A 288358-nucleotide genomic window follows, 5' to 3' on the forward strand; every position below is an offset into this window, starting at 1 on the left:
GATTGTGGGTCACACCAGGACTTTGACAAATAAACAGTTTTTCTACAGAAGCGTAAACTATCATATGTACATTTTTACTTCGGAATTGTTGTGTTCTATTGTGCATTGGCTCGAATAACTAGCATTGAAATGGTAACAAAAAGTGGTAAATAGCTATAGTCAAAATTAAGAATCAAATTCAAACTAAATACATTCATTTATACAACCAAACTATTTATATGGATTAAAGCAGGTTGTCAATTGCAGGTTGCCACTTTTTTTTACAGTGTGAATTAAGCTAAACGTGTACATGTAGGTTTAATGCCTTATTTGTCTCATTGCCACTCTGAAAATCGGGGTGGTAGTGGAGATGGACAAATGGGGTAACTACTTGATGACATACAACTAAATTCTGTTCGGGTAAGCAAGAAAAAACACAGAGAGGCAAATCGACACCCACAGAGGCCTGGCGTACACACAGCACTTCTGTTTGCTCTCAGCGAGCAAGTAGCGAAAGAGACGCCGCGGTTTCTCTCTCGCGCTCGGCCCTCACTGAGGCTTTTATGAGAGCAGATAGTCAAATTCTCATTTCAAGATCTGCGTTTAACCTCAGTCCAGCAGGCGCTTGTACCGCAGAGCTCCTAACTCCTCTCATCTCATTTCTCTTTAACTAGAGGCCCCGCTGATGCCACAGTGCACATTAATACTCGCAGGCCGCTGGCCAAGCACCGCTGTGTCGAGCTCCATGGCTGATTCATTGCAGAGAACACCCAGTAGCTAAAGCACATTTAAAGCACACTGGAGGGATGGGGCGTCACTCCAGGAATTAGATTTGCAGCTTTTGTACTACGATAAAACCATAAGTAAGAGAAAAAAGGCATAAACATACACTCATGTCATTTCGGTGAAATTTGGTTCTGTCAGCAGTATTCAGCCAAAATGAATGGAACAGGCTGCATGATGAATTGGTTTATTTAAAGTGCATCTACAAAAATTTATGTACTGTGTAATAAGCATGTTTAATGCTTGAGACCCAGTTTTTTATTTCGTTTTATTACATTTGTGTTTTACATGTCAAACATGCTTATCATGCAGTGTTGCCCCCAGGCAACATGGCCAAATGTAGCCTCATGCAACAAAATACGTCATCCAGCCCATTTTTTTTTATATTAACTAATATAAATGCAATACAAATAATAGTTAAAGATTAGATAGTTTTATCATTATTATTTTTATTATATTTCTAATATTATTATATTATTTTATTATTATTATTATTATAAATTGATCATTTGACCCCATAACGAGTTAGCTGTGATGAATGAATCGCACAACAACAGGAATACAATTACAACACACTTTAATATAACATGCAGGAAACTCAGTTTATGAATGCATAAGGCAAACAAAGGAGAGTAATCAGGATCACAGCTGAACAGAATAACTAATCAGTCAGTTACCAAGGATATTAATGAGAACTTAGGCAGGCAAACTGGAAAAATAATCAAAAGAAACAGAACATGAACATGAATGTGACATAACCTTATGGCGTCTTTGTGCTATAAGGTTGAACTGAGGAGGGAGGGGTCTGTGGATGAGGACGAGGAGCTGGCGAAGGGTTGCCAAGGTGGTACAGGCGGCGGGAGGAGCCAACGAGGAACCAGAAGAAGACATAGGCCGACGTGAACCCAGAGCTCATTTGGATGACATCCCAAGGTGGAGTTGAAGAAGGGAGGAGCTGTGGAGGTGGACTCGACGCCATGGAGATGATTGACGATGACGGAGCTGATGGTGGAGTAGCTCAACGCCTAGACGAAGAGCCAATGGTCCAGAGCGAGATTGCCAGCTTCGGAGGCCGTGACGAAGCAGCAGCGACAATCCTCCGAGGTGAAACCAGGGTACAGGAGACCTGAGGAGGAGACTGAGGGCCAAGGCGGAACCGGCGAGAGGGTGCAGCCAGATGGAGCCGTAGGGGTGGAGAGACGGAGCGTCGCGGATGGCTTGTAAATCCGTGGCGTAGATGCTTCAACGTCCGACCAAGGTGGAGCCGGAGGATCGAGGGAGCCCAGTGAAGCCGGAAGGTCGATGGTCTCTGGTGGAGATGAGGGAGGGAGGAGCGATGGTGAAGGACCCTGGATGACAGCCCGAGGTAAAGTGGCAGGAACAGCAGCTGGAGGCGGAGCCAGGGGACCTGAGCATTCAGACGGCGCTGGTAAACGGCTGGCCACAGGTGGATCCACACCACAGAGAGGAGGTAGTGGAGAGGACGAGGGAATGATGGGGGACAACAGGAACTGATCAGAGGGACAGGCTGAGGTGTGAAGAGGAGGCGGGAGAGGAAGGCTGGGAGGGCATACTGGAAGCACAGGGAAACTTTTGCTGGGTGGAACCAGAAGAGACACAGTAGAACTAATGCTAAGTGGAATCAGCGGGGGCAGGGGATCATCCTCTTCAAACGCAAAAAAACTGTCCACATAGTCCAGCAGCAACTCGCTCACTGTGGCGGGAGTGTGGGCGGATGAGGTGTGCGGCGTTGCTTCACCTCCAGGCGTTAGGGCCTACTCCATCGGGAGTGTAGCATCTTTTAGCGCTATTGCAAGGGGTGCACCTTTACACAATAATTGTGCTGCAGAAGGCTGGTCTTCTCCACACATTCTTCATTAGGTTTTATAGCTTAGACATGGATTAAACCCCAGGATCCCATATCCTTCAGGGTTAGTCCAAGTCTAGTCTGCGCTCAACAAGAGTTTGTGCTTATACACAGCCCTGTAGGCAGGCTCTTGCCTTAGGTGTGGCGACGTTGGAATCAAGTTCCAATAGCGTCAACATCATGATGTGGCATTGAGTTCCACTCAAAAGGCACGTTTGTAACTTGGTTCCCTGAGAGGGGATTGAGACACTGCATCTTGTTGCTCTGCCCTGGCTACGCCTGAGCATCTTCTTCAGTCAAATGAATCTGTCAATGCTTGTTTCTGGTGTGTATTTATGGACCTGGTGATGCACTACAATGCGTTGTGACATCCATACCTTCACCTGATCAGATTCAGACACCGGCTCATGCAGAAGCATTCCCATAGCGTCAATGTCATGGTGCAGCATCACGTTCCCCTCTTCCATTCATAACCTGAGACATATATATAGTACTTGCAACAAAATAAAAAAAAAAATAAAAATTTGAATATAAAAAGTGTATAAAATACGAAAAAATATAAACAAAATAAAATATGGGAAAAAGCCAACGGAACAAATAATGTGTTTAGCTGTGGACAGCAAGTATGGGTTTGTTTACAGCGTCAACTCCACTTAACAAATGCGAGACAAAACGTGAGTTCTGACAAGCGTGCAGGTACAAACAGCACGCATGACGGCAAATGAAGGACCGTTTCTATATTCCTGTGACATGCTATATTACTGGTTACGATGGCACGATGGCCAAGGCATATCTTCAAATGTCTGCACTGGAGCCATGCCTGATCAACCCCTTCATTACGAGAGCCAGACTGCCAAACTTATATTTTTCTATATGCCCTGCCTTTCAGAAATAATAAAATGCTTGGGTGGGATGCCATCAATTTTTTTTCCCTCTCCTAGACTATGCAGCATATTTGCAAGTGCAGCAGTGTGTGTGTGATTTTTTTTTTCTTTTTTTTTTTCACCAGGATGATCACAAACATCTTTCAAATACTAACTTTCTCTGTATGGATATAAATTACACAGGAAGAGGAACACTTAGCATATAGTTTAGAAAACCAAAAACTAGCCAAAAAATGGCTCCAAATATACACAGTTCACAAAAATAGTTGCTATGTCTGGTTTCACATTGCAAGTCTCATGAATTAGCCTGCTACACTAGGCCTTTGGGCCATAACATCTTTGTTTGTGTTCATCCGAAGAGAGAGAGAGAGAGAGAGAGAGAGAGAGAGAGAGAGAGAGAGAGAGTTGTATAGGACTGTACGAGAGTAATTTGATCCTGATATTATTTTAAGTTCTTCCATCCATACAATATGTCATGTGTCAATTTGTTTGTTTTTTCCAATTGTGTTAAATTTATTAAATTAATAAACAAAAGACAATTTGTTTGCTTTTTGGTGTACATACTGTCCATATTTGTGAAGATATGCTAGTGTATGTATTAGATTAAGTCAATGTAACAGCTGTTTGACTGAAAATACATTGGTTTAATATTATGGCTAAGTTTGATTTGGAAAATTACATTAAGACAGTATGATGTAGCCAAGTTTGGGTCTGAAGAAAATCACATTGGTTAAATGATTGTGATAATTCTGACAGAAACAGTTTGGTTAAACTCAACAAACATGATTAGATATACAGTTATTTTAATGCAATAATTTTATGTGGAAATTTGCCACGGGTAAAATGCATTCAACTGATGAGGTATTTACGTTTGTCGCTCATGTCCAATGACAACAAAAGCGCTGTCTACCTGACAACAAAGACATCAACGCTTAATTACCACAATCAAAGGGATCTTCATCTTGACACTGAATATGTCAGGTGTGTCTCCATATTCAGTGCATTTAAAACATGACCACAAACCCATTAACCACTGAGGCCAAACTGTCGGCAGGGAGCTTTTGGATGGCACCCATGAAGTGTATGCATAAAAAAAAGAAAAAAAAAAAGAAAAAAAGTGTGTTTATGTATTTAGTCCTTTTTAAAGACACGCTCACACACCCTGACACTTGGCTCCAGGATGTGCAGTTTGATACTTTGAAACGCTCGCTCTGTCTCTCATCTGATGGTTAATTATAGAATTTTAAATATCCGTGACGCGTGGGCAGGTACCCGTAATAACATGTATGCCAGCTTGTAATTACTGACTTTATTTACTTTTCGGATGTTTGTTTGAAATAATTAACCGCTGGTATCGTGATCTGAAGATCAAAGTGCCGCGGACGTTATTAACATGAGCTCATCAGTAATCATTACAGTGTAATTACTTCGCCAAGCCCTGGATAATCGTGTTTTTTCTTGCTTTTGGCATTTTTAATAGTAGCTATGATTCAGACGTTAGTGTGTTCCCCAAGGGCTGTTTAATGGAAGGGAATTCGTGACTTTTGGGTTGAAGAGTTTTCAGACATATGATCACTGACAGGTTTGGAAGTGTTTTTTGAATCAAATACAATAGTTTAAAATGACTAAGACACATACGTAGGACTATCAATTTCAATAGATTTAGTAGCACAAATATAAGAGTCTCGTGACACCTAGTGGAGAAGCCGTTTCCTGCAACAGAGGTCGTTTGATTTTCAATAAATGGTCACTTATGCCCACTAGTGGGGAAAATGAGAACACCACGCGCTCTGAAACATGAGAAGATTTCTAGCGGCTGTTCCTCACACAAAACGATCATATTACTTTATGGACTAGGCTACTTTTATTATGGTTTTTGTTATCATTTTTGAAGCTCGACAGTGTTTATCACTGTTCACTTTAACATATCGGGAATAAGCATAATCAACATTTTGGTAAACTTATCGTTATTGCTGCTTAACATTTTTTATGGAAACAATCATAACATTCAAAACATATGTGACCCTGGATCACAAAACCAGTCACAAGTAGCACGGGTATATTTGTGGCAATAGCCAACAAAACATTGTAGCCTATGGGTCAAAATTATCGATTTTTCTTTGATGCCAAAAATCATTAGGAAATTAAGTAAAGATCACTTTTCATGAAGATATTTTGTACATTTCCTACCGTAAATATATAAAACATTTATTTTTGTGAGTGAACGCAGCACAATCGCGAATCATAAATGGACAACTTTAAAGGCGAATTTCTAAATATTTAGATTTGGTTTTTTTTGCATCCTCAGATTCCAGATTTTCAAATATTTGTATCTCGGCCAAATATCCTACATTATCTCCTATCCTAACAAACCACTTTTTATTAATCAAGGATGCATTAAATTGATCAAAAGTGACAGTGAAGGCATTTATATTTAATAAATGCTTTAATAAGTTTAATGGTAACACTTTACAATATGGTTAATTAGTTAACATTAGTTAATGTATTAACTAACATTAAATAAAAAATAAGCAATTCATTTGTTACAGTATTTATTCATCTTTGTTAATGTTAGTAAATAAAAATACAGCTGTTCATTGTTTGTTCATGTTAGTTCACAGTGCATTAACTAATGTTAACAAAATACAACATTTGATTTTAATAACGTATTAGTAAATGTTGAAATTAATATTAGTTTTTAAAATTAGTTACAATTAGAATTGTTCATTCTTATAGTTCATATTAACTGAGGTAGGCCTAGTAATGTTACTGTACCTAATGAACCTTATTGTAAAGTGTTACCAAATAAATGCTGTTCATTGAACTTTCTAAATGTTAAGCAGCACAAATGTTTTCAACATTGATAATAAAAAGAAATGTTACCTAAGCAGCAAATTAGCATATATAATCATGATTCCCGAAGGATCATGTGACACTGAAGAATGGAGTAATTAAAATTCAGCTTTGCATCACAGCAATAAATTATATTTTCAAAATATATTTAAATAGAAAACAGTTCTTTTAATTTGTAATAATATCTCACAATATTACTGTTTTCACTGTATTTTTGATTATATAAATGCAGCCTCGGCGAGTTTAATAAGAGACTTCTTTCAAAAACATTAAAACATTTGAATGTTTCCAAACTTTTGACAGGTACAGTTTAGAGAAGGAACAATTTTATAACCAGCCTATATTCTTTTTACGGCTAGACTCGGTAAACCCATTCTCCTGACACTTCATGATGGATTATGATAGCCAGGGGGTCTGGGTTGTTTTTAAGGGTGTCATCTGATGACACTAATTTGACAGGAAATTGAAGAGAGAGGATCAGTGGTTAAGGTCACAGTGGTTGCAGAGGCAATTTCAGAGATGGGCTTAAAATGTGTTCATGGGGAAATAGTTTTTGTCCCCCATCTCATAACCTCTGAACATTCAAGCTTTGGTGTTTCTTCATCGTTATACCTTAAAGGTGAAGTGTGTCATTTCTGTGCCACTAACGGGACTAAACAGAATTGCAGTGTTTGTTTTAGTGATCTGACCAGGTTGGTCATGACTACATTGGCTATAGTTTGGGAGACGTGCACATACAGTGATTGTGTATCTCTTGACTAAAATAATTTAATCCAGTTGGATATCAAATGCAGCATAAATGCTGTTCCAGTTTTTTTCCCTACTCTGACTACTCACTCCCTCACTTCATGAAATGTTTGCAAATGTGCATGTTAGCATGTTGTCTCTTACTGTGTTTTACAGAAAGCATAGCTATGTAATTGTTTTTATTTTTAAACCCGGAAACGCTCACCGTATGTATAATTCATAAACACACCTTTATTACTTCTTCAAAATAAAAAAATAACGACATAGCTCTGGTCTCTGTGAATACAGTAAGAGACAATGGTAACTTTAGCCACATTAGCTATACAGCGTGCTAACAAGCACATTTAGAAAGGCGATTTGCAAGCATTCACACAATATGAAGTGCGATACTTACGTTCTGGATATTAATAAGTTCTACACTCAGTTCAAGTCCCTTTGGCTGAATTCAGGAAATACGTCATGTAAGTAGACAAGTGGTCAAGTACAAAGACCGCAACTGTGGGTATTGGAACAGGCCTAGTAACCTTTGACCCTCTATAGCAATTGAAGCATAAAACTGGCTGACGAACATTTTGTTGTTAACGTGAGCTCCCAGATAGCATGGTGACATTGATACAATGTTGAGTTTTGATCCAAACCATAATTTTTTTTGAGATCCAGAATTAAGGTTGTAACCAGATAGTTGACGGTAGCCATTGACATCCATATTATTTGTTTCCTGCTATGGAAATCAATGGCTATGGAAACCTTTTATATATTTTTGCAATTGATTGTGTTAAACTGTTAAATAAAATAAATTGACTCAACTGCTGGAAAGGTGTCATTTGAAATTCAAACTATGAAATGGTCAGGAATTTGTTGGCATACCAGTGAAGTGTAGTTAAAATATTAATGTTGTTTCAACATTAACTATCCATTTCAGTTGTATTTTCAGTGTTTCAACAAATGTGATTTAGAAAAAATATCACATTGTAACATTGATCGAACAATATTACCAAAGATTATATTTGTTAATTTCAGTGTTGATTCAACAGCAGTGATGACGATTCAACATCATAGTGTAACGTTGATTCACTGACATTACAATTGTTTTTTGTTAGTGTAATGTTGATTCAACATACTACTGTACCATTGATTATTTTTGTTAATTTATAATGTTGATTTAATAGAATTACCATTGATTTTTTTTTATTTTTTTTTAATGTCACCATTGTTTCAGCAGTAATTGCAGGCGCAAACATGATATTGAACTAACATCACTACATTGATTCAATGACATTATCATAGATTTTTTTGTTGAAAACTCACCATTGTTTCAACAGGAACTGATGGTGCAAAAGTGATACTGAAGAATCAACACTTTGTAATCTTGAATAAATAATATTACCATTGATTTGTGGTTTAAATCTCAGCATTGCTTCAACAGAAACTGAGGGTGCAAAAGTGATACTGAAGAAACTTCACTTTGTAATGTTAATTCAATGCAATGAATGTTGAGCCACCAACATTGACTTAACATTGTTTCAGTGGTTGCTTGTTTTCTGGGCTGTGCTTAGGCTGCACTATTCTGAGTGGATGAATCCTATGGCTTGAGATTATTGATCCACGGATCACAGTTATATCTGCGGACACTGCGGATAATCCATGGGTCTGGCAGACCAAGTAATAAAAAATACCATTCTGATTAATAACTCCAGACTAACATTTGAGAGCAGTGCCACCAAGTTCTACAGATGCACATTTAAATGTAATATAAAACATAATATTACATGTTTTGTCAATTAGAACTGCGCATTTGACAGCAGCTTGAGTTGACAGCAGTAGCCTGAGCTTGAGTTATTCCCTGCAGATGGAAATTTATTTTCATTAGTAAAATCATTAACACTGTCAGGAAAGCCCAAAATGCGACCATTTAGTTGCAGTCTGGAGCCCTGCTCAAAACATCATTAGGTTCATCCACGTAGAACAGCAGTGTCGAAGCACACCTGATGTCAAAATTGTTCCTAGTACTTACAATGTTGTGTCAACCACAGATGTCAATAAAGATAATTCCAGAATGTATCTTAAAGCGGTAAAAAAATCATGTGCCGCCTTCTTGTTTGTTTCACTATATTGATGAAAATATGGATAAATGGAAAGCTGTAGTTTTATCAGGAATGTTTTATTTGATGTGCCCGTTTCTCTGCTTTGTAGAAACAGCCAGGTATCATGAAAGGCTGCACAATGAGAGCAGTTTATATATATATATATATAAACCAGCCTGCCAATAATACAAATAAAATGAAACAAAATAAAAATCAAACAACAACAACAAAAGTTGTTTTCTTCAGTTTGGCAAGTTTTTGTAACATAATGTGACCATATACTGAATAATTCTGTTTTGATATAACTCGGTATAAAAAGCACAAAAATAAAGCACTTTGAACTCTGGTGCAAGTCCATTCAAATGACTGTGGCATTAAGCAAACGTACGGCGCATAAGTGCACCATAGATTCATCACAATTATTTTTCATTGATGACTATTTACCAAAAATACACTTCAGCGGACAATAGTTTTTGCCTTTTAAACGGTAAAAAGCACAGAAATGTATTTGTGAAAGCATACAATACATTGATAACAAATTCCAAATAAAAAAAGAATAAAGTACTGATAAGCAAATATCAATGGGCTAAAAACAAGTGTTTGATTTTTAAGGTACTTATGAATGCAACAATCATTGAGAAGCTCATTGTTCAGGGCCATGGAAAAGCAAATATAATTCTGAATGAAAGTGCAATTTCATCATTTTATGCTGCAAATTCAGTTTTTTTCCTCTTAAGTTCTTTAAGACAATAGAGCATCTGTTTGTAAGTCACAAGTCACAGTTTTGTCATTGGTATGTGCAGGTTATTCCAAGGCCCCATCCAGAGCTCCTCCTCATCTGACTGAGTACGGTCACTGTGTGATCCTAAAGAGTCCCTCACCTCCGGATTGCCCACTGTGGACTCTTGTTCATCCACATTTTGTGTTCTTTCACCCCCACCATTTTCCACGTTTGATTTTGAAGCTATACTCTCTGGGCCTGTGGTGCTGGAGGCCAGGGACCCACTGGAGGGCCTGGTCGTGAGGTTCTGTTCACCTGCTGAGGCGCCTGTGATTATGGGGCTGTTTAAAGGAATTCGCTCTTCGTGCGTAACAGCAAGTTTGTCCATTTTCTTAAAGTGCTTTCCCAGTCGTATTGGAGAGTTGAGCTTGATGTTGTTGGTGTGTGCGACCCGTCGTGTCCGGATTATTGAGCCATTCTGGGCCAAGTATATGCTCCCATTAATGTTGCTGTGGCTGTTCACATTAGATAGGCGGTTCCTGTGCGATTCAGGTGCACTTTCTTCTCCAGTTGAACTGGTCTCGTATTCACGATCTACAATTAGCTTGATCCTCTTTTTTCTACCGTACTGAAAAAAAGAAAACAGGAGTGTAAGATGACTACAGAATAACAGAAGTGTTTTTTTGTGTGTGTTTTTTACACAGCACACAACAGTGGTGTTCTGTCCAAGGAGGAAAGGAAGGCAGAGCCTTTCAAAAAGGCACAACTAAAGCAATATTATTAACTGTTGTTTTAATTGATGTTCAACCAATGTGCATATAAAGATGCAAAAAAAAAAAAAAGGAAAATACATTTCCTGCAGTTATGTACTGCCATATGTATGATGAATAGGGTTCTCCATTCATTCAAACATGTTTTTAGATATATCCATTTGTTTAATATGACAAACGTTGGGCTGGTGATCTGGAAAACAGTTATAACGTGCTGTTAATTATCAAGACAAATTAAACAAAATATCACTACGAAAGCAGGTCTGATGAATATTAAATGTGCACATCAGCTTCCCCAGAAAATTCCCTCCTGGACCACCACTGCATTAAAAAACAAAACAACACACACACTTAATGTCCTTTCATGAGCTCATTAAAAGCAATGTGCTCATTGACCAAATGTCATTGGATTACAGGTTTCTTATGCAACAAAAACCAACCTAATTTTGATCTGAACATTAATTGCTGACTTAAACTTTTGAAGGGTGACCTGTACAGGTAAGACTACATAGGAAAGAGCATGCATGTCATTCAGCAAAGGTTAAGGAGAAATGCCAAGTTGTGCTCAGCGAGAGGAAGACAAGAAGAACAACTCGAATCAGATGAGGGCATTCAAAAGGCCAATAAAAAGTTCAACACAAGAAATGAAGGCAATGGATAGTCTTACTGAACATATCAGAATATACTTCAGGAGGCACCGACAATATCAACTGCATCTGAATTAGAGTCCTCATCCTCCCCATCTACTTTAAGGATTCTTGGTCCATCCGAAGAGCTTGCACTAACACCAGGGCTGCCACATTTCTCTGGAGTAATTTCTCCTTCTTCGTTCTCATCTATTGGAGAAAGTTTGTCGATCTCTAAAGCTCTAGCTACACTACTGCTGGCCACTGAGAAGCTGCTCATGCTGTGGAAGCTTGAATCTGGTCTTCTCTCTGGAGAATGGCTGCTTTTAGACCTAGAGGACTTTGGATCCTTATTTTGGCCCTCAGAGTGACCTTCTTTCAACTGCCCTTTGCCTTCCCTATCATCCTCATTCATGATGGTCTCTTCTAATGCTTTGGTGTGGGTGAAAGTAGTTGCAGGTTCTGGAGATGATCTGCTGCTCTTTTGCCTGCAGGTTGCTGATCTCTGGGTACCACTGCCCGCAAAACTAGCTTTGAACTTGATGCTTTCAGAGGTTGTGCTGCTGTGTCTGGACTGGGAAGACCTGACAGGTGACACTGTTCCTCTTTCCTCTGATTTGACACTCTCTATTCCGCTGCTATCTTCCTCCGAGCTTGACTCCTTTGCAGCCTCTTGTCCAGAATCAGATTCATTCTCCGTCTCGTATGTTCTCTCTGTGTCTGACTCTTGTTCTGTCTCAATCTCTGTGTCTTGGTCTGAGTCTGATTCAGTCCTTGACTCTATTTCAGTGTCATCTAGTGGAGTTTTTATTTGGCTCTCCCTGTCTGAATCAACAGGACTCTGGTCTTGATCATCATCCGAGTCTAAACTACTCATATGTGCTCCTTCTTGGAGTCTGTATGGATGGTTAGGTGTGAACGACATGGCACTTCCAGTGTACGACTGATGAATTATGTCTTCCCAGTTTCTACCTCTTTCTTGCTCACTTTCCACAATTTCACCTGGGATTCTCTGTGATTCTCTCTCTGGCTCTTTGAGTACCCAAGAGTTTGAGGCGTTCCCATTACTCTCATGATCCACAGTCCCACTAATGCTATTTAGAGTGTTCGTTTGAGTCTGCAATGTTTTAAAGATGTTCATCTGACTCAAAACTTTGCCAAGTCTTGTCTTTGCTGAAGGCATGGCTTCTTTAGTCTGGAAATAGCTTCCATCAATGACCATGCCATTGTCCACACAGTTTGAATGCTGCATCCTGGTTCGTTTGGGGTCATCAGTACTTCCTCCTTTCTCCTCAGGAACTGCAATCGGAAAAATTTTGTTGTTCTTCCATGGAAGGTGGAATGGAGCTGGACCGGGCCTTCTGTCAAACATTTGGCTGAGTTGTATGGGTGCTTTGAGTGTAGTTTCAGCCTTTGAGCTGTAAGGGTGTGTTATGCCCTCAGATGGTCCAGGCAGGTGTTTCTCAAGCCCTGGATGTTGGTCTCCAAAACTTAGTCTAGGCCTCCATGGTGGAGACTTGCCTGGTGGTGGACCCAGCCTTCTGCCTTGCCTCACAACCTATTACATTGATATTAGCCAGGATTTTTATCATTCAGAATATTTAGTCAACAATTCAAATCACCCATCATATTTGTGACTTTGGCCATTTCACATGACTCACGTCAGCATTCCCTAATGCACTTTGGGGAGTGTCAAGGGAGAGCATTACCCCCAGTACAACATTGCATGAAAATGCTGTAACACTATGGTTAAATTTGAACTTGAACCCAATTTCCATTGATTACTGGAAAATCAGCATGATATATCATTACATTGGGTGATGCCAGCAAAAATCAAAACATAATGATCAGGGATGGCCAGTTCCTATTCTGCAGAGTTTAGCTTCATCCCTAATCAAACACACCTGCCTGTAATTTCCAATTAGGGATGGAGCTAAAATCTGCAGACCAGTGAATCCTGAACCCTCCTGGACCGGACTGGCCCATCCCTGCCCCAAATGGTATCAATGCCTTTGTTTTGCAAAACTCTTGTGAGAATCACCCTAACCATACACCTTGGAGTAGATGTGCTCTTGTATGAGGGTCACCTTCTAGATACTCCTGAGTGATAATGAACATATCTGTTTAAAGCAAAATATCATCAAAAACATTTCATTACATTTAGAGTAAAAAAAATTGACCAGTATTTTTAATTTTTTTGCAATGATTCTAAGTAATCGCAAGGACCTATTTTTTGTAGGCTCAGATATGTTTCATTTGGTTGCACTATTTATACTGTTCATTGTGTAAACCTCCGGCTTCCTTGCCATCTTGCTATCTGCTTTTCAGGTGAATGTCAAAGTGCTGAAGGCATTGGAGCCCTGACATGAGTCATGTGTAAGGGCCTTAAGCCAGAGGCAGGATGAAACGAACTTTATTAAAAAAATACTGCACATTGTATTGGTTTAAGCCAACCAAACAGAACAAAGAAATATGTGATACCTCTCCCTCAGATTCGTGTGGACTGTAGTAGTAGCTACCGTCATCTTCCATAATCACCTCTCCATATTCATCATACATTCCTGCTGGAGAGATCAGCTTCCGTCGACTCCCATACTGAGGCAAGTCATATCTAAACAACAGGTTTACATGATTAATGCATATTCCTCAAACACACACACCAATGCAAACATTCCTGAATAAATGAGCAACAACTTTGTCCCTGTCCACTAAATCAAAACTATAACATTTGGAACAGAGAAATGAAAAGGCAAATCCAATAAGTAAGATTTAGTAGCAGAACCTCCACATAACACTGAATGGAAAAGGTCAAAACAGACCTTCATTAAAGGGCTTTGAGTATTCCTGGGGAGCAGCAGGCTGTCTGAACCCAAATACGGCTCAGACAGCCCATTTAACAAGAAACGGGCTGAAATTCAGGATTATATTGACCCTCATCCGCCTGTAGTCATGGAGGCCTTTCAATTGGATTTATTGAGAATAGAAGGATATATAAGACCAATGTGAGATATGGATGGGGACTGCTTCCGATGAAATTTGTATGACCTACTTTAAAACATAGTAAGAAAACTTGGATAGCATTTAATTCTGCTCAAATACATTTGATAGTCTGCAATTACCATCACTTCCCTCAGGAGGGCATTCATTTATAGCATTTATTATTTCTATTTTCTCCAGCTCATTATGATTCCAGTTCACCTTGCACAAGCATCAGTAAATAATCGTATTTGCTATTACAGTCAAAAACACAAATGGATGCCCACAATGTTAAGGGAAAATGACAAAGCTCATCATCTGGAAGACATAAAACGGTGCGAAAATCATACAAACTGATTTATTAAAAGCAGCAGGCCAGGAATATATCTGAAAGGTGTGATTTGGGCCAGCAGCACATTTTAACCAATGAATGCACACTCACCCATGGTCATAGTTATAGTAATCCTGTGTATAATAGTCCTGTCCTGGGTCAATGCCAGATTCCATAGAGAGCTCCTGTAAGCGGAATAAAGAGTTATAATTCAAAGTGTGCATCGCTTTAGGCGAAATCCTTGGGGAAGTCAGATGAAAGTGCTGTCCATTACAAAAAAAAAAAAAAAAAAAAAAATCTGAATTCAGTATACAGTATTTTTATATTCTACTACAGCATGTTCAGCTCAACAGAAAAAGTTTTCTGCAAGGAGAAAAGTTGAGATTCTCTACTCTACCTCTGGTCTCAACAGTGAGGGCCGAAGCAACTGCTGTTGCTGCACAGCATTTAGAAGAGAAACAGTGCAGAAACAAGAGAGAAACGTAGGAATATTACATTTATGAATTTATGAGGTGGTGAATAATAGAAGATGAATACAGTTGGATCCACAAGTCTGAGATTACACTGAAAATCTGCAATTCAAAACAAAATCTAAATTTACACCTGAGAGTTGTAAGCCTGAAAAAATGTGACAAAGCATCAAATCAGCAAATTTGTGACATCTGAGAACGGATTTGTACAAAGATTTACTTGCTTTCAGACACTGACATTCTTAAATTTTTGTTTATTTTTGTTAAAATGTTCACTCATATTATGCTTATGAAATAAATTGTATTAAACAAAAGCTATCCAATAAGAAAACCTGAAAATAGAAGCATTTTCACTAGTGTTGCCAGACTTTAGGATCCCATTGTAAAATATAGGGAGAAGAGAATACATCTGTTTACATATGAAGTCTTGAAATGTTGACTGGGACAATTAGTAATTATACAGTTTAGTGTCAATAAACTGGTCAATATAAATATAACTATTTATTTATCTATCATATTGCTGTTGCTATAGTTTTATAAAAGACACTTTAGCATTCATAAAATCTAACCTCCTAAGAACAAAAACATTTGAGAAATGTTATCAGCAAGTCAAACTCCAGACTGACAGATCTAGCCTTCAGCAATTTTAAAGATGAGATCTTGACAAATAGTTATTTCCTCTCTCATCACTGTCCCTATCAAAAAGCATCAACTGATAAAAATGATGGCCAATAAAACTGTCTCAAGATGGGACATTATTTAAACATAATGCAATTCCAAAGAATATAAACACATACCTCGTGATGCCCGTAGCCTCTCCTGTGAGGAGATAACAGTATGGAAATAAAGTCAGTAAGGTTATCAAAATAAAACCTTGATATTTAATATCTAGAAAAAGTTTTAATTCTTTTTTCTCAAACTGGATGGTCAGATCACAAGCTTTTAAATGTTTAGCATATGCATGAGATTGAAGTCCTTGAGTCCTAGAGGTTTCAAAGACAATGTCAATAAAGCTTTTGCATGGCTGTCTCAAACTCTGATAAATAATGTATAAATGTTAGAACTGAGCATATGTGTGTGGATTAATATGCAGAAATGCAGTAGATATGGGGGGAAAACTAATGGTTGTCTTCAGCACAATTTCCCATGATGATGCATTAGGATTTTAATAGGCAACACTTTATTTCGATAGTCCACTTCTACTAAGTCTACTGGTCATTAGAGCATTAGTAGACTGTCTGCTTCATATCTGCTGATGGTCCGCCAACAGACATTCTTCTGACTAAAAGTAACTTTCCAAGTCAACTTATTTCACTAACCCAACAGTCTACTAATGATATAATGAGAGTTATTTGACATGTAGTTGAAAAGGTACTTACAGTTAGTAGAATATCTAAAGGGGACTATAAAAAAATTAAGCGTAACCTACTAATATGTCAATTAATTTTTTTAGCTACTAAAATTTTTTTATCGGCTGTGCTATTAATTATGAGATTTTAGTCTTGGGAACATTAGTTTAGGGGTCAATGAGTGTTCATTACCACATCGAATAATGAATCAGTGTTAACACAACTAATTCAAAGTAGACAGTACGAGAATGACATGCCTTTAGAGGAGAAAAGCTTTAGACTGTTTAGCTGCAAGGACACATGGCACACTGTTTGTTTATCAGTCAGATGTTAACACCCTCAAGCCTTTAATGATATTAGACAATATCATCTTTGACAATGCTTGGCACGCAAAGACAGCCTAAAAAATATTTGATAACAGTTTATCAGGTGTGTTAGGGGTACACAGAGTGTACATGGAGACGGGCCAGCCTTTCCTAAGTGGTAGGGCCATTTCACTGAAAGCGTAGCAAATTAAAATTCTCTCCAGGCAGCAGATCAGCGAGAGCAAATTACAGCAATTCTTCCCTGATGTGGGCATAACGAGGGATTCAAATGAAGATTTATCTCTTAACGATAATGCGACTTTCAAGGGACTTCTGTTTTGTTGACTTTTCTCTCTCTATGCGAGCGTGTTTGCAGGTGCAGTAATGTGGCAGTCCATGAATTAAACATGATGTATTACATGATATGCAATTATAATTAAAGTATATAATTATACACTATGATTAAATACTAATTATGTTATATAGTTTTAACTGGGTCATGGTACGATTGCAGTGGCATTTCCATCTCTTATTTTTCTTGAATGAAAAAAATGAAACTAAATTAAACCTACTGTTCTATATTAATTATCTTCTTTCTCATTTCCTTCAAGGTCACACAAAATAATTATTGATTTCCATTTTTTTTTTTACCATTGGCTGGCATGCTTTTTGTTGGTGGAGTTAATGTTAATTTAAATAATGGGAAGAAGAAGAAGAAGAAGATATTTTAAATACAAAAAGGCTACCATATAGATCTCAACATCATATATATAACATGATGTGAGATCTATATGGTAGCCTTTTTGTATTTTTAATTACCTTATTATATGTGCTTTCAGTGGTATATATACATAAAGTGTATATATAATTCATTTTTTATTAATTAATAATCATAAATTATATAAATGATATTAATGATAACAGGACAAACACCACTGATATGTCAAAAGCCCCTTGCATTTTTTTTTATGGATTTTGACCAAAAATGTAGAATTTGATTAAGATTTGTGTGATAAATACAAACATAAAAGTTATTTATTACTATTATCAATAATATAAATAGTTACCACAGTATAAATAGGTTAAATAGGGTCACTCACCAAAAAATGACCACACTTATGATATGCATATTAATTAAATTAATGATGTGTAAGTATGTCATGATTCCTGTCTTGTGTTCCCCTTGTCTTGTGTGCACTTTTGTTATTTCCTGTTCTGTGCCATGTTTTGTAGTCCTTTGTAGTTTTTCTTGTTTATTAGTCTCCCCAGGTGTTTCTGATTAGCCACGCCCCCTTGTTATCTTGTTTGCCTTTGTATTTAAGCCCTGTGTCTAGTTCAGTCTTGGTGAGTTCTTAATGTTATTGTATGTTGGCTGTTTGGTTCCTGTGTCCTGTTTCCCTGGTCTGAGTTGGTCTAGTTTTGGGTTTATTTAATAAAGTTTGCTGCACGTGGATCCTGCTTCCTCCTATCATTCAACCAGATCGTTACAAATTGCATATATCAATGTATGTGTTAGCACATTGTTCTTTTTATAATCAAAAACACTGAATTAATGTGTTGACGACAGTACTAGTTTTAAACATATATGCTTAATATATGCAGTCAACTGCAGTTTGTATGTTGCCATCCGCTTTGAAACGTTGACTAAACAGACAATAGTGGTGACAGATGAATCTTATTTGATCGTGCTAAATTTAACAGAGCTTTCCCTCCTCCCTCTGATTACCATAAGGATGTTTGCTTGTTTGTCTGTTCTCGAACACTGTTAATATGTCATGATGGCAACTGCTAGTCTTAATGGAACATGGCGCTACAGAGTAGATAAACAAATCAAGATATGAGATGGGAAAGTGTGGCATGCCAGGGTTATCTGGTAATAGTTATTTATGTTAAGTTTTAGGTATTTCCAGGTTTTAAGCTTTTCTTTGCCAAGGAAGTGACACATGAGTATTAAACACAACTCATCTTTGCTCTGTAAAAGAACTTTAAATGGTTGCATAAGAAAGAAAAGGATAATCACAATTCAGTGTACAAATAAATGGAAGAAATAAGACCAAATCACAATTCAAATAACAAATATTGCAATAACGCTGAACATTCATTATGAGATTTTCTGACTTTGCTCTTAAATGTCTTTAGTTTAACAAAACTGAATAAAGCCAAAAATATATGGCACACGAACAATGAGGTGACCTACAAAACAAATGTCTGTATTAAGGGGCTGAATTTATTGCAGAACTTTAATAGGGAAAGAGGTTTAAAACAAAGCCTAACCAGAATATCCGAGTCACATCAATACAGTGCTGCTCATTGTAAACAGAAGGTGCAATCATTACAGAAACAGAACATAATCAATTTTCATAAGGTCATGGAGATACTTCTGAATGTGCTACAGCACGACAAAAACAATATGGTATAGTTGTGTACTGCTGCGAGTCGACAATAATCGGATGTAATGGTGCAGTATCCATCCATTAGTATCACAACAATTAAAGCTGGGATTAGGAGGACGTTTGCTGAATTGAATGCAGCGTGTTTCCGTCTCAAAGAGTAAATGGAGGACATGTCGCCAATCACACAAGCTCTCTATCTCACACACACAAATGCATACACACACACACTAAATTGATTTAGCCGGTAATTACAACCAACTTGACGACTCGGTTGCCTCTCAAACCTCCTAATGTGTGCACAGTCACGTAACATAAAGCCATTTAACATTAAAACAAACTTGTTTCTTTTCTGCACCTTTCTAGTCCTTCTACCAGAGACCCATAACAGCTGTGTCTGATAAATAAATTGATCATAGTTTACATAAATATCCTGTGACAGATATTGGTGAAAACTGGTAGAGAGTTTAAACGTGGCCACAGAGGCTAAGCTAACACAATTATCAAAAGAGGGAGAAAAGAAGAAAATAAAGAAAAAATGAGAGGTGAGAGCATGCAGTGTACCCCAGAGAAAAAGCTTTATAGAGGACATTGATCCCATCCAGTGACAGTAACTTATAGCCCAACATTAGGGCATATGAATAAGAGAATTTCTGAATAAGTAATAATGTTTTGTGTACTAAAACAGTTTGAAGGGATACAATAAAATGCCTGTATGAATGGTTTAAACTCAACTAAATAACAAAACACTCTTGCAAAACTGATTAAAAATATTTTACAAAAACTGTGAAGCACAAAAACATGATTTTGTGTTATAGTAAAATGAAACACAATGGTAAGACAAAAAGTAAAGATGACAAAAATGTAGAGATAGTCTAATGGGCCATTCACACAGGACACATTCTCTTGCTCCATCGCCATTTTTTATGATTAAATTGGTATTTTTGGTCTACGTACACATGTGCTAGATTAACCTTTTTTTTTTTTTTTTTTTTCACTCTTCAGTGTCTCTAGTGCCACATTTTAATTATTTCATTTACAGTGTGGTGGATCAATGTCAGGTTACAAAACATCACGTTTCTGGGGGTTTGAAAAACATTTACATTTATGTAAATAAGTGTATAAGTGTATTAGCCGCGTTTCCACAGAAATTACCCGGAACAATTTGTCCCAGGAACTTTTTTACCCAGGAACTTTTTTCCCCAGACCTGTTGCTGTCTGCGTTTCCACCGCGGTCTAAAGTACCGTGAAGATTAGGCAAATAGTCCGGTGACGTAAGACTGCGCGCGACTTTACTGTTCCTCCTGGATTTCATCCTCTGAATTTAAGCTTAAAAAAGCCTGAACCTGATTTTTTTTTAACCTCCATTGTTGATTCGAATAGCAGACAACTGTTACTGCACGCAACACAACAGATGGTGATTGAAATAAAATGCTGCATGGAGTCAACCAATCAAAATGCAGCATGAACTCAACCAATCAGCATGTTCAGCTCCCAAGTCCCACCACTGAAAGTACTACCTTGCGAGCAGGGACTTTCGGAGGGGGAAATATTTACCCGGAACTTCATTTAGACCCTGGTTCCTGTGGTCGAAACACAACGAGTACCACCACAAAGTTCCAAGTTCCTGGGGAAAGTTCCTGCGGTGGAAATGCAGCTTTACTTTGCGTTGAAAGTATACCTTTAATCAAACTATGCATTCCCTGGGAAGCATGGCATTTCTAGGAACACCTTGTCCATACTATTTACATATGAACATGACTTATTTTCAGTTCCGCTGTACTAAAATGTTTGCTAGAATGCATCCTGTGTGAACTGCCTCTAAAAGAGTGATAGCAACATGGACAAATAGAGTGTCACATGATAGTGGACTGAGATGGAAAGCGTTTCTCCAGCTCCTCCACTAGTGAGTTCATGTTTGGATTGGGCTCTGGTGGTGGTGCTTCTTGTACAGGCTCCGCATCTGACACGCCAGCCTCTGGTTCGACAGACACTTGTGGTTTGGGGACAATCTTTGGCGGGCACTGCTTTTTATCTATTTGTCTGTACATGTTGGCAACGGATTTCTCTAAGTCTGCTATGTTCTGGAAGTTCTTCAGGATCCCCTTGAGTTCCCTCTTAGGAGGCTCCGGCTCAGACGGCGGTGGAGGTGCTGCGGGGCGTAAGGACACCGGTCGGAGGGATGTGATGGAGGGAAGAGGAGGAAGGACAAATGGAGAAGGAGGCATGGGACGGGAAAAGACTGGTGATAAGTCAGGGGGGAGAGGAGGAGGAGGTGGAGGGGCTGGATGTGGAGGAACAGGTGAGGATGGAGGGATAGGAATAGACTGGGGTGGGGGACTGAGGGGGGGTGGAAGAGGTGGTGGTGGTGGAGGACTGGAGGGAGGTGGAGGAGGTGGTGGTGGTGGGGCAGGTATATCTGGAGGGTCGGGGATAATCTCCACATTGACCTCATAAGACTCCGCATCAGGAAAGGAAGTTATTCTGCTGTACTTCCGCAGAACTGGCGGAGTGGGCTTGTGACTGGGCGGAGGTGTTCCGTCACTCTGGGTAATGATTATGGATGGGGGCCTGTTGTTATGTCCCATGATTGAAGATTGTGGGGTCTCAAAAACAGAGAGAAAGATATCAGAAGAGAGTGACCCACGAGAGTCCAGGCCTTGCCTTTGCCTCATGTCCTGCATGGCCTGCTGCTCAAACTGCCGTGCCTGCTCTTTTACTGTCAATTTGGGCTCTGTGTCTTCGTCCTCAAGCCCATCAAATTCATCAATCATTTCTTTACTGTCCTTAAGGCCAGACTTCAGAAGTTGCAGCTCCCACTGAACTGGGTCCATTACCACCCTTCTACTCCGTATGGCTTCATTGGTCTCACATTTGTGCAATCTAGAGGGTAAAGTCCAGGAGTGTCCTGAGCCTGCAGATGGGAAGCGCAGGATGGACTTTCCCAGACCTCTCATGTTGGGTGAATACATGCCCAGGAGGTACCTCAGATTTTGGTGCTCAGGGCTGCTGAGGGTGCCGTCATCATGGTACAGGGGGTTGGTTGTAGTAAGGGGGTTCTCATCTGAAAGGAAGGTAATGTTGCTTTCCGACTTGGGCAAGTTGTTCAGTAGGATTCCATTAGCGGTGGACAGCTTGTGAGCAGCGATGGCACGGGTGGCAAATGAGCTAATGAGACGCTGCCGATCGCCATCTTTCAGAACACACCTCTTAGTCCTGCTTTCAGCATAACCGCAAAAAGAGACAAAGAACGACTTAACAGAGGATGTGTACAACAAGGTAGACGGGGAAGTAGGATGGAAGCCAGCTACAAAAAGCACCTGCCAGGATTGAACTCAGTAAAAATAACAAAAAGTGCTAATTAAATCCTAGGCAAACATCTACAACACAAGGGCACTAACACAGTTCTTAGCTAATATCACTAATTAGAAGGAGCGAGGCAACTGATCACAATGCTAGGCAATGGAAGGCAAGAATGTTCAACAGCTTTCTGAGAAACAATCACAAATACATCACTACCTTATTAATTAAATTGTCTAAAACATTTGGAAACAGATGACTGCCTACTTACTTAGGTCTGATATCCAAGAAATGAGAATGAGAGATGAGGAAAAGACAAAAGATATATATATATATATAAGTGAAATATGTTAAAAAAAAGTTTAATAAAGTTTATACTGTAAGTGTTGGTTTTTTAAGGGGGAAACCAACCTAATGCCTGGTTCAGATTACACGATTTTAGCACGATTTTGGCACGATCCGTTTGACATAGGGTGTCGTGGGGATTCGTAAACGACAACGGGCGTCGGGACGCAAGATTCGATTGTTTCATCTTGTATAGTGTGCCATAGTGGGCGACAACCTACGTCGCGTCTGCGATGCTTCACGACATTACGATAAAAAGACTAGCATGTTTAATTTTTTTTTCGGGTCCTCCACGACAGGTTCCGTCAAGAGTGAGTGAGTGAATGTGTGTGCGCGCGCGCGAGTGAGCGAGAGTGAGTGAGAGTGTGTGTGCGCGAGTGAGTGAGTGCGGGAGTGAGTGAGTGAGCGAGTGTGTGTGTGCGCGAGTGAGTGAGTGACCGAGAGAGTGTGTGTGTGTGTGAGCGTGAGTGAGTGTGCGTGTGTGTGTGTGTGAGTGAGTGAGTGTGCGTGAGTGAGTGAGTGCGTGCGTGCGAGCGAGTGTGTGAGTGTGTGTGAGCGCGTGTATGAGAGTGAGTGCGTGTGTATGTGTGCGAGTGAATTTGTGTCGGAAAGCAAGGTGTAGTCTGACATGTTTCTTGTTCACGACACGACAAGATTTTAGGAGTCAAAATCGTGTAATCTGAGACAGTGACTATCGTAACAGACAAAAAAAATTGTGTAATCTGAACCAGACATTGTTCACCAGACACAGCCATTCCAGATAAATCAGTTTAGGGGTGCAATAACACAGTTATTCCAGTGTTAATGGTTAGATAATCACAATAATCTATCACAATCACAATCCGGGTAGCAGTATAAAAACAGCCAGTTCAGAAAGAGGGTAGAAAATGCTCACGTAAAGCTTAATTAGGTAATATGCACCAAAGCTGTCTAGAAAACGAAAACCAGCAAGGAATCAGTTGGTTGCTTATTCTTCCTCCACACGGAAATCCCGTGAAAAAATATTCATAGAAGACAAACTGTCTTTTATTATGCCAGTTTTGGGGTCAAAAGTTATGGAACAATTTAAAATAAACAACAAAAAAAGTAATTTTTGGAAAAACTAAATTGTTGGCATGCAAAACACTTCTGAATATGACTTTTGATTGTATCTTGGCAACAAAACTTTTTTTGCCAATTAAATTGCCGCGAGGGAAAATCTCCTGCCTTCCTGCAACTCCTAAAAAGTCCAGTCTTCAACAAATTTGAGTCAGATGATAATCACACCATGATAAAAGTGGATCTTTGATATTCCACCAAACCATCCTGTAATATTCTATGAAATGATGACTACAAACACACCAAACAAGACGGGAAGCTGTATATTATAACTTTTTTTGAAACCTTATGAGCTTGGGACCATCACCCCAACCTGGAACACCATCAACAGAAGCCCTAGCCCAAGCTTTGCTTAGCCATACAATCAGGTTATGTTAATTCATATGTTTATTAATTAGAAATACTGCACCCAGAGCATCTTAACAACCAAACAAAAATTTCCATTTACTCAAAATGAAGTTCTTGTTCTAATCGTACAACTCTAAATTATAATTTAAACAAGATGCTTTCTTGTTTAAAAATGGCAATATGGTTACTTTTTTTCAAACTTAATTTATAGTCATAAACAGACATTTTTAAAAACTTTTTAAGACTATTTATATCGTCAGTGTTTGGAGACATTGACAAGTAAAGTTCTGAAGATATAAAACTTACATAGTGCTGTCGCCGAGTTCTTCATACAGATTGTTGGTGGCAGCACCTCCAGATTTGCCAGTGGGAAGCGCCATTTGGATCCTGGCTGTTTTTGCACATTCTGCCTGCCGTCTTTAGATAATGAAGTCAACAAGTTGAGCAAAATAAAAGCATTGTCTTATATAATGAAATATTCTCTGGACATTTAGCTATTTTGGAGTTTCTAAATAGATCAGTGGTTCTCAAATTGTGGGTCAGAGACAGCAATATAATAATAATAATAATAATAATAATAAACAATGCTATGTAAATAATAAAATGCAACTAAGCATATAATCTTGTATAGTTAGGAGTGCACAATAAAAATACTTTTTTTTTAAAGCCAAAAGTTGTTAATTAAAATGGTATTTTGGCTAAAATGTATCTAAGCTAGTCATATTTTGGCAAACACCATGGGCATGATATGCCCTCGTCCTTTAAAAATAAAATAAATAAATAAATAAATCCCACACTACATTAAATACGGGTTGCAATGAGGATAAACATCATTTGTATTTTTGCAGTGAATTCAAGAGCATACACATTAAAATTCAAGAGACATTTAGAAACCAAACACTCAAAATATATTTTTTATGTTAATACATTTCACTGTTGTTGATTTTTGTTGTTGTATCATTGACTTTTGTACGACAAGCTATTTAGGTAGTGTTGGGTTGCTATTTGGTTTTTGCTATTATATTTCCAATGTAAAATCTGGGTCTTGAAGCAATATCATTTGAGAACCACTGAATTTATTAATGCTTGAGAGAGGGAAATGTTTAGGATATATAACCAACATATCATAACACATACATGTCTCTGTACAATACTTACTCTTTGAATCTGAAATTGGTGCATTGTGAAAAGAAGAAAAAAGAGATATATTAGACAATGACACTTATTGCACAGCAGTATCAGTAACGGCACTGCAAAAATGTATGGTGGATTTCAGCCACACAATTAATACATCTGCTCTCTGATTCCAATAAGTATGAATTATCTTCATCCCGAACTAAACCATCAATGATTCTAGAATGATCCTTATATCTCTAGCTCAGATCCTGTCATTTCATTCCTGAATCTCATCGTCAGGTCTGCCATATGGCACTGGCTCAGCTGGCACAACATGTAAAACTCATCAACTACATACGGTTTTCTCATATTTACCTCTCATGGCCTTAATTAATCTTCTTTCACACCGAATAAACACAAGACCAGGCAGTTCTCAAAGGTGTTACCATTGTGAAAAAGGAAAAATGTGTGTACACGGAAATGTTGCACTGAAATCCCAGCGGAGGGAAGCTGCCTGCTTAACACAAAATGTTTCTAACTTAATGAACTTTACATTTTTTATTTATTTATTTATTATTTGCTAAGTGGAGAAACCTTCGGTCTGAGCAGTCTTTCCACTGATTCACCCGTATTCCCACACAGGGCATGAAAGCAACATAACATTTCTGTTAAACTAGAAAAAAGGCAAAGAATTACAACAGATGAATTGTCTGATGGCTAATTTTACTAAACATTATTATTAAAGGACATTTTTGGGGATTTGGATTTGAGCTTTAAGGTGTACTGGACTATAGTGGTGACACTCACTGTCGGTAGGTGATGATGACGATGAGAATGGCTGGGATACAGCACATGATGATGATGACGGCCAGGGCCAGCAGTGCTCCTTCAGTGTATCCAACAGACTGAACCGCCTTCTTTACGCTCTCCACCACATCCGGTGTGCGGATCTCCAGAATGCGTCCTCCGCGACCTAGGTAGGGCTGGAACTCCTTATTGATATCCAATAACTTTCCATCTAAAAACCTGGAGAAAACCAAACGAACAGTCACGTACCGGTATGTGGCCTTGAATATGCTATTCGATTAGTTCTGCAGTGCAAGCAACATAAATCTGGCAAGAGAGATTTCACTTGCTTTTTAGACAATAAGTGAATGACTAAGCAAACGTATTTAAAATTAACTTTTATAATAAAGTTCTCAAATATGTGCCCATTTTTTTGTTTAAATGCAATGTAATGTCTACAATTTCTAAATATCATTCACATTGCAGACAGCTAAACAAAACGTTGATAAAATAAATGTTGTCTATATTAGAACTAAAGGGTTTTAAAGTGCATTCCACAGCCTACAATTCACGATTTGCCTGTACAAGCGTTAGAAACAGTGCTGTCTGAGCAGGATAATTACTGTGACAAGACAGACAATATGGCTAAGGATTTAACCACAAGTCTCATTTTTATGAAAAATGAGAAAATGTCTAAACAAACATAAACACACACTCCATCTGCTTTATCGTGCTGCTTGGATAAAAAAAATGGGCAAACATAAAATGCACGTCGTAAGACTAACTAATGGCTAGGGATGGATGGCCTCTTAAATCAAGCTATAAGCAATTTTATATCAAAGTTATTGTGGAACCTGATTGACGCAACACAAAATAAATGATTATTCATAACAAATGAATAAGTTAGACATCAGTGAAGTCATATTTCCACCTCCAGTAACAGAACACAATATCGGGACACAACTGCGGGAGTATTTTTATACATGGTGTTAAATTTTTCAAATCCAAAACATGTCCACTTGATGCACCAACAACATTGTTGTGGCATTTTTTAGATGTGTAGCGCTCTGCATTTTCACATTAATCCATGTAAATAATAAAAGCCACACAGACACAGTCTCACAGTATCAATCTTAAAAATAAAGGTTCCAAAAGGTTTTTTCCGCAGCGATGCCATAGACGGACCATTTTTGGTTGCCCAAAGAACCTTTCAGCAAACTAACCTTTTTATTTGTACGCAGAACATAAAATAGCTAAGGAACCTTTTTCCACAATGAACAACCTTTTGTACAATGGAATGATTCCATGGATGTTAAAGGTTCTTTATGGAACAATCAATTGGCAATAAAGAACCATTATTTTTAAGAGTGTATGAAGGGTAGATATGTCTCAAACAGTTAGTCGCACAAGTTACAGGGAAAAGTCAGGGGACCGACACCATTTTCAACTAAAAACTGAAAACTTTTTATGCGTTTTGGCCGTTCAATTACACGAAAACAGCGTATTGGGAGTATGAAAAACGATACAGTTATAAGTTGGGTAAATTGGATGCACTTACTTGAAAAGCTCCTGTCTTGAGAGAGCTCTGTTGGTTAGAGGGTCAATTGCGTAAACCATCAGGTCAGATTTGGAGTAGTCCTCCTGTTCATAACCCTCACCAAAACGCCGAGGCCCGATTGATTCCACGACTACTTTAGCTCCTGGGATCTGGTCCTGGACGTAGCGCTCTAAAATCCTGAATTAAGAGACAGACAGAAGATGAGAGATCTACAACAGAACCTCTTGACATACCAAAGATGTTCCATTTAATATTTTGCGACAGTCTATTCATTTATAGGCCTAGTAAAGGAAAGCTCTACACAAACAGCCCAGTAAAGAAAACCATTTTTACACAGGGCGTGTCAACAAAAGAAAAGAAAAGAAAAGAAAAGAAAAGAAAAGAAAAGAAAAGAAAAGAAAAGAAAAGAAAAGAAAAGAAAAGAAAAGAAAAGAGCCAAAGATGTTGGACTGGCACAGGGTACACAATTTAAAGAATACTGCATATGGACTTCAAAACCACAAACTTGGTCTGTAAATGAGAACAAATAACAAACTGAACACAAAATAAAACTCATTGTGGAAAAAAAAGAAAAAGAAAAAAATGAGAGGGTCTGCATAATTTTTTTTCTGTGCTAATTTGAGAGCCCCTAAGCCATTAATTGGTGGGCATCAGTGATGCGCGGGTCAATGTATAAACAACCCGGACCCGACCGACGTTTTCAACTAACCCGCCCGCAACTCGGACCGAAAAAAAAAAGAAAGAAAATATTGTACCCGACCCGCTTCCTGACCCGCATTTTTTAAAAGTAGGCTAGTAAATGCATAGCAAGAAATACACATGACAAAGCCAGCACTTTGGTCATTATCTTTCATTATTTCGGCAACTTTGCTCTTTCTGTTTGTGTATTTGCGGAGCTTCCACTCCCCAGTCTTCACCTTTTCTCTTGCCGCCTCCATCTCTACCTGCAGACTGAGCTCGTGCGTCATCTTCGCGCCAGTTATTCAGCCAATAAAGTGTAGGCCTATGTATTTCATAGAAAATTGCATGTGAGCGGAGTGGAGCGGGAGCAAGCGGGCGGATCTTGGACAGAACGCAGAGCGGCATTTTTAAAAGGATGGAGCGTCGCCCTATTTCCCGCTCCGCGCACACCAAGATTCTGAAGCATGCTCAGTCAAGCCTGACTCAGTCTACTGTTGATGACTGCAAGATGGATTCTATTTTCAGTCAAAACTCGGCTCAATAATGGAGTTCAAAAAGTAGGCTACTTCAAAAAGGAAAATAAGAAGTCATACAGGTGTAAAACTAACTATTATGTGGTAGAAGAAAACGACATCGTTTCAGTCAGTAGGCCTAAAGATTAATTTTGGAATCTTAAAAGACACATCTCTCGAAAACATGCAGTGTGATATGTGAACACGCTGGGAAGAAAGCAAAAGGTTAGCAAATTGAATACGGTAACTTAAAGTGTAGCCTAAATTAAATACAGCGTAAAATGCAAACAATTGATACAAGCCCATTTAAATTTTAATCCTGCGCGCTGCGCACAAGTTCAGTTATAAGAATGTTGTCCTAATAGTTAATTTAGCCTAGGCCTACTTTTAAAACGTTTATGTATATTTATTTTATATTTTTGTTTATATAAATTTTATTTATATTATTAGGCCCATTTATTCGTTTTATTTTACAGCAGTTTGTGTGTACAATGGATATAAGCGCATTTAAATTTTAATCGTGCGCGTTGCACAAAAGTTAACTTATCAAAATTCTGGCCTAATAGTAAATTTACTTTAAAAATTTTTATGTAGGCTATATTTTTGTTTATATAATTGTTATTCATATTATTAGGCCCATTCATTCGTTTAATTTTACAGGACTTGGTGTAGGCTATATTCCTTCTTACATAGGCCTAATTTGTCATTTGAAATAAAACATTTCTATTTGAAAAATGTTGTTGTTGCTCATTAGTTCTTTAGGAGGTAAGGCTGTGGTCTAAGCTACAGTGATATAGGCTACATGTAGATTTTTTTCCCCTTTTTGGAGCGAGCGGGGGGCGATTTGAGTGGAGCGCGGATCAAACTGCGTTGAGCGCTGATCGAGCGATAATGAGCGGAGCGGCCTGATGAGCGGGGGAGCGGAGGGGTGGACAGTTCCGTGAGCGATGAGCGAAGATTCTCACCGCTCCACTCCGCTTATGCTCTCTATACTACTATATAAATTACAAAGGTTTAATTGGCATCTTTATTTCAAACGACCCGACCGACCGCGACCCGAATATCATTAAAAATATTTTTGGATGACTCGTAACCGCGGGTAACCGCGGGTGACCGCAGGCACCCGCTCATTTCGGATCAACCCGCGCATCACTGGTGGGCATATATCAGAGAAAATAAACTGACAATCAACTTCCACACAATTACAAACATGCACAACAAACACTAATTGCAGTAATCACCGTAACTGGATAAATAAAACAGGAACAATTGCACAAGAGCAACAATTACACTGCCTAAAACTAAACCAAAAGCAACAAACCCCTATATTATCCATGTTTATCAGGCTGAACGGGAGCTGTTTTGAACGCAGAGGTGCGCGGAGGACAAATACAAAGCAAGGGCTGAAATGAGCTGTGTAAGACAGCGTTGCTTCAAAGCTGGTGTCCTTGTCTCCCAATAGGTGCCTTTATTACCCCTCAGCTCACATCTCAGAGCACCCAGCCCTGCTCAGCCAATTACCAGCAGCGCCTCCGATATCCCCTTCACAGCTGCCGAGGGGAAATAAGAACATGGGACAAAAAAGAACAGAGGCTGGAATGATGACTCTAAAGGAACAAGGAGCGGGTTTTCTGAGGAAACAGCCTGACAAGAGATGATGAGGAGGTTTGAGAAAACTCGGGCTGTGAGTTATATCACCTGAGGCAGAAAATGTGTATTAGTGTCTGTGTATATACTAGGAATATAAAGATGTGTTTATGTCTTCATATTTGCACTGCACTATCTCAGCACTTTCCTGTCTATGTGAAAATGAATACTCTCATCTTTTTGTCGTTCCAGAACCAAAAGAATTTCCAGTTACACCTTATTTTGATGATCCCCTTTAGACAAGTAACATTGCAACTACATGTCAACTAACTCTCAGAGTATTAGTAGACTGTTAGGAGCAGGGGTAGGGTTAGTAGAATAAGGGTTAGGTTAACTTATTCACTAGAATAACCTGACATGCACTTGCAAATATACTTATAGTTAGTAGAATGTCTAAAGGGGATCATCAAAATAAAGTCTTATTAAGCAGATATTAAGCAGACAGTCTAAGTCTACCTATATTCTACTAATACTCTAATGAGAGTTAGTTGACATGTTGGTGCAATGTTACTATAGTCAACAGAATGTCTAAAAGGGACCATCAAAATAAAGTGTTACCGAATTTCCTCCTGTGAAACACAAGGAGATATTAAAAAAAAAGTTCATGCTGCTCTTTTCCATATGATGAAGATAAATGGAGATGGGTGCTGTTGACCACCAAAATGCCATAACAACATCCTAAAAGTATGATAACAGTGGTTTAAATGATTGATTCTCTATATTTTGTCTTCATTAATCTACTTAAATCTACTTAAATTCTACTTGTTTAATATTTTTAGATGTATATTATGCTACGTTTTTCTTCTTTATTTCTTTCTCTCTGTTCTCTTGTGTATATGCATGCAAGTACCTAGAGCTTCCGGAAACCATACCAAATTCCTTGTGCACACTTGATTGATTCTTGATCTGATTCAAAATTTGCATGAGAAAGGGACTGAAATTGAAGTTGTTATTCAGTAAAGAAAATCTCAAATTTTACAAATTCAACTGCCGTTCATGATTGGTTATGCCACACGATAATTAATCATGTTTGGCATCACAGATGAAATAATTTTCATATTTCACATTTGAATATAAATAAACACAAAGCTGCAGCTGCGATTTTCAGTAAATAGCTACTTAAATTTCACAATGCTAATGTATGGCATCAGAAAACTTGGAATAAAGTGCATATACAGCTAATGTAGTCCAGAGCCGTCGATAGGTGACACAGTTTTAAGACCCTGATGTATTTCAAACGAAATAGGAGGACAAACTGGTGCAGTTTTATTTCAAACAAAATAATGCCAAAATAAAGTTTGTTTAGAGGAGGTTCGTTGTGGGGAGTTTACTCTGGCTGGTAAATACTTTTAAAGGGTCATGAAACCCTAAACCAAATTTTCTGAGATTTCTGAGAGTTATGTGTGTTGAACACCATTGAAGACAATGTTAGCATCTGTTAGATTTAATAGTAGGGGGAAAATGGTAACATTTAATTTTTTTTCCGCTATTTTCATCTTCCGGGTTTAAAATCTTCATCGTGTCCAGCACTATAGTACTTTGATGACTCATCGGTGTCTCATAATTATTCATGACTGAGTTTTATTATCCAATGAGAAGACACTTGCTCTTAATTATTCATGACACCACGTGGAACTTTCCAATGACAGACATGTCAAACTGTGATATCGCGTAGTAGATGAGACAGGCAATGATGGGACGTGCGTTTGTTTTCGTGGTGCAAAAGTTCCAGTGCATCTTTCCCCGCGATGCTACCAGCTTCGACTTTTCTATCGCTTCAGATGTGTGTGTGTGTGTCTAAAATGTAACCCTGACCGTTTTACATGCCTTTTGTTAAATAATCACTCGTTATTAAAATTGAGATATTTCGATAATACCTCAGTTGTATGGAAAGTATGCTTAATTTGTGCAAATTTTTATGTCACTGTCCATCTTTATTATGTGGGTTTAGGGAGCGCGTAGATCTAGGCTATGTACGGAACGTTTTTTTTCTTTCTTTTTTTTTCTTTTTTTTCCGGAAAATGTATTATTTTCAAATATATGCATTTATAGTGTGTATATAAACAAATATATATTTTATAATGATATAATTATACATATACATGTACATTTATATGTTTTAAATACAATTAAAATGACTGTAGGCTAATATAGGTAGCAGGGCATTCAGTTACTTTTGAAAGGACAAAAATAAGGTGTCAGTGTATTTCATTAGACTTTAACTTTGCCAGCTATAAAAAAATCTAGCATTTCCTCACGTTTTACCACTGATTTTTAGTGACAGTCGATATGCATGGGCCACTGGCGATGACAGTTTCCCCCCCTCCCCTATTCCCTGCCGTTCCATACCACACCCACTCCCCTCCCTTCTTCTCACAGCCACCACGCCCAATTGAGTTGCATTTTTCAAAAAGATTGTGAGCTAGACTTGAGCTGAAAGAGGGGGGTTTCATGACCCTTTAAACTAGGGCTGCATGATTAATACCAATTAACATGAAATGGCGCTTAAACCGATTTGGCTTACTATGCCAAATCGGCATAGTATGCAAAGGCTGTGATTATTTTTTATGTGCAGCTTGTCAGTGACGTATGGCTCTGTGATCAGAAGTAAATGCTGCTCCATCTGAAAGCTCTGAGAGTTTGAGTCGCTTTTGACGTGCATTCGAAAAAACAACACGCGTCAAACATCTTTCCAAACATGAGAAGCATTTATGAACCTTTCGTCCTACAAAAGACAACATTTAATAAATCAAAGCGTTTCAATCTTCTGTTTATTCAGCTACAGCTAGTATGATGCCCATGGGGATTTCCTGGAATGACGTGTTATCTTCTTCTGCGGGGCATATTTGCCGTGTTTGCGCGAGAGCGCCCTCTGGCTTTCAGATGGAGCAACATTTACTACTGAGCACAGAACTGTACTTCACTGACAAGCGGCATATAAAATAATCACAGCCTTTGCCAAATCGTGTGCAGTTTCATTTCGATTAATCGTGCAGCCCTATTTAAAACCACCACTCAGTGGCGATTACATAATATTCGGGATGTTCAAAAATAGCATACCGCTGCTCAGGTATTTCAAACTTCTTTTTAACCCTAAGTGAAGAACGAAAAAAAAGATTGCTGTTAGTATATTGGGACCTTTATAGAGTTTCACTGCGTCAAAATTCTGGGGGTGCGGGGTAGAGGAATGTTCCATTTATGTTCATGTTTCATTAAAAAGGAAATAATTTTGATTTGTGACAACATGAAGTAAATAAATGATAAAAGCATAACTTTTAAGTGAACTATTTCTTTAAGCATTTTAATCAATGATAAGTGCTACTCCCATGGCTGACAGAGGAAGGTTGGGGGGTTTCTGATAATTCTGCTCTTGAAGCAGATGTTAAACAGTGTGGGTCCTGCTTTTATCTGAGAGGGTTTGACAGAATCAAGCAGCCCACCGATCACCAACATAAACATCTGCACCAGCAGGAGTCAAGTACTCATGCATACATTACAGCTTCAAGCACTCTCTGGCTGCTCGGAATGTTATGTTGGGGAGTGTGTCTGGGTGAAGAGTGTGTTTGTATAGAACGAGTTACCCAATCAGCTGATCCTTGTTCTGTTCAACTACAGTGGGCGACACGTTGGATACGACCACCTGCATGTCCAGCTGGTTAACCACTGACACCTGGGTGATAGGACAAAAATAATCGCTAGTTAAAAAAGGGAAAATGATGGTGTAGCATGAAGGTTCTGAACTGTTTCAAATATATGATGCTCCTTTGGTTGATGAAACTGGTGTAGACTTGCAATTAAGCCTTTTCCCCGTTATTATTTGATTCACAGGACCGGACAGACAAGAAAAATCTTTATTCTTATATGTCAGGAGAGAAACTCTGAGAAGATGTTATATTCATGCCAGGTCTATGTGTTTGTACTGTAAGTACAAACATAGTCTGACTTCACAAAATACATTATGAAATTATAAAGAAAATGAATAAACAAAAATTAAACAAGGAACTTTAAGTAGGTCGTAGTTTGTCATACAAAGAAATTATGAACACTTGCAAAACAAAGAGAGAACCAATGGAATATTAATAACCGATTATGCTGTAGTCAATGTGTGCTCTTTGTTGTTCTAGGCATTTTTTTGCATAGTAAACTAAAAACTTGTAGTCTAAAAACTAAAGGATATGAAGAGTTCAGATGCAAAAGCCTCTAAATGCCATCTGAAATTTTCTTATAGAATGATCATTTTTATCAAGCTCGTATATTTAAATTCAATAATTTCACTTAAATGGCAATGAAGATTACCTATTAATTGTAATTTAAGTGAAATTACTGAACTTAAATACACAAGCTTGATAAAAATTATCATTCTATAAGAAAATTTCAGATGACATTTAGAGGCTTTTGCATCTGAACTCTTCATATGTAGTTTGCCTTTTTTTGCTAAATTATTTTGTCCGATATACATTAACCAAGTTTAGTGTTTTAATGTTCCTTTGATCAGATATCCCCTTTGGATATCACTTTTGGTCACAACTGTATACACTTGATGTACTGTTAAAACTGAAAAAAAAATTGGTTTGATATTTTGAATGCAGTGAACTTCAGACATTAAGTTAAACTTAACGTAAGTGGGTCATCAAAAATAGTATTACCGAATGTATATGAGTAATAATGGTGATGAATCTCCCTCAAAAGTACTAGAAGAAACACGAATGGAACTGTTAAGGACTCGTAACCTATAAATTCCTTTAGTCTGTATTTAAATCAAGCTCTATACATGGAGCGGGCTAGCTGACATTATATAAATACCCTTATCTCTGCATATTTATTTAACTCACAGACCAAGTGCAGGTTCAAGATAGTGAGAGCTATTGAGAGATTGATTTATGGGTTTAAATACTGCTGGAGCCCCTCTGCCCACAAAGAAATCGATGTCTCTTCGGCATCAGCTTTGGACGTTCTTCAAGCAAGCTTACAGGGACTGTATTTTTCTAATCAAAATCAGCTAACGGAGTTGCCACTGCTGTAAAATCAGATGATGGATTGCATCTCAGGACAGATTACTGCATTAAACTTGAATCATTCTGTTCAAACTGGCCTGGGAATGTGTATTTAAAGGCAAAGTGTATAATTTCTATCCTTCTGGCAAAAGCAGAGTTGCTTCTCATCTGCAATCGGCCTGATTCTGATGCCATTTAATGATTCTGGTTCCTTTACAATTCCATTAATGATTCTTTTAATACTAAAATTCTTTCTCTTTCTTCGCCATTGACAAGATTTTTCTTAATTTAAGACACAATGATTCCCCGCTTTTTCTGGCTTATATGGTTATGGTTACGGTTATATGGCTTCTGAAAGAATACAGCATCTCCAGATCCAAAAAACAAGCAAAGAAGATGATCTGCTTATATACCAGAAGGATCAGATAGAAGATTGCTTATCCACATTTAAGCTTTGGGGGTGTTTATAGACTCAATCTACTACATCTATAGACTACATCTACATGATAGACTACATCTATCTATGTTTTGCTCATCGTGCAAACTACATTTTTGACAAAGATATGCTGTTTTTGAATGAAACTTACCCATTCAAATATATATGTGTGTGTGTGTGTGTGTGTGTGTGTGTGTGTGTGTGTGTGTGTGTGTGTGTGTGTGTGTGTGTGTGTACAACGATTAATTGCGTCTAAAATAAAAGTTTGTGTTTACATAATATATATGTGTGTACTGTGTATATTTATTTTGTATATATAAATACACACACACACACACACACACACACACACACACACACACACACACACACACACACACACACACACACGCATGTATATATTTAAGAAAAATTTGTTATTTATATATAACATATTTATATTAATATAATATCAATTATGTATAAATATAAATACAGTATATACATGCAAATATTTCTTAAATATGTACAAGCATATATGTGTGTATTTATATATACAAAATAATTCTACACAGTACACAGACATATATGTAAACACAAACTTTTATTTTGAATGCGATCACAGGCCTATAAGAGAAAGAACAGTGTCTCTGATTTTAAGCAAGACAAATATATATATATATATATATATATATATATATATATATATATATATATATATATATATATATATATATAGGTCTTGCTTAAAAGCAGAGACACTGTTATTTCTCTTGATATATTGAATGTTTACATACAGTATTCATACAACAAAACTTTCTTGGGGTAATGGAAGTTTTGTGAATATCAAAAATGCTGGCTGGCACCTTTTTATTTATTTTTTAGAAAACGCTGGCGTGGAAAGAGTTATAATTTATGCTAAATACTGTATGCTAAACAAAAACAATTATATTTTTGGCAACATATTTGTCTTTTTTCCTAATCCAAATACCATTTATTAAAACAAAATGCTGCTCTGGATGTGTATCTTTAACCACATGTTGTCATATGAACAACCAGACAGATGTTACATTTAAGACTGATTTAGCGAATAAGGGACTTGCAATCAAACCATCTTTTTGAGTGATTCATTAAAAAGAACCAGCTCTTTCTCAAATCTGACTTTTGAATGGAAAACGACAAAAACGCTGAACTTTATGCTTCCTGATCACATACTTACCACCACTTGAGCGCTGCTGCTGAGTCCCTCCCCGTAGTCGTCTGTAGCAACCACGTCAAATTTGAAGTAGGAGCGCCGCATGTTCCTGTACATGATGGCTGTCTTAATTACGCCAGTGAAGGGCTCAATAACAAAGCCGTCTTTGCCGTCAGTAGTTGGGGGGATAATCAGCCTGTACAGCATGGCACTGAAATTCCCTGTGTCCTTATCCAGAGCCTGTCAGAAACAATAGAGCAGACATGTCAAAGAGAGGAATAGCCATGAGCTACTTTTCACCTACAACAGAGAGCTGCTCAACCTCTGCCGTCACACGCCGTTCCACCTTCGGCCCTTAGGAGGAGCTCCAAGCTCCGATTTCCCAGCACCAACGTCACTTTGGCTAGTCTCAGATGAGCATTACAGCACTCCACTGCGGTGACAATGATTTATAATGGCTTTTTACATGAGAGGGAAACAGGCGGCTCCACGGGCAGCAGGGTGCCCCGGACCAGGCAGAGTCATTAACACAAATGAGACTTTTACCAATATGCCTGGGAGACCCGTTTCAATAAATACAGTAAGTGTGGATTAAAGTCCCTTGCAAACAAAAGGTCTGTCTTTTAATTGGTCGCTTAATGTGGCTAAACTCGGTGGAGAAAACCTTCGATCTGCACTGCGGTGAGATCTTGAGCCGAAACTGTTTGAAATTGAGTTTGTAGTTCCACAAACGTCTCTTTTCGTTTCTTTCTTCGTGTTCTTAAACCTCAGATTAAACTCAGAGAACATCAGTAAGGCAATGTTTTCTAAGAAGGATTGCTTAAACTAATTATCAGATCAGGAGGGAACAATGAATGCAGGGAGAACCGGAAAAGGTGCTTCCACAACAACGCGTAAAAGCAAAAGCATTTCAATCCCTGTCCTTAGGGTTGGCAGAGCAAAGAACGGTTTAAATTTTCTCGCCCTTTTCTCCTCAAATCTATTTAAAGAGGGATTTCAAAGTACATTAAAGTAGTCCAATCTACGAGCCCCTGAGCTGTTTGAACAAAATTCCATAGTGGCCTACGCAATTCCCATGACACCTGAGAAATGGACAAAAAGCATGACTGTGTATGTCCAAGCAGCGTATTTGACTTTTTGCCCGCTGGACTTCACATCTCAGATGTTTCTACAAGTAAACAGAAGACCATGACGAGTGGTAATCTGTATTCGCAGTGAATGTGACCCTACAAAACCCTGGACTTCTGCTGCGTGGCTTAACTCAGTCTGGGGTCTTGGCTAATAAGGTCTCCTTGAACGAACGTAGGACGCCAGCCATCTGATAGCATCACTGCCGGTGTTCTTATAGTCGGCACATGAACTTAAGGCAGGGTGAAGCCATATGAGGTAAAACCTAGTGTGAGTGGCAGCATGTGGTCTGCATGTCTGATTAGAGTAACACTGATGTAATTAAATGGTCAACTTTTTCAGGCTGTAGCTCTGAGGCCAGAAATTGAAATGCCTGTTGAATACATTGCAATTTTGATACCACAGTAAGAACTAATATGCTCTTAGAACTAATGAAGTAAACAGTGCTTGTTTTCTGGGTATTTGACATCACTATCAAGCAAGTAAACAAAGTAAAAAAATAAATAAAAAAAAGTAATCAAATGTTAAAGATAATTATACTTAAACAATTAAAATGAATTGGTAATAAAGTTCAAATTAAACTTAAAATGATTAATTTCCAGCCAAAAGCAGTGAGTGCTTTTCTATTTTTCTTGTCAATACTGTTTTTTTGATTAACATTATGATTTTAGCATTTTAATTTAGAATCGACTTTGTATAGGCACTGGCAATTTAGACATCCCTAGAACTTCAGCACTCTAGGGGGCGAAAGAGTTACCATCAAATCTGTGCTATTAACCCATATGTTACATGATGTATTTTTGTAGGCCAACTGAAGTCAGCATCACTCTGTTTCCATCTGTTTCTGTTACCATATTCCAATGACTTTTGGTTTATTGCAACATAAAAAAAACACACAAAAAAACAACTGTGACCAACAAAAGTTTATGATTCCTCCAAGTTTTGTTCACCATGATAATCTTCACAAATGAACACAACTTGAATTTGAAGCCTAAATAAATCAGCAGAAGCAAAAAGCTAAACAAAAGCAATTGACAAACTAGTCATATGACTTCAATGCCGCCACCATTAAACTTCCGACAACTCTTTTAGTCTTTATTTAAAACATTTTCCCTGAAAGTTTGAGTTACAATAATTTGCAAGAGCCCGAATCACGACTATAAACACAACAAGGCTGTGAATGTGCACTACTATTTTCAAGACAAGTTCAAGTTTTAAAATAATCAACAGGGGGTATTACTGCTGTATTTTATGTGATCGAATAAAACAGGAAAATATCTTGAGCTTGTGTTTACAGACCTTATTTCAGGCATTTAACCAGAAATCCATTCAAATAACCCATTGACTTCAGGAAGATGGAAACGGAAGTAAGCTAAAATACAGTATTAACTCATGTCTGGGTTTTGGTCAAAAAAAAAATACAGCAGCACTCTATTATTCTGGTAGTCAGCCATAAACATGGCAACAGATTAACTCACTTTAATGGAGAAACTTTTACTCTGCCATGAAAGGATTTGACTTGGAGACATTTTCTGCCATAGCGCCACACTGCAACACTGACAATTAAATCTGTGTGTTATAAATCAAATCGGAAAAAATGTGTAAAATTAAGCTGGAGAAGCTACTAGTATCTGTTTATGTACTTGGATAGGTAACATTTCAGGATTATTATGGTTGAATAAAGGCATGAAAAATAGATATGAGTGAGAAACGGTAAGTCAGAGAACACAGAAAGTCACTGTGAGAGAAAATGACTTGCAGAGAGAGAAAACAAAAGAATATTACAGAGAGAGAAAGAGGCTGGAAAAGGACAGTGCTCTGTGCTCTAAGAGAAAGCCTGGCTGATTTATGAGGATCTTTGATTCATTTTCTTTTCCAGAGAATGCGGCGCCCTTGTCCACAGCTGTGTTGAGATCTGTATCAGCGAGCCTCCCGAGCCGTGGCATTTTATAAGCTGTCTCACGATGATCCAATCTTTCAGACCCCAGCTGGTCAGACTTAAGCACTTCAACCGAGACCAGCAATCTGAGCAACACCTCACACAGACCAAGAACCACCGGCACTCCAGCATAAACTAGCATTCCAAGCTTTTTCAACAATAAATTCCCATGGCTTGTCCATTACTTCATTAAAACGTGTCCTAACCAGACGCAATGCGGTGAGATTACAACAACAAGCAATTGGTCTGACCACACACTGACAACACGACTACAAGACGCGACAGAATAAAGTAAAAAAAATAAAATAAATCAGCAAATCAGAAGAGTGTGTGGGTGGAGCTATGTCTGCAAGTAAATAATCAAAACGATAAATATTGCACCATTTTAGCATCTTAGAATGTCTTGCGTATCACGTTGTGGCTGGTTAGGACAAAAACTCTGATTAACATTGAAAATATCACTTTTATCGCACATTGTTTAATCTGTGACACTGTGTTACAGTCATTTAAGAATCCAATTCAGATAAATTCACTAATGAATCATTCAGGTGAATTTGAGAACTGGTTCGACTGATTAATCGAAAATAAACTGACTCAAAAGTGTGATTTGCTCACATATCAAATATCAGCTTGCGTGAGCAAGTTTTTCTCCACACTAGAGCAAATTTCAAACCACTAAAACTTTTGAAAAATTTATATTATTCACCACAGAAATGTCCATGACTTTTAAGAGTTGATTAATATCCATGACTTTTACAGGCCAGGAAAACTATTTTAAAACTCCCTGATATTTCCAGGTCTTCCATGACCATGAAAATGGGTGATTTCCTCATGTTGAAGAACTGAATTATTTTTCATTGCTGTGTAGCTTTGTTCTCTAAAATGCGTCCTTTGGTGCTGGACTGACATCTTATTATGCATGCTTAGCAGCCAGCCAATCAAATTACAATTTGTGCCAGCTTTTGCCATTCTTATGAAATGTGCATTATTTAGTGAACGATTGTTGGCTTATCCATGGTAGTGCTGCCTGCATGAGGCCTCATGGATACGGTTACAATCCTGCAGGGGAGAGACACTTTACCTGGACCTGTAAAACAGAGGTGAAGGTCTTGGCATCCTCTGCAACCCCACCGAGGTAAAAGGGCTTAGTGAACTCTGGAGGATGGTCGTTCTCATCTTGCACGTCAATGAAGACCTTTGCTGTGTTGCCTGAGAGAGAAAAAAAAAAAATATCACAAAATACAAATTATCATTAAAATAAAGTGAGGACCTATATAAGACCTACAAAACATCTGATAATATGTTATAGCAAGGCGCTTTCCATAAGGTTCTTTCTCGTGTTACGCAGCACATTTGAGCTTCAGCAAGAACCAATGAGGTTCATTCTCGTGTTACGCAGCACGTTTGAGCTTCAGCAAGAACCAATGAGGTTCATTCTCGTGTTACGCAGCACATTTGAGCTTCAGCAAGAACCAATGAGGTTCAATCTCGAGTTACGCAGCACATTTGAGCTTCAGCAAGAACCAATGAGGTTCATTCTCGTGTTACGCAGCACGTTTGAGCTTCAGCAAGAACCAATGAGGTTCAATATCGAGTTACGCAGCACGTTTGAGCTTCAGCAAGAACCAATGAGGTTCATTCTCGTGTTACGCAGCACATTTGTGCTTCAGCAAGAACCAATGAGGTTCATTCTCGTGTTACGCAGCACATTTGAGCTTCAGCAAGAACCAATGACGTTCAATCTCGAGTTACGCAGCACGTTTGAGCTTCAGCAAGAACCAATGAGTTTCAATCTCGAGTTACGCAGCACATTTGAGCTTCAACAAGAACCAATGAGGTTCATTCTCGTGTTACGCAGCACATTTGAGCTTCAGCAAGAACCAATGAGGTTCATTCTTGTGTTACGCAGCACGTTTGAGCTTCAGCAAGAACCAATGAGGTTCAATCTCGAGTTACGCAGCACGTTTGAGCTTCAGCAAGAACCAATGAGGTTCAATCTCGAGTTACGCAGCACATTTGAGCTTCAGCAAGAACCAATGAGGTTCAATCTCGAGTTATGCAGCACATTTGAGCTTCAGCAAGAACCAATGAGGTTCATTCTCGTGTTACGCAGCACGTTTGAGCTTCAGCAAGAACCAATGAGGTTCATTCTCGTGTTACGCAGCACGTTTGAGCTTCAGCAAGAACCAATGAGGTTCAATCTCGAGTTACACAGCACATTTGAGCTTCAGCAAGAACCAATGAGGTTCAATCTCGAGTTACGCAGCACGTTTGAGCTTCAGCAAGAACCAATGAGTTTCAATCTCGAGTTACGCAGCACGTTTGAGCTTCAGTAAGAGTCAATGAGGTTCATTCTCGTGTTACGCAGCACATTTGAGCTTCAGCAAGAACCAATGAGGTTCATTCTCGTGTTACACAGCACGTTTGAGCTTCAGTAAGTACCAATGAGGTTCAATCTCGAGATACGCAGCACGTTTGAGCTTCAGCAAGAGCCAATGAGGTTCATTCTCGTGTGTTACGTAGTACGTTTGAGCTTCTGCAAGAAACAATGAGGTTCATTCTAATGTTATGCAGACGTTTGAGCTTCAGCAAGAACCAATGAGGTTCATTCTCGTGTGTTACGCAGCACGTTTGAGCTTCAGCAAGAACCAATGAGGTTCATTCTCGTGTTACGCAGCACATTTGAGCTTCAGTAAGTACCAATGAGGTTCAATCTCGAGATACGCAGCACGTTTGAGCTTCAGCAAGAGCCAATGAGGTTCATTCTCGTGTGTTACGCAGTACGTTTGAGCTTCTGCAAGAAACAATGAGGTTCATTCTAATGTTATGCAGACGTTTGAGCTTCAGCAAGAACCAATGAGGTTCATTCTCGTGTGTTACGCAGCACGTTTGAGCTTCAGCAAGAACCAATGAGGTTCATTCTCGTGTTACGCAGCACATTTGAGCTTCAGTAAGTACCAATGAGGTTCAATCTCGAGTTACGCAGCACGTTTGAGCTTCAGCAAGAACCAATTTGGACTAAACAATTCATATGGATTAGTTTTACAATCTATTTATGAACCACTCTTTAATTAGTGGTGTAGGCTGTCAATTAGGTCAAAAATTATTGCACTGATTTTAACTTGTCATTTGTCATTTTTCCCATGACCGCATTTTCATTCATGGAAAATGCCTAAAAGCAATTAAAATCAAATTCAGTAAATCATCAAAACCCAGCTCACCACCCTCAGTTCTGAACATCTAAGCTGCTAAAGTACATCTCTATACACAGCATTTCTTCATCAAGTCCTTCACGACCATCATCTGTCACTTCTCAAAGTAAAAGGCAGAGTCATATTTTGTGGGGGTATGAGAGCAACAACACGATTTATCATCTGACACACTTCAGCGCTCATGCCAAAGGGGTTTCCAGAGCATTCTGTTCATTTCTGCACAGTCACTCCGTGTGGAGCACTGAAGCATCGCTGCACAGAGCAGAGTGACATGGCACAAGAGTATCGCTGAACACTGTAAAGCAATGAAAACCAACGACAATGAATAAAATGAGCAAATGAGCCACCTGAAAACACAAAGCAAGTGTTTCAAATTAACGCAGATAATAAAACAAACTATAAATTGACAGCTAAATGCTTTCGTAAGCCACAATCATGTAACATATTTGAATTATCTCTTTTTCAGCAGACATTGATCTATGGAATAATATGCATATTTATCCATCTAGATTTTCATGAGACCCTTGAGGTCATATTTAAATCAAGGACCTGGCAGCTCTTTCAAGCACACTGACAAGATATAATTAATTAAAACTTGCTTTTAACAATCAATTAATACCACTAAGCTGACACGGCCCGACTGGACTCAACTAATCATTTGATTTTATCATCAGGTTTGCATACTTGTAATATTAAACTGGTTAATCAGATTCTGGTTAATCAGAAAAGATTTCTCAAATAATGATTTTCCATAATCACCTGCACATGGAAGGGATGGACAAGTAGCCCCCATCCCCCCACGTTCACTGAACGCTATTATGACAAGAAGTCATTATATTTTAATTATATTGAGACATTCTGCACTGGCACGCTGGAATGGAAGTGTTTTATTCACTCTAAAATGAAATGAAAAAGCAAAAACATCCCGAACAAGCTTTTAAGCCACATAAAATGTCCCAGGGTCAAAAGCATACAAATACAGAATGTTTTTATCTTGGATAATTTGACTGATGTGTTCAAAGACTAAAATTCCGTTTAACACATTTAAGCATTTAAATCCATTCAGAAGAATTTGAGTTTAGTCATAATTTTTCACACTAAGAACCATAATTATAACAATAACTACATTAGCATCTGTTTATTATAATATAATTATATAATTATTAGATTATATATTTTATACATTTAGCATCTGCATGTCATCTGACACTTCAAATGCTTTTGCTCTTTAAAGCAAATGAATTCTCATTGGCTGTCAGTATTTTTATCATTCATTAGTTGAAAAAAAAAAAAAAAACGTTCTGAAATTGATTCTAACACTATTGTTTCTCTTTGTCGTCGTTGTGTAAACGTCCCTATTTTCACAGAATTTGAACGATTATTAAAACTTTATAATTATCATTATATGTGTGAACAGGCACTAAAAATAGCCTCACTTTTGGCTGGGGCTCGTAGGTTGGACGACACCACCTTCATGGAATGGGCTTCCACGCGGATGACGTAACTGCTGTTGCTCTCATAGTCCAGTGGCTTGGCAGTGCTGATAACTCCAGTGATGTTGTTCATGACAAATCCACCTGTCGCAACGGGAGAGAAAACCTTTACTTGCCATTTTACAACAGCTTCACACTCAGAGTCAAAATTATGCATTTTTAATCTCAGATATTTATTAAGTAGTGTGAGACTTGTAGGTAAAATAATCTGTTATCAAATTTATTCATCTCAAAATTTACTTTCTTTAATTCATCTTTTAATATTATTTAATGGAACTGAGCTAACGGTCACCAGCTGGAGTGCCCTTGAGAGCCACCAGAGGGCACTCCACATCAGACAATGGTCATTTCCTCACAAACTACATTTCCCATAACTCACTGCCCGGACTCATCATCCCTGATTGCATACACCTGTCTCTCATTACCTTGTCAGTCTCAGCCTATGTAAAACATGTACACTCATTGATTCCCTGCAAAGTCTTGTTCAGTGTTACACTGCAATTCCGAGCATTGTCCCTGGTTTCATGTCTCTTGGTTTTGGATTTCTTGCCTGTTCCGTGGATTACTCTTTTGCCCGTGTTCCCTGCCTTGTTGTGTTTGTTTGTATGGACTGCCTGCCTGTGTTTGACCTTGCCTGTACTTTGGATTACGTCTTTGGATTACCCTGTTCAATAAATGCTGCATTTGGATCCTCAACCTTCTTGTCTCGGAGCAGTTCGTGACAAACATGAACTAACAATAAACAGCTGTATTTTTATGAAATTGTATCAAAAGTATTGCTCATTGCTAGTTCATGCATTATTGTATGCTAACTAATGGGACCTTAGAGTAAAGTGTTACCAAATTATTAAGTGAGATGAAGTACCTTTCATTTGTAAAGCATTCATTGGATTTTAATCACCTGATTATCAAAAATAGGGATGGTTATTTACTATATAAACAATTTTATTCCATTGCATTTACAGAAACAAATTACTATATTGTTATCCATACTTTTACCGTGATATGACATAACTCATACCAGGATATAAGAATTCGCACACAGTAATTCTAAGCCCAGGTCTTACAACTCATCCCTTCACCACTTCAGTGAACTGTATAAGTAATGCACTTAGCTATATTGGGATTTCAGGTCCAGAGTGCACTACCCACCTCTTGAGTCTCATTAACATTCCTAAAGGATTAGCTCTGATCTCGGTGATGTCATCGCATTAAATGTCTTGGATCCAGGCGGTTTGAAGGGTGGGATGATTACCTTATTCTTCCTCGCTTTTTCTAGTTTACGCTAATGAAAACAGCCTTTTGATTATCTATCAACGCTCCTTGATTCCATCTAATGAGAATGTACCGAAACGATTTCCCCTTCACTCTAAACCAGCGCCAGATGGATTCAAATGTGATTTCAGCTGAACACATTCAGAATGTGAGAAGAGAGGATTTAATCACGCACACCTCCCTCTTCCTGCTCTCACTCGCTTTCCAATGACACACGGCAACAGGAAGAAAAAAAAAAAAAAAACTTCTTTCATGGAACTTTTGATAACTTGCAGTTGACAGCCACCAAAGAAATGACGTCTAGGAGTGTGTGGGCTGTCATTATCTCATGCTTGATGTCTTACAAACTATAATTTATTACAATACAATAATATCCAGCTCATAAAAGACCAGTGTGACATTTCCCGCAATCTTTCTGGTGAAGGAATAAACCATATTCTGGTTGAAGTATATACTTAAAGGGCTAGCATGTATGAGAACTGCCAGTGAGGATTTAATTGCATGCCCTTTCTGCATCGTTTTAGCACTTGATTCACTAAACAAATTATGCAAATCCAGTAAGTGCTCACCGCCTTCATTTCCTTCGATGATGGAGTAGACGATGGTCTGGTTTATGGCAGCCGCCAAGATGACTCCTGTGACCGTTCCCACGGGAGCGTTCTCGCTGACAGGAGAGAACCTGCACATACACAGTGCACTGCATTAATAATGTATCACAAATCGCACATAATATAATGGTTCCGGTGGGTCGTTCCACTGCATTAGAATGAGTTTTAAAACTTGTATATAAAATATAGCAAAAAGTGCCAAATTATTTGAGAGGCTGCTCACTGTAGAGCCAACGGGTTGGATGTAATGGGTGGAGCTAGATGGTCCTAACCCTAACCATAACCCTATCCCTAAACATAACTCCACCCATTAGGTCCATAGAGGTGGAGCTGGACGAGGACAAGCTCCACCCATAAGGTCTAGAAAGGGGGAAATGGACGTTGGCTCTGCAGGGAACAACAAAATATGGCAAAAAAACCCTGAAAAAAGTCCAACGTGAATTTAATCGAGAGTTCTGAGTGCTGTACATTCACACAATTACTGTGCATATATTCACACAATTATTGTTCATAATGTATCCTACTGTGCAGATACAAAATAAATCAAAATAAATGGTAAAGAACACATTTTATTCAGGAAGGATGCTGTTCAACAATTGCTGTTCTTTTGAACTTTCCATTCTCAAAGTTGTAGACAATTATTTTATCGCTTAAAACTCATCTTTGATCACCAAAATGAAATATTGAAGTGTTTTTTTCCTTTGCAAAAAAAATGTCATGCCTTAAAATTACTTGAATGTAACTATACCCTTGCCTCATATAGTCTATGTGGTTCTATGAATATGCAAATGAGCCCCGCCTCCACTCACTTACACCAGCTCAGAGATCTACTTGTTGAAGATCACACGTTGAAGTGATTGGTTACAAGGTAGTTTGTGACATCAGAAACACCAGCGATTTCAAATCACGTTTTTGAGACTGTCTTCGGTTCAATGCAGTTTTAAAGAGAAAATACTCAGCAATGGTGTTGCCATGAATTTGCACATGGTTTGTCTTAAACCTTATTAAAAACACCACATAGACATAAACAATATTAAAACCTTGATTATCACCACAGGGGGATGTTAAAAGAATCCATGAAGAAATGTATCACGGTTCCCACACAAATATTAAGCTAAATAAGCATTCAACATTGATAATAATAAGAAATGTTTCTTGAGCAGCAGATCAGCATATTAAAATGCTTTCTGAAGGATTATGTGAAGACTGGAGTAGTGATGCTCAAAATTAACTGTATTTAAACGGTATGAACTCATTTCTCAATATCAGTATTTTAGCATTTCCGAGGATTTGAACTCATGACCTTGGCATTGCTAGCACTTTACTCTACTGTTTGAGCTACAAGCAATGTTTTAAGGCACAGAATAAAAGCCTGAGGTACATAGAGGTTGGAAAATGGTCAGTCAAAACCGTGGCTTGAGTTTCAAGAACTGCTGGAACTGCAAAACCGCATATTACTGAATCTACTGATAATCTAAATGGTGCACTTTTGCTCCTTGATATAAATGCACTGTAGGCTATTCAGCACTATCAAACAGAATTAAATGTACACATATCTGACAGAAAATCAATTGCCAAGTCAGCATGATTGTTTCACATTTTGAATCAAGCGCGGACAGCATACAGTTTTATTTTATAAAAAAATTGAATTAATTGGAGCTGTAATGGATTCAGGTCCATAATTACCAAGACAAAATATTCACAGGAAATTAATCAATCAAGAAGTTAACCAGATCATAGTGTTAATTGGGCCTCCTACACAGTTGCTAAACTAAGCAGAATAAAGAGTGTTAATGGAATGTGAGTGTGAGACTGAACAGATCTTCACCTCAAATGAACCCAACAGCAGAACTGATTCATAATGAAACATATGTTTGATATCAGCTGTTGCCTCTCCAGAACAAACATACATTGGACTACGAGACATATTTCAGAGCCAGTGGGTGAGAAAAGCACAATTTGGACTATATACAAATAATTTGTATATATATATATATATATATATATATATATATAATATAATTTAATCAAATAATAATTAAAAAAAGATTTAGGAGTCAGTGTGGCTATCAGAGACAGTGGCTACGTTTACATGCACAACTTGTGTTTCAATCGGACTGAATTCATTCCGATTGATGAATCTGAACGTAGTGTTTACATGAACGCAACACATGTGATTGGGTTGATATGCGCATTTATATGTCACAAGCTTCAAATCGGAATAGATTTTTTGGCATGTGCACACACTGCACGAATTTACAGAGTTCCCCGCTGTTTGCATATAATAATAATTCTTATAATAGCAATAATTGCATATAATAAGCTTGTTCCGCGCATCATACGTCATTACAATTTTTCAATGTCACTGCACATGCGCAGTCCTTTCAGTTTCGGTTTTCAATCCGATCAAGAGTTTACATGTTCTCGCGATCTGATTACAAAAGGAATAAACCGCCCCTTTCAATCAGATCAAAATTCCATTCGGAACGAGCTCATTTAGATCGATTAAGGTGTTCACATGAAGGCTTTTCAGTCCGATTGAACTGTCAATCCGATTATAAGTGTCCATGTACACTGTTAAAAGTGGATCAGACTGAGCACCACAACACACCTGTAGCCAATCACTCATGATGGGGGAGGAGAGAGAGTGAGCAAGAGGGAGATTTGAAGAAAGACTGTAGAAAGAGAGATGGCTGAGAGACATTACAAAAGAGAAAAGGTCAGAGGAATATCACTGGAAAAAGAAGAGTCATGATCAGGCAAAAGCTTTAGGACCTGTGTTAATATTAGGGGCTGTTTACACGACACCGTTTTCAACTAAAAACGTAAAACTTTTTAAGCGTTTTGGCCGTTCGTTTACATGACAGCGTTTTGGGTGACTGAAAACACAAAGTTTTGAAAACGGGTTTCAAAGTGCAAGTTTTTTAAAATGGTCACGTTTCTCTGAAGACGATGACATCATGCACATGCGTATTACGGGTTCAGTCTAGAGTGTTTCATCATATACGTTGCGTCGTGCACTTTTTGCGACAGTTTAAAAGTGAAATGTCCAGTGAGTAGCGCTAAAGGCAGGTTTAATTTTTTTCCGGAACAGATGAACGTGAATATGGCAACATTTTATTACGTATGAGTTTGTACGCATCACTGCAGTTCTGAATTGAAATGTCCAGAGAGTGGCGCTAAAAGATCAATGCTCAATTACGTTTTAAAATAACGTACACAAACTACACCCTGCCCTAAACCTACCAGATAGTGTTAACAAAAGCAAATGTGTCATAAAAACATAATTGCAACCATGACATTTTAGCTTGATTTTGAACTTTGAGCTCTTTTATCATGACTCGTCTTACCCGAGCTCTTCGCATCACAAGTACAATTCTTTACCAACTGAGCTACTGAGCAAGCTTAAAAAGCACAAAAAGAAGATATGGAGCTGCTTAAGTGATGCAAACTCTACAATATATCTACAAATCATGCACTCTGGTAAAAAGTGTTTTGAGGTCATAACATAATTGTGCAAGGAGCCGCGTGAGAACTTGTCTTTATTAATCGATAATCTGCCCCTGTAATCATAATTGTGTGTGAAAACGATTAAAGTGCTTGCTGTTCTAGTGTTCATTTCTTTTAAAAACTGCAGTGATATGAACGTATTGGTACGTGTTTTGCATTTTGCAAAAATTTTGCCACAGGAACGTTTTTCCAATGAGCCTTTGTTGCAATTTTAGGTGTCATTGTTTGTCTGGAGCTGCTGTGCTGCTGCCGACTAACAACCAACTCTTCCTTGTATACTCTTGTGTACGGTATGCTCATTTTTTATTCCTGTCGTTTGTTTGTCATTTTCGCTAGAAGAAATGAACACTTTTATTCATCAAGGATGCATTAAATTGATAAAAAGTGACATTATCAAAAAAAAATTTTTTTTTACTTTCTATTAACCAAGGAATCCTAAATAAAGTGTATCAGTTTCCACAAAAAATATTAAGCAGCACAACTGTTTTCAACTTTCAACAAATAAAATAAGAAATGTCAAAAACATTTCTTAACGATCATGTGACACCGAAGATTGTAATGATGCGGAACATTAAGTTTTGCCATCACAGGAATAAATTACATCTTGAAACATATTAAAACAGAAAACAGTTATTTTATAGTCTAATGAAATTTCTTAATATTACTGTATCAAATAAATGCAGCCTTGTAGAACTTCATGTTAATGATATTTTTTAAATAGCTTATTAAAGCTACTAAAGTTAACCAGCCAAGGGCAGAAAGGGTTGTAATTCTTTTTCATGTCAATACGGTTGTTAATATTCCTTAATTACCAATTTTGTATGTGTGTGCAATCTAAAAGGCCTCTGGTGAATGTAATTAGTAAATTCCGTGTGCTTCCTTTTGTTTTACCCCAATATTAGTTATTAAAGCAGGATAAATTAGATTTTGGACTCTATTAGCTCCAGAAAGGCGCAAGTTGGTGAATAATTGATGAATGATAATTAACAGTTTGTCAAATGTACCTGCAATTGTTGGCACATACACGCTTTATGAATAAATAAACAGTTTTTTGTTTTGTTTTGTTTTTTACAGTGATGCTATAGAAGAACCAACTTTGGTTCCCCAAAGAACTTTTCAGTGATTAGTTATTAAAATAACCATTTTATTCTTAAAGTGAAGAACATTTTAATTACATAAAGAACCCTTTTTCACTATAAAGAAACCTTTGTACTATACATGGATGTTAAAGGTTCTTCATGAAACCATCAATGAGAGTGTATGCACATTCTTAACCCAATTATGCTTAATAAGTCGACAATGCACATGATCGTGTAAATTAGTAAGTTCATAAACGGCTTAAGCATAAATCGATCGTCACAGCGAGATTTTTGCAAGATTTCACTCATCATGTAAACGCATTAACCTGCTTTCTGTCGGCTTATTGAGGTGTGCATGTGTGATATCTGACAGGAATGCGTCCTTAATGTGGATTTAAGCACATCCAGACAGAGCGAGTATTTTGCAGTAAGGGAGGAGGAAACGACCCACTCTTTTTTGACCCAAAAAATTATACAAGTGCTCTCAATCTCATCCAGCAGCAGAAGAAATGGTATAGTCAAAATGCTGCATCTGTAACTGCATGAGAGGAGAATACATGAGCCGAAAGTTTCCCGCTGACATGTTGCAATACTTTTCTTCAGTTTGTAATGCTTTATTTAACATCACAACTGACATAACAAATGAAATACTCCGATTCTAAAAAAATTGTATTACGTTTTGACGTCATTACTGGGAAATAACCTGATAAAGTCTTGTAAACACGGTTTAGTTGCGTTGTCGGGTTATTGGTTTGCATGTAAACCATGCAGGACAACAGGTTATTCCAACAAGCTGCTTTTTGTAAGTTATCAGCGTACTGGTGTGCATGTAAATGTGCCAAATGCCAATAACGATCCTTTATTTTTGAGTGTATAGCAGTGATACAGTGGAGAACACACTTATTTGATCCCCTGATGATTTTGTAAGTTTGCCCACTTACAAAGAAATGAAGAGTCTGTATGGTAGGTTAATTTTAACGGATAGAGACAGAATATCAACCAAAAAAATGGTTATATTCTACATTATATTAAGGTTATAATTGATTATCATTTGATAGAGTGAAAAAAAGTATTTGATCCCTACCAACCAGCAAGAATGCTGCCTCCCACAGATTATGTGCCCATGTGAAACACAGATTAATACTGTCACTTTAAGAAAGTACTCCTAATGTCAGCTTGTAATGTGTATAAAAGCACACATAATCTGTATCTTCCATTCCAACCTCTCCACCACCATGGGCAAGACCAAAGAGCTGTCAAAGGACATCAGGGACCAGATTGTAGACCTGCACAAGGCTGGAATGGGCTACAAGACCATCAGCAAAAGGCTTTGTGAGGAGACATCTGTTGGTGCCATTTTTCAGAAATGGAAGAAATACTAAATAACCATCAACCACCCTCGGTCTGTAGCTCCATGCAAGATCTGGCCTCATGGGGTAATGATAATCATGAGAAAGGTGAGGGATCAGCCCAGAACAATAAGGGAGGAGCTTGTTAATGATCTCAAGGCAGTTGGGACCACAGTCACCAAGCAAACAATTGGTAACACACTACGCCTCAGTGGATTGAAATCCTGCAACGCCCACAAGGTCCCCCTGCTCAAGAAGGCACATTTAGAAGCCCGTGTGAAGTTTGCCAATGAACATCTAATGATTCAGAGAAGGCTTGGGAGGAAGTGCTGTGGTCAGATGAGACCAAAATTGAACTCTTTGGCATCAACTCAACTCGTCGTGTTTGGAGGAAGAGAAATGCTGACTATGACCCCAAGAACACCATCCCTACAGTCAAGCACGGAGGTGGAAACATTATGTATTCATTATGTAACATTATATACTGTACGACTTCACTGTATTGAGGGGCCGATGAACAGGGCCATGTACCGTAAAATCTTGGACGAGAAACTCCTTCCTTCAGCCAGAACACTGAAGATGGGTCGTGGGTGGGTCTTCCAGCATGACAATGACCCAAAACATACCGCCAAGGCAACAAAGGAGGGGCTCAAGAAGAAGCACTTTTACCCCTTTTCCACCAACAAGAACCGGGTGCTGGTTTAGAGCTAGAGCTATTGCCAGTTCGGAGTTGGTTCGACTGACGAGCTTACTAAGAACCGGTTTGCGTTTCCACCGGCCAGAGAGCCACAACAGAGCTATAGCTTACGTCACTGCATACGTATCATGTTGCCCAGCAACACTAGTGCGGCAGCGCCAAACACAAACACACCAGACTTGTTCGAGATGCATCGGCTTCTCGCAGAACGATCAGCACATGAAATCAAAGCACTGCGAAAGCGATCAAAAAGCACAAGGAGTCGTATGATCTCCAAACACTCCCGCAGCTCTGATCGGTCCACGCTGCTCCGATGCATCTCGAACAAGGCATCAACAATAATAGACGATGCGTTACTATGGATGCTCATGGGTTTGCGAAAATAAATCGGCATCCAAACACGGCGAATCCAACGCGTTCGTGCAGCTCGCGGTAAATTACATAGACGGATATTATAATCGAGCTGCTATTAGCTCGACTAGCTGCTATTTAAAAATGGCGGTCACAAGTTTCTCTTCAGTCTTGTTGGCCACGGTAACCCCGCCCTCAGCCTCTGACGCAAGCGGTTCTTTCTTGGCTCCGTTCTAGACCCTGCAATGATTTGGTGCTACTTAAGAACCAGTTTTACTGGTTCGGAGCTGGTGCTTTGGCGGTGGAAAAACAAAGAACCGATTTGAAACTAGGCTCTGGCTCCGAACCAGCACCAGCTCTGCCTTGGTGGAAAAGGGGTAATTAAGGTCTTGGAGTGGGCTAGCCAGTCTCCAGACCTTAATCCTATAGAAAATCTGTGGAGGGAGCCGAAACTTCTAGTTGCAAAGCGACAGTCAAGAAACCTTAAGGATTTGGGATTTAGAGGATCTGTAAAGAGGAATTGACCAAAATCCCTCCTGAGATGTGTGCAAACCTGGTGACCAACTTACGTCTTATGTAATACTATATTAATACTTATTTCACTCACTGAAATGCAAATAAATGTATAACCTATATATAATGTGTTTTTTCAGGATTTTTTGGTTGTTATTCTGTCTCTATCCATTAAAATAAACCTAGCATAAAAAATATTGACCCTTCATTTGTTTGTAAGTGGGCAAACTTACAAAATAATGTAATTGAACTGCCATGATTTAGCCGTTCCCAGCTCCCATTGTCTGAAAACGTCAAATATTGTTGATATATAAAGACTCACAAGGACAAACATTCTGTAAATTTGTCTTTCTGTACTAAGACGCTTCACTGTTAACTGTTCACTGCTGGCATATTACCTAAAGGACAAACTGAAGAATGTCTCTTAAAGCTCACTGTCCTCAAACAGCAAGTCTGCAGTCTTTCAAAACCTATAGCATGCAAACAGTGAGGTGAAAAGAGTCAGAACAGCAAGGTTTTCTCCTATCAAATCCAACAACATGGACAGAAAAGAAAAAAAAACAACTCCCCAAGGACACTTTGAATACAAAAGCTAATAATCCTGTCAGAATCGTCTGTTCAGTGATTTTTACTTTCGTTCACTGCGTTCCTCGCGCTCGGCTTGGTGACAAGACAACCTTCATCCTCGGTTTGGAGTGCTTAGAGTTTGTTGTACACAGGCTTACAGGGTGATTTGTCTCCCTTGGGTTGCTCCGTGGAAGATACACAGGTTTTTGTTATTCAGAAAGATGACAGAGTACCTTCCATATAATCCCTCCATACGCACATGGACATGTTCACCCTGTATAGCGGTGCCTTCTTGTCTGGTGCACGGTGTGCTGTTCTTGCAGATAATAGAGAAAAAAAATCCTTGTACGCTCTGTGTTCTGACAGTGCTCTAATGGTCGCTTCACACAAGCACACGCTCAAGTGTTCGACACTAATGAGGTCCACTGAGCCGGCAAACTCGCATCCTGCAACCTCCATTCCAATGTCATTATTTTATCCGACCAATTTTTGAACCTATGGCGTTCAATCGAGACTTAACTGTGTTTAATCCAAAAGATGAGGAAGGGCCACAGGGCAGTTTCTAACTACTTTTCCATTTGTTTGATGTTAGATTTTCTGTTTGTTAGATTAAGACGTGATATCAAAATAGCAATATAGAACCTTTGACCTCTTCTCATCGAAAATGATTGTGATATCAAAGATTGAGTTAATCAACAATAGATCACAGGATTTTTCATGTAGATTTGCTGCTTTTACTTTGATGACGTGAGACGCTGGAAACGGTCGAAGTCTAATCCCTGTATCATGTTCTTTGATCTTGGTCTTTTATAAAATGAGTAAAAACCACAGGCCTCCATCGGCAGAACATAACAGCTATCAGGACTTATTTAATCCTGCTATTTAATAAAACATAAGACGCTTGTTATCGACATCAATCTGCAGGAATACAAATTCATTTAAAGGGTAAAAGGGTTCTTTATGAATCAAAGCCAACTGTCTTTAAAATCTCTGTAACAAATTCCCAAACATAGGAGGTCTGGCAACACAAATGGATCTGATTTTAATTGCATGACATTTTGGAATAACATATTCACTAATCTGAATATAAATGTCCTTGTTTACATGTATGGCTTGACTACAGTTTTATTTGAAATGCCTCTGGTTTACCCAGGCATTTATTTATTTATTTTTTTGGCCTACGATAAGAGAACTACTGTATTGGCCTCTGAATATATAAATTTAGAAGGTTAACCAGAAAATCCTTGAAACAACATGGCTTATACATAAACAGCACATCTGTACCTTATGAATACTCTTTATCAGGAAGAATGTCCTTTCATATTTCATATCAACATGAAAGGCTCCATGAAATAAATGTGTGGCTCTTAGCCCGTGTATGTTAGCTTTGATGCTAGTGCTAGTTTTCAAACTTTTTGATGCCACAGACCCCCAAACATAAAAACAAATATATATAGGTATAAAACGGGTATAAAAGCGAGGCTGCAAGGGATAGACTTACTATGTTTTCAAAGCTGTGAATAAGGTCTATAGACAGACAGACAGACCGACAGACAGACAGATAACACTTAACACTGGACAAAAACGAGTCAACATCATGACACTGCAAAACCATCAGCCCCTCTTCAAATGAAAGAGCCTTCCTGCCGCTTTCAAAGGTTCTGCCTGTGGATTAGCCACTGACCTTTTCAAACTATTTGAGATCAGTGCGTTTGGCAACTGCGTGCCATACTGTGTCTGTCGTTTCTAAACAAGAGGCAAAGGGCAAATTTCCTCCTGCCGAACTTATGGTAGGGAGGCTTGCTCGTCTTCCATCATTCAAAAACAACTTTCACTCCAGCAGAATACATGAATACTGAAAGAGCAGCACATTACATGCACAGCCAGTGTATAACAAATGGGTTTGTTTGCTCTTGGATGGGTTTACAAAGGGCAAATCTATGTTACCCAGCGTTAAGAACTTCACTAAGGAGATCTACACACCCTCAGTAAGTCTAAATATGGATTAGGGCTAATAAAAGTGGAGGTAATTTGGTACCAAGTCAAGTTAAAAAAGAAAAGTTACAATAGCAGCACCGCATTGGTAAGACTGAGAACTAACATGTTTAAAACAACTACACTTTTAAGTATTTGTTCCTCCTTGCTTTAAACATAAATAAATAAAAAATACTGATTAACCCCATAATCCCCATTAACCCCATATATATATATATATATATATATATATATATATATATATATATATATATATATATATATATATTATATATATATATATATTATTATTTTTTTTACCAAAACAATCAAGGTATCTATTTAATTTAAACATTTTTGTTACATTCTCATTCATTTTATTTTAGGGGGTGCTGCTGCCCCCTTGCCTCATTTTAGATAACACCCCTGTTATATTAATATTTCATTTAAAAAGTGTGCTCAGTATCATATTAGTTTTAGCATTGGTATTAAATTGGTTTGGGGAATTGTGAAATTTCACTGGTATCGACTACTGACATTTTAGTACCATTATAGGCTTGAGGGTCAATGGCAAAAACTGACAGATGAAGACATGAGAAGAATAATAAAGAGGGATGGTGCTTCTACATGATGTGTAAATGACATGAAAGCTGGAGAAGGAAAAGAGAGATGAATAGCTCCACTTGAAAGCTCGAGTAGCTATAAACTCTCAGCTGATCTCGTTGAAAATGTCGGCCTCATTTACATACATAGCACACTTTCAGAAGTTTACTAATCACATGCACGAGTGTCTTAAAACAAGATAAGGGTGTACGAGAAATAAATTATTGAAAAAGCTATGAATATTTGATGAGCAGCCCTAGTGAAAGAAACAGACAAAAGAAAATGCACTAAAGCATCTTGGTTTGATTGACCCTTTCTGGAAAGAAAAAAAAAAAGTAACAAAAGCTCATTGAGATGATTAATGAGAAGCGGACCTCGCGGCTACCTTCTATTCTTCTCTCAAACGGGTGACAGACAAACACAGCATGCACTCTAAACTAGAATGCAACAGGACACGGAAAAAAAGGAGATGAGATTAGCCAGAACAGAACATCTTGAAGCGTTATATATTAAAGACATGAAACAGCTTTGTTTATATGACTTAAAGTGCTGCAAGGTCACAAAGTTTTTAGAGTCAATACAAATGCACCTTTTAGCTGTTTTATGGCCCTAATGGAAGCATAACTTTTAATTAAGGAGAAAGATTCAGTTAATTATCACAGTGTGTGGAAGCTGACTTTGAAAGGGAAATCGTTTTTTTTGTTGACAATAGGTGTTGATAATTTATAGATCTGTACCAAGCATTAATTCGGGGAGATGGGTGGCACATTATAAACAAGGAGGTTTAATACCTGCTGGAGAAACAATCCATTAGCATTAGCATTCATCTCAATGGCGGTTGCTCGGCTGCTCCTCAGAAGGAGCCAGTTTAGAATTTTGTCATCTTTACTCATAGGAACCACTGAATTTTTGGGCCAATCATCCGAGTTGTAAATGCCATGTGACTTATCATAGCCACCGGAAAATTACATCGTGACAACAGCAATTGATTTAAGGTAGAAGAATACAAACAAAGAACAGTGGCGTCCAACGCAGAAAGTCCTTATACTTTTAAAAAACCCTTTAAAAAATAAGTAAATTAACAAAATATTAAGTATTCAATGAAGAAACTTTTGTGATAATGTTGCCCGACAATCTTTTTTAAAGGCCTGGCAGCAGAACACAGCGTTTTTAGTCGTTTTCACGGATCCGTGTGAATGGGGATCATTTTAACAATGGTGTCGTCTGTACACGGAAAACTCAAAGTAAAGTATAGAAGGCAAATGAGGGCAATAATGACAAACACCTGTGATCAGTAAATTAATCTCTATGACAACACTAAAGTGGTGGGAAAACTAGACAATCAGGAAACTAATGAAAACAAACTAAAGTCCATGAAAATGAAACTAAGACCAAAATAACTGAATGTCTGTGACACAAGCTAATGTTAAGTTTATTTTTATTTTTATTCTTGTTTATATTTCTTCTCACATTTGACAGTTTTGAGAGTTTCTTCACATTTTGAGTCTGAAAACCTGATGGCTAAAGTTCTGCAGATATGAATCATCTCATCAAATGCTCTCACAAGTTTTTAAAATATAGACTTGTTATAAACAAATATCTTATGTAAGGCTACTGAAACTTAATGACTTCTTACTACTCAGATAAGGATTCTTTTTAATAGATTTGAAAAGAAAACAACACATCATCCAGGTAACAAACCGCAGTATTAGGAAACAAAGATTCACTTTTGAACGAGATCATTTTGATAAATTTAGCAATAATTTTATCTTGTGGACTATACAGTACGTAAACATCTGTTGAAATGACTTATTCAGTGTGATAATAGATGGCATGCAAACAGAAAATATGCTATTTTTTATATGCTAGCATATAGGCTATAGCATACTGTGTGTCAACAACACCTGCAAGAAACGCAGCCAGGATTCACCAATGTAAATATTGTATCCACTAAAACAACTCAAAACTCCCAAACATTGAAATGAATGTTTTGCGATGATTATAGATAATCCAACCCAAGAACAACCATATCTTACCACATGAAATGCAATTTTGCACAGTCCTAAATTACCTGTTTGTAGATGTGTATGCTATAACAACATTGTGATGATACATCATCACACAACCACAGAATCTAAAAACATCTCAGTTACATTCATTATCAAGTCTAATGCCAGTATGCCAGTGTGGCGGTCTGAAAACGACAGCAGCGGCGGGGCTTTACATGTTAATAAGGAGCGCTGTGCTAATGGTGTGGTTGTTTGTCTGACCCTGAGCTGGTGGGACGGCACAAAGGGACCACCAGTGTCTGCATACTAATCCTGCAGGTGCAGCGGAGACGGGGACTCCCGCGCCGGCCAAGCGTTTCCATTACCTCTGCATGACTGGAGGGGGAGACCACAGGGTATCAGAAAAGAGCTCCACATGTGGTTAACTGGAGTCCCATCACAGCAATTCATGGCAGATTACATTTGGCAATGCAACGTTTCAGCGACACACTGTACAACAACCTGACAGCGTAACAGCACTTCAGATCAAGGGATGCAATCGTCAGCCGGCACTTCAAACAAAATTTCTCTCTAAACTTGTCATGATGACGCACTCTCCACCTGCGAGCCAAACACTTTTGGGTAAATCTTAAAAAAAAAAAAAAAAGATACTTGAAGAAGAGAATCAAAGTCATTTGTTTCTGTCAAGAGTGGAACTCTACTGCTGTCCGCATGACTTTACCCACAGAAACTAATCATACTTCAGTTCAGCGGCGGCTCAAGTGCTGCTCGTTCACTGTCAAATGAAGCTGAGTAAAGAGGATCCCAATCTGCACTCCAGCATCCGAGGTGATGAAGGGAGAACCGCAGACATATGATCGACCGCCTCATCACATATCCAGTGTACTCTTAGAGTCACATAGAAAGAGACACACTAGTGTACAGAAACTCGTACCTTTGCCAAATAAATTCTCCAATTATAAATAAATGTACACTGGAATCACTTTTGAGGGAACAATTTATCACGCACTTGAACACTGATTCTAGTGCACAGCAGGCAGAAATGTGTGTCAAACTTTGTAGAGCACCAGATTCAAGTTTTATAAATGCACAAAACCCCAGAAAGCTGAACAGTAAAATGCTAAATTATGAAAGTTCAATTCTGTCATCATTTAATCACTCTGATGTTCTTTTGTTTATCTTCGAAACACTAATGACAATGTTTTTATTGCAATCTGTCTGTCCCTCCATTGAAAGTCTATTCACCCAAAACTCTGATGATTAAAAACGTTCATAAAGAGTAATAAAATCCATATGAATCAAGCGTTTTAGTCTTCTGAAGAGACACAATAACATTATATGATGAATAGATTTAATTTAGGCTCTTATTCACGTATTTTTCTTTTTTGGGGTGAACTACCCCTTCAACAGTTTTCAGCCACATGACTGGTGCGGAGACCTAGAGGGCAAAACATCCATAGAACTGCAGGAAATGTCTGTCAATTTTCCATTGGTTTCAAACAATTATTGTTCAGATCACCTCTCCAATAAAGTAAAATGAAGATGTGTATTTCAATCACTAAAGACAGAGGGACAATCAAAACCGCTTGACATGAAAAATGCTTGACGTGGCATGGACGTGGAAAAGATAAATTTCAGTATAGATCTTATGGATGATGATGCATTCTACAGGTGAGAAGATGAGCCAAGAATATGAATGCAAATGCGCTAAATTGCATGTTAAGCATTTTCTTTACAATGGTTTTCTCTGGGAAAACAGTTAACGTTTAACATGTTGCGTTCATATTCTTGGTTCATCTGCTTGTCTGTACATGGTATGTTTTGTATTAATTTGGTCCTCCAATATCACTTACGGCCTTTTCACACCTGAAATAGTTAACCCTGGGTCATTCTAAACCCTGGGTAAACGGTATCCTGGGTTATCTTGCTTCACGTTTCACACTGGTCATAATTTATGGGGCTAACAATATAGGTATTCATAAGATGAGGTTTCACATTGTACATTCCTAAACCCTGGGTTAACGTTCTTATTTGCATATTTGCGGTGTCAGTGTCATTGATTGGATGAACACAGCATGCTACCTGTTTACATAAAAGCTCTAGTATTGCCGACTGTAGCCTACTATCAGTTTTAGATTCATTTTGATTAGCTCTGGTGTGACTTGACTGTAAGATATAATCAATATAGGTTAATGCATTGCATCATTTAAACATGAATGTGTTGAGCCCATCTTAAAGAGAATGTGAAATGCCTACCGCAACCAATTTTACTTTTATGATCTGATTTTAAAGCAAAACAGGACAATAATATTAATAAGAAAAAACTAATTTACTTTTATCTGAATATTATCCATCAGAAATGATTGGGTCATTATTCAGCATGACATTCCAGAACTGTACTAAATGGTAGGTGGAAAAAGTGACTCTGAGGGTACGTTTACACGACAATGATATGCTTAAAACGGAGAAGTTTTTCCTTTGAGTTTTCCGCGTACAGACGACACCATTGTCAAAATGATCCCCATTCACACGGATCCGTGAAAACGACTAAAAACGCTGTGTTCTGCTGCCAGGCCATTAGATGGCGATGAAACACTATAGACTCAAGTTTTCAAGTTTTTTGTTGTTTAAACTTGCACTTTGAAACCCGTTTTAAAATGTTGCGTTTTCAGGTACCCAAAACGCCGTTGTCGTGTAAATGAACGGCCAAAACGCATAAAAAGTTTGACGTTTTTAGTTGAAAACGGTCCCTTAATGAAAAGGAAAGAAAGGTGGAGCAGATACTTCACTGATCAAAAGGTTGGGGGAAGGACCATTTTTTATGTCTTTTATGCTCAGCAAATGCAGCCTTGCTGAGCATAAAAGAGATAAAAAAAAAAAAAATTTGATAAAAATACGAGTCAAAACTGTAATATTCTGATGTATAGAATTTTTTTTTGCTGTTCTCAATTAATAATAAAAAATAATAATTAAAAAGCCTTCTTGTTATCAATCTTAATAAAAAGTTTTGCTGCTTAATATTTTTTGTGGAAACAGTGATTTTATTTTTTAGGATTCTTTGATGAGGTTTAAAAGAACAGCATTTGAAAAATGTTGTTACATTATAAACTCTTTGTCACTGACACTTTGGATCAATTTAACATGCACTAATGAAACATGAACACAAACGTTTATCATGCAATTAAATAAACGAGTAAAATAACTTAGACGTCTCAGATATTTTGGAATTCAATGTTCGTTTTGGCACAAGCTTAGCATGTCAATGCAGATATAGTTTGTTCTGAGCTTTTAATAAAAACATTCACAAAAAGGAAAGCATAAAAATTAGACAGTGATGGAAGGGTGTGATCGTCAAAATGAAAAACAGAAGTGGCAGGATCCTCTGTGGGTGATTTAGCAGTCACAGAGATTCATTAAGCATTTTTATGAGATATGCCGTGCGAAAATGCATAGGCTGCATATTTTAGTTGGCAAACATCACAAAAACTCTACGGCTGCTAACAAGATGCAATGCTTTTTCTTTGCATGTTGTTATGCATCTGTTAAAGCGTTTTAAAGCTGTTGTTAGAGTGTTGCTATCTGGTTGCTGGGGTGCTTTGGGTGGTTGCATACTAGACCAGGTCAAAAGACCGAAATACCCCTGCTAAAATGACCAGCTATAAGGTGCTTTGTTGGTCTTAGCTGATTTAAAATTATTTTTATGGTATCACAGCCAGGCTAAGCTGGGGTTTTTTCTAACCTGGACAATGTGCAGATGGTTGGCCAGCCACTCTCTCAGCATGATCCAAACCCCTCTTAAACTGTTGCTTTGTAGCTCAAACGGAATAGCATGGCGCTAACAATGCCAAGGTTGTTGGTTCAATTCAGAGGACATACAATTGATTAAAAACAATGCATACCTGTGCTTTGCAAGGCAAAGTAAGTCACTTTAGATAAATGCAAATGGATAAATGGAAATGCATAAATGTAACCAATTGGAAAATTATATTTTGTGGATTCTTAATAATAATGATAATAATAATAAGTCATTACATTTATATAGCGCTTTTCTGGGTAATCAAAGCGCTTTACATATGGAAGGGGGAAATCTCCTCAACCACCACCAATGTGCAGCATCCACCTGGATGATGCGACGGCAGCCATATTGTGCCAGAACGCCCACCACACACCAGCTTATAGGTGGAGAGCAGACAGAGTGATGAAGCCAATCAGTATACGGGGATGATTGGGAGGCCATGATGGACAGATGCCAATGGGCAAATTTGGCTAGGATGCCGGAGTTAAACCCCTACTATTTTTCCGAAGGACATCCTGGGATTTTTAATGACCACAGAGAGTCAGGTCCTCTGTTTAACGTCTCATCCGAAGGACGGTGTTCTTTGACAGTATAGTGTCCCCATCACAACACTGGGGCGTTACACGTTAGAACCCACACAGACCACAGGGTGAGCGCCCCCAGCTGGCCTCACTTACACCTCTTCCAGCAGCAACCTGGTTTTCTCAGGAGGTCTCCCATCCAGGTACTAACCAGGCTCAACCCTGCTTAGCTCCAGTGGGCAACCAGTCTTGGGCCACCAGGTGATATGGCTGCTGGCATGCTCTTGCATGTTTCGTGGCGCTAAAAGTATGTTCAGTTTTATCCAAAGCAGATTAATTAGAATCTAGCAACATTTTATTTATGTTGGTTGACGACTTGCACGTATTGTGGTAGTTCGAGTGACTGGGGGTGTGTGGTGCCAAAAGGTTAATGCGCTAAAAGGTCAAAACCTTTGATAAAAACAAATTTGTTGAAGCAACCATGCCATTTCAGCTCTTTGATCGGGACATGTTTCACGGGACTCGTACATGTGTGCTCTGCATTACAAATGCAAAACAGTATCAGGTGAGCTACCAAGCAAGTTTGGTACATTAGAAAAGCCAAACACATGGAGTTTGTTATGTGATTAAATATAAAAATGTATTAGTTTATAAATCATACACTATTGCAAAAGTGTTTTGAGGTCATAACATAGTATTGTGCAAGTAACCATGCAGGCAAAAAAATTGTAGGTACGTTTTTGGATTTTTTTCAGAAATGTAGGTAGAGGCCAATTTTTCCAATGAGCCTAGGTTGAAAATGTAAATGCATAGATGTTAATGTAAAACCATCAAACTACACTAGCCTAAGTGTTGCAAAACAGGTTGGTGGCCAGTTAAGACAAGTAAACCACTTATATCGTTTTCAGCAGAAATGACTCAGTCTACTGCATTTTCAACTATTGCATTTTCCCCTATTTTAAAGTAAAAAAATAAAGAAAAAAAGCTCCAAAACTAATTTTAGAGACAATAAGCAGAATGCATCTCCTCAACAAGTACCATGATATGAGGTATCATTTGTATCATATTAGCAATAAAAATAGTGGTGCTTGCCTTAGAAAGCTATCTCTCACACAATTGAATGTAAACTACTTGAAGACTGTACCGTGAGTAGGTAATTATGGAGGCAGGGTTATCTCTAGTCCACATCTAGATGATCCCACAGAGCAGTTTCGAGAAGCAGCAAAGCCGTGGAGATCAAACAAACTCTATCCAGCCCTGTTCTCACCACACCGGGGCAATAGACACCTGGCTAATGTGTCTACTGGCAGCAATCAAGAGCTGGCGGAGGGCTGCGTCTGAAAGCTATTGTTATTCTCACTGTGCTGCAGAGCTACTATCAACTATGACCTTTCTGCAGCTCTGTAGGACACAACATTAATTCAGACCTTCGGCCAAGTCTTTTCATCTCCATGTTTCTGTCTCTGTAGCCCTGATTAATCAATGAATAAGGATGTTATCAAGGCTATTTTAACCCCATTGGTCATCAAAGCCTGCGTACAATTACCACTTCACTATAAAGCTGTTCATAAAATCATTTTTGATCACAGATCTATCTGCACAGACGGTGCTGTCTTCTTCTGAACATACAGATGAATAGGTTGTGTGATAAATTCAGCAAAATAAGCTTAAATGTTTTTAGCTTTAAATCAATTTAGGCAAGCCAGTGGAAGTCTTATTTGCCCCAGAACCATGTGAATTGAACTGATTACCCCACGTCAAACATATTAAATAAGTAATTTAATAAAGCAGCCAAGATTCATTTAAATGGAGTGCAAATGTCCTTTGAGGAAACAACAGTGTGTATAAAACATTACATTGCACCTTTGCAGCACACTTTACCTTTTAGCTATTTTGCATAATCAGTCTATGATTACATCTATGCTGACAGTTTTATACTGAATAAAACTATACTAAAGCTGGTTATTTTCATAGTACTTTTATGCTAAATACCCTATTTACTTTTTAAAATACATGTTTCGTGTCCTATTGTGAATTATCTCCAATTGCATTTTAATGTATCTTCATAATCAAAACAGGATCAAATTTGTACTAGCTCCACCTCTGCTTTTTGGCTTACGGCCATACAATTACATTTGTTTGAAGTCAAGTCAAAGGAAATGCAGTGCCTATAAAAATAAACATACTTCATCTAAAACACACATATCTAGGCTATATCAAAAGATGCAATCTTACTAAACATATATTTGTGTAAAAATCATCTTTCAAACACACATGGCCATCAGCAAATGCAAATTAATATGTTTAAACAACGCATTTCTATATCCCAACGCATTTGGGATTCTATATCCCCCCCAAAAAAGAAAAAACGCTATACTTTGTACTGCTGATTGCCAATGTCAAACTTTCTACTCGACAGTACTTGAAGATGTTGAAGTACTGAATATGTTTTGGAAGCATACAGCAAGTTCAGAACAATATATACAGTACATTCATTTATTGGAAAAAGAAAACACACCATTTTGAATTATATGGTTTTACGTATCTTTAGCAGGTCTTAAAATTAGGTAGATACAACCTCTAATGAACAACAACACATAACATATAACACTGTGACATTATTTCTTGAACAAAAATTTGGCTAAAATGGAGAAGCCATGGGTGAAAAACTATTGGAATTAAGGAATTAAAGGGCCTCTATTATGGATTTTTGAAAATGACCTTTCATGTAGTGTGTAACATAGCTCTAAGTGAATGAAAACATCCTGCAAAGTTTTAAATCTGAAAGTGCACCGTATATGAAGTTATTGTCTTTCAAAAGTAAGAGTCGACTCTGAGTCAATGAAATGGATTGTTTTTCAAACGATTCATAATCCGTTTCTTTGTGACGTCAAGATGAAACATTAGTATATCGCCCGCCCACTTATTGCACGCGCAGACACCAGGGAAAACTTGAACCTTAAACCAACAGCTGATTCCTGTGGATGCTGGATAGCATCATGTTGAGAAGACGGCGCTGTGCACTAAAATGTGAAGGTAAAGCCAGTATTTTTTCACTGCCCAAGGATGAGCATGTGAAGAATCAGTGGTTAAAATTCATCTTTACCATGATATCACAGCAGTATAATCCTTAACTTTTGCTGTGTTCCCTTTATTTCACTGACGACTGCTTCTCAAATCTCGGAGTTCAATGCAAGATTCGCGAATGGCTTGCTCTTGAAAAATGGTGTTCGAAATACTTAGTTTTGAGTTTTATATTGTGTAGGTCTCCTGCTAACTGGCTAACTTACGTTATCACTGTCTAACTTAAACACTTCTGCTAATCAGCTTGTGGGCCACTATTACCTATAACTGTATCTATTAATGCAGATTGTCTGTCGTTCTCATTACTTTGAGGAAAGATTAAGCATGGAGTAAGATTTGTTTTGCCAACGTTTATGTTACATCAGTCATTCACATCAGTCATTCACGCTAGAGCTCGGCTAATGTATACATTGCATACATGCACTGTTATTGATACAGTTTCCACGTGTTCACCGCAATACTGTATATTACAAAACTGTTTAATTTCCTCATAATATACATTTGCACATCATAAAATTTTTCAATGATTCTCAAACGACTCGTCAGATGAATCAATCTCTCTGAATCCTTCTTTTCCGCAAGCTACTCTGCTCTGATTGGCCAGACAGCTCAGTCTGTTGTAATCGGTTTACCACGTACAGCGCGCGGGTTGCAAACAAAAACGGCCATTGCCATAACAATGTCAGCTGTCCTGTGAGGCTTCCTACACCATAAACTAAAGACAGTAACAAACAATGACGTCAAGTTTACCATATCAATGCGAGCGCGAGTCCGATGATGAAACACTGGAAGAACTAGTCATTCAACCCGAACCTCCATCGCAAGGACGACTCGAGCAGGACTCAGTGTTTCTCAGTGATACACTACTCAGTTTGGGGTACATTATGAGATGTTGCAACTGTAATTCCTCACCACCATCAGCATTAACAAGTGCATGTCCATCAACAAACCGATTATTTTACTTGTACTAATTTATTTACAGAGTATTTTTTTTACCTTTGATGCATGTAAACCTGTTGTAGGAGACTCCAAAACAACATTAGGAAACTTTAAAATAGCATAATAGGGGCACTTTAAAGGCCATTGCACACTGAGTCCGAAATTTTCATATGCGTTTTTTCGTGTTCGTCAGCCTTAAAATTCGTCACGCACAGAAACCTTGCACACTGAGTCCGATGCATATTTATTAAACCTTTGCGGAAAAAAACGCAAAAAATACAAAATGGATTCGTCAAGCAGTGAGGATGATTTTGTTGCCCTCTTTCTTCTTAAAAAAAGAAAAAGAAAGAGGAAATATTGGGTCCACCCAATACTGAGATTGCGGTATCAAGGAGTTGCGAAATTATCCCAAACAATTCAAAATTTACCTCAGAATGTCAGTGGAACAGTTTGATGCTTTGCTAGCGATACTGGAGCCACATATTAAAAAGAAGACCACCAATTTCCGTGAACCAATCGATCCTGAACAGAGACTGGCAGTAGGCCTATGTCTAAGGTATGAGCACACACGCATACACACACACACACAGACGGCCGGCGGAAGCACTGGGCAGACAGAACAGCTGTATACAGGTTATATTTTATACCCAAATAATACATGATTAGTAATAGAATTGGCTGCTCAATCCATTGTGGATTTTGTCGTTCGCTTGTACGGTGGCTCTGAATTGTCAAAAAACCTCTCAAAATACTGGCTGTGGATGCGAAAAACGCAGAAAATCGAACCCGATCCGAATTTTTTTATTACGGACGAAAGTTTCGTAGACAGTGTGCAAGCGTGATTGACATAACGTGAGGTCGAATTATTTTTTTAACGTGCGAAAATTTCGGATGCGAATTTCGGACTCAGTGTGCAATGGCCTTAAGAGGGTAAGTAGCAGTTAGACGCTGCTAATCAAATGCCTTTGATTAATTGATCATCAGCAAGCTTGACCAACTGTATAAGTTTTGGCAGTTTGCTGGCCTAGAGCATTCAGGTGTGCAATGATCTTAGAGAAGAAATTATTGCTGCCTATATATCTGGGAAGGCTTACAAGGTAATTTCCCCCAAAATCTGAAGTCTATCATTCTAAAGTGAGGGATATTATTCACAAGTGGAAAACATTCAAGACAGTTGCCAATCTTCCCAGGTGTGGACATCCCAGCAGATTCACCACAAGATCAGACTATGCACTGCTCAGAAACTGCAAAACATCCAAGAGCTACACCTCAAACTCTATAGGCCTCAGTTGGCATGTTAAATGTTAAAGTTCATGGCAGTGCAATTAGAAAAAGATGAAAAAGATTGGTTGTGTTTGGAAGGCTTGTTTAGTTCTCTCTAAAAAGAACATGGCAGCACTGCTTAGGTTTGCAAAGTTGCATCTGAACAAACCACATGACTTCTGGAACAATGTCCTTTGGACAGACGAGACCAAATTGGAGATGTTTGGCCATAATGCACAGCACCACTTTAGGCGAAAACCAAACAGCATTTCAGCACAAACACCTCATTCCAACTGTCAAGCACGGTGGTGGAGCGGAGATGATTTTTGGCTTGTTTCGCAGCCACAGGACCTGGGCACCTTGCAGTCACTGAGTCGACCATGAACTCATCTGTATACTAAAGTATTATAGAGTCAAATGTGAGGCCATCTCTCTGACAGCTAAATATCTCAAGTACACCAGCAAATCTACAGCAGAATGACTGAAAAAGAAAGAATCAAGGTGTTGCAATAACCCAGTAAAAGTTCAGACCTCGACCCGATTGAAATGTTGTGGCAGGACCAAATAAATTCATATATAAAATAATTACTTAGTTATTGCTACTAAAGGTGGTTGTACAAGCAATTAAATCATAGGGTGTACTAAGTTTGTCACACATGGCTTCTCCTTTTTAGCTTTATTTTTGTTAAATAAATAATGTCACGTGTTGTTGTTCATCTGAGGTTGTATTTACCTAATATTAATATTAGTCGTAATCTAATCTGATTCGTAAAACTATAGAACTCAAAAGGGTGTATTTTCTTTTTCACATGAAGTGTTTGCTCACCTGTACTCCTCCTGCGTGAACACAGGAATTATGGATGGCTGCAGGACAGTGATCTCCACCAGAGTCTTATTGAACTTCATCGGCTCGCCATCATCATAGGCAATAACCGCCAACTGTTTGGGAACAAGAGAGAAATCAATTTTAGGAAAAAACAAGGACTAGGAATCCACATTGAGGATTGTATAAAGGTCTAATTTTAACACAGGCCACAACTAATTTCAGAGTCTTCATAATATAATATAATATAATATAATATAATATAATATAATATAATATAATATAATATATTTTTGTCATTTTTTTGCAGTAAAAGTTATAAACAATCTTTAAACAAAATAAATGTACTTTACTTTAGAAAATTGCATTTAAATAAGACAAGATCATTGTTATTTTTCTCTTCACAGATCGTTTTTCTTGTTTATGCTTACAGAAAAAAAAAACGATTTGAAAATGGGGTAAGACATTCAGTATGAGTAAAATACTTAAGTACTGTACTTTTACTCAAGTCGTATTGGGATTGGGGTCTTGTAACAGTTACACTTTGTTTCATTGGTCCACTTTAGATCACTTTAGACTAACTATAAGTAACTTTGCAACTACATGTCAACTAACTCTAATTATATAATTAGTAGACTGTAGTAGACTGTTAGGTTAGGGTTAGCAGAATACGATGTAGTTACAAAGTTAATTATAGTCAGTAGAATGTCTGTTGAGGGACCATCAAAATTCAGTGTTAGCAGATATGAAGCAGACAGTCTAGTAATATTCGAATGACTGGTAGCTGGCATGTAGTTGCAAAGGTACTGTAATGGAGTCATTTTCACTGTAAGGCAGAGGTCTTCAATCCTGCTCCTGGAGGGCCACTGTCCTGCAAAGTTTAGTTCCAACCCTAATCAAACACACCTGAATCAGCTTATCAATCTCTTCAGAATCGCTTGAATATTCAAAGGCAGGTGTGCTGAAGCAGGTTGGAACTAAACTGCAGGACAGTGGCCCTCCAGGAGCAGGATTGAAGATCTCTGGTGTAAGGTATCACTCTTTGCTTGTACTCCTGTACTCTTTGCACCTCTGCACAAGCCTTAGTCTGTGTGGTGGTCTTGTGGACAGGACAAAGGCACCTATATATTGAACTGTCAGGCTCATGGTCCCATCCTGGTCCCCCGTAACACCGCAGCCCCCCTCCCACTAACTCCAATTGACTTCCTTTTTAGTTCTCTCACTACTACTGTCTCTATTATAATTGTAATAAAAGTGTATATATATAAACGTTTTATTATTTTACACTCCTTTTTCTCACATAACTCAACCTAATTTTAAGGATGATCAAAGTTTGTCAGAAAAACAAGTAAAAAATACTGATTAAGGGTCTATTCACGCCGGCCGCACCACTTTCTCCACCTTTCAAAAGCGATCGGGAGCCCGTAACTGAGCAATAATGAGCCGCGGTTTCCATGAAGACGAGGAAGTTTCAGCAATGCATAAATTGACTTCCAGCCCTTGCATTAGCTCTGCTACTAGATATATTTATGGGGATGAGTAAAAAACCCTGCCCTGTACAGCTATATAATCAGCTGTTCATCCATTTTGTCTGAGCTTTCAATGTTGTCACAGAAAGGGTGAAGCTGGTTCTTGTCACACGACAAGATGTGCTTGTGCAGAATGCTTGTGGCATTCTGAAGATTGTCAGATTATAATTTTTTGGAAAATATTTAGATTTTTTCATCTCACTGTGCCGTAGATGTCACGGCATCGCTCTATATGCGAGCACGCTTGTCACGCGTCTTCATTTTAAAATCTTGAGCGTGCAAAAGACGAGACTTGTGAACTGGTGGAAAAGTATATAAAAGATCTGTTCTGTTTTTGTATGACAATATCATCCTATATAAGACAAAATAATGTGGCTCATCTATTTTCATAGATGTGTAAATGCATCTGATTAAAACAGAAACATTGTGTTGGGTCTAGGGTTGGGAATCGAATACTTGAGGTCAGGAATCGGATACTTGTCATAAAATTTATATTTCGATTCCTTATCGATTCCTTTGTGAGCATTTCAATATCACTTTTAACAATTCAAACGCGAGACTACTCGCATGCTATTTTATGTGCTGCACATGCACCCAATGCACGCTCACAAAAAATAATATTTTAAACCATTCAAGCGCGAGACGACTCACACACATCCAAAACGTGCGCACAGAAAAGGTGATTTTAATGTGATTTTAAACCATTCAACAAGTTTTCAGTGCTGCAGGCATGTGTAACTATGTTTTCAGTGCTGCAGGCATGTGTAGCTATTGGGAAACTCTTAAAGTGACAGCAACTGCCGTCTCGATAGTAAATAACACTAATCAAACAACAAAATACAATGAGAAAATTCACGGGCCTGTGTAAGTGTTCTAGCCTGTTGGTTTTTGTTCATGATATTCAGCTACAAATAAATGTTTTGCAATAAGATTAATGTGAATGCTACACATTTGTATTTTTTTACCTTACTGAATTAGAGATTAGGAATCAATAAGAATCGGAATCAATAAGCAGAATCGAAATTGGAATCGGAATCGTTAAAATTCAAACGATACCCAACCCTATGGGTCATGCATGGAGAAAATATGTCCAGAAAAGCTTCAATCCCGTCTGAATTTGAACCATTATGATGAGTGTTTGTAAACTCAACAGTCAGTTAGTTTTACTCTGACAGCATCAGGCAGTGCAGCAATTTCATCTAAATCAATCTGTGGGACGCATAAAAATGATTGATGGGCCAGTTATGGCCTGTAGGTTGCTAGTTGACAAGCCCTGTATTAATACAAGATTGTTATGCACTTACACTGAATTTAGTGTTGGGCTCCTCATTCAGATTGACCCTGGTGAGAACATTGCCCGAGTTCTCCTCCACGTCGAAGATACTAGTGCTGTAAGAAAAATGCTCCAAATCCACTTTATAGTGAACTCGACTGGCCGCTGTACCCTGAAAGATAAAAATAAATAAATAAGTAAAACAAAGCCATTGTTTGTTCCAACTACTGTATATCAGTATTTTGTATTAAAGGGATGATTCACCCAAAAATGAAAATTCGTTCATTAATTACTCACCATCATGTCGTTCCAGACCCGCATGACTTTCGAACACTATATTCGGAACACAAATGAAGATCTTTTTGGTGAAATCTGAGAGATTTCTGTCCCTCCATTGACTGCTACGCAACTACCACTTTGAAGCTTCAAAAAGTTCATAAAGAGATCGTAAAACTAATCCATATGATTCAAGTCCAAATTTTCTGAAGAGACTCAATCGCTTTATATGATGAACAGATTGAATTTAGTTTGAATTTATTAATATAAACATTCATTAAAACACACATCAGTTGTGGTAAACGGAAGCTTAAGTGTGTTCGCTTTACATGTGAGAACCAATGAGTGTCATTCTTGGGTTCCGCAAGAGGTTTGTTCTCACTCGTCAAGAAAGTGAGGTTGAGCTTCTGTTTATGTTCGCGGATCAATGTTTATATGTGAATAAAAGCCTAAATTCAGTCTGTTCATCATATAAAGCGATTGAGTTGCTTCGGAAAATTTGGACTAAACTGTTCAATTCATATGGATTAGTTTTACGATTTCTTTATGAACTTTTTGAAGCGTCAAAGTGGTAGTTGTCAACAGAGGGAAAGAAAGCTCTCAGATTTCATCAAAAAGATCTTCATTTGTGTTCCGAAGATGAACGAAAGTCTCACGGGTTTGGAACAACATGAGGGTGAGTAATTAATGACAGCATTTTCATTTTTGAGTGAACTATCCCTTTAATATTAAAATACAAAATAAAAAGTTTTTCAAAAGAGAGAATGTGGTAATTATAGAGAAGAATTGAGCATCGTACACTAAACGACTAAGGGTCACATACTACAAAACAGTCATTTCGAACACAACTCAATAAAACATGTGCCTTGTTTCTAGGAAACAAATGAAAACAATGTGTTCTAAAATTGGCTCAAAATTTCATACATGTTTGATATCCTCCGATTGGACAGAATCATAATACAAATATCTAGTACACTTTTCTGTGAAATCTGTCTACTCTGACTGACCAAAATCTGCCGACCAAGGTCAGACTGCAAATCTGGGCAAAAGTAATATACTGTATTCTAGCTGTTAGAGCTATACATCAAGATACAAGACACAAACTCTAATAGGTGTAAAGCATGTTTAAACCAAAATCTTTCAAGCAATGGTCAAAGTAAATTATTTTGCAGAGTGCTCATAGCAGGATTCAAATAAATCTGACAAACTCAATTTGTTCATTTTATTCTGTTCTTCTAAAGTCACGTATCCCGCTGTGAGTTTCATAAGTCTGTGAGAGTCAATGTGTAGAGTTGGCCTGGGGACAAAAGGGTTTTGTAACCCGCTGAGATGGAGATAATTACGAGGGTGATGCCGGGTGAGAAATGGAGCCTGCGGGTGGGCCTGTCCTCGCGAGAATGTGCTGAAAAACCCATCCATCCACCCACGGGTGGGGACAGCACCACACGTAGTGCCAGTCGGGGCATGCGTTTGCTGTAAAATCAGACTACAAATGATATTTCAGCTCACTACTGTGTCTTCAGGGCGTATGGAGAGGACTGGGGTCATGGGGCTTTTTATGCCACACTGTGTTTTATCATACATTACATTTCATCGCTGCTCTTTTAAAATCCTGAGGAGTTTGATTAACATCACTCTAATTTCTTCACAACCTTTTTTTTTCCCCTCCAGTCACTGTGCTCTTCACATGTCGGTCAAAAATGACCGAAATTCTTTTTTTCTTTTTTTTTATGAAATTAAATGTACTATGTTTTAGTTTGATAATTTTTTATGTATTTAATATTTTGTATTTTTAGGGTATTTTATGGTACTAAATTATATTTACACTGTATTTAAAATCCATTTATTCACTTTCTGAGCATAGACCTGAAAAGAAATTTTCCAACTTAAACTCTCGTAAATCTTGAACGCTGTAGAGCACAGACTTAAAGGGTTAGTTCACCCAAAAATGAAAATTCTGTCAGTAATTACTCACCCTCATGTTGTTCCAACCCCGTAAGACCTTCGTTCATCTTCGGAACACAAATTAAGATATTTTTGATTAAATCTGAGTGCTGTCTCACTCCTCCATAGGCTTCTAAGACATTATAACTTGCTGGCCCAGAAAATGCATTAAAGACATCGTTAAAATAGTCCAAGTGACTACAGTGGCTCAATCTTAAGTTTATAAAGCGACAAGAATACTTTTTGTGCCAAGAAAAAAAAAAAACTTTTTTCCACTTTTCATTTCCTTCTCTCTGGGCCTCGAGTTTTTTCACGTAGAATAACTGTGTAGCGCGTCTGTGTTATACGTCACACTTAGGCTCACTATTGGCCGACGCTGGTCATGTGTGTGATGCGTGTGATGCACAACACAGAAGCGCTACGCTATTACACTACGTGAAATAACTCGAGGCCCAGAGAGAAGGAAATGAATAGTGGAATAAAGTCATTATTTTGGGGTTTTTTTGCGCACAAAAAGTATTCTCGTCGCTTTATAAACTTAAGATTGAGCCACTGGAGTCACTTGGACTATATTAACGATGTCTTTAACCCCCTGAGGTCTACGGTATCGCCGGCGATACCAGCTCGCTTTTTTTTTGTCAATGTAAAAGAAACTCATAAATACTCTGTTGACTTTGATTTTCCATAGGAGTTTCATACATCAATCGATTCTGTTAAATGTGTATTATTTTTGTGTATACTCACAATAAAAACAAAGTGTTGTGCTTTTTGCCAAATAAAGAAAAATAAACACGAAGCGAGTTCTGCCTTCTCTCTGCCAGTGAAGTCCATTCTGAAACGCGTCCGAAAATGAACAATAACTGAGCGAATACTCAGTCAAACAGGCATACAGAGACACAGGCATGAAGCTTGAATTTTCTTCTTTTAAATGAAGTAATTTATATAAAAAACAAATATTCTAATCTTGTGAAATCTGTATTAAAAGAGAGCGATTCCAGTCGAGCTCATCTCATCTCATTACGTTATAATCGGCCCCGCCCACGGAGAGCGCGCGCTATTCAAACGCAAATGACTGAGACGATCCCATACAAACTGTGAACGCCCCCATATCAGCTCGAGAAAACACATCAAGTTTATTCAGATAAGTGTAGTTGTCTACACTGTCTCGCAGCGCTGTGAGGAATAATAATAATGGAAAACTTACCTCAGAAGTGCTGGTATTTCGAGGAGCAACGGATGGAATAATGTAGTAAGTTTTTTTTTTTCATTCTCAAGTAAATCTCGTTTCTGTGTGAATGAATGAACGCAGAGATGCGCTGTTTACCACAACTCGCAAAAAGACGGTTTAAATTTGAATTGCGTTTCTGTGTGTGAATAAATGATCTGCTTTTAGCAAACTATTTAGCTATACTGAGTAAAATCGATTGAAATATGTTGAAATAAAATGTATTTGTATAAGCAACGTATTAAACTGCAAATTAACATTTATATTCCTTATAATAAAAACGAAAGACCTATGTTACAGACATATGAAAGACAACATTTCGTTGATTAGTTTTGGATAGATTACACATTTTTACTGTAAAATATCTGCCACCTCAAATAAGCTTTTGTTTGCCAATTTTTGCTAATATGTTAAATATAGTATGTTTTGTCAATGTAGGCTATATTCGAAGTTTGAAATATGTATGATAAAATGTATACTTTAGTTTTTACAAAGAAAGATTACACTTCAATTGTTGTTGTAATTGTAACCTTTTTAATAAAAATATATATATTTACAAGGTAGATGTAAACAAATTTTAAAAGGTAAATATAAGCATTTTCTTTAAATAATTTTTATTGTGTTTTATTATTGACAAATTTGGGGAGAGGATACATATTCCAAAACTGAAAATACAGTATGAGAATTAACTGCACAATTAATAGACATGTTTTCCTTGGATATTATACAATTTGCAAGCAAAATTTGTGAAAAAAAAAAAAATGGACATGCTTCCAACTGTGAACCAATTTGGTAGAATATATATATATATATATATATATATATATATATATATATATATATATATATATATATACTGTATATATATTGCTCTTGCATTCTTTCTTGTGGCTATAGGTGACACACCTGAATGAATGGCTCATTAGGTATGCGGGCCCCATTGTCTCCTGAGGTGTGAACCACTACATATGCATGATGCTGTTGAATGGTTGACGCCAGGGATGGAAATTAGCACCCGCCACCAGCCAAATGCGGGTGATTTTGTGTTGTGGCGGGTAAACTCGCTTCACCTACCGGCCACCGTGGCGGGTAAATAAAAATATACTGTTTCACACAGACGGCGGACACTTTTAGAGGACATAAGTGTACGCTGAAATAAAGTCTTTCACCTCAGAAAAACGGACTTTCTTGTCCTGTCACGTCAGCCGTTATCCTGTGCTCGGAGCGCACACTCTTCAATTGCACGCGCAAATGCGGCGGCGCGCGCTGTGTATCGCCTCACTGTATAAAGTGCACAAGAAACTACGAGCATGCAACGCCGTTACGTTGTAAATTACACAAAATAAAAGTAATGCAGGTATGATTTTCATTCTGTTCACCAGGAGCAGTTTCCATGGTTCATTAACAGTTATTGTTAATATTGTGTATTCACCATGGCAACTGTCGTTTCCATATTAACCCCAAAAATGCCACTTTATTTTTCTTTGTGTTATTTTTAATATTTTTAAATGACTCTAGTGGCTCATACCAACATTGTATTAACAAAAACTAGTTTGGGACTGCTATTTAATAGCTTTAGCATAGGCCTAATGTTTATTTATTAGTACTAGTCTTTACTATTAGTCATATTCTTACAATTTATGTTAAGTAAAGGGGGACAGTACTTGTGTGTGTGGAAATAGCCGGTTTCAATAAAACTACTTGTGACATGTCATATTTGGCTTTGACTTTGACTGAACATTTGCTCTCACTTTGCGGAAAAAATATCGGGATATATATCGTATATCGATATTCAGCCTAAATAATCGGGAGATGACTTTTGGTCCATATCGCCCAGCCCTAGTTTCATTGTTGGGACTAAAAACCTAAAACTGGAAGCCATAAAAGACCACGAATCATTCAAATGCCACATCCAGGTAAAAAAGAGAAATATATATAAGAGAGAAAGAGAAAATGTCAGTATTTCATTGAGACTTGAGATTAAATAAACTGCTTAAGTATTGTAGATCTTGTAGTATTAATTTTCACATGCAGTTACACATTGTCGGTTAAAAACAAGAAAGTGGCTGGTAAAAACATTGAGTGGCTGGTAGATTTTGAAATCCACCAGCCACAGTGGCCGGTGGACAAAAAAGTTAATTTCCATCCCTGGTTGACGCCCCTTGCGCATATTGCCTTTACAAACAAAAAGTGTTTTACAAGATTTAAATCAATGTATTGTGTTATGTGAATGATAAGGGCAGGATGATTTTCACATCATTTTGAAGAAAAAATTCTAGGCAAAGACATCAATTAGTCAAAAGTCTTATTGACACGTATTTAGTATGTGTTTTGTGGCCTTATTTCAGAAACTTTAGTTTTTAGTTTTTTCAATAACCATGCATAAACATTATTCTCTCAAAAATACAAACATGTACATGCATGTTGCTCACATATTATGGTAGCCCTGTTTGTGCTAAATAGAGTGTAATTATACCTTTGCCATTAATATGTTTATAAGCAACTGAAAAAAGCACAAATGTCAGGGCATGTCAGAACATCTCAAGGACCCCAAAAACCCCTCAGACCTCAGAGGGTTAATGCATTTTCTGTGCCAGCAAGTTATAGTGTCTTAGAAGCCTATGGAGGAGTGAGACAGCACTCAGATTTAATAAAAAAATATCTAAATTTGTGTTCCAAAGATGAACGAAGGTCTTACGGGGTTGGAACAACATGAGGGTGAGTAATTACTGACAGAATTTTCATTTTTGGGTGAACTAACCCTTTAAGTTTGATCTCTTTTCAAAGACAACACTTGGCAGATTATTGCTGAAGTGAAATAAAACTTTTTTTTTTTTTTTACGTTTATTGGTATTAAAAGTGCACAAAATATTATTTTCAGTTTTTAAATGAAATACTGTATATATTTTCAAAAACTGCAAGTAAATCAAAGCCGTAGATCTAAACAAGTTGTGTTCCAAATTTGAGCTTGATATCTCACAAAATGAGCTTTCAGTCAAATTTGTTTGGCCGCAGTACCAAAGGTTTTCACTATGATATTCGTTTCCCATTCATTTCCAATGCAGTCATTTTTGACCGCGAGGAGCACAAGTGTGACTTTTTTTTTTTTTCAGGACCATTTAGCCTTTTCAAATGATGTCCATGATTTTATTAAATTTTTTGTGTTAACATAACAAGTGCCAAAACCTTTACCAAGTTTTGTACAATTCCGATCAACTAAAAATAAAATAAAAAATAAATAAAAAAAAACATAAAATGTTTCGGTCAAAACTGACTGAAGAGCACTAGAAGGTTAATATTAGATGTCTTTTTAGTTTGATGAGACTCTATAATTGCAGATATGATTGCATCGTGCCCAGAAAAAGTCAGAGCTCCTTCTCTTTTTTCCACAAGGTATTAACGAAGGCGTGGATAAGACAGCGCTAAGGTTTAATTCTTATTTATTTCTGTGTATGTGAGGATGGCTAATGAATAAAACACGCAGATGGGCATGAGAAGACATCAGATGCCAGTATGAAGTGCCATCTGACAGATGCTCAGAGAATACAGAAAAGGAGAGAGTTGCCAGAAACACACTGATAGACAGCAAAACAAACCCGGTCACCGGTCACCCTTCAGCCCGCTGAAGAGATGTCGTAAATAAGAGCAGCTGTTTGAAAAACAAAATCATTATGTTTCAGTACAAAATAACCCTTGAAAACGATGTTGCTTAGTGGGTTTCATTTTCTTTTTGTGTGTGTGTATTTAATTTGCCAAGTGAACCTGCAAAAGTCTATGAACAAGATTGAAGTAATTTACGGGTGAAGCACTGCTTTGTATGTTATGATTTCTGCCTGAATATCTGCAAAAGGCTCTATCAGCCATGTTTTAACAGGCTGGGAAGTAATATGCTGTCAAATTAGCTTTAAAACATTTGCTCACTCAAAGATCACCATGTACAATATTGATAGTGCTATTGTTAATTGCTTAATGTGCAAGAGGACAACAAGGTGCTTCACATGAGGTCAAATACAGTATGCCAAATTAAAACTCAATGAGAGTCCCTGAGATGCTATCTGAATTTTTTTTTTTTTTGAGGAAACAAACTATAGGGTTGAATTGTTAAATAGTGTCTCAGACTGGCCAGAGGCCTCCAAAGCCTCTGGGTACACAGCCCGAGAAAACTGAACCAGTGCCTTTGGCTCATAAACTGCAGGCTAACCATTAGGCCCCTCAGGCACCTAAAATATATAGTGCAAGCCTTTACAGCATAAGCTGACCACTAGGGCTCCGGGGACCCTGAATGTATACAGTGAGAGCTGATTGCTATGGATTCTGGGGCAATGGGTCCTTTTGTGTATGTAGTACAACCAGTCACTAAGGCTCCTGAGCCTCTCAGAATATTCAGTGTGAGTTGACCAATAGGGCTCTAGGGCCCCGGGCCTCTTCTGCCTTTACAACTTGAGCTGATCGCTAGGGCTCCAGGGCCCCTGGAACTAACTCAACCACCGTCTGCTACAGAAGAACTCAGGGACAAGGGGCACACAAATATACCTGTATCTGGACCAATGTAGTGCCAACACAGGTACAAATCCAGGCTCACACTACCACAACAGTGACAAACACATACAGAACATCCTATAAGGAGGCACAATCAACTGAGGAGAACATATTCCCTGAGGCTAATGATGAGGCTCACAATTAAAATGATCCACAACAAAACGTGACTAGAACAAATCAGTCATATTAATGGGGAAATGTCTTTCAATCTTGGATGCATTACTTCATACCACTTCAGTGAATGATTACCACACAAGCTGTTTATAGGATTTTGTTAATTGCGCATCACATCGAAAACATTATTAGGCAAGATGGAAAATTAGAATACTAATTGAACTCTTGATACTGAAAGCCCAGTAGACTGTCATTACCCTGCCCTCATTAAGAAATGCAACTTTTTAATGATACCAACATTTCTGGATGCGTAACGAGTAATCACGGGTAACCTAAGCCTCCAATTACAGAAAAAAAACTAACACAGTTTAAAGAGGGACAAGAACACTTTCTGATACAAAGTCTTGGAAACTTTTTGCTCAGGTTTTTCATTCTGCTGCTCCAATCCGATCAAGCATCAGTTTGACCACACATAAAAAAATTAAATGATTTTCTCACTTTCTGACTAATGAATTTCACTGATTTTCCCAAGATTTATCAATGACTTTTCCATTAGTTTGTGATGAGGATTCTATAATAATCCCTAAAACAAACCAAGAAATACTTTAGAACAGAGAATGACTGGAAACACTGATGTTGACTACAAATTTCAACAAAAATTTCTACAATTAGTTGTTTTTCAAGAGTTTTCCAGGCCTGTAAATCACATTTATGACAATGAAATAACAACTCAAAAGTCACAATTCACTGTTTGTTACTGAGAGTGTGCATAAGACAAGGTGACAATCTGTGAATCATTTCATAAAGTCTCAGACTGAAAAGTGCACACTCTTAAAACTTAAGGTTCTTTATTGGCATTGATGGTTCCATGAAGAACCTTTAACATTCATGGAAACTTTCCATTCCACAAAAAGGTTCTTTATAGTGGAAAAGGGTTCTTAAGATTTTTAGAATGTTCTTCACACTAAAGGGGGACAACGTGGTTATTTTAAGAACTGTTGACTGAAAGGTTATTTGAGGAACAGAAAATGGTTCATTTATGGCACTGATGCGAAAACACCCATTTGGAACCTTTATTTTTAAGAGTGAACATTAAGTTGCATTAAATCTACGCTACAGTCAAAAGCAGGTTAAAATGGTCTGCAAGAACTCAAGAGGGTTGAATACCAGAAGTTGCAGCTCAAATGACTACTTGCAAGAAGCAAAGAATATTCTAAAAATAAAACCCATTACAAGTGTTCCTTAGCACTGCTTTCCTGCCAAAATTGACCCATTGAAATGTCATTTATGGCAGGAACTGAGAGGTGTAGTTTCTAGACTCTGACTCATGCAAAAAATAAATAGATAACTGACATTCAACAACCACCATTTGCAACAAAATGCTCCAGCTCTTATGAATGATAACAGCTTTCTGCATGATCAGATACAGTGAAGAAGATAAGTATCCCTCAGTTTCAAAGACAGATAAACAGTGTCGCTTACACATATTTACATTGCTCCTGTAAATGCAATGAGCTGACATTTTGTACAGTGCCATTTCTCAGAACGCTCAATAATAAAGTCCTTGTGTATCGCTCAAGTTGACGTCGGAGTCAGAAATTCAATTTCGGTTTAGCGCCACAACAGATGTATGCTCATATAATTATTTGTTCAAATCACTCATGTAGTCCCAGTGTTAAGTAGTTAACAGAAGCAGCGATGCTACTAACCTAACTTCATTTTTTTTTCAGTAGTGTGACAGCAGTAAATGCAACATCTCTGTTTTAATGTCACATTATATATATATATATATATATATATATATATTATTTCAATTCAGAGTCACATTTCACATGCTGGTGTTGAGCAAGCAGAGGCATATACGAGCAATGTCGTTGCTCTCAAGCAACTATGCCAAAAAAAATAAAAAAAATAACGTTTTCTGTACCGAATCATTTGGATTAGTGTTAATTTAGTTCGAAACGAAAACGAAAATCTACAGTATGACGAAAAATGTTCATCATTGACTAAAGCCATGTCACACTGTAAGATCTACGTTTTTTCATCAATCAATGACACGTTTCGTTGACGAAAAAAGAGACTAAATTGTAGTTACAAAATAAAAACTTTACCAAAATCTCTCTCATTGTTTTTGTCGAAAAAAGAGGACACAAAATATTACAGCTTTCAAGTTTGTGGTTGCTAGATGTCAAGATTTGAAATCCCCCAATCAGAGCTTTTCTCTTAAAAGGATATATTTTAAGCCAAGTTTATATATATAAAATCTGGCAAACATGCGTGCTCTCTCTACACTGTGGAAAAAAAGATGATCTGACACGATTTTAGTCTGAAAAGAAAGTTTAGTGATCTCCACTGGGATATTATACTCAAATGAAAGTGTCATTTGTGAACTGTGCTCAAAACAACTGTAATAAATCCAAACATGGATCTTAACTATATTGTTTGCGATTGTGGTTCCGGAATAAGGGCTTTTACGCAACCTCTGTGTAACAATGCAAAGTCTTTATTGCTGTTGTTTTATTAGAAAAACATAAATGTCATTTGGAATTGTTGGAATTAGGAATTTCACTGTTTTCATTTTTGTGAGAAGTTTCTTGTTTTACCAGTTTTCATAATGTGATGTGTGTGTTAATTTATACTACAAATAGCCAATAATAAATCAGGAAACTATGAGGTCAAATTGACCATGCATATGCCTTGACATTCTCTTGATTTGTGTTTATAGGTGAAAGTGCAATCATTCTGATTAAATGTAAAAATGTATTTCTCAAATCACAACAATCATTGCGATTATAATTTTGAGCAAACTAATCACGATTATCGATTTAACCATTATGTAGCATGACGATAATGTGACAAGTTTTCATTGACTAAAACTAGACTAAAATGCCCAGACATAGTTGAATAAAACTTATCTAAACAAAAACAGGACATGGTCTAAATTTTAAAATAGCTGACAAGATTAATCTTGATGGTTTCAATGAACTGGATTGGTATTGTTATGCTGTTCCTGCTCTGTATTTTATGTGATCATTTTTTAAATTTTTTTCAATAAATGATTAGCTTCAGTTTTTCAATTTGATCAAGTGTGGTTAGTTGTTCCAGATTGTTGCTATTACTTTAATTAATATCTATATTACGTTTGTCAGATATATACACTCACCTAAAGGATTATTAGGAACACCTGTTCAATTTGTCATTAATGCAATTATCTAATCAACCAATCACATGGCAGTTGCTTCAATGCATTTAGGGGTGTGGTCCTGGTCAAGACAATCTCCTGAACTCCAAACTGAATGTCAGAATGGGAAAGAAAGGTGATTTAAGCAATTTTGAGCGTGGCATGGTTGTTGGTGCCAGACGGGCCGGTCTGAGTATTTCACAATCTGCTCAGTTACTGGGATTTTCACACACAACCATTTCTAGGGTTTACAAAGAATGGTGTGAAAAGGGAAAAACATCCAGTATGCGGCAGTCCTGTGGGCGAAAATGCCTTGTTGATGCTAGAGGTCAGAGGAGAATGGGCCGACTGATTCAAGCTGATAGAAGAGCAACTTTGACTGAAATAACCACTCGTTACAACCGAGGTATGCAGCAAAGCATTTGTGAAGCCACAACACGCACAACCTTGAGGCGGATGGGCTACAACAGCAGAAGACCCCACCGGGTACCACTCATCTGCACTACAAATAGGAAAAAGAGGCTACAATTTGCACAAGCTCACCAAAATTGGACAGTTGAAGACTGGAAAAATGTTGCCTGGTCTGATGAGTCTCGATTTCTGTTGAGACATTCAGATGGTAGAGTCAGAATTTGGCGTAAACACAATGAGAACATGGATCCATCATGCCTTGTTACCACTGTGCAGGCTGGTGGTGGTGTAATGGTGTGGGGGATGTTTTCTTGGCACACTTTAGGCCCTTTAGTGCCAATTGGGCATTGTTTAAATGCCACGGCCTACCTGAGCATTGTTTCTGACCATGTCCATCCCTTTATGACCACCATGTACCCATCCTCTGATGGCTACTTCCAGCAGGATAATGCACCATGTCACAAAGCTCGAATCATTTCAAATTGGTTTCTTGAACATGACAATGAGTTCACTGTACTAAAATGGCCCCCACAGTCACCAGATCTCAACCCAATAGAGCATCTTTGGGATGTGGTGGAACGGGAGCTTCGTGCCCTGGATGTGCATCCCATAAATCTCCATCAACTGCAAGATGCTATCCTATCAATATGGGCCAACATTTCTAAAGAATGCTTTCAGCACCTTGTTGAATCAATGCCACGTATAATTAAGGCAGTTCTGAAGGCGAAAGGGGGTCAAACACAGTATTAGTATGGTGTTCCTAATAATCCTTTAGGTGAGTGTATATATTTTTTTTATATCAATAAATATTTTTATTTATAAAATAAAAAATACAAATAGTTAAATGCAATATTTATTAGCATCAATAAGTAGCTTCAATTGAACAATTTTTCATTGTCTCCAGCTTGAAGTGCAGCTTCCTTCTGTAATTATAAGCAGACAGCAGCTTACAGTAGTTTACAGTTCATCAGTGAAAACAGAAATTTCTCTATTAACCTACAGTATATCAGCAATGTACAATGTGACAATTGCTTATTCTTATAGGGATGTGTTGAACTAGAAATCCCAAGCAGTGTTTTATACTGCAGCTGATGACATGCAAGCATGACTGTCAGGTTAAATTCAATTTCCAGCCACAGCTGGGACTGTTGGCCTGCTTTGGCCCTGACCAGTCTTGGCATGTGCGCTGAGTTATGGGCTGAATAGCGAAGCACAATTGATATTTTTAAGGTTGAGGTTTCTGGCAAGGTGAGGGCATAGAGAACCATTTCATCTGCAGACCTCCATGGATTGAAAAAGTAAGAAAACAGAAAGCACGAAAGAGCAAGAGATAGGTAGAGAGTAAAGCCAAATTGACAACAAATTGAAGAAAGGTTGTTTGAGTGGTTGCTAAGTGGGATTTGCAAGACAGTGACACATTTATTAATATAAATGAAAAGATGCAGTATATTTTGTTATCTAAAATAAAAATATACATAATATAGATTATTTGATCATTCTTTTATCTCCCAATACTATCAGTGTGTGCTTCCCAATTCGACAGGAAGAGAGTGTCTGATTGACATGTGTAACATATATGTGAGGTTTAGGGGTGAGTAAATCAGGAGAACGGGAAGCTAAATTGAATTTACCCTGAAAATAATGCTAGCGTGTCATCAGCTGCAGTATAAAACACTACTGGTGGTTTCTGGTTCGCCAGATCCCTATAAAACTAAGCAATTGTCACATTATACTTTGTAAAATAAATCTTGTTTTGTTGATTCAAATTTACCGAAACAAAACTCTTGAATATATTTCAGAGATTAAATGACATGAACCTTGTAAAATCCGGCAAATCCAGCCACTAGTTTTTTTGAGAAAAAAAGAAGAAGAAAAAAGCCTTTTATGATGATTTTTACATTTTGTACTGTTTCTTAAATGAAATTTACAGCTAAATGACATAGGAATGACACATTTATAACCTACAACTTATCAGTAATTCGATATAGTTTTTCAATATAGTAATTAAAAAAGTCATTATCATTAAAAAACAAACAAAACAAAAAGCAAATCACAGCAAAACAGAACAGAACTGCTGCACTATTAAAACTATCTATAACTAAACTGAACATTTTCAAACCTATATTGGCACTGGACTGTGGTTGCGTAAAGTATAAGCTGTTGTGTGACGCTGGTTGTGTTTGTTTGTGGTTGTGACTGTGGAGCGTAGAGTCTTGGGCTTTATGCTGGAGATGTGACAGGCTGTTATTCACAGTTCGGGCTGGTGTGGCTGCCTCTTCAGTTAAACACAATCACACACACACACACACAGCTTTGAATCTTTTGCTGATGTTTTTTTTCTCCTCTTATCTTTGTTTTATTGTGCTTAGCCCTTTGAAGTCATGCCACATAGCACACATTTGCTCGTTGCACACCACAGTCAGACCGATTCACAATCACTTCAGGCAGTGACCAATAAAGACTGTTAATGACACTCAAGCTTAATCATGGGAGACTTGATGCTACACTCGATATATCTTCATTCACAATTTGAAACAAATGAAATACCTTAGTGATGAAGGAACACACACAATCAAGCCAACTCACCGGTGGGTCCAGGTCCTCGGCATGCACAGTGGTCACTACGGTCCCCTTGATTGCGTTGGGTGCCACCATTCCCCTGTACAGCATTTGACTGAACACTGGCGGGAAGTCGTTCATGTCCTGTCCAGACACAGAATAGCAAACTCCGATTAGTGCCTCGATTCCTGCTCTTTTCGCCTGCCTTTACTCTTTTGCAACTGTCAGACTGTGCGCTAGCTCAGGCCCCATTAGCTAGCCCCGAACACTAAAACACTAAGCAAAAATGGCATTTATTCAATAGTAGATCATGCAGTGCATTAAGGATGTGTCACAGTGCTATGTGCCTGGGGACTTTTTTGGGGAAAAGTTGGGTGAGACATAATTATAGCCGGTGAGAGACTGCAAAAGGCAGATGAAAAGGTTACTAGAGAGAATAAAGAGGCAAAACTGAAAAGGGGTGTAAATATAGTGCAACAGTAGGGTTCGGGAGCAAAAAAATCTATTCCTTTTCTCCATATAGAAATTCCTTTTTACCTATAACACATACCATGCCCTCAGAAGTTGTGCTATATGTGATTTCAACTTCCAGTGAAGAACTACATTACCCATAATCATAAACAGATATCCACCAATCAGAGAATTCACTGTTCTAGAAATGGCAATCACTGCAAAAAAAGCTTAGTAGCAACTGTCCACTCCCATAAATATTAAAAATGTCTTACAACACAAAGGCCACATCCTCACGAAGCCAGAGCTTTCCCTATCCGATATTTTTTTTCCCCGTTCAAAAAAAAAAATCCGTAAACACGGCGTCGTCTCAAGAAATATCTGCGTACACACGAAACCACTGAAACCGACTCAAAACGATGTAGTATACATGCCAGACCAGTATGTGGCGCTGTAATTCTGCCACAGACATACACTAAAAATGGAGAAGAAGACTTAAAGCATGCGCATAAACCTTGCGCGCTGTATACTATGGCTGTATACAACAATAATATTAGGCACAGTAGCTTCTTTTTTTCTTTTCTTTTTTCTTTTTTCTTTTTTAAACAAGAACTTTGTTGAACAATATGAAAAACCATAAATGTAGTTGCTGTGACTTAACGGTGTCTGACTAGTTGACACTTGGTGTGATGACATCATCGTTTCACAAAATGTACGGATTGGCCGTACACACGAAAACGCAAGGGCGGCGTTTTCAGATTTATCCACCTTGGGACCCGGTTTCAAAAAATAGCGGTTTCAGTCTCCGAAAACGCCGGATCCGTGTGGACGAAACGCCAATACGCTAAAAAATGTATACGTATACAGCGAAACGCGTCTCCGTGTGGACAGGCCCTAAAGTCACTGATATATTCGTGACGTGAACCTTTAAATATTTCACACTACATATACACTGCTTCAAAAGTTTGGGACAGGGTTTAAAAACATAAAAAATCGTACCGATCCCAAAACTTTGAACGGCAGTGTATAAAGTTTTTGTATTGTTTTTTATGTACTCTAAGTGGATAGTTTTATATCATACCATCACTTTTATACAATGGACTCTTTGCAAAAACGCTTCCGAATTTAGCATCAGTGGCAACCAGTGCAGCGCAGTGTATGGAAATTATGGGAAAATTAAGCACAAAATTAAATCCTAATGAATTGTTGCATGAGAGGACAAAGTAATACTGATAAGATCTACAATCTCACAAAAGGCTTCTGGAAAAACATTATTGTTTAATATACTAAAATGTTATGTTTAATATAGATATGATGTGTTATATTATAATACAGTGTAATTATAATTTATTAATTTATTTCTGATCGACAGTTATTCGAAATATGACAGAAAAAGATTGCTACTATCACAGAGATTTTAGAGGAAATATGTAGGCAGTCGGCATGCATAGTCCATTGTGACATTTCCTTTGTGATAATTTGTAACACCTTATGGGATTTTTCCCTCCAATTTGAAATGTTTTTTTATTCTTTAAATCAATATTTGTAATGTTGTTTAACTGTTTGGTTCAAGGTTTAAAACTCTTTGAACTTTGAAATAGTGGTGCTTGCTTACTTTGCAGAGGGCATTAACTTTTTCCCACAAAGTTATATATGTGAAAGAGAAAAAGTGCGGTCGGCTCCCATGAATGCTGATGACAGGTGATTCCGGGAGATGCAAGAGACGCGATGTGACCTAATACACTCAATAGATCACCCATCTCCGAGTCCAAGGAGAGGCCAGGTGGGTTCAGGTATCCAAATTACACATCCCTCCCCTGTCAATCCCCCCACCCTTCGTCCTTTCTGTGAGAATGCGCTTATTCAAGGATGCCCTTGAGTCTTGAGTCCCGACTAATAAAACTTTGCAATTGCTCACATCCCCAAAATAAAAGGTCTTGAGGAAAGTACTTTGGAGTGAAATTGGTATTTTTTTTTCTCTTATTTTTCAATCCCACACATTTCTGTGTGTCTTCTCTCTTCCCAGATGAAAAATAAAATCTGTCAAGCCTTAAAGTAAATCTGCAAAGTGTAGTGAGTTCACGATGGTGCTCTTAGTCGCACTGGGACCGTTTTCTCCATCAGGACGGTGCCTTGGGGCCTCTATCCCATCATAATCACTCTGATATCCCGAGTCTCCATGCATCAGGTAGCACATTTGTTTCCACCGTTCATTTCTGCTTTTCATTTTCCACAGCAACTAATTTTCAATTAGCCACACCGTGCACAGAAGGAAAATTAATAAATAATTCCAACACAGAAACAATTAGGGCTTCTTGGGAGACTGTAGAGGACGTAATAAGCTGTGTGTTTCCTTGCATGAAAATGCTTTTGCTTAAACTCTTTATCTTTGAAGCTGATCCAAATGCAAAAGGTTTGCTAACTGAAATAAACATGAAAAAACAGATGTGATTTTATACAACTGGTTAAATGTCTAACAATGCCCTATCAAATGGAATATAACAGTCATATGAATAGGGTAAGACATTGCGAAACTGTAGGTTAACAAACTACAAGCTACTCATAATGTAGTTTAATTGTGGTCTAATTATCCTTTTAAAGTTCATAACAATAAGTAACTAACTTCATTGAATCAATATCTTTTGAAATAAAAAACTATCAGATTATAAAATTTAGCAATGAGAGCAGAATTAATCTGGAACAAAAACCATAAGGATCTCAAAGAGGGTGACAGTATTTTAACTGGTATCCTTTACTCTAAATTCAACTACTAAAACTAAAAATTTTATTAAATAAAACACCATTTATATAACAGAGTTAAATGTAATGATTAACAACAGCATTAAACTAAACACTTCACTTCAAATACTACCTTAAATCGCTTAATCATTTTTGTGAACTTTAATATATTTGAACAGTCAAAATGAAGCGATTCACAAAAATTCACTAAATGCGCTAAATGACAATTTAGGAGAGAATATGTATTATTGTGTCAAGTCCCTTTACTGTAATTCTGTGTGTGAACAGATTGTGAGAAAAAAAAAAAAAAGAAAGAAAAAAAAAAGGCAATGTAGCACTTTGAAATACTACCCTGAAATTTGTTGGGGAAAAAAGTAATGCAACACAAAATCCAAAACAAAATGGCATGGTACAAAACTTGCTATCAATGCTTTTATTATAATCAACTAATTACAGTAGTCAACATTTGTGGATCAAAAAAGTTGTCCTAAGACAAAAAATATATATAACTTGAAACAGCTCAACACAACAAATGTTTCAAGTGGTTTCCCAAATTCAACTGAAAATGCAACTTTTAATGACTTCTGCAGTCTCAAAATTATTCAACCCCTTCATGGCAAGCATCTTCAGTACTTAGTAGAACACCTGCTGCAAACGAGATGTATAACCAGACACCAGCTTCTGGCAGCGTTTCTGAGGAATCTAAGCCCATTCCTCATGAGCAATTGCCTCCAGTTCAGTAATATTCTGGGTTTGTGTTCTGCAACCATCTTCTTCAAATCCCACCAGAGATTTTCTATGGGGTTCTAGTCAGGTGACTGTGATGGCCACTGTAGAATCTTCCGTAGGACTTTTTCTGCAACCAAGCTTTGGTGGAATTTGAGGTATTCTTGGGATCATTGTCCTGTTGGAAGGTCCAATGACAGCCAAGCTTCAGCTTCCTCACTGACGGCATGACGTTTTCTCCTAGGATTTCCTGATCCTTCAATGAATCCATCTTGCCTTCCACACGCTGCAGGTTTCCAGTGCCAGAGGATGTAAAGCAGCCGCAGTAGGGAGTGTTCTTTTCAGCATATGCTTCATTCTTCTTCCTCCAGACATACCGCTGATCCGTTGGGCCGAAAGGTTCCAGTTTTGTGTTGTGTTATCGCTCCACAGAACATAATCCCAAAACTTATTTATATGATTTTGAGCAAATTGGAGCCGATTTTTCTTATGCTTTTCGGTCAGTAGTGGTGTACGTCTGGCATTAAAAACGGCATGCGTTTAGTACGCACCTTACTGTGCAAGCTGAAACTGTCCTGCTGCAGGTCTTTTGCAGTCACTCAAGGGCTTTTCTGAACCTGGTAATGTAAAACCAGGTAATGTAACCACTGTTCCTTTAACTTTGAACTTGCGAACTATGCTTTCAACAGTGTCTCTAGGAACATTTAGTGCCTTCGCTATCTTTTTGTATCCTGTTCCTTGTTTGTGAAGGGCGATGATATCTTTTCTTAACTTTTTGGACCATTCTTTTGACTTAACCATATTTCTAACAAGCAGTCCAATGTGACACTCAACAAACCAAGCCAGTTCAGATATTTCATGTGTTCTAGCTTAAGCATACTAGGGTTGGGCCGATAGACGATGGCTGGCAGACATTGTGATGTTGAGCCAGCATCGTGATACCCCCCCCAGCCATAGCGCGAAAGCACATTTTGAATGTGGCAGTTATGTCACGTTACTGTACATTCGCTCCTTAGTGGTCAGCTGCTGCAGAGCGTGCCAAAATCGAAATTGCTGATGAGATGTGGACGAAAATATCTAGTGGAAAATGAGAATGTTACGTTTTTTACGACTGTATGTATGTTATGTATGTATGTATGTGTATATATATATATATATATATATATATATATATATATATATAGGATGCACCGATAAACAAAAATACTTTACCACCACAACCACCTCTTCTACCCACTTAACCGACAGCAGCATTTCCAGCAAGAGCTAATTGACATTCTTCCCGTGTGTAGAACTTAATCTTCTGAGACCTTACAAATCAGCTACTTACACAACAGAGATCTTGTGGACCTAATGACCATTTCAGACAAAATACATGGGCTATCTGTCACTGTCCACAGGGCTTAGGAGTGGCTATGGAGAGCAATCACAGGATGGCAACGTTTCGGGATATCCCCTGCTGAAAAGACCAGCTTAAACCAGTATGAATCTCCTTGCTTGCCAGGTTAGAACATTTGGCATAAAGGGGTTTGGTTGGATACAGATAAGGGCTTTTCACAATGCCCTAAACCCTGGGTTGTCGTCACTCTAAACCCCACTTTTAACATAGGGTAAAGGATTTCACGCTTGTAATTTGGAAGAGGGGTTATGAAACCCTTCAGAGCAGGGTTAGCACTGCTTTTGTGATGTCAAACGTGTACAGTATGAAACGGTGCGGTGTTAGAATGTTACGCCTAGATTTCTTTGCAACCAATAGCCAATCGTGCGCCTTGTATTTACATGATTGGGACAGTCACGGAAACACTGTACGTTGTATAAAAGGTATGTTTCAGTTCAAGGGAAAATGTCAAATGATGATAAAACACGACAATTGGAAAAATTAAGTATGTAGTTTCTGCGACACTAGTGGCACCTAGCGGAATTATAAAAATACAGCATATTTAGCAAATGCCCCTTTTGCACATTGGACCTACCCCAACTCAAAGACTAACATATTAGGGACACTTTTAGTTGTGTTGCTATGTGTCATGAGTCAAGTCATCTTTATTTATATAGTGCTTTATACAATACAGATTGTATCAAAACAGCTTTACAGTGATAACAAAGTTATAACAGGAAAATTATGCATTTCGGTTGTTGTTCGGTTGAACGCAAGCATCTCGCTTATAATATCCCCATCTAACGTACTGTATCTGCACCGGGCACATTTTTTGACATACCCACGGTAACTATTTGAGGCTGTCTACACTGGACACATCAAAGTAACCAATATGAACTGGGACATTTGGCTTTCTGAACAGTTGTGTGATGTTGTTGTATTGAACATCCATTGTAGTGCACTGCATCGCAGCGCCTCATTTGCTCTGACATAGTCATGACCTGTTTAATCTTTGAAGGTCTAAATGCAGAGAAATTTGGCTTGCAATTCCATAACTAAAGCTGAATGTATTTTCTCATGTAATGCATCAGTCATGGTCTCCACCTGCTACTGTATCCACGCCCCAAACTCATACTATTGGTTGAGATGGAAAGAAATGTACAGATCTGTACTCTCAGTGTTTAGATTGTGCCTATGGGGCTCAGTGTTTACACTTTCGGGGGAGATAAACCCATGAATGGCCCATGAATCGACTAAGTAGTCAATGACCAAAAAACTGGGTTAAGAGAATGTATTTTAACATAAAAAAAATCTTACATACTTCACCTTTAAGAGGCTGTTTCATTCTTAGATTTATAGTCCGCAAAGTCCATTGAGGATAAACAACAGTTGGAAATATTTAAATAGGAGGATGTGCAATCAATGACACTGACATCACAAATTTACAAATAAGAACGTTAACCTAGGGTTTAGGAATGTATGGTGTGAAAAGTCAACATATGAATACCCAGGATAGATTGTTAACCCCAGGTAAATCATGAGCAGTGTGAAACGTGAAGCAAGATAACCCAGGATTCCATTTACCCGGATGTTTAGAATGACCCGTGGTTAAACGGTTAATCCCTAAAGATTAGTCAGGAATTTGAGGGACATAATTAAGACTTACCAATACAGTGATGGTAACAGAGGCCAACCCCGGGGGCATTTTACCACTTCCGCCATCCATAGCCTCCACCACAAAGGTGCGTGTTGTCCCATTAGGTAAGAGTTTCTCGAAATCAAGTGAGTGAAGCACCATCAGCTCTCCAGTGAGGGGGTTCACTGCAAACAGCTCTCTGGCCTCCTTGGTCCTGATACGGTATGTGACGTTTGCATCCAGATCGGGGTCCAGTGCCTGTGTGAGACAATCATTAGGATCAAAACACGAATGAGTAATTCTACTCTCAGCATTAATTAAACTCATTGGGCCTTATCTTACACCTTGCGCAATGCAGCACCAAGCGTGACGCAAGTGTTTTTTGCTAGTTTCAGTCCCTGCGCCACGTTGTTTAAATAGCAAATGCATTTGCACCCATGGGCTGCTGGTCTGAAAACGAGGTGTGTTCTGGCACATTGTTGGCGCGTTGCTATTTTGAGGCAACAGATATACTGTAGACTGCGCCATTGACCAACTGAAACCTGGTCTAAAGTCAATGGCACAATATTTTTTTTGTTATTTAATGAGCACGTTAGTAATGTGCGCCTATAGGCGGGTCCACAACGCACGTACACAATCTGCTTAAACACACAGGGATGCACAGCAGCACACAAACATCCCAAATATTTAAAATAAAAGGATTATAATGTAAAAGATTATTACTGTGTACATACATATGTGGTAGAATCCGTCTTGTCCCTGTAGTGGATTTTTCCCTAAACCCAACTATCTTAAATAAAACTGTTGCGTCTACTCATCGACATAGAGCGTCTACAAATCGACACTTAATTACTTTTATACTCCAGCTCTTGCGTCTTCAGTCGACAACTGGCCGAGTCTCTTACCCTAACTTACTTGCTTCCCTAAACTGACCTGCTGCGCAGCAGAAATTAACAGACAAACATCAGCAAATGTCCTCTAAATGTTTTAATAACGGCCAGGAGATTTTCCCGAGCAGTTCTCAGGGAATCTCTCCCAAGAAGCAAGGGCCGGAGGATCTCAGACAAATTCCATTGAGAAATCCCACCGTAAAACACATATACAACAGTTTTTATAGAATCGAGAAAACAATTAAGACTAAAATGTCACCTTCAATATGATTGGTTCAATTGGTTCAAAAGCCCCAACCTTTTTCCTCTGTCACTGGCACAAGCAAACTGTTTTAATGATGACTTCATTCGTTAATCACAAGATTCTAACAGACTGTCTAGTTTCATTTCCCAAACTGTGTTATTAATACATACATACATACACAGTCAAAGTTTTCCATTGGTTTTGTCACAGTACATCCTGTTCAAATTGTTAGATGTTAAAGTTATAAGGTTAGATGTTAGAAACATGGTTAGTTTAATATACAGTTTAAAATTTCCATGACATCCCGTAGATGGTCTGCTTGCGCACTTTTACCTCGCACGAGCAGTTCCGTTTGTGCTCTGGAGACGCGTTTGGTCTTTCCACTATCAAATTCCGTCATGTAAATAGCGTATCTGTCATGGCGCGAGCGCAACTGGCATTTAAAGGGAATGGGAGATGAGATTCTGATTGGTTTAATGCACGTAAGTCCCAAAACACACCCATTACTCATTATGAGAATAAGGCCAACCATTTTTCCCGTCGTTAAACTAGCAAAAGTGGATTTGGACACACCCTAAGTGCACTTGCGCCAAGCACTTTGGACCATGCGCTTAGATAAACCAAATGACCGGGTTACATTAATGATTTAAATGAATCCTGTAGTGACCCTGAAGCAATGAGTAAATTAGAACTGGCAGCAAGGCACAGAGCAGCAGGAAATCACACATTCACCATCACATCAAACTGAACAACATACCAGAGGACACAGACCTTTGGATGTTTCTATGAGGCAGAGTGTAGGTTCTGAGGACAAAATTGTGCCTAGTCTTATACTGTGACACTGTGGTTATCAAATGGTGGGTAGAAACTGCAAAAATAGGCAGCAGGTTTTTTCTGATTGAAATGATAAAATGCAACTAACCATTCAATCCAACTGTGTTCAAGTTCACAAACTACGTATTTCAAATAAATTAACTTCAAGCCAAGAACACCTTTACAAATGTAAAACATGTCTGACTTGTCAAGTTAAGACATAACATTAGCAAAGAAATGTTTTCAAGAGGCTAATTTCATGGAGTCATGTTTTTGATCTGGCCGTGTTTGATGTGTTGGATATGCATGTGCGGTGTGTGCGTGTGTGTGTGTGTTTGCCTGTGTATAACTTACACTGATATTGAGGATGACCATGCCCACTGGGCTGTTTTCTGGCAGTGTGACTTGATAGGCAGGCTGGGAGAAGACTGGGCTGTTGTCATCCACGTCAAGCACTTTGATGGAGAGTGCAATGGTGGTCCGGCGAGGGTCCTTGGCCCCATCCGAAGCCTCCACAACCAAATCATACTGAGCCCTCTCCTCACGGTCCAGAGGCACAGCTGTGAAGATGCTGCCGTCTGTGCTGATCCTGAAGAGATCTGTGTGACTGACCAGACGGTAACGGACCTGCCCGTTAATGCCCAGGTCCAGATCAGTGGCCTGGATGTGGAAACACACAAATATACACATTTACCATATCTAAAAGAAGAAATAACTACACCAAAAAAAATTTATAATAATGTGGATACCTGGACATCACAATCATTTGTGACATTTATTTGTTTACTCTTTCAGTCATTCATGATTACTGGATTAAGATTCTTTCTTTTCGGAATCTTTATATAGGCACTTTTTTTAGAGTGTGTTGGAGCAATCAAAATCAAAATTGGTCAGTGAAAACTTTGAAAATATTTTCTTTGTATTTTTGTCAGTTAAATTAATTTTAAAGATCATTTACAAATCACAGATTCTTGTTGTTTTTTTGCATTTTTTTTACAAAATGTCTTAACTTTTCTGGATATGGCTTTGTATTATTTTGAATCTTACTGACTGCAATCTTTTGAAACAATTTTCCTACTATAGAAATTTTGGATACACTTCATGTTCAATTTGGTAGAATTAACTAATGCATTAGGTATCATTGACTAACAATGAACAATGTTTACAGCGTTCCATTATATTACTAATAGTACACGTTAAAATTTCATGTTAAATAAATTAACAATAGTTAAAATTATGAAAAAAATTGTTAAATAAATGATATGAAGTAACGGTTAATATTACAAGTAAACATGAATTAGTAATGAACAATAGAATATTAGATCAATATCAAATGCAAATATTCATTGCTTTGTTCATGATAAATGATACCCAACATTATTATTTATTGATCTTCGCAGTAAAGCATTACCAAAATTGCCATATATTTCTCATTGACTGTGGGATTCCTGCCACACACAGAGAGAAATAACCTGTCCATATGGCTGTGAAAATATAACCTTAATTTATAATTTCAACACGTCACCACGCAGAGTCAACGAACCACACACACCCCTAGAGACACCTGCTTCATCAGCGGGGTGATGAGACAATCAACAAAAACAACAGCAAGATTTGTGACTCCCTGCAGTGGCTTACACAGGTGCATGTGCTATTCTTTGATATTCTCATGTCAATTATCCAAACTCAGCTCACAGACACCAATAAGGAATAGTTCACCCCAAAAAAAATAAAGAAAACTGCATTCACCCTCATGCAGTGGTGGACAAAGTACACAAATCAAGAACTTGAGTAAAAATACAGAATCCCTTAATAAAATATTACTCCAGTATTAAGTATTCTTTTTTTTATTTTAATTGAGTTAAAGTACAAAAATTCTTGATTCATGTACTTAAGTTTATAAACAGATGTCTCATAGCGTCAAATGTGTTACCATTTTAAGAAGAACACTATGCAAACATACTACACTGCTCAAAAAAATAAAGGGAACACTTTTTAATCAGAGAATATCATCAAGTCAGTTAAACTCTTGGGATATTGATCTGGTCAGTTAAGTAACAGAGGGGGTTGGTAATCAGTTTCAGCTGCTTTAGTGTTAATGACATTAACAGCAGGTCCACTAGATGGGCAACAGTGAGACAACCCCCAAAACAGGAATGGTTTTACAGGTGGAGGCCACTGACATTTTTTTCCCTACTCATCTTTTCGGACTGTTTTTCACCAGTTTTGCATTTGGCTAGGGTCAGTGTCACTACTGGTAGCATGAGGCAATACCTGGACCCTACAGAGGTTGCGCAGGCAGTCCAGCTCCTTCAGGATGGCTCATCAATACGTGCCATTGCCAGAAGGTTTGCTGTGTCTCCCAGCACAGTCTCAAGAGCATGGAGGAGATTCCAGGAAGACAGACAGCTACTCTAGGAGAGCTGGACAGGGCCGTAGAAGGTCCTTAACCCATCAGCAGGACCGGTATCTGCTCCTTTGTGCGAGGAGGAACATGATGAGCACTGCCAGAGCCCTACAAAATGACCTCCAGCAGGCCACTGGTGTGAATGTCTCTGACCAAACTAGGGGTGGCTCAATACCACTTTTTCATGTCCGATACCGATACCGATAACACACAATTGAGTATCTGTCGATACCGATACCGATACAATACCATATATTTTTTTCTTAATTAAGCTGTTAATAACACATTTGTCAGGAGGATGCACTGTGCTTAACCTAGCCATCTAAAAAGCATCATGCTCAAACAGTGCAATAAATGTTCTATATAAGTAGCCCACAACATGACTCAGTTGTGCAATACTGCTGCTTAATTTTTATTAAAACAATTTTTAAACAGAACTTGTAGCAGCATTTTTAATTATTCAGCACCATTCAATTAATGAAATTTAAAGTGCAACTGTGCAAATAAATCAAAAATTATAATTCCAGTGCCAAAAACTGGATGTAACACAAAACTCTTATGTAGTCATAGGGCTGTACCCGACTATTCGAATATTCGTTCGGTGGGTTGGTATTCGATTTGAGAATTTGACATTCGAATATTCGTTTTTTTTTTTACACCTGGCATCCCCCTCGAAATGGTTCTCATTCGCGCTTGAATATGTTCAACACTATAAAATCTGACGAAATATAGATAGACACACGAGACGAGACACGTTCAGAATGAATAAACTTTGAATAAACTACAGAACAGCGCAAGTGGGAAGCGGCGCGCCTCACGCGGGCAGGGCTTATATGCTCCGAGAACTCTTTTTTACAACTATCTTATAAGGCCTAGCCATTTTTAATAGGATGGACAGTTGAAGGAACCCAACCTCGTTATTTGATGCTTCTTGAGTTGGCCTACTAAAGTGTTCCTGCAACGGTAGTATTCTCTGGCTAGAGCGCAGAACAGCGGAGTTTGTAAGGACAGAAGTGCATGCCTGCGAGCTTGTATTTTGGGTTAAGCTGCGTTGCTTTGACATTGTGGAAAATAGAACAATAGAAACAAAATGTATTAAGCTTTTTACCCCTTATTATCAATCTAAATTAATCTCATTTTTAATTTAACTTAATTTCGTTTTTCTTTATTTAAATTTCGTTTTTCTTTATTTAAATTTCGTTTTTTTCTTTATTTAAATTTCGTTTTTCTTTATTTAAATCTACCCTTTACTGTGTCAGTAATTTGTTAGTCAGAAAAATATTAGACTACCTTATTAAAAGTATTGCTTAAGTTAACAGACCTGTGTGTGTGTGTGTGTTACGTGCGAGTGTATTTACTTTGTGTTGTTCATGGGGAAGATGCGTTTTATATCACTAGTGCAGTAATCCGTTCTCGGAGCATAAGCCGTGCCCGCGTGAGGCGCGCCGCTTCCTGCTCGCGCTGTTCTGTAGTTTATTAATTATGAACGTATCGTGTCTTATTTTAAATAACTCCACACAGCTGACATGATAACTTAATTGCTGAGAGGGCTTACCTCACTCACCTCTAGCTACCGTTCACGTGATGCCAGTGTTGCCAAGTCCGCGGTCTCTCCCACCCCGAAACGCGATTGGCTATTTTTAAGAAGCCATTGGACGGGATTTGTATGTGAAAATCTGGCAACGCTGCGTGACGCGTGTTGCTCATCTCTCTTTACGGCATGTCTCTCAGGTGTTGTTAAGCATTTGTATGACAATTTAGGACTAAGGGACGTGATCGTATCGGATCGGGTTATACTCCCGCGATTCATGCAATATCCGATCCAGTGATTTTGGCCAGTATCGGACTAATACCGATACCGAATATCGGATCGGCGCACCCCTAGACCAAACAATTAGAAACAGACTTCATGAGGGTGGCCTGAGGGCCCGACGTCCTCTAGTGGGCCCTGTGCTCACTGCCCAGCACCAGGGAGCTCGATTGGCATTTCCCATTGAACACCAGAATTGGCAGGTCCGCCACTGGTGCCCTGTGGTTTTCACAAATGAGAGCAGGTTCACCCTGAGCACGTGACAGACAGGAAAGGGTCTGGAGAAGCCGTGGAGAATGTTATGCTGCCTGTAACATCGTTCAGCATGACCGGTTTGGTGGTGGGTCAGTGATGGTCTGGGGAGGCATATCCATGGAGGGATGCATAGACCTCTGCAGGCTAGACAATGGCACCCTGACTGCCATTAGGTATCGGGATGAAATCCTTGGATCCATTGTCAGACCCTATGCTGGTGCAGTGGGTCCTGGGTTCCTCCTGGTGCACAACAATGCCCGGCCTCATGTGGCGAGAGCATGCAGGCAGTTCCTGGAGGATGAAGGAATGATACCATTGAAGGGCCACCACGCTCACCTGACCTACATCCAATAGAACACCTATTCTATTAGTGTTTCGTTCCATCTGACATCACCTGGTTGCACCTCAGACTGTCCAGGAGCTCAGTGATGCGCTGGTCCAGATCTGGGAGGAAATACCCCAGGACACCATCCGTCGTCTCATTAGGAGTATGCCCCGACGTTGTCAGGCATGGATACAAGCACGTGGGGGCCATACAAACTACTGAGTACCATTTTGAGTTGCTGCAATGAAATTTCAGCAAAATTGACAAGCCTGCTACATCATTTTTTCACTTAGATTTCCGGGGTGTCTTTGAATTCAATCCTCTGTAGGTTGATCATTTTCATTTCCATCAAACGATGTGGCATCCTTTTGTTCATAACACATTACCCAGTCCATATTAGTATAGATATCCAGCATGACATTTTTCCCCATTGAGATCTGATGTGTTTTCAAAGTGTTCCTTTAATTTTTTTGAGCAGTGTAGTTTTATATCATTTGAAACTGCTACGGCATGTTATGTTAAGTTTTTACCTCACCTACCCCGTGTCAGACACAATATGGTCCACATTCAAGCATTTCATACAATGGGCTTAAACAGCTCACCCTTTTACAGCAGATTTAGTTCACAAACAACTGACAGTCGAGAGCTAAATATGGTTTTCATAAAGGAATTTTGGAATTATTAACTTACTTTTCATGCCAACTGAACTGTCTTTAAGTAGGGGAGATAATGACACGCACACACCTGAACTCAACTACGAAATCAAATTGGTTACCATGATGACAAACAAGACAGGGAGAAACGGTGAACGAAGAGTCTTTGTTGGTGTGACAGAACGCCCTCTCCCGAAAGGTGCATCCTCACGCCGTAGAGAGGAGATGAGGAGGATGTGGAGATGGCGAATGGATGGTGAAGGGGCTGGCGAAGGTTAGACAAAACCGGCAGAGGATACAGGAGGAGGATCTGGAGAAGGACGGCTGTCCGGGAGGATGCGGAACTGAAGGGTCAAGGGCGGTGCTGATGGTGGTGAGAGCCAGGGATGGCAGGTGCATAGGGCATGATTGCAGGTGCCCAGGCCACAGACAGAACTGTGCTCCATGGCGACGGCCGAAGGGGATATGCTGCTGGAGCAAGAGCTATGGTATAAAGATGTTCGACGTCAACTTGGGGACGAATACGGTGATGGAGGTGGAGCCCACCATGCAGACAGAGAGCCAGTGAAGGGGAGAGTCACCGAAGACCTAGGCGGCTGCGACGGAGCTGCAACGACAACCCCCCGATGTGGAAGAGGGATATCCGGAGGGCAGAGGTGGAGCTGGAGCGACAGAGGGTGGAGGCGGAGACTGAGGGAGGGAGGAGCTTGCCGGAGCCAAAAGGGTGGAGGGCCGGAGAGCAGCAAGTCCACAGCGGAGGCGTGGCAATGTCTGACCCAGGTGGTGCCGATGTACCGAGGGAGCCCGGCAAGGCCGAATGGCGATGGTCCACGCTGGAGTCGAGGGAAGAAGGAATGCAGGTGCAGGAGCCAGGGCGATGGGTCGAGGTGGAGCAGAGCACACACAGGCTGGAGGCGGAGTCTTCTCTTGTTCAGGAGATGGCTCCCAGAGGGTCTGAGGGGTAGCCGCGACACTGAGAGGAGGCTGAGGTGGTACTGAGGGGCTGATGGGAGGTAGTGATGACTGAGTGGTAGGAGTGGCTGAGAGCTGAAGAGGAGACTGGAGAACAAGGCAGGCAAGCAAACACGCCTATAACATTGACGAGACCCGACAAAGACACACCAACTGAACTGAACTTAAGTAGGGGAGATAATGACATGCACGCACCTGATGCCAATGACAAAATCAAATCAGTGACCATGACGACAAACAGATTCTTTGCTGGGGTGGCAGCCATCAGTTGCGCCTGTACTCAAGTTAAGAGGAGCTCCCGTTCTTGGTTCATTTTGAGTCTGACTTGTGAATTCTGTGAATTGTTAACTGGAGAATCGCTCTGACTGGATCATTTGAATTAGTGAGTTGTTGAGATACAATCGGATTGGTCAAATTCATGAATCAATCTTTGAATTGTTTAATGTGATTTGCAAACCAATTTAACAGGTTAATTGAAAAGAATCAGCTTGTTCGTGTGTGACTTTTTTTAACTTCAAAATAACAAGGAACGACATGTTTTAATGAAATGTAGTGGAGTGAAAAGTTTGATATTACGCTTTGAAATGTAATAATGCAAAAGCAAAAGTTTCCAAAATTAAAATACTCTTATAAAGAATAGATAGCTGAAAAATGTACTTAAGTACATTAACAAAGTAAAAATACTTTTTTACTTTTCACCACTGCCCTCATTCTAAACCCATATGGCAAGCTTTCAAGCTTCAAAAAGGATGCAAAAGCACCTTAAAAAGAATGATAAAATTAGTCCACATGACTCCCTATTTGTTATCTTGGAACTTGAAAGCCTCATTCATTTTTATTATATGGAAAAGAGCAGCCCGGATTTTATTCAAAAACTTTCCTTTCATGTTTCATGGAAGAAAGAATGTCATATAGAATGGCATGGTCAATGACAATCTCTGTGGTCTCTCAAGTTTCTCCATACAGACAAGTCTTAAAAATCTGATTTAATGGCATCAAACAAACTATCAACTGTGTTATCCACTTCTTATTCGTTCAGCACTTGAGCATGAAAGCACCTCATTGACACTAAGGCAAAGTGCTTTTGTTTTTGATAAGGCCTGAAACAAAGTGCTCAAAGACCCCCTGCGATAAATTTTACAGACATAGATAAAGCGAGCACTGTCCTTCGCCAAAGGGTCGGACCCAAACTCATTTACTTCTGTCAAAGCTGAAAACCCAGAGGAGGCCAAGATGGCGATGGCGCAGTCAATGGTAGAACAGACAGGTCATATTTTCCATGTTTAAAGGAACAGAATCAGAAACAACTGACAGTAAAAGAGAAAAGTCGACCTGTTTCTTCAATTAATAATACCAAATAAGACACTTTTTTTGGTTTTTGAAAATATCACATCAGCTACAGAAGCTGTCACTTTCATTAGGGTATACAATGACTGCTATATAAAACAACTGTTGTGTTTTCAAACACTTTCTCCAATCCCAGTTGAATATGCCGATACAACTGTAGGTAAACCACAAATCAGCTGCTTTCACATATAACGTTCCATTAACCGATGCTCAGAATATGATGTATTAAGAAACACAATGGCACCGCTAACATATGTTTTGCAGGTGTGCGATTATGAAAAGAGAAGATAATTTACTGTGTTTTATGCACCTGGCTCAGCAAATGTTTTCAGAAACAGGTTTTATTATCAATAAATATAGGAACTTTTGAGTCACTGATGCATTTTATTTGCATAAAAGTAAATGTTTATCATTATCTTTGTGCATATCCACTACATTTGCATGAAATTATACATCTATATCTCTGTGATTTTCTCGTTCTCGATTTTCACAAAGCGGACATTCAACATCAAGTGCAACTCTGTTGCAGTTTTCCAAACAGTAAGTTGAAATTGATAACTCAATCAACCAGCAGCAATATGTATAATATAGTGTTCTAATAGTAAAGTAATAATAATGCATTTCTTAATTTCACAGAAACACAGCACCTTTATTATAGGCTGTTATGGTGTCTTTAAAGTCAAGAAATTGACTAAATGAATAAATGAATAAATGAATTATTACTATTTATTTGTTATTCATTATTTGGATTAGTTGGAAACTTTTAGGTTAGCTGCCCTCTGAAATAAGGCATAAAATGGTAGGAAAACAAACATGAAATAAAGATAGCATTAAGGAGATGGCAGAACTTCCTGTGCGTTCTTTATCACATGCTAAGGTAAGCAAATGCTGGTAATGAAAGCATTCATCTTCTCAGCAATCAATCGAAAGTTAATTAAACTTGAATATAGGGCACAGCAGAAATGCCACACGATGCATGCTCGTGTTTGGGCACGTGTTGTGATGCTTGTCTTGTAAAAACACAGTAGGAGGTGAGAAAGTATAATCAATTTAAGGCGAGACACTACAGGTGAATAGGGTACAAATTTTAACTAGCAGATATCACCATGAAACTTTCCCAGAAAAAAATTAAATAATGTATAACAAGTTTTCTGTAATTTAATGTTTAAATATGCAAATTAGGCTATATTTAATTAAACATGCGCTAATTTGCATATATTTAAAAAAACGAAATCTGAGTATTGGATAAAGCCAGGTAAAAAAAAATCATTGTGTTCACATATTAGATGGGAAAAAAATTATAGAGGGATTTATGGATATCTACTTTTGTCATCCTGTAAATCAGAATATACTTAATTATTTTCGCCATGTTTTTTGGAATAAAATGTTATATAAATCAGGCTAGGAATAATATATTTACAAATCCCGCAGTAAATATCTTCATAATATAACTAGGTACAAGACTGGAAAGTTTGGTGTATGAAGTGGAGATTTCGGACTTGGAGTATGAGAGAAAAGTCATTTTGAGAAAACGGGCTTTAAAGATTTATCATCAGCCAATGATATTGCGCATTCAGCCCTTTTACTTTCACGACTGGTTGCTGATAAAAAGGAAATGACCATATTTGGATTCGACAGCATTGTGCAGGAGAGAGAGAGCTATCCAGTAGGGGTGGCACGGTACATGAAAAAACATCCGAACCGTTCGGTTCGCTTGTCTCGGTTCGGTGCGTGTGTGCGTCGCGCGGTTCGCACGGTTTGACGCATGTGCAATGTAGCCTTGTGCCCGTGCTACTGCTAATACAATGCTAAATCATAAATCAGACAAATGTAGAATAACATTACAATGTCCACCAATCGATTTAAATAGTACACTGGGTTTACTTAGACATTTAATGAGATCAACTCCACTAGGCTATATGTTGTTTTTTTCACGTGAATAAATAGGCTACATAGATCGACTGTTCCACGTACCGGTATGTACTTTAATGGTCCAGTGGCAGAACTTGCCAAGCGTGTCAAAGGTTCTGAGTTCTAATCTGCACTCGTATATATTTTTCTTTTTCATCAAAACCGATTATGTTTATCAGCGGTTGTATATCAAGCAGGGACAGATTTGTATGAATTTTGTTTTGTGATTTCATCGGAACGAATAGAGTAGCCTAGAGTCTCCTCAACGGACTGAAGCGCGCGTCTGAGTGAAGAATGTGCGGCCGCTGCGGTGTGTGCGCGAGCCACGAGAACACTGTATCAGCGCCACTGATCGCAACGGCAACGAGCACTTTGATCACTTGATTAAAAAAAACACATTTCAGCGCTAGATTGCTTCTTATTTAACAAACGAACGAAACGAATACTTTGCTAGTTAACTGGAAATGTTTTATTTATTTGTATTGGTACATCCGTGCTGGGACATAATATCAACCCTGGCAAAAAGTGGTGACAAATAACTGTCCGACACAGCCCACGGGAAATGAGAAGCTGCGTTTTGCAAACACACCCCATTTATGAAATAAATTAATTAATAATTAGATAATTCAGCTATATATCATATGCTGAAGTAAATTTTTGGAGTGTTAAAGATTAAAAGAAAAAACAACAACAAGAACCGTACAGAACCGAAAACCGTGACCCTAAAACCGTGATACGAACCGAACCGTGGGTTTTGTGAACCGTGCCACCCCTACTATCCAGCGGTGCATGTGATGACAGGGAGCAGACCGCGATCGCGGAGCAGCATGTTGATTAAGAACACCAACTTTTGTTGAATTTATGAGAAATCTACAGACCCAAACAGACAAAGTGTAGCAAAATAAAGACCTAAATGTGTATTTCTGACTTTTTTTCACCACAAGTCTGAAAGAAGACATGTTATTGAAGACAAATATCCAAAAACCTCAAAATTGACCAGTAAAAAACAAAACAATGTTTTTGCCCGCCGTGTCTCGCTTTAAACAAAATCAAGTCTTACATTTTCCTTCTCGTTGAATATACTGTTTCACTCTGTAAAACTTCAGATTATGCAAGTAAATAGGTTGTGAAAAGCGTTTCATATTGACTTTAAGAAGGATGCTTGCGCTATCAGGCAGATAATGGCAGAAAGACAAGTTCTAACTATCTTTTCTAATTAGCACTCATATTTCACACTACTTTGTAGCATCTCTGATAACAACATTAGCCCACTTATTTGTCTCACAGCTGCTTATTAGGCATATTGACGGAATGCAGACAAGCACATCAAAGAGAAGACCGGCAGAAAATGAAGGTGTCTGCTTCTGTCCACATCAATATGGCAAGTACACGAGTTCATAAAAAGCTTTCTGATGAAAAACAATTGCAAGAGTCTAGACAGCAAGTCAACTGACAAGCACTCCGACCACAGACAGTGAGGAAGGACTGCCTGGCCTGAACTTAACCAACTTCAAACAAGTTTAAATTCCCCATGCTGTGGCTTATTTGGAATCATTTGAAATGAGCACGTCGGCCAGGTGTAATATCTACAGCGATGCAGGCTCTGCTGTGATAGCGCTGATAGAGCTCTGTGGGCATTCCTCTAATGATATGGAAACCTCTGCTGCTTTATGTTAGCCGTAGGGGATGTTTAGCTAGCGTTAAGCTTTGGACCATGTCCAACATGCTGGGAGACGTGTCAGGAGCTCCAAATGAATTCAAGACAAGTGAGGGTTTGTAACTGAAGCTTGTAGTTGAAGTATAAATATTGGCGTGAATATCAGAGGGTGGGACGACTTTGTGTTAATTACACCAGAGAAAAAGGGAGTAAAATATGGAGTGGGATGTGGCCCAATTCAAGATGTGAAAGTGAGTTCAGTGATTGAGAAGCAAACAAATAAAAAATGTCCTATTGAGTTGATCGGTGACACTTTACAATAAGGCTTTATTTGACATTAGTTAATGTATTAACTAACATGAACTAACAATGAGCAATACATTTGTTATAGTATTTATTAATCTTTCTTAATGTTAGTTAATACAAATGCAGCTGTTCATTGTTTGTTCATGTAAGTTCACAGTGCATTAACTAATGTTAACAAATACAACCTTTGATTTTAATAATGTACTAGTAAACGTTCAAATATTAACTAAGATGCTGATTTGCTGAAGAAGTATTGTTCATTCTTAGTTCATGTTAACTAAGGTATTGTATTACACCTTATTGTAAAGTGTAACCAAAAACGAAACACAATGCGAGCAGTGTAGTCCGATTCGCAAACAAATACTCCCAATGAGCTGATACTTTTAAGAATATCAAAAACAACAGTATCAATATCCAGCCTGTTTTATAAATTTAGCTTCACTGTTTTGTCTCTCTTTATTTGTGTATTATATGAAGCTGTTTCAGCACTGATCCCAGACTTTTATGCATAATCTTAATTTGGTTTTGCATTCAAATCAAGTCCCAAATAAAATAGAAAATAATCAAATGAGATGAAGTAGCATTACTAAACCATTTACTTCCAAACATGAACTTTAACACAAAGTTATTTAAAATATAAACTACTTTATTTATTTCCAGCCTCATTACCATCACATCAAATAACACAGAATGATATAGGATTTTGTGCTTATTCCTAGACAGCAGCAATCAAGCTCTTATGATGTGTAATGTATATTTATCAGACACAAAGTAGACATGTTTAAGGAACGCTCTGCTAATAAACAGTCTGCCGGCATTAGCCTGTGATTATTTTGATGACAAAGTGCGGCTCTATTAATCTAGACCACTAATTACAAGTCTCGCAGCTTAACAGAGCCCAACAAAGCTGCTCATTACAGGATGTCCCCGAAGGTAACAAATTATTTAAATTACATTTCTTTAATTGGAAAATCATAAACAGTGGAGCGGGCAGGGACTTTGGCGGATAGGCTGCGGGTGTTTGCCAGCTGGGCGATGGGGAAAGAGTGAGATGAGGGCTCAAGAGGGCAGAGGAAGACACTCCAGCTGCTGGCGTCAGGCCCAAACCCCAGCAGGCACTGATTAACACCGCTCATATGAGACCGCGGAAGGGACTGGAATACTCACATAGAACTGGACAAAAGAACATTCATGCTCTGTGCACATAACTATGACAGAGCAAGCACATGATTTGAGACTTTAAGTCAGTAACGCAAATGTGAAGTATCTAGCATTAGCGCCTGCACTAAGCCATTCGGCTGACTTTAATAATGTTCGACCAAGGGAAAAAAGGTGCAAAGGACCCTAGGTTGATTTTACTCTGAACCATCCCTTCAACAAGTTCAACTTACTTATTCAGTCTGGTAATAACAGTTCTGTAACGCAAGATACTCCTTTAAATCAACTATAAGATATAAGAAATCAGAAAGTTAAAACTCTGAAGAGTAAACTTGTAGAGATTCACGATTTCCATCTGTGTTGACTCCAGTGGGCAGAAAACTGCTGCAGAGCAAATAGTCTGGAGATCAAACAGAGAGGAGAACAAGTATAAAGAATTTTGAATGTGGTTGCGACCTTACCTTTACTTGACCCACAAAAGCATTTGCCTCTTCCTCTTGAACTGTGAGATTACGGGGCAGCAGAGGATCGAACTCAGGGTCATTATCATTGACATCAGTCACCACTATATTCACCGTAGCAGTCGAGGTCTGAAAACAAGAGCCTTCAGGTTACTTAAATCGTTACATGGACGCCCCTAAATAAAAAACTTCCACAGTTTCAGTCAGTAATCTAATGACATCAATAAATCTGAAATTCAAACCTTGTGTGCCTTTGAGTGATTTTGTTACTGTCTGGTAACATACAGTGTTGGCTTTCATACACAATTATCCATTTCCCCTGATTAATTTGCAAAGAACTTACAAAATTGCTAACATATTTGCATTCATCATCAAGCTATGAATGGGGTCTAATGAAAAATATCCACAGCTGTTGAGCAGATTAGTGTTTCAGAGTATAGATCGCCTCAACAAATTGATGGATGCAACCAAATTAACAAGCTGGCAGGGAGAATTCCGTCTACTCAGTAACAACAATTAACTGTCTACATTTCCGATACTTCGCAAAGTGTCTTATTTTGAAAGATGAGTAATGGAAACATAACACTGAAACATTCATGCATGCACAGCAAACATATAATTAACATTTATCTACTGTTACTTATTAAACTTGCATAATGCCATAATCCAAAATATGCAAAAACGGTCTAATTTTTTCATTTCTCATTTATTCTATAGATAATTACTTGCTTCTTTATTTTGATTTTGGGGAGAAATAAAACCCCATAAATTATGATATTGACAGAAATAAATGGTCCAATGGTCCAGTAACTCATGTTGGCATTTATAACCAGCTGCAAGTTGTCCTAGTGGTTATGAAAGCAAAGTTTGCCATGTGTTTTCTTATTTCTCAGTCAAAAAGAAGCAAAACGTTAAATAAATAAATGCATAAATTGATGGCTTTGACTTTACTTTACACAAGTTATTTGCAGTAGACTATAAATCGTATTATTTGTGTGTGGTTATTTTCTGAGTACAAATGTTATTGTGTTCTTTTTTGTTATTTTGGAGGTCAGGTAATGTAGTGCCTCTTCAGTTGGCTAGGTTGGAAGTAGCAGTCAATTCAAATTAGAACTGCATAGTCTACAGGGTGAAAGTTGTGCCTGAGAACATTTCATTCAAATTATTGCTTTTCCTCCTACCAAGTCTTCTAGATGCTCTTATCAGACTACACAAATGAAAATTACATAATAAATCAAACAAAACAAATACTACTGCAAAACATTTGTTGTGTGAACCAACAAATGATTAAATGAATAAACAAACTAAAATAAATAAATTAGCAAGTGAGCCAGCCATGCCTTTTAGAGCAGGTTTCACAAACAAACAAACGAATGAATGAACAAGCGAGTCAGACAAACAGATCAGCAGTGTATCGTAATGATCAGTATCATTAAACACTTGTTGCTTTAAAAGTGTATTTCTGATATTTTTCTCTTAAATTGAATGACTGTTGGTTTGATGTGTTGATATATAATGCAAAAACAGATTCGTAATAGTGTCTTAAATGGCTATACTATTTGGGGACACAGTATACAGTATACAAGCAGCCTGACATACTCCATCACTAGAAATACATCATTCAAACAGTTAGAAGGAAAACAGTCCAAAACCTAGCAGACTGAAAACCATGAAGTAAGGAAGTTTTCCCATGACAACGTTGTTTAGTCTCTTCTCGGATCATTCTGCATCCATTTATGTCAAGTCAGAGTCAATTTTGTTACTTTCCCTGAAACATGAAACATTAGAGAGAAATCCCAGAAGGGCGAGCGAGGAAACCAATATTCCATTAATTAGCAGATTTGATTTTTTTTTCTTTCTCCCCTGCTGCTTGGACTTATATGTTAAAGGTTTAAATGCCGGAGTATTTGGCAGATTGGCCCTGTACATCTTTCATGTGCCGGCAATAAAGCCTGCTGAGTTTGCACTACGCTGTGGAGGTAACATAAGGTAAACTGATCTGGAGTTGAGGCAAAATGCACACAATGTGCTTTCATTTGTCAACAAACACAGGTTCACATCTTGTGATTAGGAACGGCAAGGATACAAGCTTGGAACGAACGAATGGACGGACAGAATATAGCTGGACGGACAGACGGATGGATAGATAGATAGACAGACAATAGCTGGACGGACGGACGGACGGACGGACGGACGGATAGATAGACAGACAGACAATAGCTGAACGGACGGATGGACGGATAGATAGACAGACAGACAATAGCTGGACGGACGGACGGACGGACGGACGGACGGACGGACGGATAGATAGACAGACAGACAATAGCTGGACGGACGGACGGACGGACGGACGGACGGACGGACGGACGGACGGATAGATAGACAGACAGACAATAGCTGGACGGACGGACGGACGGATAGATAGACAGACAGACAATAGCTGGACGGACAGACGGATAGATAGACAGACAGACAATAGCTGGACGGACAGACGGATAGATAGACAGACAGACAATAGCTGGACGGACAGACGGATAGATAGACAGACAGACAATAGCTGGACGGACGGACGGACGGACGGACGGACGGACGGATAGATAGACAGACAGACAATAGCTGGACGGACGGATAGATAGACAGACAGACAATAGCTGGACGGACGGATAGATAGACAGACAGACAATAGCTGGACGGACGGATAGATAGAAGACAGACAATAGCTGGACGGACGGACGGACGGACGGACGGATAGATACAAAGACAGACAATAGCTGGACGGACGGATAGATAGAAGACAGACAATAGCTGGACGGACGGATGGATAGATAGACAGACAGACAATAGCTGGACGGACGGATAGATAGACAGACAGACAATAGCTGGACGGACGGACGGATAGATAGATAGACAGACAGACAATAGCTGGACGGACGGATAGATAGAAGACAGACAATAGCTGGACGGACGGACGGACGGACGGACGGACGGATAGATACACAGACAGACAATAGCTGGACGGACGGACAGACGGATAGATACACAGACAGACAATAGCTGGACGGACGGATAGACAGACAGACAATAGCTGGACGGACGGATAGACAGACAGACAATAGCTGGACAGACGGATAGACAGACAGACAATAGCTGGACGGATGGATAGATACACAGACAGACAATAGCTGGACGGACGGATAGACAGACAGACAGACAATAGCTGGACGGACGGATAGACAGACAGACAATAGCTGGACGGATGGATAGATAGACAGACAGACAATAGCTGGACGGACGGACGGACGGATAGATAGACAGACAGACAATAGCTGGACAGACGGATGGACGGATAGATAGATAGACAGACAGACAATAGCTGGACGGACGGACGGACGGACTTTAAATACACTTTTAAAGCAACAAGTTTTTAATGACGGACGGACGGACAGACGGACGGAATTTAAAACCTGTTGCATTAAAAGTGTATTTACGGAGACAGACGGACGGACAGAGACGGACGGACAGAGACAGACGGATAGACAGACATACAGATCGATTATGGATGGATGGACGGACGGACGGACGGACAGAGACAGACGGACAGACAGACAGATAGATTATGGATGGATGGATGGATGGACAGAGACGGACGGACAGAGACAGACGGACAGACAGACAGATAGATTATGGATGGATGGACGGACGGACAGACAATTTTTTTTCAAAATTCTGAATTTTACCCATCCATGCAAAGAAAACAAGAAAGACTTTATGCCAATAGTCAAATGTCTGTGAACACAAGACAGACGTCTGGCTGTGTCTGTTCCTCTAACCACAGTTTGGGGATGAAAAAGTCTCTCTTATGGACTTTGTTTCTGTGAATCTGTCTGGCTCGAATCTCTCCTACTCCCTGTAGGCCCTCAGCAGGCACAGAGGTCAAACGCTGAGTGTCGCCAAGGGCCCTTAGAAAGGGACCCATTTCCCCAACTCTCCTCTTCAGAAAAAAGGGACTATTTATTGAATTGGCTAATGACCAGGTGGTTTAGCAAAGGTCACTGAATTTTAAAAACCTTCCAAACCGCACCTGCTCCCCCAGCCTTATGTCTCAACTTCACCCAGCAGAAAGGTCACGGAGGGACACTCGTGGGTAAATGGGAAGATGGGAATGAAACCTGCTGCACTGTTTTCTCATCTTACTTTCATGAGCTAAGCACGCATAGACGTCTTTCTCAACAGGTCAGGAAAGAGGAGCCGTCAAGGCTCGGAGAATTCTGCCAATTAAGATGTGCTTTGAGTTATTCTAGGGGTTATTAAAGTATTGGAATCGCATTAATTTGTTTGTAAAGGCTACGCTGACGTGACGGTGAAGGCAAAGACATGTGACTCTGGTGTAACATAATTCCACCATCTGAAAAACACCTTGACAGTTTGGATATTTATGGACACCATTGTGCTTAAGCCCGGATCTTTATGCACTTTCTTCCTGAGGAAGGCAAGTGATTATCCTTGAGTTTGGAGGTGAACACATCACATGTCCTTGAAGCGGGTTGTAAATCCAGGCATTTCTTTTATTGATGAATACTAAGTGAGATTTTCTCTGTTGGTTCATCCAATAAGATAGGCTCAGTGAGAGATTGGAGTGAAAGAAGGTGCTTCATAATTAAAAAGCCCGTTCGGCTCATTTTATCTCCATCATTACGGCATAATCACTCCATTGTAAGATGCACCTCATTTTCCTCTATTTAGATCAATCTCTTTGAGCCCTTTGTGAGAGTGGAGTGCAAAGGAGAGTCACTAGCGACTGCTAGGAAACTTACCCCATTAAAGGAAATCAAATACTTTTACAAAAGAACAAACAAACGAGCAAATGAACAAATGAACGAACAAACAGAAATCAGTGAGTGGCGGAATCATTTGTTTGATTGACTCACATTATTGACTGATTTGTTGCATAAATGAATCAATGTTAGGCCCAATGTTAGGAATCAATGTTTTTTTTCCACTGTCCAATCGAATGAATGGAGAGGCGGGCCTTCCGTTGTAGTGATGAAAGCTACAGTTTCTTTGAACACCCGGAGAGTGCGATGATGGAGGATAAACTTGTGGTGCTCTCGCTGGTTACCAGGAGCTTAACGACTTCACGAACCGTAACTACCACAATGTTAACAGAAAGTAAATAAAGTTAATAAAAGGCTGATTTGACATTTACTTGACTGACAGGACAGCTGTTTCGGTGGTTGCCTAGCAACATAAAAAACGCAGCGCACTGCTCATTCTGTGTGATCCGGGCAGTGCTGTGTGCCTCGCGTTTTCGAACCTGAAAAACGCTTTAGGTGTGATCGGGGCCTTAGACTTCTCTTTACTTTGATTGTGATTCAAAATGTTTTTCTATTTTCATAATTGCATTTATATAGGCATAAAAACAAACAAATCAAAAACTTTTGCATTAAATGAATGAATAAACAAACATCAATCAGTTTAATTGATTGAGTGACTGATTGACTGAATAAATGAAACAATGGAAGGCTTCTCTTCCTATTTCTTATAAACTTAATGGCACATATTTAAATGTCCACCATTGCGAATATATAGTAGTTGCACCGAAATTTTGGCAACTGAAAATTATCGACTGAAACTGCAATTTTCGGTTTCGGACTAAATGGTTGTGGTGGGCCAAAATTATTGACCAAAACAATAACTTTTAATTGACGCTTCTTCAATGGCACATTTTGACTGTCTATTTTGTGCTACAACAGGTAAACATGTCAGCTGTGTGGACGCTAGGGCTGGGTGAACAATATCGATTTCTCGATTTGAATCAATACTGATATGGGTTCTTAAATCCCAAGATCGATCTTTTAATCTAATGCTGTTTTCTGTTGATGTGTGAACAAAACATCACTAACCATTCTTCATTCTTTGATGTGTGTTTGAATAAATCTGTCATGAAAACAAGTTATTACGGCCACCGTTTAAATGTTTATATTTCAACTGCAAGTAGGAAAATAATTAGATTATTGAAAAGTTATATAAAAAACAGTCTTATGTGCAATTTAAATGTCTGTACAAACATGTTTTTATTTAAGCATGGATTATTAAACAAATTTGATTAATTAATTATTAAACTATTTTTGTTTTCAGTTTTCATTTGAATAAAACCTTTAATATCATTGTTGTTTCTGTAAAAATACACTTTGTTTCATCACATAAAGGGTACAATGGGGTTAAAGGTGCACCAGGGTAAAAGGCGCATTTGACTATTCTCTTTTAAACCACTAGATGGCACAAAAATTTGCTTTTGATGATGCGCATGGAAATTTGTCTGATCCGTGACGCGATCGCGGGCAGCAGCGCAAAGTTGATTCTACGCTGATTTTAATTTAATTTAATGTTTTTTAAAATGTTATAGATTTATGTAGCAAATGAGAATCGATAAATTTAATGTCTATATTTTGAGACAAAGGTCTTGTTGTCACTGATTTTCAACAACAGAAGAATATATAAAAGTATGGTAATTGGGGTAAAAGCGCCCCTGCTGTCGGGGCGAAAGGCACAATAATCAAGATGATAATAAATAGCTGGCTGACTTTTCCATTTGTTGACATGACATGGTTAGATTCAGATGGTAAATATCATTTATCAAATTAGGTGTCCACCTTATTTATCACCATGATTATAATGAAACCATCATATTTTGAATCAAAATTATAATATTAATCATATCAAATAATAAAATATCATATTTATTTGTTACTACTGTAAAACTTTATACAATTATTATGGGATTTATAGGATCTGATTCAATGTTTCAGAATATTTACCTTTTATAAAATGTTTTTGTTTCTGTATTTTTAAAATGAACATTTTTAGGACAGTATATTTATAGAACAAAAATGAATTGGCCAATATATCGGTGCCTCCCTAATTTATATACAACTGTGTAAAAACCATTCATGCAGCCTGTAATTATGTACAGATTTGTGGTACTAAAGATGACTGTACAATATTCCCAGCATATCTTTATGATCGTTTCGAACTCTTGTGTCTGCACTTCTTTGCTTCAACATGATTGATTCTGCTAGACTCTGCTTGACATGTTGTACTGCATCTATGTGTGATGTCCGTTTAAGCAGACGTTTCGATTGCGATCTTTTGAACTGCATCTACACTCTACCGCAGCGTTTCATGTGATTGATTGACAGACTTCAGTCTTACCCCGTCTGGTTTTCCATCGGAGGCTGTGACAGTAAGCGTGTAGTGATCCACGATCTCTCTGTCCAACGTCTTCGCCAGCAACAATAGCCCAGACCTGAAAGCAAAGATTGTGTTGTAATCCTGAGGACAAGTGGAACAAGGTTAAAAGTGTTAAAATTCACACCATGTGCTAGGAAAACAAAACTGGAAAATGTCATACGCAGAACAGGCCACAGCCAAAATCCAGACAAAGTGAATCATTTTCAGCGGAAATTAGTTCATCAAATATAGGCTGGATGGAATTATGTGCTGCTGAATGACATGGCCAGCAAATATGTTCATTCCTTGCAAGACTCATGCCACTGTGAAAGGCTGAGGATATTTTACGTGTGCCTGGGGACGATTAGGACTGAATTAATTGTCAGTCGACAGCAGCCATGAGTGAAACATTGTGCCCCATTCAAATGAGTTCTAGTACGCAGTGCGCTTGTCCACACATTTACCTTTGTTCACATGGCAATGCATGTTTAATTGAGAACTCGTATAGCAGGGAGTGAGCCATACAACAAAACTGTGGATTGTGAAAGTTGGGGGATTGTTTGGTGGCCGGGTTACTTTGATTATTCTACGAATACCAATACAAACCAAATAAATCAATAAATCAATAAATACACACTTTATGGTAGGCGTTATGACATTTATGGCACTAATAGATGTTATTAGTGCATTGAATTAAATTAAATGTTTGGGAAGTGAACATACTTTTTAATTGCGTTTTATTGATTTTATTTTTATTGCAATTTCAAGTTTTTTTTTGGGGGGGGGGGGGGGGGGGGGGGTAATGTTGTGGGTCTATGCAATATAAAAATATGCATAGACATTAGGGATTCATTGATATGATTTTTTTGTGCCGATACCGATTTTGACAAACAAGTATTGTCTGAATCTGGTACAGATATTTGTCACTTGCTCTCTTATCTGAAATTTTGTCATTAAAATAGACTGTGTTTTGTCTTCATGTTTTCATTTAGGAAAGTAAAAAAAAAAAACTTGCATGTATTAAGTTATACCAGCTGGATATCATCAAATAATTTTTAATGAACATGAATCTGATCCATTTAACATTCAGCTGGCCAAGAGAATTACATAAATATAACAGAACAAAGATACATTTGAAATAAACAGTGCTTATAGGTAGGTTTATTTATTCTTCACTGTATAAATTAAATGCATATAAATCCTTAATAAAGTTACAAAAGTTATATAGTAAAGAGCATTTTTTGTATTTTTGTTTTTTTTTATATCTATAGAGTTATAAAAAATAAGACCTGGTACTTATTTCATCACACTTTTATGCAATCGACTTTGTTATTCAAGATTAAAGCATCAAGATTATTATTTTTTTAATCATTTGATAAATAACTGCTGCCTTGTTTGATATAAAGAGTACACACACACACACGCACCTAAAATAAAATATTACAGGCCTAATTTGTGCAGAAAAATTTTGCAAATATTTCAGAACATTTAATGCCATCTTAATAAGATTGCGAATGTTTAATGAATGAGATGCATTGCTGAAATACCATGTGTAAAAGAAAATTATTTTGTGAATTTTCCCTTTCATGTTTTCAAACAGTCAATCATTCTGTCTTGACACAAACTGTCCCCAAACCCACAGAGGAACCCACACAACTGCAGACAGTCATGCATTCTCCAAGTCTCCAGAGGACCTCATGTATATTTATAACACATTCACTGCAAAGCAAAGTCTGCACACCGAAAAAAGCATGCATGCATGGTGCACGTATGCTTATAGACATGCAGACGATGCCCTGCTGAACAGCATCAATTGGAATGATAACCAGAGAACACAGAGGTTATACTGTTATTATAGACTGCAGCTGCAAAGATAGACCAAACCAGACGAGCTGGATATGGAAATGCATTTATAGCTGGGGTTTTATGAATACCTAAAAGTGAACCGTATGATATTTATATATTGTCACAAGACTTGGAATGTGTTGTGATTTGTCATGATGTCGCCATAGACTAAAGAGGCCCTGAATCTAATTTTCTTCTTACCCTTTTTTTGTTTTTGTTTGCTGTAATATGAAAATATAAGTAACTTTTAGAACTCAAAACTTCCTCCTCAATCGAAACTAAAGTTAAAACAGAGATTTGTTTTAAAGTTACTTTTCCAACTCTCTTACGTTAGGCAGAATACATTTGAATAAATGCACATAAATGCAAGATTCCCCACAGTCACACATCAATAATGACAGAAACTTGTCACATTGAAGCAAAATAAATATGACATGCCGAACACCCCTTACACTATGCAGAAAAATCTGCTAAACTGCTTTTCCTGGCTGTGTGTAGCACCTACAGCTCTGCATATCCTTCTGAGGAATCCCAACGGTTTCATTTTTAACAATGTCTATGATCATTTCAGTAATCTTGTAACAGTTTGAATGTAACATTTCAGTCCAGATTGTTGTATGAATGCTGCAATGTAATGCGGTTTTGATTATATGCTTTGGTGATCAAATTTGTACGGAGCCCCGCACATGACATGCAGGGGAAAAAAAAAATAGTAGGCTAAATTGTGCGCGCAATTTACAAATTCATTCCCTCGATAAACTTAATTGTGCGCACGATTTACTATTTCGTTCCCTTAATTTAAAAACACGGATTGCTGAAAAAACATGTCAATGGCGGGGAAGTGTTGTTTCTTAAATTACACAAAATCTCATCAATGGTAGAGAAAGAGTTCATTAAAGAGTATGTAATAAAATGACAATAAAAAAAATGCGCCAAAAACAATAATAATTTTAGAAGTGGACATCAGGGAAGAAAATAAAATGATTAGATTTTTTTTTTTTTTTATGTTTTAAGTGTGATATGATCCTTTTAAGTTACAAAGACGGCCCCCATGAAACAACATGCTATTAAGTGTCTTAACCCCCAAGACACAAAGCTTGAAGATCTAATCTATCGTGCTTTATGTAAGTTATCAGACATATCTGGTTTCCAAAATAAAGTAGGTGAGCCTAAGCTAAATTGAGAATATTTAAAACCCATTTAAAACGCTTACATCCCTTCCGCTTGAAAATCTATCACAGTCATTTTGAACTTTCCTGAATAATTTCACTTTTAAATTTTCATTTCACTTACTTTGTGAAAGGTTAACCCCACACTTTCAACCCCAATGACTGTGCTTTTTAAACATACACTTTATATTATCATATTCACCCTCCAGCCAGACTTTTCTAGGCTCCACAGTTACACAATCCCCTCTAACAGACAGCTCTAACGTAAACTCCGCGGGGAGCAGAAGGCATTGTGGGAAGGAGGAGAGGAAGGGAAGGGGCTGTAACCGTGAGAGATAAGCACAGGTAGATCAAGAAATAAAGCCACATTAGTTCTGTTCTTCATCTGCTGCTTATTGAAAGAACAGTAACAGTTCATTAGAAGTGTATGGTTGTGAAACAGATCTTGCTTAAATAACTGGAGAACAGGATCAGAAACTTTGCTCCTGGCTATGATTTAACTACCCTTTGGTACCCTCCACACTACGGACTTTAACATGCTTTACTAAATGCATTACCAAAGAAAGAGAGTGTGAGATATCAGCCACTATCATCACTTAGGGGCTGTTTACACCTGGCCACTTCATGCGTTTTCTCAGATCGGATAGCTATCTGATTTATCAAAACGATTCCATTTACACCTGGTCACATAAATGTGTTTTTGCGAGACGGATTTAAATCCGATCTTCAATTCCCGCGCTATATGCAGATTTAATGGAATGCACGTCACGAAAGCAACAGATATGAGCTGCATTTTATTGATCATCAGCTAAAATTTCAAAGACCGCAATAAAAGAGAGCGGCAACAGCCCTGGTAAGATCATTTCGTTTCTTAAGAATTTACTTTTAATGATGATGATTGTGTGTTAAGCGTCTGCGACTTACTTTACTTTGATTTGCGATAGTTTGCACGTTGGCAATGAGATGCTCAGCTTCTCATCTGCGGTGACGCGTGTTCCAGTAGCGTCGTCATATCTGGCTATAACATTACATATAGCCTATAACACACTCTCACACGTTTATTTTTTTAGCATTTTTGGGAGGAGTACAATTTACATATGTGGTTTCAACAACCAGATGCATTTACACTTGTCCAGTTTCGTCAGGAATCCGGCCCAGACCACCTCCTGAAGTGGTTTGAGCGATCGGATTCAAATCCGTCTCGAATGCGTTTCGGAGGGCATTTACACCTGGTCTTTTCACGATCGGATAGCTATCCGATCTGAGAAAACGCATGAAGTGGCCAGGTGTAAACAGCCCCTTAATGTTGTTTACTCGTTTTACTGAGTGCTAAATCAAATAAAATGCATCTGAGGATTTGCCCTAAAAACATTTAAGGACTATCGGTCCTTCGCTGCAACCAAAACCTGAAATGTCTTAAACTGCTATTTGAAATGGAGGATTTCATATTTTGATCAGTTCTTATTAATTATGCATCATGTTTGTGTCAGAATGTAATCTGAATCCAGTGCATACTAGGACGTGGCTAACCAAGACACAAATATTTCAAGGAGAATACACTTTTGTTTCTCTGTATTTTTCTGTGTGAGTGCAAAGCAAATTAAAGTCAGTGCCAGTATCATGATTGAGACATAATGTTTTGCTTATTCAAAGCCAGAAACGATAGATTTTGGCAGAGCAGCCTTTTTCCGGCCTTTAAAGCCAGCTTACGTTTGGGAGACTTCAAAGACGTTGTTTGGATCTCCTCTCGGGATGGTATATGTAATGGGATCTCTTTCACGGTCGGTTGCCTGCAAATGACAGAAAGCGATTTTGTGTTAATTCAATTACGCTCAGAAAGACTCAACCTCCATACTTCGTCATCACGAAACCTCTGACAGCAAAATATTAAATATATACTGCATTTGGGCACATATATATATATATATATATATATATATATATACACACATCAATGTTTAGGTGAAAATGTATGTGGATATATTTATATAAATAGTTTGGAATAATTTTAAAAGTACGCTCACAAAAGCTGCAATTATTTGATAAAAAAAATAAAATAAAAATAATAATAATAACTGTTTTCCATTTTATTATAATTTAAAATGTAATTTATTCCTGTGATGGCAAAGCTGGAATTTCAGCATCATTGCTCCAGTCTTTAGTGTCACATGATCCTTGAAAAAAGATTCTAATATGATGATCTGCAGCTCAAGAAACATTTATTAGCAATATCAAAGTTTTTTAAATAAATAAATAAATATAAGAAAATAAGAAAATAAATATTTTTCTGCAAGGACACAATACGTGTCAGTAAAGACATTCATAATGTTACAAAGGATTTATATTTGAAATAAATGCTGTTATTTTGAACTTTCTATTTATCAAAGAATCATGAACTAAAAATGCATCACAAAAAAATTTATTTCAACATTTTAAAATATATTCAAATATAAAACAGTTTAAATTGTAATAATATTTCACAATATTACTATTTTTAATCCATTTAATGCAGCCTTGGTGAGCAGAAGAGACAAAAATAAATAAAATAAAAAAACGTATTACAACCTTTTGACAGATAGTGTAAATGTATACACTATCTGTCAAAAGGTTGTAATAATAATGTGTTTTTTTTTTTTTCCTTTAATCACCAGATGCTGATGGGGAAGTCACCTGTATGTTGAGCAGTGTGGCTCCAGTCCTCATGGCCTCATTGATCTCCAGGCTGTATATGAGCTGAGGGAAACGGGGAGGGCTCTGGTTGTTGGGGGGCAGCACTTCGATATACACTGTAGTGATGGAACTTCTGAAGAATCAAAAGGAATAGAGTTTATATTCCTTTATTAGACAGCCGTATTAAGTGACTCACTCAGAGGTATGACATGATAGCTTATGCTTCCCCTCCAGTTACCAACTATGCCTGACCAGCCACAAAACAATCAGGAATGGAGTTTCAACATATAATTTCCTGGAAATACTATGGCTTTGTTCCAAAATATAGTGATCTAATAAAATAGGCACCATTGTAAGGCACCACAGACACTACTGTTGCAAAACAAATAGAGATTCTATAATTATGCTGCCTTCTAAGATACCTTCTATTGGCCCAACTATAAGGTAACACATTTACCTACAAGGGATGAAAGTATAAATAAATAGTCAGTCAGTCAGTCAGTCAGTCAGTCAGTCACTAATGCGCCACTTGAAGACTCCGTTACAGTCACTCCCCTAAACCTCACTCCCATCCGGGTCACGGCACCAATGTTACCCCTCCAGTACTAGCATTGTTCTGAGTGGGATTTGAACTGGTGTTTCGGACATGTGAGGAGGGAGCACTAACAAGGATGCCAAAGACCGCAGTATCAGTTGACAGTGCGCCTCTTGAGGTCAGGGGAGTGAGGTTTACCCACTCTTACTATCTGTTACATATACATTTATTTGTATAAGAGTTTTCTAATCTTTATGATTGCATCACAGAAATGTTTTTGACAAACTGTTCTCCCTTGACTTCCATTGTAATACATTATTGTAAACATTGTTTTCTCTTGGTTTCAGTTTTACGAACTGAAAGACTATTCAAACATACTTTCTGCAGTAATGAAGAGATGTAATCAGATGCTTTCGATTGAGCAAATGCAGCATTTCCTGTATGGGCTCTGATATGGATTTTCTGTCTTTTGACAAAAGATATCACCAAGCTTCCTCCCAGATCTGAACACTTTTAAGTCTAGCTAACAATAGCAGTCCAATTGCTTAGGTGGATTTCTGGATGTTTAGTGAAAACCCAACCATGTATTGTCATTATTTTATGACACATTGTATCAAGGCACTCATCAAACGTGTGTGGAGCTGTGGTTGAAGCAAATTGGATTGGGGATAATTCTATTTGGAAACTTTCCAATATGGTGGATTTGATGCCAGCGGTCTCATAAAATTTTAAAATGGGAAGATAAGAGATGAAAATAACTCTCTGGTTCTCACAAGCTCAACCGCCATCTGCCCAACACATCTAATAGCACACCTGCTGCCTTTAACTCTCTATACAAAAATGTTTCATGTTTTTGACTTGTCCGTCTGTTAAGATTACACAGTTTTTACATAAGTATTCACATAAAAAAAGTAATGTGATGTACATTTGTCAGTCATACATAAATGGGTATTTGTTAACAACTGTTCATTGTTAGTTTCTGTTAGCTCAGGTCCATTAAAATCATTTTAACAGATACAACTTTTAAATTGTAATTATCTTTTAGTAAATGTTAAAATTAACATTAAGTTAGATTATTAAATGCTTTCATATTAACTATTGGTAACAAATAGAACCTTATTGCAAAGTGTTCCCAGTTTGCTAACTTGTTTATGCTACAACGGTGTAATCCAAAGGAAAGGAACATTTGGTTTCACTTTATTTTGATGGTTCCTTTAACACATTCTGTTGACTATAAGTAACGTTGCACCTACATGTCTACTAGCTCTCATTGAAGTGTTAGTAGAGTATTAGTAGACTGGTAGGGTTATGGTTAGAATAAGTTGACATGTAGAGTCAAAGTTACTTATAGTTGGTAGAATGTCTGTATACGAGGACCATCAAAATAAAGTGTTAGCAGATATGAAGCAGACACTCTACTAACACTCTAATGAGAGTTAGTTGACATGTACTGTAGCTGCAAAGCCAAAGTCAACAGAATGTTCAAAAGGGACCATCAAAATAAAGTGTTGTCAATTCAAATACATAAATCTTAATTTTAGGCCTCGATAAAGTGTACCTCATTAAAGGTGCATTAAGCAACTTTTTCGTGTTAAAAATACCCGTTTTCTAACCCATACATGCTTAAACAATTGCCTGATGGGCTGAATGAGCACTTCTCTGATCACTGAGATTGTCTCTATAATCCTGTAAAGTAAAATAAATAAGAGGGATTCGGGCCGGAATTTTAGACTGGGCGTGACGTCATGCGCGTTCACGGCACGCTCACCTGGCTGTCTGGCAGGTTTGTGTATTCGCCGCTATTCTCCGTAGAAGATGGATTCTAAGAGACCGGCTTGTAGTTCATTTCAAACACCAACGCAAACTCCACGTAAGATAAAAAAAAAGAAAACTTTTGTCCGTGAGCGTGCACACTTCTGGCTGCAGTTTCGCTTGCCGCCAGAGGGGGCATAGTTCTGCAAAAACTCAGAGACTTGCCCCTTTAAGTGGGAACACAGTTCTAACCAAGTATAATGGTTCCACTTTATTTCGATAGTCCACATTAGACATTCTACTAACTATAAGTACATTTGCAACTACATGTCAACTAACTCTCATTAGAGTATTAGTAGACTGAAGTAGACTGTCAATAGACTGTTAGGTTATGGTTAGGTGTTAGGGTTCGGATTAGTAGAATAAGTTGACTTGTAGTTGCCTAGTTACTTATAGCCAGTAGAATATCTGTTGGGGGACCATCAAAATAAAGTGTTAGCAGATATTAAGCATACAGTCTACTAACACTTTAATGACAGTTAGTTGGCATGTAGTTGCAAAGTTACTTATAGTTAGTAGAATGTCTAAAGTGGACTATCGAAATAAAAGTGTTACCAGTATAACTCTGTGGAGAAGAACTTCCAAGTTTAGGATCTGTTGATTTGTTGTGTATATTAGAGGCTCTTAAACTAGTTCCCGAACAGCAAAGTGAAACAATGCATTTCCTGAACTTCGCTTGCACTCGTTCTATTTCTGCTTCATTCCACTGTATTGATTCAACGGTCAGCAAGAATTACAGAGGGCAGCGGCTGGTATGAATTGGACAAGAGGGGAGGTAGCGGCAATTAGAGTGAAAAGCCCTTAATTTCCGCTCTTCCAAGTGTCAGATGGACAAGAGCAGGGGCCAATATCGTGTTCTCAGAGATATTTCCGAAGCAAAATTTGTCACCATGTGGCATTGTATTGATCTAAAACTGGGCATTGGAGGTTGAGTCGTCTATTAGAGAGTGAGAGGGACACTCCTTTTCAACCCTCATTGGGTTTTCAGTTGATTTACCTCCTCTGGGACACAGGGCCGTTGTCGGAGGCCCTAACGGTGAGGGCGTAGGAGCGGCCCACGGTCAGATTGACACTGGGCGGCACGGTGATCGCTCCTGTACAGTCATTGATGGTGAAGTGTCCCTGATCCCCCGCCAAGATTTTGTAGCTCACCAACCCGTTGGGACCCTCATCAGCATCCACTGCTGTCAGCTAAAAAAAAAATGAATTGGTGCCGTTACTTCAGAAAGGACCTGCAAAGGTGCTTATTCACGTTCATCACTGTCCAAGCTTTTGAATCATGAAACCTGTCAAGTACATGTCCAGAACCGGGTCATGTTTGCCAGATTCAATAAAATATTCAGATTTAATATTTCAGCACATTCAGCACCTGGCAACACTGATTGTTGGTGGTTTGTGAATAATGGCACAGTTTTTTTTTAGTTTTTTTTGCTGAAGTTCACTACTTAGTGATTCGTTCGTTCGTTCGTTCGTTCATTCATTAATTTATTCATTTATTCATACATACATACATACATACACATACATACATACATACATACATACATTCATTCAAACATTTTTTATGACCATTAATCATATTTCGCATTTAAATTCTATTCTAAAATGCAACAAAAATTGTTTATATATATATATATATATATGTATATATGTATATAATGATATAACTTGTATTTAAGTATTTATTATTTATACATATGGGTAGAATATGGATATTGAATATTGCTTGCTTAACAGCTAGACATATTTTAACCATGTCCATACTATTTAACTGAATATATTGCATTATTTTCACACTTTTATGCAGATTCTAAGCAATTTAAAATAAAATAAAATGCATTTAGAAAATAAGTTTGTAGATAAAGAAAAATTACAATTACAATGCAAGGTGCGATGCAAAAACTAATATTTTATGATATATAAATTGTATTTAAGTATGTATTTAATATTTATGTCTCAGGGTCGTATTGATTGTACTGTCTTTAATTTATACAGTAATAAATGATTAACATAAACGTAAATACTTATATAGATGGTACTTTAATAATGATAATAATAATAAAATTACTGTAATTACTGTAATACAATAATGAGAATCACAAATGAAAAAAAAATGAATAACAAAAATGTGCAAAAAAACAAAACAAAAAACAATATATATATATATATATATATATATATATATATATATATATATATATATATATATATATATATACTGTATATATATATATATATATATATATAAGGTAGCATAAATTTTTTTATTTTTTTATTTATGAAATACGAAATGTGACCCAGACATGTTTTGTGAGAATTACAATAATACCATGTAGCATTGATGTTTTCGACTCACTGATTCTTCAGCCAGAGAGATAAGGATTTATTTCAGAACCTTTATAAAGTGACAACTACAAGCATACACTGGAGCAGTTAACCTTTTAGATGATATAACTTGCACTTTTTAATTTTGACTTCAGGGGTTAATTTTGTCAGATGTCAGAGCAAATCTGTGCTCTGCTCATGTCCTGATAGCAAAGAGTATCAGTTATGCACACATTTCAAAAGAAAATTCCGGTTAAGACAAAGATTAAACCGAGATCTGAGCAATTATTCTAGCAATAAGCCCCTCATAAATGTGGGAACTACAGCTATTAATTCAAATGAGTGGATTAAGGTTGAAAAGCAAAAAAAAAAAACAAAAAAAAAAAACATTTAGTCTTGTTTTCCAGAAAACATATCTAAACATCACTAACACAAGATCAATGTAGAAGAAAAATTTAGTAAAATATTAAGATAATGGATATTTTCAGAGAATATATCCATGGGTAATTTTTTTCTGGCTGTATATATAAACCACAAAATAATATTTTTTTTCTTAAAATGAGGCTAAAAGTAAATTATTTTTAGATCAGGGATGGGCATCTTTGGTCCTGGTGGGCCATTGTCTACCATCCCTAATCAAACACACCAGAACAATGTCTTCAGGATTACTAGAAAGCCAGGTGAGTTTTTATCAGGGTTGGAGCTAAACTAGAGGATGCTTAGATGTCTTCCTTGGAAAACAAGACGAAATGCTAATAAAGAAAGTGATTTTATTGCAGTAAAAGCATAACTTAATGATTACCTGTAAGACTGTGTCCCCAGGCTGCATGTCTGTGTAAACATTCACACTGTAGGAGACGTTGGGAAAGGTGGGTGTGTTGTCATTGGCATCAATCACAGTGATATTAACAGAGACTGGAGAGCTCTCCTGAACTCCATCTGAGGCAATCATCTACAGACACAGGCAAGTAATAAAACCGTGAGGCAGAGAAAGGCATTGATAAGAACCACATTTGCTTTTTAATTTCATAATTGCACATTGTGCACAGATGAATCACTGAAAATCAGCCATTTTAGAAAGGAAAGGCTTAAAGCAAAGTATTAAAATTGCTGCTAATTACACATCAGCAAACATATACTGTGACATAACATTTTCCCTTTGCTTATTGTGATAGCATAGGCCTAGCCAAATTATTCAAATGAAAGCTCTTGCGTGGAGAGAACAGTCCATTGGCGGTACTCCCAACTGCCTCACTAGCTGTCAACTAGACTAATGGGACATCACAGAGAGGTTGTAGACTGTGCTGTGAGAAGGGTGAAGTGTTTTTGTCAACCTCCACATGGAATAAAAAAGCAGAAGCTCGAGCACAAAAGGATGTAGTCAAGTCAAATATTATGAATAAAATACAACACAAATAAATAAAAAACATGTTGATAATTGGTAGTCGATGATGTCTTTTTTTATATATATATATATCAATGCTGATATGAATGCCGATATAGGCCTATATGATATCACACTATTTGATTTACAGATAGCAATTTAGCAAATTTAGAAGTGTTTCATAATATTAACAAAAAAAAAAAAAGAACTAATTTGAACTTGATTATTAGATCCCGTTACAGTATTTTTCACAAATAAAGAAGTCAGTTACACTGGAAGTGAACACTTTAACCAACATTACACTCTGTAGTACACTGTAGTACACTCTATCTGTGTGGACTAAAAATCATAATTTCTCAAAGAAAAGGTAATCCTATTTCTATTTACAGTACACAGTGAATATGTTACAGTATAGCGGCAAACTGGATAGTGTAGCATAGTATAACATTATGAATTTAAATGCTGTCTTTTTTTTGAAGGTTTCCTACAATAGGTTTACATTCATCCAAAGTAAAAAAAAACTAAAACAATTCTCATAATATACAGTACATTGCAACATCACTTCTTTTCTCACAGTGTTTGGAACGGTTCGACAAAGGATTCAGTCTTTCTAAACCCCTCCTTTCCGAGAGCTCTGCTCTGGTTGGTCAGATGGCCCAGTCTGTTGTGATGGGTCTACTGCTTACAGCGCACTCGTATACACAGTGATCCGAACAGTAACACTGGCGTTGGTTTTACCGTATCAATTCGAGCTTGAGCCCTCATCCCCTTCTTTTGGAAGAGCATGCAAAGTGGATGGCTTTTACAATGCAGAAAACAGCGTCTTTTCGACATGCTTACAACACAAACCAAACTCTTCCAGGCCTCAGCTACTACTACAGTGTTTGAGAGCGGGTCAAAGTAGATGATGTTCGCAGGAAGCCAATGAGGCTCATGTGCGTTTGCACTCAGACACTTGGTTCTAAGTGCTGTCCAGGGGCAATTCTAGGATTTCAATATTAGGGGGACTCAGGGGGGCTGTTTGTATACTAGGGTAAGCATGAACAATACAGTAGGTTATACACTACCAATCAGTTAGAAGGTTGAAGAAACACCATCTACATCTGGATGGTGCGGCGCGGCTTAGACACATCCTCAGTGATGAACCCAGGTTCATAGGGTGTTCCATGTCTTCGATCATCAGATACCCTCACCTGGGCGACCCAACCAGGAGTGATCAGTCTCCGGTTTGTTTCCAAACAGCGTGCTACACCATGGGTCTCCCCTTTTGATCCACAGACACCCGTGAGCGCCTTTTCTGGTGGCTTTTCTCAGTTTGAAACCTCTAATACCAAGAAGCCTGAGTGCCCGGTGAAGAGACTGCCCTGGAAATCCCCTGAATCCCACCTCAATAGGTTCACAGCGGCCCCTCCACCCGTTTCCTGTGCAAGCCTCCACCAGCTCGAGGTACTTAGCCCTCTTCCACTCGCGGGCTATCCGCTCTTTCCAGGGAACGGTCAACTCCAGCAGCACCATTTGCTTCAAGGCATCAGATGTTAAGACCAAGTATAAAGTAATATTGATATTCCCTTTCATACAGTGTGTAATATAGCTGTTTGTGATTGTAAACGTTCTGCAAAGTTCTAAAGTCGAAGGTGCATGATAAATAAATCTATTGTCTCCCAAAAGAAAGAATGGACTCTAGGATTCTATGTCACTAGAAAAGACAATCGCATAATTCCCCCCTACAGTATGTTGTACGTTTTACGCCCGCCAACAACTTGACCCACCTTCAAACACTTCATTTTACTGACGACTGCTTCTCAAATCTCAGAGTTCAACGCGGGATTCGCAAAATGCTTGCCCTTGAAAGATGAGTCAGTACCCAGTTTATTTGGACCAGTTTGCTCCTCAGAATCACAACCTCTAAGTATGATTAATTATTGATGTATATATTTTCTACCGGGTGTTCAAAATATCTAGTTTTGTGTTTTGTATTGTATAGGTCTCCGGATTTTTCTCCCCACGCATGTTTGTGCGTGAGTAGACATTGTGTTCTAGAGTAGACATTCAAAGGGCTGTGCATTCAACAAAACAAAGTATAATTTGGGCTTAAGCAGCCACCATCAACACCCTAGTAACTACCTAACAACACTTCAGCAACCTCAATGTCACAAGCCACTAAGAACTTCCATCACAGCATGCTAACAACTTAGCATTTTTGGCACCTTGTTTTGCATAGTTTTTTCACAAATTATAACAACATAGTTTTTTTCTTTTTTTATGACAGTACTTACTGATAGTGTAGTGACAATGTTTTTTTTTTTTTGGCAGAAACTATTGTCACCACAGTCAATTGTATTAAGGGTTTGCTTTGAAACATGATAATTCATCGATGGAGGACCTAAAAAATGTCAGTGTTATTTCAGGGAACACTTTCCTACAAATTTACCGCATCATGGATAGATCAACATTGCCCTACAGACTCATTTAAATGAGTGAAAACAATGCTTCAAAGACAGGACAAATGAGATACTTGATATTCCACAGCTTTGGCAAACAAAGTTGATCTTGTCGCAAAACAGATAATGGCATCTCTAAGCAGCCATTTGTATGTGATGCACAAGCCTAACACGGCACAGTAACATCACCAGCGGGACCCGGACTCTTCTGTTCCCTTAGACGAGACCAGCTGGTTTCAGTTTCTGAATGAATTCGGCGGGAGTGAGGTGGAGTGCAGTGAATGTTAAGTCCCACAGCACACGTCCCACGAGCCAACCTTAACGCACGTCTGACTGAGAATCAGCATTCAGTCGGTGACCTCTCCACAATTTAGTCTTCTCATATCGTAATTATAAACTCCTATAGAATCAGGCACGAAGGTCTTTTCAACGGTGAAAACATGTTGAGAAATGCCTACTGAAAAACCCACCGGATACATTGCCTTTTACACACTATACATCTAAAATTTCAACTTCTTGATTGTTATATCGTCCAAAAAAATTAACGACATTACCCCCCAGGAATATATTAAAAGTTGGATATATAGTAAATATTACTTACTTGCATACATTCAGTATACTTATGTAAAGCAATAAATACTACAGTATAGCAAATCACAGCTGAAAATACCATTGCAAAATGTAAACTGTATTATCATATAAACATTGACTAACTTTATCCACAAACATGGAGTATACTCACTTATAGTGATATATAATATATAGCATATCTCAAAAGGCATGAAGATATTACAAAGCTTCTTTGAAACAATGTGTATTGTGACAATTAATCTTGACGACATGAATTCCATCAGTATAGTAAGCGCATACTGTCATATAATCTATATGCATGTATGCATTTTTTTCACTAATTAGTTTGTTCATAAGGCAGTTGTTTCAAAGTTGAAAAATAAGCAGAGGAGACAGAACAACGATAAACTACTAGATAATAGAAAAGTACAAAGACATTTTTTTATCGCTCATAAGATTTGGAGAGAAATAACGCAGACACTGGACAAGGGATAATCTTCCTTGCATGCATGTGTTGACCGCCTGTGTTCAAGCACTCTATCAAGTGGAGTAAACTTTACAGGCTATGGACTCGACTGTGCAAAACTAAGGAAAACATGAGCTTGATGCAATTTGATCAATACTGTTTTAGTCCAATGGTTACTCCTTATTGGAGGATTTCGTAAATAATTTGTTTATATGCAGAGTTACGTTTCAGCTAAGTTTAATGGCGCAACACAAATATTTAGTAGTGCGTAAGTTGAAACTTAGTGCCTTTTTACTTCACAATTAGGCTAAGTTGCAATTAGGCAGCTGGTGCAACAGGCCCCTGGTCATCAAGGTTTGGCAAAAAGGGAGCATAAGCCACCCCCCTCAATGTTGTTTGCTGTAAGTCTGTCAGTCAGTCAGACAGACGTGATTGCACAGGACAAATATTTCAGTGATATCTGTCAGGTAGTGCCTATGCACTTGACATGTCAGAGTTGTGGCTCTCTTGTGGTAGATGCAAATTTGCATCTGGTATGGGGAATGCAATTATCTAAACCCACTCCTCTCTCCCTCACAATTTCCTGCCTCCTCTTCACTGCATCAATCTAAGAAAGAAGATGAATCTCCTGTAAAATTAATTTAAAAAAGAAAACATGGGGAAAAATATAAAAGAAGCATCATTTTGCAAAGTGCGACTTACCTTTAGGCTTAATTTAGGCCTAATTTAGGAGTTGTGACATCAACAAAAGGCAAAGTATGAAGCGTTAAGTGTAGGGATGTCCTACTCTTGCAAAGCCAGACCTTCAGACAAATGGCAGAAGGTCTGGACTCCATAACAGCTTTCATTGGCCAAGAACAGCCCCAAGAGGCCGTCTGACTGACATGTACAGCAAGCAATCACTGTTCGTTTTGTTCAGCGTCATATTTAGGGACGTGAAACTCTGAACTCGATGTCCCTAACAGACAGACGTGTAAAACTATTGAATGTCTATGCTGTGAACTTACCATACAACACATACTTTTGAAAATCCAGCTTTTAACTGATCTCAATAAGCGCTCTTTTGTTACAGTTGTAAACACAATAGCTTTCCTCTTCCATGATGGGATTTGGTATCACAACGGCTTTGTGACACACATCTTCCAGAACTCCCTTTAGAATTCACCTAATGATGACTTCAAAAATCCCGAAGTATTTCCTATTTAGTGTGCCTTATGCATCAGATGTTTAGCCAACAGTCCGTGGGCCGTACATTGAAGTGTGTTCAGTGGTTGCTGTGATAATGAACAACAATACCTTGACGTGCTGATTTATGTTGATTAACTTTTATTTGAGGAATTCTGCTTACCACAGCTATATGCAGACGACACACAGATCTACTTAGCAATATCACCTAACGATTACAGCCCCATTGACTCCCTGTGCCGATGCATTGATGAAGTCAACAGTTGGATGTGCCAAAACTTTCTTCAGTTAAACAAAGACAAAACTGAAGTCCTTGCGTTTGGAAACAAAGATAAAGTTCTCAAGGTGAACGCATACCTTCACTCTAGGGGTCACTAAAATACTAAAAATCAAGTCAGGAATCTAGGTGTGTCACTAGAGTTAGACCTTAGTTTCAGTAGTCATGTCAAAGCAATAACTAAATCAGCATACTATCTAAATACTAAAATATTGCAAGAATTAGATGCTTTGTTTTCAGACAAGACTTAGAGAAACTTGTGCATGCTTTCATCACCAGCAGGGTGGGTTATTGTAATGGTCTTTATTCCCAAAAAGACCATAAGACAGTTGCAGCTCATACAGAAGGCTGTCGCCAGGATTCTGAGCAGAACCAGAAAATATGAACATATCACACCAGTCCTCAGGTCTTTACACTGGCTCCCAGTTAGATTTAGGGTTGATTTTAAAGTATTATTACTGGTAAATAAATCATTCAATGGCCTAGGATCTCAATACATTGCAGATATGCTCACTGAATATAAACCCAACAGATCACTCAGATCATTAGGATCATATCAGCTAGATATACCAAGGGTTCACTCATAGCATGGCGAGTTCGCTTTTAACTATTATGCCAGCCGCAGCTGGAACCAGCTTCCAGAAGAGATCAGATGTGCTCCTACAGTGGTCACATTCAAAGCCAGACTCAAAACACTTCTGTTTAGCTGTGCATTTAATGAATGAGCACTGTGCCGCTGTTCGTCCGACTGTTTGTACTGTACTGTGCTGTATTTTATTTTTCTAAACTGTTTTAATTATTCTTATTTCTTTTTATTATTTTAATTTCTTCTATGCAAAGCACTTTGAATTGCCATTGTGTATGAAATGTGCTATATAAATAAACTTGCCTTGCCTTAATAATGGGCTATTAAGTTTGTATGTATTGTACTTTTCCCTTTTGTCAGGGCTGGGGAGAAGGTAACACCAGCTGTCAGAATCACCTCATGTGGCCTGCTAACAGCAGCACAGGCTTGAGAGCTCAAAGTCGAATTGAGGAACTGAAGTTTCCAGAAGCTGTTGCCATTACATCGCTAAGGCCAGATATGGTATGCCTGATCTCAGAAGCCTCCTAGCAGATTATCCTCTTAGAACTTACAGGAGACCTTACTTGTCTTGAGGAGGCCAATGAGAGGAAGAGTACATTGAGCCAAGTACATTGAGCTGGTACAAGAGAGACGATTTAACGGCTAGAATGCAAGGTGTGAGCCCATTGAGGTGGGGTGCAGAGGGTTCGCAGCTCAGTCTCTCTGCAGGGCCTATAACTTGCTGGGCATCAAAGGGGCCCGTAGACAAAGGGGCATTAAGTCGGCCACAAAGCCAGTGGAAGTTGCTTCGAGGTGGTTGTGGATCAGAAGAGGAGAGTCGTGGGTGGGGTAGTGCTACCTGGACACAAGTTGGGGCTTGATCAACCCTGGCTGGATCCCCTGGGCAAGGCCAAATCACCTGATGACCCCAGGAAACATCACTTGATGATGTGTCCAGGTGTATCACATGCATCACATTCAGGGTTTGAAATTAACACCCACCAAATGCAGGTAAATATCAATTGTCAAATCACTAGCCAATTTGGCGGGTTACTCATTACGTTTACTCACTTTGCTGGGAAAGTTCGTGTAAGCCAAATCTGCGCAGATTTAGCGCAAATACTCAACTCGTGAATCATCAATGATGTATTAAATATAGCGTATTGTGCAGAATCTGCACATATCTGGCAAACTTGAACATTAAGTCCATCATGGCCTCCTAATCATCCCCATATATATATATATATATATATATTAGTGGTGGGCCGTTATCGGCGTTAACGTGCTGCGTTAACGCGAGACTCTTATCGCACGATAAAAAAAATATCGCCGTTAATCTATTCTCCAAGTTGGGTTGGGAGATGGCTCTATACTACACAAGCTATGATGACGCAATCTACCCGCGGCCGCGAGGTAAACCCGGCTGCAACGCATATTCGTCGTCATCTTAAGTAAACACGGCTGAAAGTGAAAGCTGGTGAAAAAGATCAGTGCAACATCCATTATTTGGACTTGGTTCGGGTTTAAGCCGTCAGACGAGCAGCAGCAAACTAAATACAGAGTGTGTGGGGTAACAGTTCGGTAAGTTAACACACGACTAATCCGTTCGACCACCTCAAATTCAAAACGAAACATGATATCACTGAATACCAGCGCGCGCGTATTATTCCCATTCCAATATATCTTAGTGGTGTAGCACATAATCTCGATTTTAAGAATCGTTGTTGTGTTTCTTTTTAACTGAAAAGACATCAGTTAGACAATATTCTAATTTAAAATTTGGGGTTTCATAAGCTCCAAGCCGTAATAAACATTAGACCTACTTAAGTCTCTGCAGCTAGTGTACTTAAATTTTATTTATCTGCAAAATTATGTTGTATACTTACAGTTTTGCACAATATATGTTCTCAAAACTACATACACCCTTTAAAAAAAAATACATTTAGCAGTTGTTTAGCATGGGTCTGTGTAATCTGTTCTGAAATGGTTTTATTATAATATACTGTATATCGTTATCGCAAGAGGCTGCAATGTATATCACAATATAGATTTTAGGCCATATCGCCCATCCCTAATTGATAGCCTATAGTAGTTGATAATAACATAGGCCTACCTAATGTTGCCTACGGACGGTAACAGTACAGTAGTAACCTTTTACAGTCTATGAGTAGAACAGCTTTCTCAAGCAGTTTGTGATGCATTTTGGAAACAGGAGATGAGCCCCTGGTCTAATGCGCCACCTGGCTTGAGAAACCCGTTCTCAAAGACTTACTTTTATAGTCATTATTTGGGTAGCACACATATTCTGAATGCCTTCGGCAGAATTCAAATGAGCCATTTTAATCTAGATTAATCTAGATTAATTTCAAAATTAATCTAGATTAATCTAGATTAAAAAAATTAATCTATGCCCACCTCTAATATATATATATTAGGGGTGTAACGATACGCGTATTCGTATCGAACCGTTCGGTACGAGGCTTTCGGTTCGGTTTTCGGTACGCATTACGTACCGAACGGTTCGTTGGACCATTTTTTCTGCCGACCAAAATTTCGTTATTTCAAATGAAGGCGCGTCGCGGGTGGCAAGCGCGCTCATAGAGGCTGGCGCGACCACAACATCAACTGGCAAATGCAATGTAAGGAACGAAACTGAGCTACTCTTATTGTGTGGACCGTTTATTAGTTTTGACCTGTGAAGCGGGACTCGCGAGCCCTATGCGCGACAGCGCGAGCCTGATCAAGCAACACCACACAGCAAAGAGATCCAGACCAGTAAAGAAAGCATTTGAATTTCAAATGCTTTTTGAATTCGCCACTTAAGTAATAACATCGCTGCGAGATCTAGTGAGAAACATGCACATTTCTCTGTTATTAACGGATCAAACAGCGCTGACGTGGAAACCAGGAAGAAACATCGTGCCATGAATGAACTGGCCGGTGTCCACAGATAAGCAACATTCACCGTGGAATGGATTTACTGTAGTAACACGAACTGCAAGGTATGGAAGTTTGTCAGGAATAGTGGGCTATAATGCTTTCAAGTAACATTACGTCTGTTTTATTTTGACATTATGAATACAATTGCTGCCCTCAAATGTTAATCTGAGCTAAAATAAACCTTTGTTTATAACTAGCCTACTAGGCTACTACAATATTACATTTCATTTTGTCCAAGGAGCTGTTTTGTTTTATATGCTCATAAGAAGAGTCAAGTATAGCTCCATTATTGCTCAGTAAAAAAAGCAACAAAAAAAATAAATAAAAAAAATCATACTTTATGATGTTAGTTTCATTAAATAAAATAATAATAAAAAAAAAAATTAATTCAAGGAAATTTCTCTGGCATTTATTTATTTTTGCTGTAGCCTATGGAAAACGTACCGAACCGAACCGTACCGAACCGTGACACAAGTGTATCGTAATCGTATCGAACCGAACCGTGAATTTTGTGAACCGTTACACCCCTAATATATATATATATATATATATATATATATATATATATATATATATATATATATATATATACACACTGTAAGAGTGCACTGTACAAAAATAATGCAATAGAAAATTGCTGTTGCAACAAGACATTGAAAGGGGAATCAATCATACAGTCATGACATCATCTCAGCGAGGTGCTTCAAGAGCTTATCACATGTGCAAAGTTTGCCATGTCAAACTGGAAAGCTCAGACATCTCAGTTATCTCCAGGGTGCCACTTCGGTGGAGTCCTTCATGTCGGCCCCCTCTGCTCAAAAACTAATTCAAGGATTTGTATCTCCAGTGAGTGTAAGCTAGCTTCATTATTGAAAGGCACCATTTCTAAAATTGAAATTTCATCTTTATATGCCACTGAGAAGTAAGGTTAGCATCTACTACTGCTAAATCAGGACCATGTGACATTGAAGACTGGAGTAATGGCTGCTGAAAATGCACCTTTTTCCGGGTTCAGTCAGTGCCATACAATTCCAAGAATACACCTGCGTTCATTCACATTTCCAGGACATTTCAGTAATCCCTCCATTACGGTAATGTCCTGACATTTAAATAAATGCAGGTGTAATCTCTCTCTCTCTTTTTTTTTTTTTTTTTTTTTTTTTTTTTTGTCTGGTTTGGGGCCCCACACTTGGATGGATTGTTAATTTTGTATGGAGTAGTGTTTAGTGCTTCACTGCTTATCTCATTGTTAACTTAGAATAGAACAAAATGATTTTAGCTACTTCACTAAACTCCACCAAACTCAGCTACTGAATGACACTACATGCTTTTAAAAAAAAAAAAATATTGCATACATCACATATGCAGATGCCTGACAACAAAGGTGCCATCTCAATCCAGAGCGCCCTACACCACATTTATAATGAAAAGTACATAATAAAAACACATTATTTATTCTGGCTTCATAGAAAATGCTGCTAAAAATGTTAACTGCGTATTGACAAGTAAGTGTGCCAACATGCGTAATCACAGAAAATGTGTTTCCATTAACCAGGGAGATGCAGTTGTGTATCCTTTGTGTAGGTCATAATAGTATGACCCATACTACCATAATTTCCCTGGTTCTAAAAATACCATTGTTCTCTCTCATTAACAAGCCAGCAGGGCAATAATACACTCCACTCCACTGTGTCATTGTAATATATGTCAGAGACTAAAATAACCATGGACGTGCTTAGCAGCGTTAATACAAACCCATTCGCCACCAAGAACAAATGTTAGGAAAACAGCAACCTCCATGTTACCAAACTGAGATTTGCTTATATTCATAATACAGTTTGAAAGACAGTGAAATATGGTGCTGTTATGAACTGAATAGCAGGACCCAGAGAGAATGAACTGATGGCACCACAGTGGCCTTCACTGTCCATGTGACCTGATGCAGCATTGTGATATTTAGTATTGCTGGAGAGTAACTTACTAAAAACAGCGACACTATTAAAAATTGCATTACAGAAGATGTTTTGGCTAAACAAACAACAGAAATCAATTATTGTACAAGTATATCACATATCAGAATTTCAAAACTGTTTCCTTATCCCGATTCACAATGGTAATACTATAATAATGGTTTAGAATTGGAGACGTTTTCATTGAATAAAAACATCAGTAGAAGACAGTTATCTACTCAAAAGACAATGTATGGATAATTGCCTTTTTTAAGTTATGTCCTTTCTTTTTGGAGGGTGTGAATTTTGCCATTGTTAATGAAAATTGCTCTGATAAAATCATTGACTTTAATCACAGGTATACCAGTATGCCTCAAACCATCACATTAATCTGTGTACAAGTGCTGAGCCGAAGCACATCTCATGTAATTACAAAAACAATGTTCCCCAGTGAGTAACTTCCAATTTTACGTCTTATGGGCTAAATCTTCTGTACTGCATATTTAACTCTTAAGTTTATATAAAAAAAAAAAAAAAAATTATATTTAAATGTTAAAAAATTAAAGTTACAATTCAAAAATACATAAAAATTAGATTTTTCATTAAATGTATGAAAATGTATGAATAAAATCAAATAGTTCAAGTATAGCCTTTTTTGTTAAAATATTATACATATTTGAAGCATAATAAAATAAAATAAAATAAAATAAAATAAAATAAAATAAAATAAAATAAAATAAAATAAAATAAATAGTGTGATTAAAATGTTCAGGAACAAAGTAACAAAACAGTTTCTCATGACTGTGTCGAGGTCAATAAACTTCAAAATATATACAGTATTTAAAACATTTTTGGGAAATAATGATTAGGGTGTGTACACTCACATGTATGAGTGTATGTGTGTATGATGGTTTCATTATGGTTTCACACATACATTTAACACGTTTTTTTACATTTTCAACTTTTTTTTATTTTATTTCTTGGTGTGTAATGTTGCTGCTTGAGCATGAAAAAATTCTGCAAAGTTATAAAGCACAATGTTACTCCAAAGAAAGTCAGTGCACACTGTTTCTGAACTCCCTGAAACGGCTCAACTGTAGTCTTGAGGCGAGGCCTGGTTGAGTTGCATTAGTAGTGTGATGAAACTCATGGTTATGCTAAGTGGCATGACATTTGACCAAGAAGTTGACCAATCACAACACACTGGTCCAGCCGACCAATCAGAACACACTGAGCTTTTCGGACATAAAGGCTTCATAGACACCAGAACTAAACAGAGAGTTACAGACAGACTGTGAATAGAGGTGCTGCAACAATGTAAAATATGTGAACATTCAAACATAAAAATATATTCTAAGTAGCCCCCAAAAACAAAAACAACTCAAGACTTTGTAAAAGGGCATTATTGATCCAAATTCAGTTCAGACTCTATATATATATAATAAAAAATATTTCCACTTGCATTGAGAATCTATACAACGACACGGATTGCAGTCGATCAGAATTCCTTTAGTGCATTATGCAGTTTTAAAAATAACCCCAGAGAGAAAAATCGAGTGTGGAGAAGCGAGTTTAGACAAAGTCCTTGACATGAAAGCTGCCAGCCCCAGTGACAGAAACTGAGCTAAGCAGGCTTGTCAAGGAAAGGTGGCACGGAGCCCTTACCGTGAAGGCATAACTCGGCTGTTCTTCATGGTCCACGGGCCTCAGTAGTGTCAGGTAGCGTGCCATCCCACTGGGCGTCACTGCAAAGATGCTGTTGTAGTTGTCCAGAGAGATGCGCACCATAGGATCTTTCGTCTGCAGTAGAAATAAATCACCGTAAACACCCGTGTCAGAATGCAGAGACATCAGAAGATAGAGCATGCTGGGAATATGGCTACACAAATTGCTATGAATGGGAAAACACTCATAGACCTAGTGCATTAGAGAAACACACTGTAAGGAGAACTCAAGAAAACAAGTCATAAGAAAGATAAACAACTCAAAACCTTCTGAAAGAAAGTGCAAGAGCCAGAAGCACCGACTTGTGAAGTTAAAGGCACTGATATCTGATATATCAAACTAAATTGAGGAGCATAAATATCTAAAGAGTTTATACAAGAGCAACAGCATTTCAAGACTCAGAGAGCAGCTGAAAAAGCACTTTCATGCTAACAAAATTGGTTAAAATAGCGTTGTATTTTATGCACATAATATGGGATAGGAAAAACATAATATCATGTATGATCTAACAATATTTTGTTACTATGTTTTATTGAAATATCTGCTTTAACAAAGATACTTAGAAAAATTTAGAGTTACTGAAATCACATTAAGAATTTTCCATCTGTATGAATGCTGATATTTCACATGGTACACTCACTCCCAACCAACCATTATCTAAAAGAGCAGATTGTGGTTTATACCTGCTCAAATTCTTGCCGGACCCTAGAATTCCTGCAGGACTACAATCTATGTAGACTATTAAATCAGCCATTATGCCCTTGCAATACATACATTTTTCATGGCACACTGTGCATTATGTGATCTGAGTGCAGATACTGTTGCAGACCTCTTAAAAAGTGCATGACATATATATATATATATATATATATATATATATATATATATATATATATATATATATATATATATATATATATATATATATATATATTTGCGTGTGAGGTTTAATTGAAAAATATAGTGAAAATAAGTTACCCCGTCTGTGAAAACCCGGATAAAGTCGCAGAATCTAATTATGAGATGAAGAGCATCAAATTAGTCAAAATGATGAAAATAGGTAATGTGTGTTTATTGCTGTGAATATAGATTACACCAAGGGATTCGAGATACAGTACTGAAATTTTCATTTATAACATCGACACTACTTGTTTTATTAATTTGCGCACAAAAATATCAGACATTGGCTTCGTAAACATTGATTCCAATCATCTCTTGGTTTACTTTTGGTGCAGAAACACCTGCTGATTATTGTATCATTCAGTTCAGGAACTTTTCTACCATTAGAAAATGCAAACAGGCCTTAATATCAATCCACACCAGCGGCAATCAGGTCAACACCTGTTAATGGGACAGTTCACACAAAAATGAAAATTCTGTCATCCTTTACTCACCCGCAAGCTGTTCCAAACCTGAATACATGTCTTTGTTCTGCTGAACACAAAGGAAGATATTTTGAAGAATGTTTTAACCAAATAGTTGTGGGGCACCATTTACTTCAATATATATACTGGTTAGGGACAACCTAAAACGAGGTATTCTGTGAAGTTGCCATGCACAAACTGTATAGTGATTCTAGTGAGGTCATCGGCTCTCGAGCTATAAGTGAACGCACATTTTATTGTCTCTGGCAGCAGAATGTGCCAAACGTGTCGCCATTGAAACTGATGTCAGATCTATGCTGGACCTGACAAAAGGACAGTGCTTTTTTGGTAAAGGCCTCAAAGAAAGACTTGGGGGAGAAAACAGAAGCACTAGCAAAAGCAGAAAAGCATATGTGGCAGGACAAATCAGAACAACATTCATACTACAACAGCAAGGTCCAGGAGTCCTGCAGAGTTTTAGCTGAGAATGGTGACTCCAAACTGCTGGAACCTGGGAACTGGGTACAAGGCTTTGTTATTGTCCCCATGTATGGCTGGAATTCCTACCGGTTCCTACCAGTTTTTCAGAAAGCGTCCATCAATCAAGCCACACAGTCAGAGCCAGTCAAACAGTGAGAAACCTGCCACTCTGGTACCAGAAGGACTTAGCAACAAGAGGAAAATGTACCTCTTCAATGAGATTTGGGAATTTGTGGCAGAAAGATATAGAGATATTGTATGCCCTAAACAAGGTTACAACTGATGAAAATAACAATGTTGTCCTTGCAGAGGTGCTGACCCCTGCTTCACCCAATACTTGTGATGTTGGAAGACCAAACAGAAGTAAAAGAAGTAAACTGGCTTAGAACATTGACTGTGTAGCCTCTTATCTGTTTATGCACATACTCTCATGACAATCACTTAGCTGTGAGCAAGTATTATATTTCTGACCTTTTTACTACCAAAATATACATACTTTTGTAAATAGAATCCCTGAGATTATCAGAGATTGGGAAAGATTATTGCATCAAATATTTTGCATCTAGACAAGTTTTGAATGTGTGGTTCTGTACACAGAAACTGTGCATACAAAGTTTGAAAATGACTCGCTCACATTTGTCTTTGTGTCGTCCCATATTTAATCCAAATGTTACACAGTAGCCCAGAAAGAGATTGAGATTTACTGCATATATATATATATATATATATATATATATATATTGCATATTGCATATTGCATTAAATATTATATCACTGTGCATTTACATTATTTAATTCTCTAACAAGTTAGAATTTTGGCTTTGGCAATGCTATACTGTAAAAAAATAGGGTTGTAATTTTTGCACAGAAAAAAAAAACTGTAAAAATGCTACAGCAAATTAATAAAAACAAATATAAATAAACAAGTTAACTAAATTAATTTATCATATATGGTGAAAAACTATCATTACCATTTAAATTATGGTGGGGGGGGAAAACAACAGTAAAAGGACTTTCCTAGACACATCACATACAATTATATTATTGAAAAAGTTTTATTTTATCTTTGACCACCTGTATAATCATGGTGGTTCTCAGTACATTTTAAGGTAAAAAAACAGGTTTTGGTAAATGGATCATATAATGAAATATATGATTAGTTGCCATCCCATAATACCAGAAACATTGTCAAAGTATTTTTTAACTGTGAATTTCTGGCAACCACAGCTGCCAGTCTTTCGGCATAAATGTAAAGGAATATTTTTTACAGTTGTTTTACAAAAACAAAACATTTTCATTAAAGAAGTTTTCTATGTTCAAATAATTTATCCTATCCCATCGGAATGTGCAGAAATGATTAATAGGCTGATTCCTCTGAATGAAAAGCATAATACTGCGTTCAAACATTGTTCAGTTTGTTTATCCTGACCAGCCTGCTAACTGTGCAAAAGTTTGGAGCAGAACTATCTGACCAATAGAAGATAGGAATAGTTTTCAGGAAATATTATATATATGCATTTACATTTGGTGGCACACAAATCACACACTTCAAATGTAACACTGATGTTGTTTGCAATTCCTCATTATGCTCTACATTTTTCAGTTGAATGCAGTCCTCCAAATTTACCAAATTATTAATGAGATACATTAGATTGATTGCCAGTCAGCCCAAAAATGTAAATCAAAATCAATAAACAAGACGCAGGGCAGTAATCATCCAGAGCATTAAGCAAATTGAATAATACAAAAAGACAGCACAGCAAAAATGAGAAAGAGAGAGAAAGCAAACAAGGGCTTTTTCACTTCTCACATCTCACAGTAATTTCATTAATACCTACAGGCACATCGCTGGGATTCAGCTTTAGATGGGAGACAAAACATATGCTTGACATTAGAGTGTTTTCCATCTATAAGACTTATGTGATTAAAGAGATAGTTCACCTATAAATGAAAATTCTGTCGTTGTTTATTCATCCTCATGTCATTCCAAAACTTTATTTCTTCCATGGAACACAGAAGAACATATTTTACAAAATGTCCAGACTTCTACTTTCCATACATCATAAAGATCATGATATACTGCAAGCGAAATCGAAGAACGAACTGGAGTGACATCATTTTGAACAAAATCAGGCCATAACGAAGTTTGTTTGGAGTTCATTTTGGGAGTTCAAAACAGACTGCTAAAGCAAACTTTCCAGAAAAAGTAAACATGATTGGTCAATGATGATTACGTAAAATGTAGGTGTGGCTCTGAGGCTCCGCCTTCTTTGATGTGGACATCCTTTATTCAAGTTCATTTATTTTTCTTCTCAGATGCGAATAAAAACATGAACACACTGCACAGCTGCTTTACAGTAGAAACTATAAGTTGTAATTCTAATGAAAAGTGACACTGACACTGTTTTTTCATGTTTAATACTGTAAAGCTGTTTGTTTTTCAGCAATGTATAGTATAACTTGCTATATAAATAAAGGTGACTTGACTTATGAGAGTAGAAGCAGGGAAAAGAGCAACATAGACATTCTTCAAGATATCTTCTTTTGCATTCAGCTGATTCATTATGACATGAGAGTGAGTAAATGATTGTTTTATAGTTGTGTGAACTGTCCCTTTAAGTTAGATGTTTGTCAGAATTCGCTATGTTCTGAATACTTTGCCTTTCTATAAAGCGGAGATAATTGCAAAGAGAGAACATTAGCGCACTTAGCGCCACCCCAATAACTCTCAAAGTGCGAGCCTCCGAGACCGTATCTCTGATGCTGTTTTCAATTTTAATTTGCTTTTCTAAATGCTCTATAGAGCCGGAGCTTTGGTTAACATCAGAGGAACATTTCTATACACACACATCCCTCAGGACATGTGAAAATGATTGGTGTCTGAGCCCAAGCACAGAAAAAGAGTGAGTCCTCACCTCCTCGATGTCGTTATCCAGGGCTATAATGGCGAGGGGGGTGGAGAGATTGGCACTGCTCGAGATAGTTGTGCCCAGCGGAGCAGATTCCGAGATGAATCCATGATAAGTGGCCACCTGGAAGTACGGCGCCTGATTGTTCTCATCAAGCACCTCAATGTGGAGATTGGCAAACGCTGGGAGAGGGTGTCCATTATCCTGCTCCGCCTAGAGAAAAGAATGCCATGAGTTGAGAGATCCTGACCTTAAGATGGAATACTGTGGTGTGAAACCACTGCTTTTTTGGATTACTGCATGCAGCATATAATAATTGCAATGTGATAAGCCTCTATGGGCATACAAGGGCTTAACACTATCTACAGACTTGCCCCGCTAAATTAAATAAAGACCATGGCTGATTAATTCAGGTCATTCTCAAACTTAATTCCATCTGAGCCTGGCATGCGCCCAAGTGCTCTGGGCATCTGAAAATGTAGTGTAGTAACTATTGCTCAAATTCCTACTTCACCAGCAGCACCTATATAAAACTAACATAACATTTTAATGTCTGAAAATCCTGAACAGAGGTCCTGGATTACTAGGTCATGCAGCGATTTTGAAGTTTCAAAAATGCATGGTTTACGGTCTCCATGTAGATATAAAGTTTTGTAAATGTTTTGTACTGTTAAAATTACACACTTTGGGCCCTATTTTAACGATCTAAGGCACATGGTCTAAAGCGCACGGCGAAAGTGCACTTAGGTCGTGTCCGAATCCACTTTTGCTAGTTTAATAACGGGAAAAATGCCCGGGTGTATGGTGTAAAAGGATTGTCCCTATTCTCTTAATAAGTAAAGGGTGTGTTTTGGGCATAATGTGCAATAAACCAATCAGAGTCTCATCTCCCATTCCCTTTAAAAGCCAGTTGCGCTCGCGCCATGGCGGATTCGCTATTTACATGGCGGAATTTGCAAGCGGAAAAACTGGACGCTTCTGTAGCGGGGAAACGGATCTGCTCGTGCGCGAGGTTAAAGTGCACAAGCAGACCATCCACGGGACAAAGTACAGGCGCGTTGTGGACCCGCCTATAGGCGCACATTACTAACACACTCTTTAAATAAAATAAAATAAAATACCGCGCCATTGACTTTGGACCAGGTTTTTGTTGGTCAATGGCGTAGTCTATTTCAGTTGCCTCAAAAAAGCAATGTGCCAACAATGCGCCAGAACACACCTCGTATGTTTGACCCTCTCTGAAATCAAGCCGTTCGATTTTGTGACGTCACAAAATCGACGCACCTCCCACGATTGTGATTGACAGCAGCGTTTCAACACAGACCCGCCCTCGCTCGTGAGTGAGCTGTGAATGGCGTCTAAGCGATTGTGGCGTTCTGTTCTTGGGTGTAATAAGGAACACAGCAGTCATTTTGATGTTTTGATGGAATATTCCCAAAGCATTGACGCGGGGATTCCCTCGCGGGGATTCCCCACGATCAACGTCCATGCTTTCATGTTTGCGCCAAACGAGGGTCAGTAAAGCTGGTTTTGCTAAGAAGCTGTTCCTGAAAACAGGATCGGTACCAACTATTCGTGTTCCTGCTGCACCTCCAGAAGAAGAAGTGAGTGTAACGTTTTATTAACCTTTATATTAATATTTATATTAATCTTTGCAAATCCTTGCTGCACGCTTCACAATGAATGCGGCTGTTTACACTCAGAGTACATTACGGCATGTTTTCTATGTACGACGTTCTCAATATAATTCATAATCCCACGTGTATAATGAACACCGCGTTACGGTTGTTGTGTTATTGTGTTAGAAACGGTGTACGCACAGAACAGAGGGGCGGGGGTGAGCAAAGCTCATTATCATTTAAAGACACATGCACTGAAACGGCGTGCTGAAAACAGAGCTGTTTTTGACCAGGTAAAATGAGTGTTTTCTTACAATACTAATGAGAATTTTTAATTAAAGTATATTACAAACTTTTAATTTATACCCTAAAGAATCATATTAGCTTGTACAAAAATTGCATTATATGACCCCTTTAAACAAATCGTACAAATCCGTATGAATAGGTTGTGAGATGGCGTTGGTCATACTCATTTGTGAATCTTTAAAAAAAAAAAGCTTTTACTTTTGCTAAAGGCTGTTGCTAGCATCAGAATATGAAGTTTATTGCATCAGCTAGATTACCTCTCATGCTCAAATTGAAACCTCGCAGACATTTTTAGTTTGGGATGCATGCAAATGTGAAATGAAATGATGTATAATATTTTGGTGGTGTGATGTATACTGGCTTATAGCAAGACATTATTAAAAAGATAATTAAAGCAACAGAAAGAGATTATATTTCCATCAATAAAGCTAGTCTCACTCGAGTGAATCAACTTATGGTTCACCCACAGACTGTTGACTGACATTCTCATTCATACTGAACAAAAATGTTACTGAAGCACTGAGTTTGATCTAATGCAATAACATTCATCCATTTTTAAGTGTGGCTTAAGAGTTTGAATATTTTTGGGAGCCACTGTATATCTGATATATTACAGAATCCAACTGACAGGTATGTGTAAACCGATGGATTCTGGGAATCTTGTAGCGTACGGACTACGTGATTGGATTTTGAGGGGGCTCAGCCTTGCTGCTTTTGCTTTGAAATTGAGATCTTGACTGGCAGGTTGACATGCTGTTGTCACAATAGGACTGATTTTATATGTGTGGTGCTAGAACTGAAATTCCCTAAGGAAAAACTAAGAGTTACTCTTTTGCTGATCTTACACTGATTTGCAGAGGAAAAACTACTGTACCTGGCAGTCTGTGATACTTTGTGAAGTATGACAACAGTACACTCATGAATATATCCAACCCAGCTAACATTTCAGTTTGGTTGTGGGAACATTAAAAAGCATATAATATAGAATACACCTTCCAATCATCATCTGTGAAGTGGAGCAAGACCACCAGTTATTGTTTTGGACTCTCATCCAAAGATGCCTTGTTTCAATCTGAATGAATTCATTCCGATCTAAACAAACTGTGTGTTGTAAACGTAGCTGTTCACACTTCTCTTTTCTATACACTGAAAGCAGACAGTGGCCAGGTCAAGCTCCAAAAGGGACATAAAAGGACCACAAAGACATGCAAGAGTCATGAAAATACTTCATATGACTAGTGCACTACTGTATATTCCACGACATCTGAAATTGTACAGTAGCTCTGTGTGATGAACAGACCAATAGGTACTGTAAATCTAAAAATCTTGGCACATGAGGTTCGAGCTCCTTTTGTTTTCCACAGCAGAAAGCATATGGGTTTGACATGACATGAGAGTGAGTAAATATTGTCAGGATTATTAATGTAGTCAATTAGCCTTGAATCAATTCACTCTCATGAACCATAGCGGTATTGCTGTATGCAGCTAGTCTTGTTCTTGCTCTTTGATCCTGAAAAGAGTGACAATGTTCAACACCCAGTCTGTTTCATCAACATAAATCCATGTCCAGTCCATGCTTCCCACTGTGTAAAGGTCAGTGGCATGCACAGCATTCTTTACTTATCATGCTTGCATAGACTATCATCCTAGAGCCTGACGTTCAATTCCTACACTCATGAACACGCTTGGCTCAACTCCACGATAATATTTTTCATTGTCTAGTCATTCCTAGAATCCAGTACAGTTTTATACCCCTGTTATGTATGTCTTAAAATACTCAAAATAATATTTAAATCTTGTGTGGTTTTTTGTTGAAATATCACAATTAAACTTGAGCGGATGTTGCCTTTTTTTAATAAATTTTTTTATGTCCAGGGTTCCTATACTTTTTTGAACAACAATTTCACCACAAATCTCCAAGTCATAAAATATAACAGAATACATTTATTTTTTTATACATTTAAAAATATTAATTTACAATATTTAGCAACTGATACTATTTGTCCATGACTTAAAAAATAATAATTTTCACTGATTTCTCAGGCTTGCATATTGCTTGATTGATTGCTTGATTTGTTGATGTGTCTGTTTTCCTGATGTTTCATGTTTAATTTAACATATTTTCTAGGCATGTAATATGTATGTATGTTTTCATTTATTAATTCCTTAATTTATCCAAGACAATGAGATATTTTAAATGTCTTGATGTTTGGTATTTAATTTCACTGATTTTATAGGCATTAATGCATGTATATATGTAGTATTTATTTATCCAAAACGATGAGATACATTTCCTGATGTTTGACATCAAATTTCACTGATTTTCAAGGCAGTCATTCATTTGCTCGCTTGCTCGCTCGCTCACTCACTCACTCACTCACTCACTGACTGACTGATTGACTGACTAATCACTCGCTCACTGACTCACTCGCTCACTCACTCACTGACTCACTCACTCAGACTCACTCACTCACTCACTCACTCACTCACTCACTCACTCACTGATTCACTCATTCACTCACTCACTCACTTACTTATCCAAAAGAGATATTTTAAATTTCTTGATTTTTTGACATTTAATTTTCCAGGCATTTATGTATGTATGTGTGTATGAATGTATTTACTTATTTATTTATTTATTTATTTATCCAAAAAGATGAGATATTTAAAATTTCCTGATGTTTGACATTTAATTGCACTTGCTTGCTTGCTTCACTGCTTATTTACTTGCTTGCTTACATTAGTGAACATTTTGTTGTCAAATTTGTCATTATTACCTTGATTACCAAGTCGAAATGCTGGTACTGTTCCCTTTTGATGGGTTTCAGGAGCTGGAGCTCAGCTGTGGTCTGATTCAAGGAGAAATACTCTGCATATGGCACCGGTTTCCCTACGAAAAACAGAAGAATGGGCGTGAAATGGAGGGATGCATAAGATTAACAACTTGTATTGAAGTGTTTGCCATTGAACATAATAACTCACCATGATTTAGAAACATAGTGTATTCATTTTCACAGCCATACTTCATACAGAAAGGCAGAATAAAATCATTAATGCACTTCCTCTATAAATAGCCACACTCAATAGTGAGTGCTTTGTTGATAGTTAAAAGCATGAGGCTGCTGTCAGATTGAGCCAGCACAGCTGTGGCCTACAATATGTTCTGACATATCCCTGACTGGAAGTCTAACCATTCCGGCAGCGCACTTTAGTTCCTCGGCTCAGGTCGCGAACAGCGTGGTTTCCCGCTTCCAGGTTTCATCTCAAAGCACAGTTGGTGGGCGCACCTTGCCTGAGGCATAAATGCATTTGACTCCCGCTGAATTTCTGACCTGCCACTCTGTTCTGCCTTTTCTTGGAAAACCACTGTTTCCTCCACAGTGAGGCCTTACATGCCGGTAGCGACTCGATATAGAGTACAGAGGGCCTGACGGAGACCTACCGATGAGAATGGAGTACAGGATTCCCGGGCGGTCTGACGGAGGCTGGATGTTTCTGTCTTGATCCACAGCTTGAATGGGAGGAGTCACATTGACAGGGTTAACTCGGCTCTGGATAAGAGACACAGAGAAGATTATTGCATTATTTCCTTAGTGAAAAATAAATATACTAAAATGTATTTGAAATACATTTATTTTATGCTAAATATACTACAAATACATTAACATATTTATGTACTTAATATAAATACCCTGCGATTGTATTTTTAGTATACTAAATTGGCATACTATTGACACAATTTAGCATAGTCTGCTAAATTGGAACAACCAATTTTTCTAACTAGGTTTCAGAACCAGCCATAGGCAGCAATCCCATTGTAACTTTCAAGGCCCACAAAGGTAGTAAAGACATCGTTAAAATAGTCCATGTGACTACAGTGGGTCAACCTTAATGTTATAAAGCGACGAGAATACTTTTTGTGTGACAAACAAAAAACGACTTTTTTCAACAATCTCTTCTCTTCCATGTCATTCTCCTACACTATTTAAGTCATAAATACAGTGCAGTGCTTCTGGGCTCTACGTCAGAACGCCGGCTCATTATTGGCCGATGCTGTTCATATGAGCACCACGATGCATGCTGGCCAATAATGAGCCAGCGTTCTGACGTAGATCCCATTTTGTGTTCCGAAGATGAACGAAGGTCTTACAGGTTTGGAACAACAAGAGGGTGAGTAATTAATGACAGAAATGTAATTTCTGTGTGAACTAACCCTTTAATTCAGAACGTTGCTTTTTTCTTCTTCTTCAAATATTTTACCCAAAATGGCTCCACTGCTTATTTTTCAATCAATCAATCAATCAATCAATCAACCAATCAATCAACCAATCAATCAATCAATCAATCAATCAATCAACCAACCAACCAACCAATCAATCAATCAATCAAAAAGATTATTGCCAAACTACTCAAGGTTTTCTTTTAAACTATGTTTTTCTTCAATATCTTATCAGGACAGATGACATCTAAGACATTTTTATTGTATTTTTCGCTTCATACCCCCAAAAACTGGATTACATGCTCATCATATAACGTGTGTGCGTGTTTACTCATTGTATATGTATATTTGATATATATTCAGAGGTGTAAAAAGACCTGAAAACCATATTTGTAAAATTACAGATATCTTACAGCGAAAATGATCCCACTGCAAGTTCCAATTCCAATTCCAAAGTCACCAATTCCAATAACGCTAATATCTTTGATACTCAGTAAAACTGCAAAGTAGCCAAAAGATACACAAGCACATTAACTGATTACATTTACTCAAATAATTAACACCACAGAAAATATTTTGGAATAAATTAATAGATGTAACATCATTTTTCCAGTAAGAATAAACATACTTAATAAAGGCTAAAAGTATTTAGACACTTAAGACACAAAATAATTGGATGTTGTGCAATTGTACGATTTTTTTACTAGAAAATAAGATTTTGCCATTGTCATGTTACATCATATGTGCATCGTACTTGCAAATAGAGGTAAGCAGACGGCAAGGGGAGATTGACACAGCGTAAATTTGTCAGGGGACAAAACGACAACACAATGATCACATGTGAGAAGCAGCATCAACATTCCTGTCACTTGCTGCAAATGAGCTGCAGATGTTTGTCCGAAAAATTCAAGGCCACATTTCCCCTCTCTCGTTTATGAGCTCCGGAGACCCGTCTTCCACGTTTCCTGAGCCTGAGGGATAAGCAAATCTCCGTCTGCCTCTCTCTCAGTCTCGGCCATAATATCACCAGTCAGTAAATTTGCTCATCTATAATTCAAGCTGCCTCTGAAAAATGACAGTGTTACAGTGAGTGGCATGGGTGAACCCTGAGACGACCAGGGTAAAAATGAAGTTTCCAGAAAATAAATAAATATAAATAAATAAATAAATATAAATCTGCTCTGCAAGTCAGCAGAGAGCAGAGATAAACGAATTCACAAGACAGCTGTGCCAAAACCCTGTTCCGAAACACTATGTGTCCAATTGGGTGGCAGGATCTTGAGATAAACACTTAAAGCAAAGTGCCTGGAACGAGCTTAAAGTTGCGATGAAATTGAAGTAACAACAGATATTTTCTTCCATATTGTGACGTACATCAGAGTTAACAGACTATAGACAAAGAAAATCGTGTGATTTGGGATATTTTTATAAGAATAAAGGATGTTTACAAGAGAAATGCTAAACAGGTGTAGTGATTAGCTTATTCTAAAATGCTTCGAACAACACATTTCTGCCTCATCATATGACCAAAATCCTCATTAGATAGACATTAGTAATTACAAAAACTCAAAGGTGGTTTCCATGAGTTATGAGTAAAAGCCTAGTTTTAAATCTACAATATGTTTTTTTTTTTTTTTGCCGCTAGGGGAGTTTAACCTCTTACAATAACAAAGCCGTAGATTGATGATGCAATGATAAGCGGAATCATGGAACTTGTCGTCATGCTGATGGATCTAATAATGTTTATGGATGAGTGAAAAACATTCATGTTTATAACATGACTGTGGTTGAAAGCAGGTCGCGATTGCTACTGAGAGACAGATATCAGTGTCACATGAGTCCCTAAAATATTATAGTAATATAGTAAAATATTAAAGGAATGAGGACATTTCATTCTACCGAACTACCCGCAAGTGCTGAATTACTACTCATACAAGTCAGTTTATTTTACGAATTAAACGTGTGAGGTAACGCAGCGCTGTTTCACTTAGTCTAATGTTACACTAACATACTAAACTGCATTTGAGTCTGTTGAAAGTTATAATGTTATTCTATGTTTTAGTTAGTTGGCTATATGAGACTATCAGTAAGCTTGATCAACATTAGAATAACATACTGGTCATACTCTAACATTTCATCATGTTGAGCTCAGGGTTTCCGTTGTCCGGTAATTACCGGACATTGGGCGGAAAAAAAATGAAATGTCCGACAAAATTAAATCTCTCCGGTCAAATTGTCCGATTAAAATTACCTAATAATCCCGCCCCCCTAACACAATCTGAATTTGAGAATAAGCCTAAAATGTATAAAACAAAAATACACCGACCTTTGGCTTTTATTAAGGAACAGGCTCTACCGTTTGAAAGTTATTAAACAACATCGCATGCTGCATTTCAAATAAAGCGCACGCCTAAAACGGCTGTAATATAGACCTAAACAACGAACGAATGAGTGAGACGTTTCAAATATGGCCAGGCCCAGGCAGACTAGCCGTAAAAGCTTTTTTCAGAGGCCAGACGCGACGGACGATGGTGAATCAGGAACGCCTGAAGCCTCAGATGTCCAGACAGCTCCACCACCACCGGAGAAAAAGCAGAATCGGATCAAGACGAAGCAGCGAAGTCGCCTTGCGGAGAACAAGGTTACGCGGCTTATGCGCATTGCAAGTTGCGGAGAGACACTAGCCGCGTTTCCATTAGGCTACCCTTCAAATTGAAATTGCGAATTAAAAATACGCACAATGGAAACACGTTAATTTCGCAAAAACTCCCGTTTATCGCAAGAACGTTTTTATGCTCGAATGAGGTGGTTTTTCAGGCAATTCGAAAAAGGAATATTTCGCAAAACTGCAATGGAAACAGTTTTTGCGCATTTGCAGTCACCTGACTTAGAAGACGCGGTGTGTTTGAGGTCCATGTATAGCTACGCAAATAATAATCATTTATATTATTTTATTATATTATAACATTTAATAAGCTATATTTAGAAGACGCTTTTATGCAAAAAAGGAACAAAGCTGAGTGTGGAGCGCGCACTGCATGGCACGGAGGCGCGGGCGTGACCACTTGCATTTTCCTATTAACAGTGGAAACAACTTAAAATACTCTGTCATTTCTGGTCATACAGAAAATAATAATACATTATTCTCAACTACTTTTATTTGTGTAAACTCACAATAACAAGAAAACGTTGTGCTTTTGTAAAATAAAAAATAAAAAATCAGACGCACTTTCATGATCTCCATAAACTGGAGCGTGAGAACTGAAACAAAATATAGCCTATGTAGGCTAAAGCTTGAAATGTCCACTTTAAAACGAACAAATTCGAATCGAAAGCTAATACCTTCTGATTATGTACCTAATCTGTATGAAAGGTGCATTTCTCTCTAAAAGCGCATCTGCTTAACAGCGGAGATGGAGATGTGATTTTAGCCGACACTTAGAAAACAATAGTTTATTTATAATAGGCTATTAATGGCTCTTCTCATGCAGCACTGCGGGAAAAACATCAATTCCAGGTTCTAATTTGGCCTTTGAAAACCAGTAAAATCGACATGTTTTCCATATTAATTTGTGAATATGTTAAATGTTTAATAAAGGGGCAAAAAGTCATAAACAAAAATCAGAAAATGCGTCGGTATTTACTTTTTTTGCGCAGCAGTTGGTGTAGCCAGTTCAAATTAAAATTTTGGTGTTCAACTTTGCGTTTTAAAAAGACAACAACCGTTCATTTTTCGTTTTTCAATTACGGGTTAAAAAAGGAAAAACGAATGGACAAAAGTAGCCTACATGGATCGTTTGGACAGAATACGAGACAGAGTGCTTTATTAAATTCATAAAAGAAACAATAATTAGCCTATAGGAATACTGGATTCTAAATCTCAAATAAATGCCACAATCAAAACCTCGGAGCAGAAATGAGGGCGAAACACCCAGAAACTCCTTATATGTGTCGTTCGCAGTATAAGGGTCTTTCCCTGCCATTAATGCTCGGATAACACGCCACGTCTCCTTCCATTAATCATAATAATAATGTCTAATGCGGTGGCAGTGATATTATATAAACCAACGTCCGTTGCCGTGATTTTTTAAATGACTTATCGTGAGAGAAAAAAGGACGTTTAGTCGCATATAACATCGGTTAATGGAAACGCCGTCATTTCGCAATAGTTTTTTATCGATATTTAGATAATAGCGCAAAACATTTGCGCAAATCTGTAATGGAAATGCGGCTATTTACACCGCGAGATATTCAGATATTTTATGTGGGGAAGGGGGATTGGTTTGTTAAACTATGAATGTGAAACCATAGTAAAAACAATTGGCGTTGATTGACGCCAATCGGACGTTCATGTTTTTTTTCCCGTCTATTTGAAAGTTAGGCTAATAAACATGTTGCGTTCTATACGGCCTGATTATGTTATTTTTTTAAGTTACATAGCCTGCCTCCAGTTTTCCTCAACTTGACTAATTAAGAGGCAATATTTGACCGGCATATCATCAAAATGTCCGGAAAACGAAATCTCTGCCGGTCACTTTGACCGGCACCATTTTTTTCTAGCGGAAACTCTGGTTGAGCTATATAACATTGATTCATTTTTTGTGCATTTGCTCACTTGTCTAATAAAGCATATGCAAGAGCGGCGTCTCTGTAAAGTTTGCCGCAAAGCTCTCAGCATCTCGAATTTGCCACGCTGATATTGATCCTCTTTTTAATTTTCCTTTTGTCCCAAAGTCTGCTTGCCATGATCCATAATGTTTGAACGAAACAACAACAGCATTAGCGTGCCGCTAAACATTATGCAGTTGTCCACATCTGTCGCCATGGTTACTACGGCAGTATGAGCGGAAACCAGGGATAACGCGGATATTACGTCATTGACAGGCGACAAGTGACAAGGGACTATTTAAAATTGTGAATTTCCCTGAATTTACAAATTCTTGGAAACATTTAGAATAATGTAAGTACATAATTGAAAGAAATGTATAACACTGTGCAAGTGGATTTTGGATATTTTGATACAAAGTTCTTACATCGTACCTTTATTCTCATAAATTGTCTTGTGTAACTTCATGCTAATTTTAGCTATAATTCACCTTTTTACCCAGACACAATTATATTTCATGATGTATGTTGTTAAAATAATTCATGTAAGGTCGTAAGAAAATGTTTGGTTTTCTAGACTGATTTTTGATAATAGGTGGGTATAATGTATATCAGGATCAAAGGGACATAGATGGGCAAGCCATGTAATGCCATGAGTAAAGTAATGCCACAACTTCTCATCATTTCTCAGGACAAAATCAAAAATGTGCATCAAATGGGGACTTTTCAAATGGGGTTTTATGCAACAGTTGTTGATTGGATTTTGAGATCCATCATACATCACCAAGTCTCTGATTAAAAAATAATAACAAACATACGCACAGACGTTTAGAAAATAGATCGAATGAATTTTCATATCATGCTGACTTTAAAGAGGAATTTAGTAAAAGGTGAGGAAAAATCTAGACAGACAAAGATGGCAATTTAAGACGTCTTAATATTTTCCATTATTAATGCAATTAGTAAAAATTCAACAACACTTTAAATATTTTGAAAAACATATGTGGTTCTAAATGTTGGACAATAGCATCACTACAAGTAACAGAGATATTCTTTTAACTGCCTTTCTCAGTAGCAAGGTGGTAGTGTCAAATTGTGTAGCTTCATGTGGTTTCATTTTTAAACCATGTAGTTTCAGTGGCAAAGCAATTTTTCAGAAGCAAAGCCATTGATTAAGTAGCAGGGTTGAAGAAACGTCTTAGGGTTACATATGTAATTCGATTCCCTGAGAAGAGAAGGAGATGCAGCTTCAGATGTTGACGCTATGGGGATGCCTTTGGCGTGTGCTATTGTCTCAAGGATAAAGGAGAAGGAGAACACTGATAATTTACCAATGCCTGCATAGTACATGAGAAATTTAAAGTTGATGATGTTTTATGCAGGTGCCCTTTTATAGTCATGCTAGCGTGGCAGTGAAGTCAGATGACTTCCGTAGCCAATTGCATTGGTGCTTGTACACGTGCTTCAGATTCAATGTTTCACAATGTTACAATGTTTCCTGACAATACTTTAGCAATACATTTGTGTCTCCCATCATTTCTGTTGTTTGTTTATAATCAGAACAAGCGATGTTCAGTTAACCCCATTACGTACAAAGACTTTACGTACCCAGATTATTGTTGCTCAACATTCACTGCACATTTAATATATACATTAACTTTCTAAATATATGTTGGTTATGTGTCATTTCAGAATGACTTATGAGCAGCAGCCTTTTTTTTTTATTTTGGGTATGTCACTTATGCCCCAGTTGCCAAGGTAAAAATCGAAACTTGGGATTGCTTAGAAAAGTAGCACAGCTCTTCTCAATAACAAGCTGCAAAAAATGCTAAACTAGAAAGGACACAAATTATGCACTGAAGTACTAGGATTGTTCAATAGTGATAGTGATGTGTACCTTAAAAAAACAAAACAAAAAAACACTTCTGATTTAAAGTGAAATGAAAACTGACTTAGAGTGTAATCAGAAAGGCTTATATAATCTTATAGGATATAAGCAAGAAGCACTCGAATGCCAAATGCAAGGAGAGCAATACAATCTCAAAGTTCATTTCTCATTTCGACAAACCCAACACTTTGCCCGGTCTCGGCTATACTGCATAAAAATGGTAAGTGGACACACAAACACATGTATTCCTCCTAGACTTAATAAGCAGAAGCAGAAAATCAGCATGGTTAAGATTTATTTCTTATGGCTGCCCTGTAATTCCAGGCCCCTGCAATTATAATTCCTCTGACAGCAGTAAATCACAAGCTTGTGGGGTCTTCGCTCGGTGTGATTACCCATAATACTCTCTCAGTCATCCATTATGCACACAAACGCTGTATTTGTACAGTCCTGGGAGAAAATACACAAGGGAAAATGAATTATTTACAGTTATATATTTGATATTACTTATGCGAGACATCGTAAGCTGAAGTAGCTCATAGTTCACAGTGTGCTTTGTTTCATATTAGCTAGAGCAATGTTTGTCCACATAAACATGAATATGTTTGGCTAGTATGCTTGCTTTGCCAAATCAATATTTTAAAATAAATTAAGGCTGTTTGTTATTAGGTTGCATGGCAACAGCATAAATAGTTAAATTAATTAAATATACTAGCATGTGAAATAATTGATTATTAATAAAAAGTAATTCATTATTGAATATTTCTGTTGCAAACTATTTTCTCTATGTGGTTTTCTTTTTTTTATGTCCTCCTGCACCCAAACAGAATGGGAGTTTGGTCTCGCTCAACAGCTACACAATAGCCCTATTTTCTGCCATTTTTCAAAACCTCACAGGCAATAAGTGATTGACAGCAAAACAATCACCTGCAAAGAGAGCGCTTATGCCACATATATGTCAGTGACATGACAGGCAGCTAATTGTCGACTGTGGTTCTGTTAATACACCACTTACCAACTGAACACAATCTAAACATTCAGTCATGACCCACGAAAATTGCAGGTTGTCACGTATGAACACAACCATATTTAGCTTATCAAACAGGATTGACAACTGTAGTGCTGTTGTCTGAATGTCGCCCCGTAATATAGTCTACTTAAAGGAACACGTCAACTTTTTGGGACTTTAGCTTAATCACTGTATCCCCCAGAGTTAGATAAGTCCATACATACCTTCTTCATCTCCGTGACTGCCTTAACTCTATCTGACGCACCCACCGCTAGCCTAGCTTAGCACAAATACTGGAGGTAAACGGCTCCAGCTAGCATACTGCTCCCAATAAGTGACAAAATAACGCCAACATTTTCCTATTTACATGTTGTGATTTGTATAGTCACAGCATGTAGCTCTGCTACTTGGGCGGAGTGATTTGCTCGCAGCACCTGAGAAGCCTTGTGGTGAGGAGCAGAGAGTTTGCTCAAAGTTGGAGTAAATCACTCTGCAGAAGTAGCAGTGCTTCGCCTTCTGAGAATATAATTCCCAGTATGTATATGGTTAGAAGATGGCTGTGTCTCATGTGACCTTGTTATTTGTACACGGTGTGACTATACAAATCACAACAAGTAAATAGGAAAATGTTGGCGTTATTTTGTCACTTATTGGGAGCAGTATGCTAGCTGGAGCTGTTTACCTCCAGTCTTTGTGCTAAGCTAGGCTAGCGGTAGGGCTGGGACGGTATGGATTTTTTCTTACCGCGGTTGAAAAGCAAGAAATTACCGCGGTATAGCGGTAAACCGCTTTAAACCTCAATCCCCCTCCCCACCCTCCCCCCAGTTTTTTTTTTTTTTCTGCGACGTCGCTGCTGGAGCTGTGTACAATAAACATGGCAATGATAATCTCAGGTACTGTTTATGTGCTTTATTTAATGTTAAAAGCATGCAATGCGACTTTGAATATCATTTAGTGCTCCAGCTTTGTAGCTGTAAAAGCAACAATGGATAATTCACCTCAGATCTTGAAATTAAACAAATGGAAACAAAAACTGTGAACATACAAGTGTATTCTTTGACAAAGATTGTTTTAGTAACTCAGTAGCCTATGTATTTTTAATAATGTTTAAATGGTGTAATATTTGTGAATTTGATTATGTAGCCTACTTATCCATTTTCTTGCAAGTGCCGTCAAGATTACTCTCTGGTGCGGTGCACTTGCCGCGACTCTGCGAGGGTTGACAAACGCGTGAGAGAATTGTGTTAAATAAGCACGCGCAATTAAAAGCTGAGGTCCTGCTTTTGGGGCTTCAAATTATAGGCTATAAGACATTTGCAATATAATTGGGAGTCTGCACAGGGTGTTTATTTTGAAAATGACTCTTTTTTTTTTTTTTTTTTTGCTTGGACGCGGCGTCCGCCGAAAATAGACTAGGCGTATGGAGTCAATATAGGGCCATATATATCTGCAAAATAAAACAATGTTTTGCAAACAAAAAAAATGTTTTGCAAAAAAAAAAATGTTTTGCAAAAAAAAAAATGTTTTGCAAATAAAAATAAGAGTATTGAGAATTTTTTTTGCTTTTTTGCAAGTAAAAAAAAAATTATTGCAAAAGAAAAGTTAACCACTGAGAGAAAAAATAAAGTTTAGCAAAGTAAAACTTCAGCAGCATTGACTTTGCAACACATATTTCCCTTTGCGCCGCTCCTTTAAATCCGCGTTTCAGTCATCCGTGCCTCTGCGGCGCAAGCTTTCCTTTGCGCTTCATTTTTCTTTGCGCCTCGCTTTGTGTCCCTGATTTGACGTGGGGGGAGGGGTCAAGAGGTTGGGGTGTGTACAAGGGACGAAGGCGCGTCCCTCTCGTAACGTCATCAGCGCGAGCCCCAGACCGACTGGTGCTGCGTTCCAGTCCACTTTTAGACATGCACTTGCGAACTTCCCTAAGCACTTCCCCTTGGGGGAATCCCTGCCGCCATTTCACTTCGTGAAGTGGACGAGGGAAGTTTAGATGGACAGACCCTCGTTCCCTCGATTTTGACCGAGGGAGCGAGTCTACTTCATATGTACACTTCAGGCACCTATATGTCCCACAATGCAGTACGATTGTGACGTCACCACAGATCTCGTTTTATCACCACCACAACAGACAACTCTATGATATATTATATATACCTATATATTTATTTAAAACAACCCAAACACACCTATAAACATTTGGATGCTGCATTAAACAAATTCTTAAAGGGAAACAAAATGTAAATAATAAATCAACTCCACAGCTGATTCCAAGTGATCAAGGGCTTAGGACGTTCCAATTCAGCCCATTGCAGTTTCCGCCAGTAGTGAGCACTCGCAATGACGTACATCCGAGTGAACGAGACGGAGGGAAGTTAGCGAGTGAAGGGCATGACAACTTTGGACTGGAACGCAGCCCGGGTGATGGATCACAGGTATGTATTATTGACAATAATAGTCTGGGGCTCGCGCTGATGACGTTACGAGAGGGACGCGCCTTCGTCCCTTGTACACACCCCAACCTCTTGACCCCTCCCCCCACGTCAAATCAGGGACACAAAGCGAGGCGCAAAGAAAAATGAAGCGCAAAGGAAAGCTTGCGCCGCAGAGGCACGGATGACTGAAACGCGGATTTAAAGGAGCGGCGCAAAGGGAAATATGTGTTGCAAAGTCAATGCTGCTGAAGTTTTACTTTGCTAAACTTTATTTTTTCTCTCAGTGGTTAACTTTTCTTTTGCAATAATTTTTTTTTTACTTGCAAAAAAGCAAAAAAAATTCTCAATACTCTTATTTTTATTTGCAAAACATTTTTTTTTTTGCAAAACATTTTTTTTGTTTGCAAAACATTGTTTTATTTTGCAGATATATATGGCCCTATATTGACTCCATATAGGCGCCTATATTTAGCGAAGCGGCGCGGAGAGACGCTTCTGAAACGCGCTGCGTCGTGGCTGGTGTAAACACAAGCATTGACTAGAGTGGGCGCGACCAGCACCGGTAGCCGCGTCGCAGCCGTAACGCGCCACAGAGTGTAAATAAGGGGTTATAGTCAATAGCCTACGAATGGAATGTTATTATGTGTCATGGAACATTGCGCTCCCCAACTTGCAAAAGGTCGGATTTGCTCCATCTTTTGATGATAAGTTTTGCATGTCATTATAATCAATGAATCCATGTCATAGACACAACGTGAACACATGTGAAGGCCAGTGTTTATTATTTTTTTTATTTTTTTTTATTTTTTTGCGGTGATGACGGTGACGAGCTCAGACCCGCGGTAGGCGTCACGTGACCGCGGTATTGCGGTAATGCGGTAACCGTCCCAGCCCTAGCTAGCGGTGGGTGCGTCAGAGAGTTACGGCATGCACAGTGATGAAAAAGGCATGTATGGACTTATCTAACTCTGGGGGATACGGTGAATAAGCTAAAGTCCCAAAAAGTCGACGTGTTCCTTTAAGTATGTGAATGCAAATGCTTCTCGCTATGCAAACTAATGCAACATTGTGTCCTGAGTGTAATTCAAAATGCAATGCAATTATCAGCGTTGCCACAAGAGGTGCTATAATGGGCTTTAACAAAGCTGAATTTTCTATAGTGATATAGTGGGCTTTAGCAAAGCTGAATTTTCAACATCAATACTCCAGTCTTCAGTGTCACATGATTATTTGATGAATAAAAAGTTCAAAAGAACAGCAGTTATTTCAAATATTCTGTAACATTATAAATGTCTAATAAATACTTTCACTTGATCAATGTAATGCATCCTTGCTGAATAAAATTATTAATTTCTTAGAAAAACAAACAAACTTACTGACTGATCTTTGGAACGGTATTGCATTTGTCATTATGGTCATATTAACTGCATAACAGTTTTGACCCGATTCTGAATCCTGGTTCATGGTCCTTTCCAGTCCCTTCCCTTTCTCTCTTTCCTACTTACTGTCCGCATTCCACAGAAAACTGTATTTATGACTCTGCAAAGAGTATGTCTCTGACCTAAGTGTTCAGGGGGTTGAGATGAGCGCGGTCCATGCGGGATCTTTGAACCCGGTCTTTTATTACAGTAATTAACGAGGAACGTGACTCATTACTGCCATTTTATTAACCTCCCACCAAGAACTCCCAACAGTAGGCCGCTGAACCAATTAACTGGCCAAATAACCAAATTAGATTATCAAAAAGTGTGTCATCCCTGTTTTCTGCCCTTTAGATATAACTGGACTGACTTCAAGACTGCTTTCCACAGAGAGTCCACATGCAGAGAGTCTCCAATGTAACACATTCAGACCCCTGGTGGGATAAAAACTATTTATTCAATATGGTTAAAAAGATTTGATAATCTGTCAGTTGACTTGCAAAATATAATTTTAATCAGGTAAAAAATATATATTTTAAATGTTTAATTATTTAATTATTGTTTTATTGTATCAGTAAATTCAAGATCATAATCATAAAAAAAATTAATAAAAATTAAACCATAATGTTTATGATGATATTTTTTGCTGGAAAATTACGTTTAAGAAATGGAAGTTTGCAGCGTTTAAAAGCGTAGAACCCTCTATGAAGGTGATACAGTAATGGATGCCCTCAAACACATGAAACGCACATGGCAAAAGCAGAAGATTACCTAATCATCGCCATTACAGAATTTATAAAACAGCACCTGGATCACAACGGCTGCTGCATTTTCTCACTCACCCTTTCAGCTATGTGTTGAAATGGAGAAAAGCCATTACAGTGAATCCTGCATGTATATTCTCAATAATCATCCATGTGAGAACGGGAGAGGACTTCAAAAAGCAGCTGTAGCTCAGCCAAAATGGGCAGGACTCCAAAAAATGCTATTAATTTCTTCAGTCCTGGATGGGGGATATGTGACATTTATACTCATCCGTTTCCCCAAAGGGATTTGACTTGGTATCCATTTCAGGTGGCCTACGCAGGGAGATGGTAAAAGGGAGGCGTTCACCACTCGAGGCTGGCTTTGCTTGACCTTTCATGTTGTGTTAGGAGTGGAAAGGCTCTCAGAGACCGAATAAAACAGTTTGTCTAGGTGAAAGCGTCGACACTCCTCACACCTTCCACACGCTATTCTTCTGTGCAGGAGAGCAACAGATGTGTCTCTCTTCTGCTGATTTGCTGAGAGAAATGTTGCCGCATAAAGGAAACAGCTTTCTTTCTGAGGAAAACATAGAGGATTGTAAGGATGAGATAACTTGAGGTAAGGTGTGTATGCGTGTGTGTACATGGTAGGCAAGCTGTACGACTTCTTAATTTAAAAAAATGTGTGGAGCTAGTGCTGGAAGATATGAACATAACAAAAATTATTTGTTAATCAGTATTCTTCTCTTGTTTTCCAGTAAAAAAAAAAAAAAAAAAAATAGACCAGAGTAAGAGCAAAGATGCTAAACTGAGATGAAAAACAAGCATGTAGAATTAATATAATTTATAAATATATAGTGATTCATTTTACTAATTAATAGATATATCTGAAAGATAAAGCAAATATGCATAATATCAATTAGTTCATTAAAATCATCCAAATTTGCTTTATCTTTCAGAGACAAAATATAAGACTTAATGAATTAGTACAATTCATGATTATATATATATATATATATAATATCAAATTGTATTAATATATATAAAAAAAAAATATTAACTAATTAACACCAAGCATATTTGCATTTATTATCTTTAAATGTGTGATTTAAAAGAGATAAAGATTTGAATAAGATACTGATTGATTCATATATTTATGTACTTACTTATTTTTCCAATATATATTTATATCACATATCCACACACCAACCCCTTGGTTGCCATGATAAAAAAATACTTTACAAAAAATTACAGCATGATATGATTTGTATCACTGGCGCATATGTAAAGCTTTCTTTCATTTAAATGTATACTCTGAAGATGGCATTTTTTAATCTAGCAAGAACATGAGCAAAATAATTAAGTACATGAAGTACTTCAATTGTGCTGTAGCAGAGGTAGTGATGTACTCAAGGAAGCACATCATGAGATAGCACAGGAGGCTAGGGGGAAAAAAGAGAGAGAGAGAAACAAGAGGAGTGCAGATCTGTAAAATTGAAGAGGGTTACAGACAGAGGGAAACACATGGAAGTGAAAAGAGGCTAGCTGTGAACCGACAACCTGAGTAACAGCACACAGAGCAGAGTGCAGCTCTTCTGACAGCTGGGCTTTAGAATGCCTAATCATGGGCCACGCACAACACAGTTCCTCTAAAACGTGTCCTTGGATGTATCTGCTGGCCCGGAGTCAAACGGCTCCAAATGTTAAAGTAAACATGATTTAGAGCACCTCTTGGCTCACTCTGGCTGTCAGACAAGCACGGATAAGGCAAATGGTCTGAAAGAACTAAAGCGCTAATGTAACACTCCCACAATGAACAAAAAAGCTTTTAGGTTGCTTTTACTATGGTCGGGAAAAAGCAAATGTGATTCAAAACTGGTATGTGTTTTATGCAACTTTTTCTAGTCTAGATAGAAGATACTTTACAAATCTAATTAACAAGTGAACGAACAGAAATGTGTGAACAATAAGCATATTACTATTTATATACAATCATAAAACTGAATGATTCTGCAGTGAGACGTAAGGCTAAGAAATGTTTTTTCCCCTTCTGTTTTAAAAAAGTTTTCTTCAGTAGGCTGTTAAGAAGCTATCTGTTTTAAATTTAAATTGGGAACATTTAATCAATGAATCACTGTCACCTCTCGCGTTTGAAGTGTTAAACTAATTACCTGTGAATTATCTGTCTCGTAATGCTTTTAGCTCTCCGTGCTTTTAGCACTGTTAATGCACTTTGCGGACTGACAGCTTGACTGGGTAAACACACTGGGGTTTATAACAAAGAATATATTCAAAATATCCACATTTTGATTTTTTTTTTAAATTATAATATATATATATTTTTTTTTTTACTCTTGCAGCTTCTCTAATGTTTCTAATCAAATTCAACTAACAAAGTACACAAAATATTTAAGAGCCAGTAAATTCATGTTTCTTGATCAAACAATGAAGACTCCCTGTTTGCTTTAAATTTTTTGGTCCCATTTAAAATCATTGTAAAAGCTATACAAACAGCATTAACAGAACCGTGTGAAAGGTAAGTTACATGTGTGCTTAAGTTAAAGGTGCTGTTGTTGCTTGCTACAAAAATATCTATCTAGGAAATGTTTGTGTAAAAGAAGACATTTCAGAAGAATGTCTATGCCACTTGCCTTACACATAAAACTTGAAACAAGTGTGATTCTGGTTAAAGACTGTTAAATTCGACTTTAGTTAAGACTCAGTTAAAGTCGGCATGAAACAGAAGTTTTGATAGTCTTATCTTCCCTATTGAGACATAGAGTAAATCGAGTGAAACGTCTTTTCGAACAAGAAAAAAAAAATGTAGAGTGGGCCTTGATTTGTTCATCTGGAATTAATTGGATCATTGGATGGGTGTGGTTTGCTATTGCTGTGATGTCATGTGAGTGACAGTTTGCCCCGCCCTCACACCAATAAACACGTCATCAGAGAAAATATATTATTTTGATTATCTATTACAAGGGCACATGAATTAAAAAAAAGTATATATTTATGTGCATGGATAAATCATTAATAATGAACAGCAATATTCCATAAACAATAAGAATAGTCCATTTTGATTTCATGGTGACTTTGAATTGGTCTTTCAATTTTATAAAAATGAAGCAACATGAATGTAAAAAACAAAAGGTGGATAGAAAAAGCTGCTCTTGCCCTACTTGCAACTAATTTCTACTCAACTCATCATCCAAACAGTGAAGCATTGTGGAATGAGTATATTGGTACATGCTATATATATATATATATATATACTTTTTTTATTTTTTATTAATTTTTTTCTGGTAGTGGGTCTCTATCATTGAGGAACAAAATAATTACAAGGTGTATCGGGACATTGTACAGCGAAATATTAAAGCACCAGTCTGTGATGTAAAACTTCAAAGCTTATTCAAGCAACATGGCAATGACTAAATATAAAGTAGTACGTCACCAACAGAGTGACTCAAACAGAGGAAATTTCCAGAACTCATTCCTGCCAAACGTTGTTGCAGTACAAGAAGCAGACCAATCGAGCAACACGTCCAACTGATGTAACCTTGGATTAGGGTTGGTGCCAATAACAGAGGTTCAACAACTTCCAAGCAATGTTACATAAGCTGCCTGGCATATTGGATAATGTTAACTAGCACTGTATTCTTGTAACTCACACTTCATTATCCAATTAACTCTCAATGAATACAATAATGTTCTGTCCTACCCTTTTTTTGGTTGATTACCATGTTTCACTTGGAAAACACAACACATTACCATAATAAAATAGGTTGTGAATGTAGCTTAATGCAAAAAAACTAAACAAAACAACAACAACAACAATGCATGCAATATTCATCATTCAGTCAAACATCATTTCACTTTGTTGAGAGTTGGCTGAAAATAAATCAAGTTTTCAATACATCAACCAAATTTTGAAGCTAATAGAAATGCTGATTTAAGGTTGTATGCCCCATGGCCATAATTTCATGTTTTTAAAGAAGCATTTATCACATAAGCCGGGTGGCGATATCCTAGTGCTCAAGGCTCTTCGCTGGAGCTGCAAATATTGCAGGTGCAATCGTAGATAGGGGTGACCCGTGAACTGAGTTACTAAGAACCCCATCACCACTCTGCCCTTGAGCCAGACAAACTTTAGCACAAAAATAAGACTTTTTTATTATTTACACTTTACACTTGCATTGTGTCGCCTACACATTCACTCCCACTCACAAATTGTCTCTTAATCACCTCATTTATCTACATTATAACTTTCACATCACAAAATCATTTTATGTGGTAATTAAAAAGAAATGCCAATGCAACAGTGACTTTTTTGTAAGGTGTGTAACCAAGAACTGGTTCTTATGCAGAACTGTGTCCACTTTTTTCAAAACAACTGGAACCAGAATGGTTGTAATGGTATTTAATATTTGATTTATTGGTGAGTTAAAAAGAGAGTGAGTTAACGTACTGTGGCATATATATATATATATATATATATATATACACACACACATATATATCATTGTTATGGATACAAATTGTCTTTACCTGCAGTACAGCATAATACAGAGCTGTCTGATTAAGTAGATCCGAGAAGCCCCTGCGGATGATTCAGTGTATGACTGAACTCTCGAAATGAATCTAACTGAATTGCACAAATTTTAGACCCTTTTTGCCAACCTATTTGACATATTAAATCGAAACTTGATTTATTTGCGAATCTGGCATCACTAGTTACAATTTTAAACAGCTGATAGAAAACACTGGACATGATTTTAAGGAAAAAAGATTTTCAGATTAGTATATGGCAATTTCCATTGAGAGATAAAGATTATAGAAAAATATTTTATTTTCAGCAGTATTTCACTAGTGCTCGTGCCCCAGTAAAAAGAGTGTAGCGACACCTTTGCAAGTAAACATACAGCAAGACCAGAGTAGTCCATTTCACAAAATGAGCCTTTTATTTTAAATGAATTGCTTAAAATAACAAAAAAACTAAAAGAAAAAGTCTCCAACTGAAAGGTTATCAGTTTAAATCAGTCTAAGAGCTTGCTTACTAAATTGGTTGGAGTGGTTCTTGGCTTATTTACTAAACTTCAACATATGGCTCAAAAACACTCAAAATGATAAGTGTTTAATCTGTTTGAATCAGTTTCATGAGACACTCCCTCAACAAATCAGTTCTCAACTTATCCACTGAACCGCAAGGCATTATTTTCGACATGTCCGACTCAAAATGAACCGAAACTTGTGCCAAATGTCTTAAAATACTTAATTTGCGACAGAAAATACTAAAAGAATCAAAACACTGGGTTTTTTAAGTGGTTTCGGAAATGAAACCAGAATTAAAAAGGTCTCTAACGGTAGAAGCATGTGCAATGCAAAGCCATTTGGTCTGTCATAGAGAATAAAGATGTTTTTCAAGACCAGCAATGCAAAATACACTTCAGTCAAACTACAAACCATTGCCAGTTAAATTCTCAGGCTGGAGCTACAAGATAGAGTATGAGGAGACTTAACGCTACTACTTAAAGCACAGGATCAGGAAGCACTCACCGGATCTGTGAGCTCCAAGATGCTGGCGCGGTAAGTAAGAGGTTTGCAGTCTCGGGTGTTGTCTACCAGGCTGCAAGGTAGAAACATCGGGCCCAGGTCATCTCCGTCCAACATATCCACCGTAAGCGTAGTGGTGGCGGTGAGCCGGTCCTTTGGGTTTGGAGCTCGGTCCTAAGGGAAACACAAACTTTGGTTTTAGGGCTGACGTTTTAATCCAACTCCAAGATTTCAAACTTACCTGCTACCCAAAAAAGACTCCAGTCAAAGTCAAAATAAGACATTCTACTGACAAAATGAGAAGATTGGGTATCTCGCTTAGTTCTCTTACGAGAGGTCTCTCGTACTGCGTAAGATATCTTACGCTAGGGGAAAATCCTTTTTCCGCGAGATATTGAAGCCAAAAATTATCCTTAATTTTGTTATAATGCAAAACGCGTTGCAGCAGCAATGCAGACATAGGCGAGACAGCTCGCGCGCCTATTGGCTGCTCTGCGGCAACTGCAGCAGCCTATCGAGCGAGGCCTGGCGTGACGTCAGACCCAATCAGGGCACTTCGCGCCCGCTACGTCACGTCCCGCCGAAATGGGCGTGGTCTAGGCCTATAAATATCGCTCGCAGGCAGCTATTATCTGATTTTTCATCCTTCAAGCGAAGCACACGCATCGCTGGAGCTGGATTAGGAGCCGCGCCGTCGAGAGAGAGCACCTTCAGCGGGACGAGTCACTGAAGTCGCTGGCCGCGCCGCCTTCCTGCCTTCCTGCTGCGCTTTCCGGCGCTTATATCCTTCTCTTTATTACACTGTATTTCTGTGTGTGTGTGTCGCCGCTGCGACACACATTTCTAAAAGAGCTAGCGTCTTTTTAAAGATGCCTTCCTGCGGCTCGTGCAGAGCCACACTCAGCGACGGGGACCGCCACGTGATCTGCGTTTCCTGCCTGGGTGAGGAACATGCAGCTCTCGCGCTCGCTGACGGCGGATGCCCTCACTGCGAGCTGATGGCAATGGCGACTCTGAGGACTCGCCTAGCCGTCTTCACCGAGACTGCTCCCCCGCCCGCCGCGGCGTCGCGCCGTAAAAAGCGCCGTGCCCAGCGGGCCCCGGAACCCTCCCTCAGCCGCCAAAGCTCGCCGGTTCGCCCGCTTGCTTCCCCGGCTTCTTCTATTTCGCTTCCTGACGGACAGCGGCCGCCGTCTGCCGCCGCTTCCGTTGATATCGCGGATGAGGAAGCCCTGCTGGGAGAGGATGATTCCTGCTCTATCCTGGCGTCAGGCAGTGAGGATTGGGCGGGCTCTGAGGACCCCGCGCCCCCTGCCCGCACTTCGTCAGGCAAGAGAGCTTCCATAGAGACGGAACTCATGCGAGTACTCGCACAGGCCGCGGCGAGCCTCGGCCTCGAGTGGTCTTCGCCTGAGCAGCCCGCTCACAACCGGCTGGATGGATTTTTCCTGCCTGGGGAGCGCGCTTCACCTGTGTCCAGGCCGGCGCCCTTTCTTCCTGAGTTACACGAAGAAGTCGCCAAGTCCTGGAGCGCCCCCTATTCTGCTAGAGTGCGTCCTGCTGTTTCTTTGGCATTCTCCGCCGTTGACGATGCCAAGAACAAAGGATACCTCTCGCTGCCGCCGGTTGAAGAGGCGATAGCGGCCCACTTATGCCCGCCCTCCGCTGGACGGCGCGCTAAGCCGGCCCTACCCTCTAAAGCTTGCCGCACGACGTCGAGCTTGCTCCACCGCGCTTTCTCCGCCGCCGGGCAAGCTGCGTCAGCGTTGCATACCATGGCAACGCTCCAGATCTTCCAGGCCGATCTCCTCCGTAAGCTGGATGAGGAAGGACCTGACGCGATCTGCGTGCCGGACTTAAGGAGTGCCACGGACCTCGCCCTTCGTGCTACTAAGTCCGCAGCGCAAGCCATTGGACGGACTATGGCTTCTCTCACCGTGTCTGAGAGACATCTATGGCTGACGCTCTCGGAAATGGCCGAGTCTGAGCGCACCGCGTTCCTCGACGCCCCGCTTTCCGCCGCAGGCCTCTTCGGATCCTCCGTCAAAGATTTCGCGGAGAGATTCGCAGAGGTACAGAAAGCGTCTCAGGCTAAGAAGCACTTCCTCCCGAAGCGCTCCAGCTCTGCAGCAGGCCGTGCGAAACCGTCTGCTCAGAGCTCACAGCCACAGCCACCGTCCACTGCCTCCACTTCACAGCGCCGCCAGGCCAGAAGCGCGAGACCGCGCTCCCGCTCATCCGGTCGCCGCCCCGCAGGACGCGGCCCGCGACCTAAGGTTACGGTGAAGCCCGAGGCCCCGAAGTCGTCCTAGCACAGCTAGGAAAACGACGGTGTTCCAGTCCCGCTGCGGCCGGACTCACACCAAAGCTATTCGCTCGTCCAGTTCCAGAAAATGTGACTGTTCCAGTGTTTTCTGCAGCCAACAAGTCGGTTCTGTCACCCGCTTGCCTGCACACAAATGCCGTTTTCACGGCTACCCAGATAAATCCCCAAAAGAGCGTATTTTCTGGTGTCCCGGCCACGGCCGCTGGTGTTTCGTGTGTAGTAAGAATGCCCACTGCCCAGTGCCCATCCCTACACATAAGCACAGCCTGTCACACAGGGCTCGCGCACATAAAACCGACTCAGGTCGGTTGCGCTTCAAACATGGTGAATGTGCCCACTACCCAGTGCCCACTAACACCACGTTACGCATGTCTCACGGTTTCTGTAAAAACGAAACCAACGTGCACTCGCTTCACGCAAGCGAACGATGTTTTCGGTGTGATAAATGTGCCCGCTGTCCCGCGCCCACATCCACACATAGACATGACAGTTCCCACGGGAACCGCCCAGCCCTCCCCCTCGCGGTTAACCACCGTAGAGGAGTCGAGCGCGGGCAATCTGCCCGCTGTCATCAGCGCGCCCCATGCCTCAAATGTCACGAGCGACACGCTTGTGTTACAGCACACAGAAGCTTCTCCATCGCTGAGCGAGCGGAGCGCGCTTCGTATTTGACCCCTAGCTATCCATGCAGACGCATGGGCAAGGCTGCCCGGGGTTTCGAAGTGGGTGCTGAACATTATAAAAAGAGGCTATTCGCTGCAGTTTCGCCGACGCCCTCGCCGCTATGTGGCGCGCGTCGAGACCACGGTAAAAACAGAAGTAGCACATCTACTTCGAGCCGAAGTGACGAAACTATTGAGAAAAGGGGCCATAGAACCCCTCTCTCAAGATCAGAGCGAAGGAGGGCTATACAGCAGATACTTCCTGGTACCGAAAAAAGACGGGGGTCTCAGACCCATACTAGATCTAAGGCAACTGAACAAAGTGCTTGTGAAGCGACAGTTCAGGATGCTCACGACCAGGCAAATCCTTGTGCAGATTCGCCAAGGAGATTGGTTTGTGTCAATAGATCTGAAAGACGCGTATTTTCAAATACAGATAGCGTCACGTCACAGGCGATTTTTGAGATTCGCCTTCGAGGGCCAGGCATATCAGTACACAGTCCTGCCGTTCGGCTTGTCCCTAGCACCCCGTACATTTACGAAGTGCATGGACGCGGCGCTCGCACCCCTCAGAATGAGAGGCATGCGAGTGCTGAATTATTTGGACGATTGGCTGATTCTAGCGCAATCTCGCGCAGTGCTCATAGAACACACGACCATTTTACTCGATCACCTCGAGGATTTGGGTCTGAGTGTCAATTGGGCGAAGAGCTCCCTGTCACCCAGTCAGAAAATATCTTTCCTGGGCACAGAACTGGACTCACTATCCATGATAGCGCGACTATCACAACGGCGCGCGGTAGACATTCGACGCACAGCGAACTCTTTTCGCTGCGGCGCGTCTGTCCCGCTCAAAAGATTTCAGAAGATGCTAGGTCTCATGGCCTCAGCATCGTCAGTACTCCAGCTGGGTCTGCTCCGCATGCGCCCGCTGCAGTTTTGGCTGAAAGCGCGAGTCCCACGCAAAGCGTGGGCACCCGGTTTGCTTCGCCTCAGGGTCAATCAGAAATGCGTTACAGCGCTGAAACCCTGGAAAGCGAACGACTGGTACCAATCAGGTGTAAGCCTGGGGACTTCCTCGAGGGTGAAAGTGGTGTCCACGGACGCGTCCACCTCGGGATGGGGAGCGCTGCTCGAGGGCAGACCGTTCTTCGGCCAGTGGTCAGAACGGGAGAAGCTCCTGCACATAAACTGCCTCGAAATGCTGGCAGTAGACAACGCGCTGACGCGTTTTTGTCCCCAAATAAAAGGTCACCACGTCTTGGTCCGCTCGGACAACATGTCTGTGGTATCCTACATAAATCGCCAGGGCGGCATCAGATCCGAGAAACTGTACAGGCTGGCAGAACGCCTCCTGGTATGGGCTCAGTGCAACCTGCGCTCGCTCAGAGCAGCGCACGTGCCAGGGATCATGAATATAGGACCAGACAGACTGTCCAGGAACAACGTTCCGGCAGGCGAATGGTCCCTACACCCACAGACAGTCCAACTGCTGTGGAAGAAATTCGGCAGAGCGGAAGTGGACCTGTTTGCGTCTCAAGAAAACGCTCACTGTCAAGAATTTTTCTCCAAGAGCAGGAGCGCGCTGGCCCATGTGTGGCCCCGCCGCCCGCTCTATGCTTTTCCCCCCGTCTCTCTCCTGCCTCAGGTGATAGAACGGATCAGGGAAGAAGGATGCTCAGTACTGCTGGTAGCACCGTTCTGGAAAAACCAACCTTGGTTCCCAGCCGTGATGCAGTTAGCAAGTACTGCCCCGTGGCCAGTACCAGTGAGGAGAGATCTCCTCTCACAGGCCCGCGGCTCGATCTGGCATCCTCACCCGGATCTATGGTCCCTTCATGTCTGGGCCATCAACGGGTACATGTTGGACTCCCTAAAGGAGTATTAAACACGATCACGCAGGCTAGAGCTCCGTCTACAAGACGACTCTATTCTTCGAAATGGTCAGTGTTTTCGGGCTGGTGCACAGCCCGTGGTGTGTCACCCACAAATTGTGATGTGACGGAGGTGCTTTCCTTCCTACAAGAGCTGTTGGATGGGGGCAGGGCCCCCTCCACGCTCAAAGTTTATGTGGCGGCTATAGCAGCGTTCTCAGAAACAACGCTTGGTCAGTCAATAGGAAGGAACGATTTAGTCATCCGCTTCCTTAAAGGAGCTAGGAGACTGAATCCTCCCAGACCTCCCTCAGTCCCCGTATGGGACCTTTCTACGGTTCTGGAAGCCATGAAAGGTGCGCCATTTGAGCCTTTACAGTCAATCGATTTGAAACACCTGTCTTTCAAAACGGTGTTTTTGCTGGCTCTCGCTTCGGTGAAGCGCATAGGGGATCTGCACGCGCTCTCTGTGAGCGCGGCGTGCATGGAGTTTGGGCCCAATGACTCAAAAGTTATACTCAAACCTAAGCACGGTTATGTTCCAAAATCCCTCAACACACCGTTTAGGGCGCAGATTATCTCTCTGTCAGCCCTACCGGTCCCTGATGAGGAAAGAGACGCGAGCCTCCTTTGCCCAGTCAGGGCATTACGAGCTTATGTGTCTCGCTCGTCTGTTTTCAGACAGACGGAACAGCTCTTTGTTTCGTTTAGCGGACGTTCTAAGGGACTAGCCGCGTCGAAACAGAGCCTATCCAGATGGATAGTTGATGCTATAGCGCTGGCATACGCCTCCAAGGGCATGCAGTGCCCTTTGGGTGTCAGAGCGCATTCCACAAGAGGCATGGCCTCTTCGTGGGCTTGGTCGAGTGGGATTGCCTTGCAAGATATTTGTATGGCGGCAGGCTGGGCCTCCCCGTCTACATTTATAAGGTTCTATAACCTAGAGGTTCCCGCCCTGCAGGCCAGGCTGCTGTCGGTCTAGACTACCAGTATTATCTGACCTGATGCGTTCAGCTCAGAATGCTGCGTTTACTGAGCACAGCTCAATTTTCGACAGTTTAAAGCTGGGCAAACTGTGTAAGACCCACATTTTTTCCATCAGTTCAGGCCGTACACCGCCCTGTCTGTATGATGAAATTTGCGTCCCTTCGACGCTACTTTATGTGGAAAGTGAGGCTGCACCCCTCCTTCTCCCGGACTCTCTGTGAGTTCACTGAGTGATTGTGCACTATATGTACCCCGGGCTTTCGCCCTTGGGTCTTTGGTGTCAGATCTCAGCACGCACGGCGTTTTACACTGGGTCCCCTAGCGTAAGATATCTTACGCAGTACGAGAGACCTCTCGTAAGAGAACGTACTCGGTTACTAACGTAACCTCGGTTCTCTCTAGAAGAGGGACCGAGTACTGCGTATCTTGCCGTGCATGCACACGCTCTGGTTGCTTCGATGATGAAAAACCAGATAATAGCTGCCTGCGAGCGATATTTATAGGCCTAGACCACGCCCATTTCGGCGGGACGTGACGTAGCGGGCGCGAAGTGCCCTGATTGGGTCTGACGTCACGCCAGGCCTCGCTCGATAGGCTGCTGCAGTTGCCGCAGAGCAGCCAATAGGCGCGCGAGCTGTCTCGCCTATGTCTGCATTGCTGCTGCAACGCGTTTTGCATTATAACAAAATTAAGGATAATTTTTGGCTTCAATATCTCGCGGAAAAAGGATTTTCCCCTAGCGTAAGATATCTTACGCAGTACTCGGTCCCTCTTCTAGAGAGAACCGAGGTTACGTTAGTAACCGAGTACGTTTTTAAATCCCTTTCAAGTCCCTTCAAGTCCTACATCTTTTTCTTGTTGAATATCTTGTGAATGAAATTGGTTGGGATTTAAAGCTGTTTAGGTCTAAAAAATTCAACAAACAAGATTAAGATACTGAATAAAGTTCACATTAAAAAGATGTGTGACCATCTTGAACCTGTTGCAAAATCTCTTTGGGGAAATCTTTTTCCCTCATGCAAAATTCTGATCATGTGGATTATAATTGAAAATGGTAAATGTGACTGCACCTTAAGACCGCACTTTTGCTTCAAAATGACAAAATAAGTATCATAAAATTAGTTTCTACAACTCTTTCCAACTATTTTCCAAGACTTCAGCCTTTGTGTAGGGGACAGACTGAAATTTAAGTCCAACCAATGCCATTTAGAACCAATTAATGCTAAAAGCGAAGCATTGCATGTCTAAATGCACCATTTCTGAATTGAACACAACAGCAAACAGCTCCAATTTCAGTCTGTTCCTCGCACAAAATTCTCATATGACTTCAGAGTTGTATAAACTACATTTAAGCTGTTTTTTTTCTTCTGTTTTTTTCTTCATTTATCAATAATCATTTTGGAGTTTGGCCATTAAACGACCATCCACTTTTGTTTTATAGGCAAAAGAAGATTGGACACTGTCTAACATCTCAGTTTGTGAAAGTCTTACAGGATTGGAATGACATGAGGCTGAATACATTTTTCTTTTTTTCTTTTGTACTATATATCATCTCCTCCCGTGGAGACTTACGTTGGCCTGAATGATGACCAGGTAGCGTGTGATCTCTTCGTAATTCAGCCTCTCTCTCAGAACCACAGATCCTGACAGGGTGAGAGGGATGTCAAATGTCCTGTTTGTGGTCTGTGGAGAAGGAAAGAGTAGGTCAAAAGGGTTTCCCACACACACACACACACACATTCACAAAGGCTCACACACTTCCAGCCTCATGAGAAATTCATCATCTATCTGCTTCAATAAGAAGAGAATGCTGATGGGACAAAACTGCTTGACTTTCAAAACCTTCTCACCCTTATTAGCAATACATACAATGCGTAACACTTTAAAAGGGACATGGAGACAGGATGTTCCTTGCTCTTTTGAAAGAAAAATGTTTGATGTGTAAATGGCCACCTATCACAATTACCTAACCATGAATTAGAAAGTGAACGCAGTAGTCTTTGCATAGCTAGACCTTTGAATTTCAACATTAAATCCAGTCCACATTGCAGGTTAATCTGGCCAAGAACCAACCACTTAGACGGAATAATTATTTACCTTGACATTTTTCCGCCATACCGTGAAAACAACTTTTTTTCCCCCAGGTGAACTTATAAAATTACTGTTTAGAGCTCAATTACAGATTTCATTGCATCACATTGAGAGTGCTTTTCAGTTAACATATGCATCAGATGGTCAGTGAACAGACTGTGGGTGGTTTAAATGTGTTACTTTGAGGCTGAGACTTCGAATTTAGAGATGTCACACAAAATACTTGAACTTTGTGAATAAAATATTCCTGAAATGGTTAAGTGGTGTTTAGCTCCTCTCACTCCACTCAAAGCAATAATGCTGCACTCATTAAGAAGCAATCAGAGAATGTCAGCAATTTGCATGTGTAATACCACCATATTCATTTAAACGATTTGCTGAATTGTATTTGCATTTCATCGCATGCATACTTTCTGCTATATTATATTTGGTCTATTTACTGCTTTGTTTGTATATTTGCATGTTGCCAAATTGTGCTAAATTATGCTTTGTATCAATGATGCACAATGTATTCACCAAGGTTTAGGTTTTGTAAGGTTGTGGAGTATATCAATTAAAAAGAACTTGCTGGATATTCTCTGTTACCTCTCCAGAACACCCTGACCATATAGAGAAATGAATAAACCTGGAGAGAAATATAAAACTATGGCTGGCGATAAAATAAAGTAAAATAACAAAAAATAAAAATCATATAAAATAAAAAAACACAATTGTGATTAAACTTATAACAGAATATTTCTGACCAGTTGTTAGAAGGCAGACTAATTGAAAATGTGGTTATACTTTATTTAAAGGTGACATTGTTACAGTGTAATTACACAAACATGTAAATATATTGTTACACGTTGCATATGGTTACTATAATAATAACAATACATTTTGCATAATTGCATGCAACTAACCCTGCAACAAACCTCCTAACCAGAGCCATAGAGAGAGAGAGTTGCGACACTCCCATAGACCTCCGTTGTAAATAATGGCGGCGCTTTTAACCGCCTACTTCCGGGATATGAAGATCGGAATAGTTCCAAACACTGTCATTTGGGCGTTGGACACCATTCACTTACATTGCTGCGCGTCGAGTTGTTCCAGAGTTAAGTTGCCGAAATATCGACCTCTTTTGAATTGTCAACTGTCTATATTGTATCAGAGGCCCTTTGCGATGCTTATACTGGTCTTCATTTGTACATGCACAGCGTAATTATTTATATTTTATGTTGGTTGTTTCAACCAATTTTCAAGCACTGCCTGGCGCGACTTCGTCAGCTAAGAGTTCGGTAATGAATCGCTACCACCTTTATAGCAACTTTTATTTAATAAAATTTTTTGGGATATACTAACTTTTCATTATGTTATTATTGTCTTGAGTGAAGCGGCTTGTGAGAACAATGCTGGACCTTTAGGATTGTTATGGCCATCACCAGTCCTGTCTGTTTCATGGATCACCTGCCCCTGGTTTTTGTTTTTCTTGTTCACACACAAGCACACATTTTTGTTGTCTGTCATTGTTTAATAAAAAATATTTTATTTGAAAACCTTCATTTGTATCAGCCATGCTTAAATTCGTTTTTAATCTGTTATAGTTTTGATAATGTGTATGGCCTTAATCTTAAAATAATATTCTTAGTCTTAACATGATCATGTTTCACGTTGTGGTCCTGGGGGTGGCCACTTTCATCAGAAGAAGTGAGCTAGCTTCTAAGCGAATTCTGAACGGACCGCCACGGCAGACCTCTTTGCGTGATCACAAAGGTAGGCTAATGGCTGAATCAAAATTTATAAGCAAAATCACGGGAATCAATAGCCTAATACAGCCCAGTTGTGCTAAAATAAATATCATGAGACGTCCATCATCAGATGAATGATATGGAAAAGTTAAGTTAGAGCCGCTAAAGCCAGTGCTACTACCCATGCGAACATGAACACTAAGCTTTTGCCTCCAAAAATATAGCTTAAAACTTATCTCCAAATGCAAAACTGACATTAACAAAATGCAATAATGCAATAACAGCTGAAAAAGTACTTGGGTGTGTGTTTTATTTTATATTTACCGTTCAATAATGCAATCGCTGCTGTCTGTCCCATAGAAGAACATGACAGCCAGCGTACGTTTTGGAACTATTGGGGCTTACATGAACCACGTGACAGCCATAGCGGCGACATCAAAGAGTGTCGCAACTCTCTCTCTCTATGGCTCTGCTCCTAACCATAACCCTATAGTAAGTACACATGGTTAATTAGTACTCAGTACTTAAATGTATAATTACATTGTAACAAGGACCTTAAAATAAAGTAAAATGAACAACATGTACTTACTATGCGTTTAGGGTTTGGGTTGGGTAGGTTGCTTATAATGATATATAATTTACTGTTATTACTATAGTAAGAATGTGTACTGTATAATAGAACAAGGACATTGTAAAATTTTATAAATTGCATTAAAATGACTTTATTTTGATGTTACTTTTCTTATAAATTAGTATTAATGTTATTGTTGTTCTTGATGCTGATGCTGTTGTATTTTCATATCAATGCATATTCGGTATAATACATATTCATTACTAAAATCACATTTGAAGATGTTAGCTTTAAGCTTTTTTATTATTATTATTCTGAGGACATTCTGAGCAATAAAAAAAGAAAGAAAGAAAAACACGTACTGGATCTTTAGGGTTGTACCGAATGGTGTATTCAATTTGCCCGTTAGGACCATCATCAAGGTCAACAGCCCCGTTGTTCCCTGTAAAACCTGAGAAGATGGTGGTTCCAACAGGCGTTAGCTGAAAAAGATAGAAACACAAGTTAAGCATCTTTAACGCTTTCTCAGTTGGCCACCTATCAGCATGAACGTGGTTTCATCCTTAGTTGCTACTGCCATCTTATGCTTGATTCCTGGTGCTGGTAAGTTAGCGGACTGGTTTATGCTTGACTGTTGTGTTAAACAGCAATCCTTTGAGGGAGAGTTTGATGGATATGCTCTTATAAAGTACACAGCGCTCATTCTCTTCATATCTTTCAGAGCATTCTGGCTTTTTTCAAAACAACTGGAACCAGAATGGTTGTAATGGTATTTAATATTGATTTAATGGTGAGTTAACAAGAGAGTTTCTAGTATGTTATATACGTACTGGGGCATACACATTTCATTGTTATGGATACAAATTGTCTTTACCTGCAGTACAGAGTGGTTGACAAGCTGTCAGCATAATACATAGCTGTCTGATAGTATCCCATTACTATTACTAAGTATCCCATTACCATCTAGTTCCGAGAAGCCCCTGCTGTGGTGCAGCTCTCAGAAGTGCAAAGAAAAAGAGGAAGTAATAGGTATGAGTCTGCTGCGGAAGCTACAGGCACCTGGGAACTCAGACGTTAGTTCCTGCGCCGCTACTCTGACATTCTGACAAGACATATTACACAGAAAAAAAGACAAATTCCAGACAACAAAACTGGCAAAGAGAGTTAGGATGCTTCAGAGAGCCTTTATGATGAAAATAACCGCCATCACGATGTGAAGAAAACTCTCTGACTCTCTGTCATGATGAGGTCATGTAAGGCTATCTGAACAAAGAATAATTAAACAGCCTGTTATGCATAATGAGTTCTTAGAAACTAAATCCTGAGTGAATCTGACAGTGTCAAATAAAGCACAATAGCATAGCTATTAGCATATGTTCCACAAAGTGCAATCAGTGAGATTTTTTTTAACAGTATAGCAGACTACTTAATGCATTAAATATTAGTTTGTCATTCCATATCTCCCAATAATATGTCTTAGTAATATTATATATAAATACTTTTATGATCAAAGCTCTGCAGTTTTTAACATATAATGTAATATATATATATATATATATATATATATATATATATATATATATATATATGTGTGTGTGTGTGTGTGTGTGTGTGTGTGTGTGTGTGTGTGTGTGTGTGTGTGTGTGTGTGTGTGTGTGTGTGTGTGTATATATATCACTAGCAATAACCTTGTAAGCTCAAATTCACTTTTTTTTTTTTTTTTTTTTTAAGCACTGTGTTGTCAAAGTAGTGTAGTATTTTACACTATTAATTTTGGTCAAATGTTAATATAATGACACGCTCAAGTGTCTAACCGTAAGGCCACAGTATTGTGGCCTTACGGTTAGACACTTGAGCGTGTCATTATATTAACATTTGACCAAAATTAATAGTGTAAAATAAAGTGTGACCAATAGTAATGATTTATGGAAGAAGAATAAAATAATTAAACACGAAATATGGAGATATGAGGTTTCTGTCCGACAGCCATGAAGAGCAAGTACAGTAGCTACTCACGGTTCTTGGATCTGACATAAATAAAATGCTACAAGTAAATATAGTCGTGACTAAAATGGTCATCAACTGTTGTCAGCCTGACAAATTTCAGTATAGCACAGCCTCTTGTAGCTTACAGTTTAATCAATCTCAATAGCTGTAGGGCAAAAGGACATTAAGTTAGTGACATTGATCAATGAACACCTGAACTTCTCTATAACTTCACAGCATCTGCAGACACTCAATGAACACAAACAACCCTTTAGCCATTTAGAACCACTTGCAATTCAATCCACACGTCCATCAAATGCTTTCCCCCCAACATTATTATTTACTTCACCGTCTCTCTTAAACTCAGCATACCACTCGGTTGGACTTTTATAGTGCACTCTGCAGTGCTTGTTGACTGATGGACTGAGCTGTGTTAGTCCCCCTTATCTGTGTGTCAGTCAGACGTTTCAAACTCCGGTTTAAATCAATGGCGGGCAATACAGCCTGCCGTTTTTTGAGGCCACTCGAGAGGAGGCTGCCTGCCACTGAAGCTGCCTCCTAATGAGGGAAATCTCTACTGACAGCTCTCCGGGGAACAACTCTCAATTAGCTGAAAGCCACACACTCTCCATGCAGTCAATCCAATGTGAGAAGATCTCTGGAGACCGAGGCAGCATTGCTACAGACCCACCATGACACTACGTGTTGAATGTTCTCGGAAGCTAATCAAAAATGAAGGAAAAAATAAAAATAGGGCTAATGAATGTCCAGAAAAGGACGACATTTTTAACGGGAAAGCTAGAGTAATAGAATGTGGTGTATCGTGACCGTAATGGGAGGCCCACACAAAATCTCCACCATGAAACTCCACGGAACTAGCATTACTGTCATTCACAAAGTTTTACACATCTCCTGCCCTTTTCATATCTCTTATATTTGGACTTAATAATGCATTTAGCTATACCAAAATGAGATATCAGCATATTAGAATGATTTTTGAAGGATCATGTGACACTGAAGACTGTAATGATGTAATGAGTAATGATGTTGAAAATTCAGCTTTGCCATCATAGGAGTAAATTACTTATTTTTAGAGTAAAAAAACCCAGTTATTTTTAATTGTAATTGTTTTTCCAAATATAACTAAATTAAAACAGCCTTGGTGAGCATTAAAGATTTCAACAACAAAAAAAATCCCCCCCAAAAAATTTAAATCTATTTGTTACCTAAATTCAATCTGTTCATCATATAAAGCGATTGAGTCACTTCAGAAAATTTGGACTAAACCGCTCAATTCATATGGATTAGTTTTACGATCTCTTTATTAACTTTTTGAAACGTCAAAGTGTCAGTTGAGTAGCTGTCAATGGAGGGACACAAATCTCTCAGATTTGATCAAAAAGATCTTCATTTGTGTTCCGGAGATGAACGAAAGTCTTACGGGTTTGGAACGACATGAGAGTGACTAATTGATGACAGAATTTTCATTTTTGGGTGAACTATCCCTTTAATTATTCCAAACTTTTGACTCGTTGAATGGATCAGAATAGATGAATGTTAGCTGTTGTGATTTGGGATGCAAAAAAAAAAAGAAAAAAAAAAAAGAAGAGGGACAGAGTATATCACAAGAGGGTTTCAGCTAAAATTTCAATATTGTGTATGCTGAACAACGGTGTAATGGGAATTCACACAAGCCTTGTTGTGGAAAAACAACGAGAAGCTAAATAAGTCACAAAAGGTGACTGGCAGATTTACTCAGTGAGCTACAGCACTTCTGGGGTAATTACATGGCAGTCAAATACAGAGAAATGTTAACAGCTAAATGATTCAGCTCCAAAGCCCACAAGTGCAATTCATTTACCGCAAAATAACCCCGGCGTAGGTAAACCATCATACTGACACAATTCACTGGTTGAATTTCCAATTACAGCTAGCAAATGTTCAGTTTTAGCTAAGCAACTCACTTCTGCAAACTTTTAATAACGTGCGCTCCAGAATGCCAGTGACTTCGGTGTTCATGAAAAAGTCATTACAACTACAGAAGAAGAACAAAAGAAGCCCTGCTAAATAGAAACTCACCTCATTAATGGCTACATAGTATCGTGGCTGCTGAAAGCGTGGGGTGTTGTCGTTTCGATCCCGGACGACTATCCGCACTTCGTGTAGGATCACCGTGCCAACAAGCTCATTAGTACACTGAACTTGCACTACAATGGACTGAATGTAGGAGGGAGGCTAAAAGACAAAAAGAAAAGATCGAATTCAAGCAGTTCATTTGCATGGTGTGCATTCAGCAGGACGAACTAAAAATGACCATTTGCAGTCCATTATGAAGCCCATTACAAAGTGCATGCTGTGAACAACAGATTTCCCAGCTAAAGAGGAGATTTTCTTTGTTTAATATGTATCATAGTTCTGATTGAACCTACATAAATGAATAGATAAAGAGTGTCCAAAAGTCTGAGACCACTGGTTGATTTATTTATTTTTTATTCCAAATTTAAAAGGATTTAAAGTGCCACTATTATGATTATTTGAATATTACATTTCATGCAGTATATAATATAGTTGTTTGTGAAAATTTCTGCAAAGTTTTAAAGATCAAAGTGAACCTAAAAAAAAGTTATTGTCGTCAATTCCAGTCTCACTTCCTGTTACAAACCTATGTAACAATGTAACACATTTGCATAATGACAGCCTATGGTCTTCATTGGCTGCTCACAAACAGAGTCTACTTTGACCCGTCCTCAAACACTTTAGTTGTTTCTGAGGGCTGGAAGAGTTTTTGTTTTTGTTTTTTTTGGAGAGTTTTGTTTCTTACATGCGTTGTAAACGGTTGACCAATCGCAACAGACTGGGCCATTAGACCAATCAGAGCAGAGTAGGCTCTCGGAAAGGAGTGGTTTAGAGATACTGAATCTTCGAACTAGCCATTTTTGAGACTCTTTGGGAAATGAGATGATGTGCAATGCATATTATGAAAAAATTTAAGTGTTTTTTTTTTTTTTTTTTTTCTTGGATGCACGGTCAGAATTATTTGCCCCCTTGGTAAATATAATCAAAGATGGCTGTAAAAAATATTAATCTGCATTGTTTAACCTTTTGATATTTTATCAAATAAAAAACATAAAAAAAACTATCCTTTTATTGAAGTAAAATAATTGAAAATGGGGGGGAAAAAAATCACATTATGAAATAAATGTTTTTCTCCAAAACACATTGGGAACAATTATTTGCCCCTTTTTATTAAATACTTTTTGCAACCTCCTTTTTCCAAGATAACAGCTCCGAGTCTTCTCCTATAATGTCTGATGAGTTTGGAGAACAACTGACAAGAGGTCAGAGACCATTCCGCATACAGAATCTCTCCAGATCCTTCAGATTCCCAGATCCATGTCGGCGCTTCATCTCTTCAGTTCAGCCCACTCATTTTCTATAGGGTTCAGGTCAGGGACTGGGGTGGCCATTGCAGATGCTTGGTTTTGTGCTCAGTGACCCATTTTTGTTTTGATTTTGATGTTTGTTTTTGAATCACTGTCCTGTTGGAAGATCCAAACATGGCCCGTTATAAGATTTCTAGAACAGGCTGTCAGGTTTAGATTTTTTATCAGTTGGTATTTGATCGAATCCATGATACCATGTATCTGAACAAGATGTCCAGGACCTCTGGCAGAAAATTAGGCCCACAGCATTAAAAATGTAATGCTACATCTGAACAGCATTATATACATTGCATACAGAGTATTTCATTTTACACATGGGGTACTTTTTTTATCCCTGTATGAACCAAACCCATATTAAGTGTTTGCTGCCAAAAAGCTATTTTTTGTTTCATCTGTCCATAGAACGTTTGGAAAGTAACTGACACTACTAGAACTTCAAACGGGACGGGTTCTATGGTCAGATGAAATAAATAAAAAAGAGCTTTTTGGCAGCAAACACAAGATGGGTTTGGTGCACACAGGGATAAAAAAGTACTCCATGTGTAAAATGAAATACTCGGTATGCAATGTATAATCCTGTTCAGATGTAGCATTACATCTTTAATGCTGTGGGCCTAATTTTCTGCCAGAGGTCCTGGATATCTTGTTCAGATACATGATTCGATCAAATACCAACAGATTAAAAATCTAAACCTGACAGCCTGTTCTAGAAATCTTATAACGGGCCATGTTTGAATCTTCCAACAGGACAGTGATCCAAAAACAAACATCAAAATCAAAACAAAAGTGGGTCACTGAGCACACAACCAAGCATCTGCAATGGCCATCCCAGTACCTTACCTGAACCCTAAGCGCCAACATGGATCTGGGAATCTGAAGGATCTGGAGAGATTCTGTATGGAGGAATGGTCTCTGATCTCTTGTCAGGCGTTCTCCAAACTCATCAGACATTGAAGGAGAAGACTCAGAGCTGTTCTCTTGGAAAATGGAGGTTGCAAAACCTCCATTTGCCCCCTTAATAAAAGGGGGCAAATAATTGTTCCCAACGTGTTTTGGAGAAAACATTTATTTCATAATGTGATTTTCCCCCCACTTTAAATTATTTTACTTCAATGAAATGTTAGATTTTTGCAAAAAAAAATTATAAAACATCAAAAGGATTAACAATGCTGATTTATGTTTTACAGCCATCTTTAATTATATTTACCAAGGGGGCAAATAATTCTGACCAGCACTGTAATCTATTGTAGGAGACCTCCAAAACAAAATTAGCAACCTTTTCAAATACCGTAATTGGGGCACTTAAAAAAATCCTAAATTTTTCCATGTTTTATTGTAATGTTTAAAGGGATAGTTCACTTTGAAATTAAATTTTGTTATGTTTTAGCTTACCTCAAGGGCATCCAAGATGTAGGTGTCTTTTTTTCCACAGTAGTTTCAATTTTGATATTTTTAGGTCAAACCGTTCTTGTCTGTCAGTCATATAATGCAGGTCGATGGTCACTGTCTCAAAGAGCATGCACAGAGTCCAAATTAAAACAATTCCCCATCGTCCAAATTAAACAATTCCCCATCGTAAGTACACATTGATGGCCCAAGACACGAAACGAGCGGTTTGTGTGAGAAAACGAACAGTATTTATATCGTTTTTACCTCTTGAACACAGCCGCGTCCAAGTGATCTGAGAGCGCGGGCGGGTATAGATATATACAATAGAAGTCGCCTTGGCTACGGTTTCGTTCCAATGAACTGCCGTAGCCAAGGCGACTTCTATTGTATATTTCTATACCCGCCCGCGCTCTCAGATCACTTGGATGTGTTCACAAACCGCTCGTTTCGTGTCTTAGGCCATCAATGTGTACTTACGACGGGGAATTGTTTTAATTTGGACTCTGTGCATGCTCTTTGAGACAGTGACCATCGACCTGCATTATATGACTGACAGACAAGAACGGTTTGACCTAAAAATATCAAAATTGAAACTACTGCGGAAAAAAAGACACCTACATCTTGGATGCCCTTGAGGTAAGCTAAAACATACCAAAATTTAATTTCAAAGTGAACTATCCCTTTAAAGGTGAAGTGTGTCATTTCTGTATCACTAGCATTCAATGGTGGTCTCAGACTTGAATAGCAAAAGGATTTCAGATAATTACATCTCGGTCCAGAACTCGTCCGGTGCTGTTGAGATACAAGCGCTGCTTGACCGGGTCCAGAATGACCCAGTGGTCATGGTTGTCCCGTAGAGATAAAGAGATGGTCCTGTCAGGGTCTTCTGCTCTCCCGTTTATCTGCATGTTCTCCACCAGAAGGGTTCCTGTGATAATAACAAACAAACATTCTTATTTGCTCATTGTTTCTTTTTCAAAAAAGCATTTGTGGCATATGCCTAATCATTTAATTATACTTTTAAATGCAAATGCATGACTTGCTTGCTCTTGCCATATGCATGCAAATACAATGACACACATGCAAATATAATTAGGGATTTTTTTTTTTTTAAGTGTCAGTTGTTTTTGTGCAGGAAGAAACAATAAAGCTAATTAGAGAGCGGATGAACAGATGTGTTTTTATTTCCCTTCTAAATTTTTAGAATAGATCTCAATGATGTTTGCCTGCAAAGATATCAACATGAACTCAAAAAAAAAAAACTCACCAAATTCTTCCAAGACCAAATTGCCTGAAAATGAATCCACATCCATTTTATCGTTCTATAATCACACTGTCCCTTGTGAAAAAATAAATAAAATCACTTCATCATACTAAATGATATGCTTTAAAATATTTTAAAAAATGATATTATTGTTGACATGATCCCGGTCTGTGTTCCCGTCTTGGTTTTGTGTTTATGGACTCTTGTTTTGAAGTGTGTTCTGTTTCCCATTGTTTCTGTGTTTACTTCCTTGTTCAGTGTCCTATGCCACCCTGTTTGTTGCCATAGTTACCCTCATTAGTTGTTATAGTGATTCATCAGTTTCAGGTGTGCCTTGTTAACCTCTTGTTATCCTGTTTTCATATTCCCCTGTGTTTCAGTCTTGGTTTGTCAGTTGGTGTCTTTGTTTATAAAAGCTGTTTCATGTTTCTGCTCCTGTTTTTGATTTAAGCACCTAATTTTGGATTATCTTTGTCTTTGGTTTTGAATGAACTTTGCTGCAAGTGGATACTCACCTCTCTTCGTCCCTGCCCAAACATAACAATTGCGAACTGAATGTAATGTTTTCAGACACTTAATTGCACGCTATTTACAATTCAATGAAAATGTATTATAGTTTATATTTATATTAAATTAAATTAGTAGGGATGCACGATATATTGGCCACCACATCGGTATCATTATGTTCATTTTGAATGATATTCAATAAGAACATTTGGCCGATATATTAAAGCCGATGAATAATGGATTATTTCCTTCAGCTGAGACATTTCCGATACACACTGTTTACCATGATGGTTTTGAATTGCTTGAAATATGATTGGAATAACTTCAAAAAAGAAAATACAGTTAAGTGCAACATGTGGCACAAGTCTGTCATATAGGCTACATAAAATTATAATGGGAACATCATTATAATTGTGTGCTTGGGATGTGATTTAATGGTGAGACTTTTGTCTAAAAAATTATATAAATATTTGGAATTAGATTTATCTGGCAATATATCGGTTATCGGCATTCAAATATAAAGAATTATCGGTATCGGCCAAAATCTTTATATCGGTACATCACTAGCAATTAGTTAAGAGTGCTTTTTTGACCCACTTAGGACTTAAGTACATCTTTATATGTCATTTCATAATTACTTCTATTGTCTTTGAAACATGGTTAAAGTGTGGTAAATTAAACTTAGAAATGTAATGTGATTTCTATTGACACTATACTTTTGAAACTTATTTAAATATATTTGTAATTACACAATTGTAATGATGAAGTTGCAATTTAGTACATTTAAAATATATATAAAAAATAACAAATAACAAACTTCAATTAAAATTATAATCAAGTATTTTACATGTGATTTAGTTAATGTCACACCATCAAAAACGTTTTTGTTCACCGTTTCTTGATGTCTTGTTTGTCGTCATGGTCACTCATTTGATTTCGTCACTGAGTTCAAGTGTGTGCGTGTCATTATCTCCCCTACTTACAAGTTCAGTTCAGTTGGTGTGTCTTGGTCGGGTCTCGTCTTTGTGCAGTTGTGTTTTGGATACCGTGTTGGATTAACGTAGTTGGAATTAAAGCCTGTCTACTTCATCATCCTGGTGTGTTGAGCCTCTCCCACACAACCCGTTACAGTTAACACATAGTCAACTCATCAAAATCAAAAAGTGTACTTCTTTAAAGCATGAAAAAGGATTATTAAAACATTTTAAACTGTCCTTCAATCTTTTCATTAGACATTAATACATAGTGAACGTTTTACGTGTACTTAAGTGTGTTAAGAAATATGTATATGAAAATACACAAGAAGTGCACACTTCTTTTTCACAGGGGGTGTGAAAATGCAAACAAAAACGGTGTAGAGCAGTATCCAAGTGTTGTTGTGTGGGTTTAATGAGACCTCTCTGACTGCAGCAGGTAATTTAAAGCAGATGACAGCATTAGAACACACTGCGTGAGCAACAGTAGCAGTTCACAGAGTAGAGCAGAACATCTCACGCTCACTTTAGCCTTTCATTTCAAACAGCTGTAGGACATTATTAATTCAAACTAAATCCTAGAGGAGATTCCACACTGAGTTGTTGTTTAATATTGTTTTATATGTTTGTGTTGTATTGTAAGAGACAATTTATGTTTAAAACACAGCCACAGCTTCCATAGTCGGTGCAGTAAGACACATAACAGGGTAAACAAAGCACAAACCTTGAGCAATGGAAAATAAACTAATATGGTTTCATAAGTCATCTTTTCCCTGCAAGTCATCAGCTACAGTGATTACTGTCCATAAAACATCCTGGGAACACAATGTCATTTTAAAGGGCCAAGTGCATCTAACAGTAAGAGCACTATAACACTATAATGCTAACATAATTTTCTTTCCTTAAGTTGCCAGTAGAAATTGATGTGCTGTCCCAAATCAGCAGACTTGCGCTGCATCTGAATATGCCTTCTTCCATGTTATATAGCAGGCGAAAAAAAAAGAAAAAAAAATGTGAACTGAGAAACATGTCCGAATTCATAGTATTCATAAAACAGTAAGCGAAAAGTACCCGGATGACCTACTACTTCCGGCGAGATTCTGAAGTGTACCCTCGATGGACACTTTACTATCCCATGAGGCCACGGGAGAAGAGTTGTGAATGGAGGTGAAGCGACGCAACTGATGCCATAGGTCACATGACAATGACAACATAACAGATGTACTATGGTAGAATTGAATTCATAATACACACATTCATAGTATATAGAACATACTTTTTTAATGGTTGCAACGTGACCTGTGACTCTGCAGTTGTCTAATGACTCATCTACATTAGACCTTTCATTTTACTTAAAAGACAGACAGACAGACAGACAGATAGACAGACAGATATATATTTTGTGGTCCACTGAAAAGGATTGTGTGTTTTCTGTGCACTTCAATAGAAGAAGAAAAAAAGAAAAGAAAAATATACTTTGACAACATACTAATGATATTCCCCAGCTCGTCAAAGCACTAGAAGTGTGTTTTCTCTAGTGTGTTTTTTTCTTCCTCTCAGCGTACACCTACAGTACAGCTCTTTCACACTATTCCAGGTTGCAGGTAACCGCTTCTCCTCCTCCCTCTCTCTAAAGCCCTGTCTCTCAGCATGCGGCCAGATGGTTTTCTATGTCACGCCAGTGGGTGATGAACGCATTCTTGGCGAGCACTGGGACGAACTCGGGAAAGCGGCATGCCATTCCCTCTCTCTGCTGTCTCAAACAGCGGTGTGCCTGATCCTGGACGTCCCTTGGCAGCTGGTTTGCAGCAGGCCAAAGCCCTTGCAAGCTGGCAGCACACCTGGGTGATGCTCGGCACAGTATGTTGAGTTATCTCTGTTCACACTTCAATGTGAATCCTCCTCCTTTCCTTCATTGTTCTCACTGTTCTCTCTACAGGGTTCCACCGCAGCAGAAAGCACCGTGTCCATCCCGCTCTATCATTCGTGGCCTGAAAATGTACGTCCTGTGTTCTTCTGAACTGCAGTGGTGTAAAGAGACTCTTTGGGCACAGAGAATCTGACATTCTATGAATGTTTTATCACTCACATTGATAACAGTATAAAAAAGAAATGTACTGCACATTTGTTCACATTCCCTCAGTTGGAGACCAAATGGCAGTTTTATCAGCCATTCCTGCTAAGCGGAGCCAGGCTGTTACATCCTGACCCTGATATTAAAGCCCATGAATATCATCTATGTATATATTAGTAAGAATGGTTTTAACATTGATAAGGACATTTCCAATTCAAACAAACTACACAGGACACCATGTTTTCATCAGATTCACAGAGAAACTGATTCTGTTTTATAGTGTTTGAGTATTTGAACACTATATTTTATATATTAAATACAAATTCTCAAACAATACACTTTACAAAGTAATGTGGAGTTTTGTTGTGAAGTCAGTATTTTTACTAGTTTTACCAATTAAAAAGTTGTTTTATTAAAGTTACTCAAAGTATTTAAAGGGATCGTTCACCCAAAAATGAAAATTCTATCATTGTTTACTCACCCTCAAGTTGTTCCAAACCTGTATGAGTTTCTTTGTTCTGCTGAACACAAAGGAAGATATTTGGAAGAATGTTTGTAATCAACAGATTTCGGTCCCCATTGACTTCCATAGTAGGAAAAAAAATATACTATGGTAGTCAATGGGGACCGAGATCTCTTTGGTTACAAACATTCTTCCAAATATCTTCCTTTGTGTTCAGCAGAACAAAGAAACTCATACAGGTTTGGAACAACTTGAGGGTGAGTAAACAATGATAGAATTTTCATTTTTGGGTGAACTATCCCTTTAAGTGATTTATTTTCAAATTATTTCCAATTATTTGGGTAATTATGTCAAATAAATATAGATTTCATTGTAAAAATTACGCATGTGTTATTTACTATCTTTAAATGTAATAGTGTTGTCACAAGATGAAGATGAGGATGAAGACGAAGGTACACATGATCCAATACGAAGTGATTTTAATAATACAATAAACTCAGGAATTGATAGAAAGTGTTACAAAGCGTTTGTGAAACGAAGGTTAAAACAACTGAGGGTGCACAGGGAGGAACTGAAATACATGATGGTGATGAACTGAATGACGAGCAGCTGTGTCCATGAGTGGCGGGAAAATTACACAAAGGAACACATGTGATGAATGGAAACTAACTGAAAGTCCATGAAAATGACACTAAAGATGAATGAGTTCAGATAACCGTGACAAGCGTAGTGTCATATCAGCTTTATAGCCATCAGCCACCCTATTCTCTAAGATATTGACATTGGGTATTTAAATCTATATTGTTCGAACACTATTATTAAGACACATTACTTGTATTGTGAAAGCTCAAAATAGTAAAGTAACCTAAAAAATGTCATTCATTCATTCATTCATTCATTCATTCATTCATTAAATAAATATGGTATAGTTTGGTCATTTAATAAATGTACAACTGGTTTAATACATTGTAAAATTAAATGCATTTTAAAGTTTGTTTAAATGCAATTTTATTATTTTAAATGTGAAATGCAAGAGTAAAAAAAAAAAACCTGACATAGCTAGTGTAGATACTAGCAGTGTTGAGGGAAGTTACTTTTAAAAGTAATGCATTACTTTACTAGTTACTTGAAAAAAGTAATCTGATTATGTAACTCACATTACATGTAATGCATTACCCCCAATACTGGATACTTGCTAGTGTTTGATGGGTTTTTTTTTTTTTGGATCACCTCTTGTAGCCTACATGATCAACTACTAGCAGACAATCAATACTTTATTTGAGTTTGGAAAATGTTTAAATTTATCAAACTACTTCTAGATGGTTCATCTGATATTTTCTCTGCACTACTACCTTGCATATACAGTGTCGACTATCAGCACCTTTCACCGTCAGAGTGAATACGTCAAGGCTTAAACAAGGCTTAAAAAGCATGTGTTAGACCTTAGTAACTAGTAACTTAGTAACACCATACATGTACATTGAAAGAGGTTTGTAATGTCCTAGCAACCATCCAGAACACGCAACTGCCTAGCAACACCCAGGGAACCATCCAAAATTGTGGTGTTGACTTTTGCACTAGCATAAAAAGTAAAATCTAGTTTTAAAACTTCTGTTAGCTCATGTTCATTGTGATTATGACACATTTTGTATTCATTCAAATAATTGACATAATGATTATAATGCTTGTCTATAGCAATATACTGTTTGTGAAGCATCCATAAAAACGTACGCAAGAATCCAGAGTTAGTTGTGAATCAACTAAACCTGTAATAACAGTCAAGATCAAAGACATACTAAACCATCTCCAAAGTTGTGCATCCCAATAAAGCTGCACAGCAAACTCTGTTCTCCAATTCCCAACTTATAACAAAAACATGAAACTCAGAATTGATATTTCGTTTGCCTCTCGAGTTGTGACTGCAAGGCTTTATTTCTGAGACGTTAGAAAGCTGAAAGATTTGTCTTTTTGTGGAATAAAATGAGAAAAACATCATGCACTTCTTTGCTTCACTTAACCTAACCCATGATAATGTTTTGTATGGGAAATCCCAGGGGAAACAATCAGGTTAAAGTTTTAAAGTTAAATATATAAATCTGGTGGACCTTGACAGCAAAATGTAGAGCACCAACCCGTTTTCAGTGACCACCTAGACATTACTAAATGTACAACAGTGTTTTTAGGAAGCCAAACAATCTGAAAAGAATACATTATTATTATTATTCCTAAGAAAGTAATATATTAAGATTGTGATGCAACTTCACTTTAAAATATATGTAAATAAAACATGAATATTTCACAGTTGGAGCTTTTATTTTGGCAGAGATATTGCAGTTTCTTTAAAAACAGGTTTACAACGTCATCTCACTACAAATCTAGTGAAATGCTGGAAATTATTTAACTGTAAAAATAAAGTGTAAACGATGAATGTTGCGTTCTCATACATGTTAAAATGTAACGTGCAAATATGGAGTTCATCTGAGATGCTGGAAACACCATGCTTGCAAAACAAAACTTTTCTTTTGTAAAATAAAGAGAACAAACAGGATGCGCTTTCGCTTTCTGCCATCTCGGTTTCCTTTTGGTGAACTTGTTTGTGGGGCGCGTCACAAAAATAATCCGAAACTCAGCATATACTACTTGTCGCAGAGTTTTTTCTTTCGTTTTTTAAATCTGTTAATTATTTACAAGAAATATATTTAGCATATTTATTACTTTATATATATATGATTTTATTCAGTCACAGACACTTATCCATTCTAATTTAATTTAATTCTAATTTCACATAATCTTGTTAGTTAATGAGCTTCAGTTGTTGGTTAGAAAACAAAAGACGAAATTAACATCCCTAGTTGATGAAACAAAGAAAGTACTATAGGTTTGGAATGACAAGACAAAATACTGACAACATGGACAAGTTTCCACCAGCTCTTTTCACAACATGCACAAATCAAATATAGGCCATCTGTGTGTTTACTTCACTGTAGCCACATATTATACAGCTAAAATTCCCTGTTGCACATTGCTGGAGCTATAAATATTGACTTATGGAAAAATGTCTCTGTGACCGGTTTCACACTGGCTGACCCATGTCAACAATAGTCTTTATCCTCCAAACCACACAAGCAGTCTTCAAGAATTGTTAACTCTACCGTCACTTCAGTACCTTCGGCCAAACAAGATCTTACCTGAAAAGTGCATAATAAGATGCCTCTCAGACTGCGAATGCATAACAGTGCATACAACAAATCTTTAGTGGAGAAATTTTGAAATGTAAGACAAAAAAATTGGGGATCTAGAGTTTACATTGGCTAGTCGATAAGTGCATTTCTGGATGAATAGTCAGCTAGTAAAAATAAGAGACCATGCAAACTCTAGTGTTTGGTGGATGTCAGTGATGGAGTGGTTTTGGGAAGGACTCTAGCTGCTGAGACAGGCTTATTTCCCCTATAAACCTATATATGGCCTGGCAGATTGTCGTTAGAAGAAATGGATGTGGGGAAGGGGGTGGTCTGGTGCCAAGCTATGCTCCACATTGAAGGGGAAACACTGAAGCTAATTGGGACTATATGACCTAAATGACGTGCTGACGTAATCGATGACGCTAATTATGTAAATACTTTGATTTGCGTACAACGCGTCACATTGTTTACGTTCATTCCCAATCCCTGTCATGTTTCACACAAAACAAGACGCACGAGCCACATTGAACTATATAATCTTTAGTCTTGTGTTACACTGTAAAAAATGATTTTATGTCAAAGTAAATAAAACAGGAACAATCATGTATCTTTTGCTAAGAATAATTTTGTAAAAATGAAAACTTTAGTATATTAAGTAAATCCTAATTATATACTAATTTTTTACTTGTAAATATTAGACATCCAACAGACAAGTGAAATTGACTTCTGACTCTCTGGCATATTTACATGCATTAATTAAGTACTTGAAGCAAAAAAAAAAAAAAATCAAGTAAAATGTAGTCCTTGAAGAAAGGAATCTGCGCATGCGCATGCGCAGAAAGAAGAACACACGCGATGATTGAGGGATTTCGAATCTCCATTACAACGGCTCTCAACAGGTAAGCAACAGTAAAAAAACTGCATTATATTACGGATTTATAATGATTTTTTTGATTAATTCAACGATTGTCTTGTCATCACTTCATGCTATACATTTGAAAAGTTTAGTGTTCGTAAGTTTAGAGACGTGCTCCAGAAAAAAGTTCAGGGAGACGCAGAGGCAGAAAGCACCCTGTTTATTTTCTTTATTTTACAAAAGCACAATGTTTTATTTCGATTGAAAGTGGAAAAAGTAGACATTTAACAGTTTATTTTTTCATATTTCTTAAGTCTGTAATCTTTATGACCAAAAATGACGGAGTATAAGTCTAATTTGCTGCTACGTGAAAAAAAATCGAGCAAAACGCGCGGGCGCTTTTGCCGACTCAAGAGGGTTAATGACGAGTTAGCTTTGTAGACGTTAGCCAAATTTTTTTCTCAGTTTTAAACTTTACGTTTTACACGATTTATCAGTAATTACACCTAAAAACCATGAATATGTCACTTAAATCATGATCTTTTTGTTTAATATTTGTTATTTTGTGTGCAATTTTCTTTATAGATGACAAATCGTGAGCTTAGAATTATAAGGTTGAAAGGTTCTATCTCCGTTTAGGGTAGTTCCGAGATATTGAGCATCAAAGTTTTTACATCCCAGCTGGCAATGGAGAGATGGAACCTTTTTATTTTATTAATAACTACTAACAAAATATTTTTTTACAAAAATAACACCACACAGGCATTAATAAACACCTAATGGATCAGATTATGTCAAAAACTCAATCTCGACCAAAAGTGGAGATAGAACCTTATAATTCTAAGCTCACGAAATATTGGCCACGAATTAACAATAGGCCTAAGTGAGAAGGTTCTCGTTCCCTCATCGTGCACAATATAATTCATTTCCTCATTCATTAGCTGAATCGTGCATACGGTCCCTGCTTTTACTAAATCGTGACCACATTGTAAATGACAATAATTCGTACTAAATTCCTAATTCGTAGCCTTGATATCTGCTGTGTGTCACATGTTAGCATTAATGTGTGTAAATGACTATGAGAGTAAGGTCATGCAGGATGTTTTTAATGATTTGGTATGAAATGAATAATGTGAATGCAAATTAATTAACTTTTAATTTAAAAGTATTTGCTGTTTACTGATTATTGTTTTTTTCTCTCTCTCTTTTCTTAATTTCAGGATATTTCTCAAATGCATTCAGTCCTTTGTGCCTCCGTTGCTGTAAACCGGTTGAGAGGGACAAAGAGAGAGACCGAACACACTGAATTGTTATTATTGTCATTATAGGTTTCTGTGGATGCTTATTTCTTAATAAATTACTCTTAACTGCACATTGTCACAGTATTATTTTGTCACATTATAAGAGTAACATTTAATTTAATTTAAAATAATTACCAGCACTGCATAAAACAAGTAAAATGTATTTAAAATATCAAGTGGTTTTACTTAATTATATTAATTATATCAGATTTGTAAGTAAAAATTACTCAATATAATTTAACAGGCCAAGTTATATGTACTTATTCACTTTGTGAATTTTACTCGGCTTAGCTAAGTAGATTTACTTAATTTCCATCAATGTGAAATTTACTTGAAAAAAATTAGTGCAAAAACTTGCCTTATAAAAATTGAGTAAATTCTACTTATTGTTTTTCTCAGTGTATAGTTTAGTTTACTCACAGTGACAGAAACATTTGTTCATCCAAAGAAGTTCACCCGGAGCTGCCGTTAGTGTAAGCTATGAGGCACATGGCTCATACTCTGTGCACTCCAGCAGAAAGCATTTAAGAAAGCCGCTGCTGGATATTTAAAGGTGCAGTATATAATGTTGACAGCTAGTGGTTGAAATGCGTACTGCAGTCCAACTGACAAAACGGACGATGAATCACCATGAAAGTGGCTCAGCTTTTAGCGGTGTTCATAGCCATAGTAACTTGTGCTCCGAAAATGGCTGCCAATCAGCTGTGAGCAAAGTGACACATGTCTGATGCAATAAAGTCACTCCACCTGTTTATACTCCAATGAAAGGTCACTATATAGCAAATAAATTTTAACCCTTTATAGGGCACTCATTGAAATACTTGGAAATTCAAAATTTCAACCATAGAGTGTTATTGGAGGATATTATAAGATTTCTAAACATTTGTGAGTTTTTAAATTTTTAATTTTTTTAGGTTGGAAATCAAGGGCAATGAAGTTACCATATATGGTTCCTCGCCAGTCTAGGGTAATGTTTTTCCCTTAAAAAGTGTATATATAAAAAATATAATAAAAACACATAAACTTGTTACAAACATAAAAATATTTATTTAGTAACATTTTAAATTATTATTAGTAACATTTTAAATTAAATTATTATTAGGAACATTTTAAATTAAATTATTATTAGGAACATTTTAAATTATTATTAGGAACATTTTAAATTATTATTAGGAACATTTTAAATTATTATTAGGAAAACAAATTTTCTCAAGTCCAGCGAATTAGGCCACTGCTTTGTGGTACTTAAGGAAGCAGTTGCGGCCAGCATTGAGGCACAGATGGACCTTGCAGACCCTGCAGACCACGTTCGACCTCATGATATTCCCCTTCCGGCTGCAGTACTTGCAGGTCTGGCGGTTTGTGTAGACAGGGGCGTGGAACAGGGACATGTCAAACCGTACATGGATTGCTGGATTTGTGCTGCGGTGTCCCCGGACAGGTGTGGGGATGGCAACAGAAGTGCTGAGGCTGCCTTGAGATGCTGAGCTCCTTCGGGGATGCGACATTTTTGAGTCAATATCAAGCCCAGTTTGAGTTATTTGTTGAGTAACTGTGAAGTGCAGATCTACTGAAATATAAATAATAAGAAAAATAAGTGAGTAACATTGGACTGGTCTGTCATAACACTTAAGTGCTAAAAATATAAATCCTTTGAAATATTACTCAAATTATTAAAAATGTTTATTTTAATACATTACATAATTACATTACATTACAAAAAACACCAATACATGGTATTTAACTATGATAAAAACTGTTTCAAGGGCATAAAACTTACACATAAAGGGTAAATATATAATAAGAAGTGCAAAATATCATTATAAGTATTAAAAACTGTTATAAAGGTCATAAAACTGACCAAAACCACACATATTTCAATATCTATGGCTTGAAAATGTCTATAAATGTGTTACGTTTCCCACTGGATCACTTTATAATGTTATTCAAACCTGTGATAACATCCAATGCACTAGTAAATACTATTGTCCTACGTTATAATCATAGACTGTGGTTATAATGCATTATTTGTAGAAAAAATACCCTAGTACGGCTTTTCTAGACGCATAGGGCGTATGTCTAAATATGGACATGCGCTAATCTTACCTGAACAGGGCGTATGATCAAATATGGTCTCACCATTTTTCATGCCACAAATGTCAATACTTTCAAGAAATCTATGCAAACAACACCTATCTCAACATGTTGCACAACTATTCAACCATAGAATGTGTGACTTTCATCAACTCACCATTTTTTGTTTTGAAGTTATTAGCGCTGATGTGGGAGTAGGTAGTAGCGCATAACCTCACTTTCCAAATTCCGGAACGACACTGAAGTTTGAAATGCTCCGCGCAACTTCTGATTGGTCAGATGCCATCATGTGACTATCAGTGACGTAGCCTGATCTTTGCTGATTGGCTAGGAGAAATCTATGCGCTCATATGACAACGCAAACAGGCAGGGGAGACTCCGTTTGAATGCGCGATTAAGTTACCAAATATGGTTCCTCGCCCGATAAAGGGTTTTAAGAGGTGAATTTTCAAGAGGTGAAACGTGGTTTCACTGTTCCACAGCTAGGGCTGAACGATTAATTGCACTTTACATGTAATTGCACTTAATTCGAGATGGCTTATCGCGATTTTAAAATCGCAAAGGCTGCGATTATTTTTTATGCGCAGCTTGTCATTGATGTATGGCTCTGTAAACGCTGCTCCATCTGAAAGCACTGTGAGTTTGAGTCACTTATAACGTGCATTTGAAAAAAACAACACGCGTCAAACATCTTTCCAAAACATGAGAAGCATTTATGAACCCATTTAATAACATGCATTTACTCCAAACTCACTTCATAACGACAGTTGAGCATCCTTCTGTGAGATATGATGTGCCTTCTTACACAGAATAAGGCAGTCGTGTATTTATAAGTCATGTTTAATCAAAGCGTTTAAATCTTCTGTTTATTCAGCTACAGCGATAGGGATTTCCTGGAATGATGAGCATTATTGTACTTCTGAGGCGGGGCAAATCGCGAGTGGTTTTATTGCGATTAATCGTTCAGCCATATCCACAGCATGTAATTGGCTGTTCACTATGATGTCACACCTAAACTCCTTAACTCAGGATCTAAGCCCGAGTTGACAGAGAAAGTTGATGATCTGTGTCATAACCTGATTGGAATGGTTTGGTTTTGTCAACTCGAAACAGCTATAGGCTACAGCTAAAATTATCTGTTGCACATTACTGGAGCCAAAAATATTGACTTATGAAACAATTTATCTGTCACCACAATGACTCATGTTAACAAGTTTAACACAAGTGCCAGTACTTTTCACAGTACTGTAGCTTTGCAGGAAGGTTTCTTCAAGCATCTTGGAGACGTTCCCGCAGTTCTTCTGGATTTAGTTTGTCTCAGTTTTTTCTGTTTCTTCATGTAATCACAGACGGACTCGATGATGGTGAGATCAGATCATACTGGCTGTTGTCAGACTCCTTGTGCATACACAAATCTCACTGGATTATTACAATAACATGCCTAAGACTTTTGCACAGTACTGTATATATATATATATATATATACGAATACCGATAAGATGGCTTTATTAACAAAACGAATAAACACGACATACACCATGGTAATAAATGAAATCTGACTCCTGCTGCTGATCGGTGCTATGATTCTCATTTGGCTCACGCTGCATTGAGCAGACGTGTTCAGTTTTTAATTGTAGTGTCTGTTCTTAACTAACTAACTTCTATTAATTTAACAAAATTATGTTTAATACTATGAAAAATCTAAACGACAGTGGGGGGAGGTGCCGTGGTGGACAGGTAATGAAATTGGTGTGTGGCTGAACACTGTGTAACACCGGTAACATCGACTATCACAACAAGTAATCCATTTTAAGTAATCTTGAGTCCCCCTTGGAGAACCATTGGTATAGATAATATTCAAGACAGACTTTGAGCAGCTCAGTAGGTCTAGGAGACAAGAAAACACATTTTCAAAGAAAGAAATGGATGCTGGCCCTAATTTAAAGATGAGGACAAAACTAATAAATCACATCGAATGCAACATACTAAGTGACATACTGAGGTATGAGCAAATCTAATCAGCAAGCAAGGTTCGTTTTGGTCAGTTTTTTGGCTCTAATTGGACGCAGAGAGGATGATCAGAGAGCATGTGGGACGTTGAATAAAAGCCAGAGGAGAGCATGGTCAGATGAAGATGATTGCTGCAGTTGATGCAAGACATGTCGAATGTTGGGATATAAATGGATGTCCTTCCACCCCTCATCCTTGCAGTCAGAGACAACAGGTCAGTTTATTCTTAAGAGTCCTCAAAAGCCTCCAACAAATCCAACTCTACCTTGACACCAAAATCCCACACTTTTTCCAGACTTATATTGCCTAGATCAATAGTCTTTCCATCCAACCGCCTAACTGTCACTCAAACGTAGCAATAATTACCCACAGATCCGAGCATCCCACCTTTGTCTTCTCACCTATATTGGGGACACTCAAGGGGATGCTAAACCAGGTTTGCTTGGTCATCCGTTGAGCCACAAACTTCATCGAGTTCTGACAATTAATCTATCCAGCAACCATTGCGGTAACCTCCAACGTACACTCGATCAACACCAGGGTCCTCACCCCAATACCTCACATTCACCGTACACAAAAGGAGCACAAGAACAATAATGAGGTGCTAATGTAATAATGATCACTGTGTAATGGTCCTCCAATGCCTTACAGGACTAAATAATGGTGAGAGGCTAAAGATGAAATCGTTCCTTTTTTCAGTGGAAGGCTATTTAGAATCATAATTCCAGCCATTTGAAGAAATTGCTGAGACAAGCGTTAAGTGAAATCGTCCTTGAGGTTACAGTTTTATTTGTTTCCTGCCATTGGAAAAATCGTTTATTTCATTTAGATGAATTTCCCAGCAGTTGCAGGGACATTCCAGATTTTGAGTATAGCGTGAGAGTAGTTTCATACATAAGTAATAAATATTTAATTAATAGATAAGTACAATCATAGCAACAACCTGAGAAATTATATATTCTATAGGGGTATAGAAGGTTTGACATCTCACAGGTTGGAATGAGTCATGCTTGGTTGTAATACATCTAAATACTTTTTTTTTTTTTTTTTTCAGGATTAATTTATTTAAAGATATTTAAAAACAATTCATACATACAAAGACTTGAATACACCAAGTGTTTGATAAGATTTGTTTTTGGGTGCATACTTTAAACAGACCAGGGTTATGCAACTGAAAAATCATCATACAATTCTAATAACAACCTTTGATTATTCTCACAAAGAAAAGTTTCCCTGTGATGCAACCAACATGCAATAAATAAATAAATGCAGTGAGAAGTCATAGAAAGGGCCCCTGCAGACCATCATGACTGACAATACGTGAAATCTATGAATTAATAATTCATGCATATATTTAGACCCCGCATAATTAGGGTGCACCAGAACCCCAACATTTTGTGTTTTAGATAAAGCACAACAGAATGGAAATTTTTACTAATTTTTACTCATGGCATGAGAGAAAAAAAAAAAAAGTGAGATGTGACAAAATGGCATGATTGCGTTTACATTGACTAGCGATTAAAAAATAGTACAAAATGAGAGAATGCAGCCCTTCGAAAGGAAGAAATAAAACGCATGCTTAAGTTGCTTCTCTTATTTCCCTTTAATGCACCACCATTACAGCCATCAGTTTGAAAACTCCAAAACTAGTCAACCTCAGCAATCATTTAGTCAGTTGTTGGACAAAAACTTGTCCATCTTGTCCATTCCAAGTAGATGATGTTTCATATGTGTACTCAGTACTTACCCAAGTAATTATATTGTGATTATAAACATGTATTGTGTAAAGTGTAACTAAGTGCATTAAACAACAGACAGAGAAGGAAGGAGAGAGAGGCAGAAGATTTTATATCTAAAACATTTATCACTATTTCCCTGTGACAACTTTGATTACAGTTTGAGCTTTCCAAAGTTGACACATTTTTAGTCAAATGATGATCCTTTATGTGGTGTAGCTTTCAAGGGGTTTTAAAGATAATGAGTGGATTTCAGAGACGGGAGGATGAAATGAGAGAAAATGGAGGAAAACAGCATATTATCTGTAATTTGAGGTAAAGGCAGCGTCGCATTGCATATATTAAGGAGGATAATACTCTTGGATGAATATGATTATTCTTTACTCTAATAATTGCGTAGAGATTCATAGCTGTAGGAGAGAAATTTCAAGGTAAATTGCAAAAGGAGAGATTACCACAAATCCTGCCAACTTATAGAAGCTCTGAAATAAGCCTAAGAGAAGCGATTTTCCTTAATTTGACCAAGCAAACACTTCTCCAACTTCTGGACAAAAGCTCAACTATTTCATCTATTTCTGCCATGATATGGTATTATAGACAAACAGAGAGAAGAGATTCACTCATACTAAAATACAATTGTTTGCTGAGATGATCTCCAAACATTGGAAAACCCAGACTCCGTTGGAACGGAGCGAGGGAATCGCACGCACCGTCCTCGCCACATACCCCCATCTCCATTTTAAAGCATTTAAAAAAAAATTGGGGTAATGTAAATGCTAAGGTAATATTCCACTTTATTATTTTGCAAACATTATAGGAATGTTACTTTTGAAAGTTCTTTGAATGTTCTAAAACAAGTATTAACATAAAAAAAAAAAAAACACAGATGAACATCCAACTTACATTTTTCATAAAAAAATGTTCTGTGAACAATGTATAAATAACTTTTTTTTTGTGCTAACATTTTGAGAACACAATTTAAGAGGACCTATTATGGCTCTTTTTACAAGATTTAATATAAGTCTCAGGTGTCCCCAGAATGGGTCTGTGAAGTTTCAACTCAAAATACCCCACAGATCATTATTATACCATGTCGTAAAAGCTTATTTTTGAGTGGAAGGAAAAACATGCTGGTTTCATGCATGTATCTTTAAATGCAAATGAGCTACTGCTCTCAAACCTCGCGTTCCAGAAGGAGCCTTTACAGCTCTTACCTCAGATACTCAAACATCTGTTTGGTTTTGATTATCATCTCTATCGCGGTCGAACTCACATGACATTGCAGTTCATCATCATGAACGTTTTTTATATATATATATATATATATGCATGCGTTTCAAGGCCTTATCGGTCTAAACTTTAGATATATGATTTTCTGAGCGCACACATCCGAAGCACACGCACAGAAAGCTGGATGTCAGATAGAGTGTCCCTTGAGTATTAATCTAAGTTCCCTTTCACATGTTATTGCGTTTAAACTGTCAAATACACACAAGTTTATGTCAAAAACCCACCAAGTTCACAGTCGGTTATGTCTGTGAACATAAACAGCAAGTAAAGAAATCACATGTGTATATTAGATCTGTGAATTAAAGTGAAAGCAGCATAATATACAGTACCTACTGATATATATGCTATAATATGAATCAAACAACAAAAGAAAAACAGAAAATCACCCACTGTTCTTGACTGAATAACTTTAGTTATCTAAGAATACATTTCTTACTTGAACGCTGCTGTTAAATGCTCTGGCGAGGAGATAAACACGACGGACTGTGTACAGGTCACTCAGGGCGGGGCCTATGCTAATAGAGCAGAGTCCGTCAACAGTAGTGGGCGAGGCCTACGCATATGTGATGTCACACTCCACACAAAGGCTTGTTCTGAGACTCTACTTATGATTTATGGGGATTAAAACAAGAGGAGTGGGTGGATTTCTACCATTTTATGGTGGTTGTGTACACACACTGCCGACACACACTTATGTTCAAACACCATGTAAAAGTGAATTTTGCATAATAGGTCCCCTTTAAAGACTAGATAGCTCTGACCAAACTTTCTATTACCATCACTGAAAGAATGATTGCTCATAACTTTGAGAGAATCATACCAGAACATTTAAGAGAACGTTCCCTGTTAGCTGAGTAGGAGGTCAGCAAAAGTGTTGACCCTTTATAACACCTGTAAGCTGTCCATTTTCTATTGAAACCTTCTTATTGCACCTCGGAATTTGAGCACACAGAACAGAGAGCAGATGAAGAGAGGATGAAAAGACAGTACTTGAAAAGGCCCATCAAAGAAGCAACGTACTGTACACCATCTGTGCATCTGCACCCTGGTGAGGTGCACCATGGGAGGTCTAAGATAAGTGTGAAGAACAAAAATTGCTTTCATCAGTGCAACATACACATAATTTTGTCCCAAAATGTTCTCCTGTGGATCGGAGCAAATCTGTTCACATTAATCATTGTCAATTAGTCACTGTCATTTAGAAAGGAAACCGCACAGGAGAGTTGCGCCACTTTTGTACACTGTATTTCAATCTGCCTCTTATTAACTAACCCCCACAATACAGTTTAACCAGGAACTCTTTGCACTGTATCATGAGTATTAAATTAAGTCATTTGTCAGTTTTTTTTTTTTGCTTTTTTTTCTGCACAAGCACACCTCTTTTAAATGTAAAAGATCATTACCACAAAATAATGGCAAGAAAACAGGTCTTTGTTTAGAGTTGTCCTTGCATGGTCAGTGTATTCACAACCAAATGACTCTTATGAACCAGTTATTTTTAGTCATTAAAGCGCAGCGCTGCTTTGTGTACAGCAATAACCAAGGAAATGCTTTTTCGCAACTGGTCCATAAGTGCCACCTACTGTCAGATTTGCTTTTTCATTCAGTACTTTCAGATGTTTTTATTTTGAGCAGGTATGATTTATATTGCATAATTTCAAAAAAGCTAACGTCAGAGCTTTTTTTCTTTTCTTTAAATCTATAAATGATACCATCTAATTTAAAACAAAAACAACTCATGCTACATGTGTGTAGCATATTTGTTTGGATCTTGATTAAAATGCAGTGGTTGCCTTTCATTTAGGACCAGATCGGTCTGTAATAGTGCAAATAGACCAATAAATTAGCTTAAAAACAAGACATAAATCGGCCATGAAAAATCATGATTGGTGCATTCCTAAATTTAACCAAACTAAATCAAATTAAAATCAAATAAAGAACTTGCGAACCAAAATCTTCCACAACCCAGCATTCAGAACAGACCTGCACGATCAGGAATTGCACCATTCAAATTGCATTCAGCCCATTTTTATGAACATGTTTATGTTATTACCATAATGGCATAATTCCTTTGGTTAATCAGCAACAAAACAACAACAACATGCCGCATTGAGTGGGCGCAATTCATTTTTAGTGAATTGTCCATCACAGATAATCTGAGCCAAACCAAAAATTGGCAGACTTGATTTTCATGACTAAATTCAAGTGCTGTTAAGAATTCTGACCACACACCTTCAAACTCACTGACCTTCATTTTAGTTTCATGAAATGCTGCTAAAAAAAGAAACCAACAAGACTTACCATTAGGGCTCTCCTCATCTATGGCTACAATGGTGGCAGGTGGGCCTGTTCTGGAGAGCTTGCACTCTGAAAAGCAAGGACACAGAGTAAATGGAAATAAGGAATGGAAAAAAAGAAACATCAGAATTTCATCCAGTCTAGACCACGATGTAACTCATACTAAACAAGACATTTCAATTTCAGCTCACATTAAGTCACACAACCCACACATAAAAAAATAAAGATCTATGAGTACTGTAACCTATCCACCACTGCTACCGCGGGACCACAAGTCAAAGATAGATTTACAAAATGATTTCTTTATGTGTATAGAGAGAGCTGTTACCACTGGGGTTGCGAAGGGTTAATAGAGGTGTGCTCTCATGCCCGATGAGAGAACAAAAGAGTAACAGAAAGATAAGATACATTGTCTTACCCTCATACTGCCAGTCTGGAGTTACAGATAGTGTCATCGGCAGAGAGCAGGAGAAGGATGGAGTGACAGAAAGGTGGGGAAAGACAGAAGAAAAAAAGAGAAAGAAGCACAAAATCAAATTTTCATCCAATGCTCATGAGATAAGACAGAGAAAATAACCAAAGAGTAGAGACATATACATGGAGAATATTAGAAGACAAGCAGTGCAAGTGGTGTTCATTTGAGTACATTTATTTTCTAATGGACCTCAAGGTGATCATATAGTAAGTGGACCACAAACTTTCCCTTTTTGGCAAAAACATAACAATACATATAATTCACTGCAGTTTCTAGCTGAAATAAACACTAGTGGCAGTAAAACACCAACAACTTTTATTCATTTTCACACAAATTATGATTAAAGGGGCAGATTATCAATTCATAAAGAATTATTTCCAAATCAATAGAGCATACATTTTTTAGCACTTAACAGACATTTAATTTCCAAACTACTACAATATGTACACCAACCAAATTAATAAAACATTGCCAGATCCGTCAAGTTAATAATATGTTTTGAAAATACTGAACATGCTTGTAGTGCCACTCCCTGGACATTTTACTTTGAAAATGTCACAAACATAACCAGAAATTTCACAAAACATTTCCCTTTTCTAGAAATGTTGCTACAGGCATATTTCCAGTGAGCCTGGGTTGCTAAAATCAGAGGGAAATTAAAAGAATGTTAGTCTAGCCTAAATCCCAACCCTTTACCTTACACAAAACTAATTACAAACTTAAAACCCAGTTGGTGGTAAACACATTTGATTCAATACCAACAAAAATGTTGATCCAGGAAAATGGCTTAATTGGCAAGACTATTGTCACAAATGATCTGGACCATGAGTTGGGCAATTAGGGCAAATTGTACCCAGATCAATATCTTCAAGATTTCCTGGAACACCAATACTTTCATTCTAAGAAAGCCCTTAACCACACAGTACATGCCTCCATCTAACCTTAACCATTAACTTGAAGTCTAAAAACCGATGAAAATATAGAGTTGATAAGAATTATTTTTGAATCTCAACCCCAGCCTTAAACCTTGCCTTAAACTCTGGTTGATAAGACTAACAAGAGCCCCAACCACAACCTTAACGTTAACCCTAAAATCAAATCACAGATTGATAAGAATGTTCAATACAATTCAATTCAAATGTATTTGTATAGCGCTTTTCACAATGCATATTGTTTCAAAGCAGCTTTACAGAAAATGCATGTGTCTACATTACAATTTAGAGTGATCTGTTATCAGAGGTCACTGTGTCCAAGTTATGTATTTCAGAAATGTGCAAATACAAATCACACAGTTGGCTAATAATATATTAATTTAAACAATGTATTAATTTATGGCAGAAACATGGCTCTTCACAGGTGTTGGGGCATCTGAAGTCTTCATAAGAAGCTGGATCCAAAATGGAGCTGACACTCAGTAGTTACCTCGTTCTTCACACTCCAACCCGCAAATGGTTAACGTAATTTTGTTCCATGACCAACAAGGATGATGATCCTAAACATGTCCCATTTGTCCAAATCGCTGTACAGCTTGACAGCAAAATGGGCTGCAAACAGTTTGAGTCCGATGCAATTTCTAGATCAGTGCTACATGTATTAAGAACAACAAAGAGATGATTGACATACATATAATTGTTCCTGACAGTATAGCGATTGCATTTTTCAAAGCCATTGCCTTGCCATTAGCAAATGTTCTTCAGACATGTCACATCTTGACGTTACAAGAGAGACAATGGAAACCTTCAAATTTAGTACAGTCCACTTTTGAATTTTGCAGTCAAAAGAAACGGCAAAAAATCAAAAACAAAAAAGAAGAAAAAAAAAAAGAAAGAAAGAATGGACTGCTTTTTAACCAGAAAAGCAACAAGATGTTTAACAAGGTATCTCCTAAATCCACAACTTCTAATCATCCAAGTATCTCTTAAATCCTCAATTTCTAACTTCTAACCTTGTACCATCCAACTAATTCTACTTTGAGCTTCAACTGCATTTTGCTGCTGCGTGCTTTATTTCGCCCCAGCAGTGCAGAAACTGACTATCCCGCTCTCTTGATTTACAGTGGCAAGCAATGAGACAGTGCTACGCTGCAGTCCTTGAGTGACTGATTTGATTAACATGCTCCTTCACGGTAGGCAAGACCAGATCTACGACTGCTGTTGCTCGCTGTTGCTAGCGGGAGGAATCCGGTCTCAACTCGCTGGCTTTTCTCCACCGGTCTCTCCTCCTTACGTACCCTTATCCGAAAATTAATGGCAAGTTATGAGAAGAAGACAGTAGACTATAAATCATACAAAATCGACACCATGAATTCTGCAACACAGATCAGTGATTATGAACAAAATGGGTTTTCTTCAGGGGCGCCAAACCGCGCTTCATTCACAAAAGAGGACAAGTAGGAAATTAACTGTCCCATTACGCAAAGGTTAATAGTCTGAAGAGCAAATGAAGGTCAAGTCTACAGTAAAAGTTCCTGGGATTGATTTGCTGTGTTGTGACGACGACCGTTTGCATCTGTGCTTGTGTCTCCAAGTCCTGTCTCTGGCCTGCCGCTCATGAATTAGAGATTGATAGCATTTGTGTGGCGTTACCTAACATAAGAAGTGCTGACACATTAAACCGAGGCAAGCTGGGCTCTCTTAGCAACTAGGCCTATGATGGCGAGCAGGGTTTCAAAGGAAAGACAGACTATCTTGTGTTCCCATTAAAGATTCATGGCTGTGGGGCCCTTTTATACTGAGCAAAGGAAAAGCATGACTCAGGCAGAAGCATAGTTATCATTGATGAACTTGGGACAAATTGGGTTCTAAGTAGCACCCTAGACCAATAAGCTTTTATTTTCTTTCTTTTAGCCTAAGACGTGACCTACATTTATCTCAGCTTCAGCTGAGGTGAGAACCACAGTATAGAGTTTCTGTAGTCTCTGAGGCCAAGTCTAAGCTAATCCGGATGCATTTGAAAACGCATCTTTCTCTTTATGTTTTGACCTTGGGTCCACACTGAGATGGCGTTTTTGTCCTGTGAAAAACTAAGTGGATAAAATTGCTTCATATTGTATAATGTGGACTGTGTTAACAGAGGTAGTTGAAAATAACGATGCATGTTTAGTCATGTGACACATATTGTACAGATCAATGCGATTGTCTCATTTCGAAGGCTGTGTCCCCTGGAGGTCACATTTGTCGACCGCATACATCATAACGGATGTCTTATTTCAGAACAGTAACCATTATTAATATGTGCCATTCACTGTCTCAGACTGCTAAAGATATGTTACTTTGTACAGTCTTTAAATTATATTCCTGGAAAAATGATAGAAAATGTACTCGCAATTGATGCCCTATGGCATATCATGAGGCCAATTGCGTTTCAGACAATATAATTAGTGCCTATTCAGTGCGACCTGAACGCACCAGGTGAGAGATTTTGCTAATAAAGTGATCTTGCCATAAGAACAGAGTGAGAACTTTATTATGTATGGTCTCTCATCATCTCAGTGAGCTTTTATTATGTTTTATGCATGTGCAGTAAGATGATTTAAGCATCTTCCAACGTTTCAGCGTGGGCTGGAAACTTTTGGAAAATGCTTGAAAACGCTAGTACTGTATGGATGGAGAGCGTTTTGAAACAAAAACTCCATTCTCAAATCTATCCGGATTTGTGTAGTGTAGCTTGAAGCTAGTAAACAAATATGACACTGTTAAAGGGATAGTTCACCCAAAAATGAAAATTTTGTCATCATTTACTCAACTAAATATGGCTTTGGAACAACATGATGGTCTTTCTTTTGTCAACCACAAAAAAAGAGGTTGTCAGGATGTTCTGGCAGCTCTTTTCCATATAACAATAAGTGTTGTCCATAGGTAATCCATACCAGGGTTATAATAGTTAACTGAAACTACAAACATAAAATAAAATAAAATTCAGTATTTGAAATGCAAAAAAAAAAAAAAAAAAAAAACGTTAACAGTATTTTATTTTAGCTAGTTGCCAATGCAACACTTCTAATTTTCATTTAGTTTAACTTGATGTACTAAATTAACTTTAAAAAAAAAACTTTTTTTTTTTAAACGCACAACAAAATTAATTTTTTTTTTACTAGAATTAAAATAGAAATAGAAAAACAAATCAAATTCAAATATAAATGAAATAAAAATAATATGTCAATGATACTAAAATAGCACTGGTCCATACAACTAGTGCACTATATTCCAACTTTTCTGAAATCATTCCATTTCTACGTCTCAGCTTTGCGTGAGGAACATTTAAGTCATTATTAGATAATCTCTTTGCCATTTATGGAGCTTTATAGCCCATGGTCACACTTCACTGTATGGAAAAGAACAGTGTAAACATTGATCCACAAAAAAACAAAACAAAAAAAAACAAGTATTTGATTGATTGATTGTGAGGGTGAGTAAATGTCAGATTTGTAATTTTGGGTGAAGCATTCTTTAAATGTATGGCACCAGGTTTCACTGCAAAATCAAAGGTGTAAAAACAAGACGATGAGAGTCGGTCTTACAAATGCCTTAGATAACACACCTCTGAAAACTTGGAGTGGAGCCAATGGGAGTAATCACAAAAAAAAAAAAAAAAATCAATACTCAGCAACAAGCCAGCAAACAGGAAGGAAAGGATGAGGACAGGAAGGATGCAACGAGATACAGGCAGATGAAGAAGTTGGATGAAATATATATATATATTTTTTTTTTTTTTAATAAATGAAATAATCAATGAAGAACAATTTTAAATGATGATAATCAACTTTTAATAATTGAGTACAATGTTGAAGTAAAAAGAAAGAAAACTTAAGTCTAACAATTAAGAATCTAAATTCTATAATCTGATATTCTGAGTATAATCATCTTTGCCAGAAGAGAACACAAACGAAGGGCCCTTATAGCAGTGAGCTAGAAGAGTAGAGTAGAGAAACAAGAGCAACGAACATATACAGTGTGTTTTGGTCTGATAAGAAAAGGTCAAACGAATGATCCACTGTGTCACAGTGCGATATTTACCGCAGGTCGTCGTGACGGTTCGTCGTGACTGTAGCAAATATAAACGAACATAGATATACGAAGTGTGGTTTAGAACAAAGACAGCAAAGCTAGCACTTTTCAAATAACATATCTTACGGAAAAGAGACCTAGTACATCAAGCACACCTGGTACCGTAAATTAACTAATCCTGAAAAACATTATCGCCCAGGCAGTAGTTGGAAAGTGTCCAATATCTGACAAAACACAAGTACCAAAATATCTCTTAACATATAGGAACATGTAATTACAACAAATGAATAACACAACATTGAATAAAATGGACTAGAGTAAAAGATAAACATAAATGAGTGAATACTTAAATACTTCATATGATGAAGGTCCACTTATGAGGTATGAATACATGGATACGTGTACCATTGTTTGACTATGGTGATGTGTATAGGAATGCACGTAAAGGTGTTCTAGAACAATTAGATTTGTTATATCATGCAGGTTTTAGACTGATTACTAATGCACCTTATAGAACACATTACTGTGAACTGTATTCCCTTTTAAATTGGACGTCATTATATATTAGACGGGAAATACACTGGTATATTTTTATTTAGGCTATAAAGTCCTATTAGGTTTGTTACCCAAATATCTATGAGAGTTGCTGCAACCTCATATTAGTACGTATTCAACCAGATCATCTAATCATATTCTTTTAATTATCCCTAGGAAGAAAACTGTTTATGGTCGTTCCGCTTTTGGTTTTTTCTGCTCCAAATGATTGGAATGTGCTACAAAAGTCATTAAAATTAGAGACATATATTTCAATCTCTGCATTTAAAAAAAACTGTGTTTTTATTACAGCCTGTAAATGTTTTAAATGAATGTATATGTGTGTGTATGGTAATGTATATTTGTACGACTTTCAAGAGATTTGAACTCTCCTGCCAGGCGGTTGTTGAAAATAAGAACTTGTTCTTAAGAGACTTATCTGGTTAAATAAAGGTTAATAATAATAATAATAATAATTTAAAGATCAAATTGATAAGTAATACATCATAAATGAATAATATGGATAGAAATAATATATATAAAGAATATAATCATAAACATTGACTTTTTGGATACACCAGATACAGATCTCTGAAGAGCGTAGATGTTACAAAAATGTTTGGTTCATTACTGAGGTTTATCATAATGTATCAGTATGCTGTTTTAACGTGATACAAATAATATCAACCTCTAAATTGTTCATTAAAGATTGTCTGAATACCTGGTGACAGTCATATTTTCATTTAAATATACTTTTTCTTTTCTTTTTTTTTCTTTTACTTTTTGCCCTTATTAGTTAAAAACTGTAATCGAAACCGAAAAATACTATAATATCTAAACTTAAAGGTATAGTGGAGGATTTTTTTTTCCGGGTGGATCATCAAGACTATTGATGGCTACAGACATTCTGGCGATATGTTTACGTAAGGCCGTCGTACGTGCTCGTCCTTTCTGCGCATGCGCACTTTCAGGTGTATATGTGTGGTGAGCTATGGTTTCAGCCATTCATTGAAGCTCGCCGTTCTCACCGGGTTTTTTCAAAATGTCTGAGGGTCGCAAGAGAAAAAGTGTCTACGAATTGTATGACAAGAAGAGAAAGGCCTCTGAAGAAAGAAACAAGACCAGTGTTTTTGGGAGAATATTTCACACGCTGGCATGCGCTAAAAGCACAGATGCCTCAGTCGCGAAGTTTCTACTCGACAGGTAAAGTTTGGCATGCTATTTGGAGAAATCCATTTAAAATCACTGCTAGTAAAAGTTAATGTAAGCTATGATTAGCGATGCTAGCGTTTAATAGGCGTTCCCTCTCGGGAGCAGGTAGAGTGTTGCGCATGTGCATTTTTTCAAAAAGTGGAGAGGGCGGGTCTTTTCTAAAATTCGGGAAAATCCTCCGCTATACCTTTAAGTTAACACCATATTTGCCATTTCCCTCTTCTGCAGACATGCATGAAACTTTAGTACATAAAATCTTCCATGATGCATCTGAGACTGCTCTGATCTAACAGGTTTAAGGCAGTTCTGAATGCAAAAGGGGGTCCAACCTGTTACTAGCAAGGTGTAAAGTGGCCAGTGAGTGTATATGTACGTAATGAATAATATATATATATATATATATATATATATATATATATATATATATATATATATATTATGATGGATTTTCATATTTCAGGATTGGCACAATGGTCAAATCGATCCATAAATGGCACTTGAAAAGGTGCAAGATGATTAAATTATGGTAAAAAGATTCCAGTTTTAATGTGACCTTCATGTGACAAAATAAGTACATTAATAGAAATTAATAAAAAAACAACCCATGAGAAATTAAAGTGCTCAAAATATAATAAACATGCTTTCATATTCTTATATATTCACTGATACAATGCTACACAGTTTGTTTTTTGCATAGTCACAGTTTAATATGCATTACTTGTAGAAAACATTTGTCTCTGCAGAAACCATAATGACTTGGCATGACAGTAAGATAGATGCTAATTTCATGCAGATAGTGATGTAGAAAATTTGCACAATGCATCTCCAGCTTGTCTAAAAGCAACTAGATTCTCTTATCACGCACACTAAGCATATACTGTCACATTGGATGCCACTGGAACGCAGATGTCTAATTCCTAGTGTTTTATTGATGTAGCACACTGATATGAAATCAGAGGAACTCTCTATAATGATATTTCTCCCCAATTTCTCTTGAACACACTCTATATGTTATTGTTGGAGACAATTTGATTTTTGTTGTTGTTGTTGTTGTTGTTTTACCTAGAGTATTAACTAAATGGTTACCCCCCCCCCCCCCAAAAAAAAAAAAATTCCCCCATTTATTTAACACAAAATAATAATATTTCAAGAAATATTTTTTTCACATAGCTCTATTCAACAGTAGTTTATAGTTTCCATAGCCATTAAGACTCAAAAATGACAGAAATTCACAAAAGTAGTATAAATAATGTTTGAGTTATATTCAAGTTTTCTGAAATCATAAATCATCTTTGTATAAGAATTTTGGTAATTTTTCATTGATGGTCGCCCCCTCCATTAAGCTGTCAGTTCTGCAGCTGAATGCTTAATGACCCCCATATAAACAGTTTAATCCAGTTCAAATTGAAAGTAACTATAAGGTAAGGTGGACTCCTCCCTTAGTGGTTTTGGAAGCTGTGATTTTTGAAATCTTAATGCAACACCAAGCAGTGACATTCTGGAGAATTATGGGTTGCCAACTTTATGGCAACAGGGGGCATTTTTCTGTTCCATGATGACATTTCCTCCGTGCACAAAGTCCATATAGAAATAGTTTACTCTTTGTCCTCACAGATATGATTGGAAAAGCCAATTGTCCATATAGTGTATCACTAAGCCACTCATTTAACCTACAGTAAGTCTGTCTGGGTTGAAGACTTAATTTGCATTTGACCTCCAGGCTTAATAAGGTCTAAACAAGGTGTGTAGGATCTACCATCTTTCCCACATTATAAGGTAAAATAATATTTTGGGAAATATGGTAGATTTTACAGACCCTGTTTACACCTGGTATTTTGGTCGATCCGATCTCAAGTAGACATTCTGTCTCTTCTGTCTGTCTCACATTGCGTAATCAGTCTCTTTTGTCCACTTTCGACCACTTCGGTCCTGATTTCTTTGAGGGGAGAGTGTATGGGTGGGTAAATGTATGGGCTTTTTCAGATCTTTCGATCTAATGGACAAAATAAGCTCACATAAATTCCATAAGAATGCAACAGGTCATGAATGAAAAAAAACTAAGCTTTCGTTTCTGCTCTGCGAAAGCGTGTTAGAAATCAGGAATGATGAGAGAACATTGCGCTTGGTACGTTTTTCGTCTTCAAACCAAACTTAGGTCTTCAGCCGACAAATTTTGAATCCTGCCTGGCTAGAGCGCTTCCTAAAATGTTTATGCATTAAGTCAGTAGGCAGAGAGCAAGCGCCTGCTCTTTTGTGGCTGTCCGAACACATTCGACCACACGAGCGTTCACACTACGAAAGCAATCTGGTCGAATGTGTTTGCGACTACCTCTGGAAGTGGTCGAAGGTGGACCAGGTCAAAGCGTTTTATAACCCGTTTACACCTGTATTTAGCGTTGTCCACTTGTGATCGGACTGACAAAAATGCTTCTTAATACCAGGTGTAAACAGGGCCACAGCTTTAGCTGTTTTTTGTTGCTTGAGTAAAATGGAGCTGTATTCCAATAGATGCCAAAACTCATTCAGTTTGATGGCAGTTTTCAGACAAAACCAACAGAGAGGATCATTTACTGTGAGACTCTACTTGTCACTGACTTAATCTCTCAAACTGTCTCTGCTGTGGTTCCTGTCCTTTACATGGAGGTCTAGAGAGAGCATTGAATAGCATTCCCATTCATCTCGATGGCAGTAGCTTGCCTGATATATTATTTATACTTGTCCATTGAGAAAAACCTTTTTTAGAACAGTATGTGTAGTTGTAGCTTCTAACTGGCCAATGCTAACCAGCTAAACCTTGTTCTTTTGGTCCACTAAGTTTTGATACTATTAGATATTGTATGTTATCTGGTGGATTCTTACCCCTGCGGACTTGAACTGAACAGCTGACACTTCCCATATTGCAGTGTGCGAAAATACAATTACACAATCACTTGAACCAAGACCACTAGAGTTCGGCGGTCCAGCTTCCCAGGCGGTTTGTCTTTCGCCCCCGAAGTTTCAGATGCACCCGCTCCATTCAGGGACATGGTTCTGCCAGAGTAGGTCAGCTAGGCACGGTGTCCACTGAATGCTAACTAAGGACAAGGCCGAGATTCATTCCAAGAAATATAATCTCATCCATTTTTCATCAGGCTGTATGAATTCGCAGCTCAGACATGCTTCATTGCTAAACATTTCAGTGGTCATTAGAATTGCAATAATGTTTCCCTTCAGGGACGCCACGCGGTGTGAGTCAACATGTTTATATTGTATCAGGTCAGAGCTGTTCATAATGCATAATACACTGCAGACCCATTGGAGTTGATGATGATTTCTCCACTCAAAAGAGGTCAGTCCTCATTTAAAGACTTAAAAGTAATTTAAAGTAAATTTGGCTTGTGGATTAAAGTTATGGGATACATAATGAGCAAAAACCAGCCAGTTATTGTACGTGTGTCATCACTGCAATTCCCTCCTCGTCTTCCTTCCAATCATTGCGCCCTGGCATGCATTAACACCCAGAACAGTTTCAATTAAAATTATAAAACACTCATGCAAACTTTTGTACTTTCAAATTCAAAACAAATTAAATTGATTGGAAGTTTTTTTGCTGAGTGCTCATCTTCACGCTTATTTTCTGGCAAGAGCTGTGACTTACTGTAAGCACAAGGGCAGATTGATGTATAGGAGACGTGAAAAGGACCGATCAGCAGACAGTAGTGAATGGCTCCCCGTGGAGACATCCATCCCACTCAGAAGGTAGAAGTTCAGAACTTTGACCTTAGCTGTGATGGATGTGTCCCGCTGGACAACCAGCCATGTGCTGCAGTGTGTTGACGTGGATGTCATTCCTGCACTGCACTGTCCTTTTATTTTTCTAGAGATTCTTCATAGAAACCCTGGGGCAGTAAAACCATATACCACAGATACTCAAATTGCAGAGCTCAGGGGTCACTTTCAGAAAATGCAGGGTGTTCAGGGGCCTGTGAACAAAATGACCTGGTAAAAGAAGTATCTATCTATCTATCTATCTATCTATCTATCTATCTATCTATCTATCTATCTATCTATCTATCTATCTATCTATCATAGAATTCTATTCTGTTATAAAAATGGAAAATACTCAACAAATTCACTATAATTCATTTTTATCGTCCAGGGGTGCGTTTCCCGAAAGCATCGTTAGCCAACTATGGTCGCAAGTTTTTTGTTAAATTGTCTATTTTGCTATCAAGCTTTTGACATTTGTGTGCTATTTTCTTGCAGTCTGTCACTATGCACAAATCACTGATTACAGTATTTGCATTTCCTAATGCTTTGCTTTACAATTATTAAAAGGGGAATAATAATTGTGAAACCTTTTGTAAATGCATGTGATTACACGACCACATAAATGTAATTTAAAATATACTAAGTTGCAGAGGTGGGGGACTTGAGTCGGATTTAAGTCGCAAATTTTAGGACTTGAGACTTGCTTGACAAATATTTATAAAAGACTTGACTTTGACTTTGACTTTATATTCATGACTTGAGACTTGACTCGGACTTGAGTTAAATGACTCGAAATAACTTGTATTCTGTTTAATAAATATCTGTTTTTGAACGCACCGCAACCTAACCATGTGACGCAGCAGGCAAGCAGAGAGTGCTAACAGGCTTGTTCGACTTGAACTGGCGCTCAGGCGCTGCACAGACTAGGGGTGAAACCGGTACATGTATTCGTATTGAACCGAAACGGTACGGGCGTCACGGTTGATGCATTAATTTACACGGTATAAAAATAAATAACACTCACGTGCAAATTAATGAATGTAATGCGGAACTACGGAATGTAATGCGGAACTACTGTTAGATACGCGGGTTCTTAATGGTCACCTAATCTGTCCTGCCTTAGCTCTGTGGCTATAATGAACAGGCTGCGAGTGCGATGTCAAGATTGCAATGCTAAAATATGTTGCGTGTGTGTGTGTGTGTGTGTGGGTGGGTGTGTGTGAGAGAGAGGCGTGGGCGCGATCGAACAGTGGAAACATAAAAACATTCTCTGTCATTTAGTTCATAGTACAGGACATCATTCAAACTGCAAAGTGTTTACTTATATTTGTGTACACTCGCAATAAAACACAACCTTGTGCTTTTGTCAAACTGTAAACTTTTGTTTTGCAATCGTACACTGTCTAATAATTGGTCTTCCGTGTTAGACTTTGAGTGAAAAGCCTATGGATAGTTTTTGGGGATGCACATAAAAGATTGTATACACCTTCACACACACAAATAAAATAATTCATACAGACTTGCGAACCCAACCATGCATCCACAAATAAACAAAGCAAAACAAACAAAAAAATTATAAAAACATCGAACTTGCAAGCACAACCATGCACATGCAAACAAACAATACACTCTTCATTCATACAAATGCACACACATTCACTCACAAATATTAATCACACTCAAATTACCTCTCTCTCTCTCTCTCTCTCTCTCTCTCTCTCTCTCTCTCTCTCTCTCTCTCTCTCTCTCTCTCTCTCTCTCTCTCTCTCTCTCTCTCTCCCCACACACACACACACTCTCTCTCACACACACACACACACACACAGACACACGGAAATAAAAAATAAAACAGTCAAACTCAACCATGCACATGCAAACAATACACTCTTCACTCATACATATGCACACACATTCACTCACATTCACTCACTTTAATCATACTAAATCAAATAACCTCTCTTTCTCTTTTTCCTTTAAAAAAAATAGAGAAAATTGGTGGCATAGAAACCATTATACTTGCATTGATTAATACTTTTTAATGGTCTTCTGCAATGTTTGAGGCATATTTAGGTACAGCAGCTGTTTCGATATTTTACATGCTTTTATGTTGGCCTAATTTCAGTTACATTTTAGGCTATGTAGTTTTACATTTTATTTATTTTTTTATTTTTTTAGATTTTTATTGTATTAACAAGCTGTATGTGGAGTCATTTTCAGTAGAAATGCATTTTACAATTTTTTGGTTGCAAATAAAAATCCCATAGTCCGTAACTACTACAGTTTTAACTTATTTTAATATATAAATTCAGTTAAATCGTCAAACATTTGTATGACTGCGCCAGTGACTTGCTTAATCCAAGCTACGACTTGACTTGAATTGCTTGACATAAAGCAGTGACTTGACTTGACTTGACTTTCACAAAATTGACTTGAATTTGCTTGAGACTTGAAGGTTAAGACTTGAGACTTACTTGTGACTTGCACATGTGTGACTTACTCCCACCTCTGCTAAGTTGTAAAATATACTAAAGGCAAACTAGACACTTCACATTATGAATTGTTGGGATGTAACCAGCTTTGCTGATTATAAAGGGAGTGTGCATGTGTATTGTTGACCCAGAAACGGCTAATAAATTCTCAAAAGATGTCCAAATTGTGGTGGGGGGATGTACTTTGAGTATGCCTGCCATATACTGTTCAGTTATTATCTTCTATTGTCTTTTAATAATCTAGACTTTTGCATGTCTTATGGCTTGCTTGGACCTTGGATATTATTTGTATTGTTTTTGTTTTTTGTTTTTTTTAAACACATTTAAAATTGATTTATTGCCTCCCTGTAGAGCCATAAATTCCATACAAATGAACCTAAAATAATATGTCATACTACCTTCTGTACGACATTCACAAACAAAACACTCCAGATGAATTATCCATAATCATGGTTATTCAGACAGGCTACACAATGCAAATGCTTTTCTTACTTAGTATTTTTGTTTTGTTTCCAGTTCAAGTATCTAAAGATTCTTATTCAAGAGGCATTTACTAGACAAGTAAAATGACATAATATATGATGTCTTGTTTTCTGATTTTTTTTTAAATAAATCAAAATGAAGTGAGTTTTTCATGTTTCCGTTTGAATTAAGATTATTTTTCTTACACCATTGGCAGATAATTGTGCTTGTTTTAAAAAAACAAACTAATTTTGATACATTTTTTAATTATTATTATTTTTTGTTTGCATTTTTTGACAAAAATGGCAAAATTGGTTTTATCTTTCAAAACAGCTTTAAATTCAAACAGCTTTGATCCATGCTGTCTGCCACATGTACAGCAATTAGCTTCTCTAAGATGTTTCTTCAAAGAAAACCATTCCCATCATTAAAAACCATACCACCCAGAGAGTGTGACATGTATGATGATCAATAAGATGATTCAATCAGTAACAAGATGGGTTAACTTCTGTAATCGCAGCATGAATAATTCATTCTTAATGGCATAGATTCAACAAGGTGCTGGAAACATTGCTCAGAGATTTTGGTCCATATAGATTTGTTGGCTGCACATCCATGATGTGGATCTCCAGTTCCACTACATCCAAAAGGTGCTCTATTGGGACTGTGATCTGGTGACTGTGGAGGCCATTTGAGTATAGTGAACTCAATGACATGTTCAAGGAACCAGTTTGAGATGATTTGAGTTTTGTGACATGTGCGTTATCCTGCTAGAAGTAGCCATCAGAAGATGGATACACTGTAGACATAAAGGGATATTTTCTCTTTTTCTGACCATTCTCTGTGAACCCTAAAGATGGTCATTTCATGAAAATCCGAGTAGATCAGCCGTTTCTGAAATACTCAAACCAACCATGCCACATTCAAAGTCATTTAAATCACCATTCTTCCTCATTCTGATGCTCAGTTTGAACTTCAGCAGATCGTCTTGCCCATGTTTACATGCCTAAATGCATTGAGTTGCTGCCATGTGATTGGCTGATTAGATATTTGAGTTAACGTGCAGTTGAACAGCTGTAGTCTACCTAATAAAGAGTCCTGGGAATATATATATATATATATATATATATATATATATATATATATATATATATATATATATATATATATATACAATCTAAATCAAAGTGAAAGTGTCTGAATTTTTATTGTGTGAAAATAGTTGATATAAGTACAAATTATATCAATACGACTGTCTGTAGTAGCTATGAAATTAAAAATACATTAAAAATGAAAATTATCTTATAAGTTCCCCTTGTTATTTAAGCCCAGCTTATGAAACAGAACTTATGAGTTTTGGAAAACACAGATATCATCATCTAAATTCAATTGCTCAGAGGCAGGAATACTGGAGATGCAAGATTTTGAGGAAACTTCACGAGGAAGAACTTACCTTCTGAATCTTGAGAATAGCTAGCAGCAGTGAGCAGAAGAACGCCAATGCCTATTCCCAACCACTTATAGAGCCACGACCTCTGGCGCATCTTCATGTATTACAGCATGCTCACCTGCCAACATAAAGAGACAGATTACGATCTCCTCTATGACTGAAGTGCTTCTTTCGCACTTCTTTCATGAGCTGCATAATGGCGCACCATTTAAGATGCATGAGTCATAAGTCGTATAATTGGTACCCTTTAAATACGGTGCATTTCATAACAGACCTCAGGGGTGTAAGAATTGAGAAATGCCAGGCAGTCTGGTTGAGGAACGACAACTCCAGAGAAGACAAAGGACCTTCCTGGAAATTAACTTTTGACTCTCCCTTGAGAAACTAGCATCCCCGAGTCAATCACCTCCCCCATGCTGTCTCTCTCTCACGCTGAGATCACCAGATATTCACCCCAAAATCTATATGGTTTAGTGTGAATAATTATCATACAGTATTATACATGTTTGGTATCATTTGAAATGTCTCAGTGCGACTGGTACAAATGTCTCATTCCCAAAGAAGTGAACCAAAAAGTAATAAAGATCTAAAGAGTTTAGAGATAACTTGCACATAGTGGGTCCTCCAGGCAAATGGCATTCTGCTCCCAAAAAGGTGTAAACTCTGAATGCAAATTCCCATTGTTAGCCAATGATTCCACGTGAAAGAAGTTTCTGCCTTGGTCTGAGTATTTAGGGAGAATTTAAATTAGCCCGTGATGCGGAGTGTATGCAGCCACTCCGCATTATGTATTTTATAATGTCATGTTCACATCTTCTCTCTTTATTCCAGAGCATTTGATGTTTTGTATTTATTGTCTTTGAACTGATTATGAAATTGGCATGATACATTTACCTGACATAATAAATTGTTACATTTGATTTTTTTTCCGACTGACTCTGAAATCGTTTTCCCAAGTAGATTAAACGGATTCGTATGTTACCGCAAGTTCTGCGTCAGGGGGATTCGGATGCCAAGTGACCGTTTGATTTTCATCTCTTTGAAAAAATTATTTACCATTTCCCATAAAAAGCAATCCCAGGACTTTGAAGTTTATTCAAAGAACGTTCTAATTAATTCTGGCATCAAAACAGACAATGAAGCTATACTGAGTCAATTTCCCCACCATAATTACTCAAGTCATTTTACATCATAGAAATAATAGAAAGTTTGGCTTTGGGGATGTTGCATCAAACTGAAATTCTCTGTAATGGCAGCGGGTAGGAAGCATTTGCTGCACATATAACCTTTTCCTTTGAAGTGAGCAGAGAGATAGTGTTTATGATCCATGTGAGAGACATAACAATCCACAGCAACAAGTGCAGCTTTGAAGTCTGCAACATGTCTAAGGGGTCAAACAACTCCTTCCTGGAAAAGACTCAAAGACCAACCTGTCTTGGCAGGTCTGGATGCAAGGGAAAGATAAGCTTTGGTCCAAAGTCAATTTATTTATATTATGACTAATCAGAGGAGAGTCAGAAGTGATTCTTACAATGATACAAGTCTGTAACATCTGAAAGAATTTAGATAATGCATGCAAATCAATAGTCATTATTTAGATTAGGCTTTAATGAATGACAACAGTGCTCAAAAATACTGATTATTGAGACATTGGACAAAATGGTGCCCTAATTTAAGATCATTAATTTAGAAAATATCAATTCCATTTGATCAGAAATGACAATGTTCTAAACAAGTGTACAATTTCACTTTATTATGTCTTTGTTTTATTGTATCCCCCTGTTTTACAAAGTTTAACAGCTGTGTTATAGCTCTTTGTAAAAACCATAACATATTTAGGATTGATTTTTTTAAAACTATAAATCAGTAAGCTCCTCTTCCTGTCATTCCAACAAAGTGGTGTAGGGATGACGAATGTTTGAAGGCAAAAACCTGTAAATGAGTTTAGAACCTCCTGTTCTATCGTCCTGAAGTCAATGTTTTTTTTTTTTTTTTTTTTTTTTTTGTTTTAAGGGTTTTGGTTCAATGCCTGAAATAAGGTCTGTGGTTAACACAAGCTCAAGATATTTTCACGTTTTATTCTTTTATACAACATACTTCAGTAATAACCCCCTTGTGATTTTTTAAGCTTGACTTAAAGTCCCCCTGTAGTCAATAATTGTATCCCTTAAAACTCATCTTTGATCACCAATCGCCAAAATTTTGATAGTTTTTTGCCTTCGAAAAAAAAAGTTCTTCATGCCTTAAAATAGCTTGAATGTATTGTTTAAATTTCATAATAAAATGGACAGACTTTTAAATCTGAGAACAAAGGGAACAAACAATCATTCAGAGGTTGTCGGGACATTAAATATCATCACACAGAACAGGTAAACTTATCTACTCACTAGTTCACTTTTACATTATGTTTATAATCGCTCTCTTGCCAACTATTCTAACTTAAACTTTTAGGGTACGTGAGGTATTTTAAATGCATTTTAAATAAAGACTGAAAGAGGTGTAAGAAGCGTAGTGATCATGATGTAGTTCTTTTGTAGCCTATGTTTAGCTTTTTACTTCTAGCGATCGTATTTATGCTTCAAAATTCAAAAAAGTTGATTTGTGAAGATTATCATGATGAACAAAACATGAAAGAACTCAAAGGTCTTCACGGCAACCCGTCAAAATAAAAGTTCGGTTTAACTTGAAGAAATTGACAGAAATAATTAGGCTACTGTACAGTAGATTTAGCTACGTCTCCATGGGATTTTTTATAAGCAATATTTACGTTTAAACAACATGTAGCCTTTAATGCGTATATGTATTATTTCCTTATGATTAAAGTAATTTAATTGAATTTAATATTTTTTTTCAAATAGTTAAATAAAATAGAAAAATAGTTCCAACAGATTTTGCTGTGGTACCGAAATTGGTACAGAGAACCGTAAAATTTCAATGGTATCGGTACCGACTACTGGAATTTTGGTACCGTGACATCCCTTTGGAAAACATTCTGAAATTGATTTCACTCCAGATCCACTCCTGGTTTTCCCAACACCGTGGGTCAACCTTGTTCAATAGATGGAGCTGAGGACCATTACTGTTTTTTTAATAAAAGTTGCACATTATTTTTGTCAATATTTATAATTAATATTTGATATGACAGTGGACTTTTTTCCCTTTTTTTTTTATTTGGCTATGTTGATCCATGAGCAGATGATGAGAAGACCCAAACAAAATCTGTGTGTTACCTATACTGATTATGACATTGTGAAACTTTTCTGAATTGATTTAAACATAATAAAATGTGTTAATGGGAACTAAGAGGACAACAGTTTTAGCTGAAAGTATAATAAAGAATTTAGCCTAAACGTTAATAATATCTAATAAATAATCATGAACATTAATAAGAAAACAAAAAATAGATATTTGAAAATATTTAAACATTAATAGCTATTTAATATTTAATAATAAATAAATAAATAACATGTGAAACATATGTTTAGAGCATTACACATGAGTTTTGCAGGTACAAATTCATATGGGTATGGAAGCTTGTTTCCGCCACAGAATAAAACATTTTAAAAGATAATTGTGACATTTTATCTCACAATTGCAAGTTTATATCTCGCAATTCTGATATTAAGTCGCAATTGCGAGTTATAAAGTCAGAATTGAGTGATATAAAGTAGAAATTGTGTTATAAAGTCAGAATTGTGTGATATAAAGTAGTAATTGCGTGTTATAAAGTCAGAATGTAAACTCGAAATTGTGAGGAAAAAAAAGTCAGAATTGTGAGATAAAAAGTCGCAATTACCTTTTTTTTTTATTATTCTGTGGCGGAAACAAGCTTCCATATATGGGTCTGCTAATAAGCAAAGGGGGAAAAAAAACTAACTTGGTTGCACAAAAACATAATTGCAATTTTTCTTTCTGTGACCTATTTTTGTCCCAGTATTCAGATTCAATGACACAAATAAATCATTAGACGTCATTGACAGATATACAGCATGAATGGAAATAAGTTCATTTCCAAATATAAACTACTGACATGAGCTGAATGAACATCAGCTGAGAACAAGCTAGTATTTGGCATCTGTAATACAATCTTGACAGATTCCTTTCGGGTATCAGGACATGGCTTTGCAAAACGTACAGAGGCTATTTTTTAAAAAATTAAAAGATAGCAACAAAAATATAACTTGTTGTGATCCAGACATCAAATCAAAACGGCAAATCCAAAGATACTTGACTGAAAGATCCAATTCAGAGAGAAAAAGAGACAACCATACAGAGAGAGAAGGGGAGACTTTCAAGTCTTTCGAATTGTACTACATCAAAACCCTCAACACCGGAGTCGATCATTGCACTGCCATGCTCGCTGACTATCATTATGAATGGTCTTTGTTCTTTCAAACTGAAAGAGTCTTTGGAGACATGAATGTAATTTCATCCTCTGTTGTCAGGACGGAAGCATATCTCTCCCCTGTGTTCCTCAATACAAAGGTCTTCCTCAGGACAATCAATGAGAGATGCTTCAGCGCTACGCTGTGAGAATGCAACGGATTGACGGCAGACACAATATGTCAAGGGGCGAGTACTATAAATGCGTTTCCTTCGAAATTTCTTTTTTTTTTGGTTTCGAGAAATTTCATGAAACTAAGTGCAGGCTTTTGTGTGCAGCCTTACAATCATTGCACAATAAGGCTGCGGGCCTCCAATAAGCTAATGGTCTAGAACAGCGCTCTCTAGTTCAATCCTAATCTTTCAGAGTAACTGAGACAACACCTGCTTGACTGTGTAAAGGCTTATCAGAGCCACAATTTCACAAAGAGGGGCTGAACATATGCTGCCTTCAAATCACGTCAGAATACTTGCATTTATGAGATGAGTGCACATGAGTGCCACCAGTTACCACTAGGCAACCTTTATTTACAGTTTTTCTCAATCGATTTGGCTCAATTCTCAAATGAGACTTTTTTTTTTTCTCAAACAATAATTTCAAAGATCTCTGAATGTGATGCGTTTCTTGTTCACATCAGATTTGAATGTCTTATTGATTTTGCACATGCGTGCAAAAGAGTCAGTACAATAATTGTCTAGAATTTGCACAATTACGTATTGGTCTAAAAGTTGTTTCTCATAGAAACTGTCAAACTCTTCACAACCTCTAAACATTATTTCATCGAAAATTGTCAAAATGGTCCATTCAGTTCTTAAAATCTGTTAGACATGTTATATCCCATAAATATTTATGACATGGAATGTTTGCTAAATTGGCAAATGGCCTACAATCTTATCAATCAACCAATCAAGAGCAATATGAAGATATGAAAGATGTATGTTAGAGAAAGACATAATAGGGTGTGTAAAAATGAACAAGCAACTAAGAATTTTCCATTTACAAATTTCTGCAAAAATAAATGTACAGTATAAATGTCCAGTTTATTTTTGTGTACTGCAGTTTTGACCTTTCAGTAAAATTGTACCTACTGTCTGGATCTGTATCTAAAAAGCTCATTGTGATCCAAAAGAGCATTCAGCTGGACAAAAGTGACATTCTAGTATAGTATAAAGCAGTTAGTGTCAACAAAAAAGTAGAAAATGAACATGACATTTGTATATAACATATTTCTTGTTATATTGTATATTTCCAAGGTGAAAAACACCTAAACATTTTGACCAGTGTGTGGCTCAAACAATGACAAAAAAACTTTTGATTTTGGTGCCATTGGCCAACTTACTGACACAATAAAAGGTTTTGAAGCATGAATTAAAAGTTTTGGGTGAGTTTTTACGTTTTGCAGACATGCAATAGAGTTCAGATGCTCGAGCAAACAGTTGTGACAATTTAACTTATAGTTTAGAAAATGTTAAGACTGTTTCATAAAATGTGCCAAAGCATTTGAGAAAAACTGTATGCCCAAGTATTTGGATGGATGGATGGATGGATGGATGGATGGCTGGATGGATGGCTGGATGGATGGATGGATGGATGGATGGATGGATGGATGGATGGATGGATGGATGGATGGATGGATGGATGGATGGATGGATGGATGGATGGATGGATGGATGGATGGATGGATGGATGGATGGATCCCATTTTTTTTTATTCCTGGCAACAAGCGAGACAAAGTGTGAAAGCACTTTCAGTAAAGAACTGTGGGTAATGCTAAAATCAGTCCGTCTCAATGCTGAACTGAGTGGGCTGGGATTCTGACAGAGATCAGTAAGGTAATGGGCCACACTGAACCTGTCAACATAGGTAATCCATTACACTCCTCTCTGTTTCACTGACTGTGGAACAGTACACCATTACTTCAGCCACACGCCAGCTAGAAAACAACGGTCAGGACATAATGAGGCAGGGGCGAAATGCAATGTGATGGAACTGCAGGAGGCAGTGATTTATTCTGCCATGAGGAAATTAACATACCGTTCAACCACTGTTGACCACACTAGATAGCTTTGCTTAGCTGTATTACATGCATACAAGTTTACATGGACCGTTCATAAAAACAAATTTCTTTGTAACATTAAACACATCCTTGCTGAATCAAATGTTTTGTTGTTGTTGTTGTTGTTGGTTTATTAAATCTCACCTTATGAACCTTTTTTTAACATTGATAATAATTAGAAATGGTTCTTGAGCACCAAATCAGCATATCATAATGATTTTTTAAGGATCATATGACACTGAAGACTAACGTAATGGCTGCTGAAAATTCAGCTTTGCCATGACAGGAATAAATTACATTTTATAATATATTCAAATAGAAAAGAGATTTCAATTTTAATTTTAATAATATTTCACAATATTACTGTTTTCATTGTATTTTTTTATCAAGTAAATGCAGCCTTGGTGTGAGCATGAGACTTCTTTCAAAAATATGAAGTATATAACCTTAATTGTTCCAAACTTTTGACCTATATATATACCTGTATGTATATATATATATATATATATATAGATATATATATATAGATATATATATATATATATATATATATATATATATATATATATATATATATATATATATATACAGTAGTGGCCAAATGTGATGTCTGAAGGGGATGTTTTGATATTTGGGGAAGTAAACTATCAAAATATGGAAAAAAAATATTGTTTTAATATTTTAAATGTGAGGGAAGAGCAACACTAAACTTGGTTAAGGCATTTATCTGACAAAATGATTTGTCAAAACAAACAAACAAACAAACACACACACACACACACACACACACACACACACACACAACCTTGTATTATTTCATTTTTAACATGAAACAGTTCTGAAAAAAATATGTTTCATATGTTCACAGTGACCATGACTGTCAGACTTTTAAAATAATGAATTTTTAGATGAACAGTTCCTGAAAGGCCTGATCTTGCCAAGGGTGTTTTACTGTCCATTAGGAGAGTGGCTGAAATCAATCATCTTTCATTATCTCTGGTGTGAGGTAATCAGGCAGTGTGTATTCTTAGAGAGAGGGACGTCATCTGCTACGGCAAATGAACAAAAATAAGTCTTTCCTCTGGCTCATGACTTATTCTCTGTCTATTTGCCTTGTGATGATTGACGCTTCTTGAGCTTATATCCTCTTTGAAGTAAAACTGTTTAGCCTATATATGAATGAGGATAAATTATTAACGGGTTTTATCCACATTTGCTGATAATTTCCTGTCATTCAAAAACACAAGAACCTATGAGTTACTGGCTCTGAGATGAGGAATCAAATGAATTGAGTTTGCCACAAAAGAACGTTTATGGTCAAATTATTTACTTTTTTCCATTCTGTGATCAATAGTGTAAAATAAGCAGGGTATGTGCACCAGTGTGAGTCCCTCAAACACAAGCTGAATTGATTATTTCCTCGCTTCATTCTGTTCCTGAAAGTATTCATAGGATAATTTCCACAGATGTTTCAGTTCAGCATGCTAAAAGGAAGGATGAAATGGGAAAATTATGAAAATGGCTTCAAACGGACTTATTTTCCATTACAGAACTAAACAGGTCACTAATGCAAATCTAAATTCCCCGCATAAAAAACATTGGGAAAACCCATCTTGGTAAACTAATGGAAGCGTGTAATCTCCAATCTCATCCTCTTTTTTTTTTTTTTTACTGATAACTGATGTAGTTACTATTCATCTAAGAGAGACATTATTTACCATTCCTTCAAAAGAACATAATAAATCATGCTGATTCATTATATCTAGTCAAACGTTGCAGTACGCATGGAGAGAAAGACAGACTCTTTAATTTGTACACCCTTTTAGGCTCAAAAAACATAAGCATGGGTTTATGACTTATTATATTTGGATGTCACCCAGACAAACAACTGTGTAATAATGCATGCAAAGGATTTAAAGATGCATCCAAGCACATTATCTGTAAATTAAAGCAATAGTTCACTTAAAAATAAAAAAATCTGTCATTATTTACTTACTCTCATGCTGTCATTGATGCAAAACACCATTAGCTCCATGTGTGTATGGCATTTTGAAATGCAGAGTGAGAATAATGAGCCCGATCTCATGAAAGTGCGTATCTATTGCACGAATGATATTTCTCGTATCATTTATACGCCAAAACGAGTTTTTGCGTGCATATGATACGCACTGTAAACCCCTTGGGTAGGATTAGGGGTGAGGAGGGCGTGCGTATTACCCATAATCCTACCCAAGGGGTTTACAGTGCGTATCATTTGAACGCAAAAACTCGTTTTGGCGTATAAATGATACGAGAAATATCATATGTGCTATAGATACGCACTTTCATGAGATCGTGTTGGAATAATATTAACAACGTAAACAAACGTAACATTTTTCCATTTTGTGTTCCATGAAAAAAATACAGGTTTGGAACGACATGAAAGAAATTCATCAACAAATGAAAATTCAGTCATTAGTTACTCACCCCGATGATGTTCCAAAAGCATAAGTCTGTTGACTCATCTTTGAAACACAAATAAAAATATTTCAAATGTAACCTGATAGATCTCTAGCCCTCCATTCAAAGTCCATTCCAGCAAAACTTTTACGATTCAATAAGAGATCCTAAAATAAATACTTATGAATCGAGCGGTTTAATCCGACTGCAATGTCGCCTGAAGAGGCACAAACACATTATATGATGAACAGATCTAATTTAGGCTTCTATTCAAATGTAAACAATGATCAGTGAACATTCATTGAGCACATCAGCAGATCAACAGAAGCTCAAATATTCTTGCTTGACAAGCAAGCAAGGTTGAGCTTCAGTTGACTGTATTTGATGAGCTCTATGTCTGTGTGTTGATATGTGTTCATTTGTGTTTCAAAGATGAACCAAAGTCTTATGAATTTGGAAGAACATGAAGGAGAGAAACTAATGACAGGATATTTCTTTTTTGGAGGGGAGAACTACCCCTTGAAAGTGAGTAAATAATGACCGAGTTGTCATTTTGGGGTGAACTATCTCTTGAAATGCATGTGAACAAGTACATGGAAGTATCTTTTATCAAATTTTTCTTGGATTTTGAGCTTGTGACCTGCAAGGGTAGCACAGAAATGAAAAGAATCTATAAATATCAAGCTCAAATCTGACATAAAACCCACTGAACTTCTACAAGCTGAAAGTATTTAGTCTGGAGAAAGACGTGGTCCTCAAGCCTTGACAGAATTCAGCCCAAGAGCAAATGTAAAAGCCACTGAGGGTTCTGTCAGAGGTCGACCTCCATCGGAGGGTCAAAACCCTCTCACTTTTTCCCCTTCCAGGTTTTGCCAACCCCAGACGGGTCATTTCTTTCTAATAACAGGCTCACTGTATCCCACAAGCCCTCCGCAGTGCCGCCGCCTCCTCCAGCCAGTGTTTAGACCAGGTGGCCGAGTTGAATTGGAGGGACGAACGTCCCTGAGTGTCTGATTACAGAGGCCCCATTTGATGAGGGTGCTCCGGCTAAATGAGCATTTATTATGGTTGCCTCGGAGCAGGATAAATCCTATTAGCCAATGTCTTTAATGAGACAGCCAGAGACAGTGAAACAATGATGGGCAGCCTAGCAATGAATCAACCCACGCAAACCAAGACGTTTGGGGAGGGTACACTGAGATATGCAGAATCACAAGCATGTAGGGCATACTGTAGCTAAAAAGCGATGGATGCTTGGCTTTTGGCCAAAATTGGCCATTTCAAAATAGCCAGTGTGAATACGCGCACTAAGAACTGATGCTACATTGTGAGGAAATTATGTAGTAATATTCTTGTCAGTGGAGGAAATGAGGATTGGTTTGGATTAGCTCATTAACTCTTTCCCTGCCATTTACTGAATTTTCCGGCTTTCCGTGTTTTCACTGTTATATGGTAGAAGGCGCTATGACTAGAGATGCACCAGTCCACCGGCCAGGGACCGTAATCGGACGATTTTCCACATGAACGGCCCGGCTCGGTAACTGGCCGGTCAGAGTCATGTTTTTTCGATTACGAGATGGTCTGTTTTGTTGCCAGCGGCACAGGCAATCATGTCAGCAGTGCGTTCTCACTCTTTTCTCTCCTACGGCGAAGTGACACACACCCGCCTCCTCTCACTCAATCGTCTCCTTCGCTCCAGTTAAATAGTGCTTGTATTGCGAACAGTTTTACTAATTCCCTCAGGTTTCGCGCTCACACCAAAAACGTGCACTACTGATCTATAAGTAATGCGCACAAGCCGCCTCTCAAACAGCTTGTGAGTCGCAAGTACCAAACTGAGTAGCTTACTGCACTTAAACAGCCAATTACACACAAAATTATGTCAAAATGCCAGTATTGGTGAGTATTCAGTTAAACACAGTCAGTTTTGGAACCTAGTTAGGTACGCAAGTTATAACGCAAGTTGTGTATCAGTATATTGGATCCGTGCATAAGCTCTTAAAGTGACAGCAGTCTAATTTTCCTGCTGATGTCTGTCATGTTAATCAAAGAACAAAAGACAAAGAAAACTATCTCTGCTGTTGACTGAATAACTTTAGTATCTACTTGTAAGCATTAATCTGTATTTATTTTTACATTGAAGACTATTGTACATTTGATTACTTTAATTTCTGTAGTATTTCTTACCTGAATATACTGTATACGAACCAGGAAAAACTTAAAGCCGCGTTTATTGCATAACTCTCTTTATTCTATTGGATTTATTTGTGCTGTTGTTTGAAATGTGTTACTTTTGCATTGAAGAAAGGTAATTTTTTATTTGTATATGCTGTCATATATATCGTATACGCTATTCTTTGAAAGAAAATCGGAATCGACAAAAATCGGTATCGGCAGGTCACACTTACAAAAACATCTGAATCGGTCAAGAAAATCTCTAGCTATGACACATCTTCTGAAAGAGAGAGAATCTCTGCATCAAAACACATGTGAAGAAGCAGAACAAGCGATAGCATATGTAGCCAGATGCATATGTAAAATAATGCCATCATGAACATTAAACAGGAAGACTGCCTAACGTTATCAAATGAAATGTTGACGCAGGATGAGGTATATGACTGTGAAGCTTTGGGGGTGTTGATGGACACGATATACTCTATCTATGTTTTGATCATCATTCTGAATCCGATGCAGTCTTTTGTCTTTGACAAAAATGTGATTTTCTCAGCTTTTTGCTCAAAATGTTTTTTTATGAAACTCACCCACATTCAATTGTTGATAAAAAAAGAATGTGTGAAGCCAGAATAAAAAGTTTTTTGTTGTTTAAAAGCAGTAGGTTTGTTATTTTTTTGCTATATTGCCTGTTCAAAAAGTCAAACAACAAAATCGTCTGGGGGCCATGAAACTTTTGTGAAAATTATCAAAAATGCTGGCTAGCAATTTATTTCGTTTTTAAAGCTGGCGGGGAAAGAGTTAAATACACTAAATTTAATTTACCTTGTTACACTGCCCTCTAAAATGCTTGATTCTGATAGGTCAGTTGTGACATTCCGGAGTCATTTATTACCCGATAATGACAGTTGTCAATAGCAATGCTGTATAATGACCACTCTTATGGGTATTTGGGACCAGCACTTCTTTCATGTCTTTCGTATAACACCGTGAACAGGCTCTCTCTCTCTCGCTCTCTCTCTCTCTCTCTGTTTTCCTAAAATGTGCCATCTTGCGCCTTAGTTATTGACTGTATGTACAAGAAAATAAAACTGGAGGACTTTAGTATTAATATTAGCTCTATGGTAATGTTGTCGAAGTGTTCATCTTGTTGCTAGCACAATTGCTTTGTACATTATAAGATAATAAACAGGAAGATTTTAAAATGTTATGCATTTCATTTCATTTGTTATGCAGTCCTCAACTGATATTATACGGCTGTAAATTATCAGTCTTCATTTGTCTAGGCTCAAAGCTGCTTGCTAACTGTTTTTCTTCATGGAAGCTTTGCGTTTACTGAGCTAATGAAATATTTCAACTTGAATCAATATTTAGTGTATAATTATTTGCTTGTGTGGCGAGCAGCCGTGTAATAAGCAGGAAAATGTACATCCAGATAGTTGTTATCGCAAAAAATAAATCCCTTCTTCAGGCTGATACGAGACTTGATAACTCTTTCTGGGTTTATTTTGTGCTGTACCAGCTGGATGTACATTATCCCTAACATATTCTTGTCACTGGAGGAAATGAGGATTAGGTTGGATTACCTCATTAAACACATAGTATTTAATTTACTGTAAAACCCACCAGCACACGTCTACTTCTGTAAATTTTTAAAAGGGGCAAACACGGCGTCATGGTAATAGACCCACTGGGTGACTCACAAGCTGTTGACCTAACCTGCGGCACAGAGACAGACACCATCACAAATAACACGGAGTTGAGGAACATGTGGTGGGGGTCAATAATTAATGAGGAAAGGAGGGGTAGACGCCATACGTGCTCCAGAAGAGGTTATCAGAAGACCAGCATCACTTTATTGTGTTCACTTGGCATTTAGTGTTCCTGCAGTTCCACATCAGCTCCTTCTATATGGTCTAACTTTGTAATTCATCACTGGTGTCAGATCACACTTACTTATCTAGAGGAACACTGAGATGGGGACATTCCCCAGAGAGAAATTATATTGTTCAGAAGTTATATATATATATATATATATATATATATATATATATATATATATATATATATATATATATATATATATATATATATATATATATCAAGACTCTAAGACTTTCAATACATGTAAATACAAAATGTAATAATTATGGATGTCATAGCTCATATCATTTGTTCTTGGGAGAATTTGATAAGAAATGTTTGAGTTCATATTGGTATCAGATTTGGACATTATTGAGATTATCTTTTTAGTTTCTTCTCTTTTGAATACTGGTCGATTATAATTCTGACATGATCTAGTTAACAACTTAAATGTATATGTTTTGAATGTTCTCTTCATGTGGTAATACCTAAAGTCTAAATCAACTAAATCAACTAAACTACAGTAGATTACACATGCAGAAGTCATTTTTCAAGGGTCAAGTCAGGTTGAAAGAGCTCCCTAAGGTAACAACTGCAAATTTGCACCTTTTTTTCTTTTTTTTTTTTTTTTACTGTAGACAGATCATTAACACAAACAACATAATTTACCATTAGTTCCTTACAAAAATCTAGCATAATCACCAAAACGCCATAGTTACAATTGTTACAACTGTAAAACTGGAATAAGTTAATAGCCACCATTGTCATAAAGATAAATTAAAATGAGAGTATTGTTTAAAAGCGATCTGATCTTAAATGTATGATTTAAGAATAACTGTATTAACTATAGTATCGTGTAGCCTACGTTTACGATAGTAAAATGACTGGATGCAAGTCAAACTTTTCATGCGTTCGGATCTTATGTTTTAGACTGTGGTCAATGTTTGAAAAAGTCTGATCAATTTCTCTTTTACTTTCGTTAAATGAATTAAACGCGGGGGCAACAGATTGCGGGAATGTGCGGCGTAATAGGATGAGCAACATACGGTAATCCGGAATCCTGTAGACACATCCCTCTTGTCAGGCTGGAAAACTGTGCCAGTCACTGAACCAAAACCACTTGCCGGTTTTCATCAATAAATCTTCTAAATGCATTTGCTAGCATGTCAACGCGTCCTGTGAGAAATTCACAACATGTCCAGGCGCCGTTACGCGCCAAGAACCGAGATTCTATTCACATCACACGCAACCCGAGCCCCAAATGTGATTCAGTGCAGCCGACCCACAGAGAAATAACCTCCTCTCTTATTTCTACTCACCTCTTCATCCAACGACTTGTCAACCATCGGAATAACAATCCAAAAATCGGGTCGCTTTGCGCACGAAGTGTCACTAACTTTCCTTGACGCGCTACTGCGCAGCGATTGAAGAAGCGCAGAAAGTCTTACCGCGTGAGTTGTAAAGCCATGCAAATCCTCCTCAGACGGCTGGAGAGTATCAGAAACTCCTCAGTGCCGAACACATCCCGAGCAGTCGGGTTTAGGAGCTCTGCTGCCCTCTGTCTTTAATTCACTCCCGAGGAAAGCGAGGATTCCCACACAGAGAGAAAATATCACGAAGTTGGGTGGCAATGCGATCTAGCCTCTGAGGTCTCATCCGCCTTAATGGCAGCCATCTATTTTGAGAGCTCAAATTGGTGAATATGCACCTGCCGTGGCGTGGGAGTAATCTTATTAGAGTGTGAAGAGCGCACAGCCACCCACATGAGAGGGAAAAAAACACACAAATGATATCTCTTTAAAATCTCAAATGCTACTACCAATGGGATTACAGGGAGAACAATTGGAGTCTTCATGCTTCTCAGATTGTTCTCCTGAGAAAGAGACGAGCTGTTAAACTGTGTTCACATTAAGTCTGTAATAAAAGTCAGACATCTCAATATAATCTCAAAAATTCCCCATGAAATTATCCATAATGATCTGAGTTTTGCTATTCATATTTGTATAGCTCTAATTTCAAAATATGTTTCATTTGTTTCTCTTTACATTTTGGGTTGGGAACTTTTACACTATGTAACTTTTTTTTTGACAGCTTTTAAGCATATAATAATAGATATATTGATATTTAATATTTATATTTTAAAGCTGTAGGGACAAATTACGCGGGAAACTGCACACTTCCGTCATTAGTTTGTGTGTGTTTCCGTAAATAAAGAATAGACTGCATGTGTGTGATGTGCGTTATTCTTTTCACGCATATGCTGTGGTAGTAGCTTAAAGTTTTCTGATCATCTTTTTCTTTCGTTGCTAGTTTATCTATTTAGAGGGCGGAGAGTTTTGATGTCCTCAGTGACATTCGCAATGTTCATTCACAATTACTCACAGTTTTATGGTTTTACCATATTTTTTTACAGAAATGTACATGGTGTAGCTTTAAGCATTTGTAATGTTGAATAATATTGATTACCACAATATATACATAGGTTGTGGTGAGGAATTTATAATGGAAGTGAATGGGGCCAATTTAAAAGCAGATTGTGAGGCTAATTTTATAAAAGCAATTACAGACATGTCCCCACCACTTTTTGCCAGGGTCGATACTGTCGATATCTCCCTGCACTGATATACCAAATACAAATGAAACATATCCAGCTGACATTCACTTGTGTTAAATAAGTGACAAACTGGAATGTGTTGTTTTTTTACATCATGCTGTGTGTTTGTTGCCAATGTTATCAGTTGCGGAACGTTCTCTTTTGGCTCCTGCACAGTCTTCACACAGACGAGCGCTTCAATCTATCGCCTAATGCCGTTGTGGAGACTCTCTATTCTATCTGGTGAAATCACAAAACAAAATGCATACAAACGTGTCCTTGCTCTTGATATACAATCATTGATGAACATGAGGAAAAAAGCGAACTATACAAGGGCGGATTACAACCCGGAACCTCTGACACACTTACCAAATGTTGTACCACCAAACCATTAGAATCCAATTGCTAATGTGGATATAAGTATTTATTAATTAATGTAAAGAATCTCTGGACTAACAACATACTGTAATATATTAGATGTAAGAATGAAACTATTACATTAAACATGAGATGTGGATAAAATAAACTCAATGTACTACTGAAATTAATTTCCGGACATTGTACTGCTATTTTGTCTACAATCGTTATTGTACATTTCTGATATGGCATTTTATTAGCAAGTGGTTCATTAAAGAGTCTCTAAAATGAAGATTCATCTCTAAACGTTCATGCACTGGAATGAATCATTGTTGGGGGGGAAACTGATGTCTAGATATAATCCAAGACAGTGAGAGGCTTTGGGAGGGGCTGCACTGGGGGTATAAATATAGCCCATGGGTTAAACGTAGGTCTGTATTTAGGCAGGGAATGCTATCAGTCCATCTGTTCGCTGAGTGGGATTACATTAAATCCTATTCAGCCCCAGTATTAAGAAAACCATCCACCAAGAGGCCATCAAATAGTCTACCAAGGAGAAAGGGAATTGATAAGCTGTATGAGGACAGCTCGAAAGATACAGGGAACTTTAAACAAGCATGCTTTAGGACACTCATGTTAATAGGATATAAGATCAGTCAAAATTGCACTGTGTCGGGAGAGACAGACCATAATACACTTAAGATTAAGCCATGAAAAGAGTGTCTGTGCTGTGATGCATCAGAGGCAGAATTATTAAAGATGCTGTTCTTTAACAAAGTTGTTGTTTTTGTTTCATCAATAACAAAGATGATATGAAAAATGGACATTGTGAGGACAATTAAAAATGTTAATTAAAACAGTGTTAATGAAAATATGACAAGAAAACAGCCAAAATGCTTTTTGAAGAAAAAAAATAGAGAGAGAGTTTGATTTTCAAATAGTCTAATCAGTCAGTAATGTTGAGGATTGACCTGCTTGAGCTGAAGCTGAAAAATCAATGAACACCGGCGAATTACTGAAGCGCTTCGCTAGTGGGTTAATTATCTCACCCAAAAGCTTCTGTAAATCTGAGATTAATTATTGCATCGTCATAAAAAGAATATTACGACGAATTCACAAACTGATTCAAATTAGAGGCAAACCTCCAAGGTTAGCAAAAATAAAAATAAAAACGGGAAGAGGCTTTTTTTTTTTTTTTTGGAATAGGTGTCAGCGGGGTTAAGGTTTTAGTATGTTGAAAAAAGTGCTTTTGTGGAGAAACAGCTTATCACTTAATAGATCGACAGCCTATCTGCTACTCTTCAATGTGTTTGCTATTAATCTTTTGTTTTGGAATAATCCATGTTTGGAGTTTACACTGAAAAAAATAAATAAAAAATGCTGTTTTATAAGAGATGTCACAGGCAATTTTACAACAGGTAGGATTCCATTTACAGCACTTCCCATTTATTTGTGGGATCCACAAACAGGAACTGACTGTAGAACAACTCTGACAGAAATTCAATGACAGCTTATTACTTAATAAATAGCCGGCCTATCTGCTAAGCTTCAACATGCTATTAAAGTCCCACTGAAGTGCTTTGAAACACGCAGCATTATTCAGTGTGTTGACGTAATTTCCACTCAAACAGGAAGACGGGGTGGGACATATTGAACAGCCCCTCCCCTTTTTTTAAATAGCCAATTACGTTTACTTTATATCACAGCTCGGCCAGAGTCATTGAGCTCGGTAAAGTTGTAGTTTCCTTCTAACCTCTAACTGTTTCTCTTCCATTGTGCTTTAAATTACAGCATTCTGTGTAGAATTCAAATGGCTCCAATGCGTTTTCTGGTCTGAGCCGAGCACATGATCCACTCTGTGCCATCCTGTCTCTGGACCGGAGCAGACTGTGTGCGCGCTGCGGCGGTTTGCGTGACATTAACGTGAAATCAGACTTCATTCACTCCAATGGAAAACACATTTACACTGCCTGAATTGTTCCCTATCCCCTATATAGAGCACTATGTGTGCCATTCACCATGTAAAAAATAGTAAATGTGTGAACAAGTGACCAGTTTTGGCCACTGCTTCATCGGGGACTATTTATAGTGTAGGGGGCGGGATGCTTTAGATTCTAGAGAGCATTTGATTGGACAGAAAATCTGATGAGAAGCTGAAGTGCAGAGTGATGTCATCAAAATCATTGATCTATATTGGCGTAAGTGAGAGACTTTGATTTTTGAATGCTTATATTTTCTAAATGAGAATTTTGTCATTGTTTTGGAGCACACTAGTTTATAGATAACAGTAAGCCAAAAAACTTCCATTTTGGTTTAATGGGGACTTTAAGCTTTTGTTTTGGATTAGTACATTTTTTGAGTTTACGTTTATGCATTCGGCAGACGCTTTTATCCAAAGCGACTTACATTGCATTTCAAGGTACACATTTTACATTCTTATCATTTATCATTTTAATGAATAAAGACAATTTCCCCGACAATTTTGCGACCGGTATAGTTGACAGCGCTTCTCAGTCATTTCTATGGGAGAGCTAATCAGAACGTGTAAGTTACGCTGTTTCCAAAACAACACATTAAAAATGGACAATTAATAACTACTGCAAAAATAATTCACAATATTTTATTTCAATATAGTGCACTCAACTTAGTTTAAGAAATCACAAGGATAGTTTTGCATGCTTTTGTTAGTCACGGTGTGGTGCAGGCAGAAGACGAAGAATCAAAAGTTCCAAAGCAATCTTTTACTCACAATATAAATCATACTGCTACAACAACGACAGGCAGAAAGTTCACACACACTTAAAACTACATAGATCAGACAATGAACAACCTAACACACAGGGCTTAAATACATAGAGAAACAGATCAGGGAAACGAGACACAGCTGACAAGACTAACGAGGAAACAGGTGTGACAAATGAACTAATGAAGGTTACTGTGGAAACAAATGAGTGGCGGGAAAACAGAACAAAGGAAGACATGTGACTAATGAAAACAAGACTCAGACAGAAACACAACTGTGACAGTTATATTGTTGAAATATGATTTAATTAATATACAAAATGTCAATATTTGTTTTCATTTTGCAGTTTGTTGAATTAAATATAGATGCCATTTTAGTCAGAGTAAAATTTACTAAAACTGCTGAATACGACGAAGAAGTAAGATTTATGAAAATGATAAATTCATTAAAAAGACAAGAACTACACTCTTGGATTAATGAGGGTTCCTGACTAACAATCGTAATCTTTAAAGAACCCTTTATGCCAAAAAGGAGAAATGTCTTCAATGACTAGTAATGGGTTATGTAAAAAAAAAAAAAAAAAAAAAAAAAAAAAATAGTGATTAAGTATGTTCATGTTTATGAATTAAACCTAAACTCATAAAATGATCCCATAATGAGAAAAAGTTATATTGAATTTGAAGCGCCTGACAGAACCCTTTATAGTTCTATATAAAACCTTTTCTTCTACGACCGTATGACTAAAATCAAACTACAAATCTGTTCAAATCTACACTGTGTGTTGTTTGTTTAGGCGTTACACAACCGAGAGCAGATGTTCAGCGCTTTCACAATCTGAAAATGCATGTTTCATTAGCCGTAATAGGTGATTTACAATACACATCTGTTCATTAAGTGATGCGTTTTCTTTTTTTCTTTTTTTTTTTTGCTCATGATCTGAATAGCACCTCTTGACCATAAAAATAAGCTTCCAGATATTTAAGGGCTACTGTTTGTTGCCAGGTGCTCATATGCGCCTTTAAAACCCAAGCCTGAAGAGCTTGCAATACCACTCGATATGCATATTTGTCAAAGAGAAGCATTCAAATGCGTAGTCTATACCGCAATGCCTGCTACAAAGAGGCCACTCTTGTAGAAAGATGGATGGGTTCATGTACAGCACCAATATAAACAAGAAAAAAAAGGGGAAAAAAACCATTGCAATTACACACTGCCATGAATAACGCTTATATATGCTATATAGCCTAGCAGCAGACATAGTGCAGCCCTTGAAGTGCACTTGAAGTGTTTGACATGCTGGGTGTGACGTTATTTCGTTCAAAGATGACTTATCCCGTGTGTCTGAAAGCTTTTTGTTGTGCTTATAACAATATCAATTCTCTAGCATTACCAACCCGCTATTTTCTTCACAGCCTCGTAGAGAGACTCTTCCCCAGAGAGACTCGTGAAACCAAACTGCCAATAAGGTCTTGGCAGTCTGGTGCCAGAAAACACTATTGAAAACATTTTGTACTGGGGTTTATTCAAATTACACAGCCTCGATAACATTCAGAGCTCCACTGCTGCATGTCATGGGTAACGAATAACTAATTCAAAAGGCGATATGTGCATTAAGGTACTTGTAGGTAATTCTACGTAATTTTAAAGGCCTATTGCTTAACCTGCTTTCCTAGCACATGCAATCAGAAAGCTTTTTGTTGAAGCCGAAATTAGTAGCAGCGGTTTGCACTAATGAATGAAAGCGTATGTGTGCTGCTCAATAGTAGTGGCGTGGCATAATAGAAAAAAAATAAGACTGCAAATGAAATCAGGTCTTATGTCAGGCTAGCTTGGATTAAATTGTTCATTTCTTTTGCCTAACACAACGCAAGAGTGGATTAGTACTGATCTCTCATTACTTCAGACTGTAACAATATATCCATCTTTGTTTGCCTAATTACTTCAGAGATCTATATGTAGCTTAATTTCATTTGGACATGTGCCCAACCTGTGCAATTCTGCCCCTAATTTTCCCCTCCTCTACCTAAAATAAGTAAGATGAGAGGAAAAATGTGATAAGGTCATAGGTTGAGATACTTTCACTTGATATTACATATCAAAATTCAAGTGGTAGTTTCAGATAGGAAGATGCTAATTAGTAAAATAGTTCTACACTCTCAGAAAAGCTGTCTATTTGTTCAATTTATATTATAAATAAGAGAGACTACTCTAAACAATAAACACTAATACTGGCCATGTTAGTTTGAAAATAAAGCCAATTTAACCACAATCCATTATGCCCGGAATGGGCAGGCAATGATAGAGCCGTTTTCCTCGTGCGCTGTCCATGGTGCTGAACACACTCTCCTCTGCAGTGAAATAGGATAATAGAAAGAAGCTGACATTTTTTTAGATGGGCTTTGAGGAGAGTCTTGGTTTCTGCAGGCCCAGGTTTTAAAAATGAGCAGTGCTTCTAGCTTTTTCCTAACATTTGTTGGACAGGAAGCTGTCGTAAACATAGGATGGCCTTTCTCTTCATAGATGAAAAAAGAAAATCACTGTAATTTGAGGACTGTATTTTTTTATTCAGTTTTCATCAAAGAAGAAACCACATTGTTCTGCGGCATACATGCATAAAATAATCTACACATCAATCAACATTGGTCTGTTGATGGGCTTGTGTGTGCTTTTACCTGAACAAAAAGAAAGAAAAAAAAACATTTGTTCAATATTTTATTAGTTCATTTTATAACCTAACATATCAGCTCAAGAAGATGCCTTTTTTATTTTCAATTTCAAAATATAATTTCTCAAAGGTAGATGGCATTGGGTTACAGACTCCATTCATGTCATTTTCTTCAGCATCTAAGATGTGTCCTTACAATTTAATTGGATCTGTAATGTCCCTGAAACAAAGACCAATGAGACTTCATAAGCCTTCTGAAACGTGACATGAGCCTCCAAAGCAGGACGATGCTAACAGACTTAAAAAGGGGCAGATGTGTTTAATTTGAAACAAATGAAAGCGAGACTAGACAAAACACACACACAAAACCCTATCCTAATCTTCATAAAGACGTTTACACACTGTATTCACCATTTCACAATTTCCCTACTATACAGTACTGTATACAAAGTTCTGTCATGACACTCTACATGGCGTAGGCTGATAGGGCCTTAACTCAATCTGCTTGCAATCACGCTGGTCTCTATACTCAGAATGGAGCGCAGGTATTAACTCAACTAATGGAGTGAGATGGGGTAACACTATAAACTGACCAAAGGCAGATAGTGAGAGTGTGCAGAATATGGTTATTTTGCTACTTTATTTAAAACCTCTTATCTATAATCAGAATAAGAAAAGAAAAAAAAAAAGAAAAAAAAAAACAGGACAAGGAGTTGAAAGTTTATTAATATCTTGAATATACAGAAGGGTGCACACTTATATTTTTCTTTGCTCTTTAACTTTACCAGAGTCCTATATCAACTGGCACATCTGATTGGTTCCTGCTGTATCAGCACCCAATGAACTTGCTGCTCAACTTTCAAATACTTGGTCACTTTATTCTGTTGCAGATTGCAACATAAACCCGCCACCTTCCCCAGCTCCACCTGTATAGATCTACTATGGGTAATTCATGTACGCTATAGCCTATATTGTACAGCAGCAGCATGGCTTACTCACAGCAGTGTGTCGTGTATGTATTGGTTTTAGGGGGTTAATAAAGGCCTTCTGAAGCGAAGTGATGTGTTCGTGTAAGAAAAATATTCATATTTAAAACTTCATCAAATAAAATAACTAGCTTCCGCCCATTTACGGCAAAAGAGTAACCTTTGAACACAACGTAATGATGAACGCGGTTAACCTGCCCTTTTTTTGTTAAAACCACGAGAGGCGTCAAAGCTTATGCTACTCCTACATCCTACGTCATACAGCGTCAAGTGTTACTCTTTTGTCGTCTTGCGTACGGCCATCTGCTGGAAGCTAATTATTTTAGTCGATAATGTACTCCGATTGTTTTCGTCTGAAAGAAGAATGTCATATACACCAAGGATGACTTCAGGGTGAGTAAATCATGGACTAATTTTCATTTTTGGGTGAACTATCCCTTTAACATTCTCATAACATTGTCAAACACTCTTGAGTGTTGTCATGACACACACACACACACACACACACACACACACATATATATACATATATAACTATGATCTTATTATTTTGAATAATTTTTTTAATCAAAGGTTCCTGAAAATCTGCATCACGGTTTCCACAAAAAAAAATATGAACTGTTTTCAACATTGATACTATTTTGAATTTTTTTCTTGAGCAGCAAATCAGCATATTAGAATGATTTCTGAAGGACCATGTGACACTGAAGACTGGAATAATTCAGCTTTGCAGTCACAGGAGTAAATTACATTTTAAAATATATTCAAATATAAACATGTTAATGCAATTTTTACAATATTATTGTTTTACTGTATTTTTGAAGAGACTTCTTTCAAAAATATTCGAAAAATCTTACTGACCCCAAATCTTTGACTGAATGGTAGTGTACTTTAATGCATAAAGACTCATTTAGCATGTGAGAAAAAATAAATAATTTTTTTTATAAAATACAATATTTTTCACTGTAAGAAAATACAAATCCGTAATCTTATATCTCATGCAGTCTGGTGGCAGGAGCTATGTGCAGGCCAGCTTATGAAATCTGTGAGCTCAAGCCCCAGCATGAAATCAGCCAATCAAGTGATTCATCCATAAAACTAAAAGGCCACAGTGCAGTCTATCATCACATTTCTAATTGCGCTTCTTCTGGTGATGGAGTGGAGGCTCAGGGGTCAGCAACGTGACAGGTGGCTAAACACACCGCCGATCTGCTTCCAAATGTCAAAACCACTATCAAATGACACAGCTCCTCTATTTAATGCTGAATTGGTTTATTTTTTTATGTTAAAATACTCTCTCTTGTCCCATAAACAACTAGAATTCAGCTATATGTAGAATTGATTCACCCAAAACAAAAGATGTTAACCCTGTGTTTGTTTGAGCAGCCTGGTCAGCCTGACACAGCAACACTGGCTGCATTCCATATGGGATTTATCCGTCTCAAAAGGGCACTTTGGAGTGAGAACAATCATGGCAGCCATCTTGATGGACTGTTCCAAATGAAAAGAGCTCAAAACTGCCTACTTAAAACAAAGGGCCCTTCGAAATGAAGGATTTCGAAGGGTTCAACTGATGGACAGTTCACTCCCATGCATGAGCAGACAAGCAGCGTACACAATTGTTCCATGATGGCGCCTCCTTAATTGGCCAAGGAATGTTTTTTGGCTCCCTACACCCTTCATCCCTTCATAGCTCTCACTCTGGAGGGTAAACCTTTCAAAGGGATTAAGGCAAAGGACCCTTCAGAATGGAGCGCAGGTATTGACTCAACTAATGGAGTGAGATGGCGTAACACTATAAACTGACCAACGGCAGATAGTGTGTCTTTGAAATTGTTAATGGTACTTAATGGTAATGGCCCACCTCACATATTGGGACTCTACCATTGTTTAAATTGGATATTGTGAAGTTTAATTTAATATGGTTATTTCGCTACTTTATTTAAATCCTCTTATCTATGATAAGAACGAGAAAAAAAAAGAAAAAAAAATCAGGACAAGGGACAACTTTACCAGAGTCCTAGATCACTCTGGTCCATGGAGTGAACGAATGCATTCCGTGTGTCAGAAAACAAAGGGAGAGGCGGAGCTTCAGTCTCCAAACTTGTGCAGTTCCAGAGGAAATTGGATAGTACCATCATGTCAGGTAGTTGACTGTCTTATGTTATTTGTGATAAAGTGTATATTTTTTGTAAATATTACTGTTGTATGGGATTTATTTGGTAAATTATTATTTTTGAGTATTTTATTTTTTTATGAATTAATTAATGCATTTTTGTTTTTTGCTATTTTAGGCCTGTTTAATTTGAGTCAGTTTCAGTTATTTTCCATTATCTTAAGACTTTGGTTTTTGCATGGACTTTGTTTGGATATGACTTTCATTTATACCTCACCCGCATCCGGGTCACGGCACCAAATATAACCGTCCTACACGACCCGCTCCGAGCATTCGAACCGGCGTCTAACAAGAACGCTAAAGACTGCAGCCTTTCATTAGCTTGCCTCTGTTACAAGAACAAACACTGGCTAGCTTCACGACTGCAGAAATTATTGTGGGTGTTCTTACTTGTATAATGTTTTTTTTTTCTTTATTAGTACAGAACAGAAAATATGATACAATATTAGAAAAAGACATCACATTAAGGTCTTTTGAAGATTTCTTTCTTTATAGTATGTAATCGTCAGGAACTGGTTTGATCATCAGCCTTTCTGTTGTGCTTGTTTTGTGTCTTAGTTGTCAGTTTCTCTCACTCTGCCATCACAGCTGCACTTCATTCTAATCAGTGCTCGTGCTCTCCTTACACACACACACACACACACACACCTGTCTCCCATTTTGCATTGATTTTCTCCACTACTTATGCTTCTCTGTCAGTGTGTCTTGGTTACCAACTGTTTCACTACTGTCCTAAAAAACCCAGTGTTGTTCTAGTCGTACCTAGCTATATGCCTTGTCTGTGTATTTAATCTGTTTTTTTCCCTCTGATTTGCCTAGTCCCTGTACTCAATCCTGTTTCGGTTTGTTCACCCGGTTTCGATCTTCTGCTCTTGTTTTGGACTATTGCCTTGGCTCTACCCCTGGGGCTGTGGATCTGCCTCTGGTTTTGACCCCTGCCTGACCCTTGGATTTTGCCTCTGTCCCGCCCTTTGCTTGGTGGCTCAGCTGCTATATATATATATATATATATATGACAATAAATGTAGTAATCTGCTCTTGGGTCCCTTTTTATCCCAGCACCTGTAATAAACTTCTACAATTATTAAGATATATTCTTTGTAATAAATAATTGTTTTACTTTATATGACTGGTTTTTGTCTTCTATTATAAGAAACATTTTTGATTTATAGTAAATCAAAATTTAAGGTTTGAACTGAAATTATATAAATATAGTTTGAGAAAATCAAATAAAAATGGCTATAATAATTTAAACAACAAAGTGAAGTTGTTCCAAAGAAAAATAAAGTGATGCAGGTTTGGGACAACATGAGGGTTAATGATGACAGATTTTTAATTTTTGGTTGAACTATATTTTTAAGACATAGCACCATAATATTGACATGTATTTTTTTTTCCTATTGCTTTTTATTATTCTTATTTTAAGTATAACCCCCACTAAATACTGAACATTTTATGCTCTGAATTAAACTCTAATCTTACTGAATTGTGATTCAGATCTCATTCTCAGCCCTGTGAGGTTTCTGTTTATTTTGACTTTATAACATGTTTTTGCTTTCAGCAAGTGGTGCTTATTTGAGACTATTTGTCAGGGTTCTGTCACCTTATATCTTGGTTTGGTGACAGAGCTCTGACACTTCCGGTTTGTCATATGCTTGTGTTATAGTCCTGTTTGGTGTAAGTACATGGCTTGTCATGTGTTTCCTTGTGCCATGTGTTGTTGATTGTCTAGCCCCTCCCATCTTGTTATCTGATTGATTCATTTGCCCCACCTGCCTTTCCCTCCTTACCCTCTCTTGTTTGCTTCCCTATTTATTCTCCCTGTGTTTACAGTCCTGTGCTGGTTCGTCATCGATGTATGAGGAGGTTTTGTTTGTATTTTGTTTCATCTTTATTATTAAAGACCCTTCATTCCTGCACTTGAATCCTTGCTTCACTATTCTTTCCACCTGTGACACTATTAAACAAAGCACAGCAAAAAGGGATAAGAGTGCGTTCATGTTAATTAAAGTTAGCATGAAAATTACAAATCCTTGGGACAACTTTTTTGGGTTTCACTGCGTCAAATTTTCCATTACAATTGTAATGATCATGGTTCAGCCCTCTCATCTTGAGCTGCTGTGATGCTGATGTGAATGGAAAATATGGGCATTTACGTAGACGTTTTAAAGATGCTTGAATCTGCGTACAAACAGTCAGCCAGCAGCCCCATGCAATTTATATATTAAAAATGGTTGAAGATTTGGCCCATGCAAATAACTGCGATTTTCTCTAATCTCCGGAAAACCTAATTCCTGACCTGCCTCTCTGGAGGCATAATTAGGAATGATTCATGTTTTACTTGCCAACTTTTCTCAGGAAACTTCACAGCCTTAGAATCCACAGATCGGAGTCTTTTTCTATAGAAACTCAAATGACTTTAAAAATGTGAAAGTTTGTGGGAGCTAAAAGTCATTACTGTGATCCTGAAGACGCTGCAGAAGGGTGATTACCACAGATTACTTCCACCTGCCTGTAGCTCTGGTCTGTGGCACCTGAGAGACGACATGCCCGCCACAGTGAACTTGCACTAATGAAGCTAATTACAAGTGAACTAGAAGGACGCCACAAGGTCCTCCACGAGATCCTGCTCCTCGGGTGGCTGATGGACTAAACCACTCCACAGGGCATTGTTTCCAATTTATGCAGTAGGCTATGCATATGGCTGTGATGATTTTGGTAAAGTTGACAGAGTAGTAATAAGAGGGTATCGTCTTTATTATTGGTGGGTGTGAATTTACAAGCCAGTTTATAATGGTTTATGCTAAACCGATACCTCAAATTTAAAATTATTGTTAATAGGGGGGTAAGGGATGGAGACCGTTTTGAACACTGACTTGTTCATTTTATATATATATACTTAATAACTAGTTCATTTTTAACCCCCCAAAAATCTTCCATGCAGCTTTAAATTACAGAAATGTATTGGGAATCTTTAAAAAGAGTCCTGACAAATAGAAAATTTGCGTCAAACATACTGCTGTATGTTTCTTTTTATGAAGCTACTGTAGGTTCAGAAGTGCTGTGTAAGCAGAACGACCGGTGAGTGAATTTACCATCCACCCAATTTCTGAACACCAGGCAACATTTTCACTTTAAATTAAATTGCTGGCTTGATTTGAGAGAAGATGTTATTTCCCCTCAGTCAATAGATTCTACAAGCCCTCAACTCGATACAGTCAGAGAACTGGATGTGCATACCTGTGACAACTGAGAATTCAATTACAAGTTAAGGAAACATTCAGCAAGCAGTTCAAAGTGGCGGCATTAGTCAGGTCACATGACTTCACAAGGCCATAGAAGATTATTTTCCAGTCCATTTGTTTGCTCCTGTTTTTATTCAAGCTTTTCCTTTATGGCTGGTGACAATCCACTTCCTAAAGATATGACTCGGCTTGAAAGTCATTTGTGATAAAGTGTGCACATTTAAGACAATGTTGTCTTCTGCTTGAGTAAGTTAATTCACATTAAATAGATCTATGAAGGCTTTTGTAGCTGAGCACCTTAAATTACTTTAAATTCTTAACGTGTGTGTGTGTGTGTGTGTGTGTGTGTGTGTGTGTGTGTGTGTGTGTGTGTGTGTGTGTGTGTGTGTGTGTGTGTGTGTGTGTGTGTGTGTGTGTGTGTGTGTGTGTGTGTGTGTGTGTGTGTGTGTGTGTGTGTGTGTGTGTGTGTGTGTGTGTGTGTGTGTGTGTGTGTGTGTGTGTGTGTGTGTGTGTGTGTGTGTGTGTGTGTGTGTGTGTGTGTGTGTGTGAGATTTCTGTTCTGGTCTGGAACACCACAAGCACAGAAGTGACAGAAATAGTTAAACATCCCTGTTCATAAATATCTGAACTTTTAGACCACCAAAAGCGAAGCGATGCGATTGTGTAAGAAAAATATTCATATTTAACACGTTACAAAGTCAAATTCTAGCTTCCGGCATACCCGCCTAATGCGCAACTTACGCAACTTGTGACGTCGTAAGTAGCGTAGTTCATCATGGCATAGCATAAATATCAGCAGTACGTCGCATTACTCGCATAAGTTGCGCTTAGACTTAAGTGGAATCTGTATGTTCATTTGGCCAGTTATTTTAATTTATAAAATTAAATATGGATTTTTTTCTTACACAAACACATCGCTTTGCTTCAGAAGGCCTTTATTAACCCCCCAGAGCTGTGTGGAGCACTTTTATGATGGATAAATGCACTTTCAAAATGGACTTCAAAACAGAAACGTCTATTCACCCCCATTATTAAGCTTGGAAAAGCCAGGAAATGTTTTAATATAACTCTGATTGTATTCGTCTGAAAGAAGAATGTCATATACTTTCTGTAAAGCTGCTTTGAAACAATATGTATTGTGAAAAGCGCTATACAAATAAAATTGAATTAAATTGAATATACACCTAGGATGACTTGAGGGTGAGTAAATCATGGGCTAATTTTCATTTTTGGATGAACTAAGTGATTTTAAAACAGTGTTGAAACCATTATAAAAGATAACAAATGTTTATAAATATTCACTAGGAAATGTTACTAGAAAAAGAGTAACTCCATGTCAGGGATTTTATAGTTAATTGAAACTAAAACTATAACCATTGAAAAAAATATTATAATAAAAAATATATTCAAAAAAATTCAAAAGGAGTTCAGGTAGTTCCCAAGGCAACATTTCTCATTTTCATTTAGTTTAACTTGATGTACAAAAAATAAACTGAAAAACAAATTAATAAAAAATATCTAGACCTATTTAAAAAACAAAAGTGTATAAAAATGACAAAAAACACAAACGAAATTAGTAAAACTTTAAAGTTCAAATGAAAACAGAAAATTAAAAAATTAAAACTAATTCAAAATATTTATTAAAACTATAATAGTATCTGATCAATACTAAAATAACATGCATACAGTATGTATTTCATATTTTGCTATTATTCAATAGCAAAGAATAGTATCAACATTTGCAATTAAACAAACATGTTGCCATTATTTTGCCACATTACTAAAGCTGTTAGATGTTGCATTAATGTAATGTGCTGTGTGTTATTTTAATACTATTAAGCAAACCAGCTTCCCCAAAGTTCTTGTTTGAAAAAGGTCACGTCATTTCTCTGCATATTTCCCTATATCATCCTGAAATGAGCTTGATATTCAGCTGGATGACCACCGCTCCACAAATTCCCCTCTCCCTCTGTGCGTTAATGTCTGCTTTGAGGAGATAATGAGGAATTATTGGTTATATGGCCCTGAAACCCATGTTTGTTTTATTTTTAATTACCTGTCAGTCCCTGCCAGCTGTAAGCCTAACAAATGTCATTGATCTGCAAAAGCATTTAGGCAAGAGACAATTTGGCTAGGTCATCTAGATATTAATGACAACACATATTTCCTTTTAACAGCATATTCCACTATCACTGAATCCTGTGAGAACACACAGCACATGGCCTGATCTCATTTAAAAAGCAGAGTGATGAACACAAGATCCACCTTAAAAACCAGCCCTAATGTTAGCAAGCTCAATTAATCGGGGAGCTCATTTCCTTCAAAAAAGAAAAAAAAAGAAAAAAAAGCCTTTGCTGGATCCTTCAGACCATTGCAAACTCCCTCAAGCGTTAAATATGTCTTATGAGGCAGGTCGAAACAGAATGAAATGAAATGAGATTTTACTCACTTAACAAGTTCATTGTCTCTCAGCATTAACTACAGAACAGTAAGTGTCTGTTTTTGAACACCGGTGCAGAGATGAATGTAGCTGTCTTGTGATCTACACTGAAAGAAAAAAAAAGTAATTATCTTTTATCCAGCACACAGTACTTTCTGAGTCACATACTTTAGGAAATGTGAATCAATTTGAATCTGCAAGAAAACACATGTAAGTCCAGCACTATATTGTTACATAGCTTTGACTGTCAGCATGAGGTCTGGTCCACATTGTCATTTATTCTGGCCAAGAGCAATACAGTATATATTTAAACAAATACATAAATGGTTATAGGCTGGCTCAAATACAGCGGCCAGGCATGATCCTATCACCACTGTATTAATCGTATTTCAGTGGTTGTCGGTCTGTTACAGAAAGGAATTTTAAGTTATTTTTATAAATCTATAAATGGTCTCTGAGATCCTCAAACCAGAATGCAATGCACTGTGTGTTGTGACACATCATCATGCTTACCATCTTCTAATCTAAGACTAAGATGGATTTCCTATCACCCAAATCTTTAAGTGTTTTGAGCCACACAAGGTTTTTCAGAATTCTGCTGTTGTCTTTGTAGGGGAGACCGGGGACAGTTGCAACACTTTTTGCATTTCTCTCAATTACTCAGAGACTATTTGGACTAGACCAACCAAATTTGTATATATTAAACTTGCATCTGTCTGCTAATTACCCGTACCATTTAAAGATGATTATATATGACATATCGTTCACAGTATTTATTTGAATGGAAGAAGTCAGATGTTGCAACTGACCCCGACCCAGGGGACAGTTGCAACACAACCCAGGGACGGTTGCAACATGTTAAAAATACCTTAAATTTCATTAATTAACTTAAGCTTTTTGTCTCAATGAGCAAAGAATTCTGAAAATATTAACTGTTTTAGGCCTACTATAATATTATAGTATTATTTATTTCAATAATATTATTGTAGCCTATTATTTATTTATTTAGTCATATTTATCAAATAACAGTTATTGAGTTTTGTTTGTTCATGTGTAGAACATAGGCCTACCTAGATTCAGTGTGCAGGTGTTACAGATGCTATTCAATCTCTCCATATTTCAGTGTCAGACAGGAAGAATTTAACAATTTGTAATGCAACAAACTTTTATTAAACATGCAATTTATAACATGTTGCAACTGTCCCCGACCCTATCAGCCATGACAGAACATCATATGCCTGCTAGACACACTGACTTTGACACATGCTAACCATGTCACTTAGTAGTCAACACAACAACAATTCAAACTATGTAAGTTTTGATTAAATCATACAAAATTTCAGGACAGTATGACAAAAATATATCTCATGAAAAAATTTACTTTCATACCTCCAAAACAAGTTTTGTTCAATAAATACATCAGCAGATGTTGAATATGTCTACTGTCTTCTTGGTGGGTGGAGGGTCTAACTGTGCATGTGCAGTATGAGTGTCATCACTCTAGCTTGTTTCTGATTGGAGAAAAATGACATGTTGCAACCGTCCCCTGTTGCAACTGTCCCCGGTCTCCCCTACTTCTCTTAGCTTCAGACAACAAACTTTGAACCATGAATTAGCATTAACTGTCCAGCCATGATCTTGAAGAAACTACAGTAGGATTACCAACACATGTCATAAGTCACTTCAAACAAGATAAATGATACCGAGTGCCAGAGTTTCGGTCCATAACAGCCAAAAAACATGAGTGAAGATAAATTAGATCATTTCAATAGATACATACAATCTATTTCTATGACCTTTACCAGAATTAGCAATATAATTCAGACATGTGGAGACAGTCCTAATAACTGCTCGAAAAACTAGGCAAATTCAATGATCAATTGAAAGGTTAAACTGTCTTAGATTTCTTGGGGGTGGATAATCATATTGATCTGTTTGTATTTGGACTGTCCTGCTAGGCTTGGAAGGCAGGATAATTTTTTGGCTTATATGTTAAACCCTAATGCTAAATGACCCAAAGCTACCTAAACTCCATCCCACTGATCATTTACCTCAGATGCGTTGCATATTGACCAAAGATCCAACGGATAAAAAATTTAATAAATAAAAAATATATATTTGGTAGAGTTCTGAAAGTCTTCCTGACTGACTAACTTAAAAATAGAGCATAATTTCCACATCAATGGCAATTACATAACTGACATAGCGGGATTAGTGCTGCAATTACAACAAGATTAATTTTAAAAGCAATTCAAGAACATTCAACTTACAATAAACCAGTAAAAATGATAGTTATGGTCCTTCTGATTGGTCAGCACAATGTTCTAGTATACATAAATACTCAAAATATGGGGACAAATATGTCCCTAGACATGACAGATATTTCAAATGGTCAAGAGAGTGATTTAAATAAAAAAATAAAAATATTTGAATGTCAGCTGCCTGAGAAAAATGCTTGTCTTTATCCTGAACACAACTTCTATTCCATTTACAGTTGTTTATTTATATTTACAATTATTAATTGATTAATTAATTGTATTGATTGATTGTGCTTGTAAGGTGTCATTGAGTGCCATGTCTGGTGCCTATAAATAAAATGTATAATAATAAATAATAAAATAAGTAAAATAATGAATTTGTATTTTTATTTATAATGTATATTTATTTATTTGTTTGTATGTTTGTTTATTTATTCCTGAGTTAACCATTACAAGGCCTAACAAGTGTGCACAAATAAGCTTAAATTATTATATATATATTTTTTTTTTTTTTTTTTTTTTGTACTTCCATGGTTCAGAGTAAGATGATGTTTAGGTGTACGCTTTTTTTTTTTTTAAGGTTTTTAATGGGGATAAAACTGAACTGAATTCAGAATTTTAACATTCCAAGTATATATATATATAAATAAAAAAAAAGACCAAATGTCCAGCTGGCTAATCTGGTTAATCTCACTGTATATATTTTTACATAAGCAGAAGTCCAAAAAAAAAAAAAAAAAATGCATGCATTCATTTTTAATAGGATAGCCCAGTGTTGTCATCTTAATTATTTTGTTTTTCTCAGTGGTGTTTATAATCATGGCTAAATTACATTCAAAGTCAGTCACCAAGTCATGATGGCGGCATGGCGCACACACTGAAACCATCACAGACATGCATTGTTTTATAAGACAAATAAAGCATATTATTTTTCATACTATATTACAACGGTCATCTGTGTGAAACCAGCATACTGTAATGCTGAATGGCCATTCGCATCATGTTTTGCTAAGATGTACCTGTATCGTTTTATAATGGTCAATCAAAATCAATACCTTCGTGCTCCATGTCATCACAATCCATAGAAAATGTCCATTTATACTGCAAAGATTTATAGAGAAATTAAAACAACAAAATGAAAGTATATAAATAAATATGAATCTTGGTCTCTGAGGATATTTCAGCTCATTTCATTCAGTTTCAATATTGGAAATAACGATTGCTGTGCAGAGCATGCAAATGCTCGCTCATCCTTCAAAGAGACACGAGCGATCCCTCCTTACCCTTTTGGGAGCGCATGCATTTATTTGCACTGTCCCAAGAGTCCTTCAGTCAGTACACCACCACCCCATTATGACTCACCAACAAAGAGACATTCTGAGCTCAATGCTGCAAATTGTTATTCATCGCTCTGACACTTGACACAATGTTTCCATTATGTTTTCTAAAGAGACCTGAATCTTGGCAGGATAAAATAGGACTCTATTTTCTCGTTACAGAGCAAAGGAGCACGGTTCCGTTCAAAACAATGGCTCTCCCAGGATGACTGTTCAACTGGAAAACAAATATCAGAAATAGTAAGGGTGTTACTACACAGGTAATGGGCTAGAACACTTTAAATCCTTTTTAGTGCCATCTTAGTGTGTGTTGTCATTTAAAGACCCCATGAAATGACTTTTCTTTCCTGGCTGCCCGAAAGCGGAAAAAATGCTGCCTTACACTGTGTCCTAGACTTAAAATCCTGGGTTGAGCCTTTTGGGTATTTTTTTCAGTGTTTGGGTAGTTTTTGTGTAACCCAGATCCTGAGTCAGACGTAATAACTTTGTTGTAAATGTAACGTCTTTGGCAGGGGCGGTTCTAAGGTCAGTGGATATTCGGGGCTTTAGCCCAAACTAAAATTGGGTATTTAATTAATTATATTAATATTATTAATTATAAAAGCGATTTAAGGGAATAAAGAAAAAGAAAGGCTCATTGTATTAGTGAAATAATTTTAACTATTTGCAAATAATATTTTATTTTTAATTGTGCATGCATTCTCTCTAAATGAATCAAGGAAATTATAGCATATTTTCAATTCAAAAAGGCAAAATTGTATAAATAAATAAAGAAGTTGAGTAATTTGCGTCACCAGATACTGTCAGTAATTGAACATTTCTATTGTAAAACAGTCAAATATTAAATGTTTATCTACTTACATTTTACCAGGCATTCGTTCACTGTTAACACCCTTCTGTGAATGGTAAGCCCCGCCTTCTTTAATAATTTTGACATTGATGAGCTTGACCGCTGAACTTGTAGTCATCCTAACAACAAACAGAGCAGTGCGTAATGGAGTGAATCTGAGCAGCATCAAGAATATCCAATATATTGCCGTGAATCTCTTATTTGCATCTTAAGTTCTCTTACGAGAGGTTCTCTCGTACTGCGTAAGTCTTACGCTAGGGGAAAATCTCTTTTCCGCGAGATACTGAAGCCAAAAAATTATCCTTAATTTTGAAATAATGTAAAACGCGTTGCGGCAGCATGCAGACATAGGCGAGACGGCTTGCGCGCCTATTGGCTGCCCTGCGGCAACTGCAGCAGCCTATCGATAAGGCCCTATCGTGACGTCAGTACCAATGGGGGCGCTTCGCGCCCAATACGTCACGTCCCGCCGAAACGGGCGTGGCCTGGGGCTATAAATATAGCATCGAAAGGCTAGCTTACCGATTTTTCATCTCTTCAGCGGAGCTCACGCATCGCTGAATCCAGAGAGAAGAAGCCGCGCCGTGGAAAAAGCCTTTCAGCGGGACGAGCACTGTACCTGGAGTCGCTGGCCGCGCCGCCTTCAGCCGCCGTTCCTGCTACGCTATCCGGCGTCATATCCTTTTCACTGCTAGTGTGTGTTCCCCGCCGCGACTCACACTTCTTCACAAAAAGAGCAGAGCGTCTTTTTTAAGATGTCTCGTCCATCCTGTGGCTCGTGCCGAGCCCCACTCAGCGACGGGGACCGCCATGTCATCTGCGTTTCCTGCCTGGGTGAAGGACATGCAGCTCTAGCGCTCGCCGACGGCGGATGCCCTCACTGCGAGCTTATGCCTATGGCGACTCTGAGGACTCGCATGGCAACCTTCCACGAGCCTGCACTTCCCGCTGTGATGCCGCGCCGTAAGAAGCGCCGTGCTCAGCGGATCCCTGAGCCTCCTCCCACCGAGAGAAGCTCGCCGGTTCGCCCGCCAGCTTCGCCGTCTACTTCACTCGAGTCTCTCACTCCCGGACAGTGGCCGCCGTTGGCCGCCGCTTCCGCCGGAGATGACAAAGAAGAAGCGGCAGTTTTCGAGGAGGACAACTGCTCTATCCTGGCGTCAGACAGCGAGGATTGGGCGAGCTCTGTGGACCTCGCCCCTTCTTCTGCCCGCGAGTCGTCAGGAAAACGGGCCAGTATTGAAGCTGAGCTGATGCGTCTGCTCACACAGGCCACAGAGAGCCTCGGCCTCGAGTGGTCCGCGCCCGCCGAGCCTACACGCAACCGTCTGGACGGTTGTTTCCTGCAAGGGGACCGCGTTTCTACGCCCTCAAGACCCGCCCCGTTTCTTCCTGAGCTTCATGAAGAACTGGCAAAGTCTTGGAGCGCCCCTTTCTCAGCCAGGCTGCGCTCCTCTGCTTCAGCGGCATTCTCTGTGGTGGACGGTGCTAAAGACAGAGGATACCTCGCTCTTCCTCTGGTGGAGGAGGCAGTAGCAGCCCATCTTTGCCCGCCCTCTGCTGGACGGCGGGCTAAGACGGCGCTACCATCAAAAGCCTGCCGCGCTACATCTACCCTGCACAGTCGCGCTTACACCGCCGCTGGGCAGGCTGCATCAGCGCTACACACTATGGCCACTCTCCAGATCTTCCAAGCTAACCTTCTCCGAAAGCTGGACGAGGAAGGCACGGAAGCAATCAACGTGGCGGATTTAAGGAGCGCTACGGACCTCGCTCTCCGCGCTACAAAATCCGCTGCACAGGCCATAGGGCGGAGCATGGCCTCTCTCACCGTTGCTGAGAGACACCTCTGGCTGACGCTTTCAGAAATGCCGGACTCGGAGCGCTCTGTGTTCCTCGACGCCCCCGTTTCTGCTACTGGCCTCTTCGGATCGTCCGTCAAGGATTTCGCGGACAGATTTGCCGAGGTACAAAAGACGTCGCAGACCATGAAGCACTTTTTGCCAAAGCGCTCTAGCTCCGCATCAGGCCGCTCTAAACAGCCGTCTGCTCGCAGCTCGCAGCCGCCGCCCCCCGCCGCCGCCTCACAGCGTCGACAGGCCCGGGACCAGAGACCGCGCTCTCGCTCTGCCGGCCGCCGCCCCCCTCCGCGTGGGCCTCGGCCGAAGATTGAGATAAAGCCCGAGGCCTCAAAGTCTTCCTAGCCAGCTTAGGAAAACGACGGTGTTTAAGTCCCGCTGCGGCCGGGCTTCCACCAAAACTTCTCGCTCGTTCAGTTCCATTACATGCGACTGTTCCAGTGTATTCTGCAGTAAACAAGTCGGTTACACTACCCGCTTGCCTGTTTACAAACGCCGTTTTTACGGCGACCCAGATAAATCCTGTAAAGAGTGTATTTTCTGGTATTCCGGCCACGGCCGATGGTGTTATGAGTGTAGTAAAAATGCCCACTGCCCAGTGCCCATTCCTACACACAGACACAGCCCGCCCCACAGGGCTCGCGCACATAAAATCGACTCATGTCGATTGCGCACAGAATGTAGTGAGCGTGCCCACATCCCAGTGCCCACAAACACTACACACTGCATGTCTCTCAGTTTCTGTAAAAACGAAACCAACACACATACAGCCGACTCAGGTCGACAGTGTTTTCAGTGCAAATGTGCCCGCTGTCCTGCGCACACATTCACTCACAGACATGACGAATCCCTCGGTTTCCCCCACGCTCGCCGTCTCTCAGCTACCCGCCATGAGAGAGCCGAGCGCGGGCGAACCGCCCGCTGTGATCAGCACACTCCCCGCCTCGAGCGCTGCAAATGCGGTGTCTATAATACAGCATACCGAAGCTCTCCGGCCGCCACTATGTCACGGCCAGAGCTCCGATCTCATTCAACCCTTAGCTATGCATGCAAATGCGTGGGCAAAGCTTCCCGGTGTATCAGAATGGGTGCTGAACATTATAGAAAGAGGCTATTCGCTACAGTTCGCTCGACGTCCCCGCCGTTGTGCGGCGCGAATCGAAACCACTGTAGGAAGTAGCACATTTACTTCGTGCCGAAATTGCGAAACTGTTGAGCAAAGGGGCAATTGAGCCTTTATCTCAAGCTCAGAGCGAAGGGGGGCTATACAGCAGATATTTTCTGGTTCCGAAAAAAGACGGGGGTCTCAGACCCATTCTAGATCTAAGACAACTGAACAAAGCGCTTTCAAAACGCCGGTTCAGAATGCTCACAACCAAGAAAATCCTCGCGCAAATTCGCCACGGGGACTGGTTTGTGTCAATAGATCTGAAAGACGCGTATTTCCAAATACAAATAGCGTCACGTCACAGGCGATTTTTGAGATTCGCCTTCGAGGGCCAGGCTTATCAATACACAGTCCTACCGTTTGGCCTGTCCCTAGCACCCCGTACATTCACGATGTGCATGGACGCAGCCCTCGCTCCCCTGAAACTTCGGGGAATGCGAGTTTTGAACTACTTGGACGATTGGCTGGTTCTAGCTCAGTCACATACAGAGCTCATAGAACACAGAACCATTTTACTCGAACATCTCGAGAATCTGGGTCTCGAAGTCAATTGGGCGAAAAGTTCACTGTCTCCCAGTCAGAGAATATCTTTTCTGGGCACAGAACTGGACTCGCTGTCAATGACAGCTCAACTATCGCTACAGCGCAGACTGACTATTCAGCGCATGACAGAAACCTTCCGCCGCGGCACTATAGTCCCGCTAAAGAAGTTTCAAAGGATGCTCGGTCTCATGGCAGCAGCATCTACAGTTCTCCAGCTGGGTCTGCTTCGCATGCGCCCACTGCAGTTCTGGCTACAAGCGCGAGTACCGCGTCGAGCGTGGACTTCAGGTCTCTTTCGCCTCAAGGTCGATCAAAAATGCGTCTCAGCACTGATACCCTGGAGAGCGACCGACTGGTACCAGTCAGGTGTAAGCCTGGGGACTTCCTCGAGTGTGAAGGTGGTGTCTATGGACGCCTCCACCTCGGGATGGGGAGCACTGCTCGAGGGCAGACCGTTTTTCGGCCAGTGGTCAGAACGGGAAAAGCTTCTGCACATAAACTGCCTGGAAATGATGGCAGTCGACAACGCGCTGAGGCGCTTTCGTCCCCAAATAGCAGGACACCGCTCGGACAACATGTCAGTGGTAGCCTACATAAATCGCCAGGGAGGCATCACATCCCGAAACCTGTACAGGTTAGCGAAACGCCTCCTGGTATGGGCTCAGCACAATTTGCGCTCGCTCAGAGCAGCGCATGTGCCTGGCCACCTGAATGTGGGACCAGACAGACTGTCCAGGAACAATGTTCCAGCAGGAGAATGGTCACTGCATCCGCAGACAGTCCAACTGCTGTGGCAGACATTCGGCAGAGCGAAGATAGACCTGTTTGCGTCTCAAGAAAACGCTCACTGCCCGGAATTTTTCTCCAAGAGCAGGGATGCGCTGGCCCACGTCTGGCCCCGCTGCCCGCTCTATGCTTTTCCCCCCGTCGCGCTCCTACCTCAGGTATTAGAGCGGATCAGGGAAAGCAGATGCTCAGTGCTACTGGTGGCTCCGTTCTGGAAGAACCAGGCTTGGTTCCCAGTTCTTATGCAGCTGACGAGCGCTGCCCCGTGGCCAATACCAGTGAGGAGGGACCTCCTCTCTCAAGCCAGGGGCTCGATCTGGCATCCTCGCCCTGAGCTTTGGTCCCTACATGCGTGGGCCATCAACGGGTACCCTCTGATCTCCCAGAGGGAGTGTTAAACACGATCATGCAGGCTAGAGCTCCCTCTACGAGACGGCTCTATTCCTCAAAATGGTCAGTGTTCTCCAGCTGGTGCGCAGCACGTGGCTTTTCACCCCTGGACTGTGGAGTGACGGAGGTTCTCTCCTTCCTACAAGAGCTACTGGATGAAGGCAGAGCCCCATCCACGCTCAAAGTCTATGTGGCGGCTATAGCAGCGTTTTCTAAACCAACGCTTGGTCAGTCACTGGGAAGGAACGATCTGGTCATTCGGTTCCTTAGAGGAGCTAAGAGGTTAAATCCTCCCAGACCTCCCTCAGTCTCCATATGGGACCTTTCTACGGTCTTGGAGGCCATGAAGGGTGCCCCATTTGAGCCAATCCAATCAATAGATATCAAACACTTGTCTTTCAAAACAGTGTTTCTTCTGGCTCTCGCTTCAGTAAAGCGCATAGGGGACTTACAAGCGCTCTCAGTGAGCGCGACATGTATGGAGTTTGGGCCAAATGACTCGAAAGTCATACTCAAACCGAGGCACGGGTACGTCCCTAAATCCCTCAACACACCGTTCAGGGCCCAGGTGATTTCCCTGTCTGCCCTGCCGGTCTCTAACGAGGAGAAGGACGCCAGCTTCCTTTGCCCGGTCAGGGCGTTAAGGGCTTATGTGTCTCGCACGTCTGTTTTCAGACAGACGGAGCAGCTCTTTGTTTCACTCTACGGACGTTCTAAGGGACTCGCCGTGTCGAAACAGAGTCTATCCAGATGGATAGTCGATGCTATAGCGCTGGCTTACACCTCTAAGTCCTTGCAGTGCACATTAGGTGTCAGAGCGCACTCCACGAGAGGCGTGGCCTCGTCGTGGGCTTGGTCTAGTGGGATTGCCTTGCAAGATATCTGTATGGCGGCAGGCTGGGCCTCCCCGTCTACATTTATAAGGTTTTATAACCTAGAGGTTCCCGCTCTGCAAGCTAAGCTGCTTTCGGTCTAAAATCGGTACTGTCTGCCCCGAATGTGTCCGGCCCAGAATACTGAAATGGCTTGAGCAACGCTCGTTTATAGATCGCGCAGCTTTATGGGCAGTGTGTAAGACCCACTATATTCATCAGTCCAGGCCGGGGTCGCCCTGACTGAATAAAATACTATCACTATAACTGTTTCTTATAGGATGCTACATTATTATAGGAATGATGCTATTCTAGCCACTCTTCCTGGGCTCTCTGTGAGTCACTTATGATCATGTACTATATGAGCCCGGGCACTTGCCCTTGGGACTTTGGTGCTGGATCTTAGCATGCACGGCATTTTACACTGTGTTCCCCTAGCGTAAGACTTACGCAGTACGAGAGAACCTCTCGTAAGAGAACGTACTCGGTTACTAACGTAACCTCGGTTCTCTCTAGAGAGGGAACGAGTACTGCGTATCTTGCCGTGCCTGCGCGCGCTCCGGTTCGCTCCGGCGATGAAAAACCGGTAAGCTAGCCTTTCGATGCTATATTTATAGCCCCAGGCCACGCCCGTTTCGGCGGGACGTGACGTATTGGGCGCGAAGCGCCCCCATTGGTACTGACGTCACGATAGGGCCTTATCGATAGGCTGCTGCAGTTGCCGCAGGGCAGCCAATAGGCGCGCAAGCCGTCTCGCCTATGTCTGCATGCTGCCGCAACGCGTTTTACATTATTTCAAAATTAAGGATAATTTTTTGGCTTCAGTATCTCGCGGAAAAGAGATTTTCCCCTAGCGTAAGACTTACGCAGTACTCGTTCCCTCTCTAGAGAGAACCGAGGTTACGTTAGTAACCGAGTACGTTTATTGCCAATAATAATGACAGGTTTGCAAAAGTGTAGAACTCGGTGAGCTCGTGCAAAACATCTTCAGCACATCGACTCATTTAAACGCCTCTGATTGGCCTATGCATTCAACAGACATGTCTATGATTGGCTACAATGCTCAACGCTGCAAAATAATGTTGTAAGTACCTTTAATGCAAAGGGAAAAATATGAATAAAACTGTAATATGCACTTTTCATGATTAGGTAATCGCAGCTGCTGTAATCTTATTCACATTTGTTTTTCTGGTTAATTGTTTTGCTCTATGAGAAAGACAAATTAACAAAATATTCGGGGCTTTACTAAAAACATTCGGGGCTTAAGCCTCCTTAGCCCAGCCCTCGCGCCGCATTACTCTGTGGGATGCCGGTGACGATGATGTGACCGGCTGAAAGGGAATGTCTCGGTTATGTATGTAGCCCTCATTCCCTAAAGGAGGGAACGGAGACGTGACATCTAAGGTGACCACCTGAAAGGGAACTGAAGTTTTATTGTTGTCATTGTAAATATTCGCTTTCCCATATGGCAAGAATCGGAAATCGTCACATTCAGCAGACAGACACCGACACATTGTATTTTTTTATTTATTTCAACAAATGACAACCAAATTCAAATCCATAGAAGCTTGTGAATAGTTTTGAAGTCCACCTCATCCTGCTTCTCTTTTTAGGCGAAAAAGCATATTTCATTGTCCAGTTTTCTCCCTTAACGATGATGATGTGAGTTCCTATGGCAATTCTCAATTCAGCATGAATGACCTACAATGGTGACATTTTCCACAATCACGATCTCTGGTATAGCTTCAACCGTAATGATATGCACCTGATTAAGCTTAGGGCTGTTTACAAGACACCGTTTTCAACAAAAAATGTAAAACTCTTTATGTGTTTTGGCCGTTCGTTTACATGACAATGGAGTTTTAGGTGCCTGAAAAGGCAAACTTTTGAAAACTGGTTTCAAAGGGGCTGTTTACACGACACCGGTTTCAACTAAAAACGTTTAGTGCAAACTTTTGAAAATGGTCTCCGTGTAAACAACAATAAAACAAATGATGATGACGTCATGCTCATGTGTATTACGTGTTCAATCTATAGTGTTTCATCGCCATCTAATGGCCTGGCAGCAGAATAAAGGGTCTTTATTCGTTTTCGCGGATCCATGTGAATGGGGATCGTTTTGCCAATGGTGTCGTCTGTACGCGGAAAACTCAAAGGAAAAACTTCTCCGTTTTAAGCATATTGTTGTCTTGTAAACGTACCCTTATATGACAACTACATGTATTTGTGTTTGAGCAGGGTTGGAACTTAACTCTGGGCTTAACTCTTAACTCAAAACATGCACTGAATAAAATGAGTCGTTGGATCAAAGTAAAAAAATTACTTCAACTTGTTACAAGTAATCAGTTTACTTTAGCTCAACTTAAAAATGATTTACACAAATCACATTTCTATAGTCAATTCAAAGTAAAAATACTCTTTCAACCAAAGAGATTTGTTTTATTAGCGTTTAATTATAAATTATTATTTGGATTAACTTAATTTTTTAAAACTTTTATCTATTAAATATCAAAATAAATACAAAAGAAAATTACACACAACATGAAATATCACCGAATTTTTGTCTGAAAAAATAAGACGTTTACACTCTGGAATCAAACCTTTAACTGTTTATTTAGTGCAATCTTCCAACAAACTCACAGAAACCAGAATTTCCACTTGTTCTAAAAACATTTGAGGAAGAATTCATTTGATTTACAAAAGTCAATACTGAAACAGTTTTAGTGCATGACTTAATAATAAAAAAATACATTCAATAATAAAACCGTCAACAATGTCATTTTGTAAAAAAAAAACATCCATCAATAAATGTATACATCAATTCAATTTGTTACTGTAAAATTGTCACTCGGACATTTCAGATTATCTTGCATTAAATTAATGAATGTAACAGAAAACATTGAAAAGCCCTTAATATGGCGTTGATAAATCATCCAGTGTAACATCAGTTCATTGAAAAAAAAACATTGAAACGAATCAACATTAAAAGCTACTTAAAATACATGACATGCAGGAACATTTAAAGGGTTAGTTCACCCAAAAATTAAAGTTCTGTCAGTAATTACTCACCCTCATGTTGTTCCAACCCCGTAAAGGTGATGATACACAGGGCAACTTTTTGAGCAATGTTGCTGGGCAATGTTGCCGTCAACAGGCAACCAGATGAGACACAGGGCCCATTACCGATCTAAATTATCCAGATAGAAATGTATTGTCCATTTTCAATGGGAAAGTGCCCAAAGCAACAATTGCTCAAAAAGTTGCCCTGTGTATCATCACCTTAAGACTTTCGTTCATCTTCGGAACACAAATTAAGATATTTTTGATCAAATCTGAGAGCTGCATGTCTCACTCCTTCAGAGGCTGCTAGGTAATTTCATTCTGCCAGCCACAACAAGATATGAAATGGCTTTACACCACTTAAATCATTATATAAGAATTTGTGAAGGACTGAGTAACACAGATATATATTTCTGATTATTTAATTATCTCGACAGGCCTAATCTGAGCAGTGACTGCCTGTCTGAGTTTTGAGGACAGTCGGATGGGGCACGACATTTGACGGAGGCGGTCGCCTCGTAATTCTCGATGCAGGAAAAACCCAAATAAATAATGTAATTATTTATGCACAAAAAAATGCACAAAAAAATGGCGGAGGTGGCGGCTTTTCATGCGAAGGCAGTTGGTAGTAGTGGAATAAAAACTAGGTATCTGCACGGTTTGTTGGGCTCCATGCTGGATATACTGCTCTACTACTGTAACATCTTTAATGCTGCAAAAACGTGCGACAAATGGAATATCAAGCAGCCACCTAAGCGTAAAGAAAGATTCTGGAGTCGCCGCTGTCAAGATAAACAAAGGCGGCACACATCAAAGGATCACGCTGAGCCTTTAGAATCACTGGCTCTTTATGCGTTTTGTTTTGGACTCCTGATTCTCCCACTGTTTTACACTGACATTATACGAAGATATGTGCTTGCACGCCCACTGAGTATGATCTCACGCAAGTTTTTAAAGACTGAATATGGACATTGTGTAATATCTGCAATCCTACACAATGGTTTGGTTAAAACACAAGGAACAACAAAAGTTACCACTAAGGCCCACACAGAAGGATTCAAATACATATGGTCAAAAATCAGACTTTACCTGATGCTTTTGCTTCTGGCGGGGGACGTACACCTAAACCCCGGCCCTTTTACGCGCAGTCACGGCCCACTGGCGGCAGGACTGGAGCCTGCCATTACACCGGAGGCGCTGGGAGTGATACTGCTGGGGAATGGAACAACTCCCCAAACTACCATCACAAGCCTTGCTGTGGCACCGGAACCGCTCTCGGCGCTGCTGTCAGTGGACCCGACGCGGAGGATTGGAGCGGGCATGGCGGAAGGGGACGCGACGACAGCTGGGGTGGGGGGCTCGCCGCTGACGTCGGCGGATCCGGCGCGGAGGACCGGTGGATGTATGGCAGGCGGGGATACGCCAGGTGAGACGGGGGGCTCACCGCTGGAGAACATCGGGCGTGGCGTTACATCGAGCAACCCGAATGCGGAGCTGATCGTGTCGGACGAAGTGGAACACGTGCTGGCTACACAGAATCGGACAACGGAGTGGACTATCTCGGACAAATCCTCGCTGGGCATGCAACCTAGGCCACGCGGAAGGAAAACTACTGGGCAAAATAAAGCAGCAAAAGGAACTAATACTACTGATGAGGCTGAATATTTAATTCGACATAAAGACACACTGAACAGACAAACTGTGAGTAATCACTCATATCCATTGCAACATATTGTCTCTACAGTTAGTGGTGCGAAAATTATATGGGACAGGGATCAAAAGCCAAAGGGAATCTTTGGTGCGCACTTAAACATACGCAGTTTATTACCAAAACTTGATGAGATAAAGACACTGCTAACAGGTTCAAATCTACATCTCTTAGGCCTTACTGAAACTTGGCTTAATGGTAAAATTAATACTAGTTTTTTGGATGTTCCTGGTTATAGTTGTTTTCGAAAAGATAGAAAGACGAAGAAAGGTGGAGGGGTGCTAATCTATGTGCGCAACTCTTTGAAATGTATAGAAGTAACAATTGACTGTGATGTCCAAATAGAATACCTATGTGTTGACATTTCTCTCTCTCCCAGAATGCATTTTTTTATTTTGCTGTTGTATAACCCGCCATCCACTAACGATGAGCAATTTTGTAATGAATTAGAGAAACTGTTGAAAGTAATATCACATAAATCCGAAATTATTGTCATGGGCGATTTTAACATTGACTGGTTTAACAAAAGTAAAAAGAGAAAATTAAAAATGTTAATGACCAAATTTGATTTTACGCAGCATGTGAAAGGGGCTACAAGAATTACAAAATCTAGTAAGACGCAAATTGACTTAATTTTTACAAACAAAGAAGAACGCATTCTGAAGTCTTATAACCTTTTGACTGGAATGTCAGATCATAATATGACCCTGATGGTGAGAAAATTAGCTAATAAACGCTTTGTAAAATTTAAAAAGCCTAACTACAACTCACTAATAATTCCTAAAAATGATGTTCCCAAATTGGACAATGAGTTAAAAGAAATAAATTGGACTAACATGGCGTGGGATGAGGTGGACAGTAGTTGTAGGCAAGTCATGAATAAAATAGAAGGAATTGTGTCTAAATACCTAAAAAAGAGGAAAAGTGGTAAGCAGAGATCCCTACCCTGGATAAATGAATCTATTAAAAAACTTATGAAGCAGCGAGACCAAATTCTAAAACAAGCAATTAAAAGCAAGCTTAACACTGATATGGTTTTATATAAAAGCCTAAGAAATCGCGTGATAAAGGATATGAGACTTGCTAAAAGCAACTTCTATATCACAGCAATTACTGAGGCAAGAGGAAATCCATCAGTAATGTGGAAAACAATTAACAACATTGTGAAACCTAAAGGAAAGCAACCCCACCTGTATGAACTCAAAATCGGGGACGAGTTTGTAAATGATAGTAAGCGTATCGCCCAGGAATTTAATGATTATTTTATTTCGTCGGTTCAGGAAGTGTTGGATTGCTATGATTTGAACAACAGGGTAGAGCATCACCAACCAAATAATTTAATTGAAGCATTTTTCCTTGAACAAACAACTGAGCAAGAGGTGCTAGCTGTCATTGAAAAAGTAAAAAATTGTCATGCCAAAGATCTTTTCAATATTGACACTTCATTTCTAAAGAGAAATAAAGAAATACTGGTAAAACCTTTAACTCAACTGGTAAATCTCTCTTTTAAAAATGGAGAATTTCCAAATGATTGGAAACAATCCAGGTTTATACCAATATATAAATCCGGAAAGGTAGATCTAGCATGTAATTATAGACCAATTAGCGTTTTACCAATTTTTTCTAAGGTACTGGAAAAGATTGTAGCCAATCAGCTAATGTCTTTTTTACAGTACAATGACATACTGCATCCTCTACAATTTGGATTCCGGCCCCAATATTCGACGGAAACGGCCAATTGCTATTTTATTGAACAACTTAAACTAGCAATTGACAAAGGCCAAATAGTTGGAGCAGTTTTCATGGATATAAAAAAAGCCTTCGACGCACTTAATCATAATGTACTTTTACAGAAATTATCCCAGTTGAACTTTGACAAAACAACTTTACAGTGGTTTAAGACATATTTGGAACATAGACAACAATGTGTAATAATTAACAATGAAAAGTCATCCTTCACAACACTGAAAACAGGTGTCCCCCAGGGATCAATTCTTGGGCCTCTGCTTTTCACATTGTACATAAATGATTTACCAAACATCTGTCCGGGTGCAGGTTTCCAAATGTATGCAGACGATACAGTCGTTTTTGTGAGTGGCAAAAGTGTTGAGGCCATCACTGCGCAGTTGCAGCAACATATTAACTCTGTGTCAGTATGGTTTCAAAACTCAGGACTAACCCTAAATCTGAGTAAGACAGATTTCAGTCAGTTTGTTTTGCTTCCAGATCACACCCCTTGGAAGAATTGCATCTGACAATTAATGGTCAAATTATTGCCCAGGTTAAAGAAGTAAAATATCTGGGACTAATCCTGGACTCCCATTTATCATTTGAAAGTCATGTCAAAAAGATCATTAGAACAGCCAGGGCAAACTTGCACAGTTTCAGAATCATACGGGACTGTTTACCATTTCATGCGGCAAATACATTTATGCATGCAATGATTTTCTCCCACCTCAGTTATTGTATAACCTCCTGGTCACAGGCAACAGCCACAACAATCAGGCCTTTAAAACTGATTTATAACAGAGCACTAAAAATATTAGATAAAACATCTGTCAGAACACACCATTGTGGAGTATTGCAGAGGTTAAACTTTTTAAACTTTGAAAATTTTATTAAATTTTGTAACCTGAAATTAATGTATAAATGTCTGCACAATCAAGCCCCTGATGTTCTCAGACGACACCTAGTCCCACTTCGATCAGTGGGCTCCATCACACGAGGAGCTGCTAATGGAAATGTGAAAGTGCCCGTTAGAAAAAAGACCTTCGGACAGTCGGCCTTTACTGTCCAGGGTGCTAAACTCTGGAACTCCTTGTCTACCGAGCTGAAACAGAACTTAGATCTGGGGGCTTTTAAAAATGAATTAAAGCGTATTTTAAAACGAGAACAAGTGTGCAATCATTTTTAGTTAGCGCTTAAATGCACATTTTTATGTAATGTCAGAATTAAGTAATGTTACTGTAAATGTAAATTAATTTTTTGTACTTTTTGTATGTATGTGAAAAGCCCTTCTAGGGACGGACATTGCAAATTAGCCTTGGCTATAAATGTTGTAGTGTGGTACAGGTTTATTGTTCACACGTGTCCCTATTAAATAAAAAAAAATAAAAAAATAAAAATAATTAAAAGTCCACAAATTATCTATATTCAACAAAACACATGCATGAATGCATTGAATTCTACTTTAATATTAAGTGTATATCAACGCCGATAAAACTTACAAGATGGCGGCTGAACAGAAAATTCTCGACCCAAGCTCGATGACGCTAGTAGTCACGTGGTTTGGACGTGGACGTAAAATTGTAATTTGATTTAAAGCAATTAGTTTAAATTACACCCAAAAAAAAAACTAAACTCAATTACATTAGACCAATGACAAGCCAGAAAAGTGAATTTATTGAGTCAGATAAAGTATAAAAAGTTCTTTAAACTAAACTTCAGTGTGGCTTGAAAGACTTGCACTAAGATGGTGGGGCTCTCAAAACTCCATAACAGCAAGGACATACATGAACTGTAGTAACCGAGTTAATGGAACTCTTGCGCAAACCTCCTCACGCCAACTCTATCTCCATACCAGAACCAACATGAAATCACCTTTCTTATTTTGGCTTGAAACGAAACTGAAAAAAGCTATTAAATTCTGGGTTAGCATTTATATGGTTTGTTAGGGGCTGAAAATCTTGTTGTTACATTACCCCTTGTGCTCGGCAGAGTGACTGTTGTGGAGGGAGACAGCGCTGCAGACTGGCTTTCATTCAGAGCAAATCAAGCATTGCCAGCAATTCAGAGATCAAAGGAGGAAGACGCTAGAGGTTCTTTCTCCGTAAATAAAAAGCCTTCGTGGCAGCATGCGGGCTTGTCCAGTGATATATTTGATTAATAAACCCAATTACACACTGTTTGCATAACCGTCCCCAAATGTTTAAGCTGGGCTCCTGGATGATTGACACAGACCTGTGCAGGTGGCCATAAGCCCTCGAACATAAAAATATGCAAAAAGCATTAGAACATGATCATGGTATTCGGAAAACCATGAGGATTATGAAGCGAATGAAAGTAAAAGGGCACTTAAAATCAACATGAAATTAAAATTAGCCCCATTTGCTTTTTTAATACACATTTCTGATCTTATTGTCCATGAATTACTGATGAATGTTATTGAAAATAAATAAATAAATAAAATTATATATATATATATATATATATATATATATATATATATATATATATATATATAATATTATTATATCATTTATTTATTTTTATGTATATATTTATCACCATGGAAGTCCTTGAAAAACCTTCAGCCAACCCAAATGCCTGCAAATCTTCCCCTCGAACCGCTTGACTAAAAATCCACTTTTCAAGATCCAATCAATTCTCAATGGATAACATCAGGTACCGCCCTACATTTCTTCTCATTGCAGATCCTGTTTCACTCAAAAATTCATCCTATTATGTAAGTAAAATGGATTTTGAATGCAGTTTCACATTGACTTTAGGATACCAGCATTCTGAATTCCTTTTACCCACGACTGACAACTAGAGTACATTCACAATTTGTTGTTTTTATTTTGGTTGAAAAGACTACCATTGAGGGAAAAAAGTAATTCATAAATAGCTGTGCTTTACATGACAATGAGAAAAGTGCTTATTACACTATCAGCATTTTGGAATATGCCAAAATCAGCTATGTAAAATAGTTGGAGATCAGCAGTTTCACTGTCCTGCTCATCTGTGTTTGAGGAAAAGCTGTAAATTGCATCATTTGATGTAAAACCCTTTAATGACAGTAAAGGTGGAGATCAAAGATCTGTCAAGTACCCAGAGGGTCGAACACTCTCTCGCTCTTACAAACGTGGATGTTAGTGAGAAATTTTCTTTTTATCTTGTTTAATAAAAGCATTGATCCCCAACCAGGTTCCCCGGCAGGTTTAAATAAAAATTTTTTTTTAAAAATTAAAAATCTACTTGGGGAATTGTTCACTTTTCAAAGTTTAAAGCAATAAAAGTAAGCATATGGAAGCTGGTTTCCACTAAATAATTAAAAGGTAATTGAGACTTTGTATCTCACAATTCTACCTTTTTTTTCTCAATCAAGAGTTTATATCTCACAGATGTGAATTGATAATTCCCAATTACAAGTTTAAATTTCACAATTCTGAGAAAAAAAGAATTGTGAGATATAAACTTGCAATTGTAAGAAAAATCTGTCTTTATTATTATAAAAGTCTAACTTTTTCTCATAATCGTGAGATATAAAGTCGCTTAGCACTTTCACATTCTGAAAATGGCTTACATTCTGTTCATATCAATAAATTGATTCTCTTAAAGGTACAATATGTAAGAATTTTGTATCAAAATATCCAAAAACCACTTGCACAGTGTTATACATTTCTTACATTACTTTTATTATCCTAAATGTTTCCAAGAATTTGTAAATTCAGAGAAATTCACAATTTTAAGTGACAAGGGACGGGCACCCTTGTGGCGTTTTCGAGATGCCGAGAGCTCCACGACAAACTTGACAGAGACGGCGCTCTTGCATGTGCTTTATTAGACAGGTGAACAAATGTACATAAAACGAATCAATGTTATATAGCTCAATATCATGAAATGTATTATGATCAGTGTGTTATTCTAATGTTGATCTAGCTTACTGCTAGATCTACTAAATGCAGTTTAGTGTGTAATGTTAGACCAAGTAAAACAGCGCTGCGTTACCTCACAAGTTTAATTCGTCTAATAAACTTACCTGTGTGAGTAGTAATTCAGCACTTGCGGGGTAGTTCGGTAGAATGAAATGTCCTCATGTGACTCATGTGACACTGATATCTGTCTCTCATTAGCAATCACGACCTGCTTCATACCACAGTCATGTTCAAAACATCAATGTTTTCACTCATTCATAAACATTATTAGATCCATCGGCATGACGACAAGTTCCATGATTCCGCTTATCACTGCGTCATCAATCTACGCCTTTGTTATTGTAATAGGTAAAAAAAACCTAAAATACATATTGTAGCTTTAACATGAACTAACAATGAGAAATACTTAATAAATTACTTCTTAATAAATAAAAGTTAATTTCAAAATGACTAAAAAGATACAAAAGTTGTATATCTTGATATTAGTTAATGGACCTGAGCTAACGTGAACTAACAATGAACAGTTCTATTTTGATTAACTAATGTTAACAAATAGTAATAAATACTGTAAAAAAAAAAAAAAAATATATATATATATATATATTGCTCATTGTTATAATGTTAGTTAATGCATTAACTAATGTTAACTAATGGGACCTTATTGTAAAGTGTTACTTTTTAAACTTACAAATACCCTAATTTGCAGTTTTACAAGTTTTGCGGCCATGCAGAATTTGTGTCAATCCTCTTTGGATCTCAATCTATGACACATGATGTATTTTGAGATTTTGAGTTTGCACTGAAATGGACATTTTTGGAATTTTGGAATTTTGGACAAAAACTGAATTTTTTTGGTTTTTTAAATGTTCAGGTCATGGAAATGTCTTAGAATCTTAGAGGAATTAAATATGATTTTAAACCAAGACAGCAACCCTGGCTTGAGTGTCCTACCCTGAACATTTCTGAGAATCATGGGATTGAAGAGCCACTTTAATTCAATCACAATTTTCCTTGCACAGCTGCTTCCCAAGCTGCTAAGCAAAAAATGATTCAACTGAAATACCACACACATTAACAGAATGGAGAAACGCATTGTGTGAGCTCTTAAATTCCTAAATACCGTGGTCAGGATTCTGAACACTTTTCACGCATTTGGGATTCAAAGATCTTCTTTTTATGCCTAAAACTAGCTGCAGTGATGTGCTTTTATTCAGAGAGGTCAGGATTCATCAAGTTCAGCTCATCCCAGTTGTTCACTCGCTCTTGAAATACTTTAAACGCATCACAGCAAAGCAAGAGCAGTCAGGATAATGATGACCCCTGAGACATCCCAGTCCAAATTTCAACAAAACAACTTTATTTATTTATTTATTTATAAAACTCTGAAGAAAGTTCCATTGAAACAGAGGAGAGAATGACATATCCATGAGGAAGGTTACAGTAGTGAAATTCATTGTGAGAAAACATGTACAAATATATATGTTAGCTCAATGTATAGTTTAGTTCTACCAGAAAGACTCGGGAGAATTATTTCAATAAACCGTACATTTATTGACAGCTCAGCAAGCTGATAATCTACAAAGCCATTTGGCGTAGGCCCTGTCCGTAGTGCATAATCCGAGAGTATCGGATCTGCAATTCCTGCCTAAAGATGAAGGCAGGGGCGCAGCAGACCCCCCGGGAGGTATGGACAGGACCATCCTGGTGGTGGTGGGGAGGATGGGGGTAATCGTCGCTTCAGTATCTGCGAACTCAAACATGTGTAAGTACCGAGCTTTTATACATGAGCATGAAAATATGATTGGATAGAAGTGAAGGCAATAGGTGACGTAGTAATTGAGTCTTCCCGGCAGAACTTATGCTAAAGCTTTCATTTCTGGATTAAATAATTAAATTATACTAAAAGACAACATTTATATTTATATACATTTTCTGAAAGGCTGTCTATAACAAACATAAGAAAAAAAAGAGTTTGTTGCAAGATAATAAAAAATGGATGTAACTATTTTTGGTCACTCTTTAGCCCCTGGTTTCACAGACAAACCTTAAAGGGGTCATGAATTGAGAAATCAAATTTTCCTTGAGCTTTTGACATATTAGAGGTCATCATACTATAAGAATATCCTGGAGGTTTCATAACTGCAAACTTCCTTGTTAGTCCAAAAACAGCTTTAATTGAAACCAAGCCCAGAGAACAACTAGTTTTGGAATGTGCCTATTTATGACATCATAGGTGTAAGACCGCCTCTGCAGAAGATCAACGTTTTTACTGTGTCAATATTGCTTTGTTAAAGATGGTTTGATATGTTCTGATTATGTGTACGTGTCTAACCAAAATCACCAGTGACCAGTGATTTCTGATGTGTGATGAGTCATGTACAGTCAGATGTTCTTTGTGTCACGGTTTATGAATTCGCTACTTTTCTTGTCTCATGTTATGTGTGTGCGTGTGTGTTCATGTGGGCGTGGTCGCTGTTCACGGCCGCTGATCCGCTCGCCAGCTGATTCTGATCAGCGTGCCAGCTGCAACTGATCAGCGTACCCTATTTAGTCTCTCTATTGTCGCCTTGTCTTTGTCAGATCGTTGTGGATGTTCCCGCTTGTGTTTCCCTGCCTGTCTCATGTGTCCTTTGTGAACCTCGCGTTCAGCACTCCTGGTTCGTCACGTCGCCGTCTTCCGGATCTCCGTTCCCGAACCTTCATCATCATCATCACTACTTCTCCTGGAGAGATCGGGTTGTCCTCAGCGTCCCTGTGCTGCCAAGGGCTTATACCGGACATTACACAACATCACGCTCCAAGCATCTGACCTACTCTCAATAAAGAGAATTTGTATTTGCAATTGAATCTTCTGGTTTTCATTACACTTTGTCTCAAAATCATTGTTTATGTGTCAGTCAAATCAAACCAGTGACTAAACGGTCAATTAAAAATAATCTGTGATTTATTCTGTGATTAAATTATATATAGAAAATGATCAAAGAATTACAATCGCTGGAACTGTCAATAAAACACTACGAGTTTGTCAGTGACTGTGTTCTGGACTCTAGCCAAAACTCCCATTATAATCAACAAATCTCTTATTTACATCGCGTTTGCACTTAATTATAATGAAAGCATTCGTGAGAGTGCAGAAATCGAGTTGCAATGACGAGATCACTGCATTCATGCGCTCAACATGTCTGTGATCAGCTACAATGCTCATCACGGCAACCTTTCATGCCACAATCTTAATATAATGCTATAGATCTAAATATAATGCTACAATCAATACTTTTCATAATTAGTTAATCTTAAGTAAAAAGTTGCTAAAACGTTTCCGTGAGAGTTCCTCATGTTTTACCCAGCTATTTCATATGCAAAGATGTTTTTACAAATCACAGCAGTGGGCATTTACACTGAAGTCTCAGAGGCATTGTTTTGTCTCAAGATGCACACCAGTAATGTTTTTTCTAAGGCAAGTTTATAAAAGCTACTTAAATGTCCTACTTAAACTAAAACCTAATCCTGGCTTAATCTAAACCTTGTATGTGAAACCGGGCCTAAGTGTTTTTAACTACTACGTAGTGTATTTACATAAATAATAATAATAAAAAAAAATGTTAGGTAGAGTGTGCTTATTGTATGTTGTATTGCAAAACACTTTTCTGCTATTATGCTGGGATTCGGGTAAGGTAAGGTTGGTTAACTCTTTCCTCATCAGCATTTCATTTTTACTTTAAGTAGCCAGCCAGTGCCAGCTTTTTTGATTATATATAAAAAAAATGTAAAGAACCCAGAATATTTTTTATAAACAGTCAATATATCAAAAGAAAGAATAGAGCCTCTGCCTTATAAAAGTAGTTTCTAGCTTCATTCGTTTTTATTTTATTTTTATCAACATTTAAAAATGTGGGTAAATGTTGCTAACAAAATTTCAAACGAAAAGCTGAGAAAATCAGGTTTTTGTCAAAGACTTCCTCTGGATTGGATTCAGAATGATGAACAAAACATAGATGGAGTAGATCGAGTCCATCAACACACCCTAAGTTTGCAAAGTCATTACCTCTTCATGTAGGTTCAACATTTTTTCCATTAGGCAGTTTTATATGCTGTTGAATGTTTGGTGATCACGTTAGCTTACTTGTGCATAAACAGCTTCTATCCGCTCCTTCTGGTTTGCGCAGATATCCTTCTTCACTTGTTTCTGGATACGGAGTAGGTTTCAGAAGATCTGTAACAGCATCCCCTTCCAGTGAAAATACGGATTGCTGGAGAAACTTGTAAATGGTGGGGAAGTGTTGTCATAAATGACAGAAAATCTCATCTAGTTAGTACCTATTTGCAACAATTTAGTTAATATTTGCCACTGTTTCTTTGTCACCAGGACATACATATTTTCACCTAAATTGTCGACATCCAGGTGCAAAACACATATTTTGTGCACATCAGACTATACAGATTCATGAAAATACATCAAGTAAACTCCTGAAATCTGGATACTTCTGAAATTCAACAGTATATTCATGATGATACATCTCTTTCATGAAGTCAGAAATGTGGGTTTTGTACAAAGCACACACACATTATCATTATATAGACAAGCTTTCGTTTAATGAAGGTTCCCTGGCTGCTGTGATTAAAACTTAATTCTCTCTTAAATAAAACATGCAGACCAGCTCTAAAATGCAAAGCTGCACACTATCTGTGAAGGTAAATATATCTTTACAGGAATTCGATGTAAATTATTCCTAGCTCTGGAGGCACAACAGCATATGTTGTTGCTGTAGTCTGAAAGAAATACACTCCTAAAGCCCCAGAGGCTGTGGAAATAGTTCTCTGTCCTGACTACTGGTGAATGTTCACAGCTGTAGCATATCAGCAGAGACACAGAGCCCACAGTGTGAGAACAATGGAAGTAATAATTGAGACCGAGCACTTGTTGAAAGCCGATACTTTTGCATTTGATTTCAGTGATAAGAAAATGGCAAGAAATGGTTGCTATGGCATGAGAGACACCTAAGTGAGATAATATAAATCTTCTGCAGGCAAATGATTTTGAAATGTCTTCCAGTGAGAGTTTGTGTCTCACACTTTCTGAGTGTGTGTGTCAATGGCATTTGTAAATGTTACCAAAGCCCTTCAAATGGTCTTTGATCTAAAACAGTTTTAGATTTTACTAAGTGAAGTACATATTGAAACGAGCAGGACTGATATTAGGCTTGCAGTAAGGCACATTTTGTTATATGAATATCCGATTTTAGCATTTCTGACAAGTGTCAAGTTTATCTGCATTTTATAAGGTCTCTAAATGCAGCTCATCCACGCACAATTTAGATTTGGAACAATTCATTTTAAAATACTCTTGATTCAAGTTTGGAGATGTTAAAGTCAACGTGAAACAGAAGTTGCAATAGTCTTTGTCAGAGTGAAACGGCTTCTCAAACAAGAAAAAGTGTAGGGCGGAACTTGATTTTGTCCTTTGGGAATTGATTGGGTGGTTGAGGTTTGCTATTGGTCGATCTCATGTGAGTGACAGGTTGTCCCAATCTCACACGAGTAAACACACGGAGAAGAGATGTCACTGCAGAGGGAGGGGAAGTTATTTTGATTAAAGGTTACGAGGGCACATTAAAAAAAAAATAATAATAAATAAAAAATATATATATATGTGCATGCATAATTAATTTATAACAAATACTGGAATATTTCATAAAAAAATTATAATAATTGTCCATTTTAATTTTATGCTGACTTTAAAGGTAGACTATGATAACGTTTAAATAAATTAAAAACTCTTTAAATTAAAAACAAACAAACAAAAACTCAATATTATTCACTGGAATACCTGACAAATACCATAACAAATGCTACATGATAAAAACATGCTTGCAGAAGCATCCAGCGTCAGGTTTGTCATGCTCAGTTGAACAGACCACAAAGGAAAGCTGGATTTATGAGAGTAGCACCCAAACTCATTAATCATCTCACTCAGTAGGTCTCACTGCTTTGTAGGGATATAAATGTGAGCCATTTGTGAGAAGAGACTGCTGCCTGGGAGCTGTGAACTGGCTGGCCCATCATCTTAAAATGACAAATATTGTATTCTTTTAACTCAGGCTCCCTTTGTCACACTCGCTACGGCCCACCGAGCCACTTCATCGATCACATGCACTGTGCAAACTAGCATGAACTCCCTCATTTCTGGCTAATAAATCTGCCTCGGACCAGTCTTGTGGAGTTTAATCGTGCACATGGTTCATTCCGGAAGTCAGACTCCTCACAACATTCAAGCGGATTCTGGATCACTGCTCTGGAACTATAGACATAAAGATAATGTATTTCTCTGTCTTTCTCATAGACAGTGAAAATCACCTGCATTATGCTAGGGTGTTCGAAAAGGTTTTTAGCCTGTTCTGTGTGGTTACTTACAGATTATGGATGGGTATTGACAGATTTCACAAATCAATTCAATTCTGATTCACAAGCTCTTGATTTGATTATCAATTAGTTTGGATATCAGGTACTGTATGTCAGTTTTTATTAAGAAAGAACACTTTAGAATAATGTAAAACAATTTAGAATAAAATAACTATTAATGACAGACTACTGGCACATGAACTCTTATTGGTAATTCTTTATAATTTGTCATAGTTAGTTGATAGTTATTAATGAGGCCAATCTCATTCAGTAATTACTGATTACCTAAAATGAACCATAGTCCTAAATTTGATATTACTTACTGATTAGTAAAGCTTTTTTTCCATTTTAATTAATAGTAGTAGCTGAAGTGTTTCAGGACTTTCATTGGTTCATCACATAACGCATTTCAGTAATGGCCGGTTCAGATTACACGTTTTTAGCCCGATTTTGCCACGATCCGTTTGACTTAGAGTGTCGTGGGAATTCGTATACGACAACGGGCGTCGGGACGCAAGATTCGATCGTTTCATCTCGTATAGTGTGTCATAGCGGGCGACAGCCTACGTTGCGTCTGCGATGCTTCACGACACCACGACAAAAAGACTAGCATGTTTAATTTTTTTTTTTCGGTCCTCCACGACGGGTTCTATCACGTGTGACATTGACCATAGGAGCACAGACGCATTTCCATACACAGCTTTCAAAAATGCCGAAACGAAATAGAGACGATGGTGTTGCTAAGTGGAATTATGAAATGGAGGAAAGGTTCGTGGAGCTGTGGCAACAGTACTCCTGCCTGTATGTTTCATCGAGAGAGTACCATGATAGAATTAAAAAAGAAAAATGCTGGCGAAAAATAGCAGAAGTACTTCAGCAACCCGGTGAGTAACTGACTGGAATTAGCATTAAGCGAACTAATCATTCATTAAATTGTACTTCGCTATAGAGAAACTTGTTTGTGTGAGTGTGATTATGTATGTGTGTTACGAGTGAGAATGCGTGAGTGTGTGTGAATGAGCGAGCGAGCGAGAGTGTGTGTGTGAATGAGCGAGCGAGCGAGAGTGTGTGAATGAGCGAGAGAGTGTGTGTGAATGAGCGAGCGAGCGAGAGTGTGTGTGAATGAGCGAGCGAGCGAGAGAGTGTGTGTGAATGAGTGAGTTTGTGTGTGTATTATGTGAGTGTGTGTGTGTGTCCATACTGTCCTCTTCGTGCAATCCAGGAACGTGTCCATTGTCGGGTTTTCTTTTTGTATATTTTTCTGAACACAAGACAGCCAATAGAGCTCGGGATCGTTGCGTCACGCCGCAATGCATTGTGGGAATCACGGTACGGAAGTAGATGTACTGTATAGTAGGCAGTAGGTAACGTTGATCATTTGGTCATTAATTTAGGTTATTTTTTGGAAAATGGTTCAGTATTGCTGTATTGTGAACTGCTGTAATCGGTCTCATGATCGACAGGGCAAACGCCTCATAAATCATATTAGTTTTCCCTATTTTCGTCGGATGGCTTGGGTCGCCGCTGGTCGTCAATATACTAGCAGCTACCGGACGAAAACAGTGGATTATTGCACGTATGATAAATTACTCCTGAAGTGTAACAAACCCGCATAGACAAGCTTCGTAGCTCACAGAATCTGACAAGTGTGTGTGTGTCACCACTGATGCTTGGTTAACGGTGCAAACGATTGTTTTCTCCGCGTTTACTTTGTAGATCTGCAGATCTTGCACTCATTCATTTGTGAAATGCAAGTGAGCCTCCAGTGACAAGTTTTTAAATTGATCGGAGCAGAGACTTCAAACAGAAAGCACAAAGCCTTTCTTTAAAGTGAATTTCGTTTTGCATTAATTTGTATTTTAATAAATATATCTATATAGAAATGTCTACTTTTAAACAAAATGAAAGAAAACAGACAGCTCTCTGCTTATGTACGTTAATCCGTATGCAATGTGCATTTCTCTCTGGCGCGTTCACTACAGCGAAGATCGCCAGTCGTCAACCTCATCTTTGCAGCCGACTGACAAAAAAAACAAACACTTGTTTATTAATAAACAATTAAAATGTGTGTGTGTGTGTGTGTGAATGTTGTTGCCGAGGGCACATGAAATTGTTAATCCGGCCCTGGATAGGAGAAAATATCAGGGAAACTGAGGCTTGGTAAGTTTTCATATTACTCCAGGCTTTGTTCATAGGGATCGATTCCGCCTATAATCAACTTTTTTTTTAAAGTAGCGTTGTTTGGCTTCATTATGAAGTTTGTCCGTATATGGTATAGCCAACTTTTTTGTGTCACGGTCCATAACTCTTTCTGGATACCGGCCGGCAACGCTAATATCTTATAAACAGGCTTTTGCGGTGCCTCTAAAATGGCCGCCGTTACCCACAATGCACCATTCCATAACATCTACGCCCGAGCTCTATAGGAAAATCGCCGCTTCATCCATTGTTTACGTTCGTTTCCGGAAGTCAGGCGCAACTAGTTTCGCCTTCACGCGCTACTAGTTTCGCCTTCACGTGCGTCTTCAAAGATGACACGCGATGACTGGTCTGGAAGAAACGTGTAGTCTAACATGGTTCTTGTCCACGACACGACACGATTTTAGGAGTCAAAATCGTGTAATCTGACACAGTGACTATCGAATAAAACAAAAAAACGTGTAATCTGAACCGGCCATAAGAAGCACCATTTCTTTAAACATACCCGTTCATGTTTATTTTCAGCTATAACTAGCAATAAAGTGGAAGAGATGATCAGTTCACAAACAGACACATTAAAAAGTGTCACAAGAGATTATGATGTTTGAATGGGATGCACTTTACAAATAAAGTTTTGTTCACGCATCAACAGAAAACAGCATCAACTAAAAGAACCATTGAATGATTTAAGAATAAATATTGGTTCATCAAAATGAAGACTAATTAATCAATATTGTCAACCTAACCCTGTTACAGTTCGTCTGGCCTTTCAACGCTATAGATTTTTAAAATCAGTTTTAATATATAAATTGCAAATATTGTAATAAAATGCTATATTGTAGGTCCTTATTTTAATAATTTTGGACTTAATGCCTGGGGTTAAAGTGAAACTGTATCTGAGACTTGTACACTTGGTGCAAAATTTAGGTGGCCATTCAGTGATGCCAAAATTCAAAGACTTATCTTAATTAAGACTCAATTAGTAGACACACAGAAACACACACATACACTAATCTGAACAACAGTGACATGGCTGAACATGCCTCTCAGCTGGATGTTTCAGCAGTGCCAAATTCAGCTTCCTTAATGCATTACACTAATACACCTTTACAGGTTAAATACATATTGTCCTGAAAACTCACTTTAAATGGAACAATTACACTTTAATTAAAGAATTAACCTGGTAATGGGTTAGTTCACCCAAAAATGAAAATTATCCCATAATTTTCTCACCCTCAAGCCACGCTAGGTGTAATTGAGTTTCATCTTTCAACCAAACACAATCAGAGTTATATTAACTCTGCTCTTAAAGCTCTTCCAAGCTTAAAATGGGACTGTGTAGAGCCTGAGATTTTGAAGACCAAAAAAGCTCATCCATCCATCATAAAAGTAATCCATACCGCTCCAGGGTGTTCATAAAGTAAAATAACTGTAAATTATAATCACTAGCTTCCGGTGAGTCAAGTTCCGGATGAAGAGTGGCCAATTGGACCGAATGCAATGATTGGATGAACATTTTTGGGACTGAGACTTCCACAGAAGATATGTTCATCCTTTAAGATGTAGACCACTTATTATTGATTGCAATCAGGATGTGAAGAGAGTTTCAACCAGTATAACAAAAAGTGTTTATTTAATAAAAATATTTTTTTTTACCTTTAACATTTCTCTTTACTAAATCATTTCTAAATCAATTGAAACTGAAACCCTACCTACCATGATTCTTGAAGGTCTGTGACTCTCAACTACCCACAATACAAAAGATGCCCACTAATGTATAGGAGACCATGCATTATGATATTCACACACACATACAACGGAATACTAGAGGACAAAGGGCCAGAGAAACATGTACAAACTACTCATAATTTGACATCCTCTACAAATGATAGCCTTTGGGTTCCTGACACATGATTGATTGTCAGTGTCTGCATGAGCCTTGCGAATCATACTACACCGATATTCTGTGCTAAATAGACTGCATGCGTCACCTTGAGATTGGATAGAGGGTAAAGTATTGGCATATTATAAAAATGAAGCACCACATGGACTATCCCTGTGCTCTCAACCGTCCTACAATCCAGATAAGATAAGATTCTTTATTGTCATTGTATGCACACAGTAGTACACATCAACGCAATGGAGTTAGCAGCTCTAAAAAAAGAAATAAGAAATAACCAGTAGAATCAAATAAATTATATAAATATAATTTAAACAATACCCAGTATAAACAGTAGTGCAACCACAGTATAGTGTTGTTGTAAAGTAAGGTTATGCAAGACAAGAGTACTTTAAAAACAACATCAGTATTACAGGTATGTGCATGATTGTAAACACTGTCCATAGTAAAACAGTATATTATGATGGTAAACAGTACAAACATTAATGCAGCATCACTATAATAAATAATAATGTTCACTGTTATGTGTGATAATATGTATGTAAAAAGGATGCATTAGCGGATATGTGGACGATTAGTTGCATTGTAAGTTCCGGGATTGATTTAGAGCGTTCACAGCTCTAGGGAAAAAGCTGTTCTTAAATCTGGTTGTGCAATATTTAATGGCTCTGTGACGTCTACCTGATGATAGCAGTTCAAAAAGATAGTGACCTGGGTGTGTAGAATCCTCACAGATACTTTTTGCTCTTCTGAGACACATTGTGCTGTATATATGCTCCAGCACTGGTAGTTGAGTCCCAATAATCCTTTGTGCGTTGGATATGACACGTTGAAGTGCCCTCCTGTCCGCTGCAGTGCAACTTTGATACCACGATGAAATACAGTATGTCATGATGCTTTCTATTGAACAATGGTAGAAGGTTACCAGCAGTTCTACCAGAAAGACTCGGGAGGCAAAATGACATAACAAAGCATACATTTATTAACAGCCCAGCAAGCAAGTATTGTGATATAAATTCTTTGGCGTAGGCCCCATCTGTAACTCACAATCCGAGGGTAACGGATTCTGCATTTCCTGCCTGAAGAAGAAGGCAGGGGCGCAGCCGACCCCCTGGGAGGTATGGGAAGGGACCATCCTGGTGGTGGTGGGGAGGATTGAGGTGAATGTTGGAGTCAGCATCTGCGAACATGTGTAAGTACCGATCTTTTATACTACGAGTATTAGTACACGATTGGTTAGATGAGAAAGTAATAAGTGAAGTAACAATTGAGTCTTCCAGGCAGAACTTACACTAAAGCTTCCATTTATTGTGGCAGTCCGGCTTTTTTCAGTGTCCTCAGGAAAAACTACCACTGCTGTGCCTTTTTTACTTGTGCAGTGGTATTTGTGGTCCAAGTAATGTCTTCTGTAATGTAAATGCCCAGGAAACGGATTATGGGAACCTTCTCCACCCTCCCTCCATTGATGAAGACCGGAGCATAATTCCCATCCTGGGATCTCCTAAAGTCAGTAATGAGCTCCTTTGTCTTCTCAATGTTTAGAGATAGACTGTTCTCCAAACACCAATCCGCAAAATCTGGAATTCTATAAGCTGATTCATCATTATCCCTGATAGCCCCACTACAGTTGTGTCATCCACAAACTTCACAATATTGTTGGTGACAAATGCAGGAACACATGATCCTAAAACATTATCAACACTGCTGATCATTAAACAGCTAAAACACTCTCATAGAGTTCCATATCGGTATGATGTTCATGTGACTGCATTAGAACAAAGTAGTCCACTGGGGTTATAAAAAAACAAAACTAAAATGGAAAAACACCTCCATGCCATCTGACTGTAAGTTAAATTATTTCCCACAAGCCTGGGTGCAATTTCCTGGTAAGTGCTATATGGTCCACGGATGAAAATATACCACGAGGGAATTTATGCCGACTTTGCAGTACTGTTTTTTAATACATTCTTTGGAAGAATGATGTATTTGTGTATGGATAAAACAACTGCACAATCATATTACCTATAGGTGATACTTGATTAGCCGCATCCCAAAAATGGGTCTCATGGGTTGCAGACGGCAAGGGGGAAAAGAAAAAAATCTTTTCAACACCATTTTCAAAAAACTTTTACATTTACTCTTAAACTCTTAAAATGTCATGTGGTGTAACCATAAAGTAAAACATATGAATATATTTTACTTGCACAGCGACAAATCTTAAAGGTGCTCTAAACGATGTTGGGTGACGTCACTTCTTGTTGACGTTCAAAGTATTGTCAAACAAAACAGAGGCTAGCTCAACCCTCCCTCCTCCTCATCCCGTCCCGTCACAGAGACCGCGTTTTTTTTACAGTGTGTTCAGGGGACAGGCAGCTAGTGGATAGTGAAGATATGTTTGCTGTATGTGACAAAAAATGTTTTGGCCTAAAAAACGTGTGAAATCGCTTAGAGCACCTTTCATTCATAATCATAATCATTATTAGAAAAATACATTTTTACAAATATAATGTTTATTCATTTTTTCAATTCAATTATTCATTAAGAGTTTTGGGGGAGTCACCCTACATGACTACATCATTGATATTGTCACGGAGTCAATCCCACCATCCACTCAGCCATCAGCACCAGATCCGCCCACTCGTTCATCATCACCAGAATTCTAATCACCTGCGCCTGTTCACCCTCATCAGCCTCACCATATCAAGCCTGCACTCCCTCCAGTTCACTGTCTGGTCTCGTCACACATTACACAGACTCTTCCTGCTCTCACCGGAGATTCCCAGCATTCTCAGCATTCACGTACCTGATCTTCGTCTTCATCCTCATCTTCTGAAGTAGTCTGCAGTCTTCGGATCCTCATAACCTCCCTGTGTCTTTGGTCCTCGATCTACATCATCTTCAACCTCATTTCCTTCATCTTCATTTGTGTTACAGTCAGCTAAGTCCTACGTGTCATCTAGTAATACCATCCTTCACCTGTTGTGTTCTGTTTTGCTCCCGCTGTCAATAAATTCTGTTTTCACCAATCCTCGCTGCATCCTCCACCCACTGCAACATATGTCGCCCTTCCAACACCTGAATCGATGCAGCTCGACTCCAACCATCTTGCTCTTGCGGAGCGTCAGCGGAGGATTAACAATCATCTCTGTCTATACTGTGCGGAAGAAGGACACGTTCTACAGAACTGTCCCATCCGACCACCACGCCCAGCGGTGAGTACAGTCCATATTCCACCTAAAATTACTCCTCTAACCCTACTGTATATGTTCTGACCCGTCAAACCGCTGTTTCAGTACATGCCCTCATTGACTCCGGCTCAGCGGGGAACTTCACTCCTTCTCCAAAGGCTGTGGCATCAGCAACACTCCCAGTCGACAGGGTAAAGTCAGAAGATAAACTCACACCATTACCTATACTCAACTGTCCCTGGTCCCATCTGGGCATCGATTTTATGACCGACCTTCCATCTTCAAACTCTCATACCTGCATCTTTGTCATAAGCCGCGTTTCCATTACCCTTCAAATTGCACAAATTGAAAATACGCTTAATGGAAACGCCTTAATTTTCGCCAAAACTCCCATTTATCGCAAAGTTTTTACGCTCGCATGAGGTGGTTTTATTAAATATTGCTCAAATCTGCAATGGAAACAGTTTTTGCGCATTTACAGGTCACCTGACGTAGATGACGCGGTGTGTTTGGACAGAATATGAAACAGTTCTTCAGAATTCATATAAGACAAAATAATTACAGCAATAATGGATTCTAAACCTCAAATAAATGCCACAACCAAGACCTCGAAGCAGATATGAGGGAGAAACACCCAGAAACACCTCATATGTGCCGCTCACAAGTATAAGGGTCGTTCCTTACCATTAATGCTTGGAAAACGCACATACATCTCCTTCGATTAATAATAATGGCTAGTGCAGTGGCTGGGATTAGTACTGTACAGAAACCTCAATTTTTGGAATGATTTTACTGATCGCGAGAGGAAATTAAGTTTTAGTCGCATAACATCGTTACTGGAAACACTGTCATTTCGCAATAGTTTTGTCGACATTTAGAAAAAAATTACGAAAGTTTTGCGCAAATCTGTAATGAGAAAACGCGCCTACTGTCGACCGGTTCTCCAAATCCTGCAAGCTTATCCCCCTAATAGGACTTCCTACCGCCTTCGAGGCCGCAGAAACATTATTTCAACACATCTTTCGTCACTTTGGTCTCCCAGAAGATATCGTCTCCGACAGAGGTCCTCAGTTTATCTCCATTGTCTGGCAAACCTTCAAACTTCTTTGTATCACCATCAGTCTCATCCGGTTATCATCCCCAAACTAAAGGCCAGACTGAGCGGAAGATCCAAGAAATCGGGAGGTACCTGAGGTCATACTGCCTCCAGAAACAGGACAGCTGGAGCCGGTTCCTCCCTTGGGCGGAATACGCCCAGAACTCTCTTTGCCAGGCTACAACCGGTCTTACTGTGTTCCAGTGTGTGTTGGGCTACCAAACCACCTCTTCCCCAGGTCCGGCGAACCCGTACCTCGTCTTCGTCTTCATCCTCATCTTCGTCTTCTTCAGTAGTCTGCAGTCTTCGGATCCTCATAACCTGCAGTCAACAAAACAAAGAGGGGAAAAGCCGGACGTGTATGCACCGGGTTTTGTTAAAGTAACCTTTACAGATTTCTTAGCTGCCTAACCAAACCTGTCTACATGTCTCAGATCTGTTACCATGACTGCAAAAATTTAAAATCAACAATTAGTTCATATTGATTAATATTATTAGCATATTGTGAAGCTTTTTGAGCTGCACATTTGAGCTGCACGCACTGCAGTCTGAGCTGGAAGCTGTTGAGAAACAGATCCACGACCTTTTATTGAGACAGGCCGAGCTGCGAGACCGGTGTTTGGCTCTTGAAACATCACGCGCCGATGCACACAAATCAGTGTTTAACGTTACTAACCCGCTGACTCCAACCGCGTCTACTCCGTGCGTTCCTCAGCATCGGCTGCGATCAGCCATGGTCTCGTTCACTCCGGCTCCAACACGCCACCACAAAGCCTGGGTGGTTCCGCAGCGGAAGACGCGAGTCAGGTTTAGACCAAGACTTTCTCCGACCCTCCCGGTTTTCGAGTTATCCACACAAAACCGCTTCTCCCCTCTTCGCGAAACAGAACGCGATGCTGTGATCATCGGCGATTCCATCGTTCGGCACGTACACGCTATGTTAGGTAAAAGTAAGGTGCACAGTCACTGCTTTCCTGGTGCTCGTGTTTCTGAAATCGCTGCTCGCGTTCCCGAGATCCTGAACGGTGACGAGCGCGTCGGAACTGTGGTCCTGCACGCGGGAGTGAACGACATCAGGCTGCGCCAGACGGAGATTCTGAAAAAAGACTTCAGGAATCTGATCGATACGGTACGCAGCACATCGCCTGAAACAACGATCATTGTGTCAGGACCGCTTCCCACGTACCGACAAGGGCATGAAAAGTTCAGCAGATTATTTGCGCTAAATGAATGGTTAATGTCATGGTGCAATGAGCAGAAACTGCTCTTTGTAAATAATTGGAATCTGTTTTGGGAGCGTCCTAGGGCTTTTCCGTGCTGATGGCTTACACCCAAGCAGATTCGGAGTGGATATTCTGTCCGATAACATCTCCAAAATGTTAAATACCCTTTGACTAGTAACCAATCATAGTCTCTGCTGCACCAATTTAACTGATATAAATACTAGTGTAGAACATTGCATAGAAACCGTGTCTATTCCTCGTTTAGTGAGATCAAATAATAAATCTACTGCAGGATCTAGGAAAAATCTAATTGTTATTAAAACAGAAAATGTTGCTATTAGTAAACAAAAACTATTTCTAAAGCTAGGTCTTCTAAACATTAGATCACTTACACCTAAGGCAGTTATTGTAAATGAAATAGTCACAGATAATAGCTTCGTTGTACTTTGCCTTGCCTTACTGAAACCTGGCTTAAACCAAATGATTATTTCGGTATTAATGAGTCTACTCCTCCTGGATACTGTTATAAGCATGAGCCCCGTCTGATTGGTCGTGGCGGCGGTGTTGCAACCATC

General features: G+C 38.3%; 2 protein-coding genes and 1 long non-coding RNA gene across 4 annotated transcripts; 1 reads left to right on the plus strand and 2 right to left on the minus strand.

The window, feature by feature from the left end:
- Positions 1 to 10554: 10554 nt before the first annotated feature.
- On the minus strand, positions 10555 to 235739 carry pcdh15b (protocadherin-related 15b). 2 transcript variants are annotated; one of them, XM_082151481.1, is made up of 37 exons: positions 235405 to 235739; positions 221175 to 221289; positions 206212 to 206226; positions 205797 to 205862; positions 186512 to 186672; positions 182992 to 183147; positions 179289 to 179408; positions 176110 to 176220; positions 168692 to 168862; positions 150261 to 150369; positions 149596 to 149708; positions 144900 to 145106; positions 140081 to 140215; positions 127441 to 127590; positions 125311 to 125504; positions 121967 to 122099; positions 121007 to 121086; positions 116265 to 116358; positions 109053 to 109181; positions 96145 to 96450; positions 93874 to 94101; positions 86942 to 87058; positions 72697 to 72837; positions 69867 to 69979; positions 46747 to 46856; positions 44846 to 44986; positions 41279 to 41406; positions 37155 to 37370; positions 34108 to 34196; positions 27687 to 27863; positions 26150 to 26368; positions 24533 to 24643; positions 15889 to 15910; positions 15019 to 15057; positions 14733 to 14806; positions 13796 to 13925; positions 10555 to 12872 (listed from the first exon to the last, which is right to left on the minus strand). In XM_082151481.1, the coding sequence occupies exons 2-37, from the start codon at positions 221269 to 221271 to the stop codon at positions 11376 to 11378; spliced, it is 6099 nt and encodes a 2032-aa protein (XP_082007607.1). In that variant the 5' UTR covers positions 221272 to 221289; positions 235405 to 235739; the 3' UTR covers positions 10555 to 11375. The 2 variants fall into 2 exon arrangements, 1 of the variants encoding a protein (XP_082007607.1); XR_014201008.1 differs by lacking the exons at positions 10555 to 12872; positions 13796 to 13925; positions 14733 to 14806 and having other exon boundaries at positions 15020 to 15910; positions 24533 to 26368; positions 235534 to 235739.
- LOC309485629 (protocadherin-15-like) lies at positions 20566 to 23535 on the minus strand (the record flags this gene model as incomplete). The annotated part of the gene is made up of 2 exons (XM_082152561.1): positions 20566 to 22455; positions 23509 to 23535. 2 exons carry the CDS (start codon positions 23533 to 23535, stop codon positions 20992 to 20994), a joined length of 1491 nt encoding a protein of 496 aa, XP_082008687.1. The 3' UTR covers positions 20566 to 20991.
- On the plus strand, positions 153384 to 154908 carry LOC309485012. The gene is made up of 2 exons (XR_014201024.1): positions 153384 to 154319; positions 154555 to 154908. It is a non-coding gene; the product is annotated as an uncharacterized lncRNA (long non-coding RNA).
- Positions 235740 to 288358: the final 52619 nt, after the last annotated feature.

This window comes from Leuciscus leuciscus, assembly GCF_965113295.1.
Source record: "Leuciscus leuciscus genome assembly, chromosome: 21".
Lineage (NCBI taxonomy): Eukaryota > Metazoa > Chordata > Actinopteri > Cypriniformes > Leuciscidae > Leuciscus > Leuciscus leuciscus.

Bases quoted from the DNA above. Each gene is read 5' to 3' on its own strand.
- pcdh15b (XM_082151481.1), bottom strand. From the start codon at position 221,271: ATGAAGATGCGCCAGAGGTCGTGGCTCTATAAGTGGTTGGGAATAGGC. The intron at 149,709-150,260 runs GTAGGTCTCCGT...TGTTTTTCGTAG, and splicing joins CCTGTACTCCATTCTCATCG to GGAAACCGGTGCCATATGCA. The intron at 145,107-149,595 runs GTAATAATGACA...TCTTTTCTCTAG, and splicing joins ATTTCGACTTGGTAATCAAG to GCGGAGCAGGATAATGGACA.